General features: G+C 38.7%; 6 protein-coding genes and 1 pseudogene across 6 annotated transcripts; 4 read left to right on the top strand and 3 right to left on the bottom strand.

Annotated features, from left to right (window-relative positions):
* The first annotated feature begins 6,537 nt into the window (after positions 1-6,537).
* LOC139717830 (TLC domain-containing protein 2-like) lies at positions 6,538-20,685 on the top strand. Its single transcript, XM_071629329.1, has 4 exons — positions 6,538-6,847; positions 12,550-12,632; positions 19,138-19,220; positions 20,053-20,685. Exons 1-4 carry the CDS (start codon positions 6,603-6,605, stop codon positions 20,440-20,442), a joined length of 801 nt encoding a protein of 266 aa, XP_071485430.1. The 5' UTR covers positions 6,538-6,602; the 3' UTR covers positions 20,443-20,685.
* A 13,651-nt stretch (positions 20,686-34,336) lies between these two features.
* Positions 34,337-57,559, top strand: LOC139717819 (TBCC domain-containing protein 1-like). Its single transcript, XM_071629319.1, has 16 exons — positions 34,337-34,455; positions 35,065-35,189; positions 36,233-36,324; positions 36,926-37,034; positions 37,436-37,499; positions 38,014-38,183; positions 39,739-39,805; positions 40,467-40,587; positions 41,404-41,461; positions 41,924-41,972; positions 42,865-42,944; positions 47,067-47,189; positions 49,699-49,874; positions 51,030-51,127; positions 56,124-56,273; positions 57,485-57,559. The coding sequence occupies exons 1-16, from the start codon at positions 34,363-34,365 to the stop codon at positions 57,557-57,559; spliced, it is 1,650 nt and encodes a 549-aa protein (XP_071485420.1). The 5' UTR covers positions 34,337-34,362.
* Positions 43,515-46,003, top strand: LOC139717598 (uncharacterized; annotated as a pseudogene).
* An 8,201-nt stretch (positions 57,560-65,760) lies between the features above and the next one.
* Positions 65,761-107,768, bottom strand: LOC139718825 (protein spinster homolog 1-like). Its single transcript, XM_071630293.1, has 11 exons — positions 107,261-107,768; positions 104,100-104,308; positions 102,542-102,693; positions 98,030-98,096; positions 92,931-93,070; positions 86,625-86,747; positions 85,055-85,250; positions 84,199-84,264; positions 82,944-83,042; positions 81,123-81,300; positions 65,761-66,670 (listed from the first exon to the last, which is right to left on the bottom strand). The coding sequence occupies exons 1-11, from the start codon at positions 107,715-107,717 to the stop codon at positions 66,600-66,602; spliced, it is 1,758 nt and encodes a 585-aa protein (XP_071486394.1). The 5' UTR covers positions 107,718-107,768; the 3' UTR covers positions 65,761-66,599.
* A 4,050-nt stretch (positions 107,769-111,818) lies between these two features.
* Positions 111,819-120,064, top strand: LOC139717807 (replication factor C subunit 2-like). The gene is made up of 7 exons (XM_071629309.1): positions 111,819-111,908; positions 113,334-113,440; positions 114,244-114,345; positions 115,764-116,022; positions 117,252-117,317; positions 118,085-118,279; positions 119,951-120,064. The coding sequence occupies exons 2-7, from the start codon at positions 113,385-113,387 to the stop codon at positions 120,062-120,064; spliced, it is 792 nt and encodes a 263-aa protein (XP_071485410.1). The 5' UTR covers positions 111,819-111,908; positions 113,334-113,384.
* An 8,360-nt stretch (positions 120,065-128,424) lies between these two features.
* LOC139718816 (phosphatidylinositol-3,5-bisphosphate 3-phosphatase MTMR4-like) lies at positions 128,425-218,807 on the bottom strand. The gene is given in 17 exon segments (XM_071630284.1): positions 128,425-131,910; positions 133,320-133,516; positions 134,388-135,800; positions 136,062-136,232; positions 137,023-137,208; positions 137,863-138,058; positions 139,371-139,485; positions 141,640-141,762; positions 143,188-143,390; positions 147,331-147,444; positions 147,683-147,704; positions 147,707-147,775; positions 154,118-154,302; positions 170,533-170,615; positions 205,247-205,462; positions 206,886-207,451; positions 218,733-218,807. Coding segments are annotated over 16 exon segments (3,480 nt in total). The 5' UTR covers positions 206,889-207,451; positions 218,733-218,807; the 3' UTR covers positions 128,425-131,726.
* Positions 218,808-224,639: 5,832 nt separating this feature from the next.
* Positions 224,640-239,607, bottom strand: LOC139718465 (uncharacterized). Its single transcript, XM_071629940.1, has 8 exons — positions 239,453-239,607; positions 237,947-238,618; positions 235,766-236,004; positions 233,546-234,391; positions 232,094-232,258; positions 230,705-230,853; positions 225,986-226,378; positions 224,640-225,154 (listed from the first exon to the last, which is right to left on the bottom strand). Exons 2-8 carry the CDS (start codon positions 238,611-238,613, stop codon positions 225,019-225,021), a joined length of 2,595 nt encoding a protein of 864 aa, XP_071486041.1. The 5' UTR covers positions 238,614-238,618; positions 239,453-239,607; the 3' UTR covers positions 224,640-225,018.
* Between the last annotated feature and the right edge of the window lie 37,038 nt (positions 239,608-276,645).

Genomic DNA, 276,645 nt, shown 5'->3' with positions numbered 1-276,645 from the left:
AGACTTGAAATCAGTTTATGATCAAATCATTGAGCTTCCAATTTTGAGAATTATCAATATGCATGTTTCATTGGGCTTTTAAGTACCAGCTCATGTTTAGAGAAGAATATTTGAGCTTCGTATCTTACAAAGCAAGACTCGTGTAGAATCTGCATGTACTCAGTAACAGGTGGAATTTAAAAATCTGAATTTCTCATGCTGTCGTGAGAAATGCAAAGTTTTCTTCTCTGATATATCAGTGTTTTTGAAGCGATTCTTCTCAAACAAACTTTAGAACATTCAGCAATGAGTATTGTGTAGGGGTATCTACCGTGTTTTGACAGTTTTCTTTTAAATTCATTAAATTACGGATTAAAAATGCATGCTGACTTCTATTGATTTGTAATAATATGTACATCAAATATCTTATGAGTCTGGAACATGTAAATATCAAGTAGGCCCCACCCCAATGATGGCAAAAAGTAATCTGATTTCTGGGAATTTTTTTCAAGGCTTTGAGGTTTACCAGATGAGACAAAATGTTTTAAAATAATATGTTCCGAAATATATCAGAAGTTTATATTTACTTGTACATCACAAACTAAAAGTTATGTGATGAATATGTTATTAGTACATTGTATTTAAGATCAATATGTAAAATTATATTTTAATATTTTTTCCCTCCAGAGTGCCCTCTCACTGAGAACTTAACTTCCCTCTATGTGATGCAAAGTTTATTAGATAATAATTGTAGCCTTTGTCATTTGCTCAAACGATTCAAGTGAAATTTAGTTCGAAATATCAGTAGTGCTATACATGTTTAATCTCTTTTCAGGTAGGAACCAATGTTCATGGCATTGCTGATGCAGAGACTCCAACCCCAGCCCCAAGCATCTTCTGATCTGGAGATTCTCCCACCTGAAAGCCCTAGCAAGTTGATCGCCAAGTTGATCCGCGCGAAACGTATACATCACGAGCGAGAAGCGCGAAGTTCAGTGATGCTAAAGATGCTACCTTCAGCCAGCCCTGCTTAGTCAGATAAGGGAGTGACTAGACGTACATCCAGTATTTTCTCATCCTGGACAAGACCATACTAAGTCCAGGCTGGAGATGACCGGAAGCAAGAATTTGACAGACTCTTTAAAGCCCACTGTGTCTTCATCGTCAAATATGCTTGGGTGCTTGAAGCATTCTTTGATTTTGTGGCGGCATATTCATGTCCTGCTACAATCCCAAGTGAGGGCTTCGTTCTGGGCATTAGCCACGAACTTCAAGAACACGTCAGTGTATGATGCTAGTAAGATTTTCCGACATTGTGCCACAAACCCATGCACACAAGAAGCATATCTGACTTGCCCTGATGTGCAGCAAAGTTTTCTTAATTTTCGGTGAATTCTTAAATCAAAGTAACACAGGTAAAATGCTGCAATGTTTCCTTTGAAGATACTATCATGCATAATGTTTGACTCATGGATATTGAGTTATGTTATGTGTGCCTCACTTTTCCATTTATATTGAGCTACAAATCCATGCACACAAGAAGCATGTCTGTCATGCCCTGGTTGTAGTAAAGTTTCCTTGTAATTTTTTTTTGTGCATTTTTAAATGAAAATAACACAATAAGGAAAGTTAATGCCGCAATGTTTCCTTTAGAGGTGCTATCATGTATGTGTGTGCCTCACTTTTGCATTTGCATTGCTACGTGAACATTTAAACAATATTTCAAGTTTTTATACATGTCCAGTTTCAATTTATTTATTGTTCATCTTTGGCTTGTTTTCTGTATATTATGTTTGGTTGATGATGAAAAAAAAAAGTAATGCCAGATCCGCATTGATTTAAATTGAAAGAAGAAAGTTTAAGTTCCCCTGAACACTTTTGTAATTATTCAACGATTACCTAATTTTCATCACTCCCACAGTGTTGTTGAGCCATTGTCCATCACATTTATTGAGCGCTGATTTGTTGCTATATTCATTATGACGTTGTGGCTAAACACTTTAATATGAAACTCTCTATTTATAAAGAAATAAACTTTGGTTTTCCAGCCAAAGTATGTGCTTGAACCCACGAGGAAGGATAGATTCAGCGCAGATGGGCACCTTAAACAAATTTAGAGCATTTGACTTGAAATTTGGCACAGTTGACCACTATGGTATATAGATATGGAAACAATGTGGTGAGCAATGCGTTGCCATGGTAACAGCTTTTTTTAAACCAAAAAACATACAAAAATATTGTGGATTCAGCTAACTTCCTTTAGTCTTCGAGCATTTAGCTAGAAATTTGGCACAAAAGACCACTGTGGTATGTAGATGTGTAAACGTATTCTTTCGTAAGTGTCGATCAATGTGTTGCCATGGTAACGGCATATTTTGAATGAAAATCATACAAAAATATTGTGGATTCAGTTAACTCCCTCACTCTTTGAGTAATTGGCTTGACATTTGGCACATGCAACAACTTTAGCATATAGATGTGCAAACTTAATCTTTCATCAATGGTGAACAATGCGTTGCCATGGTAACAGCATCTTTTCACTAAAATGCATACAAAGATATTGTGGATTCATGTAACAACCTCAGTCTTTGAGCATTTAGCTTGAAATTTGGCACACCTGACCACTATGGTACGTACATGTGCAAACTTACCCTTTCGTCATTGTTGATCATTGTGTTGCCATGGTAACAACATAGTTTGAATGAAAATCATACAAAAATATTTTGGATTCAGGTAACTCCCTCAGTCTTTGAGCATTTGACTTGAAATTTGGCACAGGCAACCATTGTAGCTCAGAAATATGCAAACTTCATATTTCATCATTGTTAAACAATGTGTTGCCATGGTAACGGTGCATTTTCAATGAAAATCATACAAACATTTCGATTCTCCTGTCTCTGTTTAGAGCATTTTGGCTTCAAATTTGGCACATGTTACCTCTACATTACCTAGATGTGCAAAAATCTTTTGTCAGTGTGGAAAATGTGTTGCCATGGTAACAGTATATTTTGCATGAAAATGATACACTAATGTGAATTCAACTAAACCCCTCACCCTTTTAGCATTTAGCTTGAAATTTGGCACATATGACGGCTATGATATAGGGCCTATAGTTGTGCAAACTTCATTTTTTTCTTAATGTCCAACATTGTGTTGCCATGGTTACACAATTTTTAGTAAAAACCATAGAAATCGTCAGTTTATTTATCTTGCTCACTCAGTTTTTGAGCACTTGATTTGAGAGGTGGAACAGTGCATTGCCATGGTAATTTTTTTCTTTATTAAAAAGTAAGAAAAAATAATCCTGGTTGAGCTAATTCCCTCAATTGTGGGTGGGGGTATATTAATCACAATGAGTGATAATTCTAGTTAAAAATTCAGATTGCATCACTAGAGCTTTGTTACGAGATATGACATCAAAGTAATTAAGAAACTAGTGGTCCATCTCACTTGAACAGTCTCTTGAGATGGTTCCCTGTCATCAGTTGAGATGGATTCTTAAATATCAATAGATTAAGCAGGAATTTGTATAATATTCTTTTGTCAAACATTTTGTCTGCCAAAATGCAGTATGGAAATGTACTTATGTAAATCCATTTCAGACAATCGATATTCAAGGAATTTTAGAAGTAAGTTTAGAATGTTAATTGTTATTTGAGCTTCTTAATGTTTTAAGGTGAATTTACTTCAGAGTTTACAAAGATCTTGCTCCCTACTGTTGTATGTAATACAGTTTGGATTCAATTGTAAATTTTCCCTACGGAATAGTGGAAAAATTAGGGAAGTCTGGTAAGAAATAAGGAAATGTAACACGTTTTCAGAAAACATTTCTTGACTAGTCCGTATGAATATGCAAATACATGCAGGTGAAAAGTGTAAAAATATTTTGAAGGAATGACATCATCAATTCCCTCATTTGGACGTTCATAAAGACTGGACAAGATCTGTTTTCTGGAAATGTGTGAAATTGAAAAGAGGCATATCTTCCTTATTTCGTAGCTGATTTTCATAGTCTTTACACCATTCTGTGTAGGGAAATTTATTCTCTTTTCTAATTTGATTACACTAATTTTGGCCTTTACTTCCCTGTTGATAAAATTTATACTGTGCATCATTCCAAAAAATCAAATAATTCTTTAAATTGCATGCATGGGACGTACAAAGCGTGTAAATCTAAACGTCAACTTAATGGAGGCTGTATTGTTTATTACACAGCATCATTTCTAAAATTTGTTATTAGAATTCATATATAATCTTATATTTGTTCATAGTTTCCATCTTACGACTTAACGATGCTCACCAGGGAAAGAAATACATAAAATGAAAGTGAATCGAGTCGTATGGAGTCATCTTGCAAGATTTAAAAAAAAAAGTGAAAAAAAGTAATCTATTTGGCAATGAAGGTTCCAGTCGTCTAGTAACTTGTTTACAGAACACAGTGAAAGAAGCATCAGTAACATGAATGTGAAGATGTGACCATCTGAGACTATTGCAAAATATGCTCTGTTTTCATCATGTCGTATTTCATTTTTTCTGGAGCCTACATGTGTATGACAATCATCTGTATATTTTGTAACTTATCGATGTTTGTGAAAAATGCATCAGTTTGATTTTGTTAAAATAAATAGACCTTTACATGTGAAGAAAGTGCATCAATTGGCTGTCATTTTCAGTAGTCTGAGTTTAAATCCATGATGGATTTATTTGAAATAAATCCAAGGAAGGCTTAAAATAAGTCTTTCGTCGTTTAAATCCAAGCTGGATTTATTCTAAAAACAAGTCTAAGAAAGATTTAAATGTAATCTAATAAGACTTAAAAAATAAATCCTATAGACTTGAAATTTAAGTCGAACATAGACTTAAATTTTTAAATCCTAGCTAAGACTTACTTTTAAGTCCTAAGGTTTTGTCTGTATTTACAGTCCGCTTGGACTTAAAGAAATAAATCCTTAGGACTTAAAAATAAATCCTAGAAATTAAGAGAGTAATCACCTCAGAAAATGGACTCTAAATGGCGTATTACAGGACATAAAATTTGCACCCCGTAAATGGAGTCACACCTGCCAAAACACACCTGTAGGGTTTAGCTTTGTTGTCAATGTTAGATGTGTTGTAGTCACTTTATACATTGTATATAGGTTACCTTAGTCTGCCCGTACATGGTTACGTGTTTGTTTGTTGTTGGGTTGGGGTTTTTTTTTTTGCACCTTATTGATAATGTTTGTTAGGGGAATGCATATTACAAGTACTGCATCTTAGCTTCCATTCCATTTTGAAAATTTTCAAAATTATTGAGTAAATATCCTGCATCTATACTTAGCATGCAGTGGCGGATCCAGAGGGGGCGCACCGGGCGCGCGCCCACTCTTTATTATCAAGAAATCAAAAATAATATTTTTGGAGGGAAGGGGGTGCGGGGTGGGGGGGGGGGTGCATGCACCCCCTTAAATTTTGTAAAGGCGCCTCCCCTTGACGGAATTCTTGTATCCGCCCCTGTTCTCAGTTTATTGTGTTTATATCAATCAGATCTGAAGCTAGTTAACACTCCATGTCATATCATGCCGGCAGTATAATTTGGAGAGGAGAGGAATTCCACAAGATGTAAAAAAGGTATAAAAAAGGAATAATTGCAAGTTTGGTAATTTTCAAAACATTTTCCCCAAATTCTATCTGTCTTCGTAGATATTGCAAATACATATACAATATAATTATTTTCCTCCCAAACGGACAAAATTTACGGCATCATTAAGTATGCTGCATCAAACAAGAATTTGATGCTGGAAACACAGATAACGTCCTACCAGAGCTACGTGTATATGATTCTCCCTCTTTTTTTTTTATTTCCTTTTTTTTTTTCGTTTGTCTTAACGTCTTATTGTATTTCATGATTAACTATATTCGTTTTAATTCACGCTGCTTTACTTTGTTTAATTTATTGTGCTTTTGGCTTTGCTTGACTGATTATGGAGCTTGCTTCGTTTGTGTTTTTTTTCTCGTTCTTTGTTACAGATGGACGCGTTGTTTCTGTAACATTGTAATTAGATTATGCAGTTTGTGCAATCAACATCATTTTCGCTATTCCTCGTTCATTCACATGATGGTCACTGAAGTATTGTTGCTTTATCTGTGAATATAAGAACAGTTTCTCCTTCAAAGCTGTTACATGTTGAATATAGGACACGTCAAAAAAAAAAGATGATTGGCTTTTCAGTATTTCAAATTAAAAAAAAAGTATTTTCAATTGTTCACCATTTATAAGGAATACATTATATGTTGCGGCCATATTAAATATCTACAAAAACCCTTAACTAACCCTAAATTAAGGATTTTACTGAAATAGTCAGCGCTGACTATATTGATGAAACACCCCCCAGATGTCTGACAGCCGGTTCGATGGATCACGCCATCCTTTGACCTAAAACTGAACAATCTGTGTCAGGAGAGAGTGTGCGATCGAGTGTGAACAGGGGAGAGACGCCGTGTGCACCCATTGCTCTCCCAGACCAGTGCCAGACAGATATCAAAACACCCGTCGCGTCCGGGGAGCGTAGCCGGGCACGGAAGGTCGATCTCTACGTCTCATCCGATCATCAATCTCCGTTACATAACATTTGCGTGTGAATATGACCATCTTCCATCCAGAACAGCACGGAGCGGGGCAAGACATTTCCATTTCGAAAATGATGATCCTTTCGGATGTCAGCATAGCCACCTCGTGCTTGTCGTTTTTCGGCTTCTTCTGTCTGAACAAGTCTCTGAATTATGTCTCGCCACCCGCGAAATATGCCGACAAAAATCGACACAAATGGCGCAACGCGATGTGCTCGCTTGTCCACGCCCTGATTGTCGGAATATACGGCACGTACTGGTAAGTGGTTATCTCCCTCGCCTGAGCGCCCCTATACCTGCATCTATTTTTTGTCAGCGTGTTGCGGGGTTACTGAGCTGACTGTTGGTTGCCCTTTTTCGACAGCGGTGGAATGATTCAGTACTTATAAGGCATGGAATGCTCTCTCAGTGCTTTCAGCTGTGTTGTCATTCGAAATGCGACTGACAACATGTATCCATTTGCCTTGTTTTACAGCTCTCTTCACTAATGACCAATGTCTAATATGTGATGTGATATGTGTGAACGGTTCCATGGCAGTTACCCCGGCCCTGGACAATTAGTTACCCCAGAACTTTCCCCTTACGCTAATCCTACTTAATCCTGAACCTTTAATCCTACTCCTAAGTCCTAACCAAAACTCTAACCCTAATGGCCCTAAAATCTAACCCAAACCCTAATCTCATGATCTCAAACTCTAATCTAACTGTACCTTATCAGAGTATGTGGTGGGGGATACTGTATACGCTATATATTTCGCGGGGGTTTTATTTTCGCGAATTTCGCGAGTCGGGAGCTATTCGCGAAATTAACAACACGCGAAAATATTACCTTCCAAAATTAATCCCTTGCCTTGATGATACGAACATTTCAGTACTAGTATACCATGTCACGGCTTACCGAACAGACCATACTGGCTATAAGCTTGTTTACGCACGTCCACATCTACTTACGAATACTGTAGAGAGCCAAATCCATTATCGCAAGGGGACCACTCGTCACAAATCTAGCGCGATGGACTTAACCACTTCAAAAATGTTGAATTCTAACTTACTAGTTCGCAGAGTTTGGTAAGTTTTTTTCATGCAGTGTATAACTAGTATCATTCTTATTTGCTAGTAAGTTGAAAATTCACATTTTCTTTGCCACTTCATATTTTCTCTGGTCCCCCAATCGCGAATTTAACCACTCGCGAAAATGTGTGACAGCGGCAATTCGCGAAAATTTATGTACGCGAAAATTATAGCGTATACAGTAGTCCTTGGGAGGTACATGTAAATTGCCATGTAATATGGTGTGAACACATTCATTAGGCCTATATATTCTTCATTTACATTTTAAGCGTGGGTTGGGTGGAGGTCACCCGGAATGTGACCTGGTCTTTATGATGTCTACAGCAACACTAACCCCGTCGCGGGGCGCTGTAACACAGCACGGTACGTATTTGTCCGCATGGGGTCGCTGCTGCGGTTACAGCAACACTAGACAAACTACTCAACGCCCACGTTCTGCCGCTCCTTTTTTTTTCTCCTCTCCTATCTACAAATAAGTGAGCATCGGCAAACAGTAGGCACAAAACATGGAAATTTGAACTAGTACAAAACAAGGAGACATGCAGGAACTGTTCTGTGACTGTGTTCTTTGGTCTCGGCTACTATACTTGTATATTTGGCTGTAATTTCCCTTCTAGGGGGAATGAAACCCAAATGAACATATGGATATGGGATTGAGTGAATGTAGCCATATTATTAGAACATATCACATATTATTAGCGAAAGTTTGAGGAAAATTAGATAATCCATTCAAAACTTTAGTATGAAGTTTTGTAAAGTTGTACCACCATCGCTGGATGAGAAGACTGAAAACCACAGTTTATGTCTTCGCATGTAAATGGAAAATATTTCAAAGAAAATGTAAAGAAAAATCACCATATTTTCACTTTTCTAGCACAATGAAAGAGCTCTTGACTTGTCTCTTTCAGAAAGCAGGGAGAATCTCTTACTGGTACCATACAGTACATGTACACTGTACATCAGCAACAAGTCAAGGGAATGCATACTTCTTATTTCAAAAATTAAATTTTGCAGATTAAAAAAAATAATACATCCATGGATAATCTTTCTTCGTATAATACATTCTGATTTGTAGTAGTCTTTTCCTCCAGCAATGGCAGCACCAGAACTTACAAAATGTATGACTTCTGAAAAGATTGTCCAATTTTCCTCAAATGTTCACTGATGTGTTCTAAACATTGCTGCATGGACTCTCAATCCACATGCTATTTTAGGGTTAAGTGTCAAATTGTAACTTATTGTTTTTAAAGTGCAATTTGAGTGACTCTATATTCTGATTGACTTCAGGATTAAAAGGATTGTATAGTTTTGGTTGAGATGGGGCTTCAGGTTTCAAACTTTTTTGTGAGAGTACACTGTATGAGAAACTTCTCTAGAAAAAAAAATGAAAGAGCTTACATTTCTAAGAGGAATTCAAAGTTTATTTGAGGTAAATTGGTTTTGAAATGGCTGAGATATATCAAGAAATAAAGAGATCACAATAAAAGGTAGGACCCACTTTTTATTGGGACTACTTTGTTTTACTGATACTTTCATTTTGGATATCTCAGCCATTTCAAAACTGATTGTCATCAAATTGACTTCGAATTCCTCTTAGAATAATTATTATTAGACATGTTCTCAATCAACGTCTTATTAAAATATATTATATAAGTGGATTCTAATTATTTCACAAAAAGTCAAAACCTGAACCCCCACCTCAACCAAATACATTGATCAAACAGAATAGTAGAAGTTTCAACAAATATAGAATTATCAATTTAAACTTTGGGAGGTGATACTTGTGCTTTGTGAAAATATGGAAAAGCCTGCAGAGTGCAATGACTTACCTAGTGTATTATATTTTCAAGAAACATCTATTAGTCCTGCAACAAAGTTAAGGGCTCAACCAACCTGTACATGTTTTAACCTGCCATTCATTTTGAATGAAACGCTGTACCCGGTTTTTGTTTATGTTCTACCCACATTGCCTTGAACTGAAATAAAGTCATGATTAAACAACTGGCTAGCATTTGTCCACTACTGTGGACTTTCTGGAGCTGAGTGATTATTTCACATTGATGCACTTGAGAAGAGATAAGGGACAATAGATGTGTATACAGAGTCCCTATTCAAAGCAGGATTAGTCCACCTAATCCAGATCCCTTTGTATCAAATTGACCTTCCTTGACCAAAAGTAGGTTCGATTCAATTATTTGGACTTCATCCTTCTCTTTGTTGTTGACCAGCCAAAGTGTCAATTGCATGCTGAGCAATAGCTGTATATAACTGATAGTTTTAAAAGTCTAAATGCCATTTTGTGATCTCTTAATCTGTCTCTGAGTGATCCCATTTGAAGCTTCAGCAGAAAGGCAGCAAAGGTGTGAAAGAACCATTCTGTTTTGACAAAATCCATTGTACCATACAGCTTGTATGAAAGCCAGATATAGAGGGTGGAAGAAGCTTTAGTTGTAAATAAAAGCAATAGATTATTAAGCAGAAGGGAAATATGATGTGTGTGAGTTTTCTTCAATCTGTTCTGCCCTCTTTCCAAATGAAATTTGTAAGATCACAACTGCTGATCTACATTTTTGAAAACGTAGGAAAAAAAGGAACCAGCCGGAATGGAACCTGTCACCCAATGTTGTGACAGAAGATGAGAGGCGCAAAACCAGTATAAATCTTATTGAATCTTAACTACCCTTGATGGCACTGTCCGTACTTTTTTCAATGTTTGTTTTTCATTTTTATAGGTCAAAGCCATATCAGGAAAGAATGACAGTTAAAGATATTTGTAGTTTGAAATCTTTTATCAAAGAAATGGATAATCAAAAACATCAGTGATGAATGAAAAGTAGAGACCCCCGAAGTGAAGGCATCTTTAACCCGTTGAGGATGGTTTGATTTTGCTATCGACAACAGGCATTTCCCATAGACACTTGCCTGAGTATTTCAGCCGAGTATATTCAGGACTCGTCCTCAATGGGTTAAGTGTCAAAGAAACATGTTTCTTTCCTGTTTAAAAGCAATCCCTCAGATGTGTGTAAAGTGCAGTTAGTTGAGATATGGTTGACGATGGTGTGTTGTTGTTGTTGTTTATTTTTATCCACAAAGACACTCCAGAGATCGCATTCTGATGTGCAACCTCCTCCCCCCCCCCCCCCCCAACCATGTGTGATGGGCCCTGGTCAGTGGTATGATTGATTCTGTATTAGTGGTATACATGTGTAGGCATTCTGTATTATCAGCATTTACATCCATAGGGGAATGTTAGTGCATCAATTTGAGTTCTATTCAAATGCAGGTTAAAAGTACTCTTAAGGGCTTTTTACACTTGTGTTTCTTAACCCCGGACTTTCTCTGACCCAGGACTATCGTTAGTCCCGTCCCAATTTTTTCAGCTTTTTACACTCGCCAATTAGTCCCGTACTATCTCTTGTCCGGGGCTAAGGAGAAAACTGACCTTTTTACACTCGTATTTCTTAGCCCCGGACTTTCCAAACCACATGAATATTCATAATTACGCTGTGTACTGTACACGTACACGCACGCACCGGCAGCACTTGATTACCTCGTTTCTGATTGGTCAGTGAGGGTCGGACTTCGTCTCCGTCGCTTAGCCCAGGATTATTTTTTCGTTCTGTTTACACTCACTTGCTTGGCACCGCAATTGCGGTGCTAACCCCTGCTATTTTGCAGGGCCAGATAGTACCGTACTATCGGTGGGGCTAGCCCACTTTGGCAAAAACGAGTGTAAACAGAAAGTGGGCTAAGGATAGTCCCGTACCAACGGTGGGGCTAAGGCCCCCCCCCCCCCCCCTTAGCCCCCCCCTTAGCCCCACCGTTGGTCCGGGGCTAAGCAAAAATTTACAAGTGTAAAAAGCCCTATATATAGTAGCCAGTCATCTGCAAAATAGACAATCTGTGATGAAAATGTAACCTTGATTGAGGCCAGTGAGGTACCACTGTCGTGCTTCATGTCCCATGTATACAATGCAGGGCTGCCAGGTCCATAGCTTCACCCATTTATCATGTTCTCATCCTCTCATTATTTGGGTACACACCTGATTGCACACCATTCAGATGATGGTAAATGAGCCAATCTACACCACCCCCCCCCCCCCCCCCCCCTTGTCTCACTCACACTCCCTGTTCAGTGCTGCTAGCCCTGTACTGTATGAATGTTGTTTACAAGTCGGTTTTCTTCATGTGCTGTGAAGATATTTCAGGAGCATACCCCCCCCCCAAAAAAAAAACAAAAAACAAAAAAAAAACAAAAACAAAAACAAAAACAAAACAAAACAAAACAAAACAACAACAGAAAAACAAACATACAAACAAACAAATAACAAAAAAGAGGAAAAATTTAACAAAGAACAGAAAATAAAACAACCCAAGCCCCAAGCCCCCCCCCCCCCCACACCAACAACTAAATAAAAATGAAAGAAAAGAAGAGATACAAAGAGATTTACTGTCTATTTTTCAAATGCTCCACTACCCTATTCTCAGGCCACCATCATTTCAAGCTTACGATGTGCGTTTTGTTGCATTTTCCTTTCATGAATATTCCTTCTATTTGACATTGATTGGACTTCTTTGATGAAAAATTTGCTAGTTCTGTTTACATTGTATATTCTGGTGTCATTTTCTATCAAATACTTTGATAATGTGCACAATTTGAAAGAAAATTAGTTTACTGTCATTAATTACTATCTATTGATCATGTTTTCCCCAAGTTTCTTAACTCTTAAAAGGAGAAATATACATGTATGAAATTCCATCATAGATTTGAAGAAAAACTAATGTTCTCATATTTTTATTCATTCTTTTATTTACAGTATTTATTCTTTCATTTGCTCTGTAATTGATTTATTTCTTATTAAATCTATGTTGTTGCTCTTCCCATGATAGCTTCTTTTCCAACCCAGAATTACAAGAAGACTTGGTCAATGGCTACACCCTGGGTTCCGAGGTCATCATAGCTCTTTCTGGTGGTGAGTATTCCTATTCAAACATTCTAAGAGATGCCAAACAAGGTCTACCGCATTTCCTGTCACGGACTAACTAGGCCATGAGAGGAAGTCTGTTTGTTATAATGAATGTAGACCTTGACGATACTGTCACATGTTCGTATTTCCGCCATGAATGTCATGTGTTTGAAGTTTGTTCGAAGCTGATTGTACGATATTATTAGTGGTTTGCATTTTGCTCAACCTTTTTAGCACTTCAGGAGTTTTTGTGCAGGATTAACTTCTACTGTTTATTATATCAACATTAACAAGAATTTTGGGGAAAAGAAATACACTGTAGGTCAGGCCATGATGAAAAAGTTTCTATATATTCCACAATAGCCTCAGTGAAGTTAGAATGTGGAAATATTACTTGTCTCCAAATTCACCAGTAACAGATTGATTGTGCAAGGGGAATTCTGGACTGGTCAGGTGAAAGTTATTCTGAAAACAAAAGAAACAAAAATGACAAGCATGACAGTGAAAATTTGATCAAAATCGGAGTAAGAATAAGGAAGTTGTTAAATTCTAAAGATTTGCAAATTTTTGCACAGAGGTTCTTGAACAGTTGATGAGAACATATAGATGCAAATAGTGGGCTGGCAAAGTAATCACCTCCCAGTTTTCCATTAATCATGTACATGTACATACAAAAAAAGATGACAAAAGTGCAATTCTTCTACGGCAAAGTTTAGAACAGATGAAATTTTAGGGTCCTGCTTTATGAAGAGTTAAAATTGATGATAAAGTTGATTATAAGCCCATAGAGTTCAAGATACTGTAACTTAACGCACTTCTCATTCTCGACAGATGAGTTGTATCCTTTGAGCAGATGATTACCTGACCATGAAAAAGAATGCCAATCATGGTAAACATAACATGCATTGTTCAAGGTCTACACATCATACTTATAATTGTGTAGTGGGGCAAATAATGCCCGAGTCCTACTTCGCAATGATAAAGGGTAATTCAAACAAGTTGAAGGAGGAAAAGTCTTAATTTCAAAGATTCATCTGAGACAAACATGCAGGAATTTGAATGAAAAGCAAAAAGATGATATAATTTATCCCAATTCCTTGAGTCGCTCTTACATACAAGTTTCACAATATTGATTCAAAGCAGATGTGCATGTATACGTAGATTTGCGAAGTGTTGATTTTATCTCAAGTTAGCAGTTCAAGGATTAACTCCTCAATGTCAACGTTACCCCCAATTTGTTTGCAGTCCTTAATCTCTGATAGGTTTAATTGGTGTAGATTACAATTGTTCAGTACACTAAGTGACATTTCTGTGATAAAGAAGTTAAGCAGAGACTCCAACTGTCCTGCTTTGGGTGGGAGATTTCCCACTTTGAGGCCATTTTCTCAAAGTCTCTCACTCGCCCACACAAGATCAATATTTTCTCTCGCCCAACATAGCTTTTGTCATCATGGCCTGAATTCACGAAGGTGGTACAATTGAAACCATGGTTTAAACCATGGACAAAGACCGTAATTTTTTATGGGGCACCAAGTGTCGCATGGCCTATTTCATTACGAAATCAGTTATTTCATCGATAACATCAACGTATTATTTATGTTGTTACAAAATGTTAACATTACATCGACAAAATGACTGATTTCGTAACGAAATAGGCCATGAGACACCTGGCACCTCGTACAAAACTACTGTCTTTGTCCATGGTTTAAGCCATGGTTTCAATTGTACCACCTTCGTGAATTCAGGCCTATATGTTTAAAAATATGTCTAAGATAGCACCAGGGTGCATCTATGGATAAAACTGTAGAGCTTCCGGGGCCCTTCAGCGGGCCCTGCGCCCTGGCCACATACATGTACAAGTCTTTGGTTAAAGTTGTAGACTTGAAAAATGCACAGATTTTCACAATTATTCTACACTTTTAATCTCAAAACACCCCAAAACAACTTATTATCCTGGCAAATCGTGACAGCCAGGTAAGTTTCTTTGTAGTCCTTTTCAATTTATAACAGTTATATGAAGGAATTCCAAATGATGGAAGATGAAATTTGAGCCGTTCCAAGTACTATATTTTGGATTTAATAATGCTGCTGTGTGGTAAGAAATGTCTCTCCTTAATACCCCATCCTCTTTTTCAAAAAGTATTGAATACTGTGAGTGATGTAATGACTTAATAAATAGAATGAAAGGAAATGATCTTTGATGATCAAAGTTACAAAATTTGATTACTTTTCTATCAAGACAAATATCCCACAATACTAGCTGTCTCCAGACAGGCAGCATGCAAAAAATGCCTTTTGTTCAATCGATTGGATAGAATGAATTGTGAAATATAAAGAATGCTTTGCATATACACAAAATATGACATATGACATGATCAGTACTCAAGCTATGTTCAAGCAAGAAAAATGCTGAATAAAAGATACATAGTTCCAATGATTATAATAATTATAAAGTTTCTCTGGTCATTTTTGAATGGTAATTCTTGTGGCATTGATAGTTTGAATATATTGCTCAAGTTTACATGTATATCAGATGGAATGCTGATACACAGACTTGTAATCTGCATTCAACCCAAACTGCAGTGTAATGAAGTGTATGTACCCTTTAAAAGTGGGTCAGCAATGCATGTTTGATTATGAGTGTATCCCAGCCACTTTGTTTTGGGCATCACAACACACACATGATATGAAACGAGATACAATAGGTTGCAGTGTGCTCATTATTGTTTGATTTCTGTCAATTAGGGGTTCAAGATATTTGTGGGTGTGATCCTTGCGTATTTGTTTCTGTTTCTTGTTTGCTTCCAAATATTCTGATATCATGTTTTAAAGTCCCTCTCATTTATCAAAGAGATTATCTGTACAAAGTTTAATAATGAGAATCACTCTGTTGGTAGCTTGCAATAATGCTTTAGTGACTCTTGAATTCAATTTGAAGTGCTGAAAAGCTGGTTGTGATATAAACAGTAAAAAGTATTTGCACCAAATTTACTGGCGTTAGCTGCAACCCAAGCAAAGTGTCAGTTTTGTTTATTGGAAAGTGGAAATGGCATCTCAGGAGGGTGCAGTTTTAAATACTTTAACAACACACAACTCTGATTTATGCTTCTGTTAATGGGATTGACTTTATATTTCCTGTCTGTTTTAACATTAGGTGACATTTCATTCATTAAAAGCAGAATATACCTGACATAATGTTAGAATTCAGAACGAATCTTTAGATTTCTTGCAGAAAGGCGGTGGCTTTAAACTGTGATCATCAAAGGCACAAACGCTCTGCGAGAATTCCTGTACATCCATCCATAGAAACATATTATACAGAGCTCCTGTTTGAATAGCCTGTTGGAAATACAGGGCTTGAACCTCCTTAAGTAATGATATCAAGACCCCATATAATTTTCATGCTGAACATTGCAACCTGATATCATTGCTCAGTGAAAGCAGTAAGAGCCTCGTATGAATTCAGATACATTGTACTGTATGTCAAGACTTTTATAACTCTGTATGCTGATCATCTGATAGATCACTGCAATATTCAAAGTACCAGTATGATGTGCATAATTCCTTTTGTTTACGATTGTATTCAAGAGTCGGCATTGAAAGTTTCTGTGACTGTTTGATGTACACAGTACATTATTCTACTTCATTTTGTTCCCAATATTGACAATGACCGCGTTCCTCCCTGTGTGGTCTCTATGAACAGAGGCAGATGTGCAATATAATGAAAATATGTCTGGTAAATATCAAGAGTATCAGTGAACAGATTGGTGAATGAAAGACATAGTAACAGAAATATTTTACAGATCACTGAATACATCTCCTGAGATGAACCAGTGTACACATACTTGTACATGGTCGAGTATCTAGTTAATCATTGCAGGTGTGTGTACAAGTACTTAGCAGGTGATGTGACGTAAAGATAACAAGATTATGTTTGCACAGGATGTCATTGATGTGAATGGTGAATGGTGTGTGACCTTCAAGCTACATGGTTATATCCATGTATCGTAAAAGTGGATATTTTCGTGCAACTAATTTTTCGCGCTTGGCCAGGTAAGAGGAGTTTCGCGTGTTTTTTAATTCTGCGGAATCAAGACATCCCACACAGGAACATATGGCAAGCAAAAATATTCACGTGCTTTTATTTTCACGCTAGCTTCTGGTTGTGCGAAATGCGTGAAAATTTCAACACCGCGAAAATTTCCACTTTTACAGTATGCATGGGGTAGACTAATTTGCAAGAACCTTTCAACAAGGAAGGGTGAAATCTTTATCTATTGAGGAACTAATCAGCTATTCTGTATTTAGCCAAACATTACAAAAGGAGAACATATTTGAATTAATTCACTGATTGCACCAATGGCTCATAGTTTAGGGTCACTGTAAAAATGGAAAAGTCCCCATTGATTTTGTGTGTGTGTGTGTGTGTGTGTGTGTATCTTTCAAGCATTGAGCCAATTTTCGTGAACTTTACTTGTTTACAAATTTGCAAATCATAAAATTTTATTTTAGATTTAATACCTCCTAAACTGTTTGCATGTCATTGTTTTCATGTGATTTTAAAGGGTGTGTACAGTTCTGGTTGAGGTGAGGATTTAGCTTTTAACGTTTTGCGAGATATTCAGAAACCACTCTATGAGATGTCAAAGAGCATGCAGTTCTAAGGGGTATCAAAAGTTTATTTGATAAAAATTGGTTTTGAAATGGCTGAGATATATCCAAAAACAAGGTGAAACAAAGAGATCCTAATAAAAGCCGTGGCCTGTCGCCTTTTATTATTATCACTTCTTTGGATATCTCAGCCATTTGAAAACCAATTTTCATCAAGTAACGTTGAATCCTTCTTAAAATTGCACGCTCTTTCACATTTCATAAAAGGTTTCTCATTATCTCAATTAGGAATGTTCAAAACATGAATCCCCACCTCATCCAGCACTGTACAGTCCCTTTAAATTGAGCATGAAAGCATGGAACATATCAAAGCTGCAACATTCCATGTATGCAGTCCTTTTACCTCTTTGGGTAAGTTTATACTCAAACAAATTGTTGTGTTCAACTAAGACAAATGAAAGAAGCTCGACATCATGTACATCATATCTTAAAATCCCAAAGCGTAGAGTGTGATAAACCCAAACAAATAATGCAAACCAAAAAACCTTACATGGTTATATCTTATTGTGAACTACAAGTGTAGTTCTATTTTAAGGTTAGGGTATACTGGTACTAGCTCTCACGTTATGAAACTTGTATCTAAATATATGTTATACACATCGACACAGTATGTTTGTATACATATTAAAAAAAAAAAACCTTCAGAAGCAAACAATGTCTCTGAAGCCATATCAATGACGTCTTGATGCTTTTATGCCATGGCAAGTGTATGGTTATGAATTCATGCCTTTCCTCAACCCCCCCCCCCCCCCCACACACACACACACACACACACATACACGCACACTGACACACACACACTCAACAGATGAATAGAAATGCAAATGAAAAACAAAAATCCAAATTAAAAAGATATTAAATGAAAGTGCATTTCAGGCCATTTGATAGGTTATTTCTTTTAGGTTTCATCCTTTCAAGTTTATGACTAAACTAAGGCTATCAGGCAAGCACTACGTTCTATTATTAATGCCGTTGCTGTAATACAACCTGCATGTCCTTCGATTACAAGTTTCCTATTTACTTGCTTTATCAGCTGGCTTCTTGTTCCTGAGGATATTTGTATCATATTCATAATATATAAATTGATCAGTCTGAGACTACAGCGCTGTAGGTCACAATCTCCGGTTGTGCCCGCTGGGAAGATGTTTTGAAGATACAGGCTGTATGGGTCCATCCGCTAATGTAGAGGCTTGAAATGAAGCAGCTGCATTTTATCAAAAATGTGAGATTAAAATTCCATATTTAAAACGTGAAAGATTTGATCGACCTTCAGTTGATGTGACTGTTGATTTTATACACAGAATTGTGCTGTGGAGCAAATGTCCTTTCATGATGAAGAGTAAAAAGAATGAAACAGTTTTGAACGATAACTTCCAGCTGTGTGTTAATACTCATAAGATTCCAGTGGAATGGAAGATATGATATGGTTTTGTATAAAAAAAAGATAGAAATTGTGTCATTAACCAACTTGTCTTTTGTGTGTGTTATCTTGCAAAGAATTTAAGTTGTTTGAGAGAATTTTAAAATCCCTATAATAATAGACTTTGGCAAGAACCAGTCATGTACCCTATCTAAGGGTCTAGATTTTGTTTCTAATAAAAGTTCTCAGTGTGTGCTTCGATATGCAAATAATCATGCCATTTACAAACTTTGTCCCTTTTTAGATTGACTTTTGCTTCATTGATTGCATGCCTCAATTGTTTTTCTTCCTTTCTAGAAAAATAATCTTTCTCTACACTAAAGGGAAAAGTGATCTTAAACAACAAGCTATGTATATGCTCATGCTAAAACAGTCATTGCATCTTCTGTTTATGTTTCCCTTTGTGTGATTCCACCCCAGGTTACTTTATGTATGACACACTCGACCTGATGTCCAATAATACCTTCTCTACCTCTTGGCCTCTCTACACTCACCATCTGGTGGTAAGATTTAATGACCAAAGTTTCAAAATTGTATTTTTTATTACTTTTGTGACTGATTGTGACAAACTGAGAACTATAAGGATAATGATATTTTTTGTATGACACACAAGACCTGATGTCAAATCAAGTTGATAAATAAAAACACGTATACACATGTTGTCTCTCTACACCCAACATCTGTTGATAAGATGACAAAAGTTTCACAATTATTTTGTTATGTTTTGGGTAATGACTTTTGTGACTAATTTTGACAGATTAAGAACCATAGGGGAAAGATCCATAAGAATGAATATGGTGTATCACATAGGTGGTAATGACCAAGATATTGCATCAAATTTGTATCACTGTTAGTACATCATGAGCTGCATGTCAGTACCATATTACATGCACATGTACTGTGAGAGGAATTTGAATTGCACAACTTTGTAATTCTTATTTTCAAGACTGACGTTTGATTTTAACTTGAGCTGCCAGTGCCAGGGCTAATGAATTGATGCATTTGCTTTGAGGAAGTTGGGGGTCTCGATTTCGTATTCTCAAAAATGTCACAAGGACTGTAAATTTTAAAGACGTGATTTCTCATTTTCAATCACTTCTAGGTCTCCACAAATGCGGCAGGGACCATGAGGTGTCGTCTAGCTGTAACACACTGACATCCATATTGAGAAAAGAAGATGAAATGATCCTAGTTGCACTTCAAAAACATTCGTTGAGCATGTGATCAAAGTTTTGAATCACATTATGTTAGAAACTAGAAATGTCCATACAGCTTGATATTAAATTGATGTTAAATGATATGATTTGTCTGTCTCTTTCTCTGGCATTCCTGCAGGTTCTTTTCCTATGCTTCACCATCCTCTCCCTACGGCAGCTCTACGCCACCATCAACATCGCCATGATCCTGGAGCTGAACTCCATCTTCCTGCATGCCCGCCAGCTCCTCCTCATGTACGGCTACTCCAAGCAGGACATCGTCTACCGCATCAACGCTGCCCTCAATGTCCTCACCTACGTGGTGTGCCGCTCTGGCTCCATGGGGTTCCTCTGCGTCTGGGTCATCGTCACCTCACAGGACGTGCCGCCGATCATCCGCAAGACCGGCCCCTTCACCCTTGGCGCCATCTTCGTCATCAACCAGATCCTCTTCTACCGCCTCATCGTCAGCGACTACCTCCGCAGGAGTGCAACCCCCAGGCACGACGTCGACATCATGGATTCATAGCGGCGGGTCGCCTCCAACAGGCGTATACTACACTGCATGGCTGAATAACATATTTATCCAATGTTGGTATCCACTATGCTTCCATTCAATTCTTCATGTATGTGATATAATTCACCTTTGACGTACAACTCTTCTTTTTCTACCTTAATCTAGAAAGCATGCAGAGCATTCAATTTTACAGCAAGAAGAATTAAAGTTGGTCCTAATTTTCATTATAGGCAGACCTGGTGCCCATTTCATAAAGAGGTGTGCAATGATTGCACGTTGCTACAGTCACAGATACTATGGTAGTGTCTCAAAAACTAGCATCTGATTGGTTGTTGCATGGCTGTTGCCGTGGAAACAGTAGTTGTAAAAACTTTTAAGAAATGGTGCCCAGGTGCTCGTCTCCAGTTGTGACCCATACTGTAGGCCCTACCAAATAGTAAACTCACAAAAAAAGTGAATTGATTAGTCTCCTTTCGCCAAATTAACTTTATACCATCTATGGGGTGACACTAGTATTCAACAACTTTGAGCCAGTTACACAGGATAAAAGAAGTAGGATCAGGATAGGGCTTTGCCGCGACATTAGGTGTCCCAGAGGTCACCATATCCTACACGTGATCACGAAGGTTGAATTGGGGTGCGGGTTTAGTACTCTGGATGATGTTTGACAAGAAGTAAGGAATACTTTTCATTTTCATTTAATTATTGTAACATGTGACAGAAAAGCCTATGCAACCAAAGCATTCATTCTATGGAAGAATGTGTAATGCTACAATTCTTACTAAATGCATTACAAAACTTTGACACTGTTATACTAAAAAAAGAAATATATATTTTGCAGTAAAAAGAAAAAACATATAGGTATGTTGTATATTCATGCAAAAATGAACTCATGACTAATCTATTTGAATTAAAATGTAAGAGATCACCCTTTTTTGCAAAGGTTACTTGTGTGAAGGGTAGAAGATAACTGGACTTTTGGGAGTGATTATGTAACTTGTCAAACCCTTACCCTACTCTGCCACCTGCATGATGACTTTTTTCTGCATATCATGTGTGCTTTTTGACAGAGTTGACTCAACCAAAAAAAAGCAGATGATGGCCTTTCCCTGCATGTAGCCTACATTACACTGTGGCCCTGAACTTGATAATGTTAGCAACAAGGTGCTCCATCCCAGTATCAAACTAAGTTTGCAACCCGTAGTCTTGTCATTACAGGCTTTGCGCGCCTTGTGGCATGATCTCTAGTGCCAGGCTTGCAGTATTGCATATGAGCTGTGGGTGGACAGGCAAAGAATAGCAATGTGTGTGTTTGCGTGTGTTGAATGACTTTCACGTCCTCACTGGTGACCATTCATAAAGCAAATTCTAAAGAGGGGCTGTATACAGTGTATTGTCATTTCCCAAGATAGTATCATAATGTGGACTTGAATCCATGACCTACCTTTAACAGTGAATCATCAACGAGGGCTACGAGCAACTAGACCCGTGTTGTATTGCATGGTCTTGCACACAAGCTTTTTTCTGACAAATTGTGCATGAAGAAAAAACAAACAAACAAACAAACAAACCTCTTTATCGTGCCAAATCCATATTTTGTATGGACTATAACCCAAGGCTTGGTCCTTCAGGATGTGAACCAGCAGCTATGAAAGCATTACGATGCTGGAGCTGTGGTAGTGGCCATTGTATGTCATCCAGCCGAGTCACATTCATATCAGGAAAATATCTGTTCCCTGTTAAGAAAAAAAAAAGAGAAAGCTCTACAGAATTAAGGCGCAATTGTTTGTATTTCGGTCTTCCATTGTTTAATGCCAGGAATAGTTGAATAAAAAAATGTAAGATTAATGAAAGCAGAGGAGTTTGCTTGGCAGTTAGACAGAAACATAGAGTGCCATATTAGTCGGTAATAAGGCCAGAGAATTAAAATAGAAGCTGCGTCTCAATTTTACAACTAAAAGACCATAATTTGGTTGTATTGGTGTAGAGGCCGCACCCCGAATTGACTTTTATTTTAGTTAATTATAGCATCAAGCCATATTACCACAAATATGGTGTGCAAAATAGAAACATGTCCCATCAGTGAATGTATATCAATAGCCAGAAAGGAGAGCTACCCAGGGAGATATAAAGCTTTGTGTATACTCACCTACACATTGTATAGTCACATACTCTTCCAAAATGCCTTGCCTGATGACCCTATGGTCTATATCTCAACTAAATGTAGCTTTTCTCCTTTTCATCTGGTGCATATTAGGGTACTGTGCATTTTGTGTGTGTGTGTGTGTGTGTGTGTGTGTGTGTATGTGTGTATGTGTGTGTGTGTGTGTGTGAAACCATGAGTTTGTGTTTATGAATATGTGATGTTTTATATAACTGGGACAATTCAAAAGTTTGCCGTATTTCAGTCAAAAGTGCATGATATTCATTTTGAATTCACTGCAAGTTTATAATGTGCGCTATAGAAATGTTTTTTACACAGTTCTTTCATTATAATCTATAAAGGGGCATATCTGCCAAAAGTTGATAGATGTTTGTGTAGGGACAGAGACTTCTGCCATATTACATTTTAGCACAGACTGACGATAGTTCAGTAGTTAAACTCTTTTAATCAGGTTGTGTAGTAGACAATAGTGGTATTTTCTTGCCTAGAAAAGTTCATAATGGAGAAGGATACTTTTATTGGCGTAATGAGTGACATTACATTCATTAAAGTTACAGACACCAGGAAAAGAGAAAATAAACACTGCATAAAATAAGTGTTGTATACGAGAAGATTGAAAATGTTTGTGAGGATTTGAGAATATGGAAGTAAGAAATAGAGAGGAAAGATACATGTGATGCAGGGAGTTGAGGACCATAAAAATTTTTTGTAGTCATATCATTACTAGTAATTATGCAGAGAAAAATGAACCTTTCTTGCGTTGCCCCTGTCATTATAATAGAGTCCCTTGTGTACCTCAACCTCTCTGAAGAATCAGAGAATTGAAACAGGTTTACAGAGTGAACAAGATTCGCTATTGAATATAATGTACGGAGCTGTTGGCTATGAATCATTCAATCAAAAAACAAAAACAGATGTAGGCATGTATCATTGATGATGAGAATTCTTGCACTTAACAGTTCATTGTTGCCATTTCTTTCTTTTCCTGTTCAACTGTTACTTTACCTTTTCCCTGCAACTTGAACTAAAACTGTGGAATTTTGAAAAAATCTGATGCTGTGCTTCACTTTAGATAACTAGGAAAAATATATCTTCTTTTTTTTTGTATATGGGCCTTCTTTGGAAATGAGTGTTTCTAAATCATGGTGCTACTGCTATTCCTTGATCTCATTTTTCCTGCAGATTCTAGGAAAACTGGAAAATGTTGAAAATCTCAGATGTAATGCTTTACCTTGAACAACTATGGAAAGATAAACATCTTTTGCATGTGGGTCTTCCCTATAAATGTGTTTCCAAATCATGGTGCTACCCGCTACAGTAGGATAATCACTCCTTGATCTTTGACTTGAAAGGGTATCTTTAACTCCATTCCTTTCAAATTCAATCAGGAAATCAATAGAAAATCCCATATACGGTATATTTTATCTCCAAAACGGGCTATATTTTTGTTCATACATTTAAGAGTATTGATATAATGTTAACATTTTGAATGTTCCAAAGAATCATTGACACGATTTCAAATTAGTGACTTTAATAGCCTGTGTAGTCTTAACTGTCTGATTAAGAGTGAAATTCCATTTGCAATATCACAATCTTTCTTATGTCTTAATTCATAGTTTGCTTAATATGTACATGTACAAGTGTATGCACCATATGGATAATGCATTCATGTCTCTATGACCTGAAATATGTAGGTCTGAAAATTCTGTTATGATACAAATTGATTCATTTTTTTTTTCTGCCAATTTAGATAATCATTGCAATTTTTGGAAATTTAGTCACACCGGGATTTCTTTTAAACAAACTGATAAGATATTAAGTAAACATCGGATGTATTTGCTTTGGTGAGTACATTATTATAGATGCATACATTACTGCCAATTATTGTTGCACTATAGTTGATTTAAGTAAACTGTACTTACAGGTACAGTCAAACAAAGAGAAAATTAACTGTTCACCTGTCCATATGCAAAAGAGATGAACAGTGAATATCAGAGGTGATATATTTTAGTCACAGGATTACCATGGTTACATTGAGGTGCCCCAATCCAGCAATCTTGAATAATGTCATGATATTCAAGATATCAAGACTTTGAGCTCATTTGATCTTGTTTTAACCATTACTGATGCACAGTTTATATGTCACTTCTTAAATCTTCTTAAATGCCAACTTTTAAAAGTTTTTATATACACTCATAATTTTCTTTTTGATAACATTGATTCTTCCAAACACTTGAGTAGACTTTGTACCAAAAATTTCATATCAGGTTTGTTTTCCATGACAATGACAGCCAGTAATGGGGAAATTGAGTGCCAAAGAAGGGAGAAGGTAAATAATTGATTTTCTTTCTATTTTTTAAATCTATTTCTTGGTTATGTGCTTCACTCTTGAAGGCAAATGGTTTAGACTTGCAGTATTCTGTTCCAGTGCTAATGAATGGCAGTTTTAGGATTTGAAGAGTTTCTTCTTTGTTAAAGTGGGCCAATGGTCTTGTGTCAACATTTACTTTATGATTGTCTACTAGGTATAAAAATTTGCAAAAGTTCTAATAATGCAACGATATTTGCACTTTAAAAGTATCTTTATGATGGAATTGGAAACATGATAATGCTAATGACTTTCTTGTGTAAGATCAGACAATATCTTGTGTTGCCATGATAGGGTATGAAATCAGATAAACACTCATAATTTGAGTTATTAAATAGTATGTGATATGCATGTATTATGTGAGGGATCATATAATTATGTACACACCAACATTGTCTGTTGGTAGGAGTAGGACCCTAGCGACGAAATGTTCGCATTTATATGCTATAGGGAGAATTTGAAAAAGTTGATTGGCTGGAATATGTTTCCAATGACTACTCATCTGTAAGCACTCACAGAGTTATTATGTGTTGCCGCCTTCTCTTTTACCTTTAAACCTGCAATTAATAATAACCCATGCCTTCAAAATCCCCCAACCGCCTTGAAATGGGGGAAAAGAAAATTACAAAAACTGAACCTTGAATGTGGGTTGCTGCCCCCACATGTTGATATCCATGACTCCCATTCAGTGCTTGTCTTAAAACCTGGTATTTCTGTGTCTTTCTATGCTAAGATATATTTACTGGTTTTATTTTTTCTTCAAAATCATTGACAAAACCTTGAAATGCGTAAAATGTCTTTGAGAAAGCCAAATATGTTTTCAAACATTCAAATTCTGAATTTTTGGTGAAAAAATGTACAAAATAGCACAATGTTATGATGAATATAGGTTTATCTACATTTATGAAATTATACAAAGTTAGCAGTCTGCACCAAGGGGAATAAGACGATGGAATTGTCATTGCTTAATGCAAAAATTTGAGTGCCCAGGAGTTGACCTTTGACCTTGCATAGCTGTGACATATCAATGTCACAGAACTTTCAAATCTGCTGGGGAATGTTGTGTCCAACTAGGAAAGAACCTTTGTATTACACGGCATAGAAAGAAATCATAACCAAATTTATTCTGTTGTGAACTGGCTGTATTATTTCATGTTTACAACAAGCAAACAATATGCAGGGTGTGATCTCTCATATTTTTTCCATTTTTATGATCTGGAACTTTGTTCCATTATTATCCTTTGTGTGTGCATGCTTTCATTTTACTGTCATAAATGATGTTGTTTGCCTTTGTTGCTGTGTATTTTATTTTTGATATGAGGGTTTGCATTGGCAGTGGTTTCATACAGAGAATCAAAGATTTGTGAGTTTAATCATAATTGTATGTTGAGATTAAGAAGTATGCTCAAAAGTTACATGGTGGTCATATATCATTGATTTGACACCATGATGCCATTCAAAATGCAGGTACTTTTTTAGGTAAGTTATATATGAAATGGGGCCTAGAAATTTCATTGGTTACTGCCATATGTTTTGTCCTAGATCAGGCAGACCAAGCATTATTCAGTCATATTGTCAAATTGTTTTGGTAGAGATATTTTGTGTGAATTACACACCTAGTCAGTATACATTTCTAATCTTCCCCTTTTGTATGTACTATGGCAATTAATGCCAGCAAAAGCGGTGTAGCCAACACTTTTGCATTGTGATAGAGTGCGTTTGATGGAAAATATCGTCATATATTTCAAGAACAGCCGTCAAATTTTGAGTACTCTCATACCCTAAAATGTAGAGAAACAAAAGTAGCGATAAACGGATATTAATTGATGGATACTATTAAATGTAACCATTTAAATAATGTCAGTCATAATTTAATGTGCTGTTAAGTGAGCAACTCGGGGATTGGCAAGGTCATAATACTAAACTGCTATGTGTATTCTTAAAAAAAAAGTTTCAAAAGCTGGTTTTGGTAAGAGACAGCAGAGATGGCCAATTGTTTTCACTTCCTCCAAAACAGAGGAAGTCGAGTCCTTTCTGCAGATTTGAGAAAATGATCTATTTCCTTTGTGCAGACATGGCAAATGGGAAGCTCCACACGAGTGATTACATGGTCAGTGTACCAGGACAATTTAGGTCCAAGATTTGTGATTTCCTGATGTTTAAAATGTTCATTTTTCTCAGTTTTGCTCCAGTTTGCTTCAGCTCTCTGTTGCCCAGATTGCACATTAGAAAAGCAAGATGATCTGTTTTTTCTATGGTGAGGTTACATTTATTCACAAGTCCTATTGTTATTTTGTTAGAATCTGAAACATTACGTCACCTTGGTTTGTAGACTCTACCAGTGGAAAACTCAAGCAGGTGCATTCTTTGACCAGATCTAGAGATTTCAGTTTTCTGCATTCAGAGATGCTGATAGACAGGTGAAATGTTTTGCAGAATGTTAAAGAATTTAGTTTTGTTACATGCGTACAGAAATTAAGACAGACAGATTGGACCAATCAACATACAGTCTGTAATTTAATTTGAGTGATGGGGACAGATGAAACCATATCTGTCTTTTTTCTTTCTTCTTCTTTTTTTGCCTTTGTTTTTTAAAGCTAAAAACTTTCTCTTCTTGAGCTTCCATGAGTCATTTTGTCTTCATTTAAAAGTGTGTGTATTGTTTTCACGATGCACAAAATATCTTTACAAGGAGATAATGTAAGTGATTTTTGATATGCAGTGTATGATTTTGCCTTTATCAATGTCATTATTTGGATGTGTATCAGGGTCCTTCTTTTCAATCTTCAGTGATAGGGAATTTGTAATGATATTCTATTGGCATTATTTTTTTTTCTCTATGAAATTTGCTTCTAGAACAGGGTGGTACAGATGTGACTAGAATTTGTGTGGGATATGAGAAGTCTGCATTTTTTTTTTTCATGTAGAGAAGTCTGTTTGCAGTTATTGAGTGATCTTGCTTTTGAGGCAATGTATGTACAAATAATTGTTTGCGATAGATCAGTGGTGGTCATAGTGGATTCAAAGTACAATCTTTGTAGTTATGTGACAAGTTGTATCACCTGCCGCCTTCTATTCTATTCGTATATAGATTAACTTCAAGTTCATATGTAAATTGGTCGTAACAGGGAATGAATAAATCTCATATTGTGTTTGTTTTTCCCCAAACATTCTTTTCTTTCCAAGATCTTCCATTTTTCTCAAGGAGACATTATTGTCCTCATATATCTTTTTCTTCTCATTTTGTCTCACCGGAAACAAAGAGCTGTCATTTTATTTTCAAATTGAAAATATTTTGTGTACCTTTGTACGAATTTGTTTCTGTCTGGACAAGTTCTGATCACGGCTTTCTGTTTAATCGTATGATTGTCCTTTTAATCATGTATCTACTATGTATCAGAAGCTGCCATCCATGATGCATTTTTTGCTGAAATGACGCTGTATGTTTAAACATGAATGATTTGTGGTAAATTTGCAAGTGATCATATCGCTCTTGTTACAGTACACAGTCTCGTTAACACAATACTAAGTATATGCTTTTTAAAAGAATGTTTTAGGACACAGGATGAATACTGTAAGCACACATAGGTCATACGTCCTTTATAGTATTTTGCGAGAATCAGGAAAGCAGTACCAGTGATCAACAAAATAAAGTCCTGCTTTTTATTTACTGAAGGAAAACTGTTAGTGCTGATACACCCAAAGCATTTGTTCATGAATATATGAAACTGCAGCACCTTGAGATGAAGAAATGCTTTTATAAGTTGAAAGGTAGGGATTTAGTCATGTCTTGTCTTGTCTTTTTAGTCCATGTGATTATTATTCTCATCCACTGAACTACTCCAAAGAATTTTTACTGATCATCTGGTTGAGTCAAGATCCAGATGCTGTTCTAAAATTAGTGTGGAGATGGACAGAATATACACCAATATTTTTTGTCCAAAAATATATATATATATTTATCTGAATGGATCCCTTTTTGAAGTGACAATATGTGTGCAATCAAATGCATGTTGCAGAGTATTTTCATAATATCTGATAAATGATTTTGCTTTGCTTTGAACATGTTCAAGATACGCAACAATTGGTGATTTACATGTCCTAGTATTGAAAAGGTGAAATTTTATAATGGATTTCATGTGACAGATATTGGAAATTTTTAACATTGTTACAATGTGAATGATATTTATGAAATTAAGGAAGTTATAACTGGCAGTCTTAGTATCATTACTATCATTGTCATAATCATGGATTTTGGACAATATGTGCTGTTGAAGTGGTAAAGAAAAAAACTGCATGATGCAGCTGATTTGCTCTGCACAGAACATTACAAGTAGTTTTATGGTTATATCATTTCTAGGCTTCTAAATAGATTTTGTTCTTTTTTATTTTTTTCATTTGCATGGATATTTTCTCTATGTACGTCAAAAGTGTTTAATACCAAGCCAGAGAAAAGTGTATGTTATATTTTCTCTGTCTGTACAAGAAAAGTTAGGATAATTTATGTGATTTGCTTGTCTGTTGTAAAGAGAGAGAGATGTTAAGTACAAGGTGGAATTCTTGGATTCTTGAGTTAATGACGGCACAGTGTGGTGGCATCCGTGAGAGAGTAGAACAACTCTTAACTTGCGACATACCAGACTGCCCGGATGACCAAGAAAATGATGAGTGAAAGATATATATGTATGATCCATTAGAATTTGTAGTGGTAAGTATGGTAGTATCATCATCTTCATTGTCATCATCATCATTTTATAAACTGTACCATAGTTTTATTATACAACTGATTGTCTTTTATGTGAGTAATTGTGTGATACCATAGTAATGTCAAGCATTGTTGTTTTGAGGCACCTAGTAGCTTGATCCATCCGAGATGGAAATATGTTTGTTTAGAATTTTTCCTTTTTGTCCTTTGTCTGTTCTTACTTTAGGGTTACTGCAATGAAAATTCTTATTAGATGTGTATTCTTTCTTTTTTACGTCCTCCTTTTGCATGTCTTTGCATCCTTGTGATTTCTAGTGACGAATGATGTGGAAAAGGTCTTAGTGAAATGCATGGTATCTTCTCCTCTGTGAATGAAAAATAAAAAACAACGTGAGCCAGACTAACTGTGAAGCTGTGTCAGATATATGTTGCGTGATGTAGCAAGTGGAAGCGAGTGGATGCGAGGTAGTGTTTGCCCTGGAAATGTATATTACAGGAGGTAGATTGTTGGAACTTGATAAAAAGAAAAAATGGTAATTCGGGTTGGCCTATTTTGTTATTTTTAGTGCACACAATAGGCATCTAGGAGCACATGAGTTTCTCTTCAGTAGTACTGGTAATGATTTCTTTTTTCTTTAATGCTGTGAATGATGCATTTTTTAGAGTCCAATATTCTAACTTCAAAGTAAATATTCACATACAAGGACTCTCAGCTTGGATTGAATAAAAGAGAAGAAGTAAATTTCAAGGACAATACTGTGTCATTTAGGCTACAAGTGCACACATGTACCCATAGATATAACTTTTAGTACAGTGTATTTGAATTCAGAAAGTATGAATACATGGGACTTGCCTGATACTGCAAAGATTCATGTACATGGTTAACTATACACAGCCCTGTCACTGTGCTAAGCTAGTACAGCGGTGTACAGGGTATTTCAATAACTTTGGTGTGACATACACGTGTATCTATTTTTTTTTTCATATCAATAGCCTGCCCTCTGATAGCCTGTAACTCACTTAAATAGATATTACGTATAATGGCAATTTTTTGTGTTTGTTAAGTCTGTGTTGGTAGATTTTCGTTTGTGTGTGTGGTTTTTTCTTTTTTTGTTTTGTCAGGGAAATGGATTTAAAGAGATATACTGAAATGACAATGAGTGGATATTCATGTTTCGACTTGTGAAGTGAGTAAAGGTCAAATCAATAATACAACTCAAAACAAGCTAGCATTGTGAATATGTATCACTGAGTGGGTGTTGCAATTTGAAATAAAGGGACAGAGAGCAGGTAGGCCTACACAAGGATTATATCAGACATACTGTATTTGTATCGAAACCGTTGATCATGCTCAAACATAAAATCATCAAAGGAGATGAAATGCAAAAATAGGCAATATACCCATTTCTCATATATTCCTTATGAATTTTAATATCTAAAAAAATTCATTTTCATTTTGTGTGCTCATGAGTAAGCATTTTGATACACTCCTATACTGGCAATATTTTGATCGATGTTGATATCTTTCAATGTGGAAATTGACTATAGAGTGGAATAAGACCCCAAAATATTTAAGAATTCATCGAAATTATGCAGCGATATTACTAGAACATATCAGTGAAGTTTTAGGTAAATTGGACAGATCCTCAAAAGTTTTGAATTCAAAAGACTTTATGCAGCCACCACCAGATGAGGAGACTACAGCACTTTATGTGTATCATGTATGGAAAACCCGATGGAAAATGATATAGAGAAAATTGGACACATTTTCACTTTTAGGTGAAGGGCACTTTATACTTCCTCTTTCAAAAATAGGGGGAATTATACTACCCTTAAATAATCATAATGTCAGTAACAAGTGAAGGGATGAATATGTACTTTTTAGCCTATATATTAAAAAAAAACAATATTGTGGAAATCTCTTACATTCATTTCTTTATTTATCATTGTACCGGTACATATGTAATCATATATGTCAGTAACAAGTGAAGGGATGAATGTGTATTTTTTAGCCTACTGTATATAAAAAAAAAAAATGAAATTTTGTGGTAACCTCTTACATTTATTTCTTTATTTATCATTGTACCGTAACATAATATGTGACACCATGGACTGTAGTAGTCTCATCCAGTATAAATGCACCTGGCTGCAACCTTTAACCAAACTTTAAATAACTTTTTAGCAGATTGTTGGATTTTCCTCAAACTTTGCTGATGTATTTCACTAATATAGCTGCTGCATTTTATTTCGGATTTATTCCCCATATGACATGGACTCTGTAATCGGCCCAATCTCCCAATCTCAGCTCCCAGGCCCAGCAAGCTCCACTCCCAGGCCGTGGGACGGGATTGGTGGGATGCCGGTGTCGCGTATTAGTATTGTCAAACGAGTGGGCGGATCGACACGTTGTGTAAATAGCTAGGTACAAGTGAACGAATTGATCTGAGCCGACAGTTGGGACTGTGAGCGCGATCGCGAGTGAGTATCGCGATTGGGATTTGAGTATAGATTATGAGATAGGCGATAGCAGCAGTCCAGCGCATTGCATTTGGAGCTTCGTGGAAAAAATGTAAGTCTGTGTGGTTAGAAATAAGATACATCAAATGATTCATCTTTCTGATCACATCAAATTCGTATCGATTTTATCTATCGCATGGTGTCTAGTGTGTGAAGTGAAGCATACAAACATTGTTTATAGGTAGTTACCACATTTTTAACAGTCCCACATACTGAGGTTGTCGTCATGTTCAGGATAATTTGTTTAGGCAATTGTTTAATATTGATTACAGTAAGCTGTCGATCATGGAGTTCATCTTATCTTATGTTTTCGGCATCGAGGACAAGGATATATCATACGCATAATGTTACTGACATTACATCATTTTGCAAATTGTAGTGTCATGACTCATGTCACTACTGTCCTGACACTAATGTAATGAAGTAGTGTGAAGCAGAAACATTTTGCGGAGTTGGACTTGGAAGAATATAGATTCTAATTTTGTTTTTAATGGTTTTGAATGTAGGTCTAGAGTAAGTGCACTAGTTCGCGGCCATGCACCAGTTCGCGGCCGGGCCAGCGGTCTCCAGTTGATAAAATCTGGCCAATGGGCTGGCAGCCCGGTAACTTGTCACCATTCAACGGAGAATATCCTGCACAACATCAACATACCTGGGACTAACAGCAGTGCGAGGTCTAGTCGCTGTAAAATCTCTTGGAAACCAAGGTGTTCACCGCAAGAGCTTGAATTATAGGTATTATTAACACGTAAGTCAACTATTCTGGACGTAGCTAGACGGCTGTCATGTCCTTATATGTCGTTTTCTTGTTGAAATATTGATCGTAGAGGAGGGTTAGAATGTGATGACTACTCACCACGGACGATACATTGAAAATGACGAATCGCGAAGGAAACGGGGGGAGGTCGCGAACCGGAACACCATAGAGGGCGCTTGCTCTATATCGCGTCCGGGGGTAAAACGCCAGCCAAAATAAGCGTACAGAAATATAGAAAAGCATTTGAAATAGAACAAAAATATATTTTTTATTAATAAAACAAGTAAATTGAAAAATAAGATCACGCATCCATATACTTTGATGACTTGTAAGGGCGTGCCTCATAGCTGTCCCTGATCTTCAGTTCTGCTGTCCCTCATATTCCTTGAAGTCCTCTTCCTCTTCCAATTTGTCAATGGCTCATATTCAGTAATTTGGGGAAAATTTTGAGGAAATAGTTTTATTAATCAAAACTAATATTTATAGATTGGGAAAATAGCATTTACAGTTTGATATGTTTCATTCTTGATGGAAAAAAACAAGTCACTTTGCGCTGGACAAAACCCAAAAGCGCGAGGCGGCCGCGAACCAGAACACCCCGGCCGCAAACCGGAACGCGCTGTACCGGATCGCGGCCGCGGTCTTTTTTGACCAACGGGATGGACATTGGTCTTGCAATGGTGACAATATGGTGTATTGGTAAGTGGTCAATCTCTATGATATAACCTGGATTAGAGCAATCTGCACGTTTGCATTTCAGAGTGGAAAAACCCTTAAGCGGCCGCAAACCGGTGCACTTACTCTATAGTATCTAATGGTTAGTGATTAACGTGTCGAAAAATGAAAATTAAAATCTGAGTAATGATTGATTAGGTCTAGACCTACTAGAAGTTCTAGATAACCTATTAGCTGATTAGGTCAACATTTAATTTAGAATTACTCAATTAGAATTTGAGATATTGTAGGCCTATTGAAATAACAAGAATTAAGATTATTTTTGGTGTTTGGCTCGCTTGATTTTTAAAAAAAAAATCAAACTTATGCTTTTGCGTGTTGTCAAATTTTGACATTGGAGGTCAAACTTTTGTGCAGTTTTTTTTTTTTTTTTTTCACCTGAAACAAGAATTAAGGATCAGTCATCTTGAAGGCCCATTTTAATAGACAAATTTATTGTACCGTATTAATAAAATGCAAATACGGGCACATACTGTAGACAATTCAAGATTTCTTTAACGTTAGGCAACATGATTTTTTTTTTCCTGTCATCTTATCATGCAATATGATGTTTTGATATTCTATCACTATCAGCATACAGTTGTAGATTTACTACAAATTAATGATACTGCAAATATATATATATATATATATTTTTTTTTTTTTCAAACATATGAATGGCGCCATGAGCAGAGGTCTCGTTCGGCATGGCTCACCCAACTGCCAACTTGTGGCCGAAATTTGACTCCTTCAACATAGGCATTCTTCCTGTCCCTCCTCACCCAAAGCTCAGCCTACATGTAAGTATTTTGTTCATGAAGATTGGGTTTAAATGCAAAAACCAATATGTATGTCAATTTCAAATTTGCTAAAGAGTAAAATATGGTCATCAAATACAGAAAAAAAAATCTTTCCATTGATACTACACTCATTAGAAGACAAACATTTTTTATAGATATTATTAAGATAATCACATATATTTCAATTATTTTCTCTCCTTTTCAGGCCAGCAGATTAGTCTTACTTTCATGTACCGGTATTTCATAAAATGTCAAGATGATCAGATGTAGATGCACCAGTTTTGCCTGGAAGAGTTTGTGTATTCACATATATGCACAGCAATTAATGAATACAGGTTCTTCCTAATGTTACAGTCCAATCTGATGATTATCTGAGAGAGTATGTGCGCTGTAGTACTAGCATTATGTAAGTCATTGCGTTTATCATTTTGTTAATAGCAAGGATCAAATTCTTACATTCATGAATAACAGATCTAATAAATTTTGTGCACCCATAAAGTGTGCATCACAAGAATGTTCTATGGCATAGTACTGTATTTATAGAGCAAAGTTTGCATCAGAAAACTGCAGTGGTGAAGCTTTAAAAATATATATGTTCATATTCTGCAGTACCTGAAGAAGATTGCCAACTATGCCCGTAACAAAGGCAAGGCCGGGTGTCCAAGACTGAGCTACCCAACATGGAAACACATTGCCTGCAATAAGCTGGGTTTACTAGAGGACCTGGCATGGATGTAAGTTTTCACAATTGCAGCACTGAAAAATGTTCAGTCAAGAAATGGAGAGAGAAGGGGGGGGGGGGAGAGAATGTAGCCAGTAGCAAGATACTTTATTGTTATCCGCAATGTTTCCTTTTACCTATTGCCCTGATGTATGGGTATTTTGTGGGAAGTCACAGACATTATGATTGGATTTACTGTGAGTGCACCTGGGACTTTTATGAAAGCTGTTAGAGAGTAGAATGTGTCGGGTTAAGCTTGAATTACAAATACAATGTATACCGGTAGTAATCAAAGCTAATGATAAATTGTGAGAATGGTATGAACACGGTAGATGCGTCTTCCCATTCCGTAAAGCAAATATTGTGATTATCATAAATAAGCGTGTCATATCGTCAATTAAATTCCAGCACAGAACACTTAATGCAAAGATTGAAATTATGATAAAGAATAAAAACATTGACACAGGGACTTGCTTTCCAAAAGATATTTTGTTTGTATGAATTAAGTAATTTGAAATTGCCAGCAGTATGGCAAGTTAAAGGTATCAACCTTCAATTGTGATGCAAATTCCCTTATATTTGTGACTAGGACAACAACTTGTAGGCAAATGTACCATACACTGTACATGTACATGTATCTCTAGATTCAGTGGCATCTTGTGGCATTTACAGAAGGAGGTAATGAGCTCATTTGGTTTTTTATTTCTTAAGTAATAGGGAGACACCAATCGCATTTTAATTTCATTGAAATGTAGTGCTCATGTCACATTGTCATATAGTAGTTTGCCATTTTATCAAAAATAACAAAACAAAACACTTCATTATTTCTTAAGTAATAGGGAGACACCAATAGCATTTTAATTTCATTGAAATGTAGTGCTCATGTCACATTGTTATATAGCAAAACAAAACACATCATTCTAAAAGCCATTGCCACCTAGCCGCAATAAGTAACGACAGCTGGGTGAACTTCCACAAGTGGACTATTACCATGTTTGCAATGCTATTAGCATGTAATGATTGGAATTAATTTGATTTTGCTGTCTCTCCTAACAGGTATTTTGAAGGCTTTGATTTGCTGACAGAACACAATCCAGAGGAGAGGCTACAGTACCATGAGGGGGCTGTGCAAAACTCAAAGACGATAGGTCAGTCTGAATGATCTCATTTCTCTATACAGGAATGAAAGTGGGACATAGCCAAACAAAGATGCATCAGAAATATTTTTATAGACCTTAAATAGAAAAAGGAATATCTAGGTTTGTTTGTTTTTCTTGAAGAAGATCCATTTTATTTCTTCTTCTTTCTTTCTTTTTGGAGAATGACACTGTTTTTTACTAGTAGCCTTAACTAGAATGAGGATATTATATTTGTATACAAACATCAGTGATATTGGTCAGCCTATAGGAATGGAAGCATTATGAATTAGGTTCAGTGCATTAGAAACGATGTGAAACAGACTTCAGTTTTAGTTTGTTGCTGCAGGAGATAATACAGTGTTGAAAATGCATTCATAAATAATGCAGCTCACCATAATTGACAATAGATCAAATAAGCATTTAAAGTGAAGAAAAATGTCATTTCAAGAATGATTTGAATATTTAAGAAACCAAAAAAACAAGAAAAAAAAAAACAGGACTGTATGTTGTGTTCACATGTTTACATTGTAACTTTCAATAGACTCCATGTTCTTGCTGTGTGTGAATAAGATGAACAATGGAACAAAATATCCTTTTCCTGATCACCCAGATGTATGGAGGAATTCACTCTCAGTGGACACACTCCAGTTCCTTCTCTACCTCTTCCTGCAACAACTCCACAAGATATCTCTCAGGTCTTCACTTGTGGCTGGTGAAGAGTATCCTTTTCTATGAGTGGCTATATTTTGTGAGGTTTTCGTTTTTGTGACTTTGGTGAAATTGGCAAATTGGTTGCTCTTTGCAAATTTAACAACATGGAAAATTATCTACTCTGATCTTATTTTTTAGTGTTTGATTAATCACCTATGATTTCAATTTCTATGTTTTTCTTAATTTTTTGGGGCCCCCCAAAAAGAAAAGAAATCTGATGATTTTTCAGGCCCTAACAGGCCCCTCAAAATAAATGTTAGTGTCGAGCCTTGATATATGAAATGATACTTATTTGAAGGAACATTTGTTTAATTCCCTTTCTTTTTTATTGTCCAATGAAGCTTGAGGTAGTACATGCCTGAATGTTCCATGTCCAGTTATTAGTAATTCTTTGACCACACAAACTTAGATGGCCTTCAAGGTCAAGATCGCCGGACATTGATGGAAGAACATCGCCAGGGTCATCAACAAAGGTCAGGGTTATTGACATCTGTATGATGGTTGTGTGCCTTGTTCTTTTTGTTTAAGCCGTACTGGAACCTTCCAGAATAAGGCTATGAGACATTATGAATAGGATGTTGTGAATATGCAACGCTGCACACTGGCACTGGTCCGACAGTTCCTGACCAGTAAAAAATAACTTTCGGACCAGTGACTTTTTCAGGAATGGACCAGTAAAACATTAAAAAACTGGGTGCCTACTGGTCAGACAGACAGGTTGGACCAGTAGAAAAAATGGGTTAGTGTGCAACCCTGGAATATTGTATGTTGTTTACACAGTGCTTGACCGACATTCAGTACCAAAACCATACACCTGACGTCCATTCATAGACAGCATTCTCCTCACAGGATTACTCTGGCAAGCAGTTCTCTTATGCTGTAACTTTCTGTCTCTCCTCTTTGTATGAATACAGTTTAATAATTGCTAGAAAACAAAGTAAATAACTGGACGACCTTATTATACCTAATTTATGATTTCCACCACAGAATATGGATGAGAGCAACCATCTCGTGTTTGTGTTGAACTACTTGAGTGACATCCTAGCCCTACTGGCTGAAGCAGACTCCTACTCCAGCACGGCCAATGATGTACTCCTCTCTGTTCAGTCCGTCGAGGCTCTGAGTTTTCTCTTGGAAGGGACCACGAACAAAAACAAGTGAGTCATACTATCTTTTGATTTCAGCTTTAGTTTCATTCCAGCTGTTTCCTAAGAAAAAGCATGGCTGTGCGTGATATGCTTGTTTATGTAAGCATTGTGCACAAGCGTCATGACCACGCACCCTGTTCAAACAACACACTCTGTTGAGCCACACAGGGTGGATTTCATATTAAAACAAATCCATGATAAAAAGTTGTTTGTGGACTGAAATGGTATTGCAAAAGTGAAAGATTACTGCACATTTCACACGACATGAAACTAGAGCAACAATTAAAACAGGCTTCATTTTATGAGGTCAAGCGTGAAAAATTAGATGTTCAAAAATTTCCACTTTTGCAGTAAGCATATCTTACACACACATATGTCAGTGGGTGTTCAGTTTTGGCTGTCTGTTGGCATATCGTCGCTTGGGCGACAAGACCTCATATGTACAAAATTTGAAATGTTCAGGAGAGCAAAAAAACATGGCAGCCAAAGCACTATATCAAATGGGATTGGCTTAACCCTAAAGGGGCCGGGCTTTTTTGGCTATGCTCAGACCGGGGGATGGATTCTGCCCCCCACCCCCACCCCCCCTGAGATCTCGGCCATCGGTGGTGTGATCGCGATGAAATTTTGCATGCGTGAGACCCGCGTCATAATCTACAAGATTGTGTCATAAGATTTTTTGAAACAATCAATTTCTAATTTTAATTAATTAATTATGCAAATTAAGCTCACGATCATATCCTAGCCTAATTAAAAGCATTGAGAGTCTAATTTTTGATCTGTAAATCTGTTTTACATCACAAAAACTTCCAAAATTCATTTCAATTCTTATGTATTTTATTGTTTTCAGAATTTCTTATGTATTTCCTTGTTTTTCAACTTTTGTTTTTTATTTGTTTTTTCATTGGAAATTGTCACTGACCACTTTTCTACCATATTTAGCACAAAACTAATCAATGAAAGTGATTAATTGTAAAAATAATCAGGTTTTTATGACTTTCATGACAGAGCACTGTTTTCCATAGGAAATGTACACGAAATCACAAAATTGTGCCTGTTTTTGGGCGACATTCCGTTACAAAAATGGGCGTGGCTTCGCAAAAGTATGCGCGGACGTCACAAATTTGGTCTCAAAAGTTGCGCGAGACTTGAACAAACAAAGTCCAGAAGCCTCGCGACGAGGCCTTCTCGCGTTACAGAATTATAGCGCGAAACGTCACCCCCCCCCCCCCCCCCCCAGCCCTTTTAGGGTTAAAGAATGCCGAGGTGGCTTCATTTTTGAGACAAGACAGCTGGAATTTGAACAGGATATCACTTAACTGATTATCTGACCATTAAACTAAAAAAGTCATTTTCACCCAAATTTCAGATGCAAGGTCAATTTTTGATAGTGACACAAAATGCCATATATGTCAAAGGCGTCAGCAGTTCTAGCTCTAGCACTTCGCGATGTGTGGAGATACAGTCTATTCAAAAGCTGGCCGTGCAAAGTTTATGGAAAAATGTTGTTCAGACATGGTAAAGCTTGATCATGTGAATATGTTTGTTTGTTTCTTATCCCAAGGACCATCCAACCTGTACATCAGATAGCTCTACACCAGCAGATGCAATCAAGGAGTGGATATTCTAAGGTAAGAAAACAAAAAAAAGCTTGTCTATAGTTTAAATAATCTTAACCTAGTGTGCTGGATATGTGAAATATTTCTACATTTTTCATTCTACTTTATTCCTGTTGTACGGTCTATGTAAAAATCTTTTAAGGTGTTGTGTAGTTACTAGTAATAACAATGATGATGATATTGATGATAATAATGATAATTATAATAATGATAATAGTAATAATAACAACAATGGTTACAATGATGATGATGATCATCATCATGATATCATCTTTATTATGATTTTCACTATCATTTTTGTCATACCATTCATACTGCTAATACAGCTACTGTGTCACTATTACTGCCACAAATAATGACTGCTACTACCATGTAATACTATTACCACTACTACAATTACTACTACTGTAAAAGTGGATATTTTTGCGCGAGTAATTTTTTGTGCTCAGCCGGGTAAGATGAGTTTTGCAGGTTTTTAATCACGCGGAATCAAGACATGAACTACTGAAATGTAAAGTGAGCAAAAATAGTTGCGTGCTTTTATTTTCGCGCTGGTTTCTGATTGCGCGAAATGCACGAAAATTTCAACATCGCAAAAGTTTCCACTTTTACAGAACTTCCAAATCGTAACAATAATCTGAATGATTGTTGTCTCTCTGTTTGTGTTGAGCAGATAACCCAGGCATTCTCTTTCAAGACATTTGAGTCGTGGGTGAGGAGTAGTCTTGGCAGTAATCCCTTTGGAATCACGGGCTGCATCCAGTCTGGACACAGACTATCATGGTCAACAGCAGGTTAGTATCAAAAGAGTCATTTAGAGAAATTAGGATACTCACATATAAATAGTACATGTGTGACCAGTATATTTTGGAAGATCACCATTTGTGGCGAAAGTCACAGATTGCGTTTAGATTTCTTCTCATGACACAAATGGATTTGTATATCATGTGCGCGGTTGGAAAAGGCAAACTTTCTCCAGGAAAGGGATGATGATTCTTTCTCATTTGTTCACTGTTATTCTCAAATGTGAATTTGATCATTTATGAAATTGTCTTACTAGTCCCAATTTGTAAAATACTATGTTTAGGAAATACACCGCATAATCATATATGGTAGTTCCTGCTTCAACAAATAGGGGTAACCCAGGTCTGTAAGCAGAAATGGTGGTGGAGGAATTGCAGAGAAGGAAGCTAATGGACCTGTTCCTGAGGAAAATCAAGAGAAATTAAAAGAAATGATGTGTTGCTACTACAGCACATCAACACTATTATTATTTTTGGAAAATCAGCAAGTGACATCACAGTTTTACTGTATCTTTCTCATCATGTATAAAATAGTACCAAAAAAAAATATGTATATATATATTGTCTCAATATGCAGGCATCATCCTTTTATACTCTGAAAAAGGTTTCAGAGTGCTTCAGTCTGGAAGAAAATGCAAGTTTTTGATGCAGAGTTTGTTGAACTGCAAAATATCTCACTGAAGTATTTTTTTTTTAAATTGAAGCAAATTTTGTCATGTTTATCTTTTCCGTGTACGTCAGAAGAAACATGTTATTCTACTGTACTTAAGTTTCTTCTCTCTTTGCTGGATGCTTGGTTTCTTCTAGGTGAGGATGGAACCAAGAGAGGTAGAGTGGCAACCAACTGTAATAAAGCCCCAAAAACGTGAGTAGAAACTGTAGAAATTACTTTTTTTTCTTTCTTCTTTTTTTTTAAAGCTAATTTACTTTACTTGAGGGGGAATCCTTGTTTTGAGTTGTGATTGTTTAGTGCATGTATTTGATGGGGGAAAATGAATTGGAACCCACTCACACTAATGTGGATATATAACTTGTACTGTAAGGAGTTGTAAAAAGGATTAAGCACAAATTACCGGTAAATGTTACTTCCAGGCAAGAAAGATGAAGCTATCAAGAGGATTAGTTTGCATTAATAATATTCATTATACTCAAATCTGTCATCATATTTGGAATACCCACAGAGTATCATATTTCCGTAAGCTTGGAATATAGTGTATATTGTATAACATATCTAATTGTTATATAGAATGATCTATCTCCGTAGTGGTCATTGATGCTATCTAGTATACATTTTAATCACTGTTCATCTCCTTTTCTACATCCAAAGCTCACAGCTGGTCATCCTGTCCCAGATTTCCAAGCAAACTCTTGCCAAGGTAAAGCAGATATACATTGTGCAGTAGGAGAATGTGTGTTATATTGAAAAAAGTATGTCTGGTCATTTCGGGCAATCGCTCTAAAATTGTGTATCATCTGTGGGCAGACAAGACCTCATATCTCAAATTCATAAATTTTCAGGAGAGCATAGCACTTTTTTATTTTCGCATTTTTGCAAAATAACACCAACATTCGATCTCGTCAAAGAGCGTCTGCAGTTAAACACACAGCAGATGTACATTTGCACAAAGTCTCATATGTACAATTGTACACAGATTGCAAGGCAAATATTAGCTTTGAATCACATATTTTCATAATGCAGTGAAGAATCGGACCTGAGTGGCCTGTAGTTGTAACATGACCAGAGGTTTAAAAAACAAAAGTCAGGACACAAAGGAAAACAAGGACTTGACTCTGCATAATATCTACAGTATATTTTCCTTTGCCATGAAAGGTGGCTTGTTTATTGGCACACATGTACATGTATGACCAGTACCTGGTGAATGATAAAGGTACATTGGAAAGCCCTTTATACCACTGTGATGCTAGCATACTGTCATTAAGACTATAATATAATGTGTTTCTGACTGCAACACTCTTTTGCAAATGTCTATTTTTGTACCAGGCCCATTAATATGATTACGAGATTCAGAGAGCAAGTCTATACATGAGTTGACCTTTGTTTATTAAACAGGTTTTGGCTTCAGAGGCAGTGTACAAGCAGGCCTCTGACCAGAGCCATCATGGTCTAGGTCTATGACCAGGCCTCAGGACAACCTTCATATAAGACTTCATCAGGGCCATGCATGTAGCTTGCATTGAGTTTGTTGTCCTTTGTCAGAGCAATTATTCATATTGCCATTGGTTTGTATTCATTGATGCATTGCACAGAGCTCACAGATTCTGGTGGATTCCAGGGTCAAAGTTCACCGATGCCACTACTCCTACATCTACCTACTGTCCCCTGTCAGGTATGTTAGAGCTTGACTATGCCATTCTGGCATACGTGCAAATGATGCCAACCCTATGTGGTTCACCCCAGGGGACCAGCAACTGTCAGTAAATGATATCAACCAGGCACACTGTTCCATACAAAGAAGAATTCAAACAGTATATTCTTAGGCTATTTAATTCAGATGACATGTTTGTCCTTGATTTTGCACTTAGAGCTACTTTGCAAATGCATAACCCTGTTTAAAAAAGAGGGGGGAGGGGAAGATGTCAAATGACAAATCTTTCCACAGTATGGTAGGTGTTCAACACACCGACTGGGTCCATATCAACCGACCGCGCACTATAATGGCATTGCGCGTACAGAAAGAAAATGTACGCATGGGACTACACACAACGGTGTTCGATTCTTCACTGGGCTACGCTACCGAGTAAAATGAGGCGAAAACAAGTAAGTATTCCCTCTAAATTACCGAAATTTGCAAAACCGAATAATATCTATCGTGTATAACTACCTTTGCTGACTCGTTGTTAGATGTAGAGTATCCTTCCGTGATAAATTTGACGATTTTGACCGCAAAAGTGTCATTATGCCGCTCTCTCTCAAACTCCGCCGCTTCGAGCACGTACACATGATGTCATTATTTTGTCGCCCGCTACGACCGTACGGTCAAACATTTAATGATTTCATACTAAACGAAACTTGTAATGCAGTCATAGAGAACAGAGAATCATGTTAGATTCTAATTATCTTTACATTTAAAAACTTTAGAAGTTCATGATCGAGCTTTCACAATTACTGTTGTTGATGTAGACTCTAGGCCTATGATAAAGCTGAAATATTCACATACAAATAGATACAAGCTAGTGAGAAGGTGACGAAAGTGAAACAGAAGACGAGAGGATAGAGAGAGAGGCGTGAAAGGACAGAGAGAGAGACAAAAGAGGGCAAGAGTTGCTACCTGATAATCATTAGATGTGAAAAAAAATAGATGGAAACATTAGATGGGATTTGATGAATTTAAAGTCTTGTTCCAAAATTGCGGTAAAGGAAAAAAAAAATTAATCCAACTTATGCTAATGAAAAAACACTGTTTATAATCTGTTCCTTCTGTTTTACTTTATTATATAGCCTACACCACACCGCTTCATTGGGCGTAGAAGCTACCCCAAACAAAGACTTCAGAGGGCCCTTGAGCTTGTTCATGAAGAAGTCTTGTGTAGAAAAGCAGCATTAAGATGTGGGGTTCCAAAATCAACGTTGCTGGACAGGTTGAGGGGGTGTTCAAAGTCAAGCGAAGATCTGGGAAGGGGGACTGTCTTGCCCCAAGAGGCGGAAAGGGCCCTGGTTGATCATCTAATGAAATTGTCATCTTATGGTTACGGCCTTACGAAAACCCAGGTAAATATGTTTTGTATTATTTCAACTCATGTAGCTATAAACTCAACACTCCTTTTTATTAAAGAGGAGAAAGAGATTTCATGTTTAAACAGATTTTCATTTCATTATGCGACGTTTAGAATTGGAAAACATACATAATATTTGAAATTGATTATTTTTCTATTCATTTTTTTCCTCATTCTTTTAGGTGATTTTGTTGGCTACCGACATGGTGGATGTCCTTGGCAGGGGGCCCATATCCCAGAAAGGAAGACGCTTGTCGAATAACTGGTTTCGGCACTTCATGCGGCGATGGCCTGCCCTCCACCTGGCATCGCCAAGTAGACTGGAGATGAAGCGTGCGAGAGCAACAAACCCAGAGATTCTCACCAACTACTTCTCCGAACTAGAGAGAGTGATAGACAAGTACCATCTCACTGACAAACCAAGCAACATTTACAACATGGATGAAACAAACTTTAACGCCGATCATCGTCCGCCCCGGGTTGTTAGTGAAGCCTCTGAGAAGAGGACAAACTCCGTCGTCTCACACCGGATCGCAACAACTACAATGCTGGCATGTGGCAACGCAGCAGGGAGGGCATTACCCCCTTATTATGTGTTCAAAGGGAAGAGATGCATGCCCGAGCTCCTGAAAGACACACTCCCGGGCTCCAAAATGGCCATGTCAGACAGCGGATGGAGTAACGGTGAGATATTCAAAGATTTCATCAAGAATCACTTCATCCCATCTCTCCCTCCCAGAGCTGACGATGAGTTTGTGATGCTTCTCTACGATGGCCACACCTCACACATCTCAATGCCCGTGATAGAATACGCAAGACAGCACCAAGTCCTCCTCTTTGTTCTCCCTGCTCATACAAGCCATGTCCTACAACCACTGGATGTTGTCTGTTTCTCTTCGATGAAGAAGGCATACTTCTCCGAATGTGCAAAGTTCATGCAAAATCACCCAGGGAAGATGATCACACGGTATGACGTCGGACGCCTTTCTTCCGTGGCATATTGGACAGCTATGCGGGAAGACAATCTGAAATCGGCATTCCGGAAGTCAGGGATTTTCCCATTCAATCCCGATGCCGTACGCATTCAAGTCATGACCGAGACGAGCACCCTCGTCACCCCCTCAGAGAAGTCTCAGGGCCCTCGGGAGACGAACAAAGAAACCGACCAAGTGGGACCGATGGGGGACGGCCCTCAACAGGATGGCAACATTTCCAAGCTTTCCTCCAAACGAGAACCCCTAGCCCGCCTCAAGCCAAAGAAAAGAGAGGAAAAGACAAGTATAGGGCATCGGGAGTGTGCATCACAGAAGACCGGATTTTCGTGAAACTCATACATGTGGAAAACGAGAGGAAGCAAAAGACATCCGGAAAGAAGAAGGCTCCAAGGACTGAAAGTCAACCAGGACCATCCGGCATCACTACAAACAGGGAACTCTTTTCTCGTTCACGTAACCACGATGATAGTGCCAGCGAAGATGATGACGCCAGCGATGCAAATCCGTGTTGTGTGTGCAGGAGCAACACACCCCCAAACCGCAACAAGAACATCGTCGAAATTTTCACTTGGGTGGCATGTGATGTGAGAGGATGCGATCACTGGGTTCACCAGAAGTGTTGTACGGAGCAGCCAATGTACGGAGAAAATGATGACTTCAAATGTCCTTGTCATTAAAAGAGAGTGAAAGAGAAAAATGAAAAAAAAATGTGTTAAATTCAAATACATCTAAAAAACATACAACGTATCTAAGTGTACCTTGTGTGTATTCTTATTCATTTTGAATGGATGATGATTTGAAATAGTAAATAATAGTAAACATGATTTTGTGAAATGTTGGTGTTAACTTGTGCAAGATTATCAATAATGTATGAGCGTGTATTGTTTTGCATGATATGAGAAAAGAAAAAACGCGAAAGACTGAGAGGCATGAAGGTTGTACGAGTTGAATCTAATTTATTCAAATTACAATGAAAAGTTTCCTAATGAAAATCAATTCAAATTCATCAAACAGTCCTTCAAAAGTAATATCAAAGGATTCAAAATATATTCAAATATTATTGGGGAAAAAATGAGGGCTAGAAAAAAAACAGCAGCTTGTCGAAAAAAACGCATTTAAGTACGCTTTATACGTATTGTCAATAGAGGGTGGGGTGGTCGGTTCAAATGAACAGGGCAACTGAGTGCGGAAAAAATGACACCCCACGCGTTCGAAGCCGCCATCTAGAGCGCGTACCTCAGATTCGTGTTTTCAGCACACGCTTGTGAATCCGGAGTATTTTCTCCACACGTGAGTAAAATTTCAGGCAAATTGTGATATTTTTCACGTTTCTATTGATAGAAAAACGTTAGGTGGTCGTTGTGATGAACACCCAACCATACCATATCTAACACCTCAATCTGTCAGAAACTTCTTCAAATCAAAGTGTGCCATTTGATAGTGTCTCGATGCTACAGGCAGAGGATTTTCTTAAAAGTATGCTTGAAACAGCAGTTGTGCAGCCATGTTGACTGCAGGCAAAACAGTTACTTCTTCCATCTAACGTTGCATGTAGTTCAAATTTCAGATAGAAGATCTCAAGTAAACCAAATCTTTGTACAATGTATATTTCCAGCATGTTCTTTTACTAAGTATTAATAGGCTTCATGATTGTTTGAGATTGTGTCCCAAATGTTGCAACGTTTTCACTCTGTTGATATTAAAAGCCATGATTGTTTTCATGCACCACACTTTCTATAGATTTGCCAGCATAGAGAAGTGCAGACACACAACCGTGGTGCTGGGCGCAGTGGAGACATCAGTCCATCTCATTGGCTGTGAGCATGTCACAGTCATAGCGGCTGCAGGGAGATTCACTGTGAGGTAGGAAGAACTCTGATTTTATAGTTAACATTTGGCCTTCATGAGAAGAGAATTGAGTTACAGTTAAACTCGCCGAAGTCGACGTCGCATATGTCGAATAATCGCACAAGTCGATGATTTTAAAAAGTCCTGATTTTTCCCCATTGACTTACGTGTATTAATTCACTCACAAGTCGAATTTTTTAAGTCGAATACTCGCCTAAGTCGATGAAATTCCAAGAACACTTTCATGGAAAAACCATTGAATTCACTGAGCCTAAGTCGAATAAGATTTTATTGTGTAATAAATCACTGTCAAAATCACGAGACGCCAGTTTTTGTTAACATACAGTATATACCAAAAGAAACTTTGCGTTAATAAGCATTAACGTTTCATTAACGCAAGCGGTTTCACCTGAATCGTCAGTATAACGCAAACTAACGATCGGGAAAATTAACGTTTGTCGTAGATGATGAGTAACGATCCTAGCGCAAATTAACGATGTTTCGTTAACATTAACGATAGGTAACGCAAGAAGTCACGCGAGATTTTGGTTTTGTAACGAGACCTGGTGAAAGGACGACGTAGCCCCTGCCGAGTGTAGCGATCTATGCCTTATATTTAGTGGAGTCTTTTCACGATTTCACGAATGGTTGATTTGCGACCGGGGTCACCAAAAAACGCACGCCGGGCCACCAAAAAAGCCGGATGTTTGCTTTCAGTTTTGGAAATGAACAGCGGTAACAATCGGCTCCATAAGATGCTAGAATAAATGTTAGATGTTTGCTCTTAATTTTGGAAATGAATAATGGTAATATTCGACTCCGTATAATACTAAAATAAATGTCGGATGTTTGCTTATACTTTTGGAAATAAATAATGGTAAGATTCAGTTCCGTACGGTGCTGAAATTAAGGTCAGATATTTGATTTTGCGTTCGGAAATGAATAAGGATGATATTCAGCTCTGTAAGATCCTAGAATGAATGTCGGTTGCTTGTTTTTACATTTGAAAATGATTAACGGTAACATTCGTCTCCGGAAGGTGTTAAAATATTTGTAAATGGTGGATGATTGCTTTTACAATCAGAAATAAATAACGGTAACTTTCGGCTCTTTACGATGCTAAAACAAATGTTGGATGTTTACAAATGTCTGCAAATGCTCCCACTTTTTCATTTCAAACGCAAGTTTTGACCACCTAAATAGGCATCAACTTTTGTAATAATCTATAAGTCTATTTGCTAAATCTTAGAACTCAGAATAACGGTATAAGATGATTAAATATTCTATTTATTTATTTATTTATTTATTTATTTTAGACGTGGGTACCATCCTGTATCACTTCAGTAATACTTTGGCCCGATCGGGCCACCAAAATAAAAGTTAGTGTGGAGCCCTGGGCTGCATCAATGTGGATAAAGTGTCTTGCTGAAGGGCAAATATCGGGCACACCGCTCCAGCTCTCACCTCCACTACAGAGTAGACAACATACAGTACATGTACATTATACATATACAACGTGTGGTGTAACTGTAAGTCGATTTTTTTCGACTTACGCACAAGTCGAAAATCGCCTAAGTCGATGTGTTTTGCTCAGTCCCGAGAAGATCGACTTACGCGAGTTTAACTGTACGTGAATTTTCAGAAATCGTTTGGTCTTATGGGATCATCAGACGCAAAATAGAGTTGAGAGGCATATACTAGTTCTCATTTATACCACAAATGCCATATACCTGCCAAATTTGATATTTCGCTAATTGGGACTTGTGAGACCACCTCGTGAGTGGTTGAATATGCAATGTAGAACGACATTGACAGAACGGAAAAGAAGTGATGTCACTTTTCAAGAGAAAAATTAGTGATTTCCCACTGTGGATATGATATACCAGTACAACACAATTATTGTGTTGTAGGAGGCAATATTTCTGTGATTTGATAATTTCGCAAAATATAGCAATCAACTTGTGAAATTAGCAAACTGAAAACACTCTAAGCCATGCCACGTATACTCGGTATCTTTCTTAGCTGGGTCAGCTTATATCATATATGCATGAATTATGCAGCTGTTGTCACATTCCTTCATGAGTCAATATTTGATAGCTGGTGAAGAGACATTGATGTGAATGATTAAAGTGATGCAACTAGAAAGAATCAATGTCATGTGAATATGTTATCACCATATGGAAGTAAAATCTGTGTAATATGCCATCAAATTAAGTAAAGAAAGAAATAAACTATTCATAAAACAATTCCCGTCAAAGAAATTGCACGGTAGGAAAATATGAACGCACGTCCAACCTGTGTTATAAATATTGAAATGTCCATGTAGAGAAGTTGCCTTGGGATGGGGATTTGCTGCAATATAGTTTTGATGTAACAAAGTTGTGCAAGCAACTCAAGAAAGTTTGTTATAGTTATAATACACAGTGTCAACTTTATCACCCTGTCTCACCTTTGATACAGATATGTTAATGTGCAGTAACGACATAAATGTTAACATACTTCAAACACACTTTTCCTTTCCAAGTGGGTCAACGTTATGCACCTTGCATATGCTGACCCCAACACGCCCGGTGCTGCTGGGTGGCAATGACAGCCTGGTTCTGGCCCCTTACCACACCCATTATCCCATGCTGCAGCATGACATGGCAAGCATTGGTCTGGCCCCCAAGCCCAGCCAATGGAACAACCCCATCTGTGTCGGTAAGTTGTCATAGATGGCCGTCTGTGTAGGTAAAGTGTCTGTAGTTTGTTGTATGTGTAGGTAAGGTATCTATAATTGGCAGTCTGTGTAGGTAAGGTGTCAGTATTTTGTCATCTGTTTAGGTGAGATGTCTGTAGTTGGTGTTCTGTGAAGATAAGGTGTCTGTAGCTAGTAATCTGCGTAGGTGAGATGTCTGTAGCTGATAATCTGACTGTGTACGTAAGATGTCTGTAGCTGGTAATCTGTGTGGGTAAGGTGTCTATAGCTGGTAATCTGTGTAGGTAAGGTGTCTATAGCTGGTAATCTGTAGGTAAGGTGTCTGTAGTTAGTAATCTGTTTAGGTAGGGTGTCTTTATTTTGCAGTCTGTGTAGTATCTGTAGGAATCTGAAGGTATCTGTAATTGATGATCTGTATAGGGAAAGTGTCTATGCTGCTATCTGTGTAGGTATGGTGTCTGTAGCTGACAATCTGTATAGATCTGGTGTCTTCAGTGTAAGTTGGTAATTTGTTTAGATAAGCTGTCAGTACTTTGTCATCTGTACTGGTAGAATGTCTCTATATAGTTGCTATTCTGTGCAGGTAAGGTGTCTGCAGTTGGCAATCTGTGTAAGGAAGATGTCTATAGGTGGTAATCTACATGTATATGGATGAGGTGTCTGTATTGGTATTAGGTGTCTTGAAATGGTCATTTGTGTAGACAAAGTCACTGGTATTGGTTACGTGTGTGAGGGAAGCTCCCATGGTGAGGACAAATAAAAATTTTGATTCAAACGCTGGCAGATGTGGGGGGCAAGTCAGCATTTTTGTGATAGTAGTAATATCACTGCTATGATGGTAATTTTTTAGATGATGACATTGAGAAAAAAAAGTGATTCCGATTATGCCTACCCAGTTATTATTAATCGTTATCATTACTCAAAGCCATACTTGTTAGAGCAATAGTAGGAATGAGAGCAGTAGTTACTCTTTTCTCATAATTATTGTTATCATTATCGTAATTATCTTCAACATTAGTAGTTGCTGTTGTTGGAGAAGTACTGTGTTGTCATTAGCATGTTCACCTTTAGTCCTTATGGTGTCAGATGTAACAAATTCTGTATACTAATCAAATCCGTTTTATTTTTGCCTTTTTTTTTTTGGGGGGGGGGGGTAGGTCCAGACCACCAAGAAGAGCATCCTGTCTACAAGTTGATGTCTCCCAAAGAATTTTACACATTCGTCATCCCGTTTGAGATGGATGGTACGACAACGGTGAGTAGAGAGCTTATTGTACCCTTCAGCACTCCTATGATATGATCTGCCATCGTATTTGGTTTATGTGCTAGTGGTAATACAGCTATGGTTTTATCTTCCTGAGGTAACTTCTTCAGTGGAAGCACTATTCTCTCGGATGGCTCTTGTATTGTTATTACCATAGCATTGCCAGGCAATCTTCACTGTTACCACTGATCGTTAAGTGATGTTTTTTGGTATTACATGGTCTAGTACGTGGTATTCCTGATAAGTTTACTGTGCAGGTGTTTGAAAAGAGACATTAGCTTCAGTGGAAATTAATTTTGAAATGAAAGCAGGAAAAACACAAGCTTTTATAGATCATTAGCAGGGCTCGACACTAACGGTGGCCCGGTGGCCCGGGTCCACCAAAAATGAAAGTCGGGCCACCAGATTTTAAAAAAGGGCAAATTTGGTGGCCCACCTCGGGCCACCAAAATTTTTTGAAAAGTATGTCAATAAATTCGTAACTTTTTGCGCTTGAAATTAGCAGTTAAATTTGTTTAAAGGATGGATGAAAAGGACTGAATGAGTGCCTGAGGGTGAGTGTTGCAAGTTTGTTGAAGTTTATTTATGAGTAGATATGTCCAACTTCTAATTCTTACTATCATAAACTTAAATATTTGACTCATAAAAAAAGGACTTTTAATGTTTTTTATTGTTTTTTTTTTTGGGGGGGGGGACACCAAATTTTTCTCTCGGGCCACGAAAAATTTGAAATTTAGAATTTTGGTGGCCCCATCGGGCCACCAAACAAAAAAGTTAGTGTCGAGCCATGTCATTAGCCACTTCAGAGATACCAGACAAATCTGAAAACAATCATAATTCTGTGCGTTGATATATTTTTGAAGTGCCTAATGATGTTCTCTGGGTATCCACAACAGCAGCTGTTATGGTCATGAAACTGTGGTAGTATTGTGTACATGAAGTTCCACTCATTACACATCTCTAGTGCTCAAGACATTTCAGGAGTCAAAAATATCCAAGAGTCAATAACAAAATCTTCCACAAAATGATTTAATTGGTGGTCTTTGTGTGCAAGACATTGATAAAGTGTTGTGTGTTGGTGACTTCACTGTGGCATGATCAGACAGGCACTTTGCAGTGAGGCTGTTACATCATAGCTGCATCATGTCTCCAGTGTTGTTTGACGGAAAGAGCACTACTGCAAATGTTTGTGCATTTGTTTTGTTACGACCAAAATCACTCCGAGTTACCTAAATACAGGTAACTCGTGAGCAATCCTCAAGATCTCACCGCGGTAACTAGGAGGGACAACAACTTGACGGACCACCGTCCAATCCTCATCAGCTGGCCTATGGGGAGGTCTCCACTTCCTCATCAAAATGCCATCTTTGACATAATAGCACTCAGGGACCTTTTCAGCCTCAGCCTCAGAACACGCCATCTGAGACAAGCATTTCAACTCAGAGTCTGCCTGCTGTGCTTCAACCAAGGAAGACTTGCTAAACAGCCCATCACTGTTAGCCTCGGAGCCTAATACAGCAACCCCATCATTCAAATCCTTGAAAAAGGTTTCTGCCAACCAAACACCGGAATTCTCCTCCACATCAACAGAATCCGCATCATCTTGAACAGCTCTACGAGCCTGAGACCTAGTCACAACACAATCTGGGAAAATCCCAGGAAACTCCTCCTGCAACTGCTCAGTTTCAGCAACCACCACTGGTTTCTCCGAAACAACTGGAGACGCAACCACCTTGTCCCCAGCCAAGTCATTCCCCAACAGGAAATCAATCCCTGCCATGGGCAACTCAGGAACAACTCCAACAGTGACAGGACCAGAAACTAGGTCACACTTCAAATCCACTCTATACAGTGGCACTGACATATAACTGCCATCAACAGTCTGAATCAAGACTTTTGCATTCACTGCACTATCTGGTGGAAAAGTCATACCACCATCCACCATCAACGACTGAGAGGCCCCTGTATCCCGCAGGATGACCACTGGCTTACCTGCCTCACCAGAAGTACATGGGGTCACCTCACCATCAAACAAAAAGCTACGATAGCTCTCATCCACCTGCTTCATCCTATCTTTGAATTTGGGAGATTGACTTTCAATGGCCTGTGTTTCACTGAACGGGACACTGTTTTCGGGTAGGACACTTTTTGACATGACAAGTCCCAAGTCCTTCTTTGTTTTGTTTTGCAACTTCCAACACTGTGACTTTACATGCCCTGTCTTGTTACAGTGAAAACATTTGATGACATTTGCACTTGTACTGGACCCTTTGTCAGATTGAGGCTTTGGTGCCGATGAAGTTTCAGAACTCGTGCCTTTTTCAGGACCAGCATTCTTTGGACTGCTCGACTGAATTTTGTCTCTCTTATTTCCAGAGAAATTCCTGAAAGGTGGTCTGTTGTCATTTCTGTGGGTCAGCTCATACTCATCAGCCATCAAGGCTGCTTTATGCAAACTTGTCACTTTGTGATCATCCAAATGCGACCTCACACTGAAAGCAACACTCTTTTTGAATTCTTCCAAGAGAACAACCTCACGTAGGTTATCAAAGTCCTGATCCACTTTCAGGGATCTGTACCACCTATCAAACATCATTTCTTTTTCACGAGCAAACTCAACATGTGTCTGGCCTGATCTGCGGTACGAATTTCTGAACTTGTGTCTGTACGCCTCTGGCACCAACTCATAAGCATTCAACACTGCCTTCTTGACTGTAGCATAGTCACGTGATTGCTCTTCAGAGAGAGATGAGTACACATCGGCTGCTTTGCCGACAAACACACTTTGAAGGAGCAAGGGCCAAAATTCCTGTGGCCAGTTCAAACTGTTAGCCACCTTCTCAAATGACACAAAATATGCATCAACTCTGCTTTCTTCAAACTTTGGCACCAATCGAATGTTCTTGGCCAAATCAAATTCAGAGGGAGCCTTTTCATGATTTCCAATTGTCCGTGCATGAGTCAATTCCATCTCACGCAACTTCATTTGCTGCTCCATTTCGAATTTCCTCATTTCTATTTCTCTTTGTTCTCTTTCCCTCTCTCTTTCCATTTCTCTTTGTTTTTCCTTTTCCTTCATTTCCATTTCTAGTCTCATCTTCTCTTTCTCCAGTTCTAATTCCCTTGCTCTTTCTCTCTCCTTCATTTCCAATTTAGCAAGCTCAAGCCTCGTTTGATCTGAAATTTGAGCTAGATCTTGAGTGTCAATTTCTTCTTTGAGCTCCATGTGACCAGCTACCAAGTCAAGAATCTCTGCCTTTCTTACACCTTGTGGAACATCAACATTCAAATGCTGTGCAATAGCAGTCAAATCACATTTGCGTAACCTTTGCAAATCCTTGAGGGACAAATCTGTCCTCTGAACAAATGCCTGAACATCCATTGTACTGATTGACATTGTCACACTGTATTACATACAATATACAATTGAACAATCAACTCAACCGGTATTTTGTCTGTACCAATATTCTGGATTCCGGAACGTTCCAAATTCTAAGTTTTGGCTTAAATTCACTTCCCGGACAAGCCCCCAATTTTGTTACGACCAAAATCACTCCGAGAATGATCGCACAAAAGAAACAATCAACTGATGTTCAGGCGGTTTATTAACAGTGATATTGTGGGTACAGACTGGTAATCGGCGTCATATCAGTACAGCAATGATCAATACAAACAATTACAAATCGGTAATGGAATCACTTACATGCATCCAAATCTTAAAGTCGCTACAGTTCCCTGGTAATGTCCGGATATGATGTTCGATGCACAGATGAATGATCCGCAATGCACCGATGAATGATTCCTTCGACGTAAATCCAGAGGCACAGGTTATGATAATCCTCGGTGTAAGTCCGGGGTAAATGTCCCCGATATACGTCCACGGTATAATGTTCACAGCGACACGTGCAGAATCCAACGACCACGTCCAGTCGATGCGTTGAATGATGATTCACTTTATAGTGTCCAGCGAGGAATCCAGCCCGTCACAGCTTTGCCGTAGCAATGTCCATTGACACAAAAATATGGAGTCCAATGAAGGCACATTAATTCTCTGCAGGCAAAATGTCTCCCAGGCCAAGTATCTCCACAAACATAACAGGTCAGCAGGTAACACAGGACTGACTATAACAAGTCGCTTCAGAGCCAGAAGTGACGTAACTCTCAGAGCAGAGGTGTTGGGTACTCTGCCTACTGCAGAATTTCTCTAGCTTATATACTATCTATTCACCCTTCTAGCACATTCTGTAACTCTCTCCAACCTGGGGCCACACATTCTAGCTAGTCCAAGTTCCAGGAATCCTGGATGACTCACTGCCTAACTATGTACAAAACATCATTACCAAGAATAACTACCAATCACATTGGGCTACAGGGACAGTGCCTCACTCAGCCAAACATGTAAGCACTTCCCAGAAAATTCTGGAAAGGGTGAAATCATTCTAGATTGAGTGAGTTATAATGTATTTCCTGTTACATGCATGTACTCTATAGCTACATTGTATACCACCTAGAAAATTCTCCACTTATCAGGTCAGCCTGTATGTACTATATCTATACCACATAGAATGTTCTCCATTAATCTGGTCAACCTGTGTACATACACATTAAAACAACCATGCATGCAGTACATCATACATGTACATAACTACTAGTGTGTACATTTGTGACAGTTTGTTTGTTTGTTTTGAAGAAAAGAATTGTGCTGAGTACAAATTCATCTGCAATGTATGTTTCCTTCATGTTCACATTGTCAGATTTTGTGGGATGTGTAAATACATTTGTACAAGCGTGATGGATGGAAAAATTCTTCTCGACGTAAAAGTAAATTTGCAAATTACATTATGACGTGATTTGTTTCCACAAAGGTACTTCCATTTTATACAATTATGACATGCAGACCCATTTGTCAAAGATGCTTGTTTCACCAGTCCTTTAAATTTGTTCTGTTTTCAATTGTTAAACTCTCTTCTTTGTGTCACCTGGGCAGGAGGTTCCAGGTGGGTTGCCAGTCCAGTACGAGAAAGCCCTGGTCCAGCGTGACCGGCAGATCAACAGTTGGCAGCAGTCTGTGAAGGAGACTAGTCTCACCGCGGAGCAGAAGAAACATTTACAGGCTCTGGTGGAGAACAAGTTCCAGGTAAGGCGACGCTGAAGGAAACAAAAGGCGCGGTCAAACCAGCAAAAGCTCAAAAAGTTGAAGATTCTCGAATCTTTAAGATCTTTAAGTTTTGCCAGTGTAACCGCAAACTTCCTGCAAAATTTCTTGGGAAACTTCCCACTCCAACTAGGGAGATTTCTCCCCACCCCTGCCAAACTTCTCGATATTTTACCAGTGTGTGACCTGTAGAAACCAAAACTTTGCGATCTTCGTCATGTGACCAGTCAACCACCTGTTTGTGAGCGGTGCTTCCGAAGCGCACGGTGATTGTGATGAATAGGAGTGTATTGTTACGTCACAGTCACCAGCTGTTGGGCGGCATACTCTTTCTTCTTTCTTGCATGCATGCACTAGTGACCAAAACTCCTCAATCCAAAGATCGAGAAGATTGGCTGTCAGTGTGACCAGATGACAAAAGATCGCAAAGTCTTTGCAATCTTAAACTTCTTGATATTTTGCAAATCTGACTGTGCCAATTTAACATTATCCCTTCAGGCACCAAGAGATTTCTGGGAATGCCTACCTTAGTTCACCAAAAGAACCTTAGAAATTTCACAAAATGTTGCACATGTTCAGACCAAATGATTATGTATTCACTGAGATTAGCTTGCAGAGTAGGGTAATGCAGAGATGATATGAATAGGGCAAAGAAGCATGTATGCGTTTTTATGCAGCGACCCAACCTGGTACATTAAGTAGTCCCATTACACATACTACTGTCAATTATTTGAAGTGGAAGATTAACGTAGAGGGTAATGAATATACTTTATAGCAAGAATTGAACAAGCTTATCATGCAGTAGCAGTTGGGAAAAGAAGATTCATAAATTTGAATAGGTTTCTTATGTAAATGTCTCGTGAAACACAAAACCTAGCCCTTCTCCTGCTTCTACTTTATCTGAAGGTAACAAGCAGATATAACACCCTCTGATAAATCTCCCCCTTTTATGATACATGATTTGATTACAGTTCATATTTTATGTCTAATATCCAAGCAAAATCACCTCATAGACTTGATTAAATTGTTTTTAGTTTATTTTGATCAGGGAGGTCAAAATTGTTTTTAGACGAAGGGACTACATATTCTTGTGAAGTCCATATCAAATTATTTCTTGCAAGAGTAAACCCTCTGTTCGACAATTTATGCAACATGATAACCCTGTGTGTACATCTTCTTATTCCTGTGCACAGATTTGGCTGGCAGAAACAGGACACAAGAGGGAGCTAGATGGCTTGGTACCCATGTCTCTCTCACCAGGGAAATGACCAATTTTTTTTACACCAAGGGACCATTGCAAGATCAAAGGATGTTACTATCTATTTTTCTTTTCTGTCTCTTCTATCCACTGTGTTTCAGAATACCTTGATTCAAATTTGCTGCAATATGTACTATTAAAGCTACATTGTAAGTGTTGGTGTGTGAAATGTGTGTAAAATGCTCCTGTGGAGGAAGCTGCGCTATTGTGGCTGAAAGAAAGGCCCACTTTGCATCAAAGTGTGGAAAGGCAGATATCTGGATATGAATCGGCACGTTATTATAGTGTCAATTTATGATTTATAAGTGAACATACAGATGCAACAGTGGATTTATATAATCAAGATTTGTCAGCAAATGCTCTCACAATCGCCAAAGAAGGGGGGGGGGGAATAAGAAGTGGTAAATGATACTTACTTGAATATCAATCTACATCCTATTAGTAAAGGGGAAATCTGGTCAAAATATAGGTTAGGCTGATAAGAAAGAGTAAAATATTACGAGTTCAACGGTATAAATTTGACTGAAATCGGATGAAAAATAAGGAAGTTATGACATTTTGAAGTTTTGCCATTTTTGTGGGAAACAGTTCTTGAACAGTCAATATGAATATGCAAATGACAAAGTGAGCATGTCATTCCCTCACAACTTGCCATATAGTTTGTACGTAATGTACATAAAATTTTGAAATTTCCAGTTTTTCCTTCAAACGCAATTATGCCCGAGGCTCAAATCCAAATATATCTGACTGATTTACTATTCTGAAGTTATTCAACCAGGAATAATGTCATGTTTAAGACTTCAAGGGTAGAAACATTGAATTTTCGTCATTTTTTGTACACAATCAATGGAAAATTGTGAGGCTATGACATGGTCAGCTCACTCATTTGCATATTCATATCCACTGTACAAGAACTGTTTTGGGGAAATTATCAAAACTTCAAAATTTCATAACTTCCTTATATTTCATGTGATTTCAGTCAAATTTTTACCGTTGAACTCATAAAATTTTACTCTTTTTTATCAGACTAACTTGTATTTGGACTTGATTTCCTCTTTAAAGGGCAGTGAAAACAAAGTTAGTGAACCTCTTTTGTGGAGTATGGTTTTATGGCTAATATTAACCTGTTGAGGACGAGTCCCGAATACACTCAGCCAGGGGTCTATAGGAAATGCATTTTGTAGCAAAATCAGCCTGTCCTCAATGGGTTAAAGGCTCTGGTCTGCAGAACAGGAGATCCCAAGTCATAACCCATGGAGGACAAGTTGGTTTTGCTAGAACATGCATTTCCCATAGACACCTGGCTGAGTATACGTGTACTTATGACTAGTCTTCAATGGGGTAATGCTTGCCCATTGCGAACATCCAAGGACGAACTAGAATTAGTTACCATGTATCTTGTGGCCTAGGTGCACAGGTGTTTGCTGAAGTGTAGTTGCATTGTGATCTCTAGTGAGAAAGGCTTAGGTATCCATAGCGTGTGTTGGATGAACAGCAGTAAGTGCTGTATATCTGGCATGCTGCATTCTAACTGCGACAGCCGCTGCACGAAGTGTGGTGGCTGCACCGTTTTCGCATTAAAATCTTGGAGTTGTACAAAACGGGTGGCGTTGCGGCGCCATATTTCCTTAATTTTTCAACAAAAACTACTAGGAATACTTACATGGGTCGATTAAACCTAAATGATTCCAATCGCTGACTGTTTGATGCATTTCATTGCTTATGATGCAGAAAATGTCTTATAAGGCAAATATCTTCAGCTCACCAATGCTCACTAAAACTCACAATCACTTGCACGTGCGCACAGCATGCATTCAGTGCAGTGCATTGATGGCTGTATTTGTCGCTACATGATGCATATTCATTTCACCGTATATGCACCGTGTGATGATGCATTATTCATATCCTTGAGCATCCATAACGTTGACGTCATTGTTCACGCATGTGTAGATGCGTACTAATGGATATACACATTCAAAATGGCAGCAAGACTCTTCACCAGGGCAGGCCGCTTCCTCAAAAAAAATGTGGAAAATTTTGCAGTTTTCAGATAAATTGGTGAGAGGAGCCAAGTCGATTCGGTAATATATATTTCATTTTTTATTGTCAATGGGTTTATGATAGAAATTTAGCCATGCTTTATTTGTGAAGTCGCCGCGTGTGGCTATAGGGATTTATTCGTGGTTTTTGCTCCAGCTCAGATGCGGGGTAGCCGCCAGGACCGCGCCTTGCGGCGCTGTCTCCGGGGCTAGCTGCATTCATGTGTACCAAGAACCCATGTACCACATGATTTCAAATTGTGTGTGTATGTATGGGTTTATGTGCACTATGAATTCATGTTTGGCATTCATGATGACATCTTGTCAGACAGGCTGTGACTACTGTGAAACGAGGAATGTTCGCATGCTTTTTGATTTCGTGACAGTGGAGTTTTGCGAAATTAAAATGCACGCTAAATATCTTGTCTACACGACATGCATTGAATATCAGAGGCAACTCGTGAATATTTCATGCTGCAAATAAGGCCATTGGCTCCCATTTGCGAAAATTTCATGCCGTGAAAATATTAGTGTTTTACAGTACATTATTGGGGCATTTAAGTGAAGTGTTTGCTTTAAAGATTTGTCCCCTGAAAATACCTACATCCAAACACCTGTACCAGAGTTTATCATGAATGTATTATTTTCCTGCTGATTAGTATTACAGGCATAATTACCTCTACCAAGTCAGTTTGTTTTGCCAACTTTGGTTTGTCTGTCTGCAAAATATAATAACTCAAAAATTTATGAACCGGGAATTTGGATGAAACTTACAGGAAAAGTTGATAATGACACAAATAACAGATGATAAAATTTTGGCAGTAATACGGACCACCGTATGGATCCTGGATTTTTTTAAAAATCATTTTATTGAAGGATTTTCTATCATATAGGCAAATAGGGCAACTAACAAGGGAGTTCAAGCTGCATGTATTGAAAATGTGCATACACAGACTGAGTGCATGCTCTAGGCACAGCAGGAAACCCGAGGTACATAGACCCGAATCTGAGCAAAGAGTTTACAATGAGTAGGTAGTGAGAAAAATCTGTGACTCTGAGACACTAGAAAGGCTTCTTTATCATTGGAAAACAGGGCGATTTTCAGCGTGTATGAGTGTATGGGTGGAAATGAGCTGACTGGCGGAAGTCTTTGCTCTCCGAGTGCTTTAACATTGTATTTGAAAATTAGAATTATGAGCCCACATTGCAATTTTTAGGAATGTGATACTTGACCTGTTGTGTATTTCTTGTAGCTTTCTGTTGTGTGATTGTGTGTGCTGTATCTTTTTTTTCTCTGTTTAATTTGTACTCTGTAGCATTTGCTCCATGCTGTTTTATAGTTCTACAGTGTTTCTCTTATTACATGTGCAATATTGATTTGCATCATTTCATGTCTGGACAAAAAAACAAACAAACAAACAAACAAAAACAAAAATGAATAAATAATCAGTCAAACTGATTATCCAGTTTGTAGATCCTGCAGTGCCATAGTCATACATGATTTTTTGCTAGGCTAGCCTCTCTCATGGACTTTTAATTTTCATTCACGTTTTAGATTTTGACCTTTTAAACCGTTCATTATCTCTAGGTCACAAGCATATTTTCCTGCCTTTTGAATGAGATTGTTGATGTGTGGTCCAAATTTTGAATTATATATTTTAATCACCAAAGTCCCTCTGACTGTCAGGCAGTGTGCATTTCACTTGAATAAATACCATGTGTAACATACATGTATTAACTCTTGAGTGTGATTTTACAGTCATTTCTATACTTCGTGATAATACAGTAATTTCAAATATGTTAGAGGGATTGTATAGTTTAAGTTAAGACGGGGCTTCAAGTTATCAATGTTTTGGTGTGAGATAATGAGAAACCTCATATGAAATATTAAAGAGCATATAATTCTAAGAGGAATTCAAAGTTTAGTTGAAAAAAAAATGATTATGAAATGGCTGAGACATTCAAACAATGTGATCTAAATAAGACATGGGATATAAGGATAGCTTTGTTTTACTGTTTTTGGATATCTCGGCCATTTGAAAAACGATTTTCATCAAATAAAGTTTGAATTCCTCTTCCTGCTTTTTATCATTTTATACAGGTAAGCGGTTTCTAAGTACACTTATCTCGTAAAAAGTTAAAAGCTAAATCCTCATCTCAACCAATGCTATACCATCCCTTTAACTCTGTACATGGGCCTCTGCTGAGGGGAAAAATGGCCGATTGTTGGTCAAGGATTAAATTAATCTCAATATACAAGTCACTTGCATATGAAAGTAATAACAGAGCATTGTTCAGTGGCCGTTCACAGAACTGATACTGTATTTGTTTACCATGTACTATTATATTTGAAGCAGCTTTCCTGTAGGATTTTATGTGCTATTTGGCCAACTCTCCACAAGTACTGTACTTCATGAGTCAATTCACAGCTCTTTCATATATATAAATCAACAAAAAAACTGCATTACATTGACACTCTAGCATTCTTTCCAGGTAATACTATCCCAACATCAATTTAGCTACCACTTTACATTCTGAAAATTCTCTGAATAGGGCAGTTGTAGACGAGTTTCACTTTCAGTTTGGTTTTACAATTATTTCTGCATTTTTCAACACTCCAGTACAAAATGGCAGAATCGATAATTATTTTTCAACATTAATATTAATCAGCAGAACACAATATAAACAGAACTTGTAAATTTGTTATCAACAAAGACTAATCAATGTCAAATAAAAAGAATATTTCCAAAGGAAAAATGCAACAGACCACACATTGTAAGCATATGCTAGTGCTTCAATCTACTCACTCATTAAATTTGTGATATCAAGACAAGATACACAATCACACACAAAGACAAAGAATCTCTGTCAGATTTTTATTCAATATCAAATAATTTTTTATATTCAGCAGTGTAGAGAAATGGTCTCTATATACAATGTACATCATACATACTAGAAGAAAGAAACTTTCCTGGACCTTACATTGTAGAGCTCATGAATGTACACTTTTGTAATTACAATATAATGTCCCTAGATATTAACACACATGCATTTGACACTACAGAGGTCTTGAATGTTCATTTTGCAAATGCAATATAATCATTTGTCTCATATTTAAGACCATTACAGTGTCCAGACCATAGAGTTGGCAAATATATCTACAAGCGATGAAATGTATTACTGCAGAGACATGTTTAAGACTCCGAGTGGAGTGAGAGAAGGCAAAGAATTTCCAACAAACAACGGGATCGAAGCAGAGTCCGTCTTTAATGAGTCAAATGTACAAATGGAAGGTTAAAGAAGAGGGTTGAGTCGGTGGATAATATTTTTCTTCAGTTCTTTTCATGATTGTTACAAGCACGCCAAAGCCAAAGTAGATGCAATCCCGAGGCCTTCTACCTTTCAAAAGAACTGCTGAAATGCATAGTGAAATGGCTGCAATTGTTTCACGTTAAAACTCTCTTCCAGACAACAGCCTCTTGATATTTTGTCTACTTTTTTTAAACTGCAAGCCAACCTTGCTACTTTCATTCTATGAAGAATTGTAAACATGGATCACAGATCGACTCTTCAGTATTCATAGCCATGTCTAATTCAGTTGGCATTTTGTATTCTTTTTTTAAAGCATAAACAGCTCAGCCTACCACTGACAAACTGGCACATTAACTAGCAAACCTCGATACATACAGATAATGCCTACTGAGCTATCAAACTTCAATAAATAGAAAGCCTCACTGTTACATTCTTTAACTCATGATGCCATTAACCCTTAGAAACTGAAAGTTCACACATGGTGATAGTGTGTATCCAATACAGAGACTTCGATGGGTTTCAGATTACAGTACTATAAGAGCTTGTCTGTAGGCAGGTTTAAGAAATGTGCTTCACGCTAGTCGAGTCACTTTTGTTTAGTCTAAGTGATAACCTGACTTAGCTTTTCACCTGAGCACATTCCTTAAATCATTGTTTGCCCAATAATGCCCAGAGATATTCTCCAATCATGTTTTGCTCAGTCTGGGGTGCATGTTTCCAGTCTAAACAATTATTTGACATCTGAAATGCGTATTGAGGAGATGGACCCTAACTTGACATTGCACTATACTAAATTTAAGGAATGACACTGCAGTAAGCAGTCAGCAAAGACACTCAGTTCTGCGTCTTGCAAATCCAAACAATAACAAATGTATTTCAGGAAATTCTTGAAACTCATCTTTCACCACCTGAACACGGATCTATGTAGCACTCTTGTGTTGTCTTAAAGCCCTTGACAGATTCAAGAGTGTCAAAGGCAGTTAGATTATTGCACCCATTGAAGTAATCTTTGTTAGGGCTGGTTCTTTATAGGCCCTATCTTGGCTACGGGTTTGGGAGTAATGCTCCCTTTATTGTAACTTCACTGTTCATTACATGTTTGTATCAACAGAAATGCAAAATGACATGACATCCCTACATACACTATCCCCTTCCTCCTTGAATAAATCCTTTATGAAAGACCAATGCTATTCTTTTTTTACTTCCAAGTGAGATTGTTCTTAATCTTTACCTTAATTGAAAACAAAGAAAAAAAAGAAAAAATGTCTTTGAAGAAAAAAAAGAAAATTTCATCATGTAAAATGTATCTTGGTTAACATCAAAAAAGAGCTCGGAAAATGTACCTCTTTTCCATTGTCATTAGTAATCAATGTGCATTTTACTTTGATATCCTTGGATGGATTATATAATAGCATAATTTTTTATATTTACATCTTATGTGCACCACTTTTGCCAATCCTCCCCCCACCTTTTGCAGCTCTCTCTTGATGATTGATGCTATACAATATACATTTGTAGGCAAGAGGAATTGAAAAATGGTTCAGCACTTAAACTTCAGTGCAATCAACATGTATATATGCACTAAAACATAAAGCTTGCAAAACAATTAGCTCTGATGGAAAATGAATGAAAAGTTTTCCTCCCCATCATTGAAAATCAAATTTCTTTGATTGATATATTAATTTCTTGATTCTTTTCATTGTACACGTTAATGTACATGTACTTTGCATTACTGATAGCAAATGCCCAGTCAAGTGCATAATATGTAAGTTCAGCTGATGCTTACAGCATGTCTGAAGCACGTCATGGTCATCTACACGTTGATATTTTGCTACCCAATCAATATCAAGAGAATTTGCATCCGACAAGAATAAAACTGAATGTCATATTTAGTATCTTTGGGGTGTTCCTCACTGCAATGCAAGAATTACTGTTTAAGCAAGCCACTTTGGTACTTTCTTTCTTTCTTTTTTTTTCCAACAATGACTACAATGTATCTCCATCACTTATTGTGTAAAATCATTGTCACTGACCATCTGGCCTTTCAGTATCATATTACAGCATCAACTCCAACCTAGCACACTAGATGAAAACTACCAGCTTTGGTTCACCCAGATACCACTGATAGTGGCCGATGAATGACGTTCAAGCTATACGTCAAGCAAGACGAACAGACTCCTATCAGCCCTTTATATACTGCATGTGTCCTGCACGGAAGTTGTCTACAGCTTGTCATTTGTAATCAACAATACATCGAGCAATTTAAGACCCGGTAGTGTGGGTAAACCATGGAGTGGGAAGGCTCTGATATATCCAAGAATTCCTGTAACAAATTGTGCATAGCTTTATCACTGATTTTTATGTTAAGTACACACAAAGCTGAAAAATCTTGACTGGAGGTGACCGTTTAATGATAAGCATAGTACGCTTCACGGAATCATTTTCAAACTCAAATTTGATTAGCAATTTCAGCTGATGAAAAATATCTTCAATGATATCCTGTACACTTCTATGTAAGAAAACTGTGTAGCAGTGGTGTAAAAATGCATAGCAAATTGTGATGCGATACCAGGAAAATTATTCCCTGCGCTTCGATGCACATATTCGCCGACATGTGGCTGACGGGTGCTATTCGTGGCTTTAAAATACCTAGCTGCAATGGGCAGCAAATTCAATCGGACCTTCCATGTTGCTCCACACTACAAGGGCTTTGACGCTCATCCAGTTGACTGTTCGATTTCAGAGGATTCTGCTCAGAGACACATCCCTTTAAAACAGCCATTCCATTTCTGTCATTGCACAATATTTACCTTACTTGTGGCAGAAAGCATTTTATGTAGATACAATATTGTACATGCGGTGCAAAGATGGCAGTGTTGTGATCAGAGGGATACTCATAATCCTGACTTCTATTTATAACTGTCTCCAAAGTTAACAGGCAGGATAAAGAAAAGTCCATGCCACTGCAGTTTCTTGCATAGTCTGATCTCAGATAGATAAAAGACGGCATAGTCTGTGGGGAATTAGAGGACGAATCATTTTCTTTGACGTGTTGAAAATGGGCAACACTGTACAACAGCACACAAAGTGTACAATACACTTACCATATAGTAGTCTTACATGGAATAAACAATGTAATACATATAATTTAGACTTCATTCACTGATGACAAAACTTGTCTACTTTTCACTTCCACTGTCAATTTCCTTCTTTTTTTTTCACTTGAACCTTGCTCTTTCTTATCACATACAACCACGTAACGTTACTTATCTGGGTACATTTGGGATGAATACTACATGTCAACATGAAGTACAAATATGATTAGTTAAAACATTTCTGACACTTTTGATAGCATGATAGAAACATGGCAGCCATGTTCCACTTGAGGCATCATTTTACTTTGAAGTCACACATAACTCCAATCACAGTACAAAACACCTTGACAGGGCCATCAACTATATACAACTTCTTTAACTCAAACAAAAACTTTAGCATTGCATATTCACTGCCACATGAAGAGCAATAGTACAGGAGAGAGAAGGAAAAAAAAAATCTCAATCTTTGAAAATAGCTATAAAATTAGATCAATTCTCTTTCATAGAAATAATTAACAAAATCGCATCCCTCTCTGCTAGTACACTTCAGAGGTGAACTCCCCTGCGGCCAGACTGGTCAGTCTGCGATGTCCCTAATGGACGCCTAAGCATTGATCGTTCCATCCGAGGTCGATGGATGTTGAGGTGGCCGCCCTGTCTCTTTATACCTTTCACCTGGAGGAGGGAGAAAAAACAAATGGGGGTAAAGTGAATTACATTTGTGTGTATGTTTATTTGTTTTAGATGCTTTTTGACAATTTACTCTCTATGGAGATCACCAGCACCGGTGTAGTATGTTTTGGAATGTAATTATTTTGTTATTCTAGAGATTCTTCATTTTTAGAGGGCTCTCTACATATCTAGCACCCCTTGGCTTGGGGCTTCCACCTCATTAACTTCTTTTTATTAGAATTTTGTTATTACAGATGAAAAGGGATGTCTGAAACTTTTTGGTCACATAATGGCTTGTAAACTTAACTAGTTACTCATAGTCAAACACAGAAGAATGTTCCACTTTGTGAGGGTATAGTTTATTACATTTACCATGAAAACTAACTGGACTGATTATCCAATGTCTAGTGTGGTGAGAATGGGCATTGTTGCTATGGAAACCTCTTGCTTTCCTATCATTATCGTGAGCCAATTGCTTGAAGGTTCAGAAATGACCAGCATGGACTCAATAGGTCCTACTTTGCCTTATTCAATGACAATGAGAAAGAGCATTTCACAGGATTCTTCTCTGCAATGGTTTGTGGCATAGTTTGTTAATATAAATTATGGTGTTTCATTCTCTTTTTGTGTGGTAACACCTCTTTTTTGTGTTTCTTTTCTTTTTCTTTTCTTTTTTAAGCTTGAATGAAAGATACAAAGGCTGACCAGTATATGAGTCAATGGAAACACATACTATTCCCTGACTGGTATTTTGCTTCATCTTTTACATATACACAGGTAGAGGAATCAAGTCTGTGGATCAATTATAGGTCTACCATAGGTATAACAGCATAATGATAATCATCATGCTAGTTATAATTGGGTGAAAATTTTCCACCACTGGCCTCCTGATAGTATGACCATACAAATACTCATGTGATATGCCCCTGTTCCCCTTTCGCAGCAAAAGACATATCTTCATTTCAAACAACTGAGCAAAAACCAGCAAAAAGAGCAATAACCTTGCAGCCCTATTAATAAAAACAAAATCCATGGCACAGTACATTTTGAAGTTTGGGAAAATCTCTATAACCTCACAATCAAAATGCATTCCAAATGGACCAAAGAGCTGTTCTTACAGAAGTTATTTTATAAGTGGAATAGGGAATATTTGGCATCACATCATAAACACCCTTCCAACCCACCATCATCCTCATCTGACCAAACCAAACAACAGAACATGAAACAAAACAAAACAAAATTCAACAAAACAAATCTATCTCCAGACAGGAAATAAATCTCCACTGGGCCTACATGATACATGTTCTAATAATGTCAAAGGTATGCATGAATTCTGCAGTATGTACAACAACCGTATTCATGTATGTACTTGAAAAGATGTCTTTGTCTCATGAAACACCCTCAGAAGCCATGGTACAGTCTATGAACATCACATAACACTGGTACATGTGGCCATGCAATACTCAAAGTTTTAATCTTTCTAATTGACTTCTCACAAAAGTGTTAATTTTACATGTAACCAGACCTCCCTTTAACCTTTTTCATCCTACCAATTAATGTTTTTTGTAAGTTACCTACCCGTATGTATAACAAATGAATATGTCATATGCTTTTGGAAAGTCAAATACCAGTGAGCAATTGGATTGATATGATTACATGAAGGTGGACCATTTGTAATGTTCTCCCATCTAGCAGATCATTCCCTCTGATTTTCTCCCAATAGGAAAACATCCAATTTTAGGTAAACAAATGGCACAAAAAGAAAGCAGCACACCACAAATTTGGGGCACACACTTTTGGCATGCACTGCCTGTGAGGTGCAAATACACTGGAGGTGTGTATAATTGACACGATATTGTATAAAGCTACATGTAACTAGCCGTGAGCTGATTTGTGATGCCGCAAGTTTCTGCTGAAACATGAAGGAAAAAAATAAACTTGATTTGAATTGATTAATCTTTAAATACACGACTGCTTAAGTAGTAATGAATGCTTCAAAAACAAGCAACCATGGGAATAATAGCTTGAAACCCCTTCTGAAGAGCTAAGCAAAGTGGATAAAGTGCCTTGCCTAGAGGCACAACCACTGCAGCCAGGGGACTTGAACCAGGGACCTTGTAACTGACAGTCTGTGGTCTTATCCACTGAACCACAAGATAGAGCTCTCATAGAAGCTTGAAGGTATGCATTACTCTCTCGACAAACCCATAATATATGAAACAGATGCTGACTTTTGATCTCAGGGATATAGAGAATGCTCTACCTTTGGGTTCAGACAAGCAATTGTGGGTGGTTGTAAATGTACATTTTTAAGTCTTTTGACTGTATCTAGGGACTTCCTCATACTTTGCATGTTCCTTCTGATTTTGCTATTATAAATATGTGCTGATCTCATGACATAATAAACATGATATGCACACACTGCAACAAGCCAGAAAGATGTCCTAGTCTCAGAATCATGCCAACTGTTTTTAGCAGCCAATAGGATTGCACCATATGGAACAAGACTGACCAACTTTTCACCTCATCACAACATTCTTATCGCATGTCTGATTCCTACAAGATTATCACTGATCTGTACTGAAACTAATATCACAAGATTTTTAATGTTAATTCTTTTTTATGTTCATTACATATTTGTACAAATAACAACAACAAATGTCCTTAGCAATTATTTTTCCCTGTGGGGATTATAAACTGTTTTGCCAAAGCTAATGGTAGTTTCTCTGTAATGTCCTTATTCTCTGAGTGGCTTTGAGAAATTCATTGCAAAATGAGAGATAGTATACAAATATCGACTGCTACAGAGGGAGATGGTAAAACTATTTGCACCGAGGTGATTTCTCAACAGTGCTATGTCCCGAGACGAAGTCGAGGGACATGGCACTGTGTAAGAATTAAAACACCGAGGGCAAATAGTTTTACCATGGCCCGAAAGAAAGCAGTGAGGTCTGTCGATATTTGTTTTATATTCCTCTCGAGCATTTTACTACAGTGATGACAAGGTTCCCTTTAGGAAATGTGCAGGCTTAACGTTAAATCTAGGCCGTGGCAGTGCAGCAGCAGTGCCATGTCCCTCGACTTCGTCTCGGGACATAGCACTGTTGAGACATCACCTCGGTGCAAATAGTTTTACCATCTCCCTCTGTAGCAGTCAATATCTGTATACTATAAAAACAGTGCTATTAATTACATAGGAGGGAATATCTGAGCATGATATTGCATTAGGTGTTAGAAATGCTAGCACTCCAAAAGGGAAATCAAGCTTATCATTTAAATGCTGGATGCTGATTGGTTAGGGCAAACACCACAAGTTGTCTTTGCTCTTTCAAGTGTTGAATTGCAGCTATTTCTACATGTAGATACTACAATGTGGCAGAAATGAGAAGCAGTAAGCACAGATGCATTTTGGCAAAAGTTAAAGCGGAAATGTTTACATAAATTTTCCCGCTCAGCCATGTCAGATGAATTCTGTGTGTTTTTTATTTCAGAGATGGCTACGACAATTGAGCAAGCACTTCAAACAGCTCACCATTACCATGGCAGTTAAGGGTTATGGCAGCGCAGACGATGGTAAAATGTAACCGTCTGCATCACGACAGTAAATTCACTCATGCTACAGGAGTAGTGAGTCAAAAATACTAAATTTAACATGTTTATAGTTACACCCATACAATATGCTTACCTTGAAATGAAAGATATAAAATGAGAGTGTGTACACATAAGCAACAAAAAGAAAATTGTTTTCGCAGTGTTTTCATTTTGTACAAAGTATAAATGTGACCCGCTACAACAAAATGATCCTAAAGTCGGGCGAGGTCGATTATTTGAAAATTGCATGACACAATTCCCTAATCTTTCTGCTTTAAATTGATATATAACACGTCTTATAAAAATAATCGGCTGCGGAGATATTGATGTTTAAAAGAGAGCATGTCAAGACGTCTGGGAAATCACTATTTCGAGAAAAGCGCCCTAAAAGTTCTCCTTGCGACGCAATCACAATCAAGAGACACGCAAGTCAGTATTCACCTCCGGACAATAGAAGTTAAGCCCTAGCAACCCCCGAAATGCTCATTCAAACACAGCGTCGGCGGTCTCCTCACCGACCAATCAGTGACCAGGATGTCAGGAGAAGCGGCAAGGCATAGCACAACCCGCCCGCACGCACCAGTCGACTGGGCAGTGTGCGAGCTTCACGCTTTGGTTAGCGGCAAGCAGCAAACTGACCAATGAGATCACTCTGGTCGTTGTTAGGGGCGGAGCCTATGTGTGGCGCTCAATCCAAATGTTCGAACCAGTTTCTGCTTCGTTGAAACGCCAAAAAAACATGGCCCAGAAAAACGTTATTTTTTGGTCTTTCCTTTCATCATTTTGCTTCAAAATTTCGACAGATGATAGAAGACATGTCAGACTCTAATAATATGTCAAATTCAGAAAATCGTAAGTTTTGACCAATTTTGATGCACTAACTTCAAACTCGATTTTCACGGCTTCGACCGTGCGCGACTTTAGTACCATTTTGTTGTAGCGGGTCACAAATGTACGTATGCAAAAATGTTCACTTTTACAGAACTAGTAGTTCATTCAGGTGGATCATGATACTAGTATAAGGCATTCAATTGAGCACTGCCAACTTAACAGAGAATGAGTCTACATATATATATATATATATATATATCATAAGTATGAACATTATACATTTGTAGCTACATGTATATGTATAGTGTAGGATGTAGGAAGTGCTTTGGAAGTACTGAACCTTGACCTAGTTTGCCATGAACGTAAAATACTTGATTTGCAGAACTGAGTGACACTGCAAGCAGAGTAAATAGGTTGCACTGCACTCAACGTACATGCACCTTCACCAATACACAATGTACTACAATGTAGTTATGAAACTCACAAACAAACGCACACACATCAGATCTGCACACATACACATACATTGTATGCACAATGACAATCATGAAAATACAGTGAGTGAAATTTATGAGCAAACTTTGGACACCACAAGAGAGACACAAGCACGCATCATTACAAAAGAAAAAAAAAAACAAGAAAAACACACATAGCAGGTCTGCCAACATACCCACATCCAAATCAGGGAGATTCCACACAGCAATCAGCGAGATGTATGTGTGTTACATGCATTTCAATGGGCAAAAATGATTCCCAAATCAGGGAGATTTTAATATTCTCTTATTCAAACATGAACAGATTTTGACATTTTCAGGGAGACTCCGGCAGAATCAGGGAGACTTGGCGGCTCCGACATGGTTTTCTTGAAAGTATAGAAATACCCTGAAAATCAATTTTGTGACATGGCAGAACACCTTTAGAGGAACCCCAAATATGCTCCTTATTGTTTGCCAATTTCCTCCATAATTTACAGAAATTAAATCTGTACCCTGCACTTACAGAGTTCACTCCCAAATGAGCTCTGTAACTGCTCTTTTCATGCGTACGTGTGTGTGTGTGTGTGTGCCTGTGCTTTCCTTGTGTGCTTCCACTCAATGCAGCTGTTGCAAAATTATCAAAGCTGTGCAATCGTGAAAGTTTCAAAGTTGCGTATCAAATGCGTTGGAGGATGCTAGGCAGCCCATAATGCATCACACTCCAGAATTCACTGTCAGCCAATCAGGCGAGTGTATGATAGGTAGCTACAGCTGGCCAAGCTGAAGCATACATACGTATTACTCCATGGACAGATGAACACGAAAACATGTAATCTGAAATTGGCACTTATGGAGACACATATCTTGTAGTGCCTGTCGACTAGTCTTAATTCAAGACGTAAACGCTTTTCACTGCAGAGCATATTCTTCTCATCATTATTTCTACTCAGAAAGGGCTTCACACTGATTTTTTCAGAAACCCTAATTAAAACAAAGCACGTCTGAGTCACAAATTCAATTTTCTGGGTATTGATACACTTAAAACAGAAGGCAGAAGAAATTGTAATGGGCTAATATGTTGTGTTCATGACATCACAAACTCTAGCTTCATTTGAGCTACATAGTAGGATTTAATATGTTTGAACATGATGTACTCACTGTGTTTGCAGCACTGAAATCTGACACATACACACAAATAGGGATGGCATGACAGAAAGCTCAATTCATTACACTTCATGGAGAGAATTGCCTCGGTGTAGCATTAAATGACTCAAAATAAGTCTTTGCAGGAATAGAGAATAAAAATTGCGAAGAGAATGAGAGAGAGAGAGAGAGAGAGAGAAAAAAAAAAATAGTGCTCTCAGAAAATATTAAGTTTTCCTGCCCAAGCAGAAAGTGTGTATTAAAAAAGTGACTTTGAAATTGATAGAAGTTCTATGCTGTCACATACAACTTATGCATGAAAGTAGCATTGCACGATAAAGTTTTCTTTTTGGGTAAAGAAAGAGAAATTCTTGCTCAATTCATTTAGAGTCAGTATGTCATGAACACAACTTGATTGACGCCAATTTCTTTTCCCCATTGGTGCGATTTACATTAGGTACAGTACCTGGGCTACACACCAAAGTACCTTCACGTACAATATGTGCATGCATTCTCACAACAAAACACAACACAACACAACACAACAAAACAAAACAAAAACAGCAGAACTGATACAAACCAATGAACGGTACCGATAAAACAATGCACGAATCATGACGCTCTGGTTTGGGGTTCATCACGAGCATTCATTTCTGAGGGAAGCGTGAGAGGGGAGGCAAAATTTTTCACATGCAATGTCATTAACATAATATGAAGATGTTAGATACACAAAAACAATGTACATGTAAATGATACATAACATAGATGCTTGACAACATTACACAGGCAACTCCCAATACAACAAAGTCAGGACCAACAGTTTTACTTGACTATACACAAATTTCGATACAGTCGAACAGGTAAGATATATCCAGGTGCAAAGATGCAGATAATCATTTAGGACCTGAATTTTGACTTTGTAGCAACAAAATTTTGTCACAGCCTTGCTTGTTGTAATGGCAGTAGACTGTTCAGGGTACATTTACAACGTACATGACAATGTGCACACAAAAACTCTTTGAGTGATGGTTCTGAACATAGAGATTATTAATTAGTTCTCTCCCCTTGCTGTCAATTTGATGATGGCAACAGACATGCTCATACACACGTTCCTGATCAGCTGTCTTTCTTCTTGGTGTTGTTATGCACTGAAAGATTTTTTTTTTTTTTTGCATTTTGTCACCTGCAACCCAAACTGTATTTTAGCTGCACCCCCCCCCAAAAAAAAAAAAACAATAAAAAAACAAAAGAGTATGACATATGACAAAGCACATTAGTAACACCTTTTTAAAGCAAAAGCTCTCTGCTCCGCAACAGAACAGTACAGAGAATGGTCTGGTGGTTCAAGTTTTGCAAAATAATTTAGAAACTTGAGTCATCTTTCAACTGTGTATACCTGACATCTGACATGTTTTTCTCTCAAAGAGGCAACTAAAAATGATAAAAACATCATTTCAGGAACTGTCAACACATATCATGTTATTTATGAATTTCACATGTCCATCACAGAACATCCAATATTGGGCCCCTAGGACCAAAGGTGTTCCATTCGCCAATCATATGGATTAAGCTGGAATACCAACCTCTGCAGACCAAAAATAAATATTGACACACACCAAAATACATGGTATATATTTTGGCTATTTAAAAAACAAAACATAACAAAATAAAACAAAAAAAAAAAAACCCTAAAAATCATATCATGTCTAAATTTTTGTTTTCTTTTTAACAATGAGAAATGGTATAATGCAAAGCATGCCAAAACTAGAAATGTCGCTATGACGACTGGTATGCCTCCGCCATAATGCATGATTCTCCTAATAGGTCTATAGTACATGTGGACAATGTGTGATTACATTTTCACAAAATTGGCAAAATATTAAAATGACATATTTGTCACAAATGTATTGAATGTCTACCTTCCTTGACCTATGTTTAATTGGATGAATAGGAGAGCATGTATTTGGGGATTTAAGAACTTTAACTTGACTTTGACCATTTCATAAGTTTATGCACTGAGTAATTTTCAAGGTATGGAGAAAAAGCGCAATTTCTGTATTGAACAGTAAATTGTTATCATTTTCATCTGGCCTTTGATTTATAAGAGAAGCACTGTCAGGCAGAACATACATAAATTCAGCATGTACTAAGTTTCAAGATAACTTGAGCCACTTCCGAGATATGGAGAAAAAAGTAAGTTCAGCACTTTCACTTGATCTTTGACCTTTTGACCTTTGACCTTCTTGGCAAAAAAAAAAATCCCAGAGAATCTCTATTGGGTTAGACATGCATACATCAAGTTAAAAAAAAAAAAAATCCTGCTGGCATTGCATTTATAAATATAAGGAAAATAGTAAGATTTTGAAGTATTGCCCTTGACCTTTGACCCCATGAACCCTAAATTCCCTAGATAACCACTGCCAGTCAGTAGATGCATATACACTATGTTCCATGAAGATACCTTGAACAATTTCCAAGATACAGAGAAAAAAGTGAAATTTTAACATTTTACTTGACCTTTTGACCTTTGACCTTTTGGCCTCATGACCCCAAACTTTCACCAGAGAATCTTTAGTTGGGTAGTACATGTATACACTAAGTTTCAAGAAAATATCTTCAGGCATTGCATAGATATGGGGGAAATAGTAAAATTTTAAGCATTTGACCTTGACCTTTTGACCTTTGACCTTGAGCATGTGCACCCAAAAGTTGATAGGCACAACTTCACCCCCTAATACACATACATGCCAAGTTTCATTAGGATACCTCAAAAGGTTATGGTAGTTACCCTGTCCACAAAATTCATTACGGACGGACGGAAGGACGGACGGACGGAAGGACGGACGGACGGACGGACGGACGGAAGGACGGACAGACGGACGGACAACCCGAAAACATAATGTCTCCGGCACCACTTCGTGGCGGAGGCATAAAAACAACAACAACATAATCTTCTTTTTTTTAAACAAATCTAGAGCATATTTCCTTTCTTTTTGGCTAACAAGAAATTTATTCATAATGGTAAACGCATACAAGTTCGGCTGGTCTGAACAAAGGCAACCTGACCTGGGCAAACGTTTTGGATCACTTTACTTCTCAGATTGGTACAAAAATCAGTGATATTCACACACACTGTGGTTCCAGATCAGCTGGGGGGGGGGGGGGTCTTCTAACAAATTAAGTTTTAAACATAGTTTTATGGTTTGGTACTTTTAGTCTTTATCATCATTTTTACTATTCATTTTTAATTTTTCACAGGTAAGAGTAAACATTTTCGTTAATTTAAGCCTTTCATCATTCACATTATAAGAGCATGTTTGAGGTAGAATTTTCAAAAGCCTCATAATTGCTAGCTTTATAACTGATTCTCAAATTGGCAACACATTTTCAATTCAATATTTTTCTAAACTAAGACAGCGTGACATAGAGTGTAATTCAGAGGTGCCAATTTAAAGACAAGATTCCCCTGGGGACCTGATGGGTTCACATCTACTACAACACAAATATTTCATTGATAATTCACACAGGAGAGATGATTAAAAAAAATCTGTTTTTCCTACTTGGATCCACCATACATGTTTACAAGGTTTTCTAAATATATAAATGACAGCCTACTGCTAAATTTATCAAGGTCATGCAGGTTAGGGGGTCAAAACTCCACAAGTCTGTTATTTGCTTGCATCAAATAAAAGATTATGTAATCTCCTTCATGCCTCTGACGAGAAAACATTCGTGTGCTAGTAAAGTTTACATGCTTGTATTAACCAGCCAGTGTGCACAGCAACTCTTGCAGATAAACTTAAAAGTTTAAACCTGCCAACAGAGTGAAGATATTACACAAATAGTATTCTGCCAAAAGTGATTTTGAAGAGGTACAGTACTGTGCAAAATAAATAATAAAAGCATCCCATGAACAAAAACAGAGGATCTTCCAGCAAATGAATAATAACACAAAATAAATAATACAGAAAAGTGTGATAAGATTCTTCCACTTTTGGTTATAAAGCCTGACCAACCAAAGAATATTTCTAAATGCCACTTCAAAAATAATATAAGGACTTCTTTGAAAAAAACGAGAGAAAAAAGCTCTAAAACATAACTTTTTCCAGTATTCTTCATGTACATATTCTAAAGCTACAAAATGATGGTCACACTTAATATAAATTCTTCACAAATTTGTATGATAATACTAAAAGAAAACAGGTTTCTCCACAAAATATCAACTCAAAAAGGGCACTACTTTAACATGAAGGTAAAGAGCTCTTTGAGATTTCATTGACAAAGTGTATTGTTTCTCTTCTTTTCGCCATTTTTCTGAAGAAAATCAAAAGCACTTCATGAGCTAGCTAAAGCACAACTGTAGATTTGGCAAAAGTCATCTGTGGTGCCTTTTAATGGACCTGGATTTTCTAGTAAAATGGCTACTGCTTTGATTTTACTTCCCAAACTCCTTTTGACGTATTACAAATCATCTAAGTACGAGAACTCATGGTGCTATAAATATAATGTGTAGGTATCAAGGTTGTTTTCTTCTGAAGATTGTGTATTTGTAATAGGCATTTATGCCACTACACCATTTGTGAACATATGGAGCTACAAAAATTTAAAGTTGTATCGTTTGTTGAATGCTTCATCCATTGTATGCAAGAAAATGCTTACATGTTGCCAATCATAAATCAAAGATATCTATTTAAAATGGGATGTATCATGGGAATGAGAAGTGTACTGAATACACAAAACATATTTTTCATGTATACACAGATAAAGTTAAACCCAATGGACCAATTTTGACAAATGAAACACAAATGAACACAATGCAACTTTGCCATTTTCTATACATCTCTTCAGTCCTACCACAATACCATTATGCTGATGAAAAAAAAAAATGGGGAGCTCTGAATCAGCATGACTCTGGAAATGTGTGTACGTACAATGTATTTGGGTTGTTGGGGTAGTTGATTATCTGATATTTTCATAGAGCGATGGTGCAGGTACAACACAGAAGGAAAACAGCAAAAGCCAAGACTATGCTTTAGAAAAGATAAAAATAAAACGGTAAAATAAAAGGAATGATAGATAGTTGAGTGGTATTTCATCACCACCTAGTCTGACAACAGGACACCAAGCGGCAGATCCAAAAATACATTCTCGGCACAAATGCTATTAATGTGAGGTGAGCTAGGGTACTGACCTCCGTGGTCCATAACCGCCAATTGCAAGTCTAGCTGTGCGTTCCCTGCAGAGTCGTTTGCACACACACACACACGTGGTCACATTATTAAAATGGTTTGAAAAGTTTTCCCCCCGTCTTCTGACAATTCACGCCAGAATAATTGCACTTCCCAAAAACATCTGTAGAGCTGTCGCCTTGTCTGTCTGCTTGTTTGTGACTTCGGAATTTTTGTATAAATTCAGTGCAATGTGTCCTTCATGGCCAGTTGGGCCCCAAATTTGGCTTTGGTAGAATGTGTCGGGCAGATACCCGAGGAAGGCCTATTCAGAGTTGGGCAAGATGAAAGATACAAAGCTTTTCCTTAAAGCAACCAATTCCTACAGGGTTCCTGCTTCTTCTGCAGAAGGGTCCATGACTTCTCTCTGACTTGTAAACAGTGATATTTAACAAATTTCTGACTTTTGTTTAAAGCAATGTCACATAAATTTTGGAGTACATCATCAGAAAATTAATACTTTATTATCACAATGCAAACTAGTCAAAAAGCAATTTGCAAAATTGAACGTGAGAGTATAGTTTTTCAGTTTTTCAGGACTTGCTCCATGATGGTTTTGGTGACTTCAGATTTTTTCCACGACTTCTCCATGCCGGGGGGGGGGGAGGGGGAGGGGGGAGCTATCAAATTTCTCTGACTTTTCCAGGTCTTCCACGCCAATGGAAAGCATATTTCGAGAATATGCATGTTCTGTTTTCCATTCTTTTAATTTTCCCCAAAAGCTTTCTGCAAAAGGTACTTAAAAACTCAAGCCTCCTTGTTGGGTTTCACCCACTCCATTAATGACACAAGGTTTCCATTTCTAGTACTCCTGACCACTCTCAAACCAGACACTGCAAAACCCATGCATGATGGTGAAGTGTGATAAACTTCACTTTCATCTCTTGATATTGGTATATCAACTATAAAATGACATGTTAACTCCCATTGTCACAAAATTGATAACAATTTCATTCACGGTGCATTTGTAAACCATCCAAGCCTTGGAGAAGTTTAATAGGCAGATTGTGTGCCTTTCAGAAGATTAATGCTTCTTTTTTCCGGGGGGGGGGGGGGGATATTGCTGGCACACCATACTCCAAATTATCTGATGGGTATTTGCAACTGTAGGCCAATCAATTATTCAAGGGAATGAAAGACATCTGAGTAGCTATATACATATTTTGGTTACCAAGAGCTACAGTGCTGGGTCTCCAATGTATGAGCCTATTAAAGGCTAGTTACAAAACAGTCCTTTACAACTTGGGGGGAAAAAATATGGTCAAAAGTGTAATTTGTAGCAAAACAGGACCAACCCAACATGGCAGACAAGAAAAAAAAAGTGTCCTCATTTTCACTTTTGCATTTCAATCAAACAAGAACTAGATCTCATACCAAACTTGGTACAGTGGGTGTCATTGGGCCAAATGTGTATCTACAGTATACCTTCATCTTGTGATACAAAACATAGACATTTTTTTTTTTCTTCTTATATCTGGGATGGTGGGGGTCATGGTATGAATGTCACCCCTCCCCAAGATTTCAGCTACTAGATGATGTATAACTACTGTATAATGTATAAATATGCTGCTATGATGAATACATTCAAGTGATTTCCATTCAAGACATTGATATTTACTAGGATACATGAAGAAAGTAATATGGACATTTATGCCTAATTTTGTTGATTGCATATGTACACCTAACCTCTAACTTACCTCTGTTGTGATAAAGAAATACTGTAAAAGTGGATATTTTCGCGTGACTAATTTTTCGCGTTCGGCAGTGTTAGAACAGTTTCGCGCATTTTTAATTCTGCGGAATCAAGACACCAACTACTGGAACATAATACAATGTAATGGCAAGCAAAACTATTCACGTGTTTTTATTTTCGCGCTAGTTTCTGGTTGCGCGAAATGCGTGAAAATTTCAACACCGCGAAAATTTCCACTTTTACAGTAGATGAAATCATAAAAAGAGAAGTTCACTGCTTGTAAATAAAGAAAAACCTATTTACTTCATAAAAATTTCCTTTCTCTGAATTCAGATTAACTTGTCTTTTGATTTTGTTTGTTTGTGTATGTTCTTGCATCCATCTCATAATTCTGAACTATTTTGTCTGCCGCAAACCCAGTCATGAAAACTTATTCGAGAGAATCATACCAGCCATACAAACCTATTAGAGAGAATTATCATTACTCTGGAAAGTCCTAATAGCTTGTTGGAAACTCATCATACTTCTCAGCCACAGATACATGTACATGTAGTGCACACTAAGCAGCCATCATTCTGGTAACAATGCAATCATTTATAATCTGTACTGTCAAACAGTTAGGTCTATTTAGGAGGAGGAAAAATAGTTTCAACACTCAATTTAGCAGGAGATAAAAGCATGGGAAACTGTTGTAGTCCATCAGATTGTGGTTAAGCTTCATTTCACAACCGAACCTAACAAGTTTCTCTCCCCCCCCCCCCCCCCCCCCCCCCACACCGCCACCTCATTCAAGGCAGCTCGCAGGGTTGGCTTGGTTAGGACTATCCATATCATGATAATAACCATGACAACAAAAAAAGAAAAGAAATCAACTCAATCCATGAAGTCTAGCCAATGCAAAATACATAAATGTCTACTGAACTAAGAACTAACAAAAAAGAAAGGAAGAATAGAAAACTATCTATAGGTCAAATAAAGTGTGTGGAAAAAGCAGCATCAGTGTCACAACCTCAAACAAAGTGACCGTCTTCCACAATCTACTCATGGCACTCAATGTGGGTATAAAAAAGCTTACATTGGGTCAGAATGGCCTTACCTCATAATTCAAAGAATTTTAAAACCAGATGACACTATTATCATTCATCCCCCCCCCCCCCAAAAAAAAAAAATAATAAAAATATATATATAATGATAATATAAAGAAATCTGAAGGATTTTTTTTTTGCTGTTTTGTTTTTCCTATTCTGTGATTTTGATTTCAGCTCAGAGTTGGATGCTATCTACAGTCCCATGCCACCTTCAGATAAAATTTGGTGGTGAATTTGGAAAGTTTGGCACAATTTGGTACTGACTATGATTTGATATTAATTCTTCTTTTTTTTTTAACTACAACATAATTAGATACAGACTGTACACAACAGTGCAAAGGTGGAGAAGGAAAAGAAAATATAAATCTTGCAACACTCAATGGCAATTATTTTGGCTGCACTCACTTGCTACGATGTCCTCAACTCGTTTCTTATCCTGCTCGTAGTAGAGTGCGTTGAAAAGGAAGAACCCGCCCCCTAGCACCATCACGAAGCAGGTAGAGAACAAGGCGTAGACGAGGCTGGTGTACTTCGCCTCGTAGCTGGAGTGGTCTTCAAAACCATCCCTAATACGATCGGAAATCTGGAAAGTGGGGAGGGGGTGGGGGGGAAGGGGAGAAGAGGGAGAAGAGAGGGGAGGAGAGGGGGAAGGGGAGGGGAGGGTTACTGTAAAGGGTTACTGTTGTTTGACAGATAGAGCATCTTCTCTGATATTTCTCCCTCACAATATCTTGTTTGCCAGTCCATTGCATAGAAACTGAAACAAAGTGACAGAAGATCTACCATGGTATACTGACATTTTGACTGACAATACAGCTACATCACTCTGACTAAGTATGTAGCCAGGCTTTGCCAAGCACAAGGCAAGACGTAATGATGGTTCATCAGGGCTGAAATAAAATCTGCCTCTCAGTTCACTTCCTCTGTCTGTGAACAAGCTTATCAGCTTTATAATGGAGAGACTGCATAAAAGTAAACTACCTCCATGACTTCAGTTGTTACTTCTATTATTGAACAATATACAGGCATACTATATAATATCATTTAAGAAGATAAGATCCACTATCTGACATGCTATTTGCTCACATGAATATGGCGATACACAAAGATGTTGTGTTTTTTTTTTGTCAAACTTCAAGGATATGAGCATAGTTGTTCTGAGAAGAAAAGCATGAAAACTGTGACAGTAGAATAATGTAACATGAGAAATCACTAGGATTGCATTCATCTGTCTCGAAGAAAGGTAAAGTTGATATTTTCATTCTTAATTTGTTTTCACTACTTCCAGTCAACAAATACTGCCCCACTGACCTGCAAATTCATTCAGTAATATTTTGCTACTTTTGATGCGTCAGCCACATTTCTAATATTTCTAATATCTTTATCATTCTTAATTATACTTGGTCACGTTGGCGGTTTCTAAATTCTGTCCTTCATGTTCATTCCAACTGCTGTCATTTTTAACCCGTTGAGGACGAGTCCCGAGTATACCTGGGCAGGTGTTTATACGAGCGTAGGAAATGTGCGTTGTAGCAAAATCAGCCCGTCCTCAATGGATTAAGTCTAATTTGTCACTTTGGCATTTTTTCTTGTCCCCAAACCACCCTTGAATTCTTCTTGCTCTTGTCTTCTTCTTTTTTTTTTTCACTATGAACTTGACTTTCTTACCACTACAACTGACATTTTTATGAAATTGCTTGTTTATTCTCTTATCTATAAAAGATATAAACTTCAGAAAATTAAATCAAATATTTGAAATATTTAATCTCAAGTAACATTCCCCTTTTTGCATCAAGTTGAAAAGAGATCATAGAAAGATACTGAGAAACAGAGAAGGTAAACTATCCCTCAATGCAAGATATTCAATATATGATGACATAAATTGTACCCTGGGGTTCCAAATAATAATCAGCCATTTCGTTGAATTATTTATTTTTCTTTGTTGAGGTTGTACCCTGGGTTGCCAAAAAGTGGGAAATTATTTTGGTGCTGGAGCTAGCGCATCCTAGCCACTGCACTGCACTGAAGCACAAGCTATTGCTAGCACAGTGTACCATGCATGCACAGTATAACATGCAGTGGCATGGGAATGACTATGTACACACACACACAGTGCACGCATTTCTCTGCGGCTGTCCCCGAGTGGACGTGAGGTGGTGCTACACAATGTAGTACCCCGGGGTAACGCATGATGCATCATATTGCAAACACTGTAATTTGACTCACTGCTCCTACAAGCCACGGACTGAGGGCGTCTCCACAGAGATGAGAAATTAACATCTGGATGGCATTGCCTGTGGAGCGTCTCGTGGGTATCAGCACCGCCTTTGGGACGAAAAAAAAGGAGAAATAAGAATTGAATCTTTTCAGAGTCTTCAAAGTATTACCAACAGTCTACCTTCAATTTCCTCATTGTGTATATAAATGACCGTCACTGTTGAACATTCAGAAAAAAAAAGCATCACAAGAGTGGATGAATTACATATTACTTTGTACGATGAAACTTACCATGTTACTAAAATTGGCAAGAGCACAGTGATTGTACAAATCTTGTAATGTGCTTCTAAATAGGAAAATAATAGTAACACTAACTCATTAGTTCTGCTGTGGTAAACACATGTACCATATTGCACCATTTGAAGAGTTCATTCAATCTCACTCCCTGTACAAGTCCAAACATTTGGAAATCTTCTTCATGACAAACTAACATCTACTACAGTCACTATTCAGAATGTTGGTTTAATAAATGCAAAACTCTGATATCATGTATTGCAACAACAAAAAAGAAAAGAAAGAATAAAAGAAACCATGCACCAAGGTGGCAAAATCAAGAAATCCAGAAAAATCTAGAAGTTCTTTTAACCCGCTGAGGACGAGTCCGAGTATACTAGGGCAAGCGTCTATGGGAAATGCATGTTGTAGCAAAATCAAACAGTCCTCAACGGGTTAAGTGAACCATGTCAGTTGATCTCATGTTGTGCAATGCACAGAGAAACTAGTCGTATCATGTCAGATGTGCATGTATTACAATCTACAAATCAAGAGTGACATATCGCACCCTGAGTGATCTCTTCAAAGCATCGTGAGCTGACTCACACGTCAAAAGGTAGTAGACAGACTTTGGACAGGGCGGTTTCTAAAACTTTCATGCCACACTCCACGTGGTGTCTATGTCTCTGTTTGCAATGTAATAAAACCCTTTTGCCATGCACTGTACAACTATCAACATGTCAGACTATATCATCCACATGGGGAGCAGCGACAGTTCTTCTTCCCTTTCCCTTTCCTTACTTCCCTTTCATCTCCTTTTCTACATGTTCATTTTCTTCTTCTGCTTCTTCTTCTCTTATGTCTTTATCTTCTTCTTCAATATCTAAGATTACAACCATTATCAATTCATCACTTTATCAAAGATTGATGATAGAGAGGGGAAATTTTCACAGACACAGAAACTCACTGATAATTGCATAGAGTTACTCACCAGAAGAATATCTGGAACTAGCGCCCAGTTTAGGCAAATTAAGGTCTCTGCAATAAATACAAATGTCTGGAAAGGAAAGAGGAATAGAAACAAAGAAGAAAAATGTGTCAAACAAAATAACAAGAAACAAATCAAAACAAAATGTCCAAAGGATCTTCTCACACTGCACAGACATGTAGTTCATTGCATCCAGTAAAAACAACCCTCAGAATTTCTTTAAAATGCTCTTTTCAAAAGACAAAAAATGGAATTCTTTACATGTTTCAAACACAACATGTGAATGGAATCAACAGAAATTAACAAAATTCAAATACACACACACACACATACACAAAAATAAACATATCACTATATGCTCTTCTGTACAATATTCAAACAAGGAAAGGATGCTGATGAACACTAATCTCATAGTACCAGTATGAACACAATAAATCTAAACAATGGTAAACATAGTATGAAAATATAAAAATTGATTACCTATTATTAGCAATATTATAAAAGCGGATGGGGAGGTCAAAGACAGTTTTCAAGATTTTATTTTTGCATTTTACCACCGAGCCTATTATAAGTGCACTAATATCTGTCCACTCACTCTTCCACTTTACTCTACATGTATCTTAATAGTATCCAACTGAGTGCACAGAGATTGTTAAATTGTTGTTCAATTCGTGGCCCTGCAGCGATTTGCGAAATTCTCACAAAATTTATCCCATCTTGAAAATAACAACTTTCATCGTATGTTTAGCTCTTTTTCCCAATGACATCGAGCTCAAAACAAATTTAAACATATCAGTTCCAAGATTACAAGGGAATGAAACTTGCACAGACACAGAACAACGTTGCACCCCAGCCTTACCCATGTAATACCGACGGATATATCGGACAATTCTAGGGCGATGAAGAGGAATGGAGCACCGACAAACATTCCTATTGCACAGACAAAGGGGTCGGCCTGACGGGTCTTCCGGCGCAGCACTTGAGCCAGCGTCGTTCCTGTGGCAACGCCGATGAACCCCGCTGCCACGGTGATGACCCCAAAGATAATGCTAACACTGCAGAGTGAGAGATACATACAAACACAAACAAAAAGATATACACATAGACACACAAACAGACAGCGACAAACAGAAACATGACAAGAAGGTGAATATGTTTAGCTGTGTAAATGCTTTTCATTGTACAAGGTACATGGACTTTCAACTGAATATGTAAAGCTGCTGTGTTCAAGGGGGTATCTCACCGGGCCTGAAACGAGTTCGCGACTAGTTCACGACTCCAGATTTTGCTAGTTGCAGAGACGTCTCTGCGACGTCTCCAAGACGACTCCTGAAAATTACAGAGTCTCCGAGGAGTCGCAAGAACTTTAGAAACCACGTGACCCATCTGCGTGCTGACATCCTGCCTAGATCAAGTCAGGTGATCCTGCAAACGGCTCCATCACATTTGAAATTTGTTGACACCTGCCATCTCGTCTAAGAGACGTCTCCTTGGTGAGACAGCAAGACATTTTTATGTTGGAGATGTCTCCGCGACTGTTGCAACTGATAAGTTGGAGACGTCACGGAGACGTCTTCTTTGGTGAGATACAGCCTTTACGGCACGTTCGATACTGTAATATTACTACAGTGCCATATGATTGAGAAAGGATTCTTTTCTCCTCCCGTTTCTTTCCTACTTCTCCTCTAGTCTTTTTTCCCCTCTCATTCTAAACACATTCTTTCTTCCCTCTTAGACATCTCTTTTACTTCTTTTTTTTTCCATTTTCCAGCATCACATGGGCTGTGAGTTGTTTCTTTTTTTCTGCAGACAGTAAAGAAATATTTTTGTTTTTATTGAGATAGTGTAATTAGAGGTCCTACATTTTAAGCTTGTCCTTAACACTGAATGCCAATTCTGAGATTGCCACCAACTATGGCATCCCTTTGAAAAAGATGCCTCAGTCCCTGGACTCTTAGCAGGCAACAATATAATCTTTGTGAATGAAATGTAACTAGATTTACTTGAAAAATATCAATCAATTTCTCTATATGACAGGATCAGTAAAATTGAATAGCAGAGACATTATACTATGCTTGTGCAGACCCTGCAGACAAAGGAAGACATTGCCCTTACACCTTAATCAGTATTATAATCATTTCTGGCATTCTTGAACAAAACAAATTTGATATATTGCCAAATGACGTGACATCACTTGAACAAATTGGTTATAAGGAGGTTCCAACAGGACTTCTGCATTAATTACTAACCTCTATTTGAAATATTATACATCTGCCCTCTTTGTAGATCAGTTTCACTGAAATTCTGGTACTATTCTACTGATTTATTCAAACCACTGTCTGTTGTAGTAGATCTCTACTAAAGCATTGTCATTGCCAATAGAGTAAACAAAAACAGCTTGTAGTCTTTGAAGTCAGACTACAACTTGCCTAGATGGATTTTCCCCTTGCAGCCTGTAGGCATCCTCCACTGCTTCCACAGCCCACAGGGCGAGGGCGCCAGTCACCCAACACACTGTCGTCAGTCCAAAGGTGGAGGTTATGTAACTTTTGCTGTAGAACGAGAGAGATGCAGAATTCAGAATGATGGATACTTTTAATAACAATAAATAGAGTAACTATAAAAAGGGCACAATCTCCGACAAAAGTGAAATTTTCTCACCTAAATGACAACATATCGCATCCACAATTTCATTTTCTGTACTTCTTAAGATAACAGTTAAGAAACAAGGGTCTAAGAAACTGCATTTTTTGTTGTTTTCCCGACGTTCATGGATTTTGAAAACATATCCTCACATAAAATAGAACTTTCGCGAGCCGACGTGGGCCACCATTTTTTTCGGAAAGTGGATGTTACCACAAAAAAAATTCAGAAAAACGCGAGAAAGACATCAACAACACCGCCAGACTTGCGATCCCTGTTTGCAGCCAGTGCATGTGCGCCCGCTATTTTCACGTGCTTTCGCAATGGGAATTGGCGCTTATGCAATGTTCGCGAGACATGTGAAGGCGTTCAGCTGAAGATTGGGAGCACACGCGTATTGCACAGGGACTGTACATCATGCCGCATGCAGAGCTACTACGGCGCATATTGGCGAAAATTGTGCCGGGTTTTGCCCTGGTAAATCATGAAAACTGCGTTTGTCATTGGTCAAATTTTCTACGATAACAATAGCGTTTATGAATAATCTTGTCTATGATATAGGAAATGGTTGAAAATAATTTGCCTGATTTGTTTACAGTGTGGAAAAATCCTTAAACTGCCGCACACGGGGTATTTTACTCTAGTATATGTACTTTGTAAAAATAATGAACAAAAAAGTTGCAATTACAATGATAATGAAACTGACAATAATATATGATGGTAATAATGATGAAAATAATTAAAATAGCAACAGTCATTAAACAAAGTTTCATACTAATTGGTCATCAGCATTATTCACTGAAATTTTTGAGCTGTGCTACGCTGACATTTCTAACACCAACCAGTCAAACCTTGTCTAAAAGCAGCCACCCAAAAGGAGATGGAAAAAAAAAATGGCTGTTGTAGACAGGCGGCCACTATTAACAGAGTTGTTCACACGGCTTTTCACTTGGGGGGAATTGTGTTTAGTGGTCGCATATGACAGGTGGCCCCATAGACGATGGCTACAGACATGTTTGACTATATCGCTCTCAGCTGAAATGGAAGTTTATTTATGAATCTCAATGAAAATGGACTCAATCATGGTTGCATGAATCAATTTTGAAGTGAACTTAAATGGAAAAGAAAAAGTGCAGACAAATATTAAATGTACTTTGCCCTAAGAGGCAACAGACATTACCATTTGCTCAACCTACTTCACAATCACACTTGACAATAGCTCACAGTACATAAATGCATTTAACATGAAAGTAGATCTACAAAATAGGTTTTTGTTTTGTTTTTTTGTACTCATCATACCATAAGACACATGTAGACAGTAAATAAAATGATTAAGATTCAAAATCTGGCAAACAAAAACAAAGATAGCTGTGAGATGATGCCTCAAAAGAACAAAAGAACGTTCACCTAAACTACATGTATCCCCCCCCCCCCCACCCCAACATCCACAAAATATCAATAAAAAAGATTTGATTGACAAGCACAGTAGCGTCCTCTTGACATAATTAAATACTGACCTAGCTTTGTACCCAAATGAAGTCATGGCTATTTAGGGCCATACAATGATGGTATTTGCGTAGGTTAGCAGACAAGGTTGTAAATATAGCATTATCAGCAAACAGTCATTTCTGTGACACTAATACGTGCACATGGCTCATAAGAATGATTTGGATATCGTGCCACTTTGCCCTGGGCACGTGCCAGGTATTACTGAGTTCACAAAGAAAGTTTGAGAGCCTATGGGCTTTGATCCACCGACGGTATATCGCCTGCTGAAGCAGCTGAGGTCAGCAACTCATTTGCATAAAACAAAGAATTGTCATGGTAAGCCCAGATGGGATGGTGATATATGCCAAAAAGATATTTCCTGTTGCAGTCCTTTAAACATTAGCAAGAGTGAAAGAAAACTTATTTGCATAGTGCTGACTTACGGTACATGTGTGTGCACTGATTGGCTGAAAGTTTGAATAGCTCCTCTTGATACCCTATGCTTTGACTATAATGAGAAAAAGTTGTGTAATCTAGAAAAGTAGAGAAAAGGATAACTTGCTCAGCCAAAAGATTTCTTCTAACCCCTTTCATCTTGAGATCCACTGTAGCTTGCATGTTGATGACAAGTCAGGTCAGTACACTTTATTTTATTTTAGATTTCATTATATTTCCTTTGATGGACATTCGGGAAATATCACAAATATTGTATTTTACACTAGAGAACCATGGGACTTCTATGTGAAGATTCTCACTCTGTTATGTGGCTGTGAACTTTTCAATGCAGCTGTAAGGTGAACAAACTTGTAATGAACCTAGCAAAAATAGGACTGCAATCATAAACATGATCTGTGCGCATTGTTATCTACTCCTGTGCTGAAAGATGCTGATTGGTGGAAAGCAATCAAGTAGTTTTCAGAGACAGAGACAGTGTTAGCTTTTTCACAACCTCCCGCTTGTTTGTTTTGAAAGATGGTGGGTGCATCATCCCGGTCTACAAGTAAAGTTAGAATTCCTCTGCGACCCTCGGATTGTTATCGTACGCCCTTGCCCTCTTTAAACTGGAAGGAACTGTGCGATGATGAGCTCATCACAATACACGCAAACTGTTCTTTACAAATTCCCACTTCCTGGTACAGATGTCTGGTTCTATTTCAGTTGCTATCATGAGCTCAAATGAGCACTGCTGCAATCGGCTTGCACTTTGACCCGTATGTCCGCAATTACAGATGGTGTTTAATGGTGCATCTCACATAGTAAAGCCCTCCTTCTACTTAATACTACATATTGAAGAAATCACAACAGCAGATGTTCTTTTATCAACCCTTTAGAGCACTGGGACTATCAACGGATGCTTGTGCATATGTGCATGTTGTGTGTCTTTGTGCAGGTTCATGAACATGAGTGTCAAAATTATTCTTTGAATGAGTATTCCTTTTTTTCTTTCCGTTTTGATTTTGCTCAGTGTTTCATGAACATGTAACATACTTGATCAAATGACATAGGGATTACAATATAAATGTATGTAATCATTTAGAACTGTTACTTGTAAAAGCTTCTGAGCCCTTCTGATACCTACTAACATGTACAGATTAGGTTTGACTTTGATGAATATCTACTCCTATCGACTCCTATCCCATATATCGTCTGAGTCAGATGACCCCCTTGTTTCCTGTCAATATGAATGTAAATGTATACATGCTTTGGTTTGATTATAATATGAGAATATCCCAGCCATTAAATGCTCAATTGATCTGTACTGTAAGACCAATGCAAACTTGTAATTTACACCTTCCTCTTGGGAGGAAGCAGGTGTTGACATTGCAGGACTCTGGTAGGTGCTAAGAGGGGGTTGGTCTTCCACCCGATACTCTGTAATCATTATTTTGTCAGAATACTGTACCATGAAATACTGAGGAGCACTTCACACCTGGCTTGGGGAGGAAGTTGTTCTCTGTTTTTCTAAGAAGCACTTAGAGCTTTGTAATTTCATCACAACACTGACAACAGTCAGAATGTCATAGCAATCATTTTCCTCCTGGAAGAAAGTAATTTTTGTGTAACTGTTGATACTGTTTAAGCTGTTATTTTCGTGTACAGATATTTTCGTGAATGAGGAGGTCACAGACATTTTTGAGAGATGTCGTTTTCACGAATTGACATGGAGGCCTACATATGCGCACTACTACCTTCGCGTATGGTGACATTTTCGCGTGTTGTTAAATTTGCAGTCCAACTGTGATTCGCGAAATTCGTGGAAATTAAACCCTCACAAAAATAACAGCTTCTAAATACAGTAATTGTCTCTACTGAGAAAGCCTTCACAATTATGAAGACTTCAATTGGTATTCTGCTAAATCTTGTTTTACTATAACTTCTTCTACAGAAAGAACTCAAAAGAAGCAATTAATTCCCTTACAGGGGAAAACTGACATCATTCTAGCTAATTGTGCAAAGTCTGTGAACAGAGAATGTACATGTTTGATGACTTCCATACACAATTCAACAAAGAACTTCAATGGGCATTCTGCTAAATCTTGATTTACTATAACTTCTTCTACAGAAGGAACTCAAAAGAGGCAACTAATTCCCTTCTGGGTAAACTGACATTATTTTGGTTCAGTGTATAAAGTCTGTGAACAGAGAACGTTCTGTACATGTTTGATGACTTCTATACACAACAACAAAGAACTGACAAAACAAAACAGCTTCAAAATAAGCCTCGAACTTCCCCCTAAGGTCATCAAAGTTCCTGCTTTAATCTTTCCCAACTCTATAAAGTTTCACGAGTCTAAAATCCTCTATGAATGAAACTGCCAGGAAGTACCATCTTCAAGGTGGACAGATAACATGCTACTACACTGTATACTAACACGGAGTTGTGCGTCACACTGGCATCCAGCCCAACTTGAGACCATTCCCTTGGACTCATGGTCACAACGTCACAGCCAAGTTAATCATGTGAGTACACATGTGATGTACCACAAGGCAAACTGAGGCAGCACTATCAAACTTGCCCGCACACACTACAGGTCTAGAAACAAAGTGAAGAGTACACTGTACTGTAGGCCCTACCATCTGCTCAATTTATTTCTACCTTTTTACACCATTTTACTAAAGTTTGTTGATTAGTATAGTATATGTGTAATATTCTTTATTTGTATATATGTAATATGGAATTAGATACACCGAAAGAAGGCTCATTTCAGTTTTTAGGACCACAGATTTTTTTTTTTTTCAATGGGAAAGTAAATGGAATTTTTGATTTTGTACGAAACGAAATCAGAAAAAAAAAATGCAGAACATCGAATGATTATCGGTACGCCCGGAGTGTGAAGTTTCTATAAACGTCCGACATATATATATATTTTAAAGAATTGATATAAATGTTATAATGATTGTTAGTGTTAAATATTATTGTTGATACTGGCACATTAATCTTATGGATGTTATTTGTGTTGTATGTTCAATGTGTACCTGCAATTATCTAAAGAGATAATTGACCTGGTTATGTATTTAAAACATTTTCTTGAATAAAGAAAGGATTAAATCAAAATGTGATTATACCACATAAAGTAAAAGGCAGAGTGGATATATCCATGTATTTGAAATCATACTGTACATTAAAGTTTGTGTGCTGACATAAGTACGACTGAACAAAAATGCCTTCAAGAACCCAATGGGCCCTGTACAAAGCCTATGGTAATCTGAGAATCTGGTACACAAGGGGTTAAAATGGACATTGGACTTTTCCCACAGGGATCACATGATGTGTTTTATAGTGCAGCAGCATGGTGCTATGTATGTCCAAGTATATGCCTCTGATGGCTGTCCCTATGGCCACATGCGGGTTCTTTCCAGATCACTTCTGGGGAGCATTTCATGAAACATTTTGTCGGATATTTTTTTTGACAAACTGTTATAAGCTACATAAATCCTTGCATCCGATTGGCTGGGAGCAAATTTGTCTGACAAATTTGTCTGACAAAATGCTTCATGAAATGCCCCCCAGATTCCATCAACACAATACAGGGATTTTCTTTCAGATTGAGCTGCCCACATGGCCAATGATACAGTACTGGCAACACAGGAGCTGGCTGCCCAAAATGGTAGTACCTGACACCTACATGAAGCTGTGTGGCACCACATGGCTGTTTCACACAACCTTGAAGAAGCATGCCGAGTAAATGTACAGTCAAACCTACTCTAGTGACCAGCTGTGTATCGCAACCACATGAAATTCCCACACAGACAAAGTGTGTAGTTAAGAACCTGTACAGAGCAACCACCTTTCCTGAAGGGCAATTTGATTACTTAACCCAAATGACTTTACATGGTGTATACATGTAACATGAAACATTGGAAATATCTTATCACAATAGTCACTGCATTCAAACTGTCTATAACAACTACACTTTACTTTGTGTTTCCCTTGAGTGGTGTAGTCAACAAACAGTTTGACAGACACAGTAAATACTGGACTACAGTGAGCAAGAACATTCCACATTGAAAATTATAAAACACATCACTGCCACCTCATGACTAATCATAAGATCAACATTTTTTTTTTTGGACATCAGAAACATACCAAAGACTGGACTCACTTTTTACAGAGTGCCTTGATGTCTGCAATATAGCTGGTATTTGTCATGGTGTGGTGTCCAGTCTCTGCTTGGCCTCTCTTGGGTTCCTTGATGAGGACCAGGATCAGGAACACACACACAAAGCCTAGGGGTGGGGTGAACTGTATGACACATGGAAAAAGAGACAAATAATACAGAAACAATTTAACGCTTGTCTCTCATGGATGTAGTTTAAAGGACAAGTTCACCTTCATATACATGTGGATTGAGTGAAGGCAACAATGTAAGTAGAACACATCAGTAAAAGTTTGGGGAAAATCCGACAATCCGTTCAAAAGTTATGAATTTTTAAAATATCTGTGCAATCACTGCTGGGGGAGAAGACTATACAGTGTATGATGTCACATGCGTACAATGATATAAGGACAATAAAAAGAGAATTTCACAAAACTTGATTTTTTTAATAAAGTGCACATTTCCTCGACTTGCTGACTTATGTTAGATGTAATTATTCCTCCTGACTGCTGAAGGAGAGAAGTCGAGTGTTCTTTTATTATTTGAGAAAAGAGAGAATATCTTGAATTTTCTTTATACTTTCTTTATATAGTTGTACTCATATGACATCACAAGCTATAGTAGTCTTCTCATCCAGCCATGACTGAGCAGAAACTTCAAAAATTCATAACTTTTGAACGGATTGTCCGATTTTCCTCAAACTCTCACTGATGTGTTCTACTAATATTGCTGCATTCACTCAACCCACATGTCTATGAAGGTGAACTTGTCCTTTATGTGATTTCATATCAACTGTTGCAAAGTATTAAATTACAATACAGAGATACAGATTTACTTCTTGGAGATGAATAGCTGTGGTTTTCCTTTACATGTTCATCTCAACTTGAAACCACTTGGTATATCAGCATCGAGAGACTGTATCTCTTCTAGAACAAGCCTTGATACATTCATCCTTTGAAATTTTTGGTTAACTCAAACGGAAGAGACATGAGCCAAGGCGGATCTCTACTCCACATTCTAATCAACTGGGAAAGAAAAATAATATCACAGATTGCAGTACAGAATGGTCCCAGTTTCACTTGCAGTCGAACATTAGACGATAAAACTACAGAATGGTGAAGTGTCACATATATTCTCATTACCTCGTGATATTGGTCACAGTCTATCTGAACTATTAAGTTAATAAGATGACGTGATATTGTATCACGAGTCTTCCACTGTCATGCATACAACTCTTTGCGAAACATGTGGGCAATGACAACATGTATATTTTATCAAGGTTTGAGAGCTGCATGGAGCCATAACACGTCTATCAAATACAAGTGTATCCCTCTAAACCCAAGTTTGATGCTGCCACTCAAAAATATTTAAAGTACATTGTAAATGCCAAATTGGATCTGCCTAACAGATACAAAGATAACTGATTCATGTGCCACTTCATATTGACCAGCTACTCTGTAAGGAAGATTAAATGTACACATGTACTTAAATGTCTAAAGTTGTCTTTATGATGGTAATTTCTTTTCACCATCCCTAGGTACCTATAAAAGATGAACGATACATACATTGTAATGGTAAAGACACAGGGGTATAGATGTGAATATCAATTGCAAATATGATTTACTTAATTCCTTCCAACAAACAATGGGAGCTGTGAGAAAACATGATTTCATAACCTCATTTAATTTGCATTTGATATGACTGATATCATTTCATCAAACTACAGATGTACAAAAGTTTGTAAAACAAATAAAAGTTAACTTTAAAAGTTCCTCAATCTTACATCTGATTTTGATACATTTCATTTGTTCGATTATGCTCTACACATTTTCCACTTTAACTTCAACCAAGCAGTGGATAAATTAGACTTATACTACAAATGTAGTTAGGCATTTAAGCAGATTTCATGGGAAACAAACAAGTATTTACAGAGTACAAATATGCCCAGTACCACATTGTCTTTCTTTATCATGGATCATAATATGATCACTCTCAAGGTTGGTAAATTTCAGTCAAAAAAAGAAAAAATATGGGAGAAGGGGGGCAGCTAAAATTCTTCTATTACAAAATATATTAAAGATTTGATTATCATCTTACTTATCTTTCTTCTTATACATATTGTTCCTTTTGCAAAATTGTTTTCCTCATTGTTGGTATTATCAAACTTTTTTGTAATCATTAGCAGCAGTAGTAGTTGTTGCATTGTATATTATTAAAACCAAGCATCATCAGCTGATTTATTACTAGTTCCTGTTATTGCTGTTGTCAATGTTATTATGATCTTTGTCATCACAGCAGTACTACTGCTTTGCATTGTTCTGCCACTTTTCTATGACTTTCAATTTCAGTATAAGTATCATAAAAAAATATCATTGATAATCATTATCATCACAACCTAGGGCATGACAAGTATTATCACGGCTATGCTATTAATCACTCTCTGACGCTATTTTCAAAGACGCAATGCGACAAACAATCGGCAAGATACAGAAGCACGTCTTCCTCCCCTCTCACTTATCTCTTAGATTTGACGTTGATCACAACCTTAGCCTTTCTCAAGGAGTTTCAAGGTGAGACCATTGTATTTATGCAGTGTGATATGCTGACTTCAAGATACCCCACTGACAGAAAATTACTCTTTTCTCTCGGTTTCACTTTCACCCCGTGGCAATTCAAAGAGTATTACCTTTCTTAAGGTGAAAAGTGAAATGCTACGTGCATTTTAACCTCCACATGTCACACAGGCAGAGTGACAAAGTGAAACCTCTACTCAGTCATAACTGAAGGGACAGATTAAGGCATACAGGGACAAGGCTGACATACAGTGTAGAACGAGACCTTCGGCTCTTCCAGAAGGGCTACCATTATTTATAAATCTATCAAAATCAAGGAAATCCAACAGGGCAGTCATCATGGAGATACTTAAGTGCATTACACATAACCTTGGATGGGCAAAAATAATTGCAAAATCTCGAGATGCCAACCTTGTACATAGCATTGCCGTATTCTGATGAGTGTTGAGATAACATATCTTCAATGGAAAAATGTTCAGTTTGTGTGTAGTAATACGATTTAGGAAAAACAATATTTTTCCTTTAAAACATGCCGTATTTCTGGCAAAAAAAAAGAGAAAAAGGAATGAGATACTGTAAAAAGTAACAGAGCTCTTTTTGGCACCTTTACACAGAATGAAATGTTAGAGAGTATACTAGTACCTCCAGTCTGTATTCAAGTCAGGAAGTAGATTGATTTCTACCCATCTCGCCTCAGAACGCTTACTCTACACATTTAGTATGCAAGACATCTATGTATACTATATCTACACTGCCTTCTTGCCCCTACTATGAACCAGAATGATAGATTAACACTTCCTCTTTTTAAATGTTTCCCCTCCTGGAGACAGCTGTTGCCAGTATATTTACATCCCAGATGATGCTGCATTAATGTTCCTGACATTCATTATTACCTTTAAAGCTTAAGCAATCTTCCCCCCCCCCCCCAGCAACTGTTACACCAAGGAGATGAAAAGAGAGCATATTATGTTCACACTCGAGCCTGCCCAATACCATAATAGCACAATGCTTCCACCGTCATGAAGCAAAACGCTTCTCCACGTTCAAGTCCACTCAAAGACATATATAAGCAGAACAATATGAATAGAATGATGCAAGTCACAACTACATTGTAGTACATGGAATCAAATATACATGTATTAACCCTAACTAGGCCGGGGGGGGGGGGGGGGGGGGGGGGGGGGGGCCTCCGAGGCCCCCCCCTCGACGCTCCGCGCGATGTATCGCAATCGCAAAAAGCTATCGCCGCGACGTTTCATGACTTTTTTCTTTCGAGTCTCCCGCATCTTTTGACACCAAATTTGCGACGCCCGGGTGCGCGGTTCCGAAGTTACGCATAAATATGTACATGCATGTCAGACCCAAAATTGCTCAAAAACGTGAATTCGTGTGCAATTTCAATGCAAACTGTGCTTGCAGGCAAATTTCATAAAAGCATGATTATTTTGGTGTTTTATTGATTAAAATCAATGAATAACATATTTTCTTGTTCGGAGCGATGTCGCGAACAAATTTCATCGACAAAACAATGAAAAACATAAAGTCGGAAAAACAAAGAAATACATAAGAAATTCAAAAAAACAATAAAATACTTAAGAATTTTTTCTGATATCACAAATTTTATTTATTACATTTGCTAAGGACAGTAAAAAGAATATTTACACAAGAAATGTGCCTGTTTTGAGCTTTATTTTGTGATTTATACCAAATAGTCTGATTTCATGCATCATTATGCATAAATTAGCATAATGTAGCATAAATGATAATTTTTTGAAAAATTAACTTCACGGTAATTTAGATGACATCATAGGCAATGTGTGTGCCAATTTTCGTCGCGATCGCGCGGTCGACGGCCAAGATCTGGATTGGGGCCTAGGAGGCCCCCCCCCCCCCCCCCCCCCCCGGCTCTATCAACTACCTAGATAGCCCGGCCTAGTTAGGGTTAAAAGAGAGTTAAAAGTGATACAGGCCACAGTCTAATCAAGGCGATGATGTCATCACCTCAACTGTCTTCAATCAGCGGGGACACAAATCTGTACAACATTTCATGACTGGGAAGGGAAATCAAAATTTCAGAAAACAAATATCTTTTGCATCAAATCATTGTTCAGAGTGGTAACAGCTCAGTGATGAAGACCAATGTCAAGGGGGGGGGGGGGAGGGGAAGTAGTTGATGCCATCAGACACAAACATGATTTTTATCTTATACACATATAAGGATTATGTTTTTATCTAAAAATAGTTGTGTGGCAATGATGCCTCTGTCTCATCTAATTTGCATATATTGTGATCTATATCACTGTTTACTAAAAAAAAAAAGGAAGAGAAAAAAAGTGAGACTTTCAAAGTCCACAGCATTCTTATTCTAAATCCAATTTTCAGGAAACTTCTTTTACTATTCACTTTGTTTGATACTGCTCCATCTACATCAAAGTCAGTTTCAATACACAGGTGCATTTCACTTCAATGGACCCCGTCCCTCTTCATCACTGTGCTACACAAATGATTATCGCTAGGGGGTGGAAGACTTACCCTTAGCGCCCATTTCCAATTGTGGGCTAATTCTGCTATCAACTTGCCAGAGATGTAACCAAATCCACTGCAAAAAAAACAAACAAGAATAGTGTCATGCTTGAGACAACATTTGTAGGAACTTGACATACACTGTGTACACCATAAGAACAAAGGAATTAAATATTAAAACATATAGGAATTAAACATAAGAACAGTTATATATATGAATTAAACATAATGAACATGTGCAACTGTGAAATTATACTTAAAAACATATCTGTAGGAATTAAACACACATGTAATTAAATTAAAATCTTTTCCTTGAGAACTTCTAGAACCGTACTGTCTAATACTTTATGAACAGAAGCCAGAATTGAAACCTGATACAGTTTTAAGATTGCACTGCATCATCACATCACATTTAACATGCTAAAATGTCAACTTTAAGCTCTCTATTGACTTTCAACACCTCAGTTTCTTCATAATTCATATTCACACAAATTTTAAAGGCTTTCTGCTGGAAACCATCACAGAAAGAGATCAGGTTATCATCTTGCGAATTCCTACCCATCTATTTTGGAATGCCTACCAAATTATCCGGTAAATGTAACATGCATCAGGAACTGTCTTTCACTTTGTGTTATAAGTCAATTTTAAAATATGATACCGGATTACATGGAAAGTACTGTACTGGTATGTTATTGATACATGCAGTCGAGTCTAGTTGGAGTTGTGCTCTTCTTTTCACTTTCCTGGTCTACGGAGTAATAGAATTTAATGATGTGATTCTTCTTGATGCACCATGTACATTGTAAGTGAAACAGTGCGCCATTAGTTTGTTCATGTCGGATCTATTACATTGTCTCGTGACTCTACTTCTGCTTTCAACAGAAAAAAATTTGAGTGCTTAGGACTCTCCCACTCAAACCACAAAACACAATTTGGATTTTGAACAAACCAAGCCATGGCATAGTATGATATAGAAACACAGCTATTAGGGCTTCCATCAAGAAGCAATTATACTTGCATCACACTATTATGTGATTTACATGTCCAAGTAATTCTTGTTTCTATGACTCTTCTCCATCACACATTAAGAATTGGAAGGACAAAAAAAAAAAAAAAAAAAATACAAGAAATACAAACCAGACTAAAAATATTGGAAATCTACCTATCGCACATAAATACAACAAACTGAAATGCAATGATTACATTCAACAATTATCCTAATATCAAAATATCCTAATATCATTTTGGGTTGTTTGGGGGTTTTTTTTTTTTTGTCTTTTTGTGGGCTTACAAACACCAGTATAAAGTGCCTTATAAATGCAATTATTATTATTATTAACAACTGAATAAGGGCACTGTACATACACTTTGTCATTCAATACGATACTTAGTGTCTCATACAACCATTCATGTATTAGATTTTTTTTTTAATCTGTAATTCGTCACAATCAGACAGCTTTAATGTCAGTTTCTCCTGTACCAGCACACAGTCGTATTCTGTCTCAAACTACAACAATCAAAGTCATTCACATCATCAGGTCATGTGATTCCACAGGATCATGTGATGCAATATGACAACTTTGTAGATCTGATTTTGCAGTCTAAAGTAATTACCAGGTTGTGTTTCATGCCAGATGGAAATATCATAGCTAGTGCATGCTGTTCGACAAGTATACTGCATGCACACATGTATGCCTATGGAATGCAGTAACTCCTGCAATACAAAGTATGTGTAGGTCTTGTACTGTGCATTCCGGATAGGCAATGACCTGAATCATGAGCTTTGTAGCCAACTTACTTTCTCACTACTACGAAAGGGGTGCATGATTATTGAAATGATCTCAAAGAACAAACAAAAACAAATTTTATACCCCCTCTCAAGAGTACACAAACAAAAAACAATAATGGAACCTCTTAAAATGCAAGAGGCAGTGTTGGTACACGTGTAAGTAAATATATATTTTTGACAATATGTAGCTTGGGTTGGGTATTTTTGAAACTTTTGTATGAACAACAAATATTCTGACACCAGTGATGGGTTAAGAATTTGAGAGTTGCAGAAAAAGCAACAAAACCATTGACATGGTACCAGGAAATAGAGAACAAACTCTCTATTTTTTAAAATAAAGAATCAGCTTACTCCAAATCCTCAACTTCTGATTGTTAGATATAAAATTTCTTTAATAGCTTGCAACGTATGGACAATTGACATCATTCAAGATTGATTGATGGATCAAGATTAATTGATGGATCAAGATTAATTCTAAGTTAAGGATATGAATACAGGTATACTAGCTTACAGTACAGGGTTTAAATAAAAAAACAACAACAACAACTTGAGGCTAGGCCCATGCTCTTAACCCTATTCTAACTGGGAGGGTCAAATTGAACCCCCCCCCCCCCCGACATTTAGCGCCACGATTCCGCAACGCGCAAAGATTTTGCCGCGTCGTTTCATTACTTTTTTCATTGAAGTCTCCCGCATATTTTAAGACCAAATTTGCGACGTCCGGGTACACCGTTCTGAAGTTAAGCAATGTTTTGCATATATGCATTATGTCAACCCGAAAACAGCTCAAATTCATGATTTCGTGTGCAAATCCAATGCAAATTGTGGTTTTTTTTTTTTGTTTAATCAATATAAATTAGATTATTTCAACTTTTGAACATTAAAATCAATCAATTCTGATGTAGATAAGCTTGAAATAGTGCCTGCAACAAATTTTGGCCAAAAAACAATAGAAAACAAAAGGTCAAAAAAACAATACAATACATAAGAAATTAACAAAACAATAAAAAACAAAAGAAACTGATTTTGATTGCACTATCTTTTTACAAGAAAATTGTTTGATGTGTCTCGAGGAACTCTGACACAAAAATTTAGCAATCCATCATTCTTATAGGTGAAAATATGATTTCATGCGTAAATTTGCATTTAACTGATTTATCAAAAAATATGAAATCAACATTTTTCTATTGTATGACCATGTAATCTTGTACATGTAGTTGACATCCGGCTCTATGTTCACACGAAATTTTGCGGCGATTGCGCGATCAGCGGCTGAGATCTGAAGGGGGGGGGGGGGGGGGGGGGGTCAAATTGACCCCCCCCCCCCCCCCCAGTAAAAACTTTTGGTCTCAAATAGCCCAGTTAAAATAGGGTTAGACAAACACTGTAGATACTTGTACTTAATACAAAAAAGCAGGTGTTAAAACGGTATCAAAGATATCCAAAGCCACAAAGAACTTTAGGAAAGGGACTGAGACATCAAAGGGGCACCAAAAGCTGTGGCATTGTTGGTCCTGGAATAACATTTAAGCCCTGCAGTTGGCATAAATCACATGTACAGTTCACAAGCGCTGCCATTTGCTGCCAGCATACAATGTATTTGCTGGTAGTTATAAATATATTCTCGTTCTTCTTTGTATGGCATTAGTGCCTGGTTGATACCATTTGCTGACTAATGCCAGTCACCTGGGGCGAACCACGAGGGGTCGGCATCATTCATCTGTTTTGGGGGTTGTTTTTTTCTGGTGTAGGTATACAATTGTATGAGGCTGATCAATACACTGGGTTTATATTAGTATGCTGGACTTTGCAAGGAAGAGAAGTGGGATCTTTTACATGCATGAGTTGTGACTCTCTCATATGAGGGACTGTGGCTCCTATCCAAGAGACAAAGTGCTTTTGCCTTTTACATACAGTCGACTCAGTGGGACTCAAACCCTTGGGACTTTAACCTGCATTCACAGGGCTGCCAACTCTCACGCATTGAGCGTGAGACTCACGCATTTTGGTCCTTTCTCACTCTGAAACTTTATTTCATTTGCATGCATTTCTATTGATCTCACTCATTTTGACTCCTAAGTTATAGCATTGGCCTATGGGAGTCTCACTCTCAACTAGTTTCCTGTGTTGGCAGCCCTGCATTCATTCGACTGCGAGAGAGACACACCACCAACTGAGCCACCTCATCACCCTAATTATAAACACGGCACATCTTCAGTGTAGGCAACATTCTGGTTTAAATTCGCACTTGTTACATTCATCCCAGCCTAGACAAGCAGGGCTGAAGTGCTAGTATAAGAGAAGCATATGGGAAAGAGAAAATTTTGACATCAACATATCCCCTTTGCAAATACCCTCTTGCTCTCCCAGAAGACCCCCATTTCAAAATGGTGGCAGCAACCACTGAAATATACCGGTAGTGTTTTTTTTTTTTTTCACTGCTGCTGTTCAGTAGAGTACTGTATAGGCCAAATATTTCATGAGGTTTTTTTTTTTCATGAATTTCACAAGTCAGGTGCTGGTCTATTCACAAATTGAAAGAGACACAAAAATGTTGATTCTGATCCCGATATGAATATGGCGTGCACATCAATATATGTATTTCTCCATTCAGTACTGCACTCCAAGATCACAAATCTAACCACTCGCGAAATCGTCAGGAAGTCCCGATGCGCAAAAAATTAGGCTCGCTAAACATATGGCATATACAGTAAAGGAATCACGTTATTCACCTCCCGACTGGGATGGCAAAGTAGAAGACCATCAGCATGCGAGTCCTCCTGTTGCCTGTAAAGAGATCACCGATCAGCGTAGCAGCAATGGTGACATAGCTCGCTTCACCAACCCCGACCAGGCCACGGAGTAGAAGGAACAGCCAGAAGAGCTGGGTGGGAAGGGGGGCAGAGGAAGGAGATTTTACTGTTCACAGGGTCCGATATTCAGTCTGTACAAATGCACATTACTCTACTACAAAATAGAAGGGGACATTTGTTCTGCTTTTTGCTTTTTGTCCCAATCCAACAACATACTTTTAATGAATCCTCTAATTTACATGTTTGTAATACAAGATTATTGTTATCAAAATTGAAGAAATGTTAGAAATGCAAGTTATGCCTTAGACTGAATTAAAGTCTGTATCATTAATATACTGGCTTCTCCCTTTCCATCATTAGGCGTTTTCACATCAGCCCGATAAAAATCCAAGCTCGAGATATTTTCCAATTTTCCCAAGTCAGAAAATAGCGCGCTATTTCGAAACATCGGGCTGATGTGTCTATGTTCTGCTTGATTTGTTTGTGAGAGTAGATAATGCTATTTTTTAAAGGTCAATCATAGATTTTAAAAATCATTGAAAGCAAAGATCTACACTTCTTTTGACACCGTGTGAATGAGTACATCAAAGATAAGATTTTTCTTTTTTTTAGAGCATTAAAAACACTGGTAATATTGGTCTTCTTCATATCATATTTCTTTGAAAGCAAAATTACAATACCAAGCATATCTGGTAATCTGGGTAACTTAGTCAGTAAATCATACCTGAATGTGCTTTACTCACTGATCAAAAAACATTGTCACTTATTTTTGTTGTTGATCAGTATTGCATTGTGTATCTTGAAACTACAGGTACAGCTGTACTTACCTATGAAATGGGGATTATATACCGGTAGTCTTTTTCCCCTGATACATCACAATAATTTCCACTGTGGACTTGTGGTACTGCCACTTCTAAAGTGGGATGTTAAATTACACTTTAGAGTTGAGTATTTAGGGAAATCATATATAAACTGATGGCTTGGTAAGTTACAGCTATCAAAGGGCATGAATACAAAAAGGGTTAAAGGGATGGTACAGTATTGGTGGAAATGAGAATTGGGCTTTTAACTTTTTTGTGAGATACCAAGAAAACACTTACGAAATAATACAGAGCACACCACTTTAAGAGGACTTCAAAGTTTATTTGATTAAAATTGGGTTTGGAATGACTGAGACATCCAAAAACAAAGTAAAACAAAGTGATGGTAATAAAGTGTGGGTCTCACACTTATTACAATCGCTTTGTTTTGGATATCTCAGTCGTTTCAAAACCAATTTTCATCAAAGAAACGTTTAATTCCTCATGGAATTACATTCTCTTTCATATTTCATGAGAGGTTTCTCATTATCTCACCCAAAAATGTTAGAAACCAGATATTAGGTCTCAACCAAAACTATACGATCCCTTTAAACAATAAAAAGAAAAAAACTACAATTTAACATTGCTTGCAAAAAGAAGTGGAGCCTAAAACTCACATGTGAGGGAATGAACGACCCTGCCAGGGTTGTGGCTGACCAGAAGAGAATACCAAAGGATACCACCAACTTCCTCGAGTACCGATCACCCAGGTAGCCAAATATTGGCGATGTGAGCATGTACCCAACTATGAAGATGGTCTGCAGAAGACCAGCTGCACTGTTGTTGTCTTCGATGTTGAAATATTGTTGGATGGCAGGCAGATTGGCTGATTGGGCAAGAGAAAAAGAGCAAAACAAAGCATGAAAACCCTGGTCGTAGCATCAAAGTCTCTACAATAAAGCCATAATTTCATAAATTAATTAACATGGCAAGCCTCAAGCCTGTGAACAAGTCTTCATTATTCATACAAATGTTGCACACTGACATTTACTTGAGTTCCATGCAAATCTATACAGATTCTTTAAATGGCAAATTTGTGAGGATGTTCCATACCATGAAACCTAAAAGAAATAATGGCATATGTATATGTATGTATGGTGTAATTAAAACGATATAATTATCATGTACTGGTAAGTGTCATACATACATTAGTGTACAGTAGCACAGATTATATCATGGTTAAATGCCCATGACACTCTTTCAAATTTCATTCAAAGTTTCACTCATCCTGCATTCTGTTACTATGAAAGCATACATTCTATGTAATGACTGACTGAGTATTACACTATAACTGATGGGCAAGAAAGTACAGTTGTATAGTACAGACATGTACCGGTACACATACTTTGTAATGTACTTTGTAATTTGTAATTGAGCAGAAAAGGACGGGAACATTACAATACCACCAGAAGATTTGGCAAAATTTTGGCAAGAACCAAAAATTGGTTACTGGTAAAGTAAAAAAAAGAAAATAATTAACCCCAGATGAGTATATAACATCTAAACATGTTTATAATTCAATTGTGGATGTCAAACTATGTAGTTCACAGATGTCACCTAGGTCTTTCTGCGGTCCCTTTGAATTTGATTTCAGCAAGGTTTACTGTAAATCCTTTCATACAATCACTTGTGCAGGCCAAGCGAGGGAACAAGCCAATATGCAAATTATGAAGTTTTACAAGTTTAGGGCTCATTACTAGAGCAGGTGGCAAGCACATGAACACTACTTACAAATGTACATCTACACGTAGGACTCTTTGTGGTTAAGCTCAGTACAGAAAATCACAGACTCTTAGTTATTTGACTATGAGGGATGGTCCTGAGTTCAAGTCCATTTATGCTCTGGCAGCAGTCAGCCAGCAGTTGAGCCCTTGTGTCTTTACTAGTTTTATACGACAATATATGTGTACCCTAGGCATGGCATTTCATTGTCTGGTACTTACAAGGATTTTAAGCAAGACTTGGTCCTCAGATTGCTGGCTTACAAACATTTATCAAACCATCAATTGGCCATGTACATTTGTACAATGGAAAGAGTTCCTTTTGGGACAGCCACCACAATTATACCAACGATATTCAAGAGAATGGAGTCACAATCGTCTTATTTCCTTTGAACCCATGTTCGATTTCACCACTCTAAAATATTTGAAGCATGTGCCAAAGTGGATCTGCCCAACAGATGTAAGTCTCTGTGATGGTTTGTTAATTATTATATGTGTAGGGCCTCTGAGAATGACAGTGTTTGCAGCCATTGACAGAGCTATCATACTGAAATAAAACAAACAAATAAATAAATAAATAAATAAATAAGTGTAACTAAATGAGTGTAAATAAACAAATGAATTACTTTTCACCATCCCAACTTATAAAAGATGAGGTAGTGTCATATATGAATGCTAAAGCATTTATCATTCAGTGAGCTTTTATTTCATTTAATTAATGAATAAGCAAAACATATGAATCCTCAGACTGCTCATCAAGATGACGGCATCGAACATTGATTGTCAAAGGTGCAGATGCACCCGTGGAATTCCTTTGTACATCAACAGAAAACTGACAACTGTTTGCATAATTAGCCCACAAGTACAGCCAGTTTGGAGCTCCATCTCTTAATGAACACTGCCTAATGACAATGTGTTTGCATATGTGACCGTGCATCACAAAACCAACAAAAAGTCGCCAGACATGGATTTTTAGTTGAGATCAGATTCTGAAAGAGCACACTCTAAGCTTTAAAATGGAGTATAACTCAATTAGAATGGATTCCCCTAACTTATCTAAATATTGCAAAGAAAGGACACACTCTGGAAAGTGTGAACTGAGAAAACAGGTTCTGAAGTACAGGGTTTATTCAAGCGGTTAATCTTTACCAAGCCATGCTAGCTGTGGGATGAATGGAACAAAAAACAGGATGTTGACCACTGGAGCAACAACAATGAAGGGATTATCAGATTAAGCTGCAATTAAACATGCTTTATTAACACATTCTGTAGACGATTAATGCTAACTTTCAATGCAGTAGCATTATTCTTTCCAAAGTTATTGGAGTTGACGGTGAAGAATATGGACAGGGTTCTTAAAAAATGAAAAGAGAGCTCTATGAGAAATACCTACTGTAAAAGTGGAAATTTTTGCGGTGTTGAAATTTTCGCGCATTTCGCGCCACCAGAAACTAGTACGAAAATAAAAGCACGCGAATATTTTTGCTCGCCATGTTCCTGAGTGTGATGTCTTGATTCCGCGGAATTGAAAACACGCGAAACTCTTCTGAACCGGCCAAGCACGAAAAACTAAGTCGCACGAAAATATCCACTTTTACAGTAATCACACTATTCCACCAAAAAGTATTCATCACACTATTCCACCAAAAAGTATTCAAGAAAAACTGCTGAAAACACAAAATCCTGTTCGTTTTATGATCCCAAACTTTAACATATTATGTAGAAGATTTGCTCTCTCCAAAAATATGAAAAACTCGATATTGGTTTAATACCTAGAGGTTTACCCATTTCACCTATTTTCAGTCCTCACACAATATCACTGCATGCGCCTTTTTGTTCGTTTTGTGATGCACGGTCACATATGCCAATGCATCAACAACTCAATTCTCAAGATTGGTAAATTTAAAAAACCCACACCAAGCAAGGTTCGACCGCCCATCCCACATTTGACAGTGTGTAAAACTGAAAAGCATAGCCTAGCCTAAAAATATGATGCCACCGGTTAGAATCTACATTTATATCAGGTCTGGAGAAGGTTAAACCAGAAAGAATCACACCTGCTATTGTGTATCTATCTGAGTAATTGAGCAAATTCACACAAAACAGAACGATCACAGTGACATAGGCCGAGCATTTTGGTCTGTCGTCGGAGGATTCTTGCTCATCTGCTGAGTTCCTAGTGTCATAGGTATCATCAGGGTTTCCATCACGACTTGAGCCTCCTTCGTGTTCAGGTCGCACAATGCTCCCAGTTGTGCCGTTCACTTGAACGTGTCCTACATGGGCTTCATTAACAAGTTGTCCCGACGTCGACCGGTCCGCGTATTCCCGAACAGCTGCCTCTTCATCAGCGTCATCATTGCCGTCCTCGTCTTCTAGAAGAGGTTTCTTATCACGCACATCAACGGGATCAACCCAACTGGCAGTCGTCGCCATTTCGACAGAGTCTCCACGGCGTGCCGACGGCTGAATAATGTCAGAACCTTCGTCTGAAGCGTTAGATGGGGTGATCATCGAGTCTCAAAGCTATGATCAAAGTCCAACCGGAAAGCTAGGAAGTAACGAGTCACGAGGAACACAGTAGCGTTTTGCTTTTGTTTTGGTCCCACTCATTATAACATTTCTTCGACAGCCGTATCGAAGACTTTAATGCGCACTGTATTGGCTTGATCCACGCCACACACAGCACAGTGCACACAGCTATCATGCATGCACTGTGCGAACGCAAAAGCTCGTGAGTTACAGGCACACCTCTGCATGCACTGAGCGTTGCATACGTGCATAGCTATAGGCCGCAGTGCAGCGGACGAGGATGTGATACACTTCACTGCTACGCAACGTATCATGCTACAGTTTAAATAAAGTCATTAAATTCAAGGATAATAATCAGCAATATACTATGGATAATATAAATATATAAAATTATTTTCAATCATATCTTTCTGCAGCAATTACAGATCCTACAGACGACCCCTCGAACGAGGTTGTGTTTCATATGTTTCCCTCACGCGCGAAACTTCATGAATGTATGTATTACTGGTACTTTGCATGGTGAAACGAGCTAGGCATTGCATGCATGCGGTAGCACCAACTGGAAATCTAACGTTTATCACACAGGTCCCACGAGGTGATTGCAAAGTCAATCTGTTAATTTCTATGACGGAATGTCAGTGACATTTTTGTTTTTGTGATTAGCAGAGGTAGAAATCAACCGGAGTGGAGGAGACTTCGCCTTGACTTCCGCTACTCGTGGTCGTCGTGCTTCCCATCTATCTCAACAACATCACTATCATAGGCTTTACACTGGTCTGTCTGTGCTTTGAATATGACATTGTCATTGCATTATCAGCTGATTATTGTAAATTAGTTTATGAAACATATTTTGGGTCAGCTTTTTTCTTCAAGAAATGATGTTTAACGTACCTAAGTTGGGAGTATTTACTAAGTGGTTTTAATGCCAATGGAATTGCCTAGAAAGACTGCACTGCCAACTAGAACTGGGCTGCGATAAATTACTTAAGTAAATTTATTTCGTATCTAGTCTTAACATGTCTAAATTGAAATAAATTTAATCACGGATCGAACGGATCCACCACTTCTAACGACTATTAAACGTTAGATATATGGATGGGGAGTGGTTCTAGTGTAGTGAGTGTGCGTGTATTACACGTGTTAGGTATTATTGATACTGATAGGGTTCTACTGTTTCGTCGATCGTCAGCATTGATGTTCAGCCTTCCCTCTTTCTGGCCTTAAGTTAGATTATCTCCCCTGTCACATCAGATAGCTAATCATGATAATAAAGCAAGCCGCCCATAATTTGACCATAATGCTGTCCCAAAATTTGACATCCAGCTACATGTAAAACCTAACAATTATCATGTAATACCCTTGCGTGCAGTTGAATTTTGGCATGGGAGGTCGAACTTTGGTGATACAGTGCGTGCTAGATTCAGGCAACAGGTTTCTTCATGTCGTTAATAATGAATAGAGTCTATGTCTTTGTGTTTGATCCTGTCACATCCCAAGGTGGATATCAATAGTTTCACCAGCTTCACCGTCGGCAAGTGATGCAGTCCCGTATACAGTATCACACACCAGTTGTGCTTGTGCCAGACGTGGAATGAAGAAATTGCTCCAGAAATCTTCTTCCAGCAGGTTCTAAAGTCAGAAGTGGAACTGCAGCCTATACACTATTGCTGCCGAGGGGGTCTTGCATTTTGCCAGAGCAAACTTCTTGGTCTATCCAACACTAGAAACTTGTAGCAGTCCAAATATATTTTTAAAAAGAATAAAATAAATATGGAGGTGATGGAATCAACCTCATCAGCAGTGGGTGATGGTTCAGGTGATACAACCAAAAAAGAAGACCGCAGCAACAAGCCAGGGACATCATCAACATATGAAATGCCATGGTAAATCTAGCAAAAACATCTTGATCTAACTGTTCAGTTATTGTAAATGGTAATAACATATTATGTCATGACCGCTATGAACTCAGTTGTCTCTTCCTAAAACCCATATTGTAGAATTTGTAGATGGTTTTTGGCTAAAATGTTTAAATTACTGCATTTACCTTATGGGCCTAAGTCTTTACAAACATTATATCGAGTAGTAAAAATGGATTTGATAATTGTGCCAGAAATTGTCCTTTGATGTACAATGTACATGTATGTTCCACCATGTTTCAATGAGATTTCAGTATCTAAAATATGTTTTCCCATATTCATCATGGAATCATTGGAAATGTGCGTCAAAATTTGCATCAAAATCACTTTTGTGAGGTAGCCTCTTTCCTAGGAATTTAAGAGCCTACTTTGAATTTAGATTATTTAATATATTTTTCTGTAAATATGAAAGTCCTGTTAAAGGGATGGTACAGTTTTGGTTGAGATGGGGCTTCAGATATCCAATGTGTTTTATGAAGATTTTTTGAGATACATGTAATAAGAAACCTGTTATGAAATATGAAATAGCACATAATTCTAAAAGCAATTCAAAGTTATTTGATGAGAATTGATGAGTACCAAATTCAGCCTAGTAAAAGGTGGGACCCAGCTTTTATTAGAAATGCTTTGATTTACTTTGGGTTTTTTTTTTTTTGATATCTTGGCCATTTCAAAACCAATTCTCATCAAATAAAGTTTGAATGAGTTCCTCTTAGAATTGTATGCTGTTTGACATGTCATAAGGTGGTTTCTAAGTATCTCGCAAAACTAGGTTAAAAGCTGAATCCTCACGTTGACCAGTGCTGTACCATCCCTTTAATGTCATTGTAAGGGAAAGAAGAACTGTGCAAAAATCCAAAAGACTACATGTATGTTCATGCTCTCTTGTCTCAGATGAATTTTTATGAGAAATTGTCTTGTTTATAAATATGTATTCTCCATTCTTGATCTATACTTTACAAGATTTAGATTCTAAAACCATACAGATACATATTTGATGGACTGTTGCTTCACTGCTATTTTGGGGAGAAGTATGTTGAAATACATGTAGAATTACTCAAAACAAGCTGACAACTGTTTTTTTTAATCTTTTAAAACCTTTTAGCACACATATGAGCCAACAGACTTTACATTTTAAAGACAATTAAAGGACAAGTTCACCTTCATAAACATAAGGATTGAGAAAATGCAACAATATTAGTAGAACACATCAGTGAAAGTTTGAGGAAAATTGGACAATCGATGCAAAAGTTATGAATTTTTTAAATTTTTGTGTTGGAACCGCTGGATGAGGAGACTACTACAGCTTGTGAGTCATATGCGTACAACAGTATAAAGAAAATATAAAAGAAAATTCAACATATTTTCACTTTTTTCGCATAATAAAAGAGCAATTGACTTGCCTCTTTCTAAAGGCAGGGGAATAATATTACCCATAACATTTATCGGTAACGAGTCAGGGGAATGTGTACTTTTTTCAAAAGATGGAATTTTGTGAAATTCTCTTTATATTTTCCTTATATTGTTGTACGCATGTGACATCTAAGTTATTCATACACTGCAGTAGTCTTCTCATCCAGCGGGTACTGCAAAAAAACTTCAAAAATTCATAACTTTTGAACGGATTGTCTGATTTTCCTCTAACTTTCAATGATGTGTTCTACAAATATTGCTACATTCTCTCAATCCTTATGTTTATGAAGGTGAACTTGTCCTTTAAGACCCTTTTTTTTTTAAATCTGAAGTACACATGAAACACACTGCTGAGCTTGTCCATGTTACAGAATTTTTGCTTTTGAGCTGTTCAGTAGTTGTTGCCCAGGCTATGACAGCTCATATTTATTTTTATTTTTTATTTTATTTTATTTTTTTATTTTTTTATTTATTTATTTTTTTTTTTTTTGGGGGGGGGGAACTCACCAGTTGCAATTTATGACAAGCTACAGTGTATGTGCCCATTTCTTTTTCATTAGTAAATAATGGAATTTTGTTGTGGATACATTTGTTTGCTATGTTGTTATCTTGCTATTGCTATGCTATTCATGGTGCCAGCTGCATTCTTTGTAGTTGTAGGATGTATAGGACTCACATGTGAATTTCTAATTCTCACCACTGATTTGCTGTCTGATCACTTGCTATCCACAGGGTTGAGAAATATCGCCCCACAGTGCTCACAGATGTCGTGGGCAATGAGGAAACGGTTTCAAGACTAGACGTCTTTGCGAGAGAAGGAAATGTTCCCAATGTGATCATTGCGGTGAGTACAGTGCATTACAGTCAGGCATCCATATAGCTACCCATTTCAGAATTAGAGCTGAAGTAAAAGGAGGACGCAAAGAAATGCATGCACACACACACACACACACACACACACAAAGAAAGGTGCCGTGTCATTTTGAAATTTTGTTGGGATGTACCAGAGCTACCAAGTCTCATACATTCTGCGTGAGACTCAAGCATTTAGGGGCCATCTCACGATCTCACGCATGGCACCCATTTTTCTCACTCATCGAGCGAAGTCTGCGACTTGGGCCTATGATAATGAGTATAGCTCAAAAGATTAAAGTGATAGTTACAAATGAAGGTAAATTCACTTTTGTCTTTCAAAATAAGTAAAAAATAGTCACTTAAGTATGCACCTGATCGCACCGTGAAGAGCTAAAAATTGAAAAAGCTCCCTACCGTGGGAGGACACAGGGGGGAAAAACCCCTCCCACACCCTCGCTCACGCGCACATTCGCATGTCGAGATGCCAAGTCATGAAAATCTCACTCATAAAATTGTTTTGAACTTGGCATCCCTGGATGTACATGTAGTCATTCAGGAATAGGAGTTGTGCTGACTTGAATAAGAACACAGACGTGAGATCCCTCATTTGGAGTTCCCTGGCCGTAGCAAGTCATGCCAAGGCACATTATTTTTACAGCTTCACTTTTGAAGAGAACTTTCAAAGCCAGTGGTCCAATGACTGTTTGCATAGAAGTATTTGATTGGTACTGTAAAACAATTCAAATTCGACCATAAGAAATTAAATAATCCCATGTGGCAAGCTGATGAATGAACAATGCCCTTTTTAAAGATGTGATTACCTTTTTACAGAACAGTCTGTTTATTTTGTTTTATCACTAATCAATATTTCGGCCAAATAACAAAATGTAGAGTAAAGCTTTGTAGCTTGATTGACAGTTTTGACTGGAGAGATAATTTTTTTATTTTATTTTAGAGGGGGGAAGTTGATAACATTGTCTAAACCAAATGCAAAGTAAACATGTAGGATTAAAGAATGAGAATTTTCCATCTGTGCCTCCATGTTTATGAATTCTGAAATGTGAGAATCAACCTCACATCCTCTCTATTAAGCTTATTTAGTATCACTTGTCTTGTATTGATGACATACTTTTGTGGGGAAGTGCAAGTGTGTACAAAATTTGTAGTAAGCCCCTTGATATAGATTTCATGACTATGGAACCCTGCCGATGGAAAGAAAGCATTGATAGAATAGAGAGAAAAACAACAATAACTGATAACATTTTTAGAAATTGCTGCATAACCATACAGCAATTATGAATTTTGTCCATTCAAGTATGCTTGTTTTGTTTTGTTTTGTTTTTCTACCGAGGAAGTATGAACATTTATAGACATTGTTAAGATATTATTTGTAGTTTTCACGATGTTTTTCTAGGGTCCCCCGGGGACAGGAAAGACGACCAGCATCCTGTGCCTTGCAAGAACAATGTTGGGACCAGCGTTCAAGGAAGCTGTGCTGGAGATGAATGCCTCCAATGAAAGGTTTGTGTTATCATCATGAATCACTCGTATCTCACAAATCACCCAAATTAGTCATCACAATGCATGACATCCAAAAGTGGGAGAGGTTGAGAGTTTCCATATCGATGGTTAAGTCATAGGAAAAGTGTCATATCTTCATATGGACTGCAAATAGATGGCAGCAATTGTTTGTTGTTGTTTTTTTCTTAAATGGTTATTTCAGTTTTAGATCATTATTTCAGAGACTCAGAAATTGGGGAGGGGGAACAGATTGAGAAAACTCAACTCTCCTACTGATTGTAGCTCAACAGTGGTGGTTATATTCACAAGCTATTTCACTCGGAAAAAGAAAGAAAATGATGGTTAATACGTAATGATAATTATACACTTGTACATTCAACATTTTTGTTTTTGTCTCCACATCTTTATTTTCCTCCATTTCCCATCTCTCCTATCTTTTATCATTGTCTTCCCCCTCTGACATTTTCTGATTTGATTTTCACTGTTACTGTGTAATGCAGAGCATGGGATTCCAAATATTTGTTAAATATAGGACCTTTTCAGTTGTCTAGGTGTGACTTTCTCTTAGACTCACTGTGACACTGATTATATGACATGATTGAGTTGAATGTGTGATCCATCAAAAGCTGCAACAGATTGTAATATATTTGAATATTCATGATGCCTGTCTCCCTCTTTTTCTTTTTCTTTTTCTTTTTACTTCTTGGTTTCTTTTCTGATTGCTGTTTTATGTATTCTGTGTTGTACATGATGAAACTGCAAACAGTTATTTGATGTTGCATGCATTTAATCTCTGTGCACAGGGGCATCGACGTCGTGCGGAACAAGATCAAGATGTTTGCCCAGAAGAAAGTGACGTTGCCCAAAGGGAGACACAAGATCATCATTCTGGATGAAGCTGACAGGTGGGTGTTTCTTTCTTGTCCATGTTAACACTGGGTGCATGGTGGTAGTGGTTCCATGACATTTGCTCCTGGGACAATCGCTCCCATGAAATACCTGCATACGAAGCCAAATATAAATTCTACCCACAGACATAATCCTAACCCTAATCCTATTCCTCACATCAAACTAAACTTAAAACCCTATCACAATCCTAACCTTAAAGGATTGGAGACAATGTGATAGTACATCACTGTGGTTAAACATTCACATTAGCTATAGAATGTGCGCACATTATTCACTGCTCCTGAAATATGCATTCACAAGCAATGGGAAGCTGTTTTGTATGAATGGAATACATTGTAAGGTACATATTTACTGTTTCCTTTGACACAAAGCCAGCACTATTTCAGGAAGAGGTGTTAGACCCCGTTTACAGTGCGGGGCTGGGCCGAGGCGCGGCCGAGCCCCGCAATTTTGTTCGTTTACACTGCTGGGCTCGCGGCACTTTTAATTCAAACCTTTCAATATTTTGCTGTAGTGGCGCTCTGCTTGTAAACAAAGGCAATTTGGTATAGTCTGGTTTTCAGAGCCTTTGGCAACTGGATTCCGTGGCGACAAAGTCGCCGTTCGGGCAAAGGCTTTTACCGAAGGAAAATCCTTTGCAGGACAAAACCACCTTAAACTATGCTAGTTTTCGACGTTGAGGGGGTTAATATCCTGAATAGCGAAATAATACGGGTAGAGGGTTTGGAAGCCAGACTAAAATTGGCCGCGCATTTGGCCGAGTTTGCGTTTACACTGAGAAAAGGCCGGGCTCGGCCGCGGCTCGGCCATGGCCGAGACCACCTCCAGAGCGTGGCCAAATGCGCGGCCAATTTTGGGCCGCGGCTCGGCCGCGGCCGAGCCTCGCACTGTAAACGGGGGCTTGTTTGGCATACTTTAAAATGACATTTATTCATTGACTTAACTTACTAGTAAGGTATTGCATAGACCTTTCAACCATTCTATTTTAGTCTTAGCATCACACTTATTACCCAGTAAATGAAGAAGTGTGATCTGGTATTATGCTCTATTTTCTAGAACATCTGTTCAAACAAAGTGAAGTATGCAACATGTATTGAAATTTGTAATCTGCAAAATTTATTCTATATTTTCCTGTTTTTTGAGCTTGGTATGTAAGTTGTATATTACTGCAGTATGACTCAAATTATACTAATCATGGTTAATGTTTGCAGTCATCTCTTGTATTCTTTGTTAACTAGAGTGATAGTCATGATAAAATCTATTTTGTCACTAGAAAATGCTATACAAGCAGTTTTGACAGTTTTGAAGAATTTTTGACTGAGTGTGTGGTTGTTTTGTTGTCAAAGTATACATAGAAAGGAAATGTGGCTATGAAATATTGAAAATGAAATTTTAGAGTATGTTCATTTTCCAGCATGACAGGTGCAGCCCAACAGGCGATGCGTCGGACGATGGAGATCTACTCGAAGACGACTCGCTTCGCCCTCGCCTGCAACGCCTCGGACAAGATCATCGAGCCCATCCAGTCCCGCTGCGCAGTGCTGCGGTACTCGCGGCTCACTGACGCCCAGATCCTGAAGCGGCTCCTGGAGATCTGCGAGGCGGAGGGCGTGGACAAGACGGAGGAGGGGCTGGAGGCGATCATCTACACGGCCCAGGGGGATATGAGACAGGTGGGAACATTATCGCCATGGTACCGAATGAGTTCTCACTGCCAGGGATGTGAGAGTTCAGAGTTTTATCTGATTTCAATTTTTTTCTGTTCTTTCCAAAAACCTACTTTTCAGACTTTTGGCAATTGAAATACATTGAAATAGTCACAGTTTAAAGCACTTCAGGCTTGTTTTGTCATAAGTTTCAGATTTTTAAAGATTTTTTTTCTGCCAGTACTCTCATACCCCTGTCACTGCTCACTTGAGCTACATAATTGGCATAAAACCTTTCGTATATGGAGTGCTTTTGTATTTTGTATATTCCCAAATTTTGATCTTTGGCGGCAGGGGGGAATATATAAAGGCTTCATTTTCAAGCAGAAAAAGAGAAAAACACTAATTGTGTTGGTGTTTACATAAAAAGCATTTTTTTTCCCTCTCTCTCTCTGCCCATCACCGCCACTGTATGCCAAGCTATGTATAAGTTTCACTGACCCCACAAATTGATATACAGGTAATAGGGATAGCAGATCTACAAGTATAATGGTTAGTGCTGCATTGCACATTACCTAGCATGATAATTTTGATCGTGCTAGCTGCCCACAGACTTCTTGCATCAGTTTGAGACTACTAGACGGAGTAAATATATTATTTGGTTTTTCTTTTTACTGGAATATCTTTCACACGAACTGTGCACTTGTGACATAGGCATCCACACCTTTGAACTATGATTTATGTGGACCACACTTCCATCATGTGCTATCCACATATCACAAAATACTTGACTGCCATGATACCATGTTTGGATCGAAAAAAAAACTCAGACCCCATTGTACAATCTTTTCTATTTTTGAATCGATTCATACCTATTTTTCAGTCAGAAAAGTTGGGAGGTCTGGGTATAGACTTAGATAGTGGTTGTTGAAGACTGGTCCCAAGTACACTCGGGCAGGTGTCTATGCAAACATGCATTATAGCCAAATCGGCTTGTCCTCAAAGGGCCGATGGAAAACTGTGTTACAGGAGGGGGGGGGGGGGGGGGGGGGGGGGCGTGGGTGCAGCTCCATCTTTTGTGCACCAGCCACAACTTGTGATTGATCAGTTTCGATTCCTGTGTTAGGAAGCCCCTGTAATATATTTTCTGCATGTAAACAGAACACAGAAGCATTCCTTAACAGGAAGGATACACACATTCGCCACCCCATAATTGATCAGAATCACCACTTTGATTGCTTCCTGTATCTGGACAGGCCATCAACAACCTGCAGTCCACACACGCTGGGTTTGGTTCCATAACGAGCGAGAACGTGTTCAAGGTGAGTTGTGGAGCTAGTGATTGCACCTCAAAGGTGGCTTGTTCAGAATGTGGTTTATGATGTTTTGCCATGACCTTCTCAGTTTATTGCCCTAGAAAAAGATAGTGACCATCGGAGATTGCTTATGATGAAGACTGGATTAAGTCTATACTTTGCTGTTTTTACATCACTAGATCAGAGCCATATTGACCTTTCAATCCTCAGAGCCTTTTTGTTCGGCTGTTTTACCTGTATTTTGCAGAGATTTCTCAATAAGCTTTTCATGTTACTGCCTTTTGTCTTTGTTAACTCTTAAATTTTCTTAGCCTTTGTCTTTGATAAATCGATCTTTTAAAACTTTTTGGTAACTCTTTCATTTTCTAGAACCTTTTTATGGTAACTCTTCCATTTGCATAGTTGTTCTATTGTGTCTTCCATTCTCATAGGATTATTGTTTGTTTTGTTAGCCCATTACTCATCATGCAATGAAATTCAGGACTACCAGATTAATGTTGTAGAGACCAATGATAAGCAGTGCACGGTGCCATAGTTTGTTTTAGCTTTAATATAATTTGTCTTTATAAACCTGCAGAAATAGTTCCATTTGTGTCATAGTCACACCTGGTGGTGTGTTCTCAAGATATTAGGATTCATGTCAGTCACCCAAAACCTAAAATTTACATAAATATGTGTCATTTCATATGATAGACATAAAATGAAGAGATATCCATTGCTAAATATCTCCCAATAACACCTCTCATTCCCCTTTCCTTTTCTTCTGTGCCAAGGTGTGTGATGAGCCCCATCCCCAGCTGATCAAAGCCATGCTGGATCACTGCATCCAGGGCGACATAGACCAGGCCTACGAGGTCATGCAACACATGTGGCACATGGGCTACTCGGCCGATGACATCATCACCAATGTCTTCCGCTCATGCAAGACACACCAGATGGCAGAGTACCTCAAACTGGAGTTCATCAAGGTCAGAATCAGTAGCCATAATTCTATCTTCCCTTGCCATAAAAATAGTCATGTGATTTTTACCGTTGAAGAGGTTCTTGCAGAGAAAATTTAGTGCATTTTTATGCCTCCGCCAACAAAGTGGCCGGAGGCATTATGTTTTCGGGTCAACGTACGTACGGACGTCCGTCCCGTTTTGTTTTTGTCAATATCTCAGGAACCATGTGGTGGTTTTACATCAAACTTGGTATGAGGGTATATCCTGGGGGGATAATACTTTGTTTGGATTTTAGGGTCACGGGGTCAAAGGTCAAAGGTCACAAGATATTTTGTGAAAAAAAGGTTGAAATTTCATGTTTTTCTCCATATCTCGCAAATGGTTCAAGGTATCTTCATGGAACTTAGTATATATGCATGTACCGATGGGCAGTGATTATCTAGGGAAGTTGGGGGTCAAAGGTCAGGGGTCAAAGGTCAAGGTCAACTCCTCAAAATATCACTACTTTTCTTATATTTATGCAATGCCTGAAAGATTTTTATTTAACTTGATGTATGCATGTATTACCCAATATATATTCTGTGGGAAGTTTCTTGCCAAAAGGTCAAAGGTCAAGTGAAAGTGCTAAATTGCACTTTTTCCTCCATATCTGGAAAGTAACTCAAGGTATCATCATGAAACTTACATATTTATGCATGTTCTACCTAACAGTGATTTTCTTTGGAACTGTGAGGTCAAAGGTCAAAGGCCAGGTTTAGATAATACTATTTTACCATTTGATACTGAAATTATACTCTTTCTCAATACCTTGAAAATTACTCAATGCATAAACTTATAAAAGGGTCAAATGTCAAGTAAAAATCATCAGTTCCCCAAATACCTACACTCTGACATTTTAATCATTCATCCAATTGAACCTAGTTCTAGGAAAGTGAACATTCGGCACATTTGTGGCAAACCTGTCATTTTAATATTTTGCCAATTGTGTGAAACTGTCATCACACATCGTCAAGACATTGTGCTATAAACCTATTTGGAGAACCATGCATTATGGCGGAGGCATACCAGTCGCCGTAGCGACATTTCTAGTTCCATTTGTAATCTATCCAGTTTGATCATTTTTATATCATCATAAATGGTAGCGTGTCATAAATTCCTCTGCAAGTTTGTGTAAACATAAACTGTGCATAAGTATCTTCCGGAGGGACCAAGGCAAGTATGTACTTTTCCACCAATGATGTTATGTCCATTCTGTTTATGATTAAATAGATTTGTTAACAATGCAAAGTTGACTCACATGACTAACCCTGTGACACCTTTAGTAAATCATGCCAAGTCAAACTGGTCATTTTGTAGCTTGCAAAATGTGCCATTTGGTTTTGCCCTTTCAGTCTAAAAATGCAAGCAGCACTTACAGCAGTTTAAGATCAAGGTTCAAACCAAGGGACCCAGACTGGGATACTAGTGTGAATAGGAGTTTTATGATAGTTAGCACCACTGCTAGGGGGACAGACTCTTTTGAGGTTTGATTTATAGAGACAAAATATGAAAGTGGCTGCCATAGAAATTGTTCAAATGACAGTGAAGCAAAGATATGATACCCAAATCACTTCAACTTGTGTGAAATGATATAAGGATGTAGTGACTCATGGAATTCAGTTATGTGATTACTGTTTGTTTTGATTTGTCACACAGGAAATAGGGCTGACACACATGAGGATTGCAGAGGGAGTAAACTCGTTGCTGCAACTCTCCGGCCTGTTGGCGAGGCTGTGCCAAAAGTCGACCATGCCCCCAGAGGAAGCTTGAAAATAAGCCAAGGCTGCCAAGTTGTGTTCCCCCGTGTTGGACGTTGTGTGCCCCGATGCAGTTATGAGCTATCAGTACATGAAATGTTGGCTTCTTGACCACTGAATGGTGTGGCCCAAGGCTGCGGTGAGCTAGATTCCAACTGAAAAAGAGTTAGCATCATCACAAAGTGTATCTAGCAGGCATTCCTCACTGTGGACTCTGGACTGTCATGTAAATACCTCTGTGTACATTACTGGTCAATGACTGTGCTACAAACATTTGTATTTACAATACTCTGTAGAGAATGACCACTGTGATATTTTCCGCGATACAAAACATTTAGTCAAAAGGCAGTCAATAAGTAGTAGGTCCAGCCATACTTACCAGGGATGGTACAGTACTGGTGGAGATGAGAATTGGGCTTTGAACTTTTTGCGAGATACCAAGAAAACACTTATGAATAGTACGGAGCATACCATTTTAAGAGGAATTCAAAGTTTACTTGATGAAAATCGGGTTTGGAATGACTGAAACATCCAAAAACAAAGCGATCGTCATAAAGTGTGGGTCCCACACTTACTACAATCGCTCTGTTTTGGATATCTCAGCCATTTCAAAACCAATTTTCATCAAATAAACGTTGAATTCCTCATGGAATTACATGCTCTTCCACATTTCATAAGAGGTTTCTCATTATATCACCGAAAAATGTTAGAAACCTGAAACTAGGTCTCAACTAAAACTGTAGAATCCCTTTGAGGGAGAATGATTCCCAAATATATGTGACCCTGCACCACAAAACCAACAAAAAGTCGCCAAACATGGATTTGTAGTTAAGGGAAGATTTTGAATGAGCAGACTCTAAGCTTTAAAATGATTTTGAATGAGCAGACTCTAAGCTTTAAAATGATGTATAACTCAACTCAAATGGACTCTCCTAACCTATCTAAATATTGGAAAGAAAGCACAGTCTGGAAAAGTGTGAACTGAGAAAAGAGGCTCTGAAGTACAAGGTCTATTCAAGCGCTAATCTTTTACCAAGCCATGCTGCCTGTGCGATGAATAGAACAAAAAACAGGATGTAAACCACAGGAGCAACAACAACGAATGGATTATTAGATTGAGCTGAAATTAGGCACACTATATCAACACGTTCTGAACATGATTATTGTGAACTTTCAAAGCAGCAGCATTATCCTTTCAGAAGTTATTAGAGTTGAAAGTGAAGAGTGTGCAAAGGATTTTCATGAAATGAAAAGGGGCCCTCAAAATATACCTGATCACACTACTCTACCAAAAAAGGGTTGTAGAAAAACTGCTGAAAACCCACTTTCCCCTTCATTTTATGATTCCAAATTCAAGATTAATGTAGAAGAAAAATAGCTCTTTCAGAAAGTATGGAAAACTCAATATTGACTTGGTTAACCCGTTTCACCTTTTTTGAGTCCTCACGCAAAATCATCAGATTGTCCGATGTTCCTCACACTTTGTTGATGTGTTATACTAATATTGCTGAATTTGCTCAATCCACATGTATATTTGGGTTTCATTCCCATTTAACTGAAGGCTATGGATAAGGTTTTGAGTTCTTTTATTTTTGAGATATATCGCATTGATGTAGTGATTCACACCTATTCTGGAGCTGATGAATATTACCACCAATCAAATCATGTTCATATAAACTTGAAGTAGTCATCCCCATTTGCAACATTGGGAGGGAGAAAGGGTATGACAACTACCGGTAGTATAGAAAGGGCTCACTATTACTAATCACAGTTAAGGACACATTGGAAAAAAATGGATTCATGGTGTCCACATGAAATTTGCCAAATACATTTAATCCTTTTCCACATTGACAAGGAAAATTCCTTGAGCATTCACAGCTTTTGAAGGAAGTTCTTCCATTTCTAGCGGCTATTAATGCATGAGGCCTACATGTAATTTAGGTTGGTATTTGACCAATATTGATCTTACACCCAAATGCCACTTGAAACATTGAAAAAAAGGTTTATACTGCTAGGAAAAGTACTTTTTGTAGATTGATCAGAAGTGTTATTTTTTCCAGGAAATGAATGTCTGTTACAAGGAAGTTTGTGTAAGTACAGTTGTATGTTCAATCTCACTGTCAGTGCCTTGAAAAGGGATGTCACAAGTAAACATAAAATGATTGATGCTTGTATTTAAATGAAGCCATGAGCATGTGATAATAAAGGGAAACTAGATTGTTTTCTTCCATGTATTTAAGAGCATTTATCAGTTTGATGTGGATTTAGTGTGTAATGAATTTCTATCCCCATATGCAGTGTGTCAAATTGGTATGCCAATGTTCATATCTCACAATTTTCTGTGACTAGTAAACCATCTCCAATCTACAAGGACTACAGTCAACCTTGCTTAAGTCGACCTTGCATAAATAAAATAATCGCTTTAGTCAAACGTCTTTTCAAATCCTCTCTTTATATTCTATTGATTTTAATCCCTCATAAGTCGAGTTTTCTCTGAGTGGAACCTATTTCTTCAGTCCAAATATATTCGACTTCGGCAAGGTTGACTGTATATGGAATTTTAAAGTGTCTCCCACCCCAACAATTGTGCCTAGCATGTATTGTTCATGATACTGTTGATTTTCTGTTACTCCCAGTTCTGAATAGATTTCAGTGCAAGATGCAAGTACTACATTCATATATTTTGAGCAAGTAGTTTCCTTTGAGTGTCAGAGAATAGCCATAGACACCTATTTAACCTACCCTACAATTGCCTACATTCATTTCATTCCTCAGAAAACTCGTCTAGTAACATGAGATTGACACAAAAACATTCCTTACTTTCAGTGACACAACACAACCACTTTCACAGACGCAGGGATGTGGCATTACGCAATTTGCTTTCATGTTTTATTAACAGAATTTCTTGAATAGGAATTCACAACATTTTGGTATTTTTATTCTGTACCTCATCATATATGTAAGTGAAAACAGTCTCATGAAACCCAAAGTGGACTTAGCTCGATAAGAACACTATTAATCTTCATGTAATATCGTAAATTATACACACAAAGTAATACATGTTTAGAGCAAAATGTGCATCTAATGCATTGACAAATTGTAAGGATTTTATCAGTTTGATGCGAGTTGAAATACTCTTGAGGTCTTCTCAAACAGTGTTGATTCACAATGGAAATGAAGGATGCAATTGTTCATAAGACTGACATCCCCTAAACTGAACTTTGCTATGACTAGAGTCATCAACATATTCAATATCTTGGGATATGCAATTCACTTTTTCAAAATGCTGTGAAATTATATCTCAATCATTCATATGCATTTAATGACTTGAGTACCTTGGCTAAAAATTGAAAAAAAAAATCAAATATGATCAATTTATAGTAACTCAGCATGAAAGTACAGCATTACTTTCCAAACTGGTTACGGCTTGTTTTACTTTGCATTGTTTTTTTCTTTGCACATAACATGTACATAGGTTGTGAATTCAATAGAGAATAACTTTCTTTTATAGATATTTATATATATAAAATCTTTTGCACATTAAAGAACTTTGAAAGTTTTCGTATCTAATGCAAGAGGATATAGAAATACAGGATCTTTCTTTAATACCAACTTGCGACATACAACATCTCACATTTGCTCATACGTATAATACATTTTGTGATACATGTGCTGACAAAGAAATAATATTTGTTGCTTCCATAACACTGGGTAGGAGTGTCTCTCGACATAGAATTCATATCTTTAACAACAGGCAACAAAACTTGACTCATCCCTTTGAGACTGGATAACACCTATCTCTTTTTGGGAACGTGGTGGACACTGAATACCTTACACTTAAAAAATCCACACAGGAGAAATCCGCAGAGATCGTTTCAACGTACCTTGAGTATTTAACCGGCAGGAATGACATATCATTTGCAGTACTTCCAACAGCAGATGTCAGAAGAACCTGTCCAATGTTATATGATGGCCACATCAGATCTCCCTGGTGTTTGTGAGGTTAAAGCTAAGGGGTCTCGTCGTATTTCTCAAACAATGCTGACACATGAACGACAAAAATAACGCTCTTTATTATTTGTTTACGGGATTGCTTCTTTGCACAATCTTTTCCCATAACATCATTACTTTCAACTTTTGCAGATATGAAAAGATTCTTACAGGCACAAGTACAATGCCAGCAGACCCATGACACAAAACTGAACAATCACTTAGCCAACCAAAGCCACTGAAATGTTATTTTTATATCGGACCAAAATCGGCACTGACAGAAATATATTAGGTCACTGTGCCACAGTCTGTCAAGACGAATAATTTCCATATGAAGAATACAGCTACTACAGAGCAGGATAAGTGCCATGCATCGGCCTTATAAACTACTCGCCCTCACCCCCCCCCCCCCCCCCCCCCCCCCTTTGTCATAATGATCTGTGTGATTCCCATTTGTTTGTCTACAACAATCAAGTGTGTTGTCGCTACACGACATATGCAAAGAAAATGAAAAATGCAAGATGACGTACAGCTGCAGACTACATTGTGCACTATGCACATATTGTATGTATCTGGAAAATTTACAGATGACAGACAATACGTGCGTATGGGAATCTTCCCTGTTTGTACCCTTGCGAGTGCATACACCTGGGACATGTAAAATTCAGACAAAACCTTTTTTGATCTGATGTTATTACCCAGTACATTCACAAAATCTGATATACAATTCACTCTGAGAGACAAGCAGAATTGTAATAGCTGAATGTTGTCTCTTCCAATTCAGAATGTTCTTCATAATATCTACGAGTGGATTCACAAGTAATCCTACTTTCCAATACTGTTGGTTAATAACACGCACAGGAAAACAAAATAAAAACAAAACCCTGATAGATATCTTTGAAAGTATTCGTTGCTACGTTGGAATTATCAAGCTCTAAATCTTTTGGTGGCACTGGGCAACAATCTTCTGAAACCCTGTCACAAAATTATTAAGGACACCTAGTTACAAAGTGACAGTACCAGCTATATGTTGACATTGCATTCTCTCGTGTGGCCCAAAGCTTGTGAACTTTACTTCACTGCTGAGCTGACGGGTGAAACCTCAAAGAATCAGTTTGTCACTATTTCAACACAGTCACTTTTTTTTTTTTTTTGCAATGCAGCCTCATCCAGTATGAAGAATCATATAGCCCTAACACAGAAAATCTTAAAAAGAAAAATTTTGTTGTTGTATCAACCCTACTGAGTTAGCGTCTCTTTCACCACTGCCCCAAGAATGCGGTCTCAATTTTTTCCCACTTTTTCGTGGTGTATCTTTCAACAGATGACTAATTCTGTGAGACTCTTGATATCCAAAGAAAGAATGATGCTCACTAATGCACACAAGACCTGTCCTACTTCTAGTGGCATCAACCACATCATTTTGGTGATGGGGATACTCTCAATACAGGGGTGACAATTCATGCGCAGAAATTGGCAAAAGATTGTGCCCATGAAAAAAACAGTTTACTGTCTATATGAGACTGTCGAAATAGTACATTTTGATAGCATAAAGCCAGAAGGTTGCATGTCATAGCATGTAAGGTGGTATTTCAAATGATGCCTCTAAATATTAGAGGCTTATAAAATGGCATTTGAGTAACTTAAGCCCGCCGCACACTACACGATTTTGCCCCGATTCACCGGTCTTAAGACCTTAAGACTAGAAGTGTGACGTCACAGTCTTGCCAGTTTCTGGTCGTACGACTGGGTCTTAGCGCCAGTCGTAGAGATTTGACATGTTGAATTTCTACGACTGGTCGTAGGCTTTCAGCCATTCACAATGCAGTAAAATGCAAGCGCACATAGTGCGCACTGCGCGCTTTTGCAGTCAGGTCGTACAGTGTGCGGTGTCCGGTCGTACGACTGGTCTTAAGACCCAGCTTGGCTTAAGACTTTAAGACCAGTCTGATCGTGTAGTGTGCGGTGGCCTTTAAATGTGATGGAAAGCAGACTTTCAAGTGTAATTATACGTGCTGAAGTACAAGCACATACAATACGTACCAGTAAATACTTCATCAACATGAACTGGCCAGAACATGGGAGTGCTGTTAATAATCAAGCGCAGTTGACACATGGGTCGACGAGGTTCTTTTTTGACAGATACTAGAACTGAAAATGTGACATTGTGTTATGACACGTACACACACATATAAACATATGGACTTACAGTGAAAAGTATATTCACATAGTTGACCGACATATCTACATCATATGCCCTGGTTGCAATACTCACTTAAAAGGGTAAAAGGTTAAATCCGATCCTTGCACTAACAACATTTGAATTCCATATCCACGTTTAAAAAAAAAAATATTGTTGAAGATTTTTTTGTTGTTGTTTTTCAATTCAAATGAAGTAATTATTCACACACTTGACGACAATATAGAGGAAACATTCGACTGAACTAAAGCTGCCCTTGGCATATTCATAGCATTAAAATATAAATCTAAAAATAAAGAGAAATATACACAGAATACCTCTTTCACTCTTTCTTGCAAAAAAATGCCGATGACCCGATGACCTTTAACCCCTCTTCAATACATTGCAATCTGTACAAAACAATGCTAAAGGCTTATGTTTAATTTTAAATACACAGTAAAGAAGGGCTTGCTTTACATTACTGTTCCACAATATGTAGTACTATATTTGTAATCTCCATAGCATATGCATGTGTCTATACTAATTTTTTTTTCTCCGACAACTGTTTTACTTTATTTTTCACAATTCATTGAGCCTTACAAAATTTTGCACTCAAAAAGTATTTCTATTTTTTTTTTACATTTCTACGCCCATGAATGACCTCTCTGATGCTGTACTACCACATATTTCAGGAATATCATTTGATGATGAAGATGGTGCACATTTGGCATTTAATACTTGTTTGTAAAAGATATTTCAAATAAACAAACACAAAGTCGTAAGGATACTTATTATCTTTCCATACGATAAAAAGTAAATCAAAACTGTCCTGCTCTATGAACTCACGACCTTCGATACTCTCAATAATGATTAAATCTTAGAGGAATGTCATTTTGTCACCTTGCAAAAAAAGGGGGGTAATTTTTTTTTACCTAAGCCTACAGTGAACTCTTATCTTACCCCAAGTCAAAGAACAACTCAAATATCTACTTTAATCTATGTATTGTGCAACAGATAAAGACATTACATACAATTGCATAATCAGAGAGAAGGCCAAAAAGAGAGATGGAAAGATGGCCAATAGACCAGAGAGACAAAACAGAGGCCTATATCATGAAAATTGGGCAAATAAAGAGATTAGACCCAAATACAAAATGTAAGTTTTTAAGGCAAATCTATGCCCTCCACCATACACAGAATTCCTCTGTAACTTTATGGACATAATTGGATATCACCTGTAAAGTGGCATGGGAGACTAATCATACTGTGCAAAAACAAAAATATAATATGAGGGTTGTGTTCTTCTACAGCTAATGCAATCTCTTACACAAATATTTTCCTAATTATTTGCCAACTTCCAGTTGCAAGAAAAGGAGAGAGCAGAGACAGCCCATATTGTCACTTGTAAAGACCACATACAGTTGGTTTGACAGCATAAGGCAAAGTCTTTGGAGTAAAAGATCTTTGGCCCCTGCACGTACCATCTGTGGCCAAAATATGGAAGATCTTTTATTTCTCTTTGTTGGTTTAGTTCTTTGATTCAATTCATTAAGTCTGAGCAACCAAATTCCAAATTTTAGGCTAAAAATCAAAACTAGGCAAACACAAAGCTCTGTCTCGCTTGCATATTGCAATTTGCGGATATAGTGTTTTTCAATGTAAGTTCATAGACCTTTTGACCTTTGACCTTGTCAGACTTCACCAATATTTGAACTTGACCAGCATCTTCAGGTGATATACCTGTGGTGCGACTTTGATGATCATAACTCAAAGCTGCGGAAAATTATTGAGAGTACACCACAATACTGTGAGTACAATGCCGATCACTTAACGTTCAATGACCATTTGACATTTCGGGACTTCCGCACTCTTATTCAAACTTGACAGATATCTTTAGGTGATGTACCTGAGGTTCTGACATTTGTATTCAAATGGTTTCATGGAAATGCCCCTGCATACCTCAGTGAATTCATCACGCCATATCCCAGTTGTGATCTACATTCAAAGTCAAAGAATTTCTTCTCTGAAATAAGTGTAAAATCCAAAACATTTGGTAACAGGGCTTTTGAAAAAATGGCACCATCATTATGGAACAATCTCCCCCTTAGCATTAGGTGTATTTCAGATTTCAATAAATTCAAATTAAGTGTTGAAAATTCATCTTTTTGATAATTGTTAATTATGATAGTATGTGTATATGTGAACATTGAAATGTTTGGATGATTTTGTTTTCATATGTACATGCATATGGTATTATGCATTCTAAGAACTAATTATTATCATATACCTGTGGTGTGAGTTTCTTGGTCATAGTTCAAAGCTGTGAAAAGTTACTGAGAGTAGATCAAACTGTCGACAATAGCAATGACTAAAAAGTGACGCCTATGCAGGTGAGACAATTGTCTTGAACGGCTTATTGATATAACAACAAAAATATGAAATAAATGATAAATAACTGCACTGCATGAATGAAATACAGAGTACTATGAATTACCCATCTTAATGGCTGAATGAGATGTAAGCTTTGAAAAAAAAAAATGTCACGTAGGCCTACTGCTTAGAATAGTTGATTGTGCCGCCAGTGTGAATCACCATTGCTCTAAAAATATGGGCTTCTGTGTAGTCATATTAGTACAAAAGGGAAAAAAGGGCCAAGGCAATCTGAGAGCATTTGGCACGGATGCCATCACTTTTTTTTTTCTTTTCTTATCTCTCCTTACAGGAAAGTTATCAACTTTTTATATTGGCCTTGTCAAATACTTGACACATAATAAGAAGTCTACTACAGGACAGTGTTGGGTAATTCAAAACATAAATAACTGATGCTGTGAGGAGCTAACCTAAAAATGCAAATGACCATACACCATTCCTGGTCTACTACACATACTTACATTCTATCAATGCTATATTATAACTTTTGAGCAAGTGGAAAGAGAAAGCTTGTTTACTTGTTAATTTTTCAAGCATTAACATCAGAGGAGTGAGACATATATTTCATGGACTAAAGCATTACATTGTTTAAAGTAATAAAAACACACAGAACTACTTCAGGATTTAGCAAGCAGTGGAAATAAGGCAAGATACAGGGAGTAAAGGAGTCTGGTTCTGATTGTAAGATCACACTGTGGGGCTTACTGAGGCAGGCAGGGTAAACTGGTTTGAGAAAGTTGGAGCGAGTGAACGTCACTAGAAACTACAGAGAAGGTGCAAGACACATCTTCTGGTGGCAATGAAACACGCACAATCAGTCAAGCCAATGTTAACAATACCCAGCCACATTAACATCACTTCTCTTTAGTTTAGAAGGCCCACATGCAAATGCAGCACTGACTAAAAGGAAGGCAACAATGTCCGAATGCAAGACTACAAACTACAGTGAACGCTGAATATTCCTGAAACCACCTCTTTCTGCCCTCTATTGCCAATATCATGTACTGTAAAAGTGGTTTCTTTCGCGGTGGTTTCATTTTCGTGCTTTTCACGCTTTGAGGTTGAACCGCGAATTTAACATCACACAAAAATGTTTTGAAAAGTCGCGCGAAATCAACCACGCAAGGAAATGTTTTGAACTCGCTGCTTGTTACAATGCTATTGCGCACATGCACACAAGAAGATTTCGCGCATTGAGTGTATTGATGGTCAACACACACACAGCGACACCGCGCAATATAGTATTACAACTTTACAAGCATGTAATAAAGTACTCGAGAGACGGGATTTCAGGTAAGCCTGCATTTAATTTTAATTTCTATTTAATAAATAAAAGAATAATTGGATTATAGTTTGGGTTTTCATGTGCAAAATAAAACAGTTTTTGCCAACTGTGAATTCACAGATTTTGCCGACCGCGAATTTAAACACATGCGTAAAAGTCAGCACCGATGGAAACCGCGAAAGTATCTGTACGCGAAAGAAACCACTTTTACAGTAGTAGCCATACTCTATAAAGTTGATATGGCTTTTGGCCACACAAAGAGCGGTCATCACACTATCTCTGCCTGGATCCATAGGATCCAAACGTACAGCATAGATTGAGCTTATTCAAATTCATGAAATTCTTCCGTCAAGATGTTTTCATTGTAACTGATTGACATACTGCCCTACAAAGTACGACGATGTAGGGCAACTTGTCAATCAGTTGCAATAGACTGAGCTTGCCAGCAGGGCAATTTGAACAGCCAGGTGTGGATTCAGCTTTCTACAAAAGAACATACAAAAATCCCAGATGATGTCTGACATGGAAATCAATACACCCGAGCATCACCACATGTCATCTGCTGTTCAATTAAAGCAGGACTTAACTTCTGATGTGGGATACTGAGCACTTCTCTTTTGGTTGTTGTCCTTTGACAAGTACTATAAAAGTGGACATTTTTGTGAGATATTTACCTTTTTTATATATATAAATCAGTCAAGAAGGGATAGAGTTCAATTTGACTGTGCATTGCTAATAGTAGCATAAATTTCAGCACACAAAATACAGCAAACAGAATATTGGCACCTTCTTAATTTTTCCTGCTGGGGTCTCACTATAGGGAATATGCAGTAAGACACCGATGAGGAAGTCCATCTGAACAGTAACCTGGTATGCACAATATCCATGGCATCAGATGACTGATCTTGATATCAAAATATCATGCACCATCTGAAATCACATTGCAATCAGGGTAAACTCGTGCAACCTGTTTCTGTTCAGCCAAATGTATTTCAAAATCTTATCATCTTTCATAGCTCATAAGACTTACGACATTCTGAGCTAGTCGATTACAATGCCATCAGGGAAAGGTCATGGGTCAAGATTACAATCGTGGCACTACTTAGAGTCACTGTCCCCCATATCTTACACCAATACACTGCTAATGGTTGGTATTCTACTGTGTGAGGACTGTTGAGATACAGATCAGAAATCTAGAAGATTTCTGGACTAGAATCATGTGACCATGGTGTATCAATTGGTGACCTCTACATTTTCAATCACAACATTATGAAAAGTGGGTCCTCACATTTATCAAACTGAGGACATGAGGATAAGTGTTGTTATATGTGTGTGATCTGCAAGTGCAAGACCTTAGAATCCGCCTCTGCGAGTTTCAACTCTGCTTGCATGTCCTTTGCAGGATCCAGCCCGATACGAGGTAAACTGGTCACACTTGTTTCAACACATCTGGTTGAGTAGCTTACAGGGGTGCAGTCATCTACGGGCATCCTACTGAATACGGGTCCGAGTTGCGGGGATTCTGCTCAGCTCGCTGTTTGCTGGGAGGAAACCGGGTGGCAGACGTGACCAGATGAGCGCGTGACAGCATTATCACTTTTCTAGCTAGCTGCTGGCGTCACTTGCTCCGACATGTAACGTGAATTACAGCATCGATGAATGACATCCATGCTTAATGAGACAGAGTAAAGAGCAGAGCATGTAGTCTTTGTACAGTGCAAGTCCTCGACCAGGAGGAAAAGGGGGGGGGGGGGGGTGAGCCACGGCAGACGCTGCTCGACGGGGACAGCATCAACCGTCTCGCACCGTCCCCATCTGTCTGCTGCCCTCCATGGTCTGTTCGTGACGTCGCCTGGCCTCGCTGTCCAGAGCGTCGAAGCAGGGCTTGCAGACCCGCTGCGGCTGGTACAACTGCTCCCGAGGGATGGCAGCCGAATAGGCACTGCACGAGGTGCAGAAGATCTGACCACAGTTCCTGGAGATGTTACAAAGGAAAATAGAAAGTATTTGTGAGAGTCAATCCTTGAAAGGCAGATAGAGAGTACAAAACTTTTCATTCCTCAGCAACTTTTAAAAATCTTTCATAGCACAACAAGAGTCTTGTTTTTCTAATGGCAAGTTCATCTTATTTTGCAGCCTTAGACACTTCCAGACACCAACATCCTACATCTTATTGAAGTCCTGGTCTATATGTGACCCGCTACAACAAAAGGATACGAAAGTCGGGGGAAGAAAATTTTCTGAAAATGGCATGACATTATTCCCTTACTCTTCTACTTCAAATTCATATATAGCACAACTCATAAAAGTACTCGGTTGTGGAGATATCGATGATTTTATCAGCGCATGTCGAGTGGTTTAGGAAATCATCGTTTTGAGAAAACTGCCTTCAAAGTTTTCCTTCCGACGCTATCATGATCAAGGGGAGGCGAGACAGTTTTCACCGCTTGACAATAGAAGGAATGCTCCTAGTGACCTCCACGATGTTCATTCAAGTTTAGCGCCAACGGTCTATGCACGACCAATCAGTAATCAGGATGCCACGCACTGACCAATAAGATCACTCCCTTGTTGCTATGGGCGGAGGCTATCTGCGGCACTAAATCCAAATCTTCAGACACGTTTCTGTTACATTGAAAGTCAGAAAATCATGGCCCAGAAAAACGATGGTTTCTTGCCTTTCCTTTGATCATTTAGCTTCGAAATTTCGGTAGATGATAGACAAAACATTAGATTACAAAATGATGCCAAAAACAGAAATCCGATTGTCTTGACCAATTTTGATGATGTGTCTTCAAACTCGATTTTCTCGGCTCGGCCGTCAGCGACTTTAGGATCCTTTTGTTGTAGCGGGTCACATATTTATCACAGTCTACACCTATGGTTTTGTGTATACATTAACTGTTATCTTGCACATGACTTGCTGTTTGATTTTCTTTCAATGACTTTGGCTTGTCTTTCTGTTGCCTCCCCCCCCCCCCCCCCCCCTCTCTCTCTCTCTATTCTCATCATCCTTTTTTTCCTCCATATGTCTGTTCCTTTCCCCACTGTCTCACGTAGGTTTATGTTGTATGAGCTGATACTGTACCACTAATAATACTGCACTGACAAAGTTACCGTAAATCATGTTAGTCACAGTGTCCCACTCATAAACTCAAACCCTAAAATCTTTTGTAGTGGGTCTCAATGTATCATGAAATTTGATACTTACTCTAATTTCTAAGAAACAATAAGACAACAAATACATACACATTATAATATCTCCTCCTGAATAATATACCTCATTTAAGAGTATACAGATCTCTTCATGGTTTAAACTGCAAGCTGTTTGCTTTGTTCATACTTTATCTATTTTTGTTGTTATTTTCAGCATTGCAAACTTACCGACAGTGATGTTTCCTATTGACCAAAGTGAATCTACTATTGCACTGGAAGCAATGGCTGACGGCATGGTCTGGGATCCACAGGGTCCTGTTGGTGTCCCCCTCCTCAATCTGCTCCCACGAGACGTCGGACCTGATAGAGTTACACCGGGAAGCCGACCGCTTCTCCTCATCATCCGGGTGGAGGAGGTTACCATTCTGAATTCCAAGAATAAGGAGATTGATGGGGTTTTATTTCAGATCATAAAGTCACAAAGAAGTTCTCTTTGTGTTGCTACCAACCATGGTTACATCAGGAAGCTGAAGTTATGGTACGACATGCTTTGATTAGTCACAATTTCTAAAACACTTTCAAGGACTGAGGAAAAAGCTACCTTTACAGTGCTACTGGTCCACACAATATTTGCCATTACGTCACTGTCCTATCAGTCAGATGCAAAAGTTTCCTGATGGTTACGAGACAAGCTGTTTCATACAAGAAGGCTGCAAGAAGGGCCAAAGTTCTACAAAAATATAGTGCAGTTGAGATTCCTTTGGCATAAGACATGATTTGTCTTAATGACTCTCAAACAGAAAGACAAATCACTAAAAAAATACAAGGTCAAACACAATGTCCACCAACTCTGTGAGCAGTATTAGAGACAGCAACCACAGTGTGCTTTAAATGGTGTAATTCAGGTCTCTGTGTATGTAGTTATGCTTTAGGGTAAATATGCTGCATAGGATAAAATGTTACCTGATGATAGCAACAGGGAAAAGCCCATGCACTTAATCCTTGAATCATTTCTGAATCTAGAGTAAGAAATGAAGTTTATGAATATTCCAGCACTTTCTAAAGTTTATGACATCTATGCAAAGATAAGATGCCAAACACATAACATTACTCATCACAAAATGGCAATAAGTGAACTACCCTGATACCAGCATGGTACTATACAAGTCAGACTCTACATTAAAACAAGCCTTGCTCTTTAAGAAACACCCCCCCCCCCCTTTCCTTGAAGTGCCCAATCAATGAGGGGTCTGAGAATTACAGAATATTAGGAAGAGTTGTTGTGGTCAGACTCACATCAATGTCCACCTCCTCTAGGGCAGAGGCAAGAGTGGCACCGGCGTTGGTGTTGCTGGCCATCTCTTGCCTCAGGCGATTGATGAAGGCAAGGAGGAAGCGCTCTCTCTGCAGCATCATCTCTTCCTTCTTCTGCTTCTCCTGGAGGATGGCCAGCATCCGCCGCTGCGCGAGGTCCCGGGGGCAGGTCAGGCCGTCCTGGCCCAGGTGCCGGCCCAGCTTCAGCTGCCGGTGGGCATCCGCACCGGCCTCCTCCCCGGAGGGGTCCATCCCGTTGCCGTTGCTGCAGCTGGAGGTGCGGCTGAGGCAGGTCGAGAAGGATGGCTCCGATGCCACCGAGGTCTGCGGAAGGAAAGTGAGTCCGTTAGTCACGGCTCTCTGGGAGAGGCTCTGGGAGTACTTCCCTAGAGAGCCAAATGTTTCACCATTGTCTGGCAAGTATGGAATGTAACTAGAGGGTTCGAGTGGTAAGCTGGCAGACTTCCCGAGGGGATGGTCAACGTGGGAATTGCTAATGTCTGTGGTACTGGTGCTGATGCTGTTCTGGAGTTGTCCTTTCAGGAAGGCAGCGTGTCCATTCATCTGCTCCCCTTGTGGAGTTACACTCCCATTTGTATCACACGGAGAATCGTCAACTCCATTACAGTCTTCAGCACCCCTCAACGCTTGCGGTTCCTCCAACTGAATAGCTCCTGATCGATCATCAGTTACAGTTTCTGTGGAACTCTCCATGTGACAGTCAAGCATTAAATTAATCAAATCTGCCTTCCGTGGAGTGGAACACGCAGGGCTCGGTACTTCTGCTGGCTCCTGCTCTAGGTTCAAGTCTGCGTGACCATTGGTCAAACCATTACTTAAAGCATCATCATGGCCATTCGATGCTTGTTCAGTTTCTCCGTCCCCTGAGGACTGTGCCTCGGAAGCATCCTCAGGAGTCATCTCCCCGTTCATCAACCCTGCTTCGCCGCCACCATTTTCAGCTGGGGTGTTTGAGTCACTATCTTTCTCACTCTCGTCACTTTCACTCGACAGGCTCCCATTTTTGAGTGACTCCTCCTCCTCATCTCCCCTATCCAGGGGCAGCGGAGGCATCATGCGTGTCTTGGGCGATGTGCCCAGTGAGGGCTCCAACTTAAGGTCACTCAAGTTGGGATCGCTAGAAGTCCTTGTCAAACCGTGGATGTCGCTCCCAATGTTGGGCCGGTGCGGCTCGTCCTCACTAGCCGTCTTGTGGATATTGTCAAAGGACTGCGTCCTGGCTAGCTTGGGGCTGTCAGCAGGGCTCGGCCCGGACTGGGCATTCTGCTGGGCCAGGGCAGGACAAGAGTCCTCACAGATTGAGCGAGATGTCTCTGAGAGGTACACATCAATCCACAGATCAAGGTCTCTGACATTTGATGATGGATACAGCACCTACATACAGGATATAAAGAAAAAACAAAAAAACAGAGATTACAAAGAGCACAGGTTCATAAGGTGCCTTTCATGATCTCAATGAACAAGCTCTGAAAAGTGTGTCTTCTTTGATAAACCTAGGGGAAAAATCATGGATCGCTTTGATCAATCCCTCCCACTCCTAGTTTATACCTGCCCTGTGTCTTATTCTGATACCCTTCGTAACTGAACAGTGGCATCTATACAAATGAAAGGCATCCATTCTGTCAGGTCACCCACCTTGTCTGTCTTGGGGTCATACAGAAAGTTGGTGTACTTGTTGCCTTCTACAGCTAGCAGGGACCACACTGAACATGTCCGCTCCTTGAGGGAGTTCTTGAGCCTTGCCTTGAGAGTGTTACACAGGAATGTCCCAAACAAGCAGGAGTATGTGTGCTGCACAAGCTTCACCTGCAAAGGGAGATGCAAAAGGCGAGATGTTACTTCCTCCACACAAAAGCAATTCCAGATGCACTAACTTGTGATAGCAAAAGACATCAGGACTATTAATATCATCATACGAGACTCCAAGCAGATATCATTGGCAAAACTGATGTCAATGATAGATATGACAACAGAGCTATATATCCATATTTTTACACCAGAATCTTGGATCATTTTTGCAGCGAGCAGAACAAGAATTACAAGCAATCAACACCAGATCTAGCCAAGTGCAGTTCTGTCTTACGTCCATTCCTAGAATTTCCCCATGAAGAAAAAAGAGTGACTACATGTACATCGCCAATTTATGTTCAAATAGCAGTGTGCTCAATTTGCTGCACTGATGTGGAACCCTGATGTGATTTTTGCTATCAAAGCACAAAATGTTAAGAGTATGGAGGAAAATCTGTCTTGCTTGTGAATTTATCCATCATCCTGAAGCTCAAACTATGATTTAACCCGTTGAGGGCGGTTTGATTTTGCTACAACACGCATTTCCCATAGACACCTGCCCGAGTATACTCAGGATTCGTCCTCAACGGGTTAACAATGGAATAAGGTTTGCACTTAATGATGACAAATGCATCAAGAACACAGTAAATTTCAAGCATCCTTCCAAATTTTGATGAAGTAACCACGTCAATGAAATCAATGTGTTACCATACACATCTACACAAGAATTCAACCACAAATGAATGTCAGGTAGACCATGTCAATTCAAGTCTTACTACAGAAAAGACCAAAGAGCCAACAAACTTACCAGGAATGTTTCATTGAATTCAAAGGATGTCGGATACTGCCTGAGGAGTTGGTGAATGCAGTCCAACCACTGCAGGAACACCGGGCACCGCTCGTTGGCATCATCATGCCCCGGCCGATGTCCACACCGGTCAGCAAACTTGTGACCAAAGTCCAGCCATTCCCTCTCAACCAGCACTTGGAATCCCTGTGGTGTGAGAAATAAGAGAATGTCAGCCATGCAAAAATTGAACAAGGTTTGTTAAGATTTTTTCTTTTCTTTTCTGATTTTCACCAAGGTAAGTATCCTGACCTTCTTCACATGAAATGATCAACACAGATTTCATACAAAATTTCACCAAATCTTGCATAAAAGTGCATTGAGAGTAATGCATTCCCAACCCATATATCTAAATTTATCAACCCTGACAGGAGCTACATCTGTGTGTAAAATGGAAATGAACCTACTGCAGGATCGGTATAATTCCATGTCTATTCAAATAGCTTTCACTGAGACAATGAAAGAGCAATCTGAGGTAAAATTTCAGACATGAGTGCAAGTAGACAGAATGTAGTAAAGTGGTGTATTTCCCATCTGAAGAAAGGGAACAGTTTGCTTTATCCCAGGTAGGTCACTAGTGAGCCAATAGCAAAGATAATCATGAAAACAAAAACATAGATTTGCCACTTAAATATTAATTACAAGCAAGAGTAAATGCTAGTGCAACACGTGGACCAGTGTTGGAATGGCTAAAACACAAGCACACTCACATCTGCATATGTACTCACACAAACAGATCTTAATTCACTAAGTGCACACACAGCAGGGGCCGGACACTTGGTCATCTGTCACCCAACCCACCTGCATAGTCCGGTAGTATGGGTCAAGCATGATCTCGGCCAGGGCCACAATCTGTGGGGTGCGGTCCCAGCCGTCCGAGCAGTGGACCACCACGGGCCGGGCCTCCTGGTCAATGGCCGTCACCACCTTGATGGCTGATTTGAGCAGCATGGAAAGATTCTGTAGCCACTTGGTGGTCTCCAGACTTGACAGCCAGCTGAAAAAGTGAAGTATTGGGCACAGACTTTCTTCGTAAATGAACACGTATCTGCAGGTGAAAGGGAGACCTGCATTGTGGCCACTGATTATATTTCTAAGACATCGCTACTAACTCCACTGTCTTGTAAAAACACATGAAACTTTCAAATTTCGTAACCTTCTTATTTTGAAGTCCAATTCTGAGGGAACCTCTAACATCCTGTGTATCATATCATTTCTCTGGTTCTCAAGGCTAATGTGAACATAGTGTGGAATTGCACTTTAAATGACAAAATAAGCAAAAAGAGTTTTGATTTATCACAGAAATGAGATAGTAATGAAGGTTTGGAATCTTGTCGACTATACTCAAATTAAAGTTACTCCTTGAGCACTGTCCCGACTCAAAGGAATTGCTTCCTCAGCCCTACTGATTGTGATGTCTTTTGAGTACTACTTTCCATTAAGTACTTTTAAGAAATATCACTAATCCCATTTCATATAACTGTCAAGACTCTGGTCTAAAACATATCCTTTATTTTTTTCTTCTGATTTTTAAGTCCCTTTGACAGATTGGTGAGTGAGCTCAGTGGTCTATCATAGAGGCTGAAATATGAGGATCCAAGGTTAATTTTTCCCAGGGATCTTTAAATGCTGTTCACTATTGACTGTGGGGATTTGAGGAGGAAACTTTCAAACAATTTTTGTGCTAATTTTGCACAGAAGAATGTCAACACCGTCACACATTCCACTCTTACAGTATCAGGACAACAGAGTATCAAAGTGTGATGTCACAGCCATTCATCGCCATGGAAACTGGTTCTACACAACCTCACTTGGCCGGAGTGTTCATGCGCACACCTAGTTCCAACCCAAGCTATGATAAGACTGTGACATTGTCACTTGTTTGTTTGTTCATTTCCATCTGAGAAGATGGCTGGATAGCCCATATTCAGCTATGCTAAGCTGGTCTTCCATGGGGTCCAGTTGGATGTGAGGTGGAACCACTTCACCGGGTTAAACATCCTGCTCTTTGCGATGATTGAATGAAGTGGGATCTTTTACGTGCATGAGCTGTGACTTTCTCATACACGGGACCTCCATTTTATGTCCTATCCGAGGGACAGAGTGTTTTGCCTCTTGCTAGAGGGGACGGTATGTTTACACACAACATTACTCAGTCCAGACTCGGGTTCGAACCCGGGTCCTTAGGATCGTGAGGCAGACGCGTTACCAACTGAGCCAACTCACCCTGGTACTCTATAGGTTAAATAGATGGCTGATCATTGGCGAACCCGTGAAGAAACCCTTGAAAATGATGGTTTGGAACTTACGTGCTCTGATCCAGCGCGGTGTTACTGCACAGGGTATGGACATTGTGGAAACTCTTCCTGATAGTATGAATGTTGGCCAGTCCCATGAATTCAATGTCACAGCATGTGTAGTACTCTGTCGTGGCCGGAAAACAGTACAGTGAACGATTTATAGGGTTTAATTGTACCCAGGGTAGCTTCATCATTGATAGCACACACATACATGTACCCCCCCCCCCCCCCCCCCCCCCACAAATCACCAGGTACCTGTTTATACACCTTATATGAGGAGTTACCCTGGTAGAAAATGGGAAATACATTTGCACATCTACCAAGGATTTCCTCTTCCTTTTTGTTGGGGACTCTGCCTCTCAGTTTTATAAGCTTGTCATTTCTGTATATGCCATATATTTCATGAGATTTTTATTTTCGCGAATTTTGCAAGTCAGGTGCTATTTGTGAATTCAAGAACACACAATAAATAACTCTGATTTCAACGTGAATGTGAGGTGCACACATACATTTCTTTTATTCATTACTGTGCTCCAAGATCGCAAATTTAAACGGTGGCAAAATTGTCGGGAAGTCCTAATTTGGGTAAAACTAGAAATGTCGCTACAGCGACTGGTTATACCCCCGCCAAACAACATTTCATAAGCTTTGGTCAAAACAACATTTCATAAGCTTTGGTCAAAAAACTGAGGAAGTAGTTAAATCCGCAAGATCTTTCCTTGATCTTCTGCCATTAATATGCCGTTACCATGGCAACGTACTTTTGGGTACTGTCGAAAAATGCGTCTTGCACATCTACAACCAAAGGCACACATCTGTACCAAGTTTCATGGAAATTGGGCAAAAACTGAGGAAGTAGTTTGCAACACAAAATTTTCCATCATTTTGGCTCATAATATGTGAGCTGTTACCATGGCAACATACTTTTTGTCACTGTCAAGAAATGTGTCATGCTGACCTATATCCTAAGACAAACATTCAATATGAATTCCATGAGAATTGGAAGAACACTGATGAAGCAGTTTTGCCATGAAGCATTTTGCCCTATATTTTACCAACATGCCGTTACCATGGCAACGCACTTTTTGCCACTGCGGAAATATGTGTCTTGCACATTAACATATTCAGATGAACATCTGTACCTAATTTCATACAAATTGATCAAAAACTGTGGGAGGAGTTCGCGACGCAAGATTTGTACCCATTTTTGCCCATAATATGCCGTTACCATGGCAACATACTTTTGGGTACTGTCAAAAAATACGTCTTGCACATCTACAACCCAAGGCACACATCTGTGCCAAGTTTTATGGGAATCGGTTGAAAACTGAGGAAGTAGTTCGCGACGCAAGATTTGCAACGGACCGACCGCCGACCGCCCGACCGCCCGACCGCCCGACCGCCCGACCGTCCGCTGATTCCTATATACCCCCTTCAAACTTCGTTTGGCGGGGGTATAACTAGACCTGCTAAACATATGGCGTTTACAGTAGTTTAATTTGTTTTTCATGTTTTCACACTACACTACTACACAGACACATCGTAGTGTTGATGTTGTTGTTGTCATCATTATTTTTCTCATAATGTCAACTACCATACAGATATTACACAATTCTATCAATACATCCCATTCTTTCCACATGGCAGTTTTACCGGAAAGAAAATCAAAACAGAACTCAGTGAGAGAGCTGGCCCTCTGTTGATGATGGTTAAGAGAGCTGTCCATATTTTCCTCTTTAAAAACCTGAGTTCTTTTCCAGTACTGACACATTGCTCCTTTCATTTTCATATGCTCTCTGTAAATTATTTCCATTCTTTAAATGCTGAGTATTTCTCAAAAACTCCACAAAGTCTTCATATCACATCATCTTTTGATAATGACAAAATAAGCTGGATTCTGAAGAATAATTGGATCACATGAGTGTATTGATAGGAAGTAAACTGAACCACTAACAAACAAGTGCACATTTTTTTTTAAAACAAAACATTCCTTGCAACTGATCAACAAATTGCCCAATGTATGTGTACATCACCATGTAGCACTGGCTGTCAGGCAGAAGCTTGGTAGTCCAGTGGACAACACACCTGTCCGCTGATCAGGAGGTCGTAGGTTCAAATCCTGCTTGAGTATATATGCCCATGATTTATCTATTTTTTTTACATGGCTACTGGTAAAACACTGTCTGATCAATTCAGTGCTCATTTTACGTCGATGTAGAGCAATTAGTCAATCAGTTGCAATAAAAACAACTTGACAATAGAATTTTATTTTCATTACCTGGGTATTCACAGCCTCCTCCCTTGGCTCTGTTGGCAAATGCAGCAGCATAGGATCTCGCATCAACAATGAGAATCATCTTGGATTGGTCGTTGTAAGCAAACTCTGTTCTTGGTGTTTCTTCTGCATCATTAACAAAAAGACACACACACACACACACAAAAAAAAACTCTTTTCATCAAAGTACACAGGATGAGTACATGCATCACATATATTTTACTTTCTGCAAGAAAATGATATAATGACAATTATAAGCCACAACTATTTCAACTCCCCCAATCAAAACAAAGCAAGACAACAACAACAAACAATTTTTTGAATGACAATTGGACTTTCTGGGCATGAGTAATAATTTGCCCCACCCCTTTTTTTAAAACTGCCGCGTGTTCCATTCCCCCCCCCCCCTCCAATAATGCACTCACACATCTTATTTTCATCTTGCTATGTATGATTTTCAATGTAAAATTTTCACTCCAGTGTAATGCATGCATATGAGAATCATTAATATTCACTGCAATTTCAATGCAAATTTACAAAGTGTAAATTGGCTATTCCCACTCTTGCCTTTCTGCATAGTTTGCCATTTTTTTCTCTTTGAAGCTAATTGTTACCAGTATTTCTAAAATAACGTTCTTTTCATCCTATGTGGTCTCTGTGAAATACTGTATACACCGAATATTTCGCGAGGTTTTTATTTTCACGAGTTTCGCAAGTCGGGTGCTATTTGTGAAATGAAAGACACGCGAAAATATTGACTCTAATACCGATGTGAAGGTGACGTACGCCTGTACACTTCTCTGTTCAGTATAGGACTCCATGATCGCGAATTTAACCACTCGTGAAGTCGTCGGGAATTCCCGAATCGTGAAAATTTAGACTCGCGAAATATATGGCGTATACAGTACACTGTATGTCAATTATTATTCATGTAGGAGATGTTGCATGTTCTCCTCAACTTTTTTTCACCTCTTCACATTATGAGTAAAGTGTCTTTACCAACCATATTAGCATTGTGTACACGTATTACTAACATGACATGAGGCATCAGTCTCATGTACTTGTAGTTGTGCCTGGCTACAGACATTGTGATGGCGGTCCCACAAGGCAAATGATAAAATAATCATGAAACACTACGAGGTACTGGTGGCAGCAGACCAATTAAATGCAGCTTGATGGCTCCTCCAAACACGCAATGTATAACTGTTTCCATGGTTACTGCTCATCACTATGTTGAACACTGTCAGAAGCATGAATGCTTGAGCATGTCACAGGCACACACAATACGTGCTAGCCAGTTAATTGCGAAGACTCCAAAGAAAGAAAAGAAGAAAAAAGTGAAGACATGTCTTCATGACTTCATCGTCCTTGAATGTCCCTTTTGAAAGTAAATAAGGAAAAAGAAGGGTGTGTTTTTTCTGTTCCACCAAGCCAAGCCCACCCCCCCCCCCCCCCCCCCCATGTCTGGAACAAACCCACAAAAGGTGAAGACATGACGGTCTCAACAGAACGATGGAGAGTTTAGGACACTTCTTAATACCACACACACACCTTCAGAGTCGCGGTTGGGGATGCCATTCTGGTCCGAACAAATGAATCCGTTGCTATGGCAACTCTCCTGCCTGCGAGGGTCGTCCATGTGGCAGGCATTGAGAATGGCTTCCATAATCTTCTCATCCTCCTCGCTGCGCCAGCCGAGCCAGCCTACAGCAGGCTGACTGCAGCGAGCTATCACTGCCCCATTTCCTTGGTGTCTGCAGGCAAGACAATCAAGCATATAAAAAAAAGAAATAACAACAAAGACAGTTTTATAACCATTAAAAGAAAAGAAGGAGCTGAAGAGATACATGACTGCCAGTGTGGTATAACCCCTCAGGGAGAAATGATTATCCACAGCAGATCTCATGCATTCACTAATCTCTAGGAATAATGTTAAAAAAAAAAAGATGGTGATTTTGATGATACCAAGAACAAGATGGTCAAGAGTATTCTTTTCCTTCCTCTCCAAAGCACCATATATATCAGTATCAGTTACTATCATTATTTCTATTTTTATTTTTTTAAATACTTTTCTTGTTATTTCATTTAGTTGATTTGAATTGAATTGAATCATCCTATTCATGATATTGATGATGCTAAAGATAAACCACTGTTTTCACATGATGACCATTTATTTCATTATCATTTTCACAATTTTATCATCATCACCAACCTGCTTCTACTTGTATTATAGGAAGTATACTAAACCCTACACAGCATGACAAAAATTATTAATGCTTGTGAGTATACATGGTTGAAATAATTTATAAACATATTACAAAACACCATGGCATGAATGTCAATTCATAAGTGTAGTACACATATATGCCAAAAATCAGATTGGTCTATAAATAATTTCACAAAGTTTGTTTTATGGCTATACATAGACAGTATCTGTTTCACATTCATATGTGACCCGCGACAACGGTTTCAGGCAAAAGTCGCAAGAGCAAATTCCCTCCTACGCGGGGTACAAAGATTTTGATCATTATATTTGACGATTTAGGTTTTTTGCAGAAATCAAATCTTTGATATGTTTTCTACATCTACACTAAATTTCATTGCATAAGACTAAGTTTTTCCTATCGAAAATGGAATTTTAAGCACCCTATGTTGGATCGCACTCGTCAGTTTCGAGCTTCGTTCGAACGCCGCGCCAATATCCCCAGCGTTGCTACGGCGCAGGGTCTCGCACGCGATTGGCTGGTGCATTGCACACATTTACATAATTCGGCTTTCGGAGACACCAGTTGCAGCGTTTGGGGAATGCTTTGTCCACGCGTGCACGATTACATGCGCCATTGTTCTTGGTACAGTGGTTTATATACGCTCGCTCTGTAGTGCGTGCTCTTCGTTTGGCTTTCTATCCAAACTATTCTACCGCAATGTTCGACAACGGAAGTGAAACCAAAATCATGTTGCACAACATAATTGTGTGAAAAGAAAACTAAATATTCTCAAATTTGTCTACTTGTACATGTAATAAATATTATAACAGCAGACTGACTCAATGGAAGGTAGATGAGAGGAAAGGAGCGGTCACATGTGACAAATTATTATATGTGACAATTATATTACACGTCAAGTTCGTACAAAACTAACGAGTCGTGTTTGTTTGTTTATTTTAATTTATTTAGCACCACCGAACAAAGCAACATATGCATGTCTCAAAGCAAAACAAACAGGAAGCGTGACCCTTGCCAGCACTAGCAATTTTCCGCCTTCAAAAGGGTTGCCAATGATAAAGACAAATCAACCACAATGAAAACGCGATTAGTAAATGTGTTACACGCACACGGTCATGGCGTGTGGATGCCATTGCGTAATGCGTGCACCATACACATGTGCATGTACACCATACGTGTAATTATCGTATTCGCCATCTTGAAAGACGTACTGGAAAACAAACCCGAGCGAAACGCATTGTTTTTCGGCTCCATACGCTGAGCTCCGAGGAAGGTGCGCGGGAAATTTGACTCTCTCAGTGAGCCAATCAGAAGGCGATGTGGTTGCTAGAGGCGGAGCTTAACATCAATTGGCACCATCGCACGGATGGGTGATTCTCCCCTCGCATCGCCGCTCGGACATTGACTTTGAGAAAGAGGTGAATCTTCAAAGCCTGTTTTCTCGCAATTTTGTCAGGCTAACAACTTAAAAAGTGTATTTTATTTCTCCTTTTATGCCCACTTATGGTGTCGAAGAATACAAGTATTTTATATCAATGGAAAGCTTAGGAAATGGGCAATGTGATTCAGTGAAAAAATAAATTTTCAAAATTCCCGACTTTTGCCTGAAACCGTTGTCGCCGGTCACTTGATACGTAATGCAAGAAATTAAACATTTCGTAAGTATCTACACTGTAATACTGTCATTTTCTTGACATTACACCATCCACTAATTATCTAAGCTTCACTTCCTGGTGAGATTTCACAATACTAATAAGTACTTGGGTATTTCAGGCATGATGATGTGACATAGAAAACAGTTCAGATAATCCACACATTCTTCTTTCTTTATGGGTCATTCTACACAATATCAAAAGCAATAAAAGCAAGAATTAAGCAAAAAAGTTTCACATCATCAAAAGAAATTTACAGGACACAATTATTCTCAAGATTAATGTTCACAAGTACTATCATCCAAACTGACTTGGCATAATCATGATATCTCCTGGAAATCAAGGATGAGACTCACATTTTCCCATTGCTGAGAGCAAATACACAATGAAGGTCCGTAATCAATGTGCTTTTAATTACCTAACATACCATGGCTAACATTTTTCATTGCTTTAAAAGGAAAGTTTACAAGGAGCTAACATGTCATCAAGATAATTTTGCAAAAAAAGTAAAAAAAAACAAAACTGGTCTGGTTTCCAAATAGATGAATGCACAAAGTGACATCAAAATGTCTACCTGTTCACCTAACAATATTATATCCCACTGGCGCATTACCAAGTTTGTCTTGGCCTGACGTCAGTAAATTATGAAGCCTATTCATATCCCTGATTGACTTTCACTTCCATTCATAAGTTGCTGTTTTATTTGGGGTTATTCCCTTGTTTTAATAACATATCAGCACAGCTAATTATAGATGCAATAAACAGAGCCTCTTGTGTTTAATGGGAATCATTTGCTCAGGTTTTGATTGCGTTGATTTCATAGCTGAACAATCATTTCAAAACCTATTTGCGAACCACATTTGGCACTGCCTTTTGTGTAGGCCATTCACCTTAACTGTCATACATTGTTGACAGTAAAAACATAGCTCAAGCTGTCCGAAAAGGAGTTGGTGTCTCTTTGCACTTGAAAGGCTGTATGTACAAATGTGTTTTTTGTTTATTTCCTTAAATTATTATCATTATTATCATCATTATTATAATTAAAAGTTAAAATGGGCTTTTGTAGCATCGAAAGTAATCAATTAAAAATCCTTCACGAAGTAAAGTGCGTGAAACAATTTTGCCTTTTCCCGAAACATAATGAATAGTGTATCACTTTCTTATATGGGTGCCTTGATCATTCTCACTGTTATAGATGTGCATTGGTAAAGACCACATATTGGGCCATTATTATCATCACTATGGACCTATTCTGTTTTTTCAAGCACTGTAACTTATGTCAGCTGTAACTGGGGAATTCCAAAATAGGAAGAAAATATGATGCAACGAGTCACATGCATTTCTAAGTCAGTGCACAAATCAACTATTGTTAGGTATACTGCAGCCCCCTCATGATGGCTGAAATAGACATTAACATGCTATTTGTTTCTCTAATATTGCTATAAATAATACGGAGGATTTGACAAAACTGTGTATGAAAATACCATAATTGCTATGTGCTTCAAAAATATGCAAATCTGTGAAAAAACAGATTTACAATACTAAATCTTTATCTCATTTTTAATGTAAAGTAAGTGTGAAAATATTCAACTGCAGAAGCTATTTGCTGACATGGCGGTATTTATAGATAGATATCTTGACATAACATTACTTTCAAAAGCAATATATTCCAAACTTTTGTATGCTTAGGGTTTTTCTATCATTCATTTAAATATGAGGAAAGGTTTTTATTTATTTATTTTTCAAGTTGAGCCATTGCAATGTTAAATTATGTCTTTAAAATAAACAATTTCAACATCGTGAGCACTCCAGCTTACCTCCACACCACAGAGGGAAATCTTTTGGATGTCCTAAAATTTGCAGACTTCTTCATCATCTCATCCTTGACGGTACCTGGAATGACGTGCTGAGTGGGATAGGTCGTACAGTATCTGAAAACAAGAGGAAACAGAAATGGAGTGAAAAAGAGATATGCAGGGGTCGTGTTAATACAGGAGAGTGAAAACCTTAAACGTTACATCATAGACATCAGCCTTTTGTAAATTAACATCTGCTGAGATATCAGCTGGCACTGTTACAGCGTTTACTATTTCCAAGGCCAGAAAGGAAACGTGACTCATTGTTGGCGCAAGAAGGACACTAGAGTATCACGTATCATCTTGTTCTTACTTGAAATCTGAGTTGTCAAATATCTCCAAGCTTTCTTCAGGTCGTAACCCTGCCTCTCTATCTCTGCAGCAAACGTCTGATAAGTCACCTTGCCTGGGTAGATAAAGTAACAACAACAACAACTCAGGTCAAATGAGCGCCTGACAAAAGAGCTTCATAAATTACAAACAAATTTCTTTCGACCGAGTTGGTATGTACATTTCTTATGTGCTACTCAATTTAGTTTGTCTTTTATTGCTCTTATCCACAATAACATACAATGTATAAAGAGTGGTCAGCCCTACCATTCTGTATCTGTGTCACATACACACACACTATACCCATAAACAAACAGCCTGCCAGCATGTGTGCATACTTATGAATTTACAAGACTATCGTCTGTTGAGAATGAGAAGGGCGTTAAGTTGTCTCGAACACTATGAGTTTAGTGGCAACTTAACGCCCTTACCATTCTCAACCGACGTAGTATAGTACTCTATTCTGCTTTGTTTTGTTACAGAAATACTGTATTGTATACGCTGAATATTTTGCAAGGTTTTTATTTTTGAAAGGGGTGCATAGGATGCCGGAATGCGAATTTCGCGAGTCAGGTGCTATTCGCGAAATTAAAGAAATGTGAAAATAATGACTCTGATCCCGATATGAATGTGACACACACGTATACATTTCTCCGGTCAGTACAGTACTCCACGATCGCGAATTTAACCACTCGCACAATCGGCGGGAAGTCCCGATTCGCGAAAATTTAGACTCGCTAAATATATGGCGTATACAGCAGCAAAGCAGAAGACATATGAAGAGATGGATCAATCTCCATTCATTAGACTTGGTAAAAAGGGTGCATACAATGCCAGACCTGGTAGAAAGGGGTGCATAGGATGCCAGAAATGTTAGAAAGGAGTGCATAGGATGCCATGCCTGGCAAAAAGGGGTGGATAGGATGCCCCACTCCTGATAGAAAGTTGGGCATACTTGTAGGATGCCACAACCTGTAGAATGGGGTGCAGAGGATGCCATAAATGGTAGAAAGGAGTGCATAGGATGCCAGTCCTGGTACAAACGGGTGCATAGAACACCCACCATGCCTGGCAAAAAGGGGTGGATAGGATGCCCTCCTGACAGAAAGTTGGGCATACTTGTAGGATGCCACAACCTGTAGAGTGGGGTGCATAGGATGCCAGACCTGCTGAAAGGGGTGAATAAGATGCCAGTCCTGGTAGAATGGTGTGCATAAGCTGCCATTCCTGGAAGAAAGGGGTGCATAGGATGCCAGGCCTCGTAGAAAGGGGTGCACAGGATGCCCGAACTGGTAAAAAGGGTGCATAGAATGCCAGGCCCAAAAGGAAGAGGTTCATACAGTAGAATTCAGAGACACTTTTCTGACGGCAAGCAAGCTGTGAAATTACACATTTATACCAATATCCGGCTCTAAAATTATATGAACATCCTAATTAAAAATACAGTACCCTTTAACCTTGACATAAACAACATCATGTTCATGCAAGTATTTGTGTTTTGATTTTAACCATTGTGTACCAATGAGCTTCCTAGCTAAGTTGCAGCTGGTAAAGGTTCTTTTTAGCCAACGTTTGGGGACTTTTAACCTTTGATTGTCATGCATTTTGCCCAAAGTCTGAACTGTACATCTATACTTCACAGTGCTCACCTGAGTCAGGTAATTAAAACACACACACACACACACACACACACACACACAGAGGAAAGTTTTACTTTAAGTAAATCATGTCAAAAGGACAGAAGGACTGACAGACAAACAGCCCAAAATATAACCCCTCTGTGCAGAGACATAAAATTAGGTATTTTTCTTATGTCAGCCCAGGTTCAAACAACAAATCTTACACTGTCACCCAAACTGATGCCCTCAACTCCTTCTGCTTTGACTGTTGGCAGTAGGAGATGAAGGGTTAATTATACCACCTTTGTCACAGAAAAACAGGTGACACGGTCCCTGGACACTGGCATGACATCATCAGTGCGACTCCCCACACTGCTGAGCACTGCTAATTTACCATACTATGTGTGCCACTATAATGTACACACTGTACTGCCCTGTAACATTTCATGCACGGGATGCAGTGCAGCTGGGTTTCAATCTCTTATCAAAATAAATGCAATGTAATACACTGTACTGAGGTGCCATTAATCGTCGAAGTTGAGACCATTTTAGCTAATTTTGCAAAAAATTTCTTCTCACTACATGAGCTGATATCATACACAATACATAAACTGGAATAAATGTACTGAAACTACAAAGTTTACATACACATGGTTTGGACAAGTTCAGTTGCATTTAAATTGCTTTAATCAAACAACCATGATGGAACTTTTGATATCATGCCAGAAGGGCAAAAATAAAAACATTATTCTGGACAGATGATATAATGACAATATCTCTCTTTCATTCACATATAATCTACACATTGTACAACACACCTTAAATCTCAAGCAAAAAGAAAAAAGAAATCACAGTTTGTGCAGATAAAATGCTGGGAATTTGTACGCTCAGCTGGGGAGGACCTGTCAATGCATCTTTGTTGCACAGAACCTGCAGGCACAGACGAACCGAGCCCAACCCAAAGTGATGTCTACCCCGCAGCTGTGTCGCCACATTGTAATTTTGACCCCTGGAACCCGAGATGTGTAATTAAATATTCATATCTCTGTATAATCTACACTGCATGACTCAGAGGATTGTAATTCTCCACTCCGTACATGAAGCCGAAGTATGAGTCTGGGCAGACCATTTAAAAAAAAAAAAAAAAAAGGAAAAAGAAAAACGGCCGCCCAGTGTTTATCATAAGACTGTAATATAGGATGAGCTGGCAGATTCGGGACCCATCAACTGCTGCCACGTTGTAATACTTCTCTGCTGTAGAGGTGCAGTGTAATGACCTTGCAAGCATGGCAACAATTACGGCAGTGTGCATTGCCATTATGTGCCCCCCTCCCTCCCATCCTCATCATCATAATCAGAAACAAAGGGGGACTGGGGACAATGCTATCACAACAGAGGCACCTTGCCTCTTTCATGATTAAACTACACCAAAAAAATCTAAAAACTTACAGAATGCAACAAAAAATGGAACAGTATAGACTCTTTTTCTATTAAACACTAGCAACAATAACAAATCAAAATACCATAAACACAGGGTTAATCTGTGGTTTGAATAATTAAAGAGGCTTCATTTGACCACAGATTATACTATTGCTCAATAATACGCATTGTAGCTTGTGCACATATAAATTTGTTACAAATACAAGACTGCTTTTGCTTTCAAGGTATGCACACAATGCACTCAAGATTCAGCACTCTGACAAATTGGCACATGATTGTCTCGATACATCTGACACAAACCGGCACTGTCACTTCTTCAGCCTAGGGTAAAAGGTAATGCTAAAGAATTTCACAATCAGCAAATACTAGTATTCCCAGGTATTTATCAACCCCCCACAATAAAATTATCATTGTGCTATAATTCCTTAAATATACACCCATCTCTGTTGCTGTTTACAGTGTAAAGGTAAAACATGCAGTTCTGGTACCTCTGCAGAACTGTCAAATTTCACTCCAAAATGTACACGTATGCCTAAGAAATGTGGAATAATGCTGTAATGAAACGTAAGATATTCATTGGGTAACGACAAAAATGAAAAAAAAAAAACAGAAAGGTTCGCATCGAGGTCAGGCTTACTCTGACTTGGGGACAACTCGGCCTCGCTTTGACGGCAGGGCAGAGTTGTTCCTCTGAATTCTACAGTGTTTTACTACGGGAGCGCTTTGCGCTCTGGCTTGTCGCAGTTATGGGCAGAGTTGATACAATGCGCGCATACAAAATGAACGTGCGCCTATGTATGAAATATGGTGATCACAAACTGCGTGTATTAGAATTATCTGAAATAAGGCCAAGTTGTCCTCGAGACCGTGTTAGCCTGGATCCTTCTGGAATAAAATTTGTTATACCAACTTCTACTATTCTACACTTTTGATCTCAAAATACTCATCATCTTGGCAAATCGCGTCAGCCAGATAAGTTTCTTGGTAGACTCTTTTGATATACTGCAAGCAATATGCAATGGTGCAAGATGGGTTCTCAAATGCTTACTAGAATTATGTTTTCATTTTAATCTTGACATGCCTGAATGCATATTTATCCTAATTTCTCTCCACCATGATATCAAACTTGTATTGTAAGGATAACTGTGAATCCTTAATAAATACATAGATTCAGCTCACAAACAGTTTTTATTGTAATTTTGCAATCCGCACAGTCATTTTATATAGTGAGTATATTTAGTTTTATGTGGATTCAACAGTCTGATAAGGTGAACAGTTGACATATTCTTATGGCTTGAATATCAATTAATGCACACAACAAATGCCCACATTTTATATGCACACACCGAAAATGTTGACATGAATATACCTATAGTACTGTACATGTGTACTGCATGTACAATGAATCATCTAAAAAGTATAAAACTTATGCAAATCTATTGAGTTCAAATCTGGCAATGTACGCAGACTGCAGGAAATTTTATATCAGGGACACAGAGATTTTTGAAGCCAGATGATCATGATACTGGAACATACAGTATCTGCTCTAGATGAGGCTCAGTTGATTTGTTGTCATTGTTGGTTGGTATGTCTTTTTAAATTGGGGGGGTCTAGCCAATGATTTTGATTTTCTCAGTTTTTCTCATTGTCGATCTTTGTACTTCTGCTCAAGCATTCTACATCATATTACCCAGAATAATTTTTTTTCTAAGGCTACTTTGGAAAACCTTGCTTTCAATCTACATGTACAAATGTCAGTTGCTCCATACCAACAAAAAAAAAAAGAAAAAAAAATCTGCAGACGATAGCTGAACTCTTCCATTTTAGATGCAGAAATCATCAAAGCTAGGTCAATATTTACTCTCATAAGGGAAGCCGAGGTAGGTTTCATGGGATTTCACAAACCAAAGTTCCCTGCATGAGGGACGAGTTATTTGCTAAACAAGCTCTGCTAGCACAGCAAATCAAGCATTTAATATTTATCCTACAGATTTTCACCAAGCAACAAGAGTACATCAAATTTGAGGAAACACAGTGTTTACCGGGAGGTAAAATCTGTGGCATACATATGCCTTACAATCCCATCCTCTGCCTGAATTTGAACAAGTTTACTGTCAATTTCTACAACGTAACTCTTGTTTTTCAACCAGAAAGCTCAACCCATTTGATCTGAATTTTGATCTGCACAACTGACAAGGCATGACTTCAAGGAAGTACAATTTGTACATAATGTATGACAAGTCCAAACTGGATGCTGTAAAATGAGCTGGTGGGTTTAACACACCACACGCTACCTGACACCCACAAGAACCTACTCCATATGCCTGCTCAGTTGTAAATCAATGACTACATAGCAGACAAAACCTAGAGACAATCTTACATCATCTGAACATCACAGATTTTTACCTCAATTTACACTGTACCCCTTGGCATTTGAGTCGAAGTTATTTGGCAGCAATATTGGGACTGTTAAAACCAGTCATTCTGGTTTGAGATCAACTTGTATTCACTTGTGCATAAAACATCAATGTGCTACAATCAGCATACATGGTAGTAGGAGTCTCTGCCACTGACTAGTAATTTATCATTGTCATGTAATGATTTACTATTGGGTGTTTTTTTTTTTCTTTTGCGTTTATAACTAAAATATATGCCCAATCCTACCACACACAAGAGCAGCATACATACCTCCAGTTCTATTTTATCCTGAACTAGATTGTATTCAATGTTGATTTGTACATGGATAAAAGCTGAAGAAGAAAGGGAATTACAAGCAAAGGAGACAACAGCTTGGTAGACACTGGCAGCTGCGTCCATTACTGAGCGTCCATTGCAATACTGGTATGGGCCTACCTGTATTTGTGGGTAAACTCAGCCTATACCAGATCAGGAAAACTCTGGCCCTTGTGATGGGGTCCTATAGGGGCTGAGTGAACCCGTTAGACCAAGTTTATCCACAAATACGGTACTGTAAACCAAGATATTTCCTGTACATTTTGCGAGGAGCCATGATTTATGAAATCAGAATGCATAATGTGCAAGTGTTTGTCTATTATAATGTGTTAAATGCAACTAGCTATTTGGGAAAGTTTCGTACCGCAAATGTCTCCGCTTTTACAGTACTGTAAAACACAATATTTTCGCGGCAAGAAGTTTTCGCGATTTGGAGCTGACAGCCTTTTTCACGGCACAAAATTTTTGCGAGATGCCTCTAACATTCATAGTGTAGACAAGAACTTTCGCATGCATTTTAATTTTGCGAATCTTGGCTCTTGCAAAATTCGTGAAATTAAAATGCATGCAAACATTCCTCATGTTACAGTATATGGAAAAGCATTCCTCCACAGTACAACACTCACCTGTCCCTTCCAAAAAGCACACGCCGGGTGGGGGGGCATCCTCATCCCGATCCCGATGAAGGTAATCAAAGCACCAGGCGTGGAAGGAGAAGGCGAAGATGTCCTCCAGTTTGGCGGGGGCTTCGATGGCCTTGACGATGCGATATAGCCACTCCTGACACTGGTCACTGGTATCAAACTGACATCTAGTGCAGACGAGGACAGGAGAATGGAGTAAGGGGGTAGAGGTACAAGGAAGAAGTTAGTCACAGTCGCCATTTTATCAATTAATCCCATGCATGGCAAATTTATACATTCATGAAATACCGTACAAGCTGAAATTTTCACGGTGGTCTTAATTTTTCAAGTTGCCTTTGGAATGCAAAAATAACAACATGCGAATATAAAAACAGTGTGAAATGAACAAAGCGTGAAGATATGTATCATTTCAAAAAAATCAAGCAATGCCAGCACGGGATGGATCGCAAGCAACTAGATACTAAGACTGTAGGTCTAGTACGCTGCATGAGCCATGATGTAGTGATACATCTGGGGCATGACTTCATGCTAGTACAGTACCATGGCACGTGTACTTCAAATGCAGAACACACTTTTCATTTAAATGAACTGGGAATCAACGAGTAAAAACATTCAGTGGCACTATCATTACTACTGTCACTTGTTACTTATTCTTATTTGTTTCGTGAAAGATGATCAAACAATTATCAGATCCTCGCAACCGCAAAATAAAGATGTAAACATTTCCAACAAGTAGCAATGTGCTTTTGCAGGAATAGTGGAAAAACATCAAAAAAACAAACAAACATTTACTGTAAGCACAAGCACATGTCACAACAAGCAGGTTGTAGTTTTACATGTATTACAATATTAATGAAACCGTTTCCACGAGGACCCGGTAACCAGCCAAGTATCAATATTTAGAATTCAAATTTTACTCATTAGGCGTTTTCACATCAGCCCGATGTTTCGAAATAGCGCACTATTTTGCTGACTATTTTCTGCGAAAAATATCTCGAGCTTGGATTTTTATCGGGCTGATGTGAAAACGCCTATTAGCAGTTGCAGCATTAGAACTGCAGCGTACATATCATTAAGCCTTCAATACATGGCACCTGGAGTATTTGGACTAAGCATGAATCCCCAAGAGGTAATGCATTCCGGCATGTAATCTACACCTGTAAATTCTATTTTTGTCTGCTGTGCATGCCTGGTATTGCATCAAACCACACTCCTTGCTGAACTCAAACACAATACATTGTCAGCACACAGCGTGATCATTGCTACGTGAGGTTGCCATGCTCAACTGGAAATTGCTCGCTGGGGCTTTTTTCAGGGGTAGCAGGTACAGTGTGTGACACAGATCTGTCGAACAATAAGCAAGTTCGTAGTTAGCTCATGTGCAGGTTGGTACAAATGACCTTTTTTCTTTTTCTTCTTTTCAGTTGGTAAAGACACTTTGCTGTTTTCAAAGCAAGGCAAGGCATAAGCTTGCCTGACGTTAACAATTAATGGAATTCATCAATCAAGTTCAAAGAAAGAATGAACTTGCATAGAACACATGAGCAGAACTGTACATCAAATAACACTTGGGAAGCATCCTTTTCATTATATTGCCCTTATGTATCGGACAAACTACATTCTATTAAAATGTTAAAGTGGATGTGCTGGCAAGTACCATTTATCAGGATAACATGAATAATCATAACAGCACAGTTGTTCATCTCGGTGAATTGTATAATGAAACCAAACCTTATGGTGCAAATTACCATTTTCTGCTCACGTGCAAGTTGGAGCTACAAACTGGCTTATTCTTCTATTTTCCGCTCTACACTTCCCTTCTTTTTCAACTTTCAGAGAGACTACAACAGTTCACTTCATACACTGCTGGAACTTTCATTATGTTTGTTTGCTGGTTAATGTAAATACTTTTGTTTGGTAATTATTTTTTGTTATATCTTTAATGATTAATACACATCTTTTGAACATGCATACTGGAGCCAGGATGTATATAATAAATTTTGTTTAGAATAACACATTCATTCAAAGAAATCACTCACAATTGACTTGATCTAATAATACCACATAAATTTATCAGTCCATGCAAGCAGAAATTGTGATTGCCAGTGAGAATGGTACACATTCAATACTGTTGTCATTTTTAAACTTACAACAAGTGTCATATTGAAGTTCCTTTTCTTTTTGCTTTTATATTGAAGTGAAATGCATTAAATGTCAATGAATGTGAAAATCTTGTCCTGACGAGCATGTCTTCTTTCTCTCTTTGTTTTTAATGTGTGTCCACTACAATACCCTTAAGAGACAAAAACATTAATATTTTTATATGTACAATAATCATTAAATGTGAGCATTAGGTGTCTTGCATCATACAAACAAGAGAGCTGCTCTTTAACAATTCTAATGTTTGGGGCCGACGACTGTGATACCATCCTCATTAATGGGGCAAGAATATTTTAATTAGTTGCCCTCCCAGCATGATGTGTAAACATTCATGTGGTAACATTCATGTGGTTGAGATGACTGAACACCGAGTGTGCGGAAATCTATCTCTTGGCAAGGCTTGCTGACGTGAAAACCGATGGGATTTATCTCTAGCTCTCAGTGAGTGATTCATACCAGTACCTTTCGATCTGTGGCTGAATAGTTTGTATACAAATGAATAGTTTGACTGCAAAAAGAGGTAATTCCATTTTTGTAAATTTGAGATATTTGCTATTAAAGCAGAATAAACGAAGAAAACAAAAGATCCTGTTTACCTTTGGAAACAGTGATTTAAACAAGGAAAAGTAGAAATTACGCGGTGCGTAATATATGTCCCCGCCGGAAGTAGCATTTTGTAGCAAAATGTACAATATAGGTCAAAAATCAAGGTCAAAGGTCAAAGAAGTCAAAGGTCAAAATTCTGTGTAGAAGTTCTGAAGCACTCACCTAGTGCCATCACACAAAGCAAACGGAATCGAAATCGGGTTAGAAATGGCGAAGGAGTAGCATTTTGTAGCCAATGTACAATATAGGTCAAAAATCAAGGTCAAAGGTCAAAGAAGTCAAAGGTCAAAATTCTGTGTAGAAGTTTTGAAGACCTCACCTAGTGCCATCACATAAAGCAAACGGAATCGAAATCGGGTTAGAATTGGCGAAGGAGTAGCATTTTGTAGCCAATGTACAATATAGGTCAAAAATCAAGGTCAAAGGTCAAAGAAGTCAAAGGTCAAAATTCTGTGTAGAAGTTTTGAAGCCCTCACCTAGTGCCATCACATAAAGCAAACGGAATCGAAATCGGGTTAGAAATGGCGAAGGAGTAGCATTTTGTAGCTAATGTACAATATAGGTCAAAAATCAAGGTCAAAGGTCAAAGAAGTCAAAGGTCAAAATTCTGTGTAGAAGTTTTGAAGCCCTCACCTAGTGCCATCACATAAAGCAAACGGAATCGAAATCGGGTTAGAAATGGCGAAGGAGTAGCATTTTGTAGCAAAATGTACAATATAGGTCAAAAATCACGGTCAAAGGTCAAAGAAGTCAAAGGTCAAAATTCTGTGTAGAAGTTTTGAAGCCCTCACCTAGTGCCATCACATAAAGCAAACGGAATCGAAATCGGGTTAGAAATGGCGAAGGAGTAGCATTTTGTAGCAAAATGTACAATATAGGTCAAAGGTCAAGGTCAAAGGTCACAACTGAAATTCTGTGTAGAAGTTTCAAAGCTCCCATGTAGTGCTATCATATAAAGCAAACAGAATCAAAATTGGCTCATAAATGACAGAGAAGTAGCAAATTGAAGATTTTGATCACACACGGACGCACACACGGACGGACACACGGACGCACGGACGCACGACACACACACGTACGGAGCCCGTTTCATAGTCCCCTGCTCGAACTCGTTCGGCGGGGACAAAAATGTTCAAGATATCACTTTTGATGCACATGTGCAGGTCAGTTGTATCACAAAACATCCTACTATATAAAATTTTTGCAACAAAGCCTAAAATATAAAGGAGATATCACTATTTTTCTCATTAAACCATAACTGTAAACGGTTTAATCTGGAAACATTTTTATCATAAGTATTGTTCACATTTTGTACATATTTTGAAATACTTACCATCAATTATACTGGTTCACATTTTTACATTGGTTGTTTCTATCCCCAACTCACATTTTAGAACTACTTTGACGCACTAATGGTGGGTATTTGTTTCATCTGCAAATGGTAAATTATGCCTTTAACTTAAGAAACTTTGGGCTTTGGGGATATTTCCTATCATACAGTACATTGTACCTTCTATAATATTTCCTGTTGTGTAACCAGTGAGGTATCACTGGAAATGTTTTATTTTGCTTTGTCTAATGACAGACTTACTTAAAAATGTTTAGAATGGCATTTAACCCCTTTTGCAATCGAACTCTTCAAACGAAGCATTAAAGGGTGTGTACAATTCTGGTCGAGGCGAGGATTTAGCTTTTAACGTTTTGCAAGATATTCAGAAACCACTGTATGAGATTCTAAGGGGTATCAAAAGTTTATTTGATGAAAATCGGTTTTGAAATGGCCGAGATATCCAAAAACAAGGTGAAACAAAGAGATCGTAATAAAGTTGTGGCCTGTCGCCTTTTCTTATTATCACTTTTTTTGATATCTCAGCCATTTGAAAACCGATTTTCATCAAATAAACGTTGAATCCTTCTTAAAATTACATGCCCTTTCATATTCCATAAGAGGTTTCTCATTATCTTACTTAAGAATTATCAAAACATGAATCCCAAACTCAACTAGAACTGTACAGTCCCTTTAACACATGTTGTGTGTATCAGGCTATTTCATTCATTTCCAGGATTCTAAACAACAGGCATGTTATGTTCATCCTTGTCAACAAAAGCAACATGGTTATTCCTCTACTTTTTACAGGTTTTCATAATCAGCAAAACCACAGCAGAGAATTAATCTCAATTTCTGCAAATGAATAGAATGTGTAAGAGCATAGAATGCAACAAACAAAATGTTTTTCATCGGGAGGCATTTCATGAAGCCTGAAATTGTCAAATATTTTTTTCCTGACAAACTGTTATAAGCTACTGAAATCCTTGCATCTGATTGGCTGAGATTGGACAAAACGTTTCATGAAATGCCCCAAGGTCTAACCACTCTGTTAACAACAATTTTTGGCCATAGTCCAAGCAATACTTCACCTTTTTTTGTATCCATTCTCACTGTGTCTGAGAGATATTATAGCAGTGGTTACACTATACAACCTACATAATTATATTGTATGTAACAATAGCTATGTTCACACGTACCGTCATGGTTACGAAACTTAAAGTTTGGGATCGTCGAAGTTTCGAAACCATGACCCTCAAACGACAACGACGCGGGTTCGCATGCATTTAGACTACACCGCTAACTTCGAGTGAATCATGACATCCTGGTTAATACCGGAAGTAGTACATATGTATACCCTTGGCGCGCGCTTCAGATGAAACTCGCACAGGCCGCGATGGAAAACTGGTAGAGCCGCAAACCGCTACGCTAGAGCTACAAGCAACGAATACCTGGCCCTGCCATATCGCTCTACTTGCTTGAGCAGTTTTGCTTGCATTTGTTCTGAACTATTATGCCATAAATTTAGATGCTTTTGAGGGTGAGATGTATTAATTTTACTTCCAAGTCGTTTCTTTGGGAGGGATATCTTCCAGCTCAAACATAGTGCTAGCCTGGGGCCTGGGTACGTGCGGTGCAGGTAGCTGCTGCAGCTGGCTACCGTACTAATACAGCTGATAAAGAACTCAGAGCTGACCCGGAAACACACGGTGGAGGGAGAGGTCACGCTAAACTTTAAGTTTCAAAACTTCAAGGTTTGTTGTGTCCACACGTCCACTAACTTCGATGGAGACCCCCCGCGGCTTGTAGTTTATCGCGCTAACCTTAAGATTTTGCTGTGGTTTTGTAACTTCAAGTTAACTTGAAGTTACAAAACCATGGGTTGTTCACAGGCACTCTAAACTGAAAGGTAACTTAAAGTTTCGAAACCACAAGTGAAAGTTCAAGTTTAGGGCTATGCATGTGAACCCCACTATAGTTTCACTACCCGATATTTTACTTCGTGTGGTTTGGGCTGTCTGACCGCAAACTTCTCAGAAAGTTACCACTGAAACTTCCTGCATGTACAAATTTTACGAAGTTTTACAATTCTTGCAAAATTACATGTATACATAGTTTTATATAGTGTGGCCACGCACTGCTGAAAATTGAAGAAGTTTGTCACGTGACTAGATCAATTTCATGTCGTATTCTGCACACTCTTGAACGCCTACAGTTTATATTCACAGAGGGTGCTCTGTTTTTGGCCCTGTGGAGCACAAATGTTGGAGAAATACATCATGGGTAGTTTCGCATCACTCAAATCACGTACAATGTATACGAGCATAGTTTTGTCGGTAGTGTGATTGTATGGTCAATCTTCTGGAAATTAACTTGAAGTAAACTGTGTACAGATTTGTGTAGTGTCTGACCACAGCTACTGCGACACCAGCCCTACAGCCTCTGTGCTCCTCTACTTTTCATATGTAGTCATAGTCAAGAGCCCGGCTAACATTCAGTCACGTTGTATACACACCTGTACAGCAAATTATTGGCAAATTACAATATGTGCTAAAGACTCTGCTCCAACAAAATATTTACACAGCTAAATAATAATAACAACTAGAAGAATCATACTTCTATTGTTGTCATCATGATCATCAGCATTTGTAATTGTATGTACCATGGTAAGTTGTATCTGATCACTGTTATAACATTGCACTAGCCACTGGAGTAATGACAACAGAAAAGCAAAGAATATGAAATTTGGATGACCTTAAAGGACAAGTTCACCTTCATAAACATAAGGATTGAGAAAATGCAACAATATTAGTAGAACACATCAGTGAAAGTTTGAGGAAAATTAGACAATCGATGCAAAAGTTATGAATTTTTTAAATTTTTGTGTTGGAACCGCTGGATGAGGAGACTACTACAGCTTGTGAGTCATATGCGTACAACAGTATAAAGAAAATGTAAAAGAAAATTCAACATATTTTCACTTTTTTCGCATAATAAAAGAGCACTTGACTTGAGTCTTTCTAAAGGCAGGGGGAATAATATTACCCATAACATTTGTCGGTAACGAGTCAGGGGAATGTGTACTTTTTTCAAAAGATGGAATTTTGTGAAATTCTCTTTATATTTTCCTTATATTGTTGTACGCATGTGACATCTAAGTTATTCATACACTGCAGTAGTCTTCTCATCCAGCGGGTACTGCACAAAAACTTCAAAAATTCATAACTTTTGAACGGATTGTCTGATTTTCCTCAAACTTTCAATGATGTGTTCTACTAATATTGCTACATTCTCTCAATCCTTATGTTTATGAAGGTGAACTTGTCCTTTAAAGAAGGGGGTTGGGAGGAAGATGTGACATCTTGGAAGTTTTTAGACCTCTTTATTTAGCTGGATTAACTTATGACTGCAGTAGTAAGAACAGACTGTTTTGTTGCTGTGTTTTTTAACCACTCAAAGAATCACCCAATATTAGTCTGATAGAAAAGATTCATGAGTTTGTGGGCTTTACAGTACTCCATGCACTCTGTGAAGCATTCACACACACCCTTTACCCATAAACAGGTCTACTTTTCCCGCCATACAGCCACAGCATCACCATTGCATTTTCAATTCACCTTCTGATTTTCTAGTATGTATTTGATGGGCAAGAACCATGACTTAATTCTATAGATCAAAGCTATCATTTTCACACTGGCATTCTCTACCCTCCTTTTCTACTGGAAATTCTTTGGCTGCATTCAGTCTTCCACAGGCTGTGCACACAAGAGCAATCATGCAAGGTTCCAACTTCACATGAAGAATGACTACTTCCTTTTATAGAAACATGTCGGGGCAATCTTCAACAACGTACATTGTTTGGGGCCCAGTTTACACCAAGATTGGCTAATATTTGAGAGAGGTTCAAAAATTGCAGTTTGCCACAGCAATAACTGACTGCTCATACACCACCTGACTGGTCATTTGCTTGGGTGCCACCATAGTGCCACCAGGCATAGCAAGAGTCCATTTTTTTCTGGACATCAGAAGCTGACATGCTGTGAACTGAGACATCCAGATGCAACCTGTCCAGTTTGCCAACATATCAAAAGGGTCTTTCTCACTAGAGGAGACATCGGAGTGGCTGCCACGACTTGTGCCACTCATGTGACTCGAAAGACAAAAAAAAAAAAAAAAATGGCTCGCGCTCTCGCGAAGTTGGCGACAACATGGTGACTTCAGAGATGTCTCCAAATTAACTGACAATTTATTCATACCTGGAATTTGTGGAGACATTGCCGCAATGTCCCCAAGACATCCTCTCTGAATCTCAGTTGCAGAGACAAGGTCGCCAATGGGTCTCTGCAACTTGGCCGCGCCTAAGCCAGGAGTTGTCACGGAGACATCGCTGAGATATCTCCACGACTAGGTCAAGACTGGAAAGAGTCTCCAAAAAATATTGAAGATGTTCTATTCCCTCAAAACTTCCCAGAGACTCGGCTCCAATTCAGGAGACGTCTCCACAACTAGGGAGACTCTAGTTGCTACAAGGTTGCCAACTAGTCTCCAGCACAATGAAACAACTGCTCTTCATCTAGTGTGTTCAAGAAGTATTCAGGTGTTTGTGAGCTTTAAATCTCCACTGAGAAATAACGAAATTAGACACCTTTACCCAAATCAAAGAACTACGTCCTCCTTATGTCTGTCATTACCATAATAAGAACCATTAGAACGCTAGTACTAGGTGTTTCAAAAAACATTTCCCACTTTTGATTCTTAATAATTCAAAAACTATATATCAGATAACACTGTCATTGATATGAATGATAGCTGAATAGTGTACAATTTGGTTGAAGGTGGTTTAAATATGAAAGCATAAATAAGTTTCATGAAATCCATGATTAATTTCACAGTTAGGTTCCAGACTTTGCTCTATTTTCAACCCTCTGTACAAAATTTCACTTTGCACAGGGGTCAATGGGTGTGTATGGGAGTGTGTGGTTAACACCCTGACAATGGTCCTGAACAATGGCCAGGGTTTGAATGTTTCATTATTCATTCATGAGAAATTCCACTATCACAGCTAGTCTTTATTCAGCCTCTGGCAGTATCTGTGTAAAGTCAAACGCCTGTCGATACTGTCGTTGAGTCGCGTCAGTGCTCTCCCTACTTCTGAAAAACAAAATTACAATGAATACCTTCTGTTCTATTGTAAACGTGGTGACAGGAAGTAAAGACAATCAATTAGAGTATACACTTGTGTATATGGAGCCTTGAATAAATCTACTCTGAAACAAATCGCCCCAATGATAAATGCTGCTGAACTCTTTACCAAAAATGATCTCTTTTTATCGAAAAAGCGAAAAATTTGTCAGACTATTTAATTAGTAGACAGTTGTATTAAAATGAGGAATTTTAGATCATTTATGCTTATTTATATCCCAAATTTAGTGATATGTCAGAAACAAAATTTGAAAATGATTGCCAGCTGGAATGAAATGTGGTGTTTGCAAGCACTTTACCGTGCATGAATTCAGACTAGCAGTGCCCAGGGCAATCCACATGAATTATTGATTAAGCATTCATGTGCCAGGGAGTGCCAGACTGACGCCTAGTCAACAGGTGGTTCAGGCATGTCCATTGTTCAGGGCCATTGTCAGCACACACTCACATACACATCATTGGTTCCTGTGCGAAGTTCAATTTTTGTACAGAGGGTTAAAATTTGACCAAAATGTGAAACCTTGCTTTAAAATCAATCTTAGATTTAATGAAACTGATTTATGCTTTAACGTGCAAATCACCTTCAACCAAATTGTACACTATCCAGCTATTACTCATATCAATGACAGTTTTATCGAATGAATAGTTTTTGAAATATTTATGATCAAAAGTGGGAAATGTTTTTTGAAACACCTAGTACCAGTGTACATTGCAGCAGTAGTAGCAGAGGCAAGAGTAATATTAAAAAGCATCATCATATCTGTAATTCATAAAATATCTCATCACAAGCATTGTAAATGGCATTCAATGGATTGCTATTGCTACTGTAGTATTAGGCCTACTGAAGTGAGTACAAAAAATGGAAAAAATAGCATACGGATATGCCCTGTAAATACTGCATTTGTCATTGCTCAAATTGTGGATACTTCTCTAGTTGGAGCTGAAAGGGCATTCAACCATTCAAATAAGTCATACTGACCTACATTTAGTGGCCCTCTTGCTCTTCAATTGTTCAAGTACCATTGTATGATAAGCATCCTTGTAAACCGACGTACGTACCGAGAATACCTGAGATATTCACACAGCAAATGTCAGTGTGTGACAATTGAAATATTCAAAGTAGTGCCTAACAACAAACCCATAGGCATCAATTCCATGGAACCAGATGAACAGCCTTGTGTGCTTGTCCTTTTTCACATAATGGTAACCCTCAATGGAATAGACAGATCAGTTTTAACCTCAAGCTGTGTAAAGAGCCTCTCAGTTGGGGGGGGGGGGGGTTTAAGTACAGTATTCATCGCATAATCGGGACAGGTTGGGAGTAGCAAACACGGCCCCTTTAAGCGAGGTGCCCGCTTTCGCGACGAGTACTCACCATACACTAACAGCATACGACATGTACATGTAGTGCACACACACACACACACACACACACACATGCATACTGACGTACTGTACATGTACATGAATACACAACACGCTACCCCTCGGTGCGACCCTCCAGCTCTCCCTGCATTCTCGCAATGATGTAGAGTAATCGCAACCGGGTTCGATTCTTCTGTCAAACACGCGTGTACACGTAATCAATGTCAGCTCATAGTCTAGATTCATAAAACGTTACGTATTCGCACATCCATTGAACCCTTCTCATCTTTCACTCTCTCCCTCCCACTCTCTCCCCCATTTCACTGAATACGTAACTGTTCATAGCCCTCATTTCAATCACGTAACTTTTGCCCAGTCACAACTGAGGAAGATTGTGACGTACACACAGATCACAGTGTACAGCTGTATTGAAAGTTGAAACCAAAGACAGTAGATAACAAGATACGAAGGCGCGCGATAACAATGGACTTTGCCCTCAGAGTGTGTGACTGAGATTAAACAACGCACACAGCCTGGGCTGTATGAGCGAGGCATGTTTTTTATTGGATGTGAGTCGAGTAGGAATTGCAAGCGAGCACGTGGCTTTGCTTATGTAGGGGAGAAGAATGTTCGCGAAGGCATGTGCTTTGCAATGGCATGGATACTTATACACGGCGCTTTCCTGGCTGTGCATGTACATGTACTGGATGGACGGAGGTCAAAACACACCAATCCGAAGCTTGCTTTGTAAGTTTGTTGTAAACGACAACTGATACGGAATCTTTGAAATATTGTTGTGGTATTTTGGTAGATTTTTTGTGTAAAATATTAACAAAATCAAAGATCGCTTGAAGAAAAATTGTCCTGTTTATCAGAGGTCCCCGCCCGATTATCCAGTGAAAATAACGTGCGTTGGAAATGTTTCTGGGAAGCGTATATCATTTAAGCGAGGATCCCGATTATCAGATGCCCGATTATGCGATGAATACTGTACTGTGTAGATGTATGGGGTGGGCCCATGTGTGCATATGTTTAAATGTGTGTTTCCCCTTGTTTTCTGACTACATTTTGGGTCAATGTACTGTGTACAGTGCACTCCCGTTAAAACGAACACGGTTATAACGAAATTTCATTATAACGAAGTAAAACTTCTGGTCCCAAAATTATTGCCACATAAGACTATGGTAAAATATTCGCTTATAACGAACACGGTTATAGCGAAATTTTCGATATAACAAAAGCCTTTTCCGAGCACCACCGACAAAGAAAAACAAAAGAAATGTGCTCCGTTATAACGAAATGCGGATCGCTTTCGTAAATGCGGAGCGGAACAAGCATTTCCAGCGTCTATGGGTGAACGATTCAATTACATCTGTACTGTGTGTTCGCTCCGTAACTTGCGTTATTGTAATACAATAATCTGAAATTGAATAAGGTTCATTTAATTGTTCCGAAGGCTCTTATTACAAAAAACAAAAAACAAAAAAACAGGTTCTGATACCCCTCAATGTCCGTTAGTTCGGAAATGTAATAGAGTTTGTTATTACGAACATGTTGGCGTTATAACAAAGGTTCGTTGTTCATAAGGTTCGTTAATCCGACAATGAAATAGGCTCCTTATTACGACGGTTCGTTAATCCGAGTGATATAGGAATTCCAAACGTTCGTTAATCGGAATATTAGAAAAAGTTTCGTTAATTGTGAAAAAGGTGACTCCAGTAACAAAACTTAGGAATTGCAAACCTTCATAATCGTCTTTAAAAGATAACAGAAACTTCGAAATAACTAACCTTCCCCATTTTTGTGATTAACAAACCTTCTTCGGAATAAGGAACCTTTTTTTTTCATGTTTGGATTGAAAACTTTCGGAACAACGAACCTTCGGAAAAGTGAACTCTTCTTATTTTATGATTTACAAACCTTTGAATGACGAACATCATTTCATTTTCCGATCAACGAACAATATATTAATATCTAAATTATGAACTTTCGGAATAACGAATCTTCGGAAGAGCAAAGCTTCAATGAACAAACCTTCGGAATCCCGGGAATGGCGAAACTTTGGAATACGGAGCCTCCAAAGTAACAAACTTTTGTAAAAAAAAAAAAAAAAAAAACGAACGGCTGGCATAGCGAATTTTCATTTTCTATACGGGTGTGACAATACAAAAAAAGTTTATATGTTCTCTTTTAAGTGTGATATTCAATAAAATTAAAAAGGTATATAATCCCACCTCACATAACTTTTCCAGTGTATGATGAGTATTCAACAACCATTATATGATATATGCGTGGTTTGCTTGTTTTCGTTATATTGTATTTGTTAGGTTATAACGAAATTTCGTTATAACGAAAGAAAACTGCCGGTCCCGAGCATTTCGTTATAACGGGAGTGCACTGTATGATACTCAACTACACGTAGGCTGTGGTTCATACATTCACGTACATGTTGATACATTAATGCCATATAAGTACAATGTATACTTGCAAATCTTGACAATTTTGCATGTGAAAAAAATGTGATTGTGGAGTACACTAATGAACGGAGAATGACATACCATGTCCACGTTATATTCATGTTAGGATCAGTATACACATGTTGCTTTAGTTTGCGAGTGGCACCAAATCAAAAAATTTGTTGAAATAAAAACCCCGCAATATATATAAAATACAGTATAATAATACCTTGAAGTTTGTTGGGGTTTATTAAAGTTATTTTTTTTTTTTACTCCCACTGCTTACTTTTGGTTATTTGTAGGAAGTACCTTTGATATACACTTTTTGATGTGTATTAAGGAAAAATGTGTTGAATAAATGGGAATGAAATATGTCAGAGATCTCTAATTTTCAACAAAAAAAAAAAGGGCGTATAGTTGACACTGGTATTTGTGGTATATAATTCACAATTTAGTTGTTTTGAACAACAGTACCTCTGGTGTTGACCCTGATCAAAAGTTTCAAAGAAAAAAAAAAGATGAAGACAGAGGACAAAACAACATACAACCGACAATGGGTGACAGTGAGCAAGAGGAGAGACTAAAATGTGAGTTGCAATATCATCTGGCCCAAAGGGATAGGTAAGCTACAATGTATCTTAGACCAAATGCCCCTTTCTACCTTTAATCAATTATGAGTATGTAACATCAAACATGCAATGAAAAATTAACCTCATACTATGATACATTCTGGCACACCCATGTTTTTCTCTCTCGGCACTTGTTAAGTTTTCCCATTACAGAACAGCGATGTACAATGATCCAGTACTTCAATTTACTGGGCCCTGGAGTCAAAGCAGCCAACAAATAAGGGGTTTCCCACTAAGAAAAGAACTTGCTTGTAATCAAGTTCATGATTCACAGGTCTTGATGTGACACTGACAGAGTATTCAATGAAATGAGTCTCATCCCTACCTGCTCACTCCTAATGGCATTTTATGCAATGGCTTTGTCATGAACAATATGACCTACAATGTATCTATCAAACATGAAACCCACAATACTCATTTTTTAACCTGCACTAATCATACAACTTATACATTTCCACGCACATTGGCATTAGTTTACATCAACTAAGACTCCAGTTCTTCTATAGCAGCTAACCTTTAACCTGCTGAAGATGGACTGATTTTGCTGTAACATGCATTTCCCATATATACACATGTCCGAGTATTCTCTGGACTCATCTTCAATGGATTAAGATTACCAATGCATTCCAGCCAATGCAAGTGGAAAACACCTGCAAACCATCACTGGACAAACATGATTTAAAGTCAACATTCAGACTTTAAAAATCTCCGTTTAAAGGGTATGTACAGTTCTGGTCGAGGTAAGGATTTAGCTTTTAACGTTTTGCGAGATATTCAGAAACCACTCTATGAGATGTCAAAGAGCATGCAATTCGAAGGGGTATTAAAAGTTTATTTGATGAAAACTGGTTTTGAAATGGCTGAGATATCCAAAAACGAGGTGAAACAAAGAGATCCAAAAAAAAGGTGTGGCCTGTAGTCTTTTATTATTATCACTTTTTTGGATATCTCAGCCATTTGAAAACCAATTTTCATCAAATAAATTACATAATTATATTATAATTACATGCTCTTTCATATTTCATAAGAGGTTTCTCATTATCTCACTTAGGAATGTGAAAAACATGAATCCTCACCTCAACCAGTACTGTACAGTCCCTTTAAAGGCAACATATCATCACAGAGCATGTACTGTTTCTACTTTACAAACAAGTAATTCGCTGTATAAGTGTGAAAGCCATCCCAGTTTACTGGCTAGTGGAAAAAGTTTTGTATTCTGCCCCTCTTAATAGCTACTCAACCATTACACTGACTGCCCAGCAGAGTAAAGTAGGCCTAAAGTAGTACACTGATCCAGCAATAGAGGTGAGCTCCGCTACAACCCCATCCTACTTAGTCTAAGTGACTACTGCACAAACTCAAGTGGGTGACCTTGCCCAATTCAATAACTCTGAAGTATGCCGCCTTGATATCAATTGCAGGCAATTGTTGCCAGGAATTGTACCACCGCTGCAGCAATGACAACGCAGAATACCAGGCACTGCTATCCTCTCCACCAAATTATAAACACTACGGTAATTTCCTTTGCGGGCAGAGCCCAATTTTGCGTCACACGTCGGGGTGCTCATTAATTGGTGGCAAATCTATACTTCGGAAGCACGGTTTGCCTCAGATCATAGGGTGATAAACCACTTCCCTGTTGATGGCATGAACTGCATATTGTGTAATACTGCTTGTGAAACTGAGAAGAGAAAAGAGACCTACTTTATCATTCAGGTATTGAGAAATAGGTGTATGTCATACGTTCACCGGCTCTTGAGCCAAAATATTTATTGTATTTCCTTTCACATGCACATTGCTTTGTTTTTGTTTTTGTTTTTTGGGTTTTTTTTTTTTTTGGGGGGGGGTTGGTTTTTTTTTGGGGGGAGGGGGGAATCTACATGTATGATAACAAGAGTGGACCCCACTATGCCCTAATGATTAGGTCCTATATCTTTGCCAGAAAATGCTAGAAAATAGCATTTATTAGTATTCAAAATAACTAGACAGGTAACCAATGTATTCAAATTCATGGACATTTTCCTCTTTGGATGTTATGGTTAGAAAAAATAAAAATAAAAAAATCTTCCATTTACCTGAACATACTCCAAGCATTTTTAAATTTGGATCAAAGCCACTACTTGAACATTTCATGGGATAGGGTAAACTAAAATGAGGTGATTGAATCCTTTTAGATTAGTGTCGCTGAATAAGTTTGGTCTGAAGATCTCCAAATTTCTCTACCATGAAAAGTCGAGAAAGGCAATTCTTTTGGTCAAAATGTTTTTCCCAAGATGACTTCATCACTTATCACATGTACAGCATGTGTACTGCAGCTCATCACAGACATTTTTTCACAGTGTGCATGTGACATTGCTCACAATATGACAATCTTGCTATATTAACCTGCTGAGGACCGGTTTATCTTGCTTCAACACACATTTCCCAGAGACACTTGCCCGAGTATACTCCGGACTCGTCCTCAACAGGTTTTACAGGACTTTTTGAAATAAAAAATTTCGAATATTGGGGTATACTTTGTGTTGAATTCCTTTTCTTACCTGAAGGGAAGCAGAACTGAAATTCCACAGTCCTGTACATAATATACAGTATATATCACAGCATTCTTTAACATATTTGCATTCTGATATTACTCAAACAAGAGGATCTTACCTAATCAGCTTCCCATCTTTGCATGTTACGACCAGACTCTCTTGATCCCTGCAATCTGCAGTCTCTATCAATCCAACAGGCACCTGGATTTTAAAAAAAAAAAAAAAGAATAGACAAAGAAATGTAAAGAAGGCTATTGATTTTCCATGATTGACAGCGCTGTCAATCATCTTTGGAAATTTTGAGTAGGGGGACAAGTCCTTAATAATTTGCACACTGCTACCAACTTATACTGGAACTCACAGTCTACAGAATACATATTTGATATTATAATCAGCTGATCACATTGTATGTACAGTACACACATGTTGTGTAGTGAATATCCCCTAGTCCTTCCCCAGCCGTCCCCTGGGAGATACCTGGAGAGAGCTGTATAAACTCTCGCAGCATGAGAGTACCAGGTATAGAGTGGGCAGAAACATGGCACTCGATACCGGCACTCATACATGTGTACAGTAGTCCAGAGGAAGGGAAGCCACAGCCCTGGTCGGTAATGTAGAATGCACAATGGATCACTTCCTGAGCACTTCTGTAGAAAAACACTGGTAGTCTGTGCATTCAGAGGACAAGATAAGGGATACAAAATTTCACAGGTATACTGATAGACAAGCTTCACAGTTTAATACTGTAAAACCAGAAATATTCTTAATGTGAAACTTTTAAACGAGTTCTTCCAGTGTTAATTCAAAGCAGCGATGCAGGTAAACTTTTATAGGAACCATCAGCATACCTTCCAAAGCTGCCTCGAAAACACTAACACTAAACCTGATGGCCAGGGGACACTTACACTTTAGTATGAAATTGTTTCATACACACAATGTTATGTAGCTGCAAATCAGCAAAATACTAGTATTATTTCAAAAGCACATTGGTACTTTGGTTTGACATTGCCTATGAATTATACATCACTACATGCTGCAGAAGAAATCCTTGCCCACTGCAACAAAAACTTGGCTACAGTACATTGTACACTGTATGTGTATGCTACGATGTAAGTACTGCACAACATTAAGCATGATGTAATTGGCTATTAAGCAGTCTTGCATGTAACTGCAGCTACAATGTATGTTAAATAAACACTGGCCTGGTTACAAATTATTGTACTATACATGTAGCTTGCCCAGACTTCACATTTTGTGTACCTGGTACGGCTGCCAAGAATACAATGTACTTGTTATTACATTTCAAATACTGAATGGAAGTCACTGGACAAAATATAGCCATTTCTGCTTGTAGGGTTTTCACTGTGTACATGAACAACAAACTTCACATAATGATATGAATGTTTCTGCTAGGTTCTGGCACAGGTGCTGAGCAACTATCACCATAATGTTGCAAGTCTATCATAAATCATAAATCATGGATATTCATTTCCAGTTTGCATGGTCTTAATACTGTGCCCAATTAAAAGTGTTTGCATGCACTAGCATGTGTGCACAGACTAATGAGAATGCGTCTGCACGCATGTGATAACAAATGCAAATATTTGTATGAACTGCACATAAATACACATGTATGAGCATGATTTGCAAGTAAATATTTACAATTTCAAACTCTCAGTCTGATGTCTTTGATTCCAGAAACTACAATGTGAAAACACTTGTCTTGGCACTTTGCACTCAAGCCAGGCAAACACCATTTGACATGAACCAGCTTGCCTGAATTCTTTGTGCCTTGGAAGAGGCCAGAGGTCATTCCTTATAGGCTATAATTGTGTCCTCAACATCCAAGTTAGTTTGCCTTTTCCACTATACAAAGTCATTACCAGTTCTTACTTCAAGACTCTTGGATTTGAGAATTCCAAGAATATCAGTGATAGCAGGGATGACACCTGATGATAACAACAATTTCTGGCTACTTTAGGCTTGTAGTTGTACTATTGTAGCTTTTAAAAAACTAAAATATATAAAATATGAAAAATATTCTGAAAATAAACAAATAAATGTGATACAGAATTTACTGAAATGGATATAGGCCTACACTGCAAAAGTTTTTTTTACTAAAAATCAAATGACTACTTACAATGTATATATATGTGTTAGTCCCAACCTTGTATTTCTAATTCACACAAACTACACCCATTACATGCAGTATGTTTTCAGAGCTGATACATGTGTACGTTTAAATGTAGATTTTGAATGATTTGTACATGTCACTAGGTTCATTCTGAACTATGGATACTGTAAATTGTACCATTCTTGTACACTGTTATACATGTATGATGTGAAGTCTTGAAGAATTAGTCTTCCAATCTTGTAATTCTGCAATACTGAAGTTCGCCCTGTTTGCTGCTGATGAAAAGCATGTTCATTCAAAGTCATTTAAATTTCAATAACCACTTCAGTCATCAGTCAGACTCAACAAATTTCCACAATTGCAGTTACTGTACTTGTGTGCACAGCAGTGCAGAATATTAAAGCCGTCGTGTCAACATACAGGCACATGAGATCAATAATCTTGAGCAATGCAAACAATGCAACATAATCTTACATTATGTCCATTTCTTTAGAGTGATGATGAAATAGCTATAGAAGCTAGGGGATACTAACTGTAGATAAGAAAGATATTATATAAATAACCATGACTTTATTCCAGTTTCAAGACACTACATGTAGGTTAATTCACTACCATTTTATCACTTCTCAATCTTATCGAGGGAACAAAGTACAGAGGGTCCCTATAATGTAAACATCAACACAGACAGCAGACAGTGGGATCTAAACGACCATGTCTGCACTCCCCCAGGCTTACAGTGCACATGTATGCAGGCTGGAAGTCTCTACTTATTGATTTTCCACATGTGGGCATGGGACACACCCACTGGGCGATGCGAGTTCCGCACTGCATGCAAACTAAAATTGGATTGGGGTGTGAAGCACGGCGGATATTCTAATACGTGTGCATGATGTCCTTTCAAATATTTTGATGCTATCCATTCTACACTGTACCTGCTTTAAAACGTTCTTTTAGAGAAAAGGAAGGACACATAGCAGGGAATTGAATAAGGAAAACTCTTTTCAAAAATAAGATATCATGAGAGCTGAGGCAGTAAAAATATAAATAAACAAATAGAACTTGCCTACAATTTGTAGCATAGTGCACCAGCACTATAATGCACATTGCGTATCACAGAGCTGCTGCACTATAACAGACATTACAATGTATCTAAATCCTCCAGTCTTCTATATCACAAAGCAATACTGCAAATAAGCATCATGGGGCACTCTTTGTACCGTCATACCTTGGGATACACAGCCTTGGTGTAGTGCAGCTTTTGCCAGAAGAAAAATTAATTAAGTCATGGGCTCATTCTACTAGATTTTCACTGCACCAGTTATTGCCATGAATCCTGTGTCCAAGGGTTCATATCAATCAGGGAGACAGCACAGGCTTTGAAAATTAGTTATATGATCTATTTTCAACAAGTGCCATAAACTTACATATAGTATCCCAAAATTGTCTTACTTATCATTTTTTTTAATGAAATTGATAAACATTGGTGCTGAGAGTGTTCACATTTTGCTCACACCCTAAAGTACAATACAGATCGCAGCAGTAGTTCCGTGGGCAGCAATGCTTAATGTGCTATCATAGCATGAAAGTGAGATGGCATGCACTTTACACAGGGCTCCACATATTGGAAGCCTACACTGTATAGATTATAACATGTTCAAGAGTTGTATTCCTGCTGTACAGTGCAATATTTCAACCATGGACATTAACAGTTTCTGCACATTGCAATTTTAAAGAGCTTTCTTTCAACTCATAGCCAGGTTAAAGAATAATAAGAAAGCTGTATCTTTCTGCAAAACGTTTGTGGACAGGTAGGCATATGTATAAAAGGGCATACGATGTCAGCTGAAAAAGAATGACAAAAAGCTGTTGTCATGGAAATGAATTATAGCACTGCATTAAACGAATCATCTTAAAAAGTTTCAACAATACTGTGTGCGTAAAAAGCACATCGACATACACTGTACATGTGTGTCTGTGCCTTGAATACTGTATCCTGTGTTACACAAATTTTCTGCTCCATAATTCCAACTATACAAAATACTTCTCATAGTGCTACGAAATTACTGTAAGCGATGAAAGACAATAGTATACAGTAGGGCAAGTCCAAGATAATGCGCGCATTACGTATGGGACATTCAGAGACTTTTATGACCTGAAAAATAGTGTTAATGGCCTTTGATCATATTGAACTTCATCATGGTGATTGATATCTAGGAGAAGTATAAACATGTAAAAAATTGAGAAAAATGACTTTGACAATTATATTCTAGAAGAGAAAATATGTGCCGTTACGTATGGGACCAGAAAACTTTTGTTTTTTTGAACATTTTTTTCAACCTCAAAACTCTCTGAAAGTATTTCATTCTACAACTTGTAATTCACTGTGATGAAAGTCACAACACTCAAGATTATCACAGGTAACTTTCATGTCATTAGGCAAAAAGCTTTACTTACAGGTTCAAATTAAAGACAGACATGACGTGTTACGTATGGGACAGTTACGTATGGGACAGTTTGTCCCCCATTTATTTAGTGTGTGAAGAACCATGTTTATGGGTATTTTGCATAATTATTGTAGTAAAATTTGAAACTACTCAAATACTGATCCAGATTGTCAAGGAAACATTATTCCCCGAATATTCACCATCATAATCATAGTCAATCATATTTTTATATTTTTATGACCAACCTGAGTATGCATGCCTTTTGTCCCCCATTCGTTTAGTGTGTGGAGAACCAAGTTTATATGGGTATTTTGCAAAATAATTTTGCAAAATATTCATAAACAAATTTTTGCATAATCATTGAGGTAGAATCAGTTGAAATTACTCAAATACTGTTCAAGATTGACAAGGGAACAATATTCCCCATATATTTACCATCATAATCATATTTAATCATATTCTATATTTTTTTTATGACCAACCTGAGTATGTATGCCCTATTTTTATCAGGATAGTTACTATTGAAAAATTGAATAGTTTAAAGTGTTTACTTCCATTGATGAAGGGCAGTTTGCCATTTAACAATAAAAAATGACTTGACACAAGAAATATTAATTTCAATAAATAAGCAATACATGCTGCGTGGAACCCCAGTGATCGAGTAGATGATGTCTGTCTAGCAGTCAGGTCATTGATTCGAGTCACACCTCAGTATGTATACCCATGAATTTTGTCGTGGATACTATTGAAACTGAATAAGGACAATTTGTGTATCATTTGCAATAAAAAGGAATCATTTTACTTTAAATTTTTAGTATATATCACAACCATTTCAGATTGGATCTCCGTCACATAAACTTTGAATTCCTCTAGTCTTAGGATTGTATGCTCTTTAGTAATTCATATAATTGGTTTCCAATCATCTCATCAAATGTTGAAAACTGAATCCCCATTTCTACAAAAACTATACCATTCCTTTAATGCTGATTTTTCATTGTGTATTTTGCCATTTTCCCCTCCCCCTTTCTGAAAATTGTTCAGTCAAGTACATGCATTGTTTCAAGTGTCTAAAACTCAAAAAGTAGCTACGATGTTGGGATGATTTCTTCAGGATGATTGACCATTTGTGTACTGAGAGACCTTCCCAGCTAGCTACATGCATTCACATGCAATATGTATGAGGATGTCCCATACGTAACGCATTTGTCCCATACGTAACATTATTTCAATGCCTAATAGAATGTATTTCTTTTACTGTTTTTTCTTTTTTCTATGGTATTTAATTTCTCTAAACAATAAATTAGAACTTTCCAAAAGGGCATTAAAATATCCTCAGCAATTTCAGAAAAAACCTAAAAAAAATGACCTCAATTTGTTACGTATGGGACATCTCATGATAGGACACGAGCTAATTTGCATAATCATTTGCATAATCCCTAAATTTTTATACCAAGTTAAACTATTTGATGAACTTCTTATGTCCACATATTAATGAAATATCATTTGCTTTCCTTTGAATTAATATGAATTTTTATTAATGTCCCATACGTAACGCTGTGTTTCACATTTATGCAAATGAAGCCCTTGAAATTTGCATAAACTTACATAATATCATTTTTTTCTCCATGGAAATCAAAACTTCAACTCATAAGCTTCAAAATGATACCAAACATGTCAATATTGAGCAAAGATGAAATTTTGCCTTCTGAGGGGACCTTATCTTGGACTTGCCCAGTATCCTATTAACAAAATGCTGATATTTTTGTTCATACAAGTGTACATGTACATTGAATTTTTGAAAGCTTATTTCCTCAAAAAATATATGTTGAAGATGAATCATTAATCATCAAAATCTACTCTTTCGCCAGTAAAGATTATAATGAATATTTAAAGTTGTAATTTAAATGATCAGATCAGGTTTTGATAATTTTCATGAAGCACTTGGAGTTGCTATCAGATCCACACCATATGTACCAAGTAAACGCTAAATTGTGTAATTCAAGAATCTGTTCTGAGCTCAATACAGCCAGTAACACTACCAGCACTAACCGTGGTACTTACGTGTTGAAAAGGCACACAGTTTTGCTGTAGATTGCTACTGAAAAAGTAGTAAGAAAGTCGTAGTTTTGCCGTGGTTCTTTGTGTTCGTGCCTTAGTGTTGAATGCGTCGTTGTTAAGAAGTGAAAGAGGCGTAGATAAATTGTTAAGTGGTTGTAGATCAGGGGTGGATTAGTGAGGATTTAGTCGTACGAAAGTCGTAGTTTTGCCACATCACAAAAGACGACTTCCGCATCTCCGCTCTCGCGACCGAGAACGCCGTCTTTTGTTATGCAGTGTGAAAATCGGACAATAGACCACTAGCTATTCACGGCGATAATCCGTCTTTTGATACCACTTCTATTTTCCTCAAGGGCAGTTCCCTCAAAACTACGACTTTTCTACGAACACCCAACTACTATTTCATGACTTAATTATCGGCTTAAATGATTCTCTGGACTACTAGTATTGTTCTAGCCATCAATGCATCGGCAGGTAAAATCCATTCGCGCACACAATGTGGCTTCGTTATTGCGGCTAGCTAGTATAGGGGAATAGCTCTCAGCTTTTTACTAATCGTGGCCGCGCCTCAAACGAGTACGAAATGGGGCCAAGTTCGAGCAAATCTGACGGAGAAGAATAGATTTCTTTTTGCGGTCGTATACCTACAGTTCGAGCTCATCTGGTCAGCTAAACGAGCTGGTACAACTGTTAATTGTATTAGTATACCGCAACCGTTTGTGCAGTCGATCGAAGTACAGACTGCATACATTCATAGCGCTGATGCACCTGATAAATTACATGTACCGTATATGGTCCGTCGTATACACACGGTGCGCACGTGTGACAGTCCATTTTTCCTCTTCGTGTGTCAAGGCAACAACGCACGTTGTGCATCCATAAACGGGGGTACTAGTAGTCACGTGAGAATTCAGCGGTGGTCGAATCTCACCCAGGGAAACGTCAGACGGGCAAAACTTCGAGATCTTATAAAGATCGCGATGTTAACCTTCTCGATCTTTTGCCAGTCTGACCGTGCCTATTTTGTATACACTGCATTCCAGTTATAAATAATCGAAGTCCTAGGGATCGGCAATTTCATAAAAAAAAGTATAACGGCATTTCGTCTTATCGACGAATACAGTTCTGAGTATGTTATGAAGAAAAAAAAAGACGGCAACGATACGTATGATGCGTAATTCAATGCTTAGTAATATTTGGTCATAAATACGCTGCACTGGATGAAAAGGCAATTTGAAACAGATTTCAAACAGAGTATAGTTTGTACTTTCATGCTTAGTTTGAAAAAAAAAATATAAAAAAGTGAAGTGATGGTTAGGAATGTGTTCATAGGCCTGATTCGTTATTCCAAAGTTCGTCGATTACGAACGTTTACGAACGTTCATTATTCCCGACTTATTTCGGAGGATCGTTCCGAAGATTCGATATTCCCAGGATTCGTAATTCAAAAGCTTGGTTAATCCGAAAATGAAATAAGGTTCTGAAAGGCGTAACTTTGCTATAGAAACGAAGACGATGATTTAGATTTGTAATTCCAAAATTGTGTCTGTGTACTCCTTTTTTTTTTCACGTTTGGATTCACGAATCTTAATTCATATTCCTATCGGCGAATCTTTGGAATAACGAAGATTCTTATCATTTTCGGATTAAAAAACCTGATTTCATTTTCGCAGTGATGAACCGTATACGAATGACGAACCTTTGGACAAACGCCATAAGATAATGTTCGTGATAACGATCCCTAATATTCACTTTCGATTAATACAAGTAAGTTATCCACGGGGAAAAGTGAACGAATAAAAATAACAAGCGTTCGCTCATGCAGTCTCCGTGAATTTCTTCTTGTACAATGTAGGAAAGCGAGGAGTGGCATCTCATTGGAACGGAGCATGTTTCTTTTGTTCTTTGCCAATGACGCTCGGAAATGACTTTGTTTCAACAAAAATTTTGCTGTAACCGTGTTCTTACAAAAGTGTTCGTAATAATTTCACACAATTGTTTTTAATGTCGACAAATTTGGCAACTTTAATTATGAATTACTTCGTTATCGCAAAATATCGTAACCCTCTCCATTGCAACAGGAGTGAACGTCACACGCTTAAACATGAGCTCTTCAGAGAATTGTATAATTCATGCACACCATAAAATTTTTTACATTTTTTACATTAATTATAGATTCAATCGAAATGTAAAAGCAGCCACCGATTGTCCCGCGGTTATTTCCACGTTTTCTTATACAATCCACGATTAGCAGAATGATTCCCCTCAGACATCTCTGACACTTACTTTCTCCCTTTTTTTCTTTCTTTTTCTCGAGATCTTATATGCGACTTCTATACCTGATGCGGTTATCCCCTTATCAGTGACGAATGTCAACTACGCGAGTAAACTGTTTAATATACATCATTTTTTCTTCAGCTTTTTTTTAACAGCTCCATGACTATAATGGATGAGTTTGGAATATGTCGACTATTTTGAGAGACACGCGTTCCAAATATGATTTCTACCAGTCGTATAGCGCGAGGGGCAAACAGTCTACGATTTCAATCATCAGTTCGAAAATGTGTATCTTGTCGGGCACAAATCTTTGAGGGTCCAGTGGAAAATGAATGAATGCGTTTTTAATTCATGTTTGCCTGTACACATTGTCATTTCATCTCTATATCCCCTTCAAGTTTAGTTCCAACTGGATTTCAAGAACATTTTGCTGTCTCCTGTGTCATGAAGTCAGTTTTCAGAATATTATTCATCAAAGTATAATATCAAATATTTTCATAAACAATTAATGTCGTCGATGAATCGATCATAGTCGGAAAAGCTTACATAAATTATTATCATAAAGGAGGGGTTCGTTATAATGGATTTTTTTTTCAAATTTCATAGGAAAACACAATCATCTCTGTGAGAAAATTTTAGAGCTGTGTGTCCTCTTTGGTCTGTGCAGCTGGGGGTGTAGACGGAGTGGCAACTCTTCGTGTAATTCGGACAAACACAATGCATATTCACACACAACCTAAATGGGTCAATTCCTGGCCTGACTAGCATTAAACTAGTCGAGCACGGTTAGTAAAAATTGCTATACGAACATGATGATAGTAAAATGCGGCAATGCAGCTAGTAATGCTCTGCTGGATTAAATCAGGCCATGGTTTACTAACCCAAAGCTAGTCAATCAAGTCTGACTAGCATAAAATTGTATGCTGTACTAGTTTGCAGTGTATACGCCAAGAATTAGTCAAAGTGGAGGAACTAGTGTAAAGCTAGTCGAAGTGGAGAAACTATCATAAACTCGTTGATCTTACGAAAACAGCGCATGTTAGTAAAACTGAAGGAACTACCGTGAACTAGTAAGTCAAGCTGGCAGAACTAGGGTGAATTCCAGTGAATATATATTTGAATGCCATTTGGTTAGGCCAATAGAAATTGAGAATTCCCCTGTCATGTGTTTACTTTAAGCCAATCACCAGCCGCAATTTCCCCTGGTTTGGGCGCGGGAAGGTTTACCTGAGCGACGCGTCTGTCGCCTGTGCGTACGTGGACGTACTGTGTGCATGTGTATACGATGTGCTGTGCGTGTATTATATGCATAGGATTTACGTGCGTGTGCAATCGTGAGAATCAGAGCCTGGATGTAATGGACGTGAGAAAATTTCTGTCTTCAAATGGAGTGGAGCGGAGATATTATTCACATTTTTGAAGGTAAGCAAACCATAGATCGATCTAATTATAACTTGTTGAGTTTTTCCAGTATTATGGGCTACTACCTCTCCGTAAACGACCATCTAAGTTACCTTACGAATAACCCCGGGCCCGGGACGCTCCTTGTAACGTTAGTGTACACAGTTAGCTATGGGGCTGGTCGCAGTTACCTTACCATAAACACCAAACAGCTAGAATCCGAGGCCGAAACTCAACTGTTAGGTGTTAGGATCTAATACTACAGTAATACTTTGAGTCTTTGTGCATGTTGGGATGGGGCTCGGCCTATTCGCGGACTATTTCATAAGTCTTTAACTTTTTAACGTTAGAAACGCATTTTTCAAACAAAATAGAGTCTAGACCAGGTTATGATTTCCAAAATTAACAAAAACGAGTGACGAATGTAACCGTCATTGACATTGTACATCTGACATTGTAACTGTGTGAGGGGGCTACTTGTACTTTTGTAGGCACCTATAGAGCGAAGTTGAAAAAATGCCTCTCATGATACATCGATCATCAGGAGCTATCTTCTAATAGAGTTCTAAAAGTTCTAATGTTAACATTATGCGTTTCAGAAAATATTGGGACACACTAAACTCTGAGTCTAAATTCTCCAGAACGTTAGTCGTATCTGTATCTGTATGGTTTAGTCAGCAAAATGTCCAGGAAGACACATCCACGCTAACTTGTAGGCCTAACGTTAACTAACGTTAACTACTAACAGTGTAATGTTAGATCTTAGAGAAACTAATAGAACTAGACACGGTCTAGTCTACATGTACTTAAGTTGGGGTTCTACCGAGGTAGGGCTTACTCGAGTCTAACTGTAAAAGTCTAACCGTTAGTCTAAACAAGTCTCACAACCGTTGGCGTTAATTGTAGGCCCTACTAATTTATTCTATTCCAACTAGAACAGCATTAACGCGAAATAGGCCTACTATTACTAACGGGTTAGGCCCAACTAGTATTAGTAGGTAGTCTAGAACTCCGGTTAGGTCCCCACTCACCCTTCACCGCTATAGCTGGGGACTTCTTTCAACCTCCATAGACTTTGCGCATTAGTGGAGACACACACGCAGAATGAGAGGGGACCGATATCACGATTTAGCCCTAGAACGTAGTAGATGCAGAACCTAGACCACTGTTAAACATCTAGGGCCTACATTGAACGGTTTTCCAGGATAAGCTATATCCTAGGGCCTAGGTCCGGTTCTCATTGCGGTATTATACTAGACCTAACGTTAGGCCTACAGTGCAGTGGTATGAACTCTACATGGACTACAAGCATAGCATCATGCACACAGAGATGATCACTGTAAAGTATGTAGAGGGAGACGTCTGGTCGAGTTTAGACCACGGTTAGAGATCGACGTGTATAAAGCTGTGCTATAATTAACCCTATTTTAACTGGGGGGTCAAATTGACCCCCTTCTCGACATTTCACGCCACGATTCCGCAACGCGCAAAGATTTTGCCGCGTCATTTCATGACTTTTTTTCATTGAAGTCTCCCGCATATTTTGAGACCAAATTTGCGACGTCCGGGTACACCGTTTTGAAGTTACGCAATGTTTTGCATATGCATGTCAACCTGAAAACAGCTCAAATTCATGATTTCTGTGCAAATCCTATGCAAATTGTGGTTTGTTTGTTTGTTTTCTGGTTAATTGATATAAATTAGATTATTTCAACTTTTAACCATTGAAATTAATCAATTCTAATGTAGATAAGCTTGAAAAAGTGCTTCCAACAAATTTTGGAAAAAAACAAACAAACAATGGAAAACAAAAGATCGAAAAAACAGTAAAATACATGAAAAATTAACAAAACAATAAAAAAACAAAAGAAACTGATTTTGACTGCGCTATTTTTTTTAAAGAAAATTGATGTGTCTTGAACAAAAATTTAGCAATCCTTCAGTCTTTTTGTTGGAGTTATATGTAAAAATATAATTTCATGCATAAATTTGCATAATTAATTTATTCAAAAATATAAAATCAACATTTTTTCTATTGTATGACCGTGTAATCTTGTAGTTGACATCCGGCTCTATTTTCAGGCAAAATTTTGCGGCGATCGCGCGATCGGTGGCCGAGATCTGAAGGGGGGGTCAAATTGACCCCCCCCCCCCGTAAAAACTTGGTCTCCAATAGCTCAGTTGAAATAGGGTTAATGCAATCGACTAGAAGCGTCTAGAAACTCTACATTGCTATTGAGTCGAATCACTGACACTGTGTTGCCAGAAGGTGATCTTGATTGATACGGTAATAAAAAAAAAAATTGGTGAAATTTGGTGATTTATATAATTGTGATGACCTATGTAGTAAAAAGGACTTTTATTTGCCACCACATTCGAGCATCCACACAGCTGGGAGAATACCATAGTGCTATTGCACTCCCACGTCATGTGTGGCAATCATCTAAGTAAGAAATACGATGCATGCACTGTTAAGTGTAATAGTCCACTGTGACATCACACTTCTAGCTGAAGATCAACGTGCTCACACATCATGGAGATCGATCCCCCTTTTTAGCAGACGACAACGGGTACTATATTTGAACATTGTTTTTTATGAAAGTTACAGGTGACCTTAGGCATTGAAATTTGGCAGAGATCATCTTTGGGTCTTTCTAAATATGCTGATCGATGTAGCTAAAAAGGAATTTCTAGCTTTTCTATTGATGCACACTTAGTATTTGTGTGAACAAAACGGAACTGCATATTGTCTTGTGGAGATGAGTTCTAAATCCATTTCTGAACATTGTGTTTTCATGCTTTCCTCCAGATTAAAAGACGTAACATGACAGTTCTTCGGGAGTGATGGTGATTTAAAGGAACTCGGTATAGGGGTCATCATTTGGAGAACGAAGACAGATTGATAGCTGTACAGTCTCTGTCACACCACGAGGGTGCAGATCACCAGATTGAAGAAGTACATGTAACAGATGTGGCCAACGACTAGCCATTGAATGCAGGGTTGACGAATGCTGGAAACACCGGGCCAACATCAGCGAAGGAGCCTCTGAGATATGGACTTCCATTGCACTAACCCTGCTGTAAGCTATTCTGTTGTTTTCCACGATGATAAATGAAGGGAGATTAGTTTGAAATTGATTCACATTTATTTTACATTCTAGAGTCTCAGTAATTACATAAGAGGCTACATTAAGAGACTGAAAGCTTTGTTGGTTTTGTTTTGTTTGAAGAAATGATTTTCAAGTATTAATTATTCTTCATGGAGCAGTTTTGGAGCTGTCCTTCTCTCTGAAAATGAAAGCCTTGAGAGGTTAGTACTCGTATTTAAGAAAAATGTGTACTTGCTGTATCGACAGAAGTGAAAACCATGTTATGGTCAGTCTTGAGTTGTGTAAGTAGAGCTGAACGTTGCTTATGGCAAATATGTATATAAAATGATTTTGCACTTCAAGTTTATAATGTAAACTGGAGGGACCTATTATCCTCATGCCATAATTTTTATGATTTGTAAAACCTTTAAATTTTACTTATTTGCCCAGGAATTCAACACACACATCACTCCAAGGGGGAGGAGATACTTCAATAGCTGATGGAAGGAGTTCTGACTGCTCCAAGGAGACACCTGCTTATCCAGTTCATCGTAGCATATTTCTTGTTGATAATGGAAGCAGAAAACTGTACAGCGTAAGTTCAATTGTTTGAATACTGGTCTGGAAAACCAGTTTCCCATTGTCATGTCTTGTACTATACATTTCCATGCAATATAGCACCATCTAATTTGCCTGTTCACTTTTGTTTTTGTCTTCTCAAATATAGAGAATAACAGTCTAAAATGTGCCCCCCCCCCCAAAAAAAAAAAAAAAAAAAAAAAAATGAAGGGACCGGTAAGTATAACGTTGTAAATGAAGTGATGGTTATAGATTTAAAAATAAAGACTGATATGGCCATTTTTACAATCAGTGGTGTAAAACACAGTGTTGGCACTAATTGGTGTATAACTTTCTTATACACTGACAGATATGCATTATTTTTTCTCATAAACTTACCACCCACAGTGTCTACCTTGGGTACCTTAATGAACTTTCCTCTATTTTTCTTTCAGATGTGGCAGGCACTTACATGCTTGAAATCCAACACTTTTGGTGTACTCACTCTGACATAGTATTTTTGTCAGAGCTAGCATATTAAATTGTTTATTCCTTTTCATTATTTTTGTTGCTGTTGTGATAGACAGGTATCCAACATTAAGAACTATTATGTTTACCAGGTTCTGCTTTGTCTTCTTTAAATACTGAAATCGTCCAAACTTTGTGTTTCGGAGGTGACATTTTCCGTTAACAATTAACCCCTCTTTTGAGTTAGCTCTTGTTCACAATTATAAAATTCAACTTTGCTAATTTCCATCAAAACAGAATAGTAATCAACCTGACTTAACTTTGATCCAAAGATTATTTAATTCAAATAACTTATCATTTTTTGGTAAGCGTTTATAAATTTATGTAACTTTTCCGTTAACATTTCTGTCACCTCCGAGACAACAGATTTATGTATTTGATTTTTTTATTCTTGACATCAGTTATACATTACATTTGCAAAAATGTAACATATCCCCTCACATTATCTCTGAAGGAAAGTAGTAGAAATATAGCCTGTTGTTTTCATTTCGGAGCAATTTACAATTTTCCGTTAACACTTGTCACCTCCGAAACAATTGTCACCTCCGAAACAACAAGCATACTATATTTGATAATTTCTCGAAGACAAAGCAATTTTGTTTGATTCTGTCCAATGGACAGGAATCTCTTTTGGATGACAATAGTAATATGGCAACAGAAAGTGAGAATTCTCTAGAGATTAATAAAAGATCCAATAAAAACTAAAAATTACTGTTTCGGAGGTGACAAAACACTGTTAACAAGATTTTTTGTTCATTTCTGTTGAAGAGAAACCATATCATGTACATCAATGGTTTAATTTATTTTAGTAACATAAGTCTCAAAGTGGAGAAATCAACTACCACACTCTCACTCTTTTTTTTATTACTAGACTGTACATTTTAGGGCAAATTTACATTTTTTCACTTTTTTTAACAATGAGAATGCACAAAATACACCCATCTGTTGTATATACAATATTGTAATCAAGATCAATTCTCCTGCTTTAGTTAAGTAAACATATAGATGCTTTCATCTTAGAAGCTTGATTTCCAACAAGCAATTTAGTTGTGAAGATTTACCAATCACAGCTTTCCATGTAGGTTGCTTTTTCTTGTGTTTCGGAGGTGACATTGTTTGTTAACACCATATAGCTATGTGATAGTGAAAGGCAAGACTTCAGTTCCTTTTCACTATCTATTAACATTTTCTAATACAGATCTACAAAATCACCACAACAGAAGTGACTTTTGTATACATAGCTCACCAGAATTCCCTTGATACCAAAGTACAATGTAATACATGTGGCAGTTCATGCATGCCCTAGTCCACAATCTTAAAAAAAAAATGCAAAAAAAAAAAAAAAAAATCATCAAATAGTCAAACTCCACAAAAAGGCCACATGCCTACAGCTGGTGCACAACTTGTTCTTGAATTCTTAGTTGTTGTTTTTCCATGTACAATGTGGTAATCATAAACAAAATTATGAGATTTTTTTTTTAGTATGACAATAATTATTTCATTTTCCAAAATGAACCACCTGTTTATGACATTGTATTTTTTAAGATTATTGAAGTTATGTGACAACTAAAGTGAACAGAGGAACAAGTCCCCAGGACTGGAAAGGGAAAGATCAAAAAACAAGATTTGTAGTTCTACTTCAGTATAATTTTGAGTAGGTGTTTACCTTGTTTTGTTATTATGTTTTATCTTAGAATTTGGCTTTAAGTACTGGAATTTCAAGGAAAAGAAAATGGCTTCTTAAAAGGATAAGTCCACTTGAATATACAGGGATTGAGTGAATGCAACAACATTAGTAGAACACATCATTGAAAGTTTGGGGGAAATTGGACAATCCATTCAAAAGTTATGGGTTTTAGATCTGCGCAATCACTGCTGGATGAGACGACTACGACAGTGTATGATGTCACATGCATACAACGATATAAGGAAAATATAAATGAATTTCACAAAACTTTACTTTTTGAAAAAAGTGCACATTTCTTCAACTTGCTACTGATGTATTTTAGGGTAACATTATTCACCCTGCCTTCCAAAAGAGAGAAGTCATGTGTTCTTTTGTTAGAAGTAGAATGTAAGAAAAGTGAAAATACAGTATGTTGAATTTTCTTGATACTTTCTCTATATCCTTGTACACATGTGACATCACAAGCTATAGAAGTCCTCTCATTCAGCATTGACTGAGCAGAAACTTAAAATATCCATAACTCTGGAACGGATTGCCTTACTTTCCTCAAACTCTAACTGATTTTTTTTTTTACTAATATTGCTGTATTTACTCAACCCTCATGTCTATTGAGGTGAAATTGTCCTTTTCCAGTTTCGGTCCCTTATAGGTTTATTTGAGACCAGTTTGTGTCCGGGACCTTCTGTGAAGTTGATGGGGAAAATTACTGAACAAAAACAAATTTTCCCCTCAAGTTCACAGAAAAGCATTATGCTGCTCTCTTCAGCTGGGAAACACAAACTGTTCTCTTAACCCAACTGTAAAAACCTGTTAAAGATTAGTATGAATAACAATCACAAACAAAATATGAGCTGGTATCCATTATCATGAAAGAGAATACCCAAAAAAAATATGAGCTGGTATCCATTATCATGAAAGAGAATAAGAAACAAAATAACAAGTAAGAACTGAAAGAAAGAGCTTTCCTATATTTGAAAATTAAAGCCTGAGGAAAGACATGAATGTTCACTAAATAGTTAACACCTGAGAAGTTGGGTTGTCTCTGTGTTTTGTCACCTCAAAAACAATAAAATGGTTTTTCTTATCTTACACTTTTTACTCTCAAAAGTGACTGTTAAATATGCATGATTTGCAGGTAATTTTCAATCAATTCAGAACGATGCATAAAATATATTTTAGTAATGTCAGCAGTTTAAATGAATCTTGTGTATAGAAAATTTATCCCAGATGAACCAAACACCTTTCACCAGTATTATAACATTTGTATGGTGGCTATCAAGGATGATGGAGAATTCATAAACATCCTTGAATTAATCCATTTATAAAACTATGTGCAAACAAAAACGTACACTAGTCAAATAAGAATTTTTACTTTTGGTATTCATCCCGGCCGCACAAAATGTATGTCCCCGCCAAAAAATTACAGTGGTACCCTCCGCAACGATAACTTTAAAGATAGTGAATCAATCTAAAATACAATTTGAGGGATTGATACTATAACTCATTTCCCACACCTTACAGAAAACCCCATTCAATTTGCTTCATAGGTCAAAGAGAATTGAGGATTTTTGTACAGCATGTGAGGAATCCCTTCCCTCCAAGTTCTGCATGTGTTTACACATCAATATGCAGTTCCAAGAGCATCCAAGTGCTGAACTTGGAAGAATCAGACTCCTGACATCCTTTATAACAATCCACATTTCTTTGAGATCACTTAACCAAATGGACTGGGGCTTTCTGCAAAATAGAGCTAAGATGTTATAATTTAAGACCCCAAAGTAGAATTTAGCTGATTTAATCATATTGGGTGCTATCAATGCAAAAGTCTAATTGTAAATTTTTTTTGGGGGGACATACTATATGAATACTTGAACACAATGTTAACATTGAATGTCACCTCCGAAACAAAGTTATTCTTCCCTGGTGTTGTGGAATGAAATGTTCTGAGAGCAAAGAAACATTACTAAGATGATCTTACACCCTCATTTTAATTTAAGGTAGAAAATGGAATGCCATGTTTCTTAAGTTTACTATATCTAGTTTATTTCCGTCATATTCTTACTGTAAATTAATATTTTAACACAATGTTAACATTGAATGTAACCTCCGAAACGAAGTGATTCTTCCCTGGTGTTGTGGAATAAAATGTTCTGAGAGTAAAGAAACATTACTAAAATGATCTCACACCCTCATCTCAAGTTAAGGTAGAAAATGGAATGCCATGTTTCTTCAGATTACAATATTTAGCTTACATCCTTCGTCCAAATGGAAGGCAATCTACCGGTACCCATGCTAATTAATGAAGTGTAAAAAAACACTTGTTCTGTGTGGTTTATCTGCTTGAAACAGGAGTTAATTTCTTGTTCTTGAGTTATAATTATTATAAACATTGATAAAAAGAAGAAGTTTTTGTATTATTGTCACTTATTCTAAAAAAAGGTGAGTGTTAATGTTAATGTCACCTCCGAAACATTCTAATATGTTAACTGTCACCTCCGAAACATCCATGTGTGAAAAATCCAAGTTTTAAAGAAATGATTGGAATTTCATTTAACCTACATAGGAAGGTAGCCCTTCTTAAAGACTTCTTATAGTAAGAGTTTGACCTGGCCTGCCCTCCAATAAATAGTTAAAATCTTAAAAATTACATGTCAATTGGTATTTTTAGCAAAAATTTATAGATCTCATGTATTTTTTGTTCAAATTCACTTTATATTCAACCCCAAAATAGTTTTGATTCACAAACTATATATTGTTGTTAACCATATAAACTTTGCATGGTGAAGTTTGACTACAGAGTTTTGTCAATATGGTGGAATTCATGAAAGCAAAATTTTGCTTAAATTTACTTCAGGTGCCATGGTTTTCCTTAAATTACACCAATAACCCTTCAGCTTTAAGGTCTGAAATGTTATTTTTTCAAAAATTTGAATACTTTCAAACAGGAATCAAACAGAATAATGAAAAAATATTTTGTTTGAAATTTTGACCCTCCGAGTACAAAAGTTACACCACTGATCGTAAAAAAGGCCATATACTTGTATGAAACATGTAAACAGAGTGTACCTACAAGACTCCGCGCTGACTTATTTTCTTGGTAGCCCCATTGGGCCACATGTAAATGATAACAGTCCTAATACTTATGATATAATTATAATAATGATGAATAAAAAAATGGAAATTGATTTGCCATAAAGTTCAATGGATAATCACATCTTGTATTTTTCTACTAACTGTGCACATCCACACTTAACCCATCTGCATGAAATTTTCATTTGTATTAACTGATATTTGGTGTAAGAAGCACATGAATAAATGTACTTGAAACAGCGGTACTGAATAGCAATAGAAATTAATGCCAAGAAAAAAAACATGAAAATAGTTCAGCCCCTTAAAAGATTGAAATGAGGGTCAATTTTTTGATGTTATATATTTGCTTCGTAACATATGATTAACATTCTTCTTGCTTCCTTTTTAAATTCAGATACCCAAGTAGTGAGCAAAAGACGCGTTGAAGCCAAGGCAGTTGCGATGCAGTACCCCACTTTGTGAGACACCACACAAGGTGCACAAGGATATGTAAGTTTATACTAAGTTTATGTGATCTACAACTTTTTAGCCCTCTTTAGCAGAAAGCTTAAGTGACATACATGGTATCTTATTCATCTAGCTTTTAAAAACTTGAACATTTTCAACTTTTCTCCAGAGATAGTGGACAGAATTCAACCATACTAGGAGTTGATCATCCTTGTTTAGTTAGGGGGCAAGGACCCAAAGTTGTACAGGATATGGTCATGAGCCCCCCCCCCCCCCCCCCAAAAAAAAAAAAAAAAAAAAAATGGCCTTTACAGGGAAATTAATTGCATCTATGTCTTAATTAAATCATTGGGCAAATATACAGGCAATGTGGGGGCTTTTAATAATCTTTGATGTACATGTTCATAGATGTCTAATAAATTTTGTGTGCAGATTGGTCTGATTCCATGACTTAGGTTGGATGTACGTAAACTCCAACGTAACGTAATGTAAATATGTAACGTAAGCTCCAACATGCCAGTTGCGCCGTTCATTTATTATAAACCTATTCTCGTTTTCTTCCATAAGAATGCAACTACATGTATTTCTACTGCTATCAGATCTTCATCAGTTATAGTCAACTCTGTGCCAAAGTGAAATTTGTTGAGACTCGAGAAAAAGCTTTGACCTACAATGCATTCTTATATTTCAGGAGTACCTATATGACAAGGATCTCGGGATTCATTGAGTATCGTTTGGAGACCTTGAGGAGCTATGACACCACTCATCAACTCAGGCAGAGAGAGAGTAGTTGCAGCTTTCACCAAGCCCCTGACTGAACACAATTCCAACGTTAGATTAGAAGCCCAACGAGAAGAGACAGCTACCATCGGTGTATAGGCCTACGTACATATCCTTGCTTTTTCCTCTTTTGAGATACATTAAATGCTCCTCTGAAGTTGGAACTTACATTCTTGTTGAAGAGTCAGCCTCATCAGGCTCATCTGTAGTTGAACATGAAGCTGTTACCAGGACGTACTGCAGCACTTCAACACTAAAAGTAGAACAGGGCTCGTCGATGAAAAGAGTTTGTTTTGAAACTTCAAGCTGCCCTGAAAACAACCTTATTATAGGGAAGATTTTATTTTCCCAAACAACTGGCAGTATTCACCAAATATTGTGATGACACAAAACGATCCAAATTCTGTATGTTCATCCATGCTTCCTTCCATGTGTCCATCTGTTACAGTTTCAGTAACTTTTTTGAACTTCAATCGTAACCAAACTTGGATAATAGGTGCACTATGGTAACTTTCCCCTTATGACACACTTTGAAGTCACATGACAGGGTCAAAGCCTCAAAAGTTAAAAAAACAAGGTCATTTGAGGTATAATCGTTAGTTTATTTTGGTTAACTGTTTCAAATTTTGTCAATTAGTGCTAGTTGATATTTAATTTGAATATTAGATGATCAAATATCAGTAACACAATAAACTGCCTTTAGTCAGAAACTGGCTTTCTGGTGAAAAAAAAAAAGATCTATTTTTAGGACAGAGACTGGTCGATCCATGTACTGTTTTCAAAATGTGGTCTTAACAACTGCTAGTGAAGTGGGTAATGTTCATTGTGTCTATTTTAAACTCAACTGAGCCAAAGGCTTGAGTGAGCTATTGCGATCGATCGCTTTTTGTTCGTCATGCGTCGTGCATAGACTTTTACATTTTCATCTTCTTCTCAAGAACTGGTGGGCGGATATCAACCAAACTTGGTGGGGATCATTCTTAGGGGGTAGGGACCAAAAGTTGTTCATGTGGAGCATGTGGCCCAGGGGGACAGCCCCAAGGGGAAAAAGGGGGTAATCTTTAAAAATCTTCTTCTCCAGACCCCAAAACAATGCAGTTAATATGTTATTTGTAGATCTATATATTTACCTATAAAGAATATAGTTTGTTCATGGAAAGACCCAAGTTTCGGTGGTGGGGGCCAAGGGGAAAAAACACATGTCCATCTTCTTCAAACCGGAGTCCAGATTTCAGACAAACTTGGTTGGGATCATCCTTAGTGGGTAGGGTCCCAAGGTTGTTCATGTTGAGCATGTGGTCGAGGGGGGCAAGGGAAGATGGGAGAAACTTTTGTGCTCCAGATCCAAAAGCATTATAGGCAAGATATGGTGTATGTGGATATCTTTATAGGTGAAGAATATACGTTCATGACAATGCCTCAATACCTATGATAACCTCCTTGGAGCTCGGGGGGGGGGGGGGGGGGGGGGGGGGGGGGCAGAGGATAGGGCCCCCAAGAGAGGAAAAAAAAAATCTTGCTCTCCAGACCCGAAAGCATTACAGTCAAGATACGCTTTAAGTAGATGCCTTAAAGATAAAGAACATTCATGAAATGTTGTTCACGACAATACCTCGGAAAACCCCTTTGGACAGACTGTTTTGTGTACTAACATCGGTCTTGTACTAGTCTGATTTCCTACCTTGATACCACCTTCAGAAATGCATCCTTTCTGTACAAAATGGCATGATATAAAAAGAAAGTCAAAATCTGAAATTTTTAGAGAATCTGTTCCGTTTGTTGTATTTTTAGATCAGATTAATACATTCAATGTACAGGTTGTACCTACATTTGTATTGGATGTTACATCACTGCAAGCCTCATTACATCTTATTCTTATGGACAGTAATGTGTTTGTGTGTGAAAGTTTATGAAAATATACTCTGTAATAACAAATTTGTATAGGAACCACACACATTATCTCAATGAGTTATTACTATATGCCTATGTTATAATCATTTGTAAGAAAGCAACCAGAGTCAGATTTCTCTAATTAAATTCCAAAATACATGTACATGTACTGTACATTTACAGTCCTTGGGAATGAATTTCTGCTTTAGTTTCAGACTTTGCCTTGCGGCTACTCCTTGACACAGATTTCGAGTTGTATAGCCACATGTAATTTATAGTTCTTAATACACTGTACAATAAAACATGCGTTATGAAGCTGAAATAATGAGAAGGATGAGAAAGACTCAAATCAAGTTTGTAGCCCATATTATACCAAAATTATGAATTATAATAAATTTGCTCTCATAGTGTTAAGTTGACTTGGTCATATGATTAAAGCTTTTGTGACTTGATTTGAGATAATTATCATTGAGAAATTTATAATGCATTTGGAGTTGGATTATTATACCTGTCCTAGCTGTAAGAAAAAACCAAAATCAACTGCCTAGTTCCTAGTATAGCAAAGTTATTCACATAATTTAAAAAATCGCTCCCATAGACTTTATGTGTACCGTTTCTCTCCCCTCTCCCCCTCACCTCCCCCGCACCTTCATCGTTTTTTTTTTATTCTATCACTTGCCGTGTCACAATTTCATGTGCTTAATGAGCTCATATAACAATGAATCATAACATAATTTTTTTTTTTTGGTCCACCCTTTTGGGTTGCAAGTTCACAACACATGGCCATTTACGGGTTCAATTTTATATAAATGTTGTATATAAGGAGATATGCAGTTGTAGAGCTCGACTCTTGATTTATTTCATGCTTCCCATTGTGCATTGAGTGTTTTTATGTAACCCTGTATATTCATATGTTTATTCAATGCTGCAATTCAATTTCTTTTCAATTATGTAAGATTCATTTGTGATATTCATGATGCCTACATTAATTTGCTGCATTCGTTGGATGAATAAAATTTGAGATTTTTAACCTGATATTATTGCTTTTGTTTTAATGTATTTTCGTCACAGTTACATTATCTGCATACATGTAATTTCATTTCAGATTCATCTCCGAGACCTTGACTAGCTTTCGCTTGTCACGCATGCTGCACTAGGTTTGGTGAAAGCTAGTCAAAAGGGCCGGACCAGCAATAAGCTAGTCTAGCTGTTTGTACTAGCTCTATGTTAGTGTAACTTGACACCATCTACACTAGTTTAAAGCTAGTCGTTTTCTAGTCAAGCAGCAATGACTAGCCTTACTCAGCATAGTCCAGCATCCATTACAAGTCTCATGCTAGTCCAGCAGTCATGACTAGCATGGAAATCCAAAGCTAGTAACTTAGTTCAGCAGACATGACTAGCTTTGTGCTAGTCCAGCACTCTTTGACTATCTTTTGCCTAACTAGTCCAGCAATCACTACTAACATGATGAGTAGTTTTATGCTCATTACTAGCTTGATTTCCCTAGTCCAGCAGTGTTAACTAACATCATGACTAGCATTATGCAAGTCCAGAAGTCATTACTTGCCTTGGCTTACCAAGTCCAGTAGTCATTACTAACTTCACGGTAGTCCAATAAGCAAGTCAAGCTAGCATTACTAGAATAACACTAGTCCAGGGTGACACCATCTGGACTAGCTTCTTATTAGTCCTGCCTACCAATTTAGGTTGTGTGTGTTCAATGCATTTTTATACCATATAAGATGTCCAACATTCATAGGCTACGTTAATGAAGTCATGCCCGACACCACTCTGTGAGACGAAAAACGCGCTTCGAATTTCATTGAATTACAAGCTATATTTTACCGGAAAATCTTAAATGAAATGCTCTATTTGGAATTCATAAACATGTATTTCTAGTTTCTTCGAAATGCCATTAAAACTAGATTTTTTTAGACATTTATATTTATCCATGATGCAAACTTTTTGCTTACATGTAATTTTTGATTGTTTATCATATCTGTATGTTGTGATTTTTCAAAGAAAGTGTTCCGCCGAAGTATGTTCTAGCGTGTTTTTAAAACTCTTTGGCGTCAAAATCGACAGTTTTACACTGCATTTTGATTCTCTACTCCAATTCAAGACCTGCTTACCGCATGATGCACTCTCTCTTGTCAAAGCACATGGCTACACGAAGTGTTGAACGCGTAACGTTCTATGGTGTCGAGCATGACTTCAAAGGAGAGTTGTTTCTTCTTCTCGGGCCACCTTCCCTGGTCGGTGTAAGCCACACGGCTCTACCTTGAAAGGAAACTATTCTCCTTTTGTTCTCAGGGAAGATGTAGAGATGAACAAAGATTACACCTGTCGGTATGTGCATCGAAGCGTATGCACGGTGGTATACCTTCGTCGACATAGTTATTCTGCTGTTGTGAACTCATTAAACGGAGAATTGGTTAATGAGTTAATACTCACCTCATGCAGAGATGAGTGATAAAGCTCAGGGGCGGATCCAGGAATTCCGCAAAGAGGGACGCCTTTACAAAATTAGAATGTGTCGTGGGACGAACGCGCCAACTCCATTTTTCTTTTTATTTCTTTTTTTTTAAACCAAAATAAGGGGGAGGGGGCACCCGGTGTGCCTCCGCCTGGATCCGCCACTGAAGCTGCACACATTTCCTTACGGGGATTATCGAATACACTTATCCAAGCTGGGCTGGTCTCAAGAGTCTCTCACTGAGCTGCGAACGTTTGCGAACATTGTGAATTTAAACTTTCGTCTGCAGGATTCGAAAACAGTTGCAATCAAATTCTAAGATATAATTATGGCTTGCATTGTCGTGCATGTCGCCAAGAAATTTTGTAGACCTACTCGTATATGACCAAACGTCTTTGCAGCAAGACGAAAAGAAAACACTGTTTAAGACGTTGAAAATCGTTTGCGTATATACAATTTCGAATTGCAACTGTTTACGAACCTTGACTAAACCTTAAATTAGTTATACGTTTGTAAACAGTCACCGCCAAGTGAGATACAGTGTACATTGTATACTAGTAGGCCTATGCTACTCCGTACGATGAAACATCTTTTTGCCATCCCTTGCTTCAAAAAGATGAGCTGTAGGCCTACATAATACAAGCCTACGGGAATGCGCGAACAGAAATCGGCCAAACTGACCTATTGTTGAAAAATGAATGAAAATCAAATCACTCGACTTTTGTTTTACAGTGTTTTTTTTTTTACAGTAATGATAATGATACTAATGATTAAAAAAAATAATAATAGTGGCCTCTTACAATACACTGAAGTCCATCAAGAATGATGCTCATGGCGCTGTTACATAACCAGCATGAACAGTATACCGTATAATACAACCATAAAATAATCAAATACGATAACTTATCAGAACAAATTAAATACAACCAAAAACAAAATGCTTATACATAACGATATTGATCTAAAATATTGAGAAAACTGTATGAAAAAAAAAACAACGTAGTATATACGTCTTTTGGTGAGACCGGGCATTTTCCTTAAGATAGTGCTCCTCGCCTATGTGTGATATGGAACTCCCTCCCATCTTTTCTACCAGAAATTGACTAACTGGATCACCTCAAAGCCTCTGATTTTTTTTTTTTTTTAACCAGGCATTCAATTGCTAAGGAGTCTGCGCGTTTGAATGTTTCTATAAAAGATATATGGCGCCATACAAATGCTGTTGATCATCATCATCGTCATCATCATCATCATCATCATCATTGATTTCTTCCTTTATTGCGTTTAATCTTTTTCCTGTCCACTTCAAAGTAAAATCGTTATTACGAGTGTTCTGTGTTCATATTCGTAATTTTTTTTCCATTTTGCTGCAGTAATTTCAAGAAAGTTGTACTCATTTCTATATGCCCTATTTGTAGGTCGATAATGCTAATCGTAGTTTTGAAGGTTCGACAACTACCACCCCCCCCCCCTTTTTTTTTTGTTTTTTTGTAAAGGCCCTTATACTGGTACAGACGAGGACGAAGCGCGCTGGCTAACGCAAGAATAACACCGAGGTTCGATGTGAAGTACTCACAATTAATACCCTTTGTACATTCATTTAAGGGCTTTTTACACTTGTAAATTTTTGCTTAGCCCCGGACCAACGGTGGGGCTAAGGGGGGGCCTTAGCCCCACCGTTGGTACGGGACTATCCTTAGCCCACTTTCTGTTTACACTCGTTTTTGCCAAAGTGGGCTAGCCCCACCGATAGTACGGTACTATCTGGCCCTGCAAAATAGCAGGGGTTAGCACCGCAATTGCGGTGCTAGCACCGCAATTGCGGTGCCAAGCAAGTAAGTGTAAACAGAACGAAAAAATAATCCTGGGCTAAGCGACGGAGACGAAGTTCGACCCTCACTGACCAATCAGAAACGAGGTAATCAAGTGCTGCCGGTGCGTGCGTGTACGTGTACAGTACACAGCATGATTATGAATATTCATGTGGTTTGGAAAGTCCGGGGCTAAGAAATACGAGTGTAAAAAGGTCAGATTTCTCCTTAGCCCCGCACAAGAGATAGTACGGGACTAATTGGCGAGTGTAAAAAGCTGAAAAAATTGGTATGGGACTAACGATAGTCCTGGGTCAGAGAAAGTCCGGGGTTAAGAAACACAAGTGTAAAAAGCCCTTTATAGGCAAGCAGAGAGAGAGAGAAAAAAAAAAGATACAGGTGTACTGGACATTTCTTACGAACACGGGGGGGGGGGGCGTTCAAACAGAAGAACACGCGCGCATAATTATCATTCTTTGACAAAACAGCCTGGGAAACAGCGGAGGAATGAACAGTCTTCCCAGCTAGTCTCGAGTCAAAGGCCTCGGGCATTGCAATACGAAATTATTCTATTCTCCTTTCTTTTACGTTTGTAACATAAACCAGCGAATACCGGTAGCCAATAATTCATCACACATAATCATATCAATCTACCCCTGCAAAAAGACTAGCATGTAACTACATTCCACATGACCAACGAAAATACACGTGGCCGTATGCTTATTCACAGATAGGCAAATGTAGCTTAGCGACGCTGCTGTTGTGCTAAATACACAAGGCATGGCGCGCAAGCAAACCAAATCGGATTCTCTGTGGAAACATGCTGTATGTTTCGGGTGGTAGGCAGCGGCTCTGCGGCAGATAGGTGAATTCTGCCAACTACTTTACACGGCATGATCGTGGCAATGCAACTCTCTTGTAATCTAATGCTCAGAAAAACAACAACAAAACAAAAACAAAATGTATATTACTTCTGAAAACTGAAAGAAATTCGAACTTGCAACCTTGCAGTATTAATCACAACACTATTCAAGTAGACCATCGCTATTTACGATTTCGGCAGAGGACTTGATTTCCTTCCTTATCGAACGCATACGAAAAATGAAGTAGCGTCCGTCGCAATGTTGGCAACGAAGCCAACACGTGGCGCGGTGAAAAGTGGAAGCACGTGTTTGCGAACATTTCACGCACAGCAACAGCGCGATAACGGCTAGGCCCTATATTTCCCCAGACAGATTTCAGTACGTAGGATAAAACGTCTCTGAAACAAACCAAAAAATAAATAAATAAAATGCTTTCTGTGAAAAAAATTAAAAGCTGAGTTTCTTTCCCCACGTGTAGTGTCACGATATATAGAGGAATGGTATAGGCCTACAGCCATGTTTCACCTTATTACGATATGCTTATAATTTCAAGAGTTTGAAAACATGCAGATAAAGGAGAAGATGAGTAACCATCAAAGTTTAAATCTCCTTAGCATGAGTCACTAGCTTGGGCAATTGAACTAAACAAAAGAATTCAAACTTAAGAATGGCAAGAAAGAGCGGATGTATGCTACAGACATCGTAATTGCTTGCTGTCTTTATTATAATAGGGCCTATTAGGCCTACAGGCCTGGCTCGTGTTTGGCTCATTATCACCACAGAAATCGGCACGAATTAAGGACAAAGGAATTTTTTCTCCTCTATGTGCGTATAAGCACCGGCAAGATTAGGGTCCAGGTCAGGACCGTTCGATGGGATGAAAGGTTTGACCGCTAAAAGAAAGATGACCTTTATACGGAGAGACAACACGTACGACAATGGGCCGCTTTCCAGAGTCTGTCCGACGCAACAACACTCAATTCGAACCAGGGTGGCCATTGTCAGAAAAGTGCCACAAATAATGAGTGAATGAAGTCGTTGTTAGAAAGTTCAAAAATAGTTGATGGTGGTATACTTATACCTATAGCTAGGAGGAAGGGCATCAGGAACAGATATCCAACCATTTGAAGTTCATGCAAGACGCAATGTATATGGCATAATGCCTGATGGCTGCGATAGCTTGTAAATCGTAAAGTAAAATCGTAAAGGTAAAAACGGACATCGGTGGCATGCGAACCCTTTTTTTTTTTTTGGTCACTTTTGAATCAAAAACATATGTAAGAGTGGTGGAAAGAGACATAAAAACGTTGTTTTTGCTGTTTTCAATCTAGTAAAACGATTCAATAGTTTCAGTCACACGTTTTTGCAGAAAACTCAAACATCACATCTTTTTGTCAGTTATGTTCATATTTTGAATAGGCCGAACGGAGGGGGAAAAATGTAGGGCATCTTATGTCTTTTGATATCCATTTTAGACGATTATGGTCAAAGTCTAGTAATTGATGGCATTTTCTAATCTCATTCTAAACACGCATGCAGTGACAATTTCGTTATCCGACTTTCGTCACAAAAATCATTGATTTTTATCTTTCGGTGGCCCGAAAGAAAATTCTTGTGGAACGAAAAAAAATAAAGAAAAACATAAGAAAAACGAAATCGGTCCCACTTAACACAGACAAATGCATATTAAGTATTACTGAAGTGATACAGGTACCCATGTCTAAAATAAATGAATAGAACATTCAATCATCTTACCGATATTCTGAGTTCTAAGATTTAGCAAGTGAAGAGTTTGTTAGCAAAAACCGATAAGTCCATATTTGCGAAATGGAGATATTTGAGATTAAAGGTCAAGAAAAATAAAGAGAATAAAGAGAAATTTTTTGCTTCTTTTGACCATAACTTCAAAATTATACCTTTATATGTATTGACCAATATATCATTTAAAAGGTATTATTTTGTACTTTATGACAGAGGCCTTACTTCAAAATCTTCAAAAATGGACTTATCGGTTTTTGCAAACAAACTCTTCAAGTATAGGCTTATTGATCATTATAATAATTGTGCCTATATTTAGGTGGTCAAAACTTACGTTTGAAATGAGAAAGTGGGAGCATTTGCAGACGTTTTTAAACATCAGACATTTGATTTAGCATTGTAAAGAGCCGAAAGTTACTGTTATTCATTTCTGATTGTAAAAGCAACCATCCAACATTTGTATTTTAACACCTAACGGAGCCGAATGTTACCGTTCCTCATTTTCAAATGTATTAACCGACATTCATTTTAGCATCTTACGGAGCGAAATGCTATCCTTATTCATTTCCGAACGTGAAAGAAAACATCCGCTATTTATTTCAGCATTTAACTGAGCCGATTGATACCATTAATAATTTCCAAATGTAAAAACAACAATCTGTTTTTCATGTTAGCATCGTACGGAGCAAAATATTACCGTTATTCATTTCCAAATCTAAAAGCAAATATCCGACATTTATTTTATTATCTCAAGGAGCCGAATGTTATTGCTGTCCACTTCCGAAAGTGAAATGAATAATCTGACAATTATTTTAGCATCGTGTGCAGAACCGAATGTTACGCAAGGGCAGACATCAGACATTAACTTGGCCATAAAACGCAGCTGAATGTTACTGAATGTTACATTTCGAACTGTATATTATAAGAGCAAATATCTGACATTTTAGCATCATGAATATGGAGCAGAATGTTACTGCTATTCACTTCCAAACGTAAAATCAATCATCTGACGTTTATTTTGGCATCTTCCGGAGCCGAATGTTATTGCTATTTACTTTCGAAAGGATATTAAAAGAAAATATCCGATATTTATCTAATCATCGTACGGAGTTGAATATTATGGTTATTCATTTCCGAACGTCATAGGAATTATTCGACATTAATTTTTGCAGCTTCCGAAGCAGAATGTTATTGCTATTTACTTTCGAACGTAAAAACAAACATCTGGCATTTATTTTATCATCGTACGGAGCTGAATACTATTGTTATTCATTTCCGAACGTCAAAGCAAACATCAAACATTAATTTTACCATCGAACGCAGGTAAATGTTACTGTTATTCATTTCAAAATGTAAAAGCAAACGTCCGACAGTTATTTCAGCCTCGTATGGAGCAGAATATTACTGTTATTCACTTCCGAACGTATAGCAATCATCTCACATTTATTTTAGCATCTTCCGGAGTCGAATGTTATTGGTATTTACTTTCGAAAGTAAAAGCGCATCCGATATGTTTTATTAAATCATCGTACGGAGTTGAATATTATTTTATTCATTTCCGAACGTCAAAGGGATCATTCGACATTTTTTTTTTATCATCTTCCGGAGCTGTATGTTACTGCTATCTACTTTCGAACGTAAAAGCAAACATCCGGCATTCATTTTATCATCGTACGGGGTTGAATATTACTACTATTCTTTTCCGAACGTCAAAGCAAACATTCGACGTTTATTTCAGCATCGTCTGGAACCGAATGTTATCCTTATTCATTTCCGAACGCAAAATCAAGTCTGACATTAATTTTAGCACCGTGGTACGGAGCTGCATGAATATTGACCGTTATTCATTTCCAAAGGTATAAGCAAACATCCGACATCTATTTTAGTATCATACGGAGTCGCATATTACCGTTGTTCATTTCCAAAATTAAAAGCAAGCATCTGACATTTATTTCAGCATCTTACGGAGCGGATAGTTACCGCTGTTCATTTCCAACCTATAAAGGCAAACATCCGACTTTTTTTTGGTGGCCGATTTTCCCGCAAAGAAAATATATCTTACTACAAAATCGGGATATTCCTCAACCTATTTCTGATGCAAACATATCTAAGTTTTGAAAGGAAGCTGTAACTGCCCACCTGTCATCACATACGACGCCTTATCGACTTTATTTTCTTGACGTTAACAGACATTAATTATGTTCTACCAGCATTCGAAAGACACGAGATTTTCGCGCTGTTCAACAAACCCGCCGATCGGCGACCGCGAAGCATGGCTCCACAAAATTGGTGACACCGATAGTGAATCCTATTCCCATCATCTTTAGAAATTTACGCACACGTCGATGCACCAAGACAAAAGGTAATTAGGACACCAGAGTCTGCCCCTCTGCTGGAAATCGCCTATAGTTCCTATTGTTTGAATTTGTATGGAGCAAGCACAAAGGGAAGGATTACAGTAACAAAAGGTCTTGCTCATTATCGTCTACTATCAATCAACGGCAAAACTACGACTTTTTTACAACCTTTTCAGTACCAACCTACAGCAAAACTGTATGCTTTTTCAACACGTAAGTACCACGGTTAGTGCTGGTAGTGTAAGCACTTGACTCTAGGTTAGGAGAAGAGCAGGTTTGGATGTAAACATAATGTCAAAAGTTGCAAGACCAAATGAAAGTGAAAGTAATCAGCTGTGACGATGTGCAAAGTATTGCAATATCCTTCCTTTCTTCCTCGTGGGAGTAAACAGTGTCAGAAACATATACCATGTTGTATATTTATAAACTTTTTTTCTTGTGGCAGTATCAAATGTGAGAAACATACACTGTATTGTAATATCATTTTCTTGTGATAGGATACAGTAAAAAGAAACAGACACCATGTTGCATATTGTGGTAGTACCAAGTGTAATACACACTGTTTGTAATATAATCCTTTTCTGTTGGCAGCACACAGTGTGAGCAAAACAACCAAGCTGCTTTAAAGCACTACAGTACAAGCCATCAAAAAAAATAAAAATTTAAAACATTTAAAAAATCATCCATTTCTTGCCATTGCATTGAATTTATCTCATTAACAAAAAATAGATGAGCTACTGTACCAGCCTGAAAGGTTTGGAAGGCAACTGTGCTGTAATAAAAGTAACATTGTAGCTCAGCCACATAAAATATACAAATGCTTCCCAAGTCATAAATTTCACAATGCAAACAAGGTACTGTACTTCCCCCTGGCAAGTAATGTAACTGCCTAAGATAAAGCACAAGTGCAATGTGTGATCTGTTCGTCTGATGCATCTATATATCTGTAGGCAATCTTTAAAAGGAAACCCCTGTTAAGATGAGAAACCAGTATCATAATATTGCAGGTACAGATTGTCAAAAGATACCAAAAAATAACATTTGTTATTCTAATTCTAAATATTTATTTTAAAAAAAAAAATCTTTTACTGAAAATATTCAAGTGCCCTTATCAAAACTAGAAAGCCGTACCTGTCCCCAATGAGCTACATGTTTCTGGTTTCTACACCTGTACAGGTACATGTAGGTCATACGGGTACCAGTGTATCTGACCTCACAGGTACACTGTAGATAAATTCCACCTAGAGCTCTTCCACACCCCATCCTCTCTATCCCTCATCTCCCTGATATGCATAGTCTAATATAGACACTAAATATTGTAGTACAGACATTAAAACATAATTAATGATTTATTCACATGCAGAGGTCCAAGGCATCTCATTACTTATTGATAGTTTATGTGGCACACATAATGAGGTATAATGTGATTGTCCAATTCTGCTTTTAAAACAATCTCAAAAAGCGGCATGCCCAACTGATATCAAATGCAACACAAAATGACTACACAGGGTATGAAATGAAAACAAATGTATGTTTGCACAGTTTGACTGTGCAAACTAAACAGTTCTACCAGTACCAATGTAAACAGACATGTCTTTGCTGCTGAAATGGGAAGCAGGGTTGTTGTTTTGTTTTGGTTTTTTTTTTTGTTTTGTTTTTTGTACGCATCTAATATTTCATGTTAGAAACAGAGCTACATTTGTACAATGTACACTCCTTTTAAAAGTTATTTCCTGACCAATTCCAGGAAAAATTAAAAATGGCTTTTGAATAGCAGGAAATTCCTACAATCACTTTTATCAAGCTTGATTCATAAGTGAGAAAACAGCTCATGCACAAAAAGGGGGTGTGGCTCACAGTTTCATATGTACAATGAATGCCTACAAGATCTCAACACACCAGCATTCATACAGTGTAAAATGTATGACTATTCTCGGGCACCAAAAACGTCACTGCCATACTTCCGAGCTAAGGAAATAATCCACTGATAAAGTCTTTCTGAATGGAGGGAGCAGAGAGAAAAAGGCCACTAAATCAGTGCAGGTTTGAGCAAAAGAGAACAAATGATTCAAAAAGAGTGGCAAATCTTCACTGACAATATCCTGAGGAAAATCCCATTAAAAGGAGCAAGGCCATAATACTGTTGTAACTTACATGTAGATCACACATTGTACATAGTGCTCTCCATTACAGTACATACAATATGCTTTGTATCTTGAAAATACAAAAGGTTTTTGTCTTGAATTTGTAGGACTGAATGACCATGGTGTACTATGGGAGGCAGGTACAAAAGGGACATCGTTGTTGAATCTGGAAAAGATTTCAGAATTATACTAGTCCCTCCATCAAGATGGAAATCATTCATCTTTAATGGACAAAGCAAATGAAGCAGAATATCAATTACAACTAATAATCACTTCTACAAAAATTAAAACCCAAAGCATCATTTCAGAGCTTCCACTAAACCAGCAATGTACTTGCTCAGTAAGTGTGTTCTGGTAGAATATTGTCAAATTTGAAATAAGCAATCTAATTTTTTCCGCAAACTTTCAAAAACCATTCTGTTCGATATCTCTACTGCAGGTCACAGATTAATTTCTTCTCATGGTCAACTGGCTTTTTAAAATGCTCACCATGACTTTGAAACAATATTACACGGAGGAAGAAAGGTTTGCAGTAACATCACGTGGCTTGTATGTAAAAAGTAGTTAGGTCTTCAAAGGACTGTTGTTTGGAGAAATAGAAAGAGGAGAATGAAGAAGGGAAGCGATGTAGGGAGAGTTTAGGGAAGGAGAAATAGTGCCAGTCGAAGGGCAGCGGTTACCTGAAAGCTGAGGTTGCACTAGAGGAGACAGGATGATAAAACTGAGACAAGGACAGTTGTGAAGATGAATGGAGTGAGAATCAGGTATAGAGGCTGGAAGTTTTTGGGAAGAGAAGGATGAACCAGAAAGGAGGGAAGAGAGGGGTAGGAGAAGGTTGGAAAATCATGGAGCTAACAAGAGAGAGAATAGATGAAATGTGAATTAATTTTAATGATGTTCAATGACTACCTACACATGGCATTACCGCAAACCTCTCTTCCTCATTTACATCACCATGCAAAGTATTCTATCAACAAATAGCATTGTGAACACAGATTGAGGGGGAAAAGAGAACGGGAAAGAGACAATGTTCTTACATTGACAAACGACTTGGGATAGCAGATGAGGAAGCGGTAGTTTGAGATGACGATGACAGCTCCATCCGATGCCTCCCCAATGAACTCCACGCCTTCTCCACACAGCTCCGGGTAGGGGCACTCCAGGGCGGGGTTGTCCTTGTGGAGAGGGGGCTTGGGAAACGCCTCCCTGGGACTAACGTGGACCAGGCTGTCATGCTCCTCAAATGGCTCAGCCTAGCATATGGAGACAGGAAAAAAAAAATCTGTTCTAGTTTTGCTTCAATGACAAGAACTTTGTTTGATACAGCAGCTCCTAAATAAAATACCGTCTTTTCCTGACAACATTATCAAAATTCAATTCCAGACAAAAAGTAGTTGAATTGGTCATGTCACAAGTTTTACACTGCAATTTAAAACCAATCGTACACTATTGGCCATAAACAAAATTTTGAATTGTTCTATCATCTGAACACTAATTCAGTGCATGATTATCCTTACATACAATGTCTATACATGCACCTTATGCTAAACAGATATGAAAGAATTAATTGTCAAACACAAATTAGCTTGTCTTGAATGTATATTACATAGCTGTATTATAATGTATATCAAATAACTATATTCAGTTAATAAAGCAGTATAATACACTTCATTATACAGTACATTAAAACATTGTCAGCCTCCCAAATCTACAATACACAAGCTTTTTAGCTAGCTGATAATTTCAAAACCAGTATTCCTTCCTTGAATCAGGGAAAAAAAAAATAGGAAGGTTTTGACTACCTGTCTCACAGGATATACCAGCCAGGCTTAAAATACAGCATCCAGGCACTTGTTTTGACAAATAAATGGCAACACATGATATTGATTTTCAGTATTTCCAGCAGATTACACAGGAACCCAGGTACAGTATTCCAAGGTTAACTTCTACTGTCCTTGCTGGGTAGGCACTACAAATGTACATCATATTTCATGAATTTGAAGCAAACACATACATGTTCATTTTCCTGCTACTGTTTGATACAAAGGAGACAAAGCAGTACTTGTCTACTCTTTGATGGGTTATGTTTGCATTTTTGATACTTTAAAGGCCACAATAATTAACAAAATTCATGGAGAGAGAACTTTCGGATTCTTATCAGAACAAGCTGCATTGATGCATGCACGAGTTAACATTTCATATTTTAAGCACACATACAGATTTTTGTGTGTACATTGTATGTGTGTGTGTGTGTGTGTGTGTGTGTGTGTGTGTGTGTGTGTGTGTGTGTGTTTGTGTACACAAACACAGCCATATATCATCACCGGGTGACAAGACCTCGTATTTACAAAATGTCAAATGTTCAGGAGAGCAAAAAAAAAACATGGTAGCCAAAGCACTATATCAAATGGGATAGCCTTTCCCTTAACGTGCCAAGGTGGCTTCATTTTTGGGACAAGATAGCTATGTAGGATCTGGACAGGACATCAACTGATCATCTGACCATTAAACCCACAAAAGTCATTTTCACCAAAATTTCAGATACAAGGTCTTGTCACATCAGCAACGATATGCTCTACCTCTGTTTCTTTTTTATAAATTTGCTTTGCTTTGTGCCATTCTCAATGATCTGTCTCTAGAAATAGCTGTACTTACAACATTCACTCGCACACTTACCATATTGGCTTCAAGGCTGATAGATGACTTGGTCTACTCAAACGATTTCCAGTGCTGCAAGCTTGCAATATATAAATCCAAACTTCTCAGTGGATTGAAACGCTAGGTGCCAGTCTATATTATATAAAAGTCTTGACTTGTTAAACCTCTGAGTCTTTGGCAAACTCCTTCTCACAAACAAGGAGACATCAAAGAAGTCCTCACAAGTCGAAAGTCATTTTCAGGAGCAACATCAAAGCCGATTGACAATGATCTAAATCAATACCAGGCAAGATGGAAGACATCCATTCCCCTTCCAAAAGGGAGAGCTTCCTTGAAACACACGCACCCGAGGGTAAGACAACGGTGAGCTTTAGCAACCGGCAGGAGACTGCTTGTGACGTCAAAGACACCAAGACTTGTCCTAATGGCCAAAGGGCAAAGTTTGCTGAACTCTCGCACGAATGCAGGCAATGGCTGGTCCGCTGGTCCTTGCCTTCTCTCTGAGATGCTGGGTCACTGCCGGCAAGCTGGCTTCATCAGCCGAGCAAGCAGAGAACAGCTGACTTGGGAAACCACCTTTGGTTCTGTAATTTGAAAGTATGAGAAGATAGTAATTTGAGACAAGCTTCATTAACATCCACAAAAAAAAAAATTGTCTTAAATATCATAGCACACTTTCAAGAATACAAATAGTATAGAAAGTATGAACCATTTCCCCTTGCTTCCAGTGGTTCTTTGTGAATTCCAATTTACAATGCTTTATTATAGTACCTGGGATTGCATCTGCATCAAACAGTTTGGGAACTAATTTTCCCAATGTCAAGAAAAAAAAAACTTTTTTTTTTTAGTATTTTACCCATTTTTTTCATCAACTTGAATTACACAATGCTTAGAGACTAAATGTTACTTTTGATCCCTGCATAGGCTAACTGGCTAAAAGACAAAATGCCACTTTTTTTATCTGTGCAGGCACTCTCAGTGGTCTAAATTTAGCAAACTCAAGTTGTATGAATAAATCATTCCTTCGAATATGAAGGAGTATCAAATATACACCAGAGGGGGTTTCTTGCAATTGCACACACTGGATATAGTATGCCATAAAATATTTATACACATGTAACACAGGTACATACTGTACATAGTACCTGGTACATCTAAACATACAGTTGTACATTACAATGTGTCGACCAGGGATGCCAACCTGCATTGTTGGTTTGTTGGGTGTTTTATTTTTTTGTTTTGTTTTTTTTGGGGGGGGAGAGATATTGTAAACAAAATACAGCAACAAAAAAAAAAAAAAAAAAAAAAACAGATTGCATCTCTGCATTACATACTTAACTAGAAATGTCGCTATGGCGACTGGTATGCCTCCGCCATAATGCATGATTCTCCTAATAGGTCTATAGTACATGTGGACAATGTGTGATTACATTTTCACAAAATTGGCAAAATATTAAAATGACATGTTTGTCACAAATGTATTGAACGTTTACCTTCCTTGACCTATGTTTAATTGGATGAATAGGAGAGCATGTATTTGGGGATTTAAGAACTTAAACTTGACTTTGACCCTTTCATAAGTTTATGCACTGAGTAATTTTCAAGGTATGGAGAAAAAGTGCAATTTCTGTATTGAACAGTAAATTGTTATCATTTTCACCTGGCCTTCGAATTATAAGAGAATCACTGTCAGGCAGAACATACATAAATATGTACTAAGTTTCAAGATCACTTGAGCCACTTCCGAGATATGGAGAAAGAAGTAAGTTCAGCACTTTCACTTGATCTTTGACTTTTTGACCTTTGACCTTCTTGGCAAAAAAAAAAAATCTCAGAGAATCTCTATTGGGTTATACAGGCATACATCAAGTCAAAAAAAATAATCCTGCTGGCATTGCATAAATATAAGGAAAATAGTAAAATTTTGAAGTATTGCCCTTGACCTTTGACCCCTGACCTCTGACCCCATGAACCCTAAATTCCCTAGATAACCACTACCAGTCAGTACATGCATATATACTATGTTCCATGAAGATACCTTGAACAATTTCCAAGATACAGAGAAAAGAGTTAAAATTTTAACATTTTACTTGACCTTTTGACCTTTGACCTTTTGACCTCATGACCCCAAACTTTCACCAGAGAATCTTAATTGGGTAATACATGTATACACTACATTTCAGGAAAATATCTTCAGGCATTGCATAGATATGGGGGAAATAGTGAAATTTTCAGCATTTGACCTTGACCTTTTGACCTTTGACCTTGAGCATGTGCACCCAAAAGTTGATAGGCACAACTTCACCCCCTAATACACATACATGTCAAGTTTCATTAGGATACCTCAAAAGGTTTTGGTAGTTACCCTGTCCACAAAAATTCATTACGGACGGACGGACGGACGGACGGACGGAAGGACGGAAGGACGGACGGACGGACAACCCGAAAACATAATGCCTCCGGCACCACTTCGTGGCAGAGGCATAAAAAGAAAGAGAACACTTTGAATGTAGACTTTGTAATTGAGCATGCCACAGGCCACTTTCAAGTTAAAGGATAAGTTCACCTTCATATACAACAACATGTGGATTGAGTGAACGTTTGGGGAAAATCTGACAATCCGTTCAAAAGTTATGAATTTTTAAAGTATCTGTGCAGTCACTGCTGGATGAGAAGACTACTACAGTGTATGACATCACATGCATACAATGGGTGATTTCAAGTTCGGTGCTAGTGCTAGTGCTAGTGCTAGCCCCCAAATAACAGCGTTAAATCGAGCTCCAACACCGACGGTCAGATTAACGAGGCGATACCGATCACAATTATCGATCACCAGCACTAGGTGTTGGAATCGCACCACCGCGAGCTCCGCGGGAATAGCGCGACGAAAAAAGTGATGGCGCGTGATTACAGTCAAATATTAAAAGATGTAGCCAAAACTGCTTAGTTTTAGACACATAGCGAGGAAGACGGATTAAAATGACACAAATTTCATTCATTCCCCAAAATACAACTATCTTAATTTTGCTCCCAGGCTCAGATTTATAAAGCCATGTCGAGAGTGTTCGTGTACGTTACGTGGGCTACCACTGCATTAGCATAGACTTTGCACGTAAAACGTGCATCTATTATGGACGTGAATATGAGTCTCGCACGGCAACGCTAACACCAGCACCGAACTTGAAATGACGAAAATGTTAATCCCTAGGGGCTAGTGTTAGTCAATGGCGAAAAAGCACGTAAATCGCTAACACAATCGGCGGAGCTCGGTTCAGCAGACGACATTCAACACCGAGCCCAGCACCAACTACCGGAAATACGTCATAATTTTTGAGGTCAACTCCCAACACCGACGTGATTTCAAGTTCGGTTTTATTGCCGGTGCCTAGTGCTGAGATAGCACTAGCACTAGCACTAGCACCGAACTTGAAATCACCTAATGATATAAGGAAAATATAAAGAGAATTTCATAAACTTTTACTTTTTTGAAAAAAGGTGTATATTTCCTTGACTTGTCACTGGGAAGAAATAATTTGATAAAGTTTGCTAACCCTAGGCACTTCCATGTGTTCTCTTTCCTCCTCAGGGACTTGAAAATAACACTGATTTCCTGGAAGCAGGGAATAGGGCCAACCAATGATCAATCATGATCTCGGTCAACAGCTTTACAGTATGTGTACATTGACACACTTGCATTTTTTAACAGGCTGTGTACAGTATATCACTCTCATTTTGTACCTCCTTTTCACGTGGTGTAGCTCAACAGCAACATTTGCTGTTTACAGATTTGGTTGTATGCATCCATACAGTACAGCAGTGCAATTTTATGTGAATGTATAGATTTACTACGTACACTGACAGGAAAGAGTATCATACTATGAAGCATCATGGCAATGAATTGACATTGTACAACATAAATCACAGCATATGCACAGTGTAAGCTGATGTTGCAAGACCCTGCAATAAATCCTTTTAATAGGGGCCCTATGATGATTAACAAATGACAAGGCAACAGTAGCATTCACGTGTAATGTTACTTCCCAACTCATGCATACGTTGTATAATGTTTGTTGTTGCTAACTTATTCATGTAACTTAACCCTGACAATGCAATCCATGCATGACAAAGTACAAATGCCTTTCAACTCATTGTATTTTTCTATTAATAGTGGCTGCCTGGCATAGATCAGCTCAATGACTGGATACTGATAATACATGCTTCAAATCAAGGATATTGTATTGACTAACATGAAATGGGCTCAAGGCACTTGTCTATATTCACGGACAATACCAGACCTCTACTGTAAAAGGTCATTGATCTGAAAGGGAACCAAGTATTATTTACTCATTTTGAATGACAGAAAAAAATTGTGCACGTTGAAGAAAATCAGAACATTCAAGCACTTGATCAATAATAATCCATATTTGCCTTATCACAGCAAAGAGAAGCAGAATGTATACATTATAAGCAACCACAAATCAACAACACTTTTTTCCAGACAACTACATGTATAGCTAAAAATTTCATCAGAGTGCCATATAAAAATACTTCATGGCGTTTTATTTTGCCTCTTCTGAAAATGCTATATTTATTAATGAAACTACAATTTGTACATTAACCCAGCACCAATCCTAACCTAATGCCATTTTATAAATGTGCCAAATCTCTATATTTTTTCCACATAAAGTAGGAATCAATGTGCAATTACTGTACAGTGTACTTGCATGTGAACTGATTTGAGTTTGCTCCCTTACCTGGTTGCTTTCTTTCATTCATGCAACTAAGCACAGCATTCTCTGGCACAGTTTACAATTTTCAATATTTGAGACTGTACCTCACATGTCTCTCTTTACTAACCTGCATCTATTCACAATATACCTCAAACCTGCAGCAAACCACCCCTATTAATGATACACACACATACAGTAGCAGCTGCGGTCAGTGAGTGGCTAATAGCACCAGCTACAACACAAGCAGCCCTCATGAGAACCTCCATCAATGTCACACGCTGTACAATACATTTTGCTTGGCATCAGCTGCTGTGACTTTATCACATTACTACCAGTCATCCCTGGCTGACTACGAGTCACGTCTCCTGATGAGGATACCAGTATCACCACTGATATCCGTCTGATACACTGTATCAATTGGGCAGGAGAGACAAGTTAACGTGATGACTCTTATGCATGGCCACTCCTGTGGAATTATGAGTTTAATAGTATACGATGTACATGTACACTGTATTGCATATTCAGTTCCTACAGTATATGAGCACAGGATTAAAAAAACAGTAGGCCTACAGGCGTACATGTCTGGATGAATATTGGCCTATTTAAAATCTCAAAACTTGGCAAAATATACACTGTATGACAAATGGGGGAAATGTCTCAAGTGCTGCATTCCCTTTTTCTCAAAATGAACCATGTACAAGTTGCATGTCGTGTATCAAATACAACTGGACTAACAAAATTAAACATAGCATAGGCCTATATAAAATAATTTTGTATTAAATAGAGGGGTTCTATTACAGTGTTTTTTCTTCAAAAGTCAGATATTCATCTTGTATAATACAACAAAGAAAGCTTTCATAAAATAAACACAATGAATGAAAATATCTCTTTCATTTACTTCACATGTAATACTACATATATCAAACTTTTAAAATCATTCCTATATCTTAAAAATACTGTGTCCCACTTAAACTAGCCACATGTATGCAAACCAGGTATCACATTTGATAGTACCCTTCACCACTTGTTTTGGATAGATTAAGTGAAGTGTGCTTAAAATCTAACCCTTAAATTTGAGCTGCCATTCTTTCTATAAAAAAAGAAACTTTACTTACAGAAAAGAAAAGGATCTCAATGATAAAGGAAAGATCACTCACTGAACATTTCCTAGAAAGAAGAAAAAATCAGCACATATCCAAGCTCACACCAATACACTGTAGATGTCAACTTAAATCTGTCCTTCCCCCGCTTCTGCAGGTCTGCTACAGCGGATCCAAGAGCAAGCAATAAAATGACAACAGGTGTTGATGATAGGCAGGAAATAATATCTCCCTCAAGATGCCCAACAGGTCAACTACATGTACATGCGCATCGTGTATGCCTTCACTATATTCAAATGTGCTGGGGCTTCCCACCATCTGTGCATTGTCAGTATCATTATGTACCTCCATGCACTGATCTCCCAAACAATGCACCCGTACAAAACATACAAAATCATCACTCATGCTGGGGATTCCCCCACATTGGTATCATGATAGAAAGGACACCACATGAGTTTATACACATCAGTATACAAACTTGTACATAAACACACAGTCACTTCAACTTTTCCTTTAGATGTACATACGGCCTGAAAGAAAGGAACACTATACTGTGTGTACAAGTACATACATGTACATTGTAGCACAGGAATATCTTTCCCACTTGTACAGTTAAGTTTACCATGAATTTGCCCTTTACAAGCCAGCCTTCATGTACATTTGTATTTACAGTCATTGGCAAGTTCAATGACTAAATAACTGTGACATCATAAGTGCAAACTGAATGCAAACACGCAGACACACAGACACACTCAGACATACAGTACACAAGAGCAAGTGGGAATTCCCCAGATACAGTGTATTTATAGAGCAATTTGTGGCAGCACACCAAACATACAAAAAAGTATTTGGTGATAAACCATGCAGGCTTACAGTTGGCTTCGGATCAACAGTACCATCAATATCACAGTATGTGGTCCATATTTTCTATATGGTGGGGATTTCCATTTCAATGGCTTTTTATAAGCTATAGGCCTACATAGGCCTACATAATATGCAATCTACTCTTTGCTCTGCTTGATACAAGTTCACTGAAAAATTGCACATTACGGGTATATGAGTGGTTGTACCTGCACTAGTGTTGCCTATTCAGTATGATGCATAATACTTGCTAAGAACAAATTAAAAAAAAAAAAAAAAAAAAAAAAAACCTTCATATCATACATGTAGGTCACTGGTATACCAGTGTTTTAGGTGCTGTAAACTGCACATGTGTATCAATGGTACAGTGTACTGTGTGTTTGAAAAAAGATTTCACTCACATTTTACTAGCATTCTTCTTGCTGCTGTGTTTGTTATATTCAATGTGCTTTTGCATGGGCCTGGAGGCTGTCAAGTGTGAGGCAAAGCAATTTGCCAATAAGTTGGTTATTACACAACTGCATATTTTTTTACGAACCAGAATTACAGATAGTGTCGTTTATATGTGTATGGCCCTGCCAGTAAAAACTAGCATCTCCTGTACTGGTTAAAGGGATGGTACAGTATTGGTGGAGATGAAAATTGGGCTTTTAACTTTTTGCGAGATACCAAGAAAACACTTATGAAATAGTACAGAGCTAACCATAAGCGGAATTCAAAGTTTATTTGATGAAAATTGGGTTTGGAAGGACTGAAACATCCAAAAAAAAGGTTTAAAACAAAGTGATCGTAATAAAGTGTAGGTCCCACACTTATTAGAATTGCTCTGTTTTGGATATCTCAGCCATTTCAAAACCAATTTTCATCAAATAAACATTGAATTCCTCATGGAATTACATGCTCTTGCATATTTCCTAAGAGGTTTCTCAGTATCTCACCAAAAAATGTTAGAAACCTGAAATTAGGTCTCAACCAAAACTATACGATCCCTTTAACCATCTGGACTCTGAAAATAGACAAAGACCTTCTACAAATTTGTGATTTATAGTACACTGTACGGTGTATGTCTTGGACTCATGACAACGTACCCTTGCATCTTCATTCATCATCTAATAACCTATTCACAAATACAGGGCATTTAAGAGCGCTTGAACCTCTCTGATCCCTAAAAACAGACAAGTGGGCCCTGGAGTGCTAACCAAAGCTATGCACCTCTAGAGGCTAGACTCAGGAGCGCTCCTGGGCATTAGCTGGGGTGCTCTACGCTCTATATAAACGGTCACCAATGTTTAGAGCGCTCCGGAAGTGGAATTCATGCAATGCGCGCTGTGCATACAGTTTGTATGTGAGAAGTTCCTGCGCACTCAAAGGTCACCATGACAGTCCAAATGCCCCTCTCAGGCAATTTGCATGTGGTCTCAGCAAGCGGTAATTCTCTGTATGAACAGACGCAGAAGGGCACAAGTCAAAGCGCTTCAAGAACGCTCCTAAGCCCAACTTTGTGTATGAATGGAGTATTAGCTGCTAGTATTTTCATGTTTGCTGTGCAGTGTACACTGAGCATGTCCCCATCCTGCAAGCAGGCATGGCATTGAGAAGCCAACAGTTCTATTGATTTAAACATGTGTCAACATTGACAAGGCAATTAAGAAGGCCTGTATGTCATGTGTGCTTTACTGTACAGGAAGACCCTGCCTGGAATTTAAAAAAAAAAAAATGCTTCTCCTGATTGGTTCTTCCCTCAAGCCCCCTCCCCCACCCCACTCCCCCCCCCCCCCCCACACACACACACACAGACATACACTTTTTACATTCAAACCAGACAGATATTAGGTGACTCTCAGCCAGGAGATCAAAGACCTATGTACCTACACTGACCTGAAACAATGAGGTTCTGCCAATACACCAGATGTTTATTGCATTAGGCTTGCTCTCATGTCCTACAACACTGATATTTTTTCTTTCTTTTTTTCCGCTACTCAGTACTCACATAAATGTACTGTATAAGTTGTAATAGTCTCTGAAAACAGACCCTCATCTATCATGAAGTCTGTATCATCATGATACACTTTCACTGTTGTAAAGGGTTTCCAAAAGCACTATTACTGGTACATGTACATGTACATATTCTTTCATACACTAAGCATATGAAATGTTAATACATGCCTGTACACATGACACACTGATCATATTTCCCCTGATGCTATTACATTGTATGTGGCATCAACATGCTGCTAGCTGTAGATTCATGAAGGACAATACTAAAACCTGCTACATTTCAAATAAACTTACAGATTTGGAACCTGTGCGCATATACCTGTGCATGGGTTCCAAATCCTTCAAGTGCATATCAGCTGTCATAGTACTACGGATTGGTTTACAGTTGATCGAATCCTGAAAAATCATCAATTTGGACAGAAAGGGACTATTTATGGAACCAAATTTTGCACGAAGTGAGTTATCAACATTTAAACTACATCTTTACGTATTCCAATTTACATGTAAATAAATCAAATTTTGATGTTGAATTTCACAGGCAAAGCCACCATGCACGAGACACCAAATCCATACACCCACTGGGAACACACTTTATATGGCCTGGTCAAAGTTACTCTACAACTTTAGTAGTCCCTGGTCCCTACTACAGGCCAAGCCTCCTACAATTTTCACATTTTACAGTTTCCATCCAGGCCAAGTAAAAGAAGAAATTACAGCACACTTCATTTCTCATCCTCTTGCCCATCTAATTAGGGCGTCACATCAATTTTGCTACTAATTACTGCTTTTCAAAATCCACCTGAAAATACAAAAAAAAATATATATATATATTATAGGTTTGATGTCCCCATTCATATCTTTTTTTCAGTTGCTACATTGACTGTTTTGATTTCAATACTACTTTGGGCAGTCAAAAAAACAACAGCAATTCGCCTACTGACTGTGATGACATACACACAGTGCATTATAGAATATAGTGTAATACAGCGTATTCGGGGCACTAGTAATGCATACTGTATTCACTGTCGTCATACTATACAGTATGTAATACTATGGGCTTGGACAGTGCACTGTTGAAAACATACAAACATCTTGAATGAATAAGTCTCTGCACCAACTCATACTCCTACTGTGCACATCATTTCAATACCATAATTCATGTGTTGCTATCACACTACATGTAGAATGCCAGCGCTGTTCCCACCACAAATGATTTTCAAATATGTACCGTACAATTTCATCCTCTACAACCTACAGAATAAACACATTATTTGCATTTGAGTCTCTAAAGTTCAGTAGAAGACAATTTACACATTATGGTACAGCTCGATCGCTTGAACAGTCGTGGTACGATGGGTATACAGTACAGCAGCCATCAAGATGCCGACATGCAAACAGCATCACAAAGTCATTTCAAAATGTGTAGAAGCAATCAAAGCATCACAATTAAGAGTAAATATTTAACCCTCACCTGACTTTGGAGACTCAGATGCACGTAGACCATGACCATCAAGTTTTACATTTTGTATTCTTGAAATGTTCAGGGTTTTACAATAGTTGTGCATGTTTGTAAATCATAACACGGCCAGGTTAAAAGAAAAAAAATCAAAAAAATTATTTGCTTCTTGCCCCCACCCACATTGTTTTTCACTGTGGCATCACAAAAAAAGAAAAAAGAAAACTTGTTTTTAATGATAAAAAGATGACATTTCAATCGATTTCCAGCCGTTGAAACTCTCACATGTGTTGTAGGCCTACAGGGATCTCCTATAACTGTACAAAACACAACTGGGTTAGGTTTTGTCGTCTGGAAAAAGTGAAAAAAAAAACCTGTTGTTTTGTACAAAACAAAAACAAAGTGCCCTCATCTTCCTTTTTTTAAAGAGTTAGGATGACAAACTAATATTAGTAATAATCACTTTTACTTGGCCTATTTTTTACATGAGGCAGTGCAAAACCTACGACGGCTACGCTATCAAGTGGTGCCTTGCGCTGAGCAAGTTTCAGATCATAAATACAACTTACCACAGACAAATCATCCCTGCTTGTGACAGGGTGCCTATTTGCAGCAGAGGCCGTTTATTGATGAATAGGCCTAATTAGGTGCGAGCGTACTCTCATCACTTCCTATAACACGTTGCAAGTAACTCCTGTTTTTGTTCTACAGTGGGACTAAACACACTTGACGTTCTTCAGCTGTTTTATCAATAAATGAAAATGCCTCTGCCACAAATAGGCACCCTGTCACAAACAGGGATAGTCTAATTTTTAGCATCCTTCTCCTCGAGATTCTAGTAAGATTTTTTTTTTTTTAAAGTAAGATATCAAAATATACTGTAAGAGTTTGATTCCAAGTCTAAATCTGGACTAGAGTAAACACGTCTGTTTGCGGCAGAGTGCCCATTTCTCGCAGGGGCACTTTCATTCAATATCATAAACAGTTTTAAATAAAATGAACATCATGTGTGCTTAGTCCCACTTTAGAACACAAGCAGAAGTTACTAGCAAGTCAAGTGCTATGAGAAGTGACACTGAGCCTTTTCATCAATGCCAAAGAATGAAACAGCCATGGCTGCAAAATAGGCACCCAGCCCTGAACAAAGCCTGCTGCAAGCAAACAGAACTGTTTAACCTCCGGGCCTTCTTCTGCATCACCTCTCAATTCGGACAAGAAACTTTTTTTTTTTTTTCACTTCGCCTTACCCCCTTACTCCACTTACCGGTACATTTGTACTGCCAACTGCCCTTAGGTCCTACCGAGAAGTTTACAGTTTAGATCTGAATGGTAAATGGTTTCACACTAGTTTGTGCATTGATCAATTGCTGGTCCCTTCTCTGAATGATAGGAAAAGAGGTGTGAGAGGGGTGGGGCACGTACAGGGCCCTGGATCCACTCAATGGAATCTTGTTCCGCTATTCACAGTCATCAAAACAACCCACATAGAATCCTACACGTATTGGTGTACATTATACATAGCCATTCGCCAATGGGGAACTGTGTTGGTTCGCGATGCGGACGGCGGAGGGGGTAACGAAAACGTCATATTTTCATCAATACAGCCATTAGATATACCTAACAACGAACATACACTCTTTCACAGGATATTTCGTTCAATATCTACAGGATTTAGCGGTTAGTAATGATGTCCTTAGGAAATATTTACGTGTAAACTTACCGAATCCGATGACTTCAAACGACCCGACAGAAAATGGCGGAAGAGTGACCTGTATGCAGACTTCGGCAAAGGTCATGCTGAATTTCTCGCGGCTCCCCAGCACTCCCCAGCCCTCAGCCCTCGATACGCTATGTACTCCGTACTCGCTAGCTGCTGCACAGTGAGAGCTAGAGCTACTTAGTACGGCTGGGCTCGTTTGTTTTTGTCAGAGCGGGTTTTGAGCTACCGCCCTCTGTAGTCAAAATCGATAAAATTAGAAAAGACAGGCTTCTTCAAAATTTGAGCCAAGAAAGCATGCATGCAAGAAATAGTGCAAATCATTATCATTGTTTGATGTACTGGTATTACACAAATGTAATAAATAAATATCGAGATAGTATGTGTATGATCACTGAATGTGTACAATAATGTTCCATGAGCCGTGAGGTATTGTCGAAGAAATTGTTTTGATGCCTTAATTGGATATCAAACAAGATATGTATTCAGGAAAACGGAATACAAAATGAGTCATCCTTTTTCCGAGAAGGGAAGAGGCTAGCCTAGCTGTCGGCAGTCACGCACAAGATTAGAACGAAAACAGACAACAGACCAACACTTCTCCAAATATGTCAGCCCGTAGAGATGAACTCAAGTCAAGTAGAGTTTGTGGCTTTAAGCTTTGTTTTACAAGCGAAACAGGAAGAATGCTGGTCGAAGGTCATCAAAGAATCTGATTTTCTATATGCACTCAGAGGCATTAGGACCTTATTCATGGAGCCCACTGTTGAAGCATGCACAAATCATGGCTGTTCTAAACTAGGACGCATATATGCACTTGTATTTCTGAAAATACAAACATTATGGAATAAAGGATGAAAAAAAAATGTATGACCTTGTGGGGACGCCAATTCGTCAATCATTGAGGGCTTAATCAGATCACATCATGCACGAGCAGATCATGCAGATGAGCTTGCAATTTTTAATAATACTGTGTGTGAGTGATATTTTGCGTAATAGTAGAAATAACCTACCTAGGTATTTTGTTTCTCTTTTACAGTAGATGTTCATTGTTTGCTTATTTTGCAGACTTCACTGACATTAATGTGAACAATTATTGATAAAATATGATATCCTACGTGGTGCACTTCAACAACAAACTCAAGAATATTATGCAGTTAGTTTGTGTATTAATGATAGACCTAGATCTGTAATTGTTTAATATATAGTTGTATCAAAGTATACAATAATGTAAACGGATTCTAATTTTCTACTTTGTAATACAATGTATCTCTGAGTTGTTACTGGTATCGATATTACTGTTATATGACAAGGGTCGGTTTTGTATTTTGTCATGCCTTCTGTACCATGGGTACTGCATGCTTCTTTCAGTTGACAGCCTACATTATTCGACATACAGAATGTTACACACACACAATTCAATGTGAATCACATGGTTGTAATCATAATCATGTCAAAACATATATTGTGACTTAAAGAAATGGGATATTGAAAATGTTGCTACAATACATTGTACAATGAGGAATGAGTAATTCAGTGCAATTCTTTTTTGGGCATTTTATTACAATGTCATCCAAGATGAGTCATACAGGAGCAAATGAGCAGAGAATAATCTCAAATTCCCCTACCTTCAAGCAATTACTGCAACTCGTGAAATCATTGTAATGTATTTGTTTGTTGGTGTTGTTTTTTGTAGCAATAGGAGACTGTCAAAATGATTCTGTTGTCTATATCTTTTGCTCACACATAATACTGGTACTGCACTAATGTAATGTCTTAATTGCATGAAAATTGATGAATAAAATATTTGTATGAAATATTTCTATACTTATAGACTAAATGAAGAGTTTGTTTGCAAAAACCGATAAGTCCATTTTTGAAGATTTTGAAGTACGGTCTCTGTCATACAGTAAAAAAATGATACCTTTTAAATGATATATTAGTCACTACATATAAAAGTACATTTTTGAAGTTATGGTCAAAAGAAGCAAAAATTTTCTTTTTAATCTCTTTACTTTTCCTGACCTTTAATCGCAAATATCTCCATTTGGCAAATATGGACTTATCGGTTTTTGCAAACAAACTCTTCAAATGTACCACTAATACATATTCGTTTATCACACTCATCATGAAAAACAGCAAACACCCATATTCATCATAAAGGTTATACAGATGTGTACTTTAGAAGTTGATGTGTTGCATTAAAAAAAAAGTTTGCCATCAAACTAAGAATCAAACTTAAGTCCTAAATACTTTAGTCTGATTGGCTAAATTCAAGTTAAGTTTGATTTTAACATTTGATATCAAGCATATTTTGTTATGTATGCAATGGTCTTCCATATATACTGTATAATATGCTACCCACAAAGAGCACCGCGTATGTTTGGGAAGGGAATTATCTCTCGCACTACATAAACATGTATATAATATACACCATGTATATGTACATATACGTTGAGAATTCACGTATTGGCTCAAATATAACGAAGAATCAAGAAATAAACTGGTAATGCAATTTTTTTGCCAATAAAGAATGCGTTTATTGTACTCGGATTTTCGGTGGCCTCCACCTTCTTCAGGAGTATCGACAATGACGGTACCAAAACAACTAGAAATGTCGCTATGGCGACTGGTATGCCTCCGCCATAATGCATGATTCTCCTAATAGGTCTATAGTACATGTGGACAATGTGTGATTACATTTTCATAAAATTGGCAAAATATTAAAATTACAAGTTTGTCACAAATGTGTTGAATGTTCACCTTCCTTGACCTTGGTTTAATTGGATGAATAGGAGAGCATGTATTTGGGGATTTAAGGACTTTAACTTGACTTTGACCCATTCATACATTTATGCATTGAGTAATTTTCATGGTACCGGTATGGAGAAAAAGTGCAATTTCTGTACTGAATAGTAAATTGTTACCATGTTCATCTGGCCTTTGACCCTAAAATTCATAAGATAATCACTTTCAGGTAGAACATGCATAAATATGCAGTAAGTTTCACGATAAATTGAGCCACTTCCGAGATATGGAGGAAAAAGTTAGTTCAGCACTTTCACTTGATCTTTGACCTTTTGACCTTTGAGGCAAAAAAAAAAGAAAAAAAAAAACTCTCCAGAGAATTTCTATTAGGTTACACATGCATACACCAAGTGTAAAAAAAAATAATAATCCTGCTGGCATTGCATGAACATGAGGGAAATAGTAAAATTTTGAAGTGTTGCACTTGACCTTTGACCTCTGACCTTTGACCCCATGAACCCTACATTCTCTAGATAATCACTGCCAGTCAGTACATGTATATACTATGTTCCATGAAGATACCTTGAACAATTTTCCAATTTACAGAGAAAAAAAAGTTTTAATACTTTTACTCGACTTTTGACCTTTGACCTTTGACCTCATGACCCAAACTTTCACCAGAGAATCTAAATTGGGTAATACATGTATGCACTAAGTTTCAAGAAAATATCTTCAGGCATTGCATAGATATGGTGGAAATAGTGAAATTTTATGTATTTGACCTTGACCTTTTGACCTTTGACCTTGAGCACGTGCACCCAAAAGTTGATAGGCACAACTTCACCCCCTAATACACATACATGCCAAGTTTCATTAGGATACCTCAACAGCTTTTGATAGTTACCTTGTCCACAAAATTCATTACGTACGGACGGAAAGACAGACAGACGGACGGACGGAAGGACGGACGGACGGACGGACGGACGGAAGGACGGACGGACGGACGGACAACCCGAAAACATAATGCCTCCGGCACCACTTCGTGGCGGAGGCATAAACATTGAACAAGTAGAGTGCGCACTCATGTACAGACTTGGTTGCTATGAGACAGAGGCTGAGAGTGTGCACCCTTTACAGTGATGTTGCCATGTAGACGCAAAGAGAGCATTGACATGTTTGTTGCGTGGCAGTGGCGTTCAGTTTAAGTTATGAAAGTGGTGGAGAGGTTCAGGAGTGGGTTGGGGAGCGCTCCAATAGTTGAGCTGTTTCGTGGCTCACACTGGTGGAGACTGTGGTGTACAGTGGTCATCGGTGGGATGAGGTCGGTATAGTGATTCCTGTTGTTGGAGCGCTCTTTATCTATTCCTGAATTTGTCTATTACAATTGTATTTTTATAACTTATGGTACGTTGAGGAGTACAGATGTCGGTATCATAGCATGTGATAATACAAAGTGATATGATGCTTAAATTGAATGCCATTGTTACATAATAAACATGTCAATGCTCTCCTCCTTATGCGTGCCATGACTACATTGCGTCTACATGGCAACATCACTGTAAAGGGTGCACACTCTCAGCCTTTGTCTCATAGCAACCAAGTCTGTACATGAGTGCGCACTCTACATGTTCAATTTGTGTTTTGGTGCCGTCATTGTCGATATTCCTGAAGAAGGTGGAGGCCACCAAAAATTCGAGTCCAATAAACTCATTCTTTATCGGCAAAAAAAAATGCATTACCAGTTTATTTCTTGATTCTTCCTAATATGTACATATATATATATATATATATACATGTATACAATATGTATTAATATATATATATACAGCTGTATATATATATATATATATATATATATATATATATATATATATACATACATATACATTTATTCATTTATTTATTGATATTGATATTGATATTGATATTGATATTGTAACATTGAACAAGTTTTGACACTTTTGACTGATATCTTTGCCTGTAGTTTGACCTTGAATCTTTATTGGACCAATATCTCATTAAAACTCTTGCCCTTTCATATTTACTGTAATCCACACATAAAGCTTTAATAAAAAAAGATACTTCAAATAAAACATTCCATTTTAAGGGAGTTACTTAAAAGTGTTTATTTAGAAAATATACACAGCAAAGTGTAATACAATGTAAACATTTTGCAAAATGCATACATATGACACATATGGAATGTATAAACTGCACTTTTTAAGATTTTACATTTACTTCCAATATATCACATTTCAATTGCCTTTCACTTTCTAAATACCAATGAAGTCCTATTCTGGACAAAATAAATTCATCTCTTGGCTATAAATGCACTTATCAAAATGAAATTCATTTTGTGTTACCCATCTTAGGGTCCAAATGCTATACAAAAAAAAAAAAAAAAAAAAATTAATAAATGGGCACAAATGAGATGATCCATACAAGTGCTGGATTCTTTTTAAAAATTCAGCCCTCCGCAACTGCTCTTGCACATACTATCACAGCATCAAGGTTCCATGTCAAAAAGAATTTCATAACAACTGCAACTGGATATAAGTAAAGTTACCATGGGAGCAGCTGAGAATTAACCAATAAGATATGAGAATTTCAGTTGATACTTGTATGCTTATTATAACTTGTAATCAGGGCAAACCTAGCAAAATGTGAAAAGTAAACTTTCTATAAACAACTTTGAGAATATATTCTGTCATTTGGAAAAGTAGGAAATAAGCACAGCATACACTGTGTTAATCTTAAATTGACCCTGTGTAAGAGAAAATTACCAAGAATTACATGTTCTGTTTTATTTTGTCTTGTTTTAATCTCCATTTATTCAATTCAGAGCCGATAAGAGTATACCATTTATGTCCTCTGGCATATATTTTCTATAAATCAAATCTGTACCACATGAAACAAAGTACAGCCATTCAAGGTAACATTCCAGGTAAATTTTCCTGAAAGTCAAATTCACTCACAAGACTACTATATAGGTTTTACTTTGATGTCTGATGCAAACCAAACTGAAAAACAAACAATACAATACAGAAAGATGCAGCACTTTTAATTTGATAACAAAATAGTTCATTTACAATGAATTTCAATTATCATATGCAATGAACCTGTTCGAGATACTAAAAGTTGCTACATCTTCATGTGCTTCCATTTTCCCATCAAAAAGAATGAACAAGTGAAAAGTAGATTTCTTTGCCACACAAGATTGGCCATCTTTGCTTGGATTAATGCAGTACTCCCTTGTAAGCTAGGTTCATTACATCCTGGGACAGTGAAGTGGCCCATCTCCACACCATGAGAAGTATTGCTATAGTGGTGGGTCAAAGGTCATCCTATATTAGGCTTCAGCACCCTGACAAGTTAAAAAACCAACACTCCTTAACACAAGGGACTTGTGCAATGAGTATAAGAAGACATAGAAGAGTAGTCATTGTTCAGAAATGAGAGATTCAATGGGACCATCTTGTTTTCTCTGTAACAAGTGTAGGAAGACACAGTTCAAGTGCAATCATGCATACAGTTGAAGGATTCATTGCGACGCTGTTGTTTTCTCCGCACTGATGTCAAACTCGGCAGCGTAGAGGTTGTCCACGTAGTGCCCGACGACATCACTGACTTCCTCAGTGACTCCAGCGATGATGTCATCCAGTATTTCATCTGAGAGTCTGGTGGGAGAGCAGAAAGGAGTTGATATTGACTCTCTGGGTATTCTACTTCTTACAGGAAGTTACATGATAAAAGATCTCTACAAAGCATATGAAAAGGTGCAGTAAATTTCACCCTTTGACCGCACGAGGTGTACACTTCCTTGCCAACTTCAACTCACTGAAGCAAATACACGTAGCTTAACCTTTTCTGTGACAGGAACTTTGAACAGTGTGCACAATTCTTGGTGTTTGCAGCACCAATCTGCACTCAAAGGGTTAAATTGTTTGTCCATGAACACCCCAGCTACTAGTGTTGCCGTGCTGCCAACATTCACCCATCAAAATCAGGGAGATTCCAAAGAGCAACTTGGGAGATATTTGTGTGTTACATGGGTTTCAGTGGGCAAATATGAGTCCATAAGCAAGAAGATTGTTATACTCTGTTATCTGGACATGAAGAGATATTTGAGTTTTCAGGAAATCTCCTGCAGAATCAGGGAGAGTTGGCAGCTCTGGTAGTACATAATCTGATAACAGTATGCATGGGAGGCACATGACTCCTTTTCACAAACATACTTGCAAATACCCCACACAGTGTAGGTAAGGGATTGATTTCAATGTAACATTACTATTTAATAGCAAACTCAGTGGCATATGTTTGAATATGGTTTACACATCATTTGAATAAGATGATGAGAGAGAGAGAAAAAAAAAAAGGTTTGCCAAGTGTAAGCAGAGCAAGACTATTTTGTACTGGATCATTTGGATCGAGACAATGACTTCTTCCAAACAAAATATGAAATACTTCTTAGTTTCAGTACTACTCCATCAAGACTACGTGAAACTTACTCCTCAATCAGTTTCCATGGATTAAAGGTTCCATAAGAGAGGTGTGAAGTTCTCTTGAGATGGGTTGTGAACGCCTCCCTTCCCTGCTCCACCCGTTTCATCATGTCACTGGGCACAAACAGGGGGACACGCCCTCTTCCACCGCTCCCACGTGATGCAGCGGATGATTTACTCTCCCACACGGCCTTGGGAGATGTAGGCGGTCTTTGCTCTTGTGACGTTGTCATGGTGATGGGTGGGATGATCAAGGCATCTTCCTCCTCCATCAGTCTGGCCTGGTCATCCTCCATCCTCTGCACTTTTTGCCCAAGAGATGAAGTCATCTCCTGGCTTGTTGAGGGTACTGGCTTGCTGAATACCATTGCTGTATGCTGAGTGGGGACTTCAGGGATTCTGTGAACATACATCCGAACAAGCATGATTGATCCCATATCATATATCATCTAAAACAAATACAAAATGTCCCCCCAAAAATTACAATCAAATTTTCGCATTGATAACACCCAATATGATTAAACTGTCTAAATGCTACTTCAGGGTCTTAAAATATAACATCTTAGCTCTATTTTGCAGAAAACCCCATTAAATTTGGTTAAGCGGTCACAGAGAAATGTGGAATGTTGTAAAGCATGTGGTGAGTCTGATTCTTCCAAGTTTAGCACTTCGATGCTTTTGTGTGTGAAAACAATAGACAGAACTTGGAGGGAAGAGATTTTTGACATCCTCTACAAAATTCCTCATTTCTCTTTGACCACTGGAGCAAATCAAATGGGGTTTTCTGTAAGATGTGGGCAATGACTTATAGTTTCACACCCTGAAATTGTACTTGGATTGATTCACTATTTTTAAAGATATCATTGCGGAGGGTCCCGTTGTAATTTTTTGGGGGACATATGGTATTGTAAAGCAAGATATTTACACAGCATTAAATTTTTGCAAATTGGGGTGAACGACCTTTTTCGCGGTATGAAATTTTCATGAATTACCGCTGGCATTCAATGAATATATTGTAGACAAGAACTTTTACGTGCATTTTATTTTCACGAATACTGGCTCTCATGAAATTTGTGAAATTAAAATGCACGCTAACATTTCTGGTTTTACGGTAATATCTACATATTGCTCCCTATCATTTCAAGTTAATACTGTATTTTGGAGAACTATACACTGACTGCACTAGGCCATTCTCCTGAAACAAACTGACTACTCAGATGAGACACTATACACTCAGGTGAAAAGTGAAACTCATTTGACAACTTGAGCCCGTAGCATTGCAGTCCAGCTAGGCAGCTATGGCATCAGCTTTGATTTGCACATCATGAAGACTGTGATGATTCTAACTGATGTATCAATGTGTCTCAGCTTTCCTTGAGTTCAATATGTCACAAGTTTGCTTTCCAATAAACTTTCCAGGAGTATCATCATAACATGAAATTTATAAACTACTCGCACACAACAAAAATTTCATAATCTATCTATAGAGAAGAAATATGGGCAACAAAATTGGATCCAATTTGTTCTGTTCTGTACCATGAGTAAATGAATTGTAGGTTTGCCTTCAAGTACATACATGTAGTATAATATTAATTTCTGTCAGACCAATCATGCCTCTAAATAATGACTTTGTCTTCGATTCAATCCAAATTAAACCTAAAATTACTAAACTCTGCAGCTAACACTATATTATCTCACTGTGTTTCATTTCTCACTCTACACATATCCTGGCTTGCCTCATTAGCCAATCAGCACAGATGTAGTGAGACTAAACATCAGTATTAAAGACCTAATAAAATGCTTGCAAAATGTTTTAATATGCAAAAGAAATGTAAAATATATGTCATGATTATCAATGTAAATATGTTGTCAGTGTCGTTCTGGTTTTTATCGCTTCTAGAAACTCCCCCAAATATCACATTTTTGGAGGACCCCGTTGCAGCTTTTGCGAAAAAGATAGTCACGTGACCAACACCCCTGAACCGATTGATGACGTATAAGCACGGAGTTGTGCTCAGTTAGCAGACGCCGCTCAGCACAAGCACTCAGATTACTAGCTTGGTACACGCGCGTACACGATAGCTAGCCCGGCCAGGCCCGGGCTCCGCGGGATATGCGCTCCCGGTCGACCCACTGACTGTCGACATGTATACTTGGGTGACCCGCACCTCGTCATAGTTAATGTTTACCCATATTTGAATCACATTTCGCCACTGAAATTCTTTGAAATCCACCTCGCATACAGGAAAAATGCTGAAAATTCCAATGGAATCACAAGTTCACTGATCGATATTGAAAATTTGCAGCTATTGTCGTCGAACGCGAACGATGCGAAAAAGTTGCGCGCTAAGGAAGGGGCCCGCAACTCGTCACCCGCTCTCCCATAGACTTAGCACGTAAAAGACGTGTGCGGGTGACAGTGATGTTCCCATAGACATACACGTAAAAGATGCGTGCGGGTGACTTATAATACGTATTCCTATAGCCCTATGAAAATTTCAGATTTTCGCGAAAAACTGTTCGGTTTTCACCACAATTTGCTTGATTGTGGTAACCCTGCCAAGTTTCAAGCATACAGAACACAGTCCCGGGCATACATTTTTGTTTAGTGCGCTCAAAACAATTTTAAGTGGGGTGACGGTATTCGGGCCCCTGACGAGGTGCGGGCACCTCGCTATACGCATTAGTACCACGTACATTATCACTAAGTTAGCTCGCACAAATACCTGGTACCTTGAGCATAATGTCTTCCCCTATATGGGTAAACTTCGACATTGATGATGATGATGAAGACTGCAGCTCTGACGATAGCGGAGAAGAAAAGGAGGCACATGAAGTTGAAGGGGAAGATGGGGAGGGAGAGGCAGCCGATGAACCAGAACGTTATCGTGGGGCTGCACCTTACCGATATGAACCAGCTGCAGTCTCCCCCGCTGCCAGTGCAAGAGCGTATGAACATGGCACCAAGCCCGATCGAGAATAGACCTCACGGAAACGATCGCCTAGGAAATACAGAGTGGTATGTCTGGTATGCCCCCATATAGTTTAACGTTAGAAAGGATTCTACATGATTGACATTGTAAGTTGTAACTGTTTGTCTTGTAAGTAGATTAGAAGAACAGGCCCAGCTCGCTCACAAAGTGAGCGGCTACTCCGGCCGCAGCAAGCAAGCGGGAGCGTCCCGGCCGTGGCCTGGCCCGTCGGCCGGCGCTTACAAGTTTAACTACTAGTAGGCCCTAGTAGTCTAGTAGTAGATCTAATACTCTAAGCAGTCTACTACTAGTAGTAGTCTACTAGTACTACTACTAGTAGTAGTACTATTACCACTACGGCACTAGGTCTAGTAGACTAGTAAGTAGTAATAGCAGAATCCTTGGTACTGTAATACAGAGGCTACACTCTAACGCCTAAACGGTTGGGGGGATATGTTGTTACAGGGTGGGTCGTGGCTCAAAAAAGAAAAAAAGAAAAAAAGGCCTAACCAGTTTCCCACGTCAATTTTGGTCGAGTAGTTTTTGTTTTATGCTAAAAATCATACTGTGGAAGGAAGCCCAAACACCGTGCTTAATCTACCAATGAATGCCACGGTGGGGCTGGATTCACGAGTAGGTCTAGCAACACAGGCCTATAAAGCAGGCGAGTCGCCGTAGTATTAGTACAGACACGCAGTGGTGGTGGGGCTATCGTGAAATAGGCCCCACCGCAGTGCGCGTGCACCGTACCCGTGGGTTTATAGAAAGCAAGGGTAGGTCCTCCTCGGGTTTAGGGTTAGGTAGGGTTGTATTTATGGTTAAATTGGCCGTTAAATTAGTCGAGGGCCATATTATGAAGTCATTTTCGCCGCAGTCACGAGTATTGACTGTGGAAGGCAGCCCCACCGCCGTGCTTACCTACCGAGATGAACGCCACACGGTGGGGCTGAAACATGCGAGTCGCCGTAGTATTATTAGTACAGACACGCAGTGATGGGGCCTATTTCACGAGTTTGCCGAAAATAATGGATATCCAAGCGTACCACAATTGTAATCTGTATTATTGGCAGTATTAAAACGATACAGTTCATTAAATATTCTTTTGTCTAAAGGCTTAGCCAATGACAATAGTGCAGCGCAGCACCTGCTATGCGCTCGCTAGCTCGCTCCCCCGCCAGCGCTAGCCAGTGCAGCCTAGCCGCCGGCCGGCTGTCGCTGCGCTGCGCTAGCATAGCCTTGCCAGCTCGCTGGCTACGGCTAGACTGGTCGTGAACGACTCCGTTCTTAGACGTCATCACAATTTAGAAGTGATAGTGCGCCGCATGCGGCGAAAGTATAGACAGTTTTCCAAAACCGAGGAAATTGCATCCATTATGTTAACAAATATAGAACAAAATTCAGAACAGTAAAAAAACCCGCACAACCATAGAATTACTTAGAATTTGACATTTAATATTATTACATAATTGAGAAAAAAATGCCTAAACCATTTTATTAGGTCTTTAAGAATTGTGTACAATAATCCCCTAAACCTCCATTGTCTCATCATGGCATTTGTGAAAGACTGAGGCAGTGTTACATCTGAATAGGTTGTCAAAATTTGAACTCAAGTCAGGTTTGAGGGAGATCAACTAACTATTACTGAAGAAGCTAGGACTATGATCTTTTGGAATGTTTACAATACGGGAATATGAAGGGTTAAAGGTCACTCCAATTATAAAGAACACACAGAGACACAAATTAGTGGCCTTACCTTTCCATTTGACTTGCATCCAGAGGTGTACCCTGCATCCATTCAACATTTCCACCCCTTTCTGACCTTTGATCTTCTAGTGATCCAGTGCCAAGAGGGTCATCATACTTCACATTTCTCCACCTCCTACGAATCTGTTCTTCCTCCACCTACAAAAGAAGCAGAAAGTCACACATAGTTAAATCAAAGCATATGCACAGCTCTGATGCATACACAAGAACACATTTGTGACCCCAAAGCAGCCACAAGACGTTGGCATCACAACCGAGAAAAATCTGATTTTAGTTGAGGTACCAATACAAATTCGAAATGTTGGTTTTTGGCCAAAGAGACACTTTGGCATTTGATCGTGACTCCCTCTTTTCTGTTCAAAAACTAATCAGCTTACGTTTTTTTAATCATGAGCCATTAAAGGTACAAAATTAAAATATGTAACAAAGTGATGCTAAGTGGATTAAAGCAAATTAAAGACATTCTACTGTTGCCTTGATGACAAAAAGTAATGACACAAAAATCAAAAGACACACAGCTGGAAGGACACCATGGAAACTGAATTAGAATATCTTCAGGATAACTACATGCCTGAGGTATTATTTTCTGTTTGTGTTTTGAACAAGGAAAAGTAGAAATTACGCGGTGCGTAATATATGTCCCCGCCGGAAGTAGCATTTTGTAGCAAAATGTACAATATAGGTCAAAAATCAAGATCAAAGGTCAAAGAAGTCAAAGGTCAAAATTCTGTGTAGAAGTTTTGAAGCCCTCACCTAGTGCCATCACATAAAGCAAACGGAATCAAAATCGGGTTAGAAATGGCGAAGGAGTAGCATTTTGTAGCAAAATGTACAATACAGGTCAAAAATCAAGGTCAAAGGTCAAAGAAGTCAAAGGTCAAAATTCTGTGTAGAAGTTTTGAAGCCCTCACCTAGTGCTATCACATAAAGCAAACGGAATCGAAATCGGGTTAGAAATGGCGAAGGAGTAGCATTTTGTAGCAAAATGTACAATATAGGTCAAAGGTCAAGGTCAAAGGTCACAACTGAAATTCTGAGTAGAAGTTTCAAAGCTCCCATGTAGTGCTATCATATAAAGCAAACAGAATCAAAATTGGCTCATAAATGACAGAGAAGTAGCAAATTGAAGATTTTGATCACACACGGACGCACACACGGACGGACAGACACACGGACGCACGGACGCACGGACACACGGACACACACACATACGGAGCCCGTTTCATAGTCCCCTGCTCGAACTCGTTCGGCGGGGACAATTAATGATTCATTCAAACCTATCTAGCTGAAACAAAACCATAGGAATGGATGAAATGATACTACAGTCTGGTTTGGTTTTGAAGAGTAGAAAAACAATACCAAAAAGGATGAAACTTGCCTCCATTAGCTCTAGTTCCTGTAGGATGTTTTCAAATGTTGGAGCTTCTTGTATGCAGTGGGCCGCTCTGGTTGCCATGGTATCCTCATCCAGTCTACCAAACTCCTTGACTTCATCTTCCAAGATTTCATCCATCAGCAGGTCTGTGATTTGCTCCCTACAGCCCTGAACAAGAGGAATATCATTTAAATATATAATATTATACATGTTGTATAATTTCAAATATTTATTCATGAAACAAAACATGAGTGATCAAATAAAACACTGTGGACCAACCGCCAATAAGATATAAAGTGTGTGGGGATCAAAATTGAGAAAAGTTTAAAGTTGCTGACATGCAACTACAAAAGCAACTGTAAGAAGAAATTTGTTTGAGGTGTACAAAATAAGTTTGAACATGTTGCTGATCAAAATAACAAGTAAAAAAAACGAAACTGCATACTTAATCCTATCTCTTTCTTTGATGAAATAATCTATGAAGATTTTACTCTGTTTATGCGCACGGAATCAACTTTGATAGCAAACATAATTGCAGATGTATGTCACTGTACATCATATCCAAATTTTCTGTTATCAAATTATACCCTGGTGCAGGAAAGACGTGCTCAGTGAGAGAGATTTCAGAGGAAAAAAGAAAGCAAAGGAGAATTCAACCTGGACTGGTAGAAAGGGAATAAGGCTCTCAACCAAAGTCATAATTTATCATCACTCAAGGGGTGGTGACCTAGGCAACAATTCTTGCACAGATTACAAGAATTATATCATGTTGCTGATTTCAAATCAGAATCAGTTACAATAAGAAATAGAAATAAACACATTTACATTGAAAAATTATATATCTGTATGCACTATCTATGAATCTTCAAATATGTTGACCTTCATGTCAGTTTACTAGTCTACAGTTCTGAGTCTGCATATTCAATTTCTGTAAAGAAAACACAAATCAGGAAATTGAAGCCCCAGGAATACAGGAAGACACTTTATACATTCCATGGTTGCCTTCCTGTGCAATGAATGGATTAGACCTACAATACAATGAGTAAGAGTATAAGTTTTACCAGGGAACCATGTCATGAAGAGGATTTTTTTGTTTGTCTTTTTTCAAATATTCCAAGTTGCAAAGATTGCAATCACTATGGTAGCAGCCACGAGAAAGCAATTCAGCTGTGAGTTTTTGAGAAGTTGCTACAGTTGTCTATAATCATTGGCCCTGACAGTCACTGTAAACATACAGTGCATTCCCATGATAATGAACAAGGTTACACCAAACTTTCACAACAAAACAGTAAAAATTTAAGTTCCAAAGTTATTACCTACATGTATGTACCCTCATGTACTCTATTTGTTCGGCTATAATGAAATGTTGATACAACGGAAGAAAACTGCTAGTGCTAAGGACTTTGCTATAATGGAAGTTGCCTGCATCTACAACATTTTTTTTTTCAAGTTTACCTCATCTACTTCTTTCACAGATGATGGCCTAGAGTGCTTTATCTCCTGAGGTTGCCGATTAGGATTGAACCTGTGTCCGCTATCTTGTCCAGTCAGGTCGTCACCATAGTGATCAACATCACCACTGCCAGAAGCTACCCCATTTAAATATGGATTTTCCACTTCCCTTCTGGGCTTTTCATGAACGGCCACCCGGTCACTTTCATCCACCCATGCAGAGTGGTTGACGAATTCCCTGCCAATGTCGGCTCCAGCTGGAGGTCCAAACTGGACCTTTCTTCGGACACTCTTCTCTAAAGATATCCTTTCCTTCACTATGCCAGTATTGCGGCCATCCTTCAATCCACTTTCGTTTCTTTCACTGAGGGGAAACCTCGGCAATTTGGTTTCCTCATGGGAAATCTTAAAGCCATGACCTTTAACCGGCATCCTGCTCCCTGCAAATGCAGCTTCTCTCTGTGCAGACTTTGTGGAATTCGAGACACCCCTGTGAAATTCAAGATATTGAGTTCCACTTCTGCCGTCCAACGCTCTCTCTCTCTCTGCTGAAGGATTCTTGAATATCTTCTCCCCTACTCTAGTAGGAGTCCTACCATGATGATCTCCTGTTACCAGCTCCTCATCAGACTCTTCCCCATGGGAGCCCAGACGCCCTGAGCGTCTCTCCCTGCCCAGTCTGCCAACCCTGTGGTAGCTCCGAGGTGAACCAGGCGGAGACCAAACGGGAGCTGCCGTGGTCGACTTTCTCGGGACATCATGGGTGGGTCTTGCCTTGGTCTTTGAGGATTCAGTTGGACGTGTAAAGTGCATCCTGTCTCCAGTTGAGGCAGAGGCAAAATGGTGAGGCTACAATAAAGATTAGAAAGAAGGCCATGTATCCAATTTGGTCTGACAGGAATTCTGGCTTTTTATCAATTTCTCAATGCATTTAAAAATTAAGACAGAAACTGTGCAAGCAGGAAGCAGTTCTTTGCATTCTCACTTCTCAAGTGTATCAAAATCTTTGCAATAAAAATCTGTGCTTGCAAAGTATGCTGACAAATTATGTTGACAATATAAATTCAATTTCATGTTTGATCTGTCACTACATGTATCAATCTGGGCATTCCTTGTATTTTCGAGTTCAAATAATCTTGTGTCCCTCTTTGCACAATCTTACCTAAAGACACTGTCATTCTGAAGACTCAATTCCAAAACTGTCAAAATTTGCTGGCTGAGCTGGGTGATGATGTTCAGATCGCTATGCATTCATATGAAAAACTACCAAACACACAAAAGGTTTGAGAAAGATGTTGTCACTGACTACCACAAGATCCATGAACAAATACACAATGCTAACAAACCATTAACTGAATGGTTTATCCTAATACTACTGATTTGGGAAATATTGAACATGGTAAATCTGGTCATTTACAGGTTCTCACTTGTTTGAAACATTTAGTGTCTTTTTTTAACCTTTATCTTATTTTATTTTTTATCATAATTATTTTTTTTTTTACTGCTTCATATCTACACAGCATCAGAGACTCTGGTACCATGTATGACCCTGAAGCTCAGAATTTCCAAACTGGAAACACTGTTAGATAATGTTTTCACTGTTCAAAGGAAACTGAAACCCACATATATATCTGTAGGTTATATGAATTGAGAAAATGCAGCAATAATTAGTAGTCCTAACACATCTAAAAAGTTTGAGAAAAATCAGGCAATTTGTTCACAAGTTATGAATTTTTAAGTTTTGGTGACGCCATTACTAAATGAGAAGGCCACAAATGCTTTGTGACGTCACGTGTGGACAATGATATAAGGAAAATATAGAGAAAACTCAAAATATTTTCACTTTTATAGTGTAATGAAAGAGCATTTGACTTATCCCTTTCAAAAAGCAAAGAGAGTATAATCACCCTAAACATAAGTCAGTAACATGTCGAGGGAATGAGTATTTTTCATTAAAAAGAATAATTTGTGGAATTCTTTTTCTTTGTCTATACTGTTGTACATACATTATGCCACAGACTGCAGAAATCTTTACATCCAGTGATAGCTCCACATAAACTTTTAAAAAGTGGTAACTGTTCAACAGATCGTCCAATTTCCTAAAATCATTCCTGATGTGTTCTACTAATATTGTTGCATTCATTCATCTTCATGTATACTTGGGTTTCATTCCCCTTAAATAACATACACAGGAATACAAACGGCTCAAAAGATTTTTATCACCTTTGACCTGGCAGGAAGAATAACCCCTCTGACTTCGGAATGCCTCAGCCGTCTCTGTCGCACTTTGTTACTCTGCCTGGCAGCAGCCCTTTCCTTGACCCCTGAACTGCCCTCTCCTTTCTTAACCTCTGACCTACTCTCCTCGTCACGGGGGTGTTCCGCTCTAAACAAGGCTTCCAGGCCTGCCCGGAGTGTGGCGGTGCGATCGGGGGAGCTTGCTGCTGCTGTGGTTGCCTCCACTGAGGGGGGAATAATAAAAGGCTTGAAATGCGACATACAGTAGTTCTCAGTATATACATGTATGTCCTTCCATGTGCAGCATATGATCATTTACTTCATCCAGTTCCTTTGATCATTCACGAATACAGGACATGAATCTCTAAGATTAGTGAGGCAAGACTGTGCACATGACCATGAACAAATTCTAAATATGTGGACACACTGTATGCAGATTAAAGATAATAAAAAGTTTCGGTACCTCAAAAGTTTCCTTGAATTTCCTTGTCTTAGTTTGTGTTTCAGGTTAAAGTACCTTTCATATAACTAACACTGTGAGACTTACTCGCCCCAAAGTGCTCTCATGTCTTAGTAATCATGCAATTAACTGCGACCAGCAGCCCCATACGCATAGCGACCAGCAGTCCCATACGCATAGCGTAATCGGGCTTCGCATTGTAGCATTCAGGATCATGACAGATTTAGTATCGCAGGATAAATGTCAACTTAAAATCCCCAAAATTCTTCAATTTGAAGACTTACCAATTAAGGTGACGTATTGAAAACAGGCTTCGGACAACGTTTGGTTCTTCCTATAGTCCCTTTCTGTTCGAATTAATGACTGAATAAGACTCGGCCGAGAGGACCTTGGGAGAGCTACCTGTACACTGAATACATGTACTACAGCCAGTGCATGCGAACACATCACATGCGCACAAATTTCAAATCCATCAACGGATAAGATGTTTGTGTGCGCATGCGCTGGTCTTAGTAGTCAGTGTACAATGTATGTAGCTCTCCCAAGGTCCTCTCGACCGAGTCACATTTAGTCATCAATTCGAAAAGAAAGGGACTATTGGCAGAACCAAACGTTGTTCGAAGCCTGTTTTCAATACTTCAACTTAATTGATAAGTCTTCAAATCGAAGAAATTTTTGGATTTTAAGTTGACATTTACCCGCGATGCTAATTCTGTCATGATCCTGAATGCTACAATGCGAAGCCCCATTACGCTATGCGTATGGGGCTGCTGGTCGCAGTTAGCTATGCGTACAGTGGGCTGCACGCTGCTGGTCGCAGTCAGTGGTTTCGTACAATATTTATCGACGCTGTACAGCGGTGGCTCTGGTACGAAACCATTATTGCATGATTACTAAGACATGAGAACACTTTGGGGCGAGTAATTCTCACAGACAACGTACCTTAACGTGAAACACAAACCAAGACAAGGAAATTCAGGGAAACTTTTGAGGTACCAAAACTTTTTATTATCTTTAAAATGGGACATGTATACAAACTTGCAAACTGCAGGATCAAAAGGAAGCAGCAAACATTCATCAATTAAAAGTAAAAGGTGCAATTACAAAAGCAATACATCTTAAAATGAATAGAGAATTAATCAAAGTACATGTGATGCACAAGCCCACAAAAATTTGAAAAAACTTTCCGCAGCGGTACATCTTAAGTACTGAAAATGCAACTATTAGTCATCTATCTAAAGGGGTCCCATATGGGCAATGCAGAATAGTGAACGCAGAATACATTACTTCTTTTTTTTTGTCTACAGCGTGCAGCTGAAGCCAGAACTAAGACGTTTGAAACTACTGACTGTTTCACTGACATTTACTTCATCATCCTTTTTCAAATATTCCTATACTTATGTATGTGTACATGTAGGGCCTCTGAGAAAAACAGCATCTTCAGCCAGTGACAGAGATATCCTGCTGAAACAAAACCAATAAATGAATTAGAAATGAAAATTAATGACATTATAATATCTTTGTTTCATTGCCATAATATCTGAGGGAATAATCAAAGGTCTTTTTGCTTCAAGCTGACCAAAACTCTTGCAAGTGTTATGGTATACATGTCCTGGAATTTAAAGTTAAACCTCCAAGCTACAAACTCTAGTCAATTCTGCATTGTGATGATGATAATACAACTACATTTGTAGAGACAACTGCACCTTGTTTACTGAGAGAACTGATCCTCATCATACACGTCTGGAGCTCCTTGTTCAGTCTGGCAATCTCACGTTTCTGATGCAAACTTTCAGACTCGGGGGCTGGTTTCGATTTGGCTGGTAGGACAGCCACCTTCTCAGTATGTTCTTTCTGGATGGGGCTAGGCTGTGGCTGGGAAGTCAACACCAACACGGGAGACCCTCTCTGATTCAGTTTTCTGTGACCATGTCCAACGGGTGTCTGGGTCCTGACAGATTTCTTCTGGATATTGATGTTGACGTTCCTCTTCGAAGGGGTGCTGGCATTTTGCGCTCCTCTCTTAATGTTCCTCACAGTGTTCTTCTTTCTCACATCCTTCCCCGTTTTGTTTGACACCTTTTGCTTGTCTCTCTGCTCTCCTTCCTTTCTCTGAACTTGTTGCTGCTGCTGCTCGCGAATCTTGTTCTTCATATCCCGTCTGGCAAGCTGCATGGCAAACGCCAACTTCTCTTTGGAGACGACGCTGAACTGCACTGGTGCCAGGCCCCCGGCATCCTGCTTCTCCCTCTGCTCTCTCCCTGGGAGGCGCTCAATGATGACAGGGCCGGGGTTGTGGAACTCCGTTACCACATTCAGAGGGTTGTAGGGAACATTTAGGTTGAACAGGAGTTGGTTATGGTGGGCCATCATTAGTCCTGAAAGAGAAAAACATTACTCAAGTTTAATAGTTTTAAATTCACCCCACTACAAGCATAACACTAACAGCAGTCAGTAGAAAAAGGGGAAAATATCAATGTTTTATGTTCACAGAGCTCGCGGGCAGAGCTATTAAAGAGGTATAGAAAATAGGCAGGCCTGGCCTGGATGCAACATAGAGACAACAAATAAAATATGAGCCATAATAAAATGCCTGGATCGGACATGTAAATGCAATATTTTTACATTATATACATAATGAAATGGCATACAAATTACAATTTGTAAAATTTACTCATATCTCATGGTAGATTATTACTGTAACCGTTACTCTACTAAATTACTAGTCTAAAGTGCAGTGGTGCGACTATCAACCATCTTTTTAAAAATAATTAAATTACAGAAAAATAGTAGGCCAAGACTAATCACCAGAGAGTCTTACTCTTAGATTACCGGTAGGCCTACACTCAGATTAATACAATTTACAAAACAATTCCTTGCTTGCATAGCCTGGCAAAAATATAAATTTAGGACCGATACATAATTAGGACAGTATTCTCCTTTCAGAAAATGCGTTCTTGTACTTCTACTACTACTAGCTATATCAGCTCGACTTGGTCTAGGCCTATAGCAAGATGCTGGGGGTCACATGAGAAGCATCTACGATCGTCATACGAAAGTGCGTTGGGAGATCTTCAAAAATTAAGCGTCATGTCAGTCGGCGCGCAGAGCAGTCTGACGTCTGTAGCGCAAGCGTTGTATATAACACAAACAGTAGTATATGGGACTACTAAACTACTATTCCTGGCATTCCAAAGCTTGACTGAACTTACACCACGCTGCATGGACTTTCCTTGCTCAACTAGTCAATCACAATGCAGTATCACATCAGTCTAAGTGACTTGTATGCCATATTGAAGTCAGTCAATGGTAATCCATCCGCTAAATTTTGCTCTGGCCATTTTTTCAGTAGCACATTCATTATCCACCGAGATATTTGAAAATTCTGCTGCAGAAGTATTTCTCTCACGAAACGTTGAGGGCAGCATACAGAAGAGGTCAGAGCGTGTTGATAGAGATAGAGGTCAATGATGGTTGGCTGATCCACTGGTCAGTTAGTGTGAACAGCACATTGAACACGAATCAAAACCTTTTAGGGCCTGAGTAGAATAAGCTAAGGGTTGTGTATCATAGAGAATTTGATGTTATCTCAGCTCACAATTAGTGTACAATGGAATTTTGTTATGTATCGTTGATCTATGGATTTTTTTTTTTCAGGTATATAAAATCAATATTTGCCTTCGTCCGTTTTATACCTTTGTGGATCATAGATTACAATCCAAGACTGAACCATCAGTTTGCATCATTACTTGTTAATAGAGATGACGAAGTCTGGCTAACGTTCTTGTGGCGAAAGGAAACACCTTTTTAAACCAATTTGAATACATCACGAAACTCTGATATAATTGCGGCAAAACCCAATCGCGATAAACAAAAATGACCCTACCCAGAGTTTTTCGGCTGTCAGCGTAATTTGTTATCGCGTCCCCAAACAACAACGGATATGCTGGGGGAAAACAAAACAAAAGAAAATCCTATGAAAACACATGAATTGATCATCACGACCTACATTTCAAATCTGCAAATGATTTATGAATGTTGTTGTTTCACATGCCTACTAAAATCAAATGTTTGGAATTGAAATCATACAGAATTCGCCCCTAAACAATATGAATTCCTTTTACCATAGGCTCAAATTTTCGTTCACTATACTATTGGAAAAAAAAAGAAAAAATATATGATATCATATAGGCCTATGCATAATATGAAGAGTTTCGTTGCAAAACAGGTAAACCACAAATTCTAAACATTCTAAGGCAAGTGTGGCATCAAACAGAACTAAATATTCTTTCAATGGAACCTCACTTGTTGCATTACAAGGAATATTCTTGACGTATAACGGTAATGATTAAAAATGTTCCATAATATATCATTATTTTCGTTGTTTTTTAGCTTTTATTGCAAATATCTCGAACTAACAAGATGGAGCATATATATATGATATATACATATATATATATATATATATATATATATATATACATATATATATATATATATATATATATATATATATATATAACATATTAAATCCTGATGATTTTTAAATCAAAATCGATGCGTTCATTACATCCGAGCAACTGTGGCAGTACAGATAGAGATAATCATAAATAAACTTTTTTTATATGTATTGATGTTTTGTTTCTGGTGTGCTTATTTACTTGTTGTCTGACATCACGAAATGTCCTACACTAGTAAACAAGACGTGCTAAACCGACACCACACCTAACTTACGTTATAGCCACCAAACTTACAATTGAATAACTTATAACAAAATACATAATATTTGTTACGAAAAATTCTTCGTGTTCACTTTATACACTTACATGTGTAGTGTAGGCCTATTGGTTCTTCAGAATGTAGGTAGCATATGAGCGGTCCTACTAATTGACGCAAACTAATGCAAACTAATATGCAAACTGACGCAAACTAATGCAAACTGATGCAAACTGACGCAAACTAATGCAAACTCAATGCAAACTACTAATTAATGCAAGCTAACGCAAATTACTAATTAATGCAAACTAATACAAACCGTTAGCGGTGAAAATTAGGGTGAATTACAGCACCTGGACCTGGCTCTTCCCAGGCCACTCTAGCCCTCTCGAAACAGATATCGATCAAGTAAATCCATCCTATCGAAGAATGACTAACGTCACGTTTACTTCAGTATATCACACATCTCACCTCAACAATCAACAAAACTCGAAAAAAAAACCAGTTTATTGAAAAGTCATCAAATTCACATTTTTGACCAAACAGATGTCGTTTAGATTTTAGTTTGCTTTCAAAATTCAGAAAATGTAAAACAGAATGAAGCGCAGAAATACGGACTATAATCATCGGATCGATCATTGATGGCCGACCTACTAATTAATGCAAACTCAACGCAAACTCCAAGCAGGAAGGTCTCACCCGTAGCTCCCTGCTAGGATGCTCCAAGACACAACGGTATCGTAGGGTCTATCCTATGTGAAAACCAAGTACATTGTAATATCGATTACAAAATGACATCCCGAAATACTAATTAATGCAAACTCGACGCAAACTGCAAGACACAGCGCTATCCTATGAGAAAACCACATAAATCATTATAAATTTCGGAAAATGACACCCCGAAATACTAGCGTAATTAATTCAAACCCCAACACCCAACGTTATCCTATGTGAAACTGACCTAAATCGATTACAAATATCGGAAAATGACACCCTGAAATCTTAATTAGTGCAAACTCAAAGACAAAACGTTACCCTATGTAAAAACGACCTAATTTGATTACAAATACACATATCAGAAAATAACACCCAAAAATATAAAACAAATGTAGATTATTAACAACCTAGGTCTCACTGAAAGTTGAAACAATCAAGCATCAACGCTCACTCTAGCAGAAGCAAATGTTTAGTTAGCGGCAGATTGAATTACATTTATAAGGAAGAGTGGCGCATAGATGTACAAAAAACTTTAATCCCTAATGTTTGCACTATCGAATTTTCAACCAGGAGCTTCATTTTAAGAAATACCTCAAGCACTTGAATGTTTCGCAAGGAAATTTTCATGCAAATTCCGTTGCGCTAATCACAAATCCCAACTGTTTCTTAAAGATACGTGTATAGTCAATTCACTTCACTTCAATTCATTTCATTTTAATCGTTCAATAATAATGATAAAAAAGAATTACAGTAAATTCAGCGATACGAAGCATAACAAATACAATGTATATATGTATATATATATATATATATATATATATATATATATATATATATATATATATATATACAGAGAGAGAGAAACACGAAATAGTACATGATAAATAATAGATAATTGAACATGCATGCAAAGTCAAACTGAAAAGAACAATCGTATAAAAACGTGGCATAAAAACCGAATCAATTGGCATGATGTTCAAAACTCCAGAAACCTTCCCTGTTGCTATGTTTCCAGTCTCACCTCCCCCCCCCCCCATGTCAGCCCGAAACTGAAACAACTCAAACCAACTCGCCCTAAAATACGACAGAACAAGCAAATTAACACATACAAAAACAATAACAGTGATCGATTATATCATCATCTACATTTCTTGCTACATTCCACCATTTGTATTGCACATAATCACTTTACAATACTGAGATATACAAGATAACAAATATACTGTAATTATACGTCAATTTGCCAGAAAAAAATATGAAGGGAGGAGTAACGGTACAGAAAAGTAAGAAAAATAAGAATGGAAAAGGAAGCGGAGGTATAACAGCTCATTTAATAACATAATCTATATCAAACATCATCAGCTATTACATCGTAAATCCGAAAACTGTAAAATCCCAAGATGGTGATCCCAGGTGATGATGATAATGACCCGTCTGTGGCAAAGACTGTAAATATGACAATGATTATGATGGTGAAGCTGATAATGAAGGTGGCGATAATGTTGTCGTTGAGATGATAATGATGTTGATTAAAAACAAGCAAACGTGGGATCTTCAGTGCAGTTTCACTGTTTTACAATACCGTCCCAACCCGACAACTTTCCAAATCATAAATCACCGCAAATTTGTCCCCTGTCTATCACAATTCGCCCATTTGAAAGCCCAAGACTCCACTAAAACACCCGCTCATCACAGAAACAATTTCGACAAACTCCTGCTGACCCCTAACCTCCCTCAAATTACTCAATGACAGTAGTATTCCACGTGAAAACATTGGAAACAAAATTATCAGATAACGGACAGGCAGGCCTCTGGTAGCCCATTAAAGGGGGCAACTTCACGGGCGGCCTCGGGTAGTTCAGCTACTAATGAGTTAACGGGTACTATCAAAAAGTCTTATTGCAAATGGAATGAAAGGATTCAGATATCGGTTTGTCTTGCATTTTGCAGACTGCCGTCGTTTGCCAGATCTCAACCAACAAAAACATTGATGAAGGGGGTGTTAGGGGTCCCTCAAGATATTCACTATACTTTCCTAAGAATTTTTCCTTTAATTTCTAGGAATCAAATTCCTATAGAAATTAAAGATTTTTTCCCATTGCGATGAGAATAAAGTGGTGAATTTCATTACCTTTTCATTGCAGCCTCCTATAGTGAACATCGAAAGAAATACTGAATAAGATGTCACAAGAAATACCCGAAATGAAGGTGGATCAATTATCTATTGTGAAAAGAGGGCAGACATTTCTAGTTAAACCAAGTTTTGTAGTTATATAATGACACATGTTTAGATGATTATTGTCCCTTATAGTTACTGCATAAGCCTTTTCCAGGTCGTGACTTCTTTATCTGTAACGTGTCTTTTCACTCTCCCCCTCTTTCTCTTCATTTCTCCTCCTCTCGCTCTCATCTCCATTTTCCTTCATTCTTTGTTCACTTATCACACATATATTTCCGTACGTCTTTGTTTTTTTTATTTTCGCATTGTTTTTCTCAACTATAATATGTGACTCGTATTTCTTTCATTCTAAATTTGTACAGCTGTGCTCATGTCATCAGTTCTGGGTCCTTCTCACTATCCCCCTCCCTTATATTTCTCTCCCCCCCCCCCCCCGTCATATTTTCCTCTCTTTTTTTTTTTTTTTTGGTTCCCTATATCGTGTATTAATAGTTCTGCATTTTTTATATTTCTGTACATTTTCTTTGTTCTTTTCATCAATCGTATTTCACTCTCATTTACGTTATTATAGTTATTTTGTATAATCATTTATTTGCAACTCTGTTTGCATTATTGAATTGATAACGTGAAATATGACTTGACATTGGACTCCGATACCCAGAATATGGGCTGTTGAGTGAAGTAAAATTTTAACTTTCCACTAATCACAGCACTGCAAACAAGTGAAAGGAAGGTGTCGTTCGATTAACAGGTTCTGAAATGCAAACTCCTGAGCGTAGTTGGTCGTAAAATATGTCTCCCACAAAATAACTGACAATTGCTGTACCGAAACAATCAAAATCACATTAGCTATATTAATAGTTGCCTTTGTATAATAGTACTTCCATTAATCAGGGAGGTGGAAGTTCCACCTCCCTGCATTAATGTTTCTTCACAACAACAGATAAAACTAAACAAATTTATATGCAACTTATTTGACACATCGACAGTCTATCATTTGATTTAAGAGACAATTTAGGAATAGAATATCACAACAATGATATGTTTGAAATGTTAAATCCTTCTGTTCGATATCCGCTCCCCTCTTCATCTCTTCTTTTCCTTCTAAACTCAATTTGTGTCATTTATTCCTTCTCTTTCTTATCCTTCCATCACATTTTCTGTTATCAAGCGGGGCTGTAGTTTTAGTTGTTATTGTTATTTGCTTTTTTTAAATACCATCGTGGTATCAATACTTTGTTGTAGTTGTTATACACGTAATAGATATTCTTTTATTTCCATATATAATGTAGTAGATATTGTGTTTCTCAATATTCTTGATTTCAGTCAATTAAAGCAATGATCCCAGGGACATCGATCCGTTTCAATGATGCTGATGGGAAAGGGAAGTAGGATGAGTATGTCTCGGGTGTCATAACTTGTGGGTATTGTTCAGGACTATATAGAATATGGAATATGAATATGATAGATGAGTTACGAAACATGAATATAGTATCGATACATAAAAAAGAAATTACAAAAATGAATGAGGAATGAAATAAAAAACAAATAATGTAATAGGGCGTATTGATGAGTGAAAGGGGTAATAAATGACGTCACAAATTTTGATATTCATTATGACGTTAGGAGCTTAACTCATTTCACATAAATGACGTCATAGGTTGCATTAAAGGCATAATTTACCATTTGCAAATGCAACTAAAACCCAGCATTAGTGCTTTAAAATAGTTCTAAAACATGAGTTAGGGATAGAAACAAACACTGCAAAAATTTGAAGCCGTATTATCGATGTTAAGTATTGTTACATACACAAAATGTGAACAATAGTTATAATAAAAGTGTTTCCTGACTAAACCGTCTACAGTTCTGGTTTATTAAGAAAAAATACTGATATCTCCTTATATTTTAGGCTTTATTGCAAAAACTTTATATGGTAGAATGTTTTGTGATACAACAGACCTACACGTATGCATCAAATGTGATATCTTGAAAAAAAAATGTAATCACTGCTCCCAAAGGTAAACTGGACCTTTAATGTAATATCGGGGCGTGGCACACTCTAGCTAGGCACCCTACTCCCTGGGTCCTTCGCAAGTCCAAGAAAAAGTGCCCCACCCCCCCCCCCCCAAAAAAAAAAAATTGAACCCCCTGGGTCTGTGTACTCTTGCTCTGAACCCCACCCCCTGGGTCTGTGTACTCTTGCTCTGAACCCCACCCCCTGGGTCTGTGTACTCTTGCTCTGAACCCCACCCCCTGGGTCTGTGTACTCTTGCTCTGAACCCCACCCCCTGGGTCTGTGTACTCTTGCTCTGAACCCCACCCCCTGGGTCTGTGTACTCTTGCTCTGAACCCCACCCCCTGGGTCTGTGTACTCTTGCTCTGAACCCCACCCCCTGGGTCTGTGTACTCTTGCTCTGAACCCCACCCCCTGGGTCTGTGTACTCTTGCTCTGAACCCCACCCCCTGGGTCTGTGTACTCTTGCTCTGAACCCCACCCCCTGGGTCTGTGTACTCTTGCTCTGAACCCCACCCCCTGGGTCTGTGTACTCTTGCTCTGAACCCCACCCCCTGGGTCTGTGTACTCTTGCTCTGAACCCCACCCCCTGGGTCTGTGTACTCTTGCTCTGAACCCCACCCCCTGGGTCTGTGTACTCTTGCTCTGAACCCCACCCCCTGGGTCTGTGTACTCTTGCTCTGAACCCCACCCCCTGGGTCTGTGTACTCTTGCTCTGAACCCCACCCCCTGGGTCTGTGTACTCTTGCTCTGAACCCCACCCCCTGGGTCTGTGTACTCTTGCTCTGAACCCCACCCCCTGGGTCTGTGTACTCTTGCTCTGAACCCCACCCCCTGGGTCTGTGTACTCTTGCTCTGAACCCCACCCCCTGGGTCTGTGTACTCTTGCTCTGAACCCCACCCCCTGGGTCTGTGTACTCTTGCTCTGAACCCCACCCCCTGGGTCTGTGTACTCTTGCTCTGAACCCCACCCCCTGGGTCTGTGTACTCTTGCTCTGAACCCCACCCCCTGGGTCTGTGTACTCTTGCTCTGAACCCCACCCCCTGGGTCTGTGTACTCTTGCTCTGAACCCCACCCCCTGGGTCTGTGTACTCTTGCTCTGAACCCCACCCCCTGGGTCTGTGTACTCTTGCTCTGAACCCCACCCCCTGGGTCTGTGTACTCTTGCTCTGAACCCCACCCCCTGGGTCTGTGTACTCTTGCTCTGAACCCCACCCCCTGGGTCTGTGTACTCTTGCTCTGAACCCCACCCCCCCTGGGTCTGTGTACTCTTGCTCTGAACCCCACCCCCTGGGTCTGTGTACTCTTGCTCTGAACCCCACCCCCTGGGTCTGTGTACTCTTGCTCTGAACCCCACCCCCTGGGTCTGTGTACTCTTGCTCTGAACCCCACCCCCTGGGTCTGTGTACTCTTGCTCTGAACCCCACCCCCTGGGTCTGTGTACTCTTGCTCTGAACCCCACCCCCTGGGTCTGTGTACTCTTGCTCTGAACCCCACCCCCTGGGTCTGTGTACTCTTGCTCTGAACCCCACCCCCTGGGTCTGTGTACTCTTGCTCTGAACCCCACCCCCTGGGTCTGTGTACTCTTGCTCTGAACCCCACCCCCTGGGTCTGTGTACTCTTGCTCTGAACCCCACCCCCTGGGTCTGTGTACTCTTGCTCTGAACCCCACCCCCCCTGGGTCTGTGTACTCTTGCTCTGAACCCCACCCCCTGGGTCTGTGTACTCTTGCTCTGAACCCCACCCCCTGGGTCTGTGTACTCTTGCTCTGAACCCCACCCCCTGGGTCTGTGTACTCTTGCTCTGAACCCCACCCCCTGGGTCTGTGTACTCTTGCTCTGAACCCCACCCCCTGGGTCTGTGTACTCTTGCTCTGAACCCCACCCCCTGGGTCTGTGTACTCTTGCTCTGAACCCCACCCCCTGGGTCTGTGTACTCTTGCTCTGAACCCCACCCCCCCTGGGTCTGTGTACTCTTGCTCTGAACCCCACCCCCTGGGTCTGTGTACTCTTGCTCTGAACCCCACCCCCTGGGTCTGTGTACTCTTGCTCTGAACCCCACCCCCTGGGTCTGTGTACTCTTGCTCTGAACCCCACCCCCTGGGTCTGTGTACTCTTGCTCTGAACCCCACCCCCTGGGTCTGTGTACTCTTGCTCTGAACCCCACCCCCTGGGTCTGTGTACTCTTGCTCTGAACCCCACCCCCCCTGGGTCTGTGTACTCTTGCTCTGAACCCCACCCCCCCTGGGTCTGTGTACTCTTGCTCTGAACCCCACCCCCCTGGGTCTGTGTACTCTTGCTCTGAACCCCACCCCCCCTGGGTCTGTGTACTCTTGCTCTGAACCCCACCCCCCTGGGTCTGTGTACTCTTGCTCTGAACCCCACCCCCCCTGGGTCTGTGTACTCTTGCTCTGAACCCCACCCCCCTGGGTCTGTGTACTCTTGCTCTGAACCCCACCCCCCTGGGTCTGTGTACTCTTGCTCTGAACCCCACCCCCCTGGGTCTGTGTACTCTTGCTCTGAACCCCACCCCCCCTGGGTCTGTGTACTCTTGCTCTGAACCCCACCCCCCCTGGGTCTGTGTACTCTTGCTCTGAACCCACACCCCCTGGGTCTGTGTACTCTTGCTCTGAACCCCACCCCCCCTGGGTCTGTGTACTCTTGCTCTGAACCCCACCCCCCCTGGGTCTGTGTACTCTTGCTCTGAACCCCACCCCCCTGGGTCTGTGTACTCTTGCTCTGAACCCCACCCCCCCTGGGTCTGTGTACTCTTGCTCTGAACCCCACCCCCCCTGGGTCTGTGTACTCTTGCTCTGAACCCCACCCCCCCTGGGTCTGTGTACTCTTGCTCTGAACCCCACCCCCCCTGGGTCTGTGTACTCTTGCTCTGAACCCCACCCCCCCTGGGTCTGTGTACTCTTGCTCTGAACCCCACCCCCCCTGGGTCTGTGTACTCTTGCTCTGAACCCCACCCCCCCTGGGTCTGTGTACTCTTGCTCTGAACCCCACCCCCCCTGGGTCTGTGTACTCTTGCTCTGAACCCCACCCCCCTGGGTCTGTGTACTCTTGCTCTGAACCCCACCCCCCCTGGGTCTGTGTACTCTTCTTGCTCTGAACCCCACCCCCCCTGGGTCTGTGTACTCTTGCTCTGAACCCCACCCCCCCTGGGTCTGTGTACTCTTGCTCTGAACCCCACCCCCCCTGGGTCTGTGTACTCTTGCTCTGAACCCCACCCCCCCTGGGTCTGTGTACTCTTGCTCTGAACCCCACCCCCCCTGGGTCTGTGTACTCTTGCTCTGAACCCCACCCCCCCTGGGTCTGTGTACTCTTGCTCTGAACCCCACCCCCCCTGGGTCTGTGTACTCTTGCTCTGAACCCCACCCCCCTGGGTCTGTGTACTCTTGCTCTGAACCCCACCCCCCTGGGTCTGTGTACTCTTGCTCTGAACCCCACCCCCCCTGGGTCTGTGTACTCTTGCTCTGAACCCCACCCCCCCTGGGTCTGTGTACTCTTGCTCTGAACCCCACCCCCCCTGGGTCTGTGTACTCTTGCTCTGAACCCCACCCCCCCTGGGTCTGTGTACTCTTGCTCTGAACCCCACCCCCCCTGGGTCTGTGTACTCTTGCTCTGAACCCCACCCCCCCTGGGTCTGTGTACTCTTGCTCTGAACCCCACCCCCCCTGGGTCTGTGTACTCTTGCTCTGAACCCCACCCCCCCTGGGTCTGTGTACTCTTGCTCTGAACCCCACCCCCCCTGGGTCTGTGTACTCTTGCTCTGAACCCCACCCCCCCTGGGTCTGTGTACTCTTGCTCTGAACCCCACCCCCCCTGGGTCTGTGTACTCTTGCTCTGAACCCCACCCCCCCTGGGTCTGTGTACTCTTGCTCTGAACCCCACCCCCCCTGGGTCTGTGTACTCTTGCTCTGAACCCCACCCCCCCTGGGTCTGTGTACTCTTGCTCTGAACCCCACCCCCCCTGGGTCTGTGTACTCTTGCTCTGAACCCCACCCCCCCCTGGGTCTGTGTACTCTTGCTCTGAACCCCACCCCCCCTGGGTCTGTGTACTCTTGCTCTGAACCCCACCCCCCCTGGGTCTGTGTACTCTTGCTCTGAACCCCACCCCCCCTGGGTCTGTGTACTCTTGCTCTGAACCCCACCCCCCCTGGGTCTGTGTACTCTTGCTCTGAACCCCACCCCCCCTGGGTCTGTGTACTCTTGCTCTGAACCCCACCCCCTGGGTCTGTGTACTCTTGCTCTGAACCCCACCCCCTGGGTCTGTGTACTCTTGCTCTGAACCCCACCCCCTGGGTCTGTGTACTCTTGCTCTGAACCCCACCCCCTGGGTCTGTGTACTCTTGCTCTGAACCCCACCCCCTGGGTCTGTGTACTCTTGCTCTGAACCCCACCCCCTGGGTCTGTGTACTCTTGCTCTGAACCCCACCCCCTGGGTCTGTGTACTCTTGCTCTGAACCCCACCCCCTGGGTCTGTGTACTCTTGCTCTGAACCCCACCCCCTGGGTCTGTGTACTCTTGCTCTGAACCCCACCCCCTGGGTCTGTGTACTCTTGCTCTGAACCCCACCCCCTGGGTCTGTGTACTCTTGCTCTGAACCCCACCCCCTGGGTCTGTGTACTCTTGCTCTGAACCCCACCCCCTGGGTCTGTGTACTCTTGCTCTGAACCCCACCCCCTGGGTCTGTGTACTCTTGCTCTGAACCCCACCCCCTGGGTCTGTGTACTCTTGCTCTGAACCCCACCCCCTGGGTCTGTGTACTCTTGCTCTGAACCCCACCCCCTGGGTCTGTGTACTCTTGCTCTGAACCCCACCCCCTGGGTCTGTGTACTCTTGCTCTGAACCCCACCCCCTGGGTCTGTGTACTCTTGCTCTGAACCCCACCCCCTGGGTCTGTGTACTCTTGCTCTGAACCCCACCCCCTGGGTCTGTGTACTCTTGCTCTGAACCCCACCCCCTGGGTCTGTGTACTCTTGCTCTGAACCCCACCCCCTGGGTCTGTGTACTCTTGCTCTGAACCCCACCCCCTGGGTCTGTGTACTCTTGCTCTGAACCCCACCCCCTGGGTCTGTGTACTCTTGCTCTGAACCCCACCCCCTGGGTCTGTGTACTCTTGCTCTGAACCCCACCCCCTGGGTCTGTGTACTCTTGCTCTGAACCCCACCCCCTGGGTCTGTGTACTCTTGCTCTGAACCCCACCCCCTGGGTCTGTGTACTCTTGCTCTGAACCCCACCCCCTGGGTCTGTGTACTCTTGCTCTGAACCCCACCCCCTGGGTCTGTGTACTCTTGCTCTGAACCCCACCCCCTGGGTCTGTGTACTCTTGCTCTGAACCCCACCCCCTGGGTCTGTGTACTCTTGCTCTGAACCCCACCCCCTGGGTCTGTGTACTCTTGCTCTGAACCCCACCCCCTGGGTCTGTGTACTCTTGCTCTGAACCCCACCCCCTGGGTCTGTGTACTCTTGCTCTGAACCCCACCCCCTGGGTCTGTGTACTCTTGCTCTGAACCCCACCCCCTGGGTCTGTGTACTCTTGCTCTGAACCCCACCCCCTGGGTCTGTGTACTCTTGCTCTGAACCCCACCCCCTGGGTCTGTGTACTCTTGCTCTGAACCCCACCCCCTGGGTCTGTGTACTCTTGCTCTGAACCCCACCCCCTGGGTCTGTGTACTCTTGCTCTGAACCCCACCCCCTGGGTCTGTGTACTCTTGCTCTGAACCCCACCCCCTGGGTCTGTGTACTCTTGCTCTGAACCCCACCCCCTGGGTCTGTGTACTCTTGCTCTGAACCCCACCCCCTGGGTCTGTGTACTCTTGCTCTGAACCCCACCCCCTGGGTCTGTGTACTCTTGCTCTGAACCCCACCCCCTGGGTCTGTGTACTCTTGCTCTGAACCCCACCCCCTGGGTCTGTGTACTCTTGCTCTGAACCCCACCCCCTGGGTCTGTGTACTCTTGCTCTGAACCCCACCCCCTGGGTCTGTGTACTCTTGCTCTGAACCCCACCCCCTGGGTCTGTGTACTCTTGCTCTGAACCCCACCCCCTGGGTCTGTGTACTCTTGCTCTGAACCCCACCCCCTGGGTCTGTGTACTCTTGCTCTGAACCCCACCCCCTGGGTCTGTGTACTCTTGCTCTGAACCCCACCCCCTGGGTCTGTGTACTCTTGCTCTGAACCCCACCCCCTGGGTCTGTGTACTCTTGCTCTGAACCCCACCCCCTGGGTCTGTGTACTCTTGCTCTGAACCCCACCCCCTGGGTCTGTGTACTCTTGCTCTGAACCCCACCCCCTGGGTCTGTGTACTCTTGCTCTGAACCCCACCCCCTGGGTCTGTGTACTCTTGCTCTGAACCCCACCCCCTGGGTCTGTGTACTCTTGCTCTGAACCCCACCCCCTGGGTCTGTGTACTCTTGCTCTGAACCCCACCCCCTGGGTCTGTGTACTCTTGCTCTGAACCCCACCCCCTGGGTCTGTGTACTCTTGCTCTGAACCCCACCCCCTGGGTCTGTGTACTCTTGCTCTGAACCCCACCCCCTGGGTCTGTGTACTCTTGCTCTGAACCCCACCCCCTGGGTCTGTGTACTCTTGCTCTGAACCCCACCCCCTGGGTCTGTGTACTCTTGCTCTGAACCCCACCCCCTGGGTCTGTGTACTCTTGCTCTGAACCCCACCCCCTGGGTCTGTGTACTCTTGCTCTGAACCCCACCCCCTGGGTCTGTGTACTCTTGCTCTGAACCCCACCCCCTGGGTCTGTGTACTCTTGCTCTGAACCCCACCCCCTGGGTCTGTGTACTCTTGCTCTGAACCCCACCCCCTGGGTCTGTGTACTCTTGCTCTGAACCCCACCCCCTGGGTCTGTGTACTCTTGCTCTGAACCCCACCCCCTGGGTCTGTGTACTCTTGCTCTGAACCCCACCCCCTGGGTCTGTGTACTCTTGCTCTGAACCCCACCCCCTGGGTCTGTGTACTCTTGCTCTGAACCCCACCCCCTGGGTCTGTGTACTCTTGCTCTGAACCCCACCCCCTGGGTCTGTGTACTCTTGCTCTGAACCCCACCCCCTGGGTCTGTGTACTCTTGCTCTGAACCCCACCCCCTGGGTCTGTGTACTCTTGCTCTGAACCCCACCCCCTGGGTCTGTGTACTCTTGCTCTGAACCCCACCCCCTGGGTCTGTGTACTCTTGCTCTGAACCCCACCCCCTGGGTCTAACACCACCCCCTGGATGTGGCACATGGCACATGGTGTTGTCCGGTCGAGTCTTTGTGTCTTTTAAGGAAATTAATTTTTTTCTATATCTTTTTGTATAGTCTTGTTTACTACGTGATATGGGACACGCCACGCAGTCACACCAACACACATTTTATTTTGAAATCATTTTGTATACTGTGATGTATACAAAGCGAAGTGGGTGTCACATTTCACACCTTCACAACACTCCCGAAATTAGAAGCCTGAATAAATGAATTTTATTTTCCATTTCATTTTGTATGCCAGAGTATATAAGATAAATATGTCAAAAGTGCAGAGTGTGCAGACCCCAGGGGGGTGTGCTGTCACAGTGCTGACTGGATAGGCACTGTGACAACACACCCCCTGGGGTCTGTACACTCTGCACTTTTGACACATTACATCTTATATACTCTGCATACAAAATGAGATGGATGTCACATTTCAATCTGGGCACTCTGAAAATAAAGACAAACACGTTCTGAAAATATTCTTTTAAATTTTCATTTCGTAACGTTATTTCATCTTTATTGCAATCATCTACAAGAAGTCCATGAAGCAATCTGCATTTCCACTAAAGATTTGATGCTTGAGCAGGTCTTTGAGATTGAGCGATTTTCAAGTCTCAAGATGAAGCTGTCGTTATTAGAGGGTAATGTTATTCAGCTAAATGTCTCGAGGCAATGGTGAATACCATTATAGGACATGCATCATAAAGCACGTCGCCAGCTATTTTGTTGGTTTCTTGGGAAGAGAATTAAAACCAAAACAAGGGTCTAAATTCATTTATTGGAGAGCCTCCATTCAGTCTTATGGTTTAAGATATTAGTAGATTTATATCGTCTGTCAGGAAATGCCAAAATGGTTGTGGATCTAGATATTATCTAACCTTACTTGATGTGCAAATGGTTTTAACAGCAGTTCCAACCGAAAGTATATAAAATTACAATTAAAAGCGAAACTTGTTCGCAGTCATTTGCCTTCTAAGATCATTCAGATTCTATCATAAAGGAATAAAGTTATCTGGGATGAAGCAAAGAAACAGCCAGTCCCCAAAAAGACAGTCAAGTCAGTTACTAAAAACTTTAGATGCATTACCCGGGATCGTAAAAGTCGTCCCCACCGTGCTGACCAATGTGAAGTGCGGGAGGGGAGGCTCCGGCCGTCGAAGATGGCTCTATGGTCAGCTCTAGTAATGGGTTGTTTGAGCGTGGATTAGTCTCGTTGGTTGTATGCCCCACTAAGGCAATGGGATGCTCGGCATTCTGGATCGTAGACTGGACAAGTAACCTGTAGAAGTATTATTAACTAGAGACATAAAAACATGATATCAATCATAAACTTTTCCGCAATCTACACCTCACTACACTGATCAGAATCGGTATTACTTTTCACTTGTTTTTTAGTTTTACTTTTTCAAATAAAAAGAAAACCAAACGGAAGTCGAGGATATAGATGATACGGTGGCACATGGCATGTAGTAGCATAGCAATTTTCTATAATTTCTGTCCCAAATATGGAATTCAAAAACCAAAGGCAATGAGAGCTTACAACCAATACATTATCACCGCTTAAAACCGTATTCTGCTAAAATGATGTCCACTTGAGCTACCTGCTAGATTCTATAAATGGTTACGGAACCTGTACAAGAGATAAAAGAGATAAAGTGGCATATTGAACACGCCCTATACCGTAACACAAGTGACACAATATATTGCAAGCATAGATTTAAAAGACACGACTAAACTACTAATGGCCCATTCGTGGCGGGTACAGGTGGACTGGTGTTTGCTGCCGGGGATGGCTCCGTGGTCGGTCCAACAGGTGTCCGAGCTTGGATTGGTCTCACTTGGCTGCACGTCCCCCATAAAGGCCCTTGGGACACTCGGCATGGTGGGCTTGTCGACTAGCATTCACCTTTGATACGACAGGTATAAAAAGTATAAGTAACCAGTTAATACAGTTTCCACACAAACAATGTTACATAACATAACTTGTAAACATAAAAAAGCATTGCACACATTGTGTGTAGTTTTTTCCTCACTGAGACCATAGATCTATATAGTCTACAGTTATTTCGTGAAGCAAATAAATAGATAGATCAAAGAAATAGAGTGCTAAATGTGTTTTACTTATATCTGCTTTGAATACCGGTACAAAGGAGCCAAAGTAGACAGCTGCCCAACTCCTGGGAGAGATGATGTCCACGAAACGGCCGTGTGGTCCTCCCCGCTCCTCACCGGTATGATGTCGGATGCCTTGCTGCAGGGAAAAATGACTCGTTCCTCAGCATGCACGACTCCTCCATGTAGCATAGACTCTCCTCCAGCGGTGATACAGGCTGGTCTCTATCCACGCTGTCCCCTTTAATACTTTTCACTGACTGTACCCCCTAGCCAATGACAGGAGTAAAACTCTCTTCAACGCCCAAATGAGAAAATCCCTCGTTTTCATTGGTGCTCACAAAATCAGCAGTTTCTCAATATATCCTGTCACGCGACCCAAAGTGGGTGCTGTTAACATTCCTAGTCAAGGGATTCCAATCATAAGTCTAATTTTATTCAAATGCATGCGAATTCCCGCCAACGATGTTATGTGGGGCAGACTATACTAGAAACAATACAAAAGGGGCAAAATGTCCATTGACAAAATACCGTGTCTTCATTGGTGCTACGAACAAAATCAGCTGTTTCTTAGGGTAGGCCTGGCCTATCACACGAACCAAACTGGGTGCGGTTAACATTCTTAGTCAAATGATTCCTTTCAAAAGCTGAAATATATTCGAATGCATGCGAATTCTCGCTAACTGATGCTGTGTGAGGCAAACAAACTACGAACATCACAAAATAGGCAACCTGACCACTCGATCGATGCCTTATCGAGAAAATGCCGTGCTTTCATTGGTGCCAACAAAGTCAGCAGTTTCTCAGAGTAGGCGTAGCCTATCACACGACCCAAAACACTTGGTACGGTTAACATTCTTAGTCAGTTGATTCCTTTCAAAACCTGAATCGTATTCAAATGCATGCAAACTCCCACCACCTGGTGCTATGTGAGGCAAGCTACTACTAACATTACAAAAGGGGCAACGTGACCACTCCCTGCCTCATTAACAAAATACCGTGTCTTCATTGGTGCTATCGAAATCACGCAGTTTCTAAAAATAAAAAAATTAAAAAAAAGTCGCACAAGGATCCAAACTGGAGGAGGTTAACATTAATGTGCTTGCTTTCAAAACATGAATCGTATTCAAATACATGCAAACTCCCGCCACCTGATGCTATGTGAGGCAGGCTCCTACGTTATACGGACGGTACGAAGGGGCAACCTGATCACTCGCTGCCCTAATGACAAAAAAATACCGTGTCTTCATTAGTGCTATCGAAATCAGCACTTTCTCAAAGTCACCCAAGTATCCAAACTGGGCGAGGTTATCATTTTTAGTCAAGTGTTTCTTTTCAAAATCTGAATCGTATTTAAATGCATGCAAACTCCCGCCACCTGATGCTATGTGAGGCAAGGCACTATGAACAATACAGAAGGAACAAGATGTCCTCTGGATGCCCTATATGGACAATTCCCCGTGTCTTCATTGGTGCGATCGAAATCGGCCGTTCTTTAAAGATGCCTATCACGACGTCCGTCTCAGAGGTGTTATTTAAACAATCTATCCTTTCTTTTCTATGCCCCCAGATTGCTCCGTATCGTTCAGATGTTACACGCTCTATCGCAGGTTTTATACTGAATTGCTTTGACCATTGACATTCATCACCCGTTAATTACAGTTTCTGTCAAAGGCGTTACAATAATATTTTAAACATGCTTTCCTACTTGGATCCCATCATAACCGCCGACAGCCTAACTGAAGGAAAACAGGGAGGCGTTATAGAGTGGCTTGGAACATGAAACACCAAAGCCAGAAAAATGCTACTTTTTCAATTGTCATCCTACACATATAGGGCCTACGCATAAATTTGCAAAATCGCGAAGAGATGTCACTTCTTTTCTAGTAACCACCTGCCTGCGCCACCAAACTGAGTGCAGATAACATTTTCTAGTTAAGTGAATGCTTTCAAAAGCTGAATTTTATTCAAATGCATGCAAACTCTGACTGCCTGTTGTTATGTGAGGCAAGCAACGGTGAGCATTACAAAGGAGGAAAACAAGCAAACAAGTCTCTTCCTTCAAGACAAATTCCTTGTCGTCTCCAGTGCTAACAACCAGAGATTCAGCAGATTTCATACACTATATTACGCAATCAAAACAGCTTGTGCTTTACATGGGGCCTGTCATATGAATCCTGCAAACTGTGAGAAATTGAATTCTATGATTACTCAAGCAATTATCGGCGCCTGTTGCCTTTGAGGCCAACTTCTGTAGACATAACCAAAGGAGCAAGCTGTGTAGACCTACTCCCTACCCTCATGACGAAATCCTTTTCTTCACCAATGCAAATTGAATCAGCAGTCCCCCCCCCCCCCAGCTCCTATTATATTTTTTATGTAATTAGTCGTAATACTGGTCTTAGCAGCCATATTGGAATTCAAAATGGCGGGCAAACCGTTCGTCAGACAGATCACATTTTTCCATTTCCTAATCAAGCGTGTTATGATATTTATGTGCAACCAATTTCAGCGACATTCGTCATTTAGAACTTAAAATAGGGATTTTCAACTTTTTGGTCGAGGCGGCATACTGAAATTCAAAATGGCGGCCATTCGATATGTTTGTCAGACATTTCAAATCCATCCGTCACATGAATTTGAAGTTAGCATGTCCAAAAGCCCTTGTGTACGAAATATTAATGCCACAAGTCATTTAGAAGCCAAGACAAGAATCTTTAAGCCCTAATTGTTTCTTCATGGCGGCCATGATGATGGAATTCAGGATGGCGGCCGACACAGTGGTCATGTCTCTTTGATCCTGCATTTTTTTAAATCAGCGCCCCCAAAATACCTCTCGAAACAAAATGTACTCATTAAGATGCACATAATCAGGTGTCGGCGACGATCATATACATCACAGAAAGACTGCAGTGAACAGTCCATGTATATTAGGTCCATTGTAGGGCCAGCCTCCGGCAAGCTTTGCAACTTTTGTGAATCATAAGCGTGCATGGTATCTTAATACATTACCTGTCTATTCATATCAACAAAGAAATAAAAACAGCGAACATTTATGCAGGAGAGGAATATGAGCTTTTACGGTTTCATCATCTCATCTGATTTGTCTATGGTTGTTCATTATGACTTTGCTGGGAAATCATGAAAAAAAGCCCTGATTTCCAAATTTTCCATAATTTAAAAAAACAACATACATCGTTAACGTGTTTGGTTGATGTCATTATTTTACTTATCAAAAGTCATGTTGAACAAAGACTCGATTTTCCTGTAAATGAACTATAGGGCCTATAATGCAAATGCATGTGGACTTTGCGTTGATTCATGATACCCTCGACGGCATGTGCAATGACCAAATGAATGTCTAAATACATGTCATATGTTTCATAATAGTCTTCTATTATTTTTCTTGTACGCCCATAAAAAAAAACCACTTCAAAACCAAGATCCTACCAGTGGCCTTAGTCAGTCAATTAGGTACTAATGATTAATGAAAGAAATTGGAATGCAGCTTTCCCTAGCCTAACTGTCATGCTTCCATGTTCAAAAGACATTGCAGTTGAACACCCAAGTTATGTCCACTATACTGTGAAGATGCATTCCAATGTCTTTTGTTAATCGAGTAGTTCCTGAATTTGGGAGCGTTGTGAATGTCAGGGCGGCTGAGAAAATAGAGGTACATTTATGTACGGTATACAACAGTTTCGTAATCAAAACGTCACTCTCTTATGGCGATCGCGTCTAAAATAACAGCTAGTGCTCTCCACTACTATACCCCCCCCCCCCAAAAAAAAAGTGTTGGAGAAGGAGTGGAGTCTCTTCGCAATTTGTGCGAATAGCATATGGGTTCTATAGCAAGACAAACCCTAACGCTTACCCTAAAGGGGGTATCTCACTGAGCGGCGAACGTTTGCGAACGTAGCGAATTTGGGATTTCGCCAGGGTTCGTAAAGGGTTGCAAAAGGTTCGTTAACAGTCGCAAGGAAGTTCGCAAACGGTTTTTATTGTCGCAAACAGTAAATCTTGTCGCAAAGAAATTTTGAACATGTTCAAAATTTCTTTGCGAACCTTTGCGAATTTGTATTTTCGCTGACAGTTGCAAACAATCGCAAAACATTCGTAAGAATTCTTAAACGGTCGTAATACGGTGTCGCTAACATTTTTATTTGATTCGCCACTGCTAGCGAACAAGTAAGCATATGGTTCCTATATAAAAGCTTCTGAAACAGACAAGGTTCCACTCTAAAAAAGTTCTTGAAGCTCTTGACATCTCCATCATGTAATTGCTACAAAAGCTTTTCATATTGACCAAAGTCTGTCCTCTGCAACAATCACTCTCTGACCCAAACAGTCTTTCTTTTCTTCTTCCTTTCTTGTTTTTCTTTATTTTCCTTCTCTTATGCTGCACGATAGCTGTAGCAGCAGCCTGACAAAGCAGCTCTTCAAGGATAGCAACACGTTGAGCCTCTTCTTGGCAGAAATTTATTTCCATATAATGGAAATCCACCTTGAACGGATGTCACAAGAGATCTGAATTCAGTGGAAGGTTGTACGTTCGTTTTATGGGTCTGACCATGGAGCTACTAATAGTAGCTCCATGATCTGACTATACATAATCGCCTGGTACTTTTCTAGGTCCCAGAACACTCGCAAATTGTCTCAAAGGATTTGCAAACAGTTGCTTATATTTGCAAAACTGTCGCTAACATTTGCAAAATTGTCGCTAACATTTGCTAACAGTCGCTAATAGTCGCCACCTGTGTTTCACAAACACTTTCGCAAACATTCGCTGAAGTGTTGCTAATTGTCGCTAAACATCGCTAAAAGTCGCTAACTGTCGCTAATGGCAGAAGCGAACCTTGATTTTTCGCAAACATTCGTGAGAAAAGTTGGCGAATCTCAAATTCGCTACGTTCGCAAACGTTCGCCGCTCAGTGAGATACCAGCTTTAGCATCTCACTGGCTTTGATGTTCCATGCTCCACGCCGCTCTTCCATAGTGTTTGGATATGGAGACCAAAGAAGAGGTTCTTGATTTAAGGAATTTTTAACTGTATTTCAGAGGAAATTTTGAAATCTTGTCTGCAACTTGGTGGTAATCGCGTATGGAATAATATTATTTTTCTTCTTCAAATCTCCTTGTTATTAATACCTCCGGACTGAATATTGATATCTCATAAAAAGGTAATATTTAACAATCTTGCTTATATTTAGTGCATAATATTGTTTGCCGGGTTTAACACTCAATTATCAAATCTTTCGAATTTAGTATTTGGCAATTGCGTGTTTCTGCCTGTTTAGTAGCATTTTACAGTTAAAGAAGTACATATTTTCCTACATTCCTTCGTGTGTCCTATATAGATTTATATTCTTTGCACATTGTACAATTGCTGCTGAAAATATTGGAGGGGTAGCGCATTGCTACTGGCTAGAATGTTGTATTTTAGGAATGATGTATACTTAAACAGAAGTGCTGTCTTAGGTGAAAGCAATTTATCAACACCTGCGGTAGAGTGCATAACTTCTCGGCGGCATGGAGCATGGGCAAAAGAAAAGATTCTCGTTTCTTCTCCTCTGACACCCCCATGCTACTGTCAATGACGGTTAATCCCGGCTTGTAAAGTAATGCGTAATTTGCCAAAGCGGGTAACGTTTCTTTATTCAAAATGAAGCCTTTCGACCGTCGAATATCATGCAAATAATGCATATAAAGCTCGGGGCTGTTGCTCTGCTGTACAGGGATTCGCAGAGATACGCCGGAGCTGACTTTTATTTTGAACGTGTCAACAACAACAACAACAACAACAACAACAACAACAACAACAACAACAACAACAACAACAACAACAACAACAACAACAAACAAACAAACAAACAACAACAACAACACCTGCTCCAGCTTATCTCTGCGAAACTAGCTACTGGAAATAAAGAACGTCAAACTTGGTTTATTGTTATGAACCATTCTTAAGCATTAGCAACGGATCCGAATGCATCTCCATTTTTTTTTAATTCGTTTGGGCATTCGTTATCTCGATATGCCTTTAGCGAAGGAGCGAAATCTCTTCGCACTTTGTGCAATTTTTTCGTAGATTCATTGCATAACAATTCTTGAATGCTTACAGACATTCCACTGTCTTTGACTGTGCTCTAAGCCGCTCTTTTACAGAGTTTGAATATATCATGGAGACTTCCGTTCAAAAGAAATGTGGAAATCCTGTGTGGGACGTGGGGGTAATATGGCAGGGAACAAATCCCTTCAGTTTTTCTTCATTAAAAAGTCGATCAACTACCTTGCGCACAAAATGGCTTCGTTTGGGAAGTTTAGAACTTGAATGTGAAATCTTTCTGATTATGAAATGTAATTGGCTAAAGCATGACCCGATTTATGTGTATACTTAAGTATCATGTTACAGTTAACAATCCGAAGTATGCCTAAATTTTTTTAACTGATTTTTGTTCACGTGTCCTGATCTCTATCCACATTGCTGCCGAAGGTATTGAAAGGGGCTTCGAACTGCTGCTCGTTCGGTTTGCTGTGATTGAGGAACTCTGCATATTTAAACAGGAACGCTGTGTTTCGTCGAAGCAATTATCATCAACACCTGCGATAGATCTCATTAATTCTTCCCTGCACGGAGCGACATTCGTCAAATAGAACTTAAGATAGGGATTTTCAACTTTTCGTCGAGGCGGCATGCACACTGAAATTCAAAATGGCTGCCTTTCGATATGTTTGTCAGACATTTCAAATCCATCCGTCACATTAATTTGAAGTGAGCATGTCCAAAAGCCCTTGTGCATGAAATATTATTGCCACAAGTCATTTAGAAGCCAAGACAAAAATTTTTAAGCCCTAATTGTTTCTTCATGGAGGCCATGATATTGGAATTCAGGATGTCTCTTGGATCCGGCAATTTTTTTTTTCTTTAAATCAGCGCCCCCAAAATTCCTCTAGAAACAAAATTTCATACTCTCCGCCGATGCAAGCATCTCGACCAATCTTTACAGCTACATATCTGCGCTACTACCAGTCTTATTATATACATACCAACAGCATGCATGAATTCCTGAATCTATAATGCCTAACAAACATGCCATGTTTGGTACTTTTCCAGACATAAAGAGTCTGCAATAAACATTTGAATCAAACACACCATTTCTAATTGTCCATTTTGCTACTCGTCCATTATTTCCATTTGCTATTCGTCCATTTATACTACAGTGTATAAGGGTTTGGAATAAATCGTTCCACAGTATATTAGTGACTACTTACTGTACTTGCTTCGTTCAAATAGCTAACGAATCAGCGATTCCGTTAGATTTTCCATTACTCAGCCTAAGCCCCCGTCACACTAGAGCGGATCGAGCCAACGAATGCCCAGCGGATCCGAAAATTTGGAGATACGCTCACATCCGTTGCTCGTCGTTTGTGACCCGCTTGACGTTCGCTGTATCCGCTAGCTGTTCACAGAGATTCGCAGAGATCCGCCGGAGCCAAATTTTGATTTTGGACGTGTCCAAAATCTTGAGCGGATGACGAACGGAATGATAATCCGCTCTGTGTTCGCTTAGCATCCGCTGATCGAAAGTTTTGGTCGCTCTGCGTTCGTTTCTTATTCGTCCGCCGTTCGTCCAAATTCGCCCAGGAAATCAGCACAGCAACACACGTTAAGTAAACGTAGTAGGAATATATATATATATATATATATATATATATATATATGCATATATATATATTCATATCACACATAATAGTAATAATGATAATAATAATAATAATAATAATAATAATAATAATAATAATAATAATAATAAGAAGAAGAAGAAGAAGAAGAAGAAGAAGAAGAAGAAGAAAAAGGTCTTATTTACCCAGGGTAGTCTCTTCAGTGTTGCCACTGCTCTACCAGAGGGCCCTGCTGTTATTATTACCCTAGCCATTGCTAGCGTTGCCAGGTGCCCATCATTAATACACCTGGGTCGAGAAGGATATCGTGGGTAAAAAATCTTGCCCAAGGATGTAAGCACTGGGCGGCATTCGAACCCGTGTCCTCGGTTCGGGAGTCGGGAGTCTTATCCACGATACCAAAGCCCCCTACATGACATTTCATTATACATTTACGTATTTTGGCATGAAGTAATACATGGTAGATAATAACCGCACTTACAGTGCTTATATCGAGAACATTATTGTAAACCGCTGCTATAAAAGTCAACCTGTAGTAAATGGGAATCTCTGCATGGAAATTAGGAATTGTGAAAGTTCGACTCCAGTTGGAGGCACCAGACGCAATGGAGGATGTTGGACTACCAACATCGACATCAACGTGATCATCAGAAGGAAGTACACTTTAATAGGGGAATCTTGAGGACTGTCGAGGGTAGTGACATCAGGAGTACTTGGTGTTGACTTCTGCTTCCTTCTTTTGGGGGCCATTTTCACAGTCACAACATTACTTGATACTGTCACTGCTCAAAATGATTCGGTGAAGTGTGCATCAGCCGAGATCCGTCATGTGATCGCCGCAGTATCGCTCTGCATATGCTGGGCATTCGCTGCTCATTCGCTTTGTCCGCTCAGCATCCGTTGGATGGACTGTGCGCATTCGCTTTCATTCGTTACTTTATCCGCTCGTAACACGGTTAGCATATGCTCATCATTCGTTAGGCGAACGTTCGAAAACCACATTTTGCTTGCGAATTCGAGCGGATTTGAGCGTATCTGGACTTTGCCAAATTTTGCCCATCCGCTAGGCATTCGCTGATTTATACGCTGTAGTGTGACGGGGTAAGCTGTACGTATATGGTATAACCCCCTGTACTGTACTGTCAGATAAACCCTTGCAATGTCGAATGTCCTAAAAGATTCTATACGGAGAATAGATTCTTTGATATCATGCGAAATCAATGCTCACTATAATTCTCGGTTGCCAGTATGTGAGGCACTCGTATAGACCAATTCGGTTTGGGTACTGTTTTTCTGGTAATTTCTAACCGGGGGCTTCAAGTATGCCTGACAAAAGATAATTCATGCACAGACATAACCCATTGAAAGTGCTTTTGTTCTTCTTTGGAAGCCCCCAGTTACGGCTGCCATTTAAGCTACCTAAGCTGTGTTCAGACGGAGGCAGTTTTGGTCGGAGTAACTTCGGAGGAAGGGTCGGAGGAAGCTTGGTCGGAGTAACTTCGGAGGATAGGTCGGAGTAGTGCCCGTCTGAACAAGGTCGTGGCAACTTCCTCCGATCGGAGGAACTTACCACGACCTCTTCCTCCGAACGAGATACTCCTGAGTTTTCTCAGGAGTATCTCGCTACTACGACTAGCCGGTCAGAGTAAATTGCCCGTGCGGACAAGCCCATGGCTTTTTACACTTGTAAATTTTTGCTTAGCCCCGGACCAACGGTGGGGCTAAGGGGGGGGGGGGGGGGGGGGGGCCTTAGCCCCACCGTTGGTACGGGACTATCCTTAGCCCACTTTCTGTTTGCACTCGTTTTTGCCAAAGTGGGCTAGCCCCACCGATAGTACGGTACTATCTGGCCCTGCAAAATAGCAGGGGTTAGCACCGCAATTGCGGTGCCAAGCAAGTGAGTGTAAACAGAACGAAAAAATAATCCTGGGCTAAGCGACGGAGACGAAGTCCGACCCTCACTGACCAATCAGAAACGAGGTAATCAAGTGCTGCCGGTGCGTGCGTGTACGTGTACAGTACACAGCGTAATTATGAATATTCATGTGGTTTGGAAAGTCCGGGGCTAAGAAATACGAGTGTAAAAACGTCAGATTTCTCCTTAGCCCCGGACAAGAGATAGTACGGGACTAATTGGCGAGTGTAAAAAGCTGAAAAAATTGGTACGGGACTAACGATAGTCCTGGGTCAGAGAAAGTCCGGGGTTAAGAAACACAAGTGTAAAAAGCCCTTTACATACCTTACGACCTAGGTAAACCTTCCTGGGTCAAATCGCAATGTTGACATTTTGCGAGTACACGTGCGCGTGTAGTGCAATTCTAACCTAGTCGATCGCGACGAAGAAGCCAGCGCTCATGCAGAAATTTCCATCAACAAGAATGGAGAAGACAAATGCAGTTGGTAAAAAAACAATTGCATGGTCGACATGCGCCGCGCTACCACTTCCGGAAGTTACACCGACCCTCACACATAAATTGTTTGGAGTTTCTTCCCACGACCGTCGTGTGGACACAAGGGTCGTTGTAAGATATGCATTAATTTGAATTTTAATTGCCGTGCCATAAATTTTTACTCCGACTAGAAATACGTCTGAACATGGCTAGTGCTCTGAAGTCAGATTTATCTATACTATTACCATGTGAGGCGGCTTGCCCTCGGGAGTGCTAACATCGCTATAAACTATCTGTTACGAATAATGTGGTATTGTTAGGCAGAACAGTAAGGCTAAACAAGCAGAATTGGTAGAAGTTGAATCCAGAAATCAAAGAATGGAAAGCTTATGACTATAAGTTTATTGCATTTTCCAAAACTGCAATGGCCGTCTCAAGTACATTAGTAAAATGTGACGAGGACATTGTCATTGCCTCACAATTAATATCTGACTTGTTTGTTCATAAAAAAAAAATATCTAAAAAAATAGTGGGTTTTTTTTTTCAATATGGACAGGGAGGTATCACCTCCCTGTCCATATTCACAAACAACATTGTAAAGCCGAATGCCCCGCCCTACTAATTGACGCAGACTAATGGAAACTGATGCAAACTAATGCAAACTCAATGCAAACTACTAGTTAATGCAAACTAACGCAAATTACTAATTAATGCAAACTAATACAAACCGTTAGCGGTGAAAATTAGGGAGAATTACAGCACCTGGACCTGGCTCTTTGTAGGCCACTTAGTCGTCTCGAAACAGATATCGATCAAGTAAATCCATCCTATCAACGAATGACTAACGTCACGTTTACTTCAGTTCTTCAAGCATCTCATCTCAACAGTCAACTAAAACGCGGAAAATCATTTGTATTGAAATATTAAGATATTTTTTGACCAAATAGATGTCACGAAGATTCTATTTTGTTTTTAAAATGTGGAAAATGTAGAACAAAATGGTTAATGATTACTTTGAAGGTCGAAATACTAATTAAAGCAAACTCAACACAAATTCCCAAGACACAACGCTATCCTATGTGAAAACCACGTAATATCGATTACAAAATAAAATATCGAAAAATGACACCCCGAAATACTAATTAATGCAAACTCAACACAAACTCCAAGACACAACGCTATCCTATTGAAAACCACCTAAATCGATTCTAAATATCGCAAAATGACACCCCGAGGCCAAGAGACAACGTTATCCTATGTGAAACTGACCTAAATCGATTACAAATATCGGAATATGACACCCCGAAATCCTAATTAATGCAAACTCCAAGACACAACGTTACCCTATGTAAAAACGACCTGATTCGATTACAAATATCGGAAAATAACACCCCAAAATATTTCAAAAATCTAGATATTTGACAACCTAGGTTTCACGGAAAGTTGGTACAATCAAGCATCAAATCTCACACTAGCAGAAGCAAAAATTTAGTTAGCGCCAGATTAAATGAAAATTATAAGGAAGAGTGGCGCAGTGATGTATGTAGAAGACAGTTTAATCCCCAATGTTTGCACTATCGAATTTTCAAGCAGGAGCTTCATTTTAAGAAATACCTCAACACTGGAATAATTCGCAGGGAAATTTTCATTCAAATTCCGTTGTGCTAATCACAAATTCCCAGCAGTTTCTGGAAGATATTCAAACACTTTAAAATCAAAGATTGTGTGAATAAAAGTGGTGATGAATTCTATTACCTTTTCATTGCAACCTCTGAATGAACAGCGAAAGAAATAGACCTGCTTAATAAGATAACACAGAAAAACACCCAAAACGAAGGTGGATCATTTTGGATCATTGTGAAAAGTATGAAAAGAGGTCAGTTCTTTCTAGTTAAACTAAGTTTTGTAGTTATAGATGACACATGTTAAGATGACTATATTTCGTCCTTTTCTTAGTTACTGCATAAGCCTTTTTTTTTTTTTTAATTGTGACTTCTTTATCTGTAACGTGTCTTTTCACTCTCCCCCTCTTTCTCTTCATTTTTCTTCCTCTCTCTCTCTCTCGTCTCCATTTTTCCTTCATTCTTTGTTCACTTATCATATGCATATATTTCCGTACGTCTTTGGGTTTTTTATTTTCCCTTTTTGTTTTTCTTAACTATACGTGACTCGTATTTCTTTCATTCTAAATTTGTACAGCTGTGCTCATGTCATCAGTTTTGGGTCCTTCTCGGAATTCCCCTTCCCCTCTTTTTCTCTCCCACCGCCTCTCTCTCTCTCTCTCTCTCTCTCTCTCTCTCTCTCCATATTTTCCTTCTTTTTTTTTTGTTCACGGGGTCGTGTATTATAATAGGCCTATATTACATATCATTGTACATTTTCTTGGTTCTTTTCGTCAATCGTGATTCACTCTGATTTACTTATATACTTATTTTTTATATTTTCAAAGTTACTTGCAACTCTGTTTGTATTATTGAATTGAAATATGACTTTACATTGGACTCCGATACCAAGAATATGGGTTATATAGTGAAGGAAATAAAATTTTAACTTTCCACTGATCACAGTACTGCAAACTTGTGAAAGGAAAGTGTCTATCGATTAACAGGTTCTGAAATGCAAACTCCTTAGCGCAGTTGGTCTTAAAATGAATCTGTTTCCCCACAAATTACTGACAATTACTGTACCAAAACAATAAAAATCACATTGGCTATATTAATAGTTGCCTTTGTATGTTAGTACTTTTATCAATGTTTGTTCACAACATCAGGTTAAACAAAACCCCACATACAAAGAATATTTATATACTAACCAATTTCTATTCAACTTTGACACATCGACAGTCTATCATTTATTTTAAGAGACAATTTAGAAACCAAATATCACAACAATGTTATGTTTGAAATGTTAAATCCTTCTGTTCGATATCAGCTCCCCTCTCCATCTCTTCTTTCCCTTCTAATCTTAAGTTGTCTCATCTATTCCTTCTGTTTCGTATCCTTCCATCTCATTTTCTGTAATCATTGCGGGGCTTTAGTGCCAGTTGTTATATTTATTGGCTTGTTTCTAAAGGTATGAATACTTTGCTGTTGTTGTTGTTGTTTGTGTAAATTACGGTTCTGTTATGATGGGATTTTTTTCGGGGGCCTATCTAATATACTGGCTGTGCTTTTGATTTAGACTCCTCCTCTTAGGTTCTTAAACTAGTTATTTACGGTTTGTTGCAAGCGTCTATAATTTGAACATGTTTTGAGATTATTATGTTTTTTACATAAAAGATAGATTTTTCCTTTTTTTTTCATAATCATTGTAACTAATTTTTTGCTGTTCTTGTGAACACAAAGTGGAAATGAATTCAGATCAATTTAATCAAAGTAACGATGTGATTTTTTTTTTTTGGTGGGGGGGGGGGCAGGTAATACAAGCTGCGTAGGCTCCTTTGACTACATAAATGCTCTTCTGTTGCAAAAGTTTCATGTGCTTTATCATTTTTTGTACGTCAAAAAAAATGGAAAAAAATGTTATTGTATAATCATTGTAAGTCAATTATGTTTGTTTTTGTGCTAGCGAACACAAAGTGGAAATAATTTCAAATCGAATAGAATTAATCAATCATTCATACAATCAATCAATCAATCAATCAATTAATCAATCAATCAATCAATCAATCTCCTAGACGGTGCATTTTGTTTTACCTATCGTTGTGAACAAGCATTCATGAAAGTATTAACATACAAATATAAGTCAATTATCAGTATTGATATTACCTAATATTCCATCGTTTCGGCACAGTAATTGGCAGCAATTTGGAGGAATCAGATACAGTATTATAGAGAAAATCGATCTAATGCGCTCGGGAGTTTGCGTTGCACGATCTGTTAATCGATCGACACCTTCCTTTCATGACGTGTTTGCGGGACTGTATAGTCGAAAGTTAAAAGTTCATTTTACTCAACAACCCATATTCTGGCTATCGGAGTCCAATTTAGAATCATATTTCATGTTATTACTTCAATAATACAGAGTTGCGCGTAACTTTAAGTCTATACAAACAACTATGATAAAGTAAATAAGAGTGAAATACGATTGATGAAAAGAAACAAAGAAGAATGTACAGAAACACATGCTTTATATAAACGATATAGTGAACAAAAAGGAAGGAAAATATGACGACAAATAATGAGAGAGAGGGAGAGAGAGAGAGAGAGGATAAACAAAGAGTAAGAGGAAACTGTAAGAAGGACACAAAGCTGATGACAAATTCCTTGGACAAATTAACGAAAGAAATATGAGTAACATAATAATAAAAAAACAACAAAAAAGAAAATTAAAAAACATAAAAACGTACAGAAATATATTCATACGATGAATAAAGAATGTTAAATGTTTCTTAGGGGCAACATGTGTGGGTTCACATGTCTACGGGCAATAGTAAATAACTTCTGTGTCCCCTGACCCTCATTTTGGCTCCGTTTATTTCATTTTTATTTTGTGTGACATATACAGTAGGCCTACAGTGCATTCCTTTGTAATGTTCATTCTGGTTTTGTTTCATGTTTGAAATGTTTATGATATGTATCCTATATTCTTTACTTGGTAGAATAATTACATGAAATATGGACACAAGAGCGAGAAGAGAAAGGAAGAGAATGAGGGGAGAGTGGGATACATGTTGCAGATAAGGCACAGTAAGAAAAGGTCGAAAAATATTAGTCATCTAAACATATTTCCTTATTAACTTTAAAACTTTGTTTAACTAGGAAGGACTGCCATCTTTCCACAATTGAATAATTGATCCACCTTCATTTTGGGTATTTCCTGTGATATCTGATTAAGTATTTCTTTCGCTGCTCATTTAAGAGGCTGCAATGAAAAATTAATCACCAATTTTATTCTTATTGCAATGGGTACAAAATCTTTAATTTCTAGGAATGTGATTATATCTTCCAGAAACAATTGGCAATTTTGGATATGCCCGACGGAATTTGCTTAAAAATTTCTCTGCGAATCATTGGAGTGTTGGAAGTATTTCTTAAAATAAAGCTCCCGCTTGAAAATTCGAGAGTTCTAACATTGGGAATTAAAATTTCCTCTACATCACTACCCCACTCTTGCTGGAAACTGTTATTCAGTCTGGTGCTAATTAAATTTGCACTTCTGCAAGAGTGAAAATTTGATATAGGAAAATAATAGTGTTTTGGAAGTATGGTTTTACATGTCCTATATATGATATCGTGTTTGTTTGTTTTTTAATATCGAGGTGTTATTTTCAGATTTTGTAATTGATGTAGGTAGTTTTCAGGTAGAAAAACTTTTTGTTTTGGAATTTGCATTACTGAAGTGTTTCGATGTGTCATTTCCCGATATTTATAATCGATTTAGGTTATTTTAACATTGGAAAACGTTATGAGTTTGCATTTGTACATCGGGTGTCATTTTCCGATATTTGTAATCGATATAGGTGATTTTCACATAGGATAGCGTTGTATCTTCGGGTTTGCATAATTAGTACTAGGTGTTACAAAAAAAAAAAAACATTTCCCACTCTTTATGCTTAATAGCTCGAAAACTATATATCAGATAAAACTGTCATTGATATGAGTAATAGCTGAATAGTGTACATTTTAGTTGGAGGTGATTTGAATATGAAAACCTATATCAGTTTTATGAAATCCATGATTAATTTCAAAGTTAGGTTCCAGATTTTGGTCAAATTTTAACCCTCTGTACAAAACCTGAACTTTACACAGGAACTAATGACGTGTATGTGAGTGTGTGCATGCAATGACCCTGAACAATGGACCTGGATACCACCTGTTCAGAGCTCTGCTCCAAGGCACATGAATGCTTTATTAATTATTCATGATGGATTACCTGGGCACTGCTAGTTTAAATTCCTAGCAAAGGGTGAAATGCATGCACATGAAAAAAGTAAGCACATGTTTCCATACACCACATTTCAGAATGAATAAAGACTAGCTGTGATAGTGGGATTTCTCATGTATAATGAAGCATTCAAATCCTGGTCATTGTCCAGGACCATTGATTGTCTGGGTGTCAACTACACACTTCCGTCAAGGAGGTTTAATACATTGGAGTTCCAACTGGCTGCAATTATTCAAACAGTTGTCAGATTTCTATTGATGTACAAAAGAATTCCACAGGTGCACTTGTGCCTTTGATGATCGATGTTCCAAGCCGCCGTCTTGCTGAGCAATCTGAAGATTCATTTTGAACGTTATCATAATGTTGGCCATATTTTGCTTATTTATTTATTAAATGAAATGAAATTTTACGTAATGATAAAGCATGTAAAACAAAAGTCAATTCCGTCCAGAAATTTGCGCAAAAGTGTAAATCAGAGCTGTATCATGTGAAAATGTTTAAAACTGTACCATCCTGGAAAGCCGCTTTTATCACTTTTCCGCTTATTTTCCACAAATGAAACTAATGTGGAATAATCTTCAAGTATAATTCTTTATTGATAGATATTATATATATAGTGTATGAGGCTGAATGCATTATAACAATATAAGCACCGACAAATTCTGAATTTGCCCCGAAGGCCAGTTATATTCAATGAGGCCGCAGGCCGAATTAAATATAATTGCCTGAGGGCAAATTCAGAATTTGGAGGTGCTTGGTACTTGTTATAGTGCAATAAGATGTCATGCACTATGTGTTATATAAGATAGCATACATACCCAGGTAGGATAAGTTGAAAAAATACGAAAGCCTAAGTAGATCATTTAAGACTCTACACGTGTCTAGACAGACAATAATACCAGTTTCTTTGAACCTGTGTAGACAAAATCCTGAGAATCCAAATTCAACTAGTCTATAGAGTCTAGAGTCTACGTGGTTATATCTAACGTTTTCTAGGCACTACGATAGGTTAAGTCTAGGGGCCGTGGCCTAACGTTAGTTAACACTTGACCCTACAATAGGTCTACCATGGATCTAACAGTAACAGACGCCCTACTTACTGCACTGTGGGTCCAGGACCAGGACTGGATGATGTTTTGTAGCATTAGGGATCTACTGGATTTAAACACAAGAGTCGTGCCAGGCATCATTGAAGTCACCATTGCTGCACATGTGGATTCCAAGAGTGTGTTGTAAATGTCGTAGTAAAAGTTCATAGCGTAGCGTGATCAAAGAGCGCTTAGCGTCAGTGGCGTATCTAGGGGGGGGGGGGGGGCAAGGGGGGCACGTGCCCCGGGCGCCACTCCTTGGGGGCGCCGAAAACGAAAAAAACGAAAAAAAAAACACGAAGGAAAAAAAAGAAGAAAAAAAAAAAAGAAAAAATAGAAGAAGAAGAAGAAGAAGAAGAACAAAAAAAAAAAAACCTCGCCCAGACCGGGAGGGGGGGGGGGGGGGGGGAGAAAACTAAATCAAACAAGATAAAAACAAAAAATGACAATGTTTATTGTGTTCACACAAGAATTTCGTGTTATGTAAGCTGAAATTTTGGCTCTCTCGCTGCGCTCGCTAACTGCTCGCAAAAATTTATATATATATATAAAACGAAGATAAGAACAAAACGTGATGATGACGCGGACAAAATGACAATGTATATTGTGTTCGCACATGCCATCGTTAGAAGGCAAAATATTACACAGAGCAGCGGCTGCAATTTTATTTCTTTCGTTCTGAAGCGATATCGCCCATTTGATCAAACGAGGGCGCCATAGGTGTCGAACATACGGGGGGGGGGGCGCAAAAAACAAAATCGAACAAGATAAGAACAAAACGTAATGATGACGCGGATATATACAAATTTCGGCTCATTCGCGCGTACTAATTTTTTCTCAAGTATTTTTTTCAAGTCCTCAGTTCGTTGGTATAAATCGTTATCTATAATGCCGTCACTATATCTGGATTAGAATTGTAAGATTTGATAAGCAAAAACTGACAAGAATTCCATGTTTTGTAAGCTGAAATACAAAAATTTTCGGCTCGCTCGCTGCGCTCGCTCGCCAAAATTTATCAACATGCTCGCCTCAGTTTGTTGGTATAAATCGTTATCTATAAGGCCGTCATTATATCTTGATTAGAACTGTAAGATTTAATAGGCAAAAAATGACAACAATTCCATGTTTTGTAAGCTGAAATACAAAAATTTTCGGCTCGCTCGCTGCGCTCGCTCTCGCCAAAATTTATCAACATGCTCGCCTCAGTTCGTTGGTATAAATCGTTATCTATAAGGCCGTCACTATATCTTGATTAGAACTGTAAGATTTAATAGGCAAAAAATGACAACAATTCCATGTTTTGTAAGCTGAAATACAAAAATTTTCGGCTCGCTCGCTGCGCTCGCTCTCGCCAAAATTTATCAACATGCTCGCCTCAGTTTGTTGGTATAAATCGTTATCTATAAGGCCGTCACTATATCTTGATTAGAACTGTCAGATTTAATAGGCAAAAAGTTACAAGAATTCCATGTTTTGTAAGCTGAAATACAAAAATTTTCGGCTCGCTCGCTGCGCTCGCTCGCCAAAATTTATCAAAAAAAAGAAGAAGATAAGAACAAAACGTGATGATGACGCGGAAATATACAAAAATTTTCGGCTCGCTCGCGTCGCTCGCTCGTCAAAATTTATCTAAATTTATTACATTTAAATCACCCTCAAAAGACCCCTTTTAAGTGCTTGAAAAGGCATATCATGTGGACTTTTTTAAAGTCCCTACCGGGATGGGGTTGGGGTTGAACACTTTTTCAGAAATTAGGGGCGCAATTTTCGCACTTGCCCCGGGCGCCGTTTTCCCTAGATACGCCACTGCTTAGCGTATACATACCGTACACACGCTTCCCATTTCCACGGCGCACTTCCGCGTAGAATGTACGGAGAAAGCGGCACAAATCTTGGGTTGACTTGCTCAATTTATATCCGTCGGATTGATTCCTTTTTCAGAACAGTAGGAGTCCAAAATTCGTAGGGCGTATTTGATGGCATCCTTTGTGTCCTTATTGTCTAAGATACTGTTTATATAGATCAGTCTCTGTAAAAGTAGCGAACCTGTTCAGTTCAGCTTCCATGTTTAAATCTACCGCTGAAAATCTAGTCCCACACAGATAAGTTGCTGGCATAGCCAGCGAGAATTGAGAATAACGATAATATCGAGCAAAGCATATCGCGGTTGTGACGCAATCGCGTCGATAAGGTGCGGGATTCAGTACTCGATGATTAAAATGAGGGAGCAAAAACCGATATCAAATCAATAGTGGGTTATCGTTTGCAATCGTTGTATTTTGCGTGCACTATAACTTTTGTCATGCACTGCCGGCCTGTATCATAAGTATGTATGCTATTTTATATTATACTAATGATGCACAGGATAGAGTGTGTTAGTGAAGGTGCGGCGCGCTCGAGAGTATTGACAATGGTGCGACATGCACGAGGCGCAGCCGAGTGCATGTTTGCAACCGTTGTCAATACTCGAGAGTGAGCCGCACCTTCACTAACGCCACGAAATAATCCTGTGCATCATTTGTTTTATAAAATGGGTCGAAAACTAACAGCATTATTCACGTACCTTTGTGGGTCAATACCAGTCAGCTACATGTAGCACTCGCTCAAAAGTCAAGATGTCCGAAGATGTTCGTCCCAAACATTTACGCACGTCGCACTCGGAAATCCCGCACATAAGTACTGTACGTACGTATAAGAGTATATGTACGCCACGTACTGTTATGCACAAGAAAGGCCGCCGGCTGTTGTGGCAGCCCGCGGCCCGAACTAGAATTAAGTTGTTTACAGGATTGACAGCGCGTATAGTAGCGCGTGACGCACTTGTAACAACTGATTGAGTGCGCACTGCTAGTGTAAAACATTGTGACGTACGTCAGGCCAGGGAGGTGGAAGAGAGACTCTTCTTAGTGCATACCTGAAGAAAATAATGCACGCACACGTGACTCATTTCAGCGCTTCCAATTGGCTACATTCTTGAACCCATTGTATAAATCAGATTAGTGCCCGGGTATGCCCAGTCGAGTAATTTTCATCTTTATTTCAGCATTTTTTGCTCAATTTCTATTCGCGCATCCTCATGTCTGTACCACCTACCTTTTATAAGAAGGGATAGCGAAAAGTAGTTACCATCACAAAGACATATCTTCCTTTAAGGGGCTGGTGATTATGCAATGAGACACGAGTCAATTGTCTTCCTATCTGAGCGGCAGATCCAGTTTGCCACGTGCTTCAAATATTTTTCAGCGGCGGCTTCGAACATCTAGCAAAGGAAATAAGACGGTTGTGACTCCATTCTCTAGAACCTCCTTGCTTCCATACACACCAATTGACTTCTGTGCAAAGTTAAAGTTTTGTACAGAGGGTTGAAAATAGAGCAAAATCTGAAACCTAGCTGAAAAATCAATGTTTAATCTAATGAAACTGAATTATGCTGTCATTTTGAAATTGCCTCAAACAAAATTGTAAACTATTCAGCTATTGCTCATATCAATGTTAGCGTTATCTGATATATAGTTTTTGAACTATTAAGCATCAAAAGTGGGATATGTTTTTTCGTAACACCTAATATTTAGGGGTGTCATTTTCCAATATTTGTAATCGATATACGTGGTTTTTACATAGGATAGCGTTGTGTCTTGGAGTTTGAGTTGAGTTTGCATTAATTAGTATTTCGGCCCTTAATGATCGATCATGAAAATCCGTATTTTTGTGCCTCATTCTGTTCTACATTTTCTGAATTTTGAAAGCAAAATGAAATGTGAACGACATCTGTTTGGTCAAAAAAATATGAATTCGATGATATTTCTATAAAATGGTTTTCCGAGTTTTTGCTGACTGTTGAGGTGAGATGCTTGAAGTAGCAAGTACTGAAGTAAACATGACGTTAGTCATTCTTCGATAGGATGGATTTACTTGATCGATATCTGTTTCGAGACGACTATCAAAGTGGTCCAGGAAGAGAAACAGGCCCCAGGTGCTGTAATTTACCCTAATTTTCACCGCTAACGTTTTGTATTAGTGTGCATTAATTAGTATTTTGCGTTAGTTTGCATTAATTAGTAGTTCGCATTGAGTTTACATTGAGTTTGCATTAGTTTGCATTAGTTTGCGTCAATTAGTAGGACCCGCATATGAGTATATTTTCGGATGAGATTTAAATTTTTTGGTCATGAAGAATAAGTCAAACTGCGTTACAAATACCATTCAGTAAAACGTTGTTAATGGATCAGTTTATTAAATACAAATTCAAATATTGTACACACAAATATTTTTCTACAAAAGTTTGAGTTTGCTGGGGTTTTTTTTCCCCTCTGGCAACCACAAAAGGTTTCCAAAGGCTTGCCCGACATAGTCATAGCGAATGACGCAAACT

Source organism: Diadema antillarum, unplaced genomic scaffold, assembly GCF_040938485.1.
Source record: "Diadema antillarum isolate AM-2024a unplaced genomic scaffold, OU_Dant_1.0 scf00000008, whole genome shotgun sequence".
Lineage (NCBI taxonomy): Eukaryota > Metazoa > Echinodermata > Echinoidea > Diadematoida > Diadematidae > Diadema > Diadema antillarum.
Note: the sequence above shows the minus strand (reverse complement) of the source record. Positions and strands in the feature narration are given on the sequence as shown.

What these genes read in the sequence shown, in the direction of transcription:
- LOC139718465 (XM_071629940.1), bottom strand. Translation starts at nt 238,613, where the DNA reads ATGATGGCCCACCATAACCAACTCCTGTTCAACCTAAATGTTCCCTAC. An exon ending in CTGTGAAAGAAGTAGATGAG is followed by an intron (nt 232,259 to 233,545) that starts GTAAACTTGAAA and finishes CCTCTTGTTCAG; the next exon opens with GGCTGTAGGGAGCAAATCAC. An exon ending in CCATGGAAACTGATTGAGGA is followed by an intron (nt 225,155 to 225,985) that starts GTAAGTTTCACG and finishes CTCTCCCACCAG; the next exon opens with ACTCTCAGATGAAATACTGG.
- LOC139717807 (XM_071629309.1), top strand. Translation starts at nt 113,385, where the DNA reads ATGTTGGGACCAGCGTTCAAGGAAGCTGTGCTGGAGATGAATGCCTCC. An exon ending in CCCAGGGGGATATGAGACAG is followed by an intron (nt 116,023 to 117,251) that starts GTGGGAACATTA and finishes GTATCTGGACAG; the next exon opens with GCCATCAACAACCTGCAGTC. An exon ending in TCAAACTGGAGTTCATCAAG is followed by an intron (nt 118,280 to 119,950) that starts GTCAGAATCAGT and finishes TTTGTCACACAG; the next exon opens with GAAATAGGGCTGACACACAT.
- LOC139718825 (XM_071630293.1), bottom strand. Translation starts at nt 107,717, where the DNA reads ATGATCACCCCATCTAACGCTTCAGACGAAGGTTCTGACATTATTCAG. An exon ending in ATTGGAAATGGGCGCTAAGG is followed by an intron (nt 93,071 to 98,029) that starts GTAAGTCTTCCA and finishes TGTGTCATACAG; the next exon opens with TTCACCCCACCCCTAGGCTT. An exon ending in GTCCGTGGCTTGTAGGAGCA is followed by an intron (nt 81,301 to 82,943) that starts GTGAGTCAAATT and finishes CCCACTTTCCAG; the next exon opens with ATTTCCGATCGTATTAGGGA.
- LOC139717830 (XM_071629329.1), top strand. Translation starts at nt 6,603, where the DNA reads ATGACCATCTTCCATCCAGAACAGCACGGAGCGGGGCAAGACATTTCC. An exon ending in GGAATATACGGCACGTACTG is followed by an intron (nt 6,848 to 12,549) that starts GTAAGTGGTTAT and finishes TTCCCATGATAG; the next exon opens with CTTCTTTTCCAACCCAGAAT. An exon ending in TCTACACTCACCATCTGGTG is followed by an intron (nt 19,221 to 20,052) that starts GTAAGATTTAAT and finishes GCATTCCTGCAG; the next exon opens with GTTCTTTTCCTATGCTTCAC.
- LOC139717819 (XM_071629319.1), top strand. Translation starts at nt 34,363, where the DNA reads ATGGCTCACCCAACTGCCAACTTGTGGCCGAAATTTGACTCCTTCAAC. An exon ending in TACCTACTGTCCCCTGTCAG is followed by an intron (nt 42,945 to 47,066) that starts GTATGTTAGAGC and finishes CACTTTCTATAG; the next exon opens with ATTTGCCAGCATAGAGAAGT. An exon ending in GCAGGGAGATTCACTGTGAG is followed by an intron (nt 47,190 to 49,698) that starts GTAGGAAGAACT and finishes TTCCTTTCCAAG; the next exon opens with TGGGTCAACGTTATGCACCT.